This window comes from Chaetodon auriga, chromosome 20, assembly GCF_051107435.1.
Source record: "Chaetodon auriga isolate fChaAug3 chromosome 20, fChaAug3.hap1, whole genome shotgun sequence".
Lineage (NCBI taxonomy): Eukaryota > Metazoa > Chordata > Actinopteri > Chaetodontiformes > Chaetodontidae > Chaetodon > Chaetodon auriga.
This window is the reverse complement of record NC_135093.1, coordinates 18026531-18293968: the sequence shown is the minus strand read 5'-3', so window position 1 is coordinate 18293968 and position 267438 is coordinate 18026531. Positions and strand designations below refer to the sequence as shown.

The window sequence follows — 267438 nt, the reverse complement described above, 5'->3', positions numbered from 1 at the left end:
TCTCATGAAGCTCGCTCCCGAAGCAACTCGGCCCTCCTCTCTCTCTCCCGCTCCAACCTGCTGAGTGAGATGGGGGGAAGAAGCACAGTATCAGGGAGACGCAATGACCCGAGACCACAGCCATGACATAGAGCAACTTTATATTTCACTGCTTTCTGCATTTCAGAGGTGAGTCTGTTTTTCCGAGCGAGTGCAGAACAGCACATTGATCTGCAGACTGTCCCAGTGGATTAAGCCAAACATCAAGTTTCATCATCCACCTTCAGTATCTTCCCATCCACCAGTGTCTAGACTCCAGCAAGCTTTGCAATTTTAATGAGGTTTGTTTGATAAGAGTTTCGCTGCATTGTTGATCTGGATTTGAATTTACTGCTCTGCCAATTAAAGAATTCCTCCGAAAACATTTAGATGGAAAAACATTTTTCAAAAAATTTGAGATCAGCTTTGGGAATACCATTTAATATTGGCTGTTTTTGTTATGAGCCCACCAATAACAAGATGAATAGGGATTTTGAGCTTACAAAAACAACAACCATCATTTTGATAAATGCACTAATATGATTTACTGTAAGACTAACATTGCCTTAAATTTTGTTCTCTGTTTTGATTCAATAGATTTATTGAGTGGGCTTGTCTCTCTTGGCCTATATATATACTGTACATCACTATGTTTTTACAGGTGGAAAATCTGGGCCCCTAATCTTTGAAATCACTTTAAAAAGACAGCACACATATTGTAATAAAAAGTAATGACTCCAATGGAAAATAAATCTTTTGCTAATGACATAAAAGCACCAATCATCCATCAGAATCCACTGGAAAAAGAATATGGGGTTGCATTATTTATAACACTTTGGTAATTAGTCTAAAACAGCACAAGCCTTTAAAGTGGCACTCAAACAATTTCACTCATCTAGTTGAGTAAACTTGTGGTGATGAGTACCACACAATCTGTGAAAACAAAAGTATAAATATCTCCTGTGGCTCTGGAGGAGCTTTATCAAATCTGACATAATTACCCATAATGATGTAGTCAGGGTTATCTTTGCTTTGGCTTAGAGACTTAAAAGTCTGTGAGACAAACTTGGGTTGTGCAATTTGAAAGATGTAAGAGTTGCCAGGAAGGGAGGGAGTGATGAAAGATGCTATCGAGTTGCATTATGGGAAGTGGAGGATCAAGTGTTTTCGGAGCTTGATCCACATGTGGGACTAAAAAACAAGAGTGTACTTTTTTGCTGTGTGGTTTAAGGACTGGCATTGTCCACCACTCCAGACTGAAATAGCTCAAAGACTTATTAGTACGCAGGTACTTATTGATACTCAGAAGATGAACCCTGCTGACTTTCGCAATCTCCTGGGACCACCAGCAAATTGATATGCTCGTTTTTTTTGGTAAATGGTCTCAACAATTACTAGATGGATTGCAATGAAATTTGGTAAAGACAGTCATGGCCCCTGGGGGATGAATAAAGTACTTTTGGTTTATGTCTAAATAATGACATTTCCATCAGCCTTTGTCAGTTTGCCGTGTTTAGTGCTATGTAGCAACCACTAGCATGCTAACACGCTAAACTAAGATGGTAAATATGGTAAACATTACATGCTAGAAATCAGCATGTAATTATTGTTATTGTGAGCATGTTAGCATGCTGACTTTAGCATTTAGCTCAGTCAGGAAACCTTGGTTTCAAATGTATCAGCCTCGTCTTTCCTTATCTCTTGATTTATTTAATATTAAATATGATTTAATTGAAATTTGGGTGGCACGGTGATAACACTGTCGCCTCACAGCTAGAAGGTCCTGGGTTCGATTCCCAGCCTGGGGCACTGTGGGTGTGTCTTCCACCACGCCTTCGGTGCCTGCTGCCCTTTAAGGTGTGGAGTTTGCATGTTCTTCCCGTGTTCACCTAGGGTATCCCCCATAAAAAAACCCCACTAAAAACATGCAAGAAGATCACCACCTGACCGAATGGTGACAAGAAGGAACTGGGTCCCTGGGCGCTGCTGTCGGCTGGCAGCCCACCGCTCCTGGTCTGCCGTGGAGGAAGGACTTACCAGGATGGGTCAAATGTGGAGAAAATAATTTTACTAAGCATGGCGTGTGTGCAGTCTCCCCCTGTAGCATGTGTGTGTTGTGATTAATAAAAGTACGTCTTATCTTAAATCCATGGACTACCCCTTCTTATTGTGCTGTAGATTAACTCAAAGCAAATTGTATTAAATACAACTGGTATGTATTTAAGGGGGCTGTAGCAAAGGCTAACACATATGGAGAAATGGATGTCTGCCTGCCAAGAGCTCTAAGATCGTTTCACATATGTTAATTTACTTTCAAGGACCATTTTTGGCTTCAATAGTAAAATATGACTATTACAGCCCAAAGAAATACTTGAATGTTTGAGCATACGGTCATCTGAGCAGGTAGAATATGACAGAAAAGAGTGAAATTATGTAGTTGTTCTTCTGATCAGAGTGAGTCAGTTTGGGGGCATGGTGGTTATGTTTCCAGTCTGAGAATGACTCACTTGTACTTTTATTTGTCAAAAACAGCAGTCATACCACTAAGACTTTCTTAAGAAATATTACCTCCTGCGTGTGCATGTGTACTGTCGTTGTGGGTTGATTGTGTGTTTATTGATCTGTCTTTCTCTGTGTAATGCCACAGTTCCCACCAAGATGTGGCATTGATGTCAAAATGTCGATTTTGGAACCTAAAATGAAAACCTCCACCTTCTCAGCCTCGTCTGTTTCTTTTGGGATTTCCAGGTGGTGGGCTCACAAAGATCTTATCATGTCCTGTGTAATCTTCCTGAAAACTCAATTTTGTGTTTTCAATTTACTTGACTTCACTTTATGACCAGTCAGCAGGCTCAGTCTGCATGGATTCAAGAATTTGGCATCACATCAAGGTCTGCTGCTTATCCCGTATTGTTTTTTGTCCCAAATATGAAATCTAAATATTTTTCAAGGTCCCCAAGTGTTATTCTGCATTATGATTATAATGTCCCTTTCCCAGTGTTCCATAATCAACCTATGACCCGCAGCTTCGTCTCTTACAGGGAAGTCTGGTTTGTGGGAACAGAAATGGAAGTGCTCTGGAAAACAGAAACTCCTGTCTTTGACAAAAAAAGTCCCAGCCAGACACGTTGAGTCACGACCTCTGTGAGAGTGGAAGAAAAGAGTGGAGACAGATGGTGAAATATGGAGGGAAGACATGCAAGAACAAGATTTTATCAGAAATAGTTTGAAACAATTCTCCCATAGTGCTTCTGTTCATTTGTGTTTTAGCCCGACAACAAAGGAGCATTTTTAAAAAAAGAGATTTTGGCCAGTGGAAGTAAAAATGTTAAATGAATTGAGAGAAATCAACCTTGTTCAATCAGACTGCAGACACGTCCTGGGGTGAACCGTTGTTATCAGAAACAGAAATCATTTACCAGTTTCTGTCCATAAGTGCATGGGACACATCTGCCATGCCAAATGACAGACAAAACATGGTTCCTCAGAAACAAGGCTGAAATACTTAAAACTAGAAGCCACGACATAAACCTGTAGGATTGTTACATGGTGGTTACAGTGGTTCAAGTCAAGTTGGTCACTCTATTTGCATTCTGGATGGTCTCTTTGCTCTGACTTTTTACAAGAAAAGTGGTTATTCGACCTTTACACTAGTGGAGTGAATAAAAATGAGTCAGAGTCATATGCATTCAGCTTGATTTAATTATTAACTCTCATTTATTTCAGAATTTCAGCATCATAATCACTACGATGGCAGATTTTTGCTTTGTTGGTCAGATTATCCCTAATGTTACTAATACTACACTTTAGAACTTACGTTTATTGATTTGACGAATTATTATCAATAACATAATCAGAGTAGAAAACATGAAAAACTGGTTATTGAACCTCATATGGATAATTGGTGGTATGAAAACATTCACAACTAAAACTAATGTGGAACAGTGTTTGGGTTATAAAAACTCTCTGACCCATGATAAAGTTAAAGAAGTCCATATCAAATTCTGCGCAGCATAATAATGATAATAATAACTACAATTAAAAAAAAAGAAGAAGAATTTCCACTGTGTACTACTCTGTGTATGTTTGGTATGAAGAAATGCCTGTTCTGAACGGCCATACTGAGGTATCACTTATTATTTGATGTGTGCTCATTCACTAACAAAGCTTTCAGACTTCTATCTGTAATAAACTTGAGCAGCTCATTTCAGCCCTGTTAGAGAAATCTAATCTGATTAGCACTGCTAATGCTAATAGCGGTCAGTAGATTTGTAAGGCTATGAAGCCACGAGTCTCATCCATGAAAATGAAAATTCAATTAAACGTTGACCATCTCCAGCCTCTTGGGTTTCATGAAGCTTCATAACATAACTAGAATTAAAACTGCTGGTTCGTCATTATTATGATCACAAAACCAGTGCCTTCACTACTGAAAAATACAAGCAGCCACAAATATAATGGAAGCTTAATATTTCTAGCTGCATGTCAAATAAGTGTAAACAAATGATATTTCTGCAGTGATGATTTATGATCCTCCTGTTGGCTCGGCGTGTGTGTCATGTTCTGTGGTTCTTTAAATGCAGGGGGTTGTGATTTGTTTGCCAGTTGGCTGCCACTGGCCTGCACAGAGTAGGTCCTGCAAGGTCAGACATGAATTACATTAACACAAATCTATCAAACTACGGGCTCTATGAAGTCATACAGGCAGTGACACTGAATTTGCCTGAGCCTCTCAGGCAGAGCGTCTGCGGGTCCTGACAGCGGATTAAAGCAAATAGCAGGTTTAACTGTAGAAGCTTTGCCTCTACACTCAAACATCTCTGAGATGATTGTTATAAGACAAGTGACCCAAGCTGCACACCGTTTTCAGGCATACAACAAATGGCTTCCAGGTAGCAATTATACACTGTGAGGTTTAGGCTGCTTAAGACCTTTGAAGGGCGAGGTGAAACATGTTATAACTGAAAACATATGATGAACCTAAATTCCCCTTATGAATCAAGAAGGTCATTTTGACAGGTCCTTTAAATCACATTATATATTACAGATGAAAACATTTCACCTATAAATTCACCTATGAAAACATTTCTTCTCCCAGTTTTTCTTTATCTCTGTTTGACCTTGCACTACCTAGTTTGCAGTCAACAATAAAATCTGATTTGATTGTTTGGATGCAGAAGCAGAATACAGACAAAGGCTGAGTAAATTTGAGCAGGTTTAATTCTTGAAGTAATAATGACTGAGATGGCTGAGGGGAAGTAAGAAAGATAGATGAGAGGTGGGCAGACAGTGAGTGATGACTGATGGCAGGTGAGGCTGGGCAGAGAGGAGTGAGCAGCAGGCAGGTTGGTGGGATGAGCTTTGGACCTGGAGCACAGGAGATACAGGGTTAGTACAAATATTAGGCAGCAAAAACTAGATTAAAAACACTAGGAGTCCTTAACATAAGTACCAGGCAAGTAGACTGAACCACCTGGTGATGAGCGACTAAAGAACTACGGTGCTGACTGCATGCTGGTGCCATGATGAGGAGAAGGTGTTCTGGCTCATGCAGTCGGGAGAAAGAGTCGACTGGAATGGATGAGGTGCGAAGAGGATCACCACGGCCACAGACACAACAAGCACAGTCAGACACTGGAAACACCAGGGAAAGGAAGATGGGAGACCGCCAGTTTCTTCAGAGTGACGAGTGACTTCCTGTCCAGCTGGATCTACTCTCTGCAGCTTGACGTGGCTCCTTTCACAAATAGGCTAGGCGAGTATTTTCAGCAGAGCAGAGCAGAGAGCCGCTTCTGGGATCCTTCTGAAACCCAGCATGTGTGAATCACAAGCATTATCAAAAATGGCTGTGATCACCTTCAGCAGCCATGTCCCAGCTGAAATGCAACACAGCCTCACCTGATGGGACCAAACCAAAACATCTTCACCAATGTGACACAACATATGAGGAATTTAGAATTTTTCCTTCTCCTTCCTGGAGTGTCAAATACTACCACTTTGTCACACCCCTCTGCATCTCAGACAGACACACAATACCTTGTGCATTTGTATGCTTTCAACTAACTTTTATGTGAACCCATCAGTGACAATATTAGACTTGCAGACCAACTTCTCTGGCCATCCAACAGGTTCGCACAAAGCCTCCCTGCCAGAAAGACTTTCTAACATGCATTTAATGTTGTGAAATGGTTGAAGCTTGGTTAGTTTTTGGCTCCAAAACTGCTTGGTTAGGTTCAGAAATAGATCATTTACTTTTGGTTTCTCAGGGGACTTGTAACCTGGCCTCTGGGTGAAAGTTGTGTGTTTGTTTGACCCATCCATCAAGTCCATCTTCTCCAATTGCAGACTTTCTTGCTCTTTTACTATGAAACTAGAGCGTCTATTGCCACACATGGGTTTGCATTCAAGTTAGTTGAAAGTTTGGTGCATCTAAAATGTATCTTGTGCACTTACCTCAAAGGAGAATGCAGGTTCAAAGATTTTTGAAAATCAAGGTACATTTCCCGGAATCTAGAGGAAACAATAACCGGGTTCATATAGGTGGACTGGGGCGACAGCTGCAGTGATGCAGGTATTCAAACAGTCCATTGTGGTGAAGAGGGAGCTAAGCCGGAAGGTGAAGCTCTGAATTTACCATTCAATCTATGTTCAGACCCTCACCTATGGTCATGAACTATGGGTAATGACCGAGGGAACAAGATCACGAATACAGGTGGCCGAAATGAGTTTCCTCCACAGGGTGTCTGGGCTCAGCCTTAGAAATAGGGTGAGGAGCTTGGATGTCCGGGAAGGGCTTGGATAGAGCCACTGCTCCTCCATGTCGAGAGGAGCCAGTTGAGGTGGTTTGGGCATCTGGTGAGGATGCCTCCTGGATGTCTCCCTAGGGAGGTGTTCTGGGCATGTCCAGCAGGGAGGAGACCTTGGGGCCAACCAAGGACATACTGGAGGGATTATGTCCTTTGACTGGTCTTGGAACACCTTGGGATCCCTCAGCAGGAGCTGGTGGAAGTGGCTGGAGAGAGGGCTCTTTGGGCTTCCTTGCTGAGGCTGCTGCCCCTGCGACCCGCAACCCGGACCCGGATAAGCGGAAGATGATGAACGAACCATCGAACCAAGTTCATCAGTGAGGTCAGATGGACTGTAGCTTACCATGAATGTAGAGGTGACCAAGTGCACATAAATAACATTTCCTACAGTGTGTATGGTTTCGTCCTCACTGATATATTTTTAAGCAATGCGCTTCAGACTGTGGTGCACTTTTGATAAATTTAGAAGAGACAATGAAGATTTGATTTGACACGCTCAGGTCATGCAGCAGCATCTTGTGCCATGGTTGTCAAAGCAACATCATTACTAATTTAATACCTGTAAGATAATTACAGCATTATGGTGAGAGTACACTGACGAACCCTGGATGTCTTTCCAAAAGGTAGCTTGTTAGTGGCAGTGCCACCCAGGCCACCCCCTGCACACACCCCTGCTGTCCTGGTAGGACAGCAAACAGGCTGACCTCCCCAAAATTGAGCAGGGCATTGCCAGGGTTAGCGATGCAATGTAATCTCTTACACTATTTGTTAAAAAAGTATCTCATTACTGTCACTAGCTGAACAAAAATCCACGCAGCAATGAGAACTTTCAATTATTTTATGCTGTTCGCTTGTAAAAAAAAATCCACCAATGAATATTATCTGCAGTCCAAAAGCACAAATGTGGCTCAGAGGCCAGAGATTACAACTACTACTAAGCACAGCACTGTCTATCCTGAAGTCTACAAAGAACGCTTCAGCAGAAAAGCAACACATCATCTTCAAAATCAATTAAAAACAAGGCCTCAGAAGAATGGGTGGCAGAGACTGCATCACCTTCTAATTACCTGGCTTGTTTGGTGTTCTCAATTAGCTACAGGTGTTATGCAAATTTAGCAGCCATTCCACCCTCTCATAGCTGTGAGCAGAGTCTTACTATGTTAATTAAAGATAATTACTTGTTTGCAGGAAATGTAACTGAGGAAGAGTGTGAAGAAAATGTTCTTGGCATGGAGACGAGCATGGAAAATTTTCATGATGATGACAGCAACGTGTTTACATCCAAATTTGTAATTATTTTGCACTTCCTACACCCTCCCACCGGACTGATACTTTGGTCCCGGACATCTGTGCTATTGTCTGGAGCTAATCTTTGGTTTGTCAGGTCAACTTATGAGCATGTGCACAGAGATCTGTTCATAATTGTGCTGCTTTGTTTTATGGGTGCACAGCAGTCATCTTAAATACTGAGAAAAGGCGGCCTCACAGGGGTACGGAATTTGATTATGCAAATACCTTTATGCCAGCACTGAGTTTCACATTATTGACTACAGGCATGAGTATGGAAATTTGGGCAACATCAGGACACACAAGATCAAGTGGATCTATTTTATTGTGAAGCAGGCTGTGACAAAGAAACATCCATTTGAGTAAATACTTGAGAATAAAGAGAAAGTGATACCTCCTTATCACAATAGCACAGGGTGTTTTAAGGTGGATGTAGTGAAATTCTAACTATAAAAACAACCCCTTTCCAGCATCCTTGTCTTATTTTAATGTGCTCCTGTAAGTTAATTGTACTTTATTTCATCCCTCTTTTACCTTTCCCTCACCTTTTCTCCACAGCAGCTCAACAGTGCACACAATAAGCAGTCAAGCATAATGAGCAACGGAACCCTTTTAAGTTCTGTAAATAAGATCAATGGGCACTAACTTGAAGAACATGACAATGCCTGACAACTTGGTTATGCTGTTTAGGTGCGATATCTACTGCCTTCCACATTTGTATGAAGCTTAGATTTCTCTCTCTCTCTCTCTCTCTGTGTGTGTGTGTGTGTGTGTGTGTGTGTGTGTGTGTTGGGATTTGATGTGTGGAGATCTGAGTCAGCAGCAGACTTGAGGTGTCTCAGAAAGTATAACTGTTGAGGAAACAGTCACAGTTACACAGATGGTATTCTTTGGTTCAGAATTACAGGCAAATACCAACACTGCTGCTGTAATCCTAGACTGCTCATGGCTGGATTAACTCTGCCCTGAGGCAAAAATTAGTGCTGGGCACAAAGTAACAAGCTGCCCCACCGGTACCAGCTCTCTGCATTGTGTATGGATACTGTCTCCTCACAGTAATTAAGTAAACCATATCTATATGCACCACGAGCACAATATAAGATGCAATGATGATGGGAAAACTAGTTCTAGACACAGGGCCCTTCTTTAAGACAGGGTTTCAAGGTAATGGGGCAGGACCTGCAATCAGGCACGTGTGACCATGTGTTAATGTCTGAATCTTACAATAATATCCAGGTATCACTGAGAGTATCCAGGATTTTGCAGAAACATCACTACTGTTGTGCTTGTTGTCCACAGCTGGCTGTGTCTTTCCTTGTAAACACTTTCTACTAAACACCTGCAGCATCACACAGCAGCCGAAATGATAAGTCCGTCTTTAACTTGAGAGTGATGCACGCATTTCTGCATGTGGTCCTGCAGCCGTAGCTTTGGTTTGGATTTGACAGTAATTAATGTTCTGTGTTCAGCGACACATCTACAAAGGTCAGCTGTTTCACAAAGATTCCAGTTTATACAGTGGATAATAGAACAGACACAATGCTGAGCTCCCTCAGAGCTGTCAGGACTTTTTATTTTAAGAAGCTGAAAGTCAAAGATAAGCCAACCCACACCAAAGTGGTCCCCCTGAGGGCTGACTGAAGATTTGCTCTTTGGACAGAGACAGGCTAGCTGTTTCCCTCTATTTGCTGGTCTTTCCTCTAAGCTGATTAAAGCTGTTTTACTCCTGTAGCTTCATATTTACTGTATTTGCACAAGCGTATCTATTCTCTCATCTACCTCGCACCAAGAGAGTGAATTAGTGTGTTTCCCAAAATGTCAAAAAAAATGTCCTATTAATAAGAATCATGTGTTAAGGTGATGTGAGTTCAGTGAGCTAAATGTTGAGACAGTATGAGATTAAATACAACAAAATCAACGTGCTGCGTCTCACTATTTATTTTTTTTTTCCTTTCCCAATTAGAACAATCACAGCCAAGCAACAGAAAATAATTAGTCCCTAGCTCCTCAGATTCTCAGACCTCATGTCAGTAATTTCTCACTGACATTAATTAAGTCATTTTTCAAACTTCCCACTGTCACCTTCACTCCACTAGCATGAAGTCTAGCATGAAATCAGAGCTGAAAACATCAGTTAAGTTACTCATGCAAGTTTAATTCACAGGAATTAATGAAACCTCCAAACAAACACTAGCTATTAAACACAAATGTTAAAAGCAGAGAGAACACTTGGGGGGATGCTGCTGCTGGGAGAGAGATGAGGCGGTGATGAGGTCAGAAGTGAGTAGCTGAGCTAAACTTGAGTTTTAATTAGTTTTAAGTGGTGTGACTTATTCCTTCAGACTTCTGTCAGATTTAAGCGTTTTTGCGTTCCCATTTACTTTGTGCTTTTGTGAGTTAATGCAACAAATATGCTTGAGGTCACAGTTTTCAGTCCATGGATGAAGTGGAATGAAGTGAACAGCAGCCTGCAGTATGAGGAAGAAGAGCTTAGGTTTAAAATGTTTAAAGTAGTACCATGAAACCTGGCCCCGGGTTATCGGGGAGCTAACGCACTGAAGCAGGGAAGAAGACATCACATTTTTCCAATAATCAAGCTTTCCTAGGCAACTCCCACCGGACTCCTCAGCAGGATAACAGTGTTTCAGAGACGCTAAATGCACACTACAAAAAGACCCTCTCATCTTGAAAACTTGCCACAAACTGTAATGCTGGTGTCCTGCTGAGTGCTCCTCAGTCTTTTTCAGTCTCCCTCAGTAAAGAAGAAAGTTTAACACCAAATCCCAGCAGATTTCACTGGATGTGTGTTTCTAAGCTTGAATTCAACCACCGGCAACAAACAGAGCAAAGATCAAATGGGATCAGCATTAAGTCAAAGTCATAGAACATTAAAACTGCCAGACTGATGCCTTAGGTCCATTTGAGGGACTTCATTCCTACAATGGCCTTAAGGTTCATCTTTGTCTGCTTCACATCTGGTGCTTGCATGTCCTGATGATGTGCAGATTTGAGAAACCTGCACATACGCAAACAGTTGCGTGCAGAAAGTTTTAAATACATAAATAAAAGGGAACATTTGCACATGAGAATAATATAACTGTAGCGGTTTTGCCTGCAGTGTGCTCATCCCCGTGCCGCTGACAATGGATCCTCCTTGACTCCCCTTCTCTCATGCTGAAGCAGCACAGGCCAATGCAAAGTAAGCTGCTTATACAGCATCTGCCCGACTGGTAGGAGGTAATATGACGTAGTTCTTCTTATCTTATTTACTGGTTCAGTTTGTGGGAAGTTTTCAACAAACATAACACATGGTTAAACTTACTGTTTTCCATACTTAACAACTGTTTTCCCAGCGAGTGGACTGTAAAGCACTTGCAATAAAAGAAACATGTACTGTATATAAACACGTTCCTCAGTCTAAATTAACCTCAGGAAGGGTCAGAACAGAATAAATAAAGGACATCTTATTTCTGAGTCTCTGTGTGTCCAGTCCAAGTTCGTATCTAGGTCGTACCTGGGTTGGGCACATATATTAGTGATGCCAAGAGGTTTGAGCCATCCAGATTATTTTGCTTTACTCAAGACAGCTGCTGCTCTGTTAGAGTTTCCAGCCCAGCAGGAGATGCTGAGTTCAAATACAGTAGCTTTTCACATATGTACTAACAGATCCTTTTAATAAAGCTGATTTATGCAGAATGTGCTTCCAAAAGACCAAGAAGAAGAAGAAGAAGAAGAAGAAGAAGAAGAAGAACTTTAATTATAGCACTTTTCAAGTTAGTGCTATAATTAAAGTTCTTTCCAGTTTAAAGGTTTTACAGAATAAAGATTTTCTATGCAAAAGTTAAAGTTAAAATAGAACACTGTAAAATAGTATATGAGGAGGAAATAAGAACGTAATGCAATAGTGGAAGAGAACATTTTTAAGTGGAGGCCATCTTGTAAAAGTGACTTTTAAGGAGGCATTTATTAGAAGCTGCAGTGGAGCCTGTAGATCTGGCACTGAAGGGATGTCTGTTCCAAAGCGGTCATAAAGAGGCCATGCACACATCCAGAGGAAAGGGAACTGTTCACAATATCGAGCAGATGAGGAGTGATGGCGTCCACTGTCTCAAAAACTTGAGGAGAGCGTCAAGTGGGCATGATGATATGCCCAAATGTGACACAGTACCAAGACAGTCCTGTGGTGATATGGGCCTTAAATGATTCAGTAATTCCAATTGAGGGCTGGGGACATCCTCAGACATTGCAGGAGGAGTTACCTGTGCTTTTTTATCTTGTTAATAAAGAAAGGAACTCTCCTGGAGATGGGGCACTCACAGTTGCCGGGGATTGACAAGGTTATTGATGGTATTAGCGGAGATTAACTGTGAAAAGTATGGGCCTTGAGCCTCCTTCACTTTGTTATTGTAATGTTGTAATAAATCTTTTAATGGTTGCACTTTCAGTTTATTTGATTTCCACTTCCATTCTGCTCTCTGCCATATTCTTTAAAGAGTCTGCCTGTCTCTGTTTATCCAAGAGATTGCTCTTATTGTTGATTTGGGTGTGTCTGTGAAGGCGCAACTTTTCCAGGGTGGATAGGCATGGTGTATGAAAAGCATTTGTAATTGAGTAATATGTCAGATTGTCCATGGCATTATTAAATTTAGTTTTTATTGGACTTTAATCATTGTAACCCGCAGAAGACAATCCACCAATGTGTACCACAATCCACAAATATTTCAATATCCAAAAACATGTTTTTGTTTGTCATATCCACAAAAATGCTGAGCGATACGCAAATATGCATAACCTATTCTGTAAACACATTTTTAATGTCATATGAAAATAATACAGGTTTTACAAATGCAAAAAGGTTCACCACGAAAATGCATGTAATATGTGATATACATGCATTTGTGGATCCATCTATGCATGTGAAACGGTACAAGCTAGCTGTAGTTAGTTCATGTACAGCAAGGTTTTTTTTACGTGAGGTGTGAGTAGCAGCTGTACTATAGATGCTGCCACTGTAAACTGGTGGCCTGCTGCTAATTAAGTACACACAAGCAGCATTGTTGGGAGCTGTTGCAGAGTTGTGTTGGACTCGGGCATTAAGCGTAAGGATATTATCAGTAGTGATTCAGATGCTTTACCAATGTAAAAGTACTACGACCACACCGTGAAAATACTTGACTACAAGTGAAAATGTGTAAGTATTATCAGCAAAATGTACTTTAAGTATCAACGGGAGAAAGTAGACGGGTAACGGGACACTTCTACACCTCCCCGGTCAAGATGAAACTTGGTTGTGTGAAACTTGTCATGAACCGTCGCTGTGTCTTTTCCATCTTTAAATGTTGAGCTCTGGACACTTTCCACAGGCTGCAGGTGACCAGACAGCAGCAGAAAATCCTGTTCATTCAGCAGGATATCTTTGGATGGAGGGGACTTGGAGAGGGATCCCTTCTTCTTTTTGGAATGCACACACTCTAATCCACTGCTCCTGCAGGTTCCATGTGGAGCTGATGGGTGCCTTTGGCCTTGCGCCTACCTGGATCCAGACGGATCCATGGGCAGAGTCAGGGAGCTGGCACAGAATGGGCAAGTCCACCTCCACCACAGCTGTTGCTGCAGGTCCAGCAGATATAAGGGTGTCCAAGAGCCTCCTATAAATATGCGGTAGGCATTCTTCCTTCCCGTTCATTAACTTTAAGGCTGAGAGGGGTGCAGCTCTCACAGTCAGAAATGGTGAGTGGAGGCATGTCTGGTTACAGCTGCTGCAGAGAAACAAGACAACTAAGGCCAGAATGGATTATTGAGGACAAAACTACACAAGATAACATCAGGTGAGAGATACATACAGAGACCTACATACATCCAAGGCTTCTATCCAGAGTCCACATGGTTGTAATAGCACACACACACACACACACACACACACACACACACACACACACACACACACACAGGGCTGAAACCTGGGCCCATTTTAGTCTTCTGCTTGCGTGGTTCACTGGTTTTGTCCCCAAAAGAAAAGAATAAAAGAATGAATCTCTCTTGGAATGTCCTCAGAACAGTAGACAGAATCTGTTGTCCTAGTTGTAGCCATTGGCAGCAATCGAACAAACAGCGGGAGATGGGAGCAGCCCAGGTAAAAAGTCCAAAAATGTGATTACGAAAACCTTCTACCCAGTTAAAACACATATATAAAATGACAAGGATCAAGAAAGTGTGGATAAAACGTCAACAAAGGAGCTTCTGTCAGACATAGACCGAGCCAATGCATGCGTAAGCTTCCAAACTTATTGATTCATCTTAAAATCAACAAGGGCGTCAATGATCAGTCGGTCTCCCTTTGACGTCTGTTTCTTCAAAGCATGTCTGCCATGTAAACGGTGGTGTTCAAATGGATTGCATAGGAGATATTCTTGTGTGAACCCTCATGGGTGCTGTATGCAGAGAGATTCCTTTTGCAATGTTCCCATTAGTGACAGATGTACAGGAACTGAAACTGTTTGGATAAAGAGGATATGCTACGTGCTTGAGTTCTAGCTGTTACCTGGATGCGAATTGCAGGGGGGGTCGGGAGGGATTTCCCTCTCCTGCTTTTGATCCCTCCATGTGCTCATTCATTTTTATCCCCACAGATGTTGCAGATCCCCATGAGTGGACTGATTCACGAGTGGATCGAACTCTCATATGTTCAAGTGGCTATAATGACTGCCAAGCAACAAGAGACACTATAAATCCAGTTCCATAGTTTGTCATAGATAGTTATTACTTATCATCGTCATGTTAACAATGATTAGAAATAACTAGCTGAGTACTGAATGCTATTGGACGTGAATGCTGATATGAAATGGCAAAAAGCATTTAATCAATATTTTTGTGTCAAAAAATGCACAGAAAGAATCACAATATGCTCATATTATAACAATTAATTTAACAAATGAATTAACAGATTTTTAATTTTTAAAATCGCATGCTGTGTGTTACTTAGTCTATTCTGTATCTGCTTTAATAGCAGTTGCAAACTTGTGCGTTTCATACAAATCACTGACTAAAACCTTGATATATATGTGACATAAATAATCTTGGAATTAATGAACAGAAATCAATAAATAAATCAATATAGATTCTCACATCATACCTTTGGCAAACAGCTCAAATGCACAATTTAATTACCGGATTGGTTCTCCACATTTTACTCATCACTGTCTAGCTGAACCATAATCCTTTTCCCCAACAGATGCCAGTTTTTTTTTTATCTGCAACACCCAAGATAATCCTCCAGCACACAAACACACACACACACACACGCTGCCACCATCTCCTCTGTTTATTTCTTGAGACTTGTTTGTAGCGGTGTGTGTGTGTGAATGAGCTCCATCAAAGAACGTGGGTTTTGGTATTCAGTAACGGTGCTCAGTGGCGGACAGGAGGGAGGTTGCGGTCGGCGTACCGGAACTTTCTGGATTCAACCACCGCAGCAGCCCACAGGCCATTCTTAACCTGCTCCATCACCACCGCCTGGAATGAGACGAATTGGAGGAGGGTTGTCAGAGCGTATCGGGTGCAGGGGCATCATGTACGCCGGCTTGAACAAGAGAGAGACTGGTAATAACAGAGGGGAGAGATGGCACAGGGAGACATTAACGAGAAAAAAACATTGTGTTCAGTCTATTTTCCAGCTGTTTGTCCTCCTCCTCGATGCCCCCCGCGAACCCACTCGCCTGATGCTTTCATCGTCAATGTAGCGCACAGTATGAGGTTATCTGAGAGACAACAGAAATGGAGCTAGAAATTAAAAGCAGAAAGACATCACAGACAAGACTTTCCCTCTTTGTGATGTGCATGTGCTTTGTCTGTGTAATGAGGGGAGTCGTCTGCAGGGACTTGTGGATCCTCTGAAGTGCCGGAAAGGTCAGTTCAGCTCCCTCGTCATCGATGAATGCTTTTCTTGTGGAATTAGAACAGTCTCGATCTGGCTCTCTTGGGTGCAGTGCCCTTCCTAAATCTCTTCTGAAAAGCATGAGTCAGATCCCTCAAGCTGGTTGACAGCACTTGTAGTGCACTGTGCAACAAGTGTGAATATTCTCTGCGGAGTTACGGTCGAGATGAATTCCCTGTCAAGCAAGCAAGTCAATCGATTGGGAAGCCGTGGCGAAGAGGCACTGCAGCTAGTGACAGCTACTAGATGCAAATTAAAGCACTTATGAACAGGAAATTGAGTCTTATCGTGTGTGTTTTTTTTCCTTTCAGCAGGGCGACATTTCCATAAATGAATTGCAAATCCTCAGATCCCTTGATCGAATCTGGTGACATCTGTACTTTGAAGCGACGGTTGGTTGGTTGCATCCTTATCTCTGCGTGTCCGAGAGACAACTTGAAAAGAAGAGTCACTTGCTAATTAACTGTCAGGTTTACAAATGTGCATTGAATTGACAAATCGGAAAACTGACTAATTACCCAGTCAGTCATACAGAAGGAATTGTGTGAAATACCCTTTAAAATGTCTTAAAGGTCACTTAGGTCCCTACCCACATGAAATGTCATTAAAATGCCACATGCCCATCTTTAAAAGGTGGAGAGAGAAAGTTCATCATGGCTGTCAATGGGCAAAATAGTTGCATGGCATCCTGCTCTCACTGCGACGTACTGCATGTCCGTGCACCCATTTTCTTAACCTTAAGTCATCAGGGCTATGCTCACTCTTTTGCTGCATGCCTGCCACCACAGTGTTCACCTGAAAGCTGCTGCTGCCACTGCTGCTCCTCATAAAGCTTTTCAAAAGCTCCACCTCCACCCCAGCATACACCTGCAGAGTCTGAGTGCACCTTTCCGTGGATTAGCGTCGTCACTCCCCGCTCTCCACTGTGCTGAGCCCGATATTTCTTTGTGGGGATTGATGAGGTTTGAGTCTGGATGCTAATGTTTGCTGACTGAACTGCAGTGTCATGTAATGGCAGTTGCTTACTGGATATGATTTTTACCTTAATTTGAATTCCTGATTACTTGCAGTTTTATAAAAATAATATGTAATCTTTATGTTATATAGGCACCTCATGGTATATATGCTGTTTGGTCTCTATCTGTGTCCTATGCAGGGATGACCTAAAGGTTAAAGAAGTAGGCTTGTGACAGGAAGGTCATTGTCCAACTCCTGCCGAGCCAGCTATAAGCAGACAGCTGGGGAATTTGCCTTACAACCACTGAGGTGCCCTTGAGCAAGGCTGTGAACCACCAGCTGCCAGTGGCCATCAGATCAGGCTGTGGTTGTACCGCGTAGTAAATGTGTAGTGAGTGAGTATCTACTGCTTTCCCACTCTTAGTGAAACTCTCCTGACTAAATAAATGATTTTAAAAAATGCAGTGTTTTTCCTGAATGCATTGACGGAAAAGCATATTTGTGTATTTTGCTTTGACTTATTTGGTATCTTGGGAAACTATTGGATCCCCGGCACAATTTAAAATAACAGTTTGTGAGCAAATTTTAACCATTTAATATCCAGTAGACCCAGCGGTGGGTGAGACGAGATTGAAGATTTTCTTGTCTTTGTTTAATCTGAATATTGGAAAGCTTAAACATGGAAGAAGGTTCCAGCAGGACCAATTACAATGTTTGTTTTCTCTGTATGTGTGTTTGTGTGTGAGTGAGTGAGTGGGAGAGAGAGAGAGAGAGAGGGAGAGAGGACTTAGAAGTGTGTGAAACAGCCATCAAGTGAAAGTAGAGTGACAGTAGAGAGGAAAAAAAGAGAGGTGATGAGCCGGTAAAAGGTTAATGGTAGAGCAGCTAAGAGACAATTGATCCCTCATAATCTTCAGTATGCTGAGTGGAACACAACTTCAGCACAGTGACGAGGCTATTTTTGCAGTCAGGCCCCAGAGGGAAGACTAGTGGGAGTGTGTGTATGTGTGTGTGAGGCCATTTGTCATCTTAATGTCTGGTACTGAATGTAACCTTGTAAAATATGGAGGACCTTAAGTCTTTTTTATACCCTACACACAAAAGTGCACGCACACACATACACCCACACACACACCTCACAGCTTTTTCAAATATTTTGATTAGAACGTCGTCAGACTGAGAGACTGAACCACAGCAGATTTCAGTTATACTGCACTCAGGTCACACACAAGCCTTCAGTCACCAGTGGAAATCACTTGTTTGCCAGCGTTATTAGAGGTCAAGACTTAAAGGACCAGTGTGTAGGATTTAGTAGCATCTAGTAGCGAGGTTGCAAATTGCAGAACTGAAAGAGAACCTACAATTGCCACGAATAAAAAAAAAAAAAAATGCGGTAACTATACATAAGCATGTATTCGTGTCACTGTGCCACCATCCTTCTCTGTCACATGTTGTGATTTTGCTGTGGTAATTCATTTGTGTTGCTCCAGCAGCCACATACTGTAGCTGTACTATCTGCTAGGCTTGCCCGTCGGGGTGAAAGAAGGACAGAGGCTGTGAAGAATGGCCACGAAGGAAAGAGATGACAGGAAGGAGGTGAGAGATAGAATCAGACGAGAGGCAGGGCCACACCCGAACACACACACAGCACTTGGACAAGCCGCATAAAGATGATTTTTGGACACAATGTTCTGGTTTTACAAGGGAAAAGACTTCAAGGATCAGGACAAGCTGGTTGGTTGGACAAATACACATCTGGTTAACCTGCATGAAAGAGCAGCATACAGCCGGCTCCCTGAGCTTTTCTATGGGAGGCGCTGCACTCCCGCACAGTGAGAGAGACAGTCCCAGACAGGGCAGTAAGGAAATATGACAGAAACTTGTGTTGGTTGGGGCTGAACCTCTGCATACAGTTTCAGATAGTCTTTACCAAATATTATGACTATCATATATTTTGGGGGAGGAATGCCGCTGTGGGGGAGAGAAAGTCTGACTCCTACAGAGGCCGCCAAGACGCAAGGGAAGGTGGAGGCAGGTGGGAAACAATTTAAAGCAAAAATCAACATCAAGTGTTTAAAAAAGGTGTTTGATGTGCTTTGGCTGTGATTCTGCTCGCGCGGTGTTTTGATGGAAACACATCAGTCTAAAATCTGCCACAGGTGTTCACATGTGTTGAGATGGAGTGAGTGTGAGGCCTCTATGGAAAAGTTGGCAATTATATCGTTTTATTTTTTTAGCCTTTATTTTCAGTTAATTTTCATTGCAAAATGCACTTTTTATTTATGGTGGAGAAGTGGATTATGCTGCAGCTGTGGTTGGAGATGTCACTATGGATGCTGGACAGCTGCCGTCCTCCACATAACAGGCAAGCTGCAAACCTTTCAGCGATACCTTTAAAGACTACAGGAGAGAGTTTGATACTAAAAAGAAAGATTTTAGGAGTATTTTTAACAGCCTCTTTTACAGTTAAGCCATTTTGTATTACAAGACAGTTTATACAAAGCTGATTAGTTCAAAGCTGCAGCAACTGAGCAGAGAAAGCTGTAAGCACAACATTGACACCAACTTATAAATGTGTTTAGCTCGGTTTTTGTCTCCACCGGCCTCTAAAAGGAAACATCTGGCTCTAAGTGCTTCTCTTTCACCTGCTGGTCGCTAACTTAGTCTGCTGTTTGGTGCTCGGCAGTAAAGTTGTAGGTGGTAAAACAAAATAAATGAACTGAAGGATGCTAAAACGGTCCCTTGAGCTGAGAGAGACTGCAGACTTGGTGATCACTCTTCAGACTCATTTCTCTCATTGTTAATAAATTATAAGAGCAGTTTTAATATCTCGTTTCAGTTCAGTTTTCGTGGTGGTGGCCTTCCCGTCGTTCATCATCTTGAGTTAACGAACTAAAAAAACTAAATTAGCTTCCCCAGCAATGTACCAAGGCACTGACACACTCACAACACACACACACACACACACACACCTTCATACACAGATACAGTACAACCAGCCACTGTGACACACACTTCTCCCTTCAGTCCAGCCTTGTTAGAGCTGCAGAAACACACACTCTCACAGTGACAAAAGCTGATTCTGCTCAGCTCTAACTGCATAATCACAGGAAAGTTATGACAGTAAGACGTCATTGTAGAAATGACAGCTTGATAGTGTGTTGCCTTAATTGAACTCTGGGGCATTTGAGGACGTGCCTGCAAGCAGGTCTGCTTATGTCCCTCGTGTCTCTTCAAGTTGTTGATTTGAACCAGATATGACGTTTTTCTCAACAGGAGATGCACCCTGTTTATGACCAGGAACAGGCTGATGGCCTACACTGGGCATCACATGTTCAAATGCTAATATTTGCATTCCTTCTCCATCTGAAAGCACAAAGACGTCAACACTGCCACAACAAACTAAAACTCTGTCAAAACTGAGTGCGTTTCTGCTTGTGTGACATGAAACAACGGGACAAAACACACCTTGAGGTCTGAATTTCATTGCACACGAAGGACTTTTTTTATTAGTGTGCATTTATTAGAGTGCAACTAGAAAAACCTCTTGTTCTGATACAGTTTTATATGCACAAAGCTGAATAATTTAGCAGTGACTTCTTGACAAAGCTCTTCCTTGCAGCAAAGTAATGAATGAAAATTTGAACACTTAAAGAAAGTTTTGTATTCAAGAACAACCTGGTAGATTCAGTGATTCGAACACTGATTCAGAGAAACACAGCAAATACTGGGCTGCTGTGGAAAGCTGTGAGAAGCCAGAGAACAGGCGCAGTAAAAACAAATAGACATGAGTTTAAGCAGCAATGGGCAGTTTGACAGTTGGAGGCACGGACACCAGAGACATCATCTTTATAATTACAGAGGTGTGTTTGGTACGCGTCACCTGGCACGCCTCAGGGTGGTTTCTAATTTCAAGAGTGCCTGTATGTCTGCCACTCTGCTGAGTTCAGTCTCAACAGAGATACGTGTCCAGTTTTAACATGGCAGCTGACCCGCTCCTGTCCTCTGCAGGACAACCCCAGGACTCAAGACCAAATTACAAAATTCCATCAGCTTTTACATTATTGGATTGATTTTTTTTTTTTTTTTTTTTTTTCCATCAAACAAGAAAACATCTTTTAAACCCAAAACTGGGTGTACTGTCCCAGTCTAATAATATATGAGGTACACTCTGTGATGCCTCATTTGGGACTGTCAAATCCACTTAATGCTAACTCAGTTTAATGGCATCGGTCTCCTTCAAATGCAGCACAATGCAAAACGCCTCCATTGAAAAGCCCTTGGAAAAGTGCATTTAAAGTTTAGCTTGGCCAAACAGAAAGCAGCGGCAGCAGTTTGACTGTCATCTGATCTGCTGAATATCAGACAGACTTGCACAACCAAGCTGCGGTGAAATACGAAAACCCCTCACTCTGCCTCTGCATCTCTGTAGCTCTGTCAGTAATGAACATTAATAAGGCCTCTCTCATTAAAGTGGTCTAAATGAAGCAATGGATGGAGATGATGAAAGTTCAAGTGGCACAGTCTTGAATCATTTCCTCCCAGACTTGCTGTCCTGAGGCCATGAACTGCAGAAAAGGTGAAAACTAAACTATTCAGGTTCAGCTTTCTGGGTGTCAGTCAGGTTAAGCTGCAGTGGAGTAGCAGTGAAACCAGCTCACTACAGCACAGCACTCTGCAGCCATGCTGCAGAAATAATGAGTTCACGATAACTTCAAGGATAAGGCCAGTGATATTTGACATTTTCTTATGTTCAACAAATCCCATGAAAAGATCAGAGCCTGATATATCTTCTTCCTCTGTGCCATAGAGCTCTGTTGTTGTCCAAAAACAATTAAAAACACATCACTGTTGCACTGACATTTTCTCTAATTAGGATGAACACTGGCTCTGTAGTTTACTTTGAGTCAGTCCCACATACATCGTCCCACTGCAGCAATTATTCAGCAGAGCACCAAATATGGATTATTAAGAACCAATGGGCTTGAGGGTAAGGGCTACAGACAGGCGAGGGAAGTCAGAAAGTTCTGATGATGAACAAATGCATTGTTGGGTTTGGTCTGGTCATGGAACGTGTTAACAATAAGGAAATCAGCCTTATCTTTTCAATGGGTTTGAATAACCACGAGTGCTTCTGTTTGAAGGGGTTAAACGATATTTTGGGTCTACTTGAACTTCTTATTTTTAGCCATCGTGCCACAAAGATCAAGACAAAGTGAGCACAACGTAATGCTGGCGGTCATCTGTCAGGAAAACTGTCCACTCTGTACACTGTGAACCAGGAAGTCAGTCTGAACTGTGGTGGATGTTTACGACAGACACTCTGGGAAATAATTGCTTTTGTTTTCTTTACCAGATATGGTCTAATCCTGTCTGATCCTCACAGATCTCAGCAATTAACCTATTCACCACAACGTTATCATAACTGCTAGAAATGGGCAAACCTACAAAAATAAGATCCAACATGTCATAACACAGAATGATCCTTTCAAAACATTCAGAGGTAAAACTATAGATTATAAGTTTTGGATTTGTTTCAGCTTGTTCTGGGTCCGTTCCCATGAATCACTGATTTTCATTAACTCTCGCAGTTGCTGAATAACTCCGGTTACATTAAGTGTTGCCCAGCGCTGTGCCAGACCACAAGTGCGAGCCCCCGATGGAGGCTGAGTTATACGTCAGACTTCATGTGCAGCGTCTGTGTAACCATTTCTGCAGCCTGCGCTCACTGACTTTAAACACCCTTCATAACTGACTTCTGCAAAAACCCATCAGATTCCAGTCCAGCTGAAGAAGCTGCGATGATTTGAGTCCAAGTGTGACAAAGTGCTGCCATGGAAAGAGTGCACACCTTTGCAGAGATAACCCCCTGAAATGTGAATGGAAATGATTTATATTTCTGTGATGAGTGCAGAGGCAAACTTTGTGTGCTAGCACTTCTCAGATCGGTCTTTAGATGCGTTTATTGCAGTGTGAGCATAATCCTCTAAAGCTTTAAACAGACACTGGTTATTAGCTTTGATCCTTGCTATTCTTCTCCAGCTTAGTTTAATAATTGAGCGAGGCCAAGGCCTGTGCAGCTTCCTCTTTATCTGAGCTGCTGCCTGATGAGTCTTTGTCCACATTCCCACACTCACATACTGATCTCACACACATGTGTACAGACTATCTGTTGTGCTGAGAGCTTGGATTGTGATTCTTTTGGTTGCATTACTGTGTCTAGACTTGGATTGTAGTAGTTTAATAACTTTCATTCAGTGGTGCACAGGTACTTGCTTTTCATTAATGATCTAAGTCAGCTTATATCATTCAGCAATTCACAGGCTTCAGTACATTTAATTAAACCAAGGATACAAATGTAGTGATACTGTGCATTATGATAAAAATTGGCTTTTAAATGTTAGCCATTTACTGTATTTTCTTATTTGAGTCCAAAGATTTCACAAGTGGAGGGACAACAGCAGCAAACTCTGCAACCGTGGCATGGCTTTAATTTCAATCATTCCTTAAAGTTGTTCCTGAAAATACCAATTCCTTGTAAGGAAATATGATTTATCCAGCAGTACTACTTATGAAATAGCGAGGCAACTTCTAGCCCAGTGGCAGTTCATAATCACTGTTATTTTCCATTTATGTCCTGCAGGTGCCAAGCTGCCCGTCCCTGCATGTGGAAACGGTTGCATTTTAAAATCCTGCAGCCTCGATTCCAGGCTTGTTTCCCTCAGTAAAATGTACAATATATACAAAACCGATTGCACTGACTCTCAACTATGCTACTATTTGGAAGCAAAGATATTAAAGCTAAAGCACATGATGTTCAGCATGTTGTTTTGCCTTGCGGCAGAGTCATCAGTGCAAAAGATGAACGACTGTGTTAGAAAGTATCTGGTGCAAAAGTGCCAGCCTGTGTCCGTCAACATGTAGCCTCAAGATGACCTGTTCCTGCCAAATCTGTCAAATGTTTTGCTTTCCACAGTATCTGCACATGGTAACTACTATGTGAGTGGACACAGACCCTTGTAACCTGCATGTTTCATGCTCATCCACCACTACAACCTCCACACCTTCACCTTTTGCCTTGCTACATTAAAGGTGCCCTGCGGAGTGTTCTTGTAAACAAAAAAAAAAAAAGTTAGATTTCCATTCACTGTGAGCCCTGTGAGGTCTAACAAATGTGATGAACGTGTTTCCTTCCTTATAAAACTTTTGCCAAGTAGATTATTCTTACAATTTCTAACTCCCATTGTTTACATCCTTGTTTACTGACTTGCAGTCAGCCTCCACTCCTGTTGTTGCCTGTTGCTGAATAGCGTGCATCCATTAGGACTCTGTATTGCTTCACCCATGTGTTTGGGACAAACAAATCAGGGACCCACTCATAGAAAAACAGCTTCACGGTGCAACTAGAGGTCAGAACCTCCACAGGGGACATGCAACATCCTGCCTTTCAAATATCCTGCCACAGGCAATTATTTTAGATTAAGATGGCAATGTGGACTTCATAAACTGCACCTCCTCCACAGCATCCACCTGTAGACTTTGATTCTATGTTATTATTGTCACCCTCTGTCTCAGACTCATTTATATTTGAGCTGCCGTGCAATCTTGAATTAATGTGACTAGTTCAGAAACTTCCATTGATCGCCCCACAGAGCACGCAGTCACACAATCTATCAGATGACTTCCTGTTTCATGTGTGGAATGAAGGTTTGCAGATCCACCTTATCTGTGCCCTCAGACTGCGCAGAGTCAGTCTCACACCAATTATAAACGCCGGTGGAATCGAGATCAGAGTTTCAAAGGTGGCCTGATGTGGGTTTCATTGTTTTAATGGGACTGTTCAGGAATCAATGAAGAGAAATATCAGGGCTGGCTGAGCGGATGTTGACGGAACAAAGTTAGAAATGTTGAGATGGTGGCATTTGACAGAGCCGAAGTGCAGAAGGTGGCACCACATCGGATCAATGCCAGCAGGAAAACAGCTCAGTGTTGGGCCTTTTTGGCGTCGTCTTCACAGATATTTAGGCATCAAACCAACTTTGATCTTTATTTAAGAGGATTTCACAAAATGTACTGGCATTTCATCGAGGGCTTTAGGAACAGTTCATTACGTGCTCTTATTTCACAGCAGGGCCTTCCAGAACCAACAATGATACAAATATACTCTTACAAGAATTTCAGAGGTTTAAAACAACACTTCCCAGTGACTTTCATACACAATGTGGGAAACACTGCAGAAAGTCCTCAAAAGGCACGCAGCTGCTCCTAGTTACATGCTTTTTGATATTATTCTGATACGTTTCATATCTAGATTGCTTTTCCAGTGATTTTGTATAGATCTCTAGAATTATTGACTCATATTGCTGTTGGTTGACAGGGTACCATATGTATTGAGCCTGGCTTTGAGATGTGAACCAATTCTATGGTTGCAGCCACAGCAGAGAGAAACTAGTTGTTCAATGACACACCCGAGAAAAGCCTCTGCTGCTTTCGTCGTTAACAATCCATCTTACATGACTCTCTGATTATTCAAGGGGCAGTTCAACTCCTTTCAGCTTTCACACTTGAACTGACGACTGAACTGAACTACACTTCAGCTGACAGCTGAGGGGCTTTCAGTGTACGACTTCCACTAACACTTCAACTGAATTTGTGGTTGCTTTCATCAACTCAGCTGACTTTTTAACTTAAATATTCTATGTCACAAATGACAGTTCAGGTGTTTTCATCTCTCACACTTCAACTGATGCTGCTTTCAGTGTTTACAGATCAGCCGACCTTTTAATGGCATTTTTACTGGCTTCTGTTTGGACATCAAATGGCATTTGTCAAAGTCTAACCTCCTGGGACCTGGCATCCACATAATGTGGACATCCCATTTTGGATTGTCTAGACTACAATACTAAATTTTTCTCTACAAGGGCCTGGTGTCCACATATGAGGACATTATACTGCTAATAATAAAAATATAAATAATAAAATCTACATTATATTAATAATATATACAAATAATAATAAGAATAATATGCTGATAATTCTTTGTTTTTACACTCATCAGGTCCTAATCAGCCCAAAGAGAAATTAAAAATGCATGCCATGCAAGAGTTCGGGTCTTAGGAAGACAAAGATCTGGAAGATGTGTAACAGTATCACAGCTTCGTCTGAATGCCACAATTCATGCTGCAAACATGAGTTTCTGTGAAGGTGACATAAATTCATTTTGTGCAAACACCACCCCTTGTATCGCTGAGGTAAATGAGCTGATTAATAATTAAATAATGGAGATTTAATTTGCTGGCTATTTATAAATAATGCCAGGAAGTTGAAGTTGTTCGACCTTCTAAATAATTCAAACTTCAGTCTTGTTGGGATTTTGCAAATTAGACGTGCACCTTATATATAGGCCATATGAGCGTAGGGCACGCTAACCATTCCATTGCGTGGAAGTACGCTTCATTATTGTCCAGAATATAAGAGGTTGGAAGCTACGTGAATCTGTGAACTTATAAAGTCATCGTTTTATCGATCTAATTGCAATAACTGTGCTGATTTTATTTGTGTAGTTTTTCCAATAAACACGAAACAAAAACATGTATATATGCTGTATTATGACTAGCAGACATTCAGAGATGAATCATAGAAGATTTAAATCAAAGCAACCCATTTATTAACACTAACGTGCAATATGAGTAGTCTTTAACTTTAGTCATTTGGATGCTTCCAACGAAATTGAAGCAAGTGTACGAATTTTTTTTTTTTTTTTTTCCCCAGAAAACAAAACATTTGTCAATGTTTTTGACATCTTCCCAGTTCTGCAGAGTGTGGCTTTAGATATCAAGTTTATGGGTTGGTGAACGCTTCATCAAAAGAATACCACAGCAATCAGTGCTGCAGGGGCAGAGCTTTTGTCCTTCTGCACTGTTAGACAGTGAACGTGTTTCTGTGAAGGTGACCTTTCAATCTGCTCTTTGCACACACCTCATCTTGCACCAAGAAATGTGCTAGCTACATATAAATGTAACTGACCCATATTTGACGTGTTAAATCTAGATGTTTCACAATTTAATGTAGAATGCAGGAGCCGGTTAATCAGGTAATTGAATCCAATCATTCTGCCACATGAGCAGAGCTTCAGGTGGCAGTACTGTGGTGGTTACAGCAGCCATATAGCTGTTTAGTTTGCCTTGTATTGACTCAGTAAAAACCTCCTCTGATCTCCCTCTGCTCCACCTTATCATGGCCAACGTCCCAGAAGGCCTCTGTCAAACATTGACTTACGCTGGTAAACAACAATGTCTTTTGTTAATGCCCATCAATCTTTTGTTTTTCCATGTCTGGCCGTATCACTGATTTCCAACCCTGTTGACGTGCAGAGAGATTGTTATTTAGAGGCTATTCGCCGTCTTAATTTGGTTTAGTGAGGCTGATGGAGTGTTATTCTGTCTGCTCTCGGGGTGCAGAGGGGGGTCAAATAACTAAAGCGCAGATGGAAATGAGACATCAGATATAGACAGGGACCCTCTAATCATACAGACCTACAGCATTCAAAAACAAACACAGTACAGGAGTCAAGCTCATCTGGGATGCCCTCCCATCAGCCATGAAATGTTGAAATTAGAATATAAAAGGACCAAGGCAGGTGAGAGAAAAACCAGTGAGGAATGTAATAGGAGGCAAAAAGAGTGGAAAAAAGTGAGGTACATATAGGAGTATCAGTGACAGTGACTGCAATTGTGTTGGAAATGGGTTTTTTGCTGGTTCGTATCAGACGATTGGGTTTATTCAAGGAAAGGAGTGAGGGTGGAAAAGCCAGTCTGGACTATTATTTGTCATGCATTCAGCGGCACCCGGGATTAGTTACACACACCAGCATATTTCAAAGTTAGAACTTGAAAAGGTAAGCGATTCGAACTGCTTTTACCACTGCCCCAAAGAAAATGGGAGATAGCACAATCTAAACTTCTAGCCTCAATTTCACCTTCTGATGTGCCTGCTGGGGATGGGCGGTTTAAAAAGCCTCCGTCATTAAACTACTTGGAAACTGTTGCTTTTCTTGCCGTCTCACTTTCCGAGCCACTCTGAAGCATTATCATTCATCAACGGCCAGACAGTCATACGCTGCAAATCTGAAGACGTCCGTGTCCAGCATCAGTTTGCATCGGAGCGCTTGCTGCTGCTGATTCATATATGCAAAGAAAACCTGTTAAGTTTTCATGCATTTTAGCAGTTGAATGTGTGTATGGGAGGGTTGTCATCACTGTCATTTCTAGTGGTCCACATCCATATACACAAGTGATTAATTCAAGATCTTACTGATCTTAAGTAATCAGAGGACTCAAAGTCTTTTATATATTTGGAAAACCTTTTTTTTTTTTCTGTTCAGGAAGGCTTTGCTTGGCACACAAACTGCAGCTGTTCTTCTTCTACTGCAGGAGTGGAGGAGTTTCAGCCATTTTTCGCTCAATATTAAAACGCACACACACCGTTTTGTTTGGCTGCAAGTCAAAGTTTTTAGCCCCGTTTCTCTTTAAAGGAATACTCCACTGAAAATATATCTTTCAGTGTCTATGAATTGTAGACTTGACAAACCTCTGTGCTAATACTGTGGCGTGCTCCTTTAAAGAGGATTGTAGCTGTGGTCAGCTTGTTCTCACTGAAGTCACAATGGCTGCCCAGTGTGAAGGAAAAAGGAAAACTTGTGGTTCAAAACGTTTCTGTGGATGTTTAGATAAGTTTTAGCATTTTTTTTTTTCGCTGTCACTCTCTGTCTCGATTGGAATCCACTGAATCCAAGCTGACCACAGCTGAGGTCCTCTGTGAAGGATCAAAATACAAACTTGTCAGAGCCACGTTTCAAGCCTGCAGATGGTGAGTGAAGAAAAAGAGTTTTCTTTTTAACTATCAACTTCACCTGAGCAACTTAGCACTTATTACTTGAGTTTGTACCTGCACAGCGTGCCTCCAGAGACTGAGAAATGATTAAAAAGCTCATGGAAGCAAGAAGAGTGTAGAATACTGAAACCTTGCAAAATAAAAAAGGACCGTAATTCAACTCTGCAATCATTACATCATGTTGTATTATCTTATAATTGTGTATACTGCTGTTGTAAAGTGGGTTGCATATAAATTGGAAATTAATTCTGGATATAACACAAAGCATCTGGGCTTTGCTGTTGCTCAGTTTTGCTAATTTTTTTTAGCATGATGCTAATGTGAATCACCAAGCTGCTTTTTCGGAGTGTCTGTGTTACTGATGTCAGTAACAGTTATCCCTGACAGGGAGATAATGTTACCAGAGCAGGCCTGCATTTTAATAAGATGAGTGTGCAGCCCACACACACATGCACACTGTGACGCACACACACTCCTCACATGTGCCTAAAGACAGCTCCAGTGTGCAGGATAAGATAAGGCAGGTGTAGGTACACCAAAATAGGAAAACTACAGCACCTCATAAAAAAACATTTGAGTGCATTAAGCATCAGCTGCAGCCCCTGATTGTGCCTCCCACGTCTTTCCATTACATCTGAGTCATAGAACTAAGCTCCCAATTATCCAAAAAATAGATACAGTGACTTATGAAGGCATTTCCACAATTTATAATGATTGAAATAAAGATTTTCTTCTTAATTTCAGTAGCTACAACTGTAATTCTTGATCCATGTTGCTAGAAATGACATATGCTCTTTCACTCTTCTTTTAAAAATAGTATTGCCTTTTTCCCTCATATGAAATACTGGAAAGAAACATCAGCAGGAAGAGGCACAACTTGAGAAACAGGCTAAAAATCTTTTTTTTTACTGTGTAACAGATGGGATATTTATTCATCCAGATGGTTCAAAGAGTCTTTCAGGAAAAAGCTTCAGAACAGCGCTAAGTGTTGTTTAACGACCTTCTGGGTATTTTAGTCCTCATCGGGAAAATGGGATGTTCGGCTCTGTGACTGAATGAGATGGTGATGCAGGAGATATACGAACTGTGGCAACACCTGCATGATGATCTGCTGGCAAACTGGGAGTCACACACTATAGATAAATCCAATACATACTGTGGACAAAGACTATAAAACAAGAGCACCTCTGTTTCTCCATGTCAATGATTGGCAGTTAGGAGAATGTCTGCTGAGCCAAAGGCAGCATTTTAATTGAAACAGTTTTAGTTTGAAGCAGGACTCTTTCATCTGTCTTTGAAACATCAGTGAAAATTACCATAACACCGTCTTCATCTGCTAATCAGGCCAAATTTTACTTTGTGCGTTTACTGTCTCTAAATTGTTTAGCAGCAGGAGCCCTCTAAATGCTAAAAGTGTGTGAATATCACCGTTTAAAGCTGTTTCTGTTTCATGCTCACATTATTATATCAGTTTCCAAGGGCCGTTGTTTATTAAGCATGAGGGCCTTAGGAGTTCTTGTTTGCCCCTGCAGAGATCTTAGTGCTTTCATAATTATTTGTAGTTAATGTTTTAATTCATTATCATGCATAAAAGCCCAACCAAATATTTACACTTTGAACAGCGTTAACACAGAGCCCAGATCAGTGTGGATAAGGTACATATCTTTGGTCTCTGCCTTTAGATTTTGTTGCGAACACAATATTAAATTCAAGATTAAATCTATGCTTGTTTGCGTAAAAGATCGAATGCGCACTGCTTATTGTGACAGCTAAAGCTGATCAGGAACAGCAGAAATGAGTGTTGTTAGATACATTTTCTCCTGCTCAGGTTCGTGTTGCCCTGTTCCTTTAAATGCACGCTGTTGTTTGTCTCTGCTAAAAGCAGACGGGATATTTTAAGCTGCAAGCACATTTATCTCCCGCTACTGTATGTCACAACAGAGGTGCTGTAATGTACAGAGCTGAGGCGCAGAGTGCAACGGGTGTTACATCATTCTCACTGCCGTACCACCATGCAATTATGCATCTGTGAATGAGACCATTAAAATGAAAATATGAAATGTTATAAAGAACCTTTGCTATTCCTGTTCCAAATGAGGAGCACAGATCACATATACTGTACAGCTAAAGCTCTTTAACTTGTCGCTGCTACCAAGTCACTGAGGACAACTGACAAAAGGTGCAGATATTTTAAAACAATGCGTCCTGTGTGCAGCGTTCATTAATCTCCACTAACTGAACCTGAGGGAATAGAACAGATTTGGGGAAGGCGGCCTCTTTGTCAGCCTGACACGATGGCAGCAGAGATGGATTTTGCTGTAAGCTGTGGCTGCTTGCTTTTTGTGAACTTCTACAGTTTTATCTTTAGAAAGTCAAATGACTGTTAGACAAAGTCTAGAAATGTGGAGTTAGAGATTGAAAAGTGACACAAAAATCAGGGACTGTTTTCTTCAGTGTTTCCACAGGAAGTGAAGGCAGTGACAGTGCTGTGAGCTTAACCCTCTATCACTGTTCAAGGATGCCGTTTCTCAGTTAAACCAGGCTTATGTTTGATGCAAGGGGTTCACAGGGGTCCTATTGAAGATACTAACACATAGCTTCTGATTAATAGTTCAGCATTGGATTTCACTGTCTGATCCTGCAACCCCACAACATGAGACAGATGTATCATACGTGATTTCAGTTTCTAACTTGCAGTCTTTGACCCCAACCGACGAGGACTCAAGTGACATCACTTGAGGACACTATCAGATCTTGCACAGCTCCCTCTGGAGCCGCAGAAGGCTTTGTACAGCTTCTTTGTTATGTGCAGTTGTGCTCTTCAATACCTGTGAAGAGACTTTGATGTGTACAATCGGTGGAGTTCGCCTTTAATTATATTTCCCATAATAACTGTTTCACCTGATTTTGTAATGCAGAGTGACGATGGTCTATGAACATACTTATGTAAGTGGAGTTAGGTGGAGGTAACTTCTATTTCACCGTGTCTCATACTGAACAGGAGACTTCTGCGGTGGACAGCAGAAGCGGTGGCTTTGAGAAGGTAACTGAGTTGTTCTTCAACTTTTCACTATCGACCCTGTGGAGTCTGACACTCTGACTCACTCTGAGGACAAAGCACCAGTAGCCCAGGCTAACCAATCACAGTTTGTGTTCTCTCGGTATGTTACAGGATCTCTGTAGGCCCAACTCTGGTGTAGCTTCAGAACTCACATGGCTGCAGTAGCTATGCTGTAACCCATTAATGCAGACACCTCAGCTAAACTATGCTGCTTCTGTTATATGGTCAGAATGTAGCTGTGCTGCATCATTGTATTCATGACAAAACATTATTATAAATGTGTAGAATGAAAAGCAACATTTTACTTACCTTCAATGCCAGTGGAAAGATCAGCTTTGTCACATGAGGTCAGAGTTATTATGCTTGTGTGCTTGTGTGACCTGACAGTCAAGTCTGTAGTGACAGTCCGATCTTCACTTAGAGATTGAATGTGAGGAATGAACATCAATCCCTGTTACCCACAGGGACGTAACTCTGCAAACACACTCACCTGAACGTAAAACTTTCGATTATCATGTTCAAAAAAAATGTCAAACTTAAAACAGTCTGTCTTCACATCCCTCATACAGACTTCAAGTGCAGCCTCCTTTCTCCTCCAACAATTAAACCACCACGGTCTACTGTGTGTGCTTAAAAATCCAAGCTCAGTTTAATGACTTGTTTTTTTATATATATATTTATATATTATTCCTACAAATACATGGTTTTCAGCACTTTGAAAAACGTTCACTTTCCTCAGTAAACCAAGAAAGCTAGAAATATCCTACAGTGAAAAAAAGAGACAAAGACAAACCATTTTGACAAAAAAAAGAAAAAAAAAATCACAAAAAGACATGAAAATAACAATGAAATTAAAAAAACGACATCCTGTACAAACACTATGGCCCAATAATTTAAGAAAATAGTGTCTCTAAAACGTTCATATTGCTTTGTACCTCCACTGACCGGGCAAAGCCCACCCTGTGTGACACCAGGCAGTTCAGACAGCGACCACAGAGGGCGCCAGATCCCAGGTGCTGATGTCACTCCAGAAGTGATGGGGTCAAGCTGCAGCCAGTGGCATGCAGGCATAGCAGAGGAGAACCAGTCATATTTGTGTTGACGTTCCATGTGTTCTCTTCTTCTCTGGTTTGTTTTGGCAGTAACAATACAAAGACAAGGGATGGTCACACTACTACAGTACTGCACTCCTTATGAAACCAAGGATGTTTTTACTGTTTGTTGTAGTTTTACCATTATTACTCTCTACAGCATTATTACTAGAACTATCACCATCACAGATACACAGAGTGCATCGTGTGTTTGTGTGTGTGGAGGGTTCATCCGGCTGTGTGTGTGTGTGTGTGTGTGTGTGTGTGTGTGTGTGTGTGTGTGTGTATGTGTTGGAGTATCAGTGTTCAGTGCTCAGAGCTTGTCTTCTCAAAGGAGAAACTGGGAAGAGTCAGTAGCTTGGGGTTGGTGTTGGGGTTTGGTGAGCCTCCGTCCTGTCCTGAACCCTCTCCAACTCCCAGGTCAAAGGAGTCCTTGGAGTCACTGGAGGGCGCTCTCCTCCTCAGGCAGGTGTCCCGGCTGGGCAGAGGAGGGGGCATCCCCATTCCCCCAAGCCCCATGCCCCCGAGTCCACCCAGGCCTGTGTAGAGGCCAGACTGAGGCTCCACTTCATCAGGGGGGTCCACAGAGATGCAGGGCGGGCTCATCTTCTTCTTGCGTCGGGGTGAGGGCAACGAGGTCTGAGTGGATGTCTGGCTGTGGATCTGCAGGCTGTCGGCCCGTGACACGAACCCAGAGGAGGTGGATGTGGTGCTGCGCTGGGGGCTGGACTCCACCGAGGAGCATAACTCTACAGAGTGGCGTCGCGGGTCATCCAACCAGGAGTAAGGGCGGGGGCGCGGCAGGAGGGCGCTGCGGCCCTGCGCGTCAGCGCTGTGGAACCTCTTCAGCTGCCTCAAACATGGACTCCGGCTTTCCTGGCAGCCTGCGTAGCTGCTGTAACCCTCATTACTGCCATCGCCACTGTCCTCTGTCATGATGTCGTCACTGCCAGCCAATCCTGCGTGGGTAATGAGGGACACTTCCTGATCCACCGAGGCTTCCTCATGCTGCTGCAGCCTGGCTGGTAAGGATGGAGGAGGTGAGGAGGAGGAGGAGGACGAGGAGGAGGATGAAGGTGAGGAGGAGGTGAAGAAGTGCTGGTCATGAAGCTGGGTGTGCACGCTGCTGGGGTGCGAGGGTTTAGGGGAGGCACCTGGTGTGGCGGGGACCAGGCAGAGAGCAGGCTGCTGATGATGATGGGAGCAAGGTGAGGGAGAGGTGGAGGGGGAGGAGGTGGAGGGGGATGGAGGGAGGCTCAGAGAGGCCGCATTCACAAGTCCTTCATTGCTCTCCCCTCCATCTGAACACAGGGCCTCCTGGGAGTCAGTAGACACTGCAACCTGGAAGACGGGCATGGAGGGGAGGGGAGGGGAGGGGGGATGAAATATTCAGGAGAGAGGGGTGAAGAGACGGAGGTAAATATGCCATGAGATGGAGGAAAGCGAGGGTACGGGGTACCAGGGAGGATGAGAGGGAGAGACTAGTTAGTGTGGGATGATGAGGATGAGAGGTGGCAGTCTGGGTCAAAGTTCACTGTCTGGCCAGCATATTCCCAGAGTCCTCTCTGTGCTTGTCACTGTAGGCAGCGTGGGGTTAAACTGGAATTGCAACATTCTCCCATGAATTATAACATGGAAGCCCAGAGGTTACACCACTGCATTACTCAACGGCTGCTTTCCATATTAAGATTTGTCAAGAGTAAGTTGAGTAAACAACTTTTGACATTATTGGATGTGTTCTTTGGTTTTTGTTTTATTAATTTCCTGTGCCTGTCGAGGCAGACCCATCACTTTATATTCACGTATGATAGAATAGTTGTTAAAGCCCCTTCCACTCAGAAATGTATTATTGTTGTCACGTGACTCGGATGTTTGAGCTTCGCTGTGCAGAATGAAGCATGTACAGAGGTTGACACTAGAAGGTTGTTTCCACGTTCATCTGCTGTGGTGGACAGTTTTTAAAGTTTAACACGTGTACCAGCAGGACTTTGTGACACCACAACCTGCTGGAAGCCAATTCCGTTCCAATATGCAACTTACACCAATGTGATGTGGAAACTTAAAGCCAGAACAAAAACACTGAGAACGCACCTCTCAGCGCATCAGAGACATCTTGTGTGCAGCAGTTAATATTTGCATATTTCTAGATTCTGAGGTGGAAGTGATTTCAACATTTTTTTTTTAATAAAAAACAGAAATCCCCAAAACAACTATTTAATTAAACTTCTTTTCCAAACCATTATTGAAAGCAGAGTATTTTTATGTCTGAAAACAAGCCTGGAGGGGTTCTTTAAAGGGACTCAGTGACTAAAATTAATTACTTGCACTCAAAAGCTCCCAAAAGATTGTTTTGGACAATTTTCCCCCCATTTTTTGGTACATAAGGATTATAAATGTGACCAAAATTGACTTTGCTTTTGAGAATCGTTCACCTTGTTGCTCTGTAAGTCATAATAGAGAGCTCCTCTTTACCATTTTCCTCATTTGACCCAGGAACGTGTGCACTGCTGTTTTTAGTTGGACAGAAGGACTCAGCTGATTGCGTGCTGGCTGACACAGTGAACTCTGAGCCAGACCGCCTGACCCTTTAACCTTTGACCATTCACACAAAACCCTGTAAACCATCAGTCGCGCAGTTCTCAGTTAAATTTACAACCAAATTTTGATCAGTGTTTCCATGCCACCATCCTTACCTCCGAACAAAACCATCTACAGGGTGTGAGGCCAATAGTCAGAGGGTAAATAAAATGTAGCAACTGTAGGAGAGGAAGGGTTAGTAAGCACAATGGTTGCTAAAACTCATAAAAAGTCCTCATGAGCTCATGACTTGTTCCTCACACCAGAGAAAGGAAATGTATAGTACTTGAATACAATTGTGTCGAATCGGATCAATTAAATTATGCTGAATGTACAGAGATGAGGAAACAAGGCATGCATGAGTTTCAGGGCACAGCGCTTTGAAAGAGAAATGTTATGAATAATGGCATGAGCCTGAACCGTGTGACCACAGAGACACCTAGTGGTCAAACATATCACAGCCAGACCAGGGTGCCACCAGCCAAGGCAATACAACACCAAGTCACTACTAATACTACAAATGAACACCCTGTCAGACTTTTTGAAGCAAAACTGGGTTAAGTGCAGTTTCTGCTATGCTCCGGTTAACAACTATATATGTTTCAAGCTCTAAGCTAGTCAATAGAAAATTCACAAGTGCTCTATCACTGTGGTATTGTGTGTACAAAATGGCCAAATGCATATGGACAGCACTTGCTGTTCTGCAGCAATACCCTGAGTTGTATAGTTTGAAGTGTAATAAGTGCACTGGTTTTTGGGTAAATTTCTCAGCCAAATAACATCTTTGTCTGGCTTGAATACATTCTATGACTCAGCTACCGGATAATCCGCAGATGCAATGCTACACCTAGCTCCTGCCGCTCATATAAGAATATAGAAGAATTCAGGTTTCCTCCAGGCGAAGCTACCTGTTAGAGGGTTTGAGATGCTTTGTGGCTGATGGTTAGCTGTAGACCAAAACCTAAGGAGTGACAGAGGGAAAGGAGGGAAGCCTGTATGTGTGTGTGTGTGTTAGTCTGTCTGCGAGGAAGATGAGCATGGAGTCCAGTGTTTCTGAAAGGCCCAGTGGTGGCTAAAGTCTGCTGTTTGTCAGCGTTTCAGAAACAGGAGTATCTGTGTTTGAGCAGTAGCTCAGGGTCAGGCGGCTTTTGGGCCCAGCTGAGCTGAGATCAGAGCGTAACAGATACAGTATGGCGACAGGACAGGAATACCAGGAAGAAGGGGAGAAAGAAGGAGGAAGAAAAGTGAAATTGTTTAGAACATGCAATAAGGAAAATGGAACGCTCTAAACCGATTTTCCTACGCAACAGGCTCTTAGGGCCACAATCTAGGTGGAAAAAGAGAACAGACCTGCAATGTGTGTTTTTTTTTTTTTTTTAAATTTAAATTTGCTGGTAAATTATGGTATGAGAATAAAGTCTAAACTGTATGCGAAATAAGTCACTTTATTATAAGAATAAAGTTATCACTTCATGAGCCATAAGAGGTAGACAGAAGGTTTGCTTTTCTAACCATAATATCATATGATATGACAATAACTGATGCCTATAAAGCTCCCTGATCACTGACGTACTTGAGCATGTACAATGTGTGTCTTTGGAAGTATGTCCTGAAAACAATCGGCATCAGCCGATGAGACAAGCAAGGGCTTTGATTTTGGGATGTGTGCAGAATGATTGTACAGCCTGGGACTGAGTGGGACTGGATTCTGAGCAGGAGTTAACCTCAGATCCTCATGTTTCATTTTATTATACACAGTAAAGCGCTCTCACCTGTTACCCACAATCCTTGGATGGAATTATTCCAGTATTAGTACTTAAACTTTTTTCCTCAAAAATGCTACATCTTCCCACAATATGAAATATTATGACTTTTCTCTTTAAAAATCAACTTTCTTTCCCAACGGCAGCCCTAAGACGCTGCTGTAATTATAACCCAGAGCTCTACAGATTTTCATTTTCACCAAACACTCCAGCAGCTCTTTTCAAGATCGGCTTCTTATCTCTACTTGAAAGTGTTTTAATAAGTAAAATCAGCCTCTGTGGAGTTTGGTATGAATAAAAACTTCCAGATCAAAGGGCCTAAACGGCACATGGTTGAGAAGCACAGACATGAAACACAGCGGTCATCCCACACAGAACAGATACAGACAGGAGAAGACCATCATCAGAAACAGTGTGATTTAGTCACCTGTCTGCGGAGCGTGCGGCTGAGTGTGTGTGTGCGTCTGGGAGGGGGTAGTCGTGGTATACTCTCCGAGTCTGAGTGGCTGTGGGGGCTGATGGGTCTGAAGAGGTCTGTGGGAACCGTCAGCTGCTGGGAAAACTCCTCCGGTTGCGAGCGCACTGAGCCACTGGAGCCTGCACACAAACAAGGACAGCTCTGAATATGACGGGGAAATAACAACAGCTGGTGTGGTGATCCTCAGAGAAAATGACCCGCATCTTCCTCCAGTCAACCTGCATTATGTTAAAAATGAAGGCCTCCAGGTTCTGTCCAATCATAATGAGGAGTAACAAATCCTGGATCAAAACAAACAAGCTGCCACGTGGTGTCACTGGATGCCATTTATTTGAAATGAAATACTGTCTCACACCTGATTGGGCCCTGTGGGTGCCCACTATGTGCTGGGGCCCCTGCGTCTGTGCTAGAAGCTGTGCTGGAGCCGTGTGGCTGAGGGGCTGCAGGGGGAGGAACATGTAGCTGTCGTTTGGCAGGGAGTGTGTGCGTCCCACCGCAGGCTTCCTGACGCTCAGCAGGTTGTCCTCCAGTGGCTCCACAGGATCGAGCTGCTCTGGCTGGCAAAAGAGAGGAGAGAGTCAGGGTCCCTCTGGGGCTGGAAGGGTTGGAGCTACTCTTTTACTCAAGCACTTTCACACTCTGACACATTCACAGCTGACGTCTTTCTAAGACACAATGTGAACAAAGAGGCAGCGGTGGCCAGCATACACAGAAAACAGACAGGATCTTTGCATGTTGGAGTTGACTGGCACAGAGCTGCCACAGATCACAGAAACAAGACCGTGCTAGGCTGAAATTTACACTTTCCTTTTTTTTCTTTAAGGGTACGACACAGTGCGTCCTGTGCCTGCCTTCACCCACGCAGTCATGTAACTTAACGTAAGCCTGCTCCGTGATTGTGTGTCAGCTGGGGCAGTGTCCTGCAGCCTGACCCATTACAGAACCAGTTCACACTCATCACAGAGCTACTGGAGCTCCAGCACACTTTACACCCCAGTAGCAAACACACGGCAACGCAGATAGGAGTAAAAACCACTACAACGACAGAGGACAGAGGACAGTACAGACACAGAAGAAGACTGATAGGAAAGGGAGTATGAGAAAAGACGTGGACCCACATGTAAAGCACACAGGAAAAAGACAGAAAACTGAGGAAAAGAAGAAGGACAGAGAAAGAGATAGAGGATAAAAGTTACAGAGAGAGAGAGAGAGAGAGGAGAAGGAAAAATAAGAGTTAAGAGTAGAGGTGAAGGAGAAAAAACTGCAAACTGGCAGGTGAGGAGGTGCACTACTCTACTGGACTGGACTGGAGAGAACACACATTAGGCTGGAAAGGTGGAATGAGGAAGAGAAGAGAAAGTTGGGGGCACATGGTTAAGTTCACCAGGGTCTTTCAACGCCTCTTGCACTCCTCTACCTCTTCACTCCCCTCCTTTTCTTTGCATTTGTCGCAGCACAACCCAGCTATCACTGATTTCATGTCAAATGATGCTCAGGGGTTCTCTGTTTCGGAGACTAAAGGTTCATCGATCTCACTGCATGTGCAGCATGGACCAAGGTTACAGTGACCCTCTCTGGAAAAGCAATGTGATAATGAGCCAAACTGGTTGCTAATTACATCCTGACAGCCAGATGACATTCAATTCATTTTCAATTTAGAGGGAAGGTGTCCTTTCCCACAACGCCAGAGTCCTCTGGGAGAGGACATCACAGTGGAATGTATAGATTCATTCTGGTGAGGATGCATATAGAAGCCCTAATGCATGACAATGAGCCGTGGTATAAGAAAATGATGGGCGCAGTGCTGACAAAGAACCCTATGGGCATATACCACGACCACTTAGTGCAGCTGGCTTGATTTGTTTTCCACGGGGGAAAAATTAAATGTCGCCATGAGCTGATTTAGAATACTGGTTAGACTGTTGACCCTCAGTTATGGCTGAAATGGTCTGATATTTCAACGCTCACATGCCAGCCAATCAGACATGTATTCAGGATGTATACATGTATTCATACAAAAATATATTGGCGAACACTTTATTTTATGGGTCTGTAATTTCCTGGTAATTTCCTCAGAAGTTTCCTGGAAAGAATTATATGACTTGGCACTAATTATAGAGAAAAGAGAGAGAAAGTTATAGAATATGGTCAGTTGTGTTTAGTTTATAGGCAGGAAAAGGCTCCATTTAATCACAAATAAATTTTCTTTAAGTACTCTTTAACGATAAGATCATTTATTCTCCATATACAGTATGATAAATTGCTTGCTTTGAGGAAGAATTTTCCATGTTCAGCTGACCTGCTGTACACTGACGAAAAGACTCCCAATGTTTTACTAGCAGTTAAACGGAAATATTTAACTGGGAGTGCCTCAGCTGAACACTGTCTGCACTGTCCCCATAAGTAATGACAAATCACAAGGTTGCTTCCAGGAACCTTCCTGTGAACTTACAGTCACACATAAGAAATTACAGGAAACGATTGGACCCGTATAATAAAGTGTTTATATATTTTCTGTCGCGGTGATGTTAAATAATTTATCATATGTGACCTAACGAGCTGTTCAAAATAGTGAATTAGCAAATCTGTGACTTTGATGCCCCCCAGTGGTAGTATGTCACACTGTCACAGTGTTAGCTAATTTTTCTAACTGACATGTAAAGCTCTTTTTTAAAGAGCCATGCTCCACTATGTTCAGCTAATTGCTAACTCTTTCTCTGCTGTTAGGTGCTGGGTAGGTAGAGTACAGTACAGTTTTTTTCTGAAAACAGCTGCTGATCTCAGGCAAAAACAACTATGATTCATTAGGAGGTCCAACTTTCATGTACTGTACCAGAAGTCATGTGATCCTTTATTAATATGTATATATAAAACTGATTATAGTTGTTTTAAATGTTTTTTAGATGTGCTGGGACTACATGTGCCAATTAGTTTTTTAGTTAATTTAGCATTCAGTTGGTTACCCTCAATCTAAGAGTGTTACACTGAGTGTGTGTGACAGTAGTTGGAGGACAAGAGGCTTTGGAAGTGCCCTAGGAGAAGAAACACTACAAGATACTGCAGAGGGGAAGAGGAGGACAAGGGATGGAGAAAGAGAGAAACTGTCAATACATTGCATTCCAGAGTGGTTAGAAAGAGGGGGTTAAAATCATCGGGGGCCGAGTCGTCTGTCAGAGCTAGGGACCAGGATTTCTCAGAGGCCAGAGACAGAGCTTCCATCTCCGCTAGAGGGATCTAGGCAGGAAGAGACAACGGCTGGTGAGCAGAGAAATCAAACGCACACTCCGCACAACACACAGAAATAAGGACGTTACACACAGAAAAGACCTGTAGCTAACAGGAAAATACATGTTTGAAACAATACACATAAAACTGGAAGCGCTGTATGTAGCAGAGCAAACAGCAACGACAGAAGACAAAGCAACGTTTAGGGGCTGGAAACCCACATGAGAGCTTCTTTTTCTCACATTTAGACTTTTTAAACAGCATTAATGTATTGTGGGGTTACCACCAGCAATATTACGTCTGGGTACAGACACACACACACACACGCATATTTGGACTTCTATCCTTGTGAGGACACTCCCTGACATGCATTCACTAGCCCAAACCCTAACCTTAACCACACTCAACAACTTAATGACTCCCCTTAAGTGTCCTCAATGTCAGAAAATGTCCTAACTTTCCACAAATGTGGCTCTCACAAAGATAGATGAACAAGGACACACACACACACGCCCGCACATACTTAAGCACACAGCCTGATGATTCTGAAAAACAGAGTGTTAGATGTGATGCAAATGAGACAGCCACACTCTTCACAGAGAGAGACAAGCGGACAGGGACGGGTCTCATTTATATCATATATGTTGTAATGGCGGAGGCTTAATGGTGACACCTCTAAGTGCCCACACAGCTAAATTCACTGAATCCAAGATGCTAGCTTTGAGTTAAGTCACATTGCTGAACTCTGAATCCTCAAGCTCTGCTGAGTTTTCAGTCTTGCAGTGTTCAAAAGCCTTGAGCATCGCTGGCTTCTGTGCTTTTGGCCTCGTAGCTGCTTAACAGGGGAAATGCTTTCTGACAGGCAAATGGGCCATCAGAGCAGGGAGGGACAGGGGCCGAAACTCAATGGAAAAAACATTTCTCCTAACGTATCAGGAGGAGAGGGGTGGCCTGCGGCGTCTAATAATGACATCTCAAACCCATTTGAAGCTTTTAGAAGATGTGGTTTAGCGATGCTAACGTATTTGGTCGAAATTTGCCTTCAAATGAGGCAAAGAGGCACTCGGATGCATTATTCAGTGACTCAGTGATCCATAGCTGATTGATTGAGCCATTACTCCACGGTCTTGTGTGTAAGAGTGTGATCTCCTTGCTCCAGGAGATGCCTTTGTTAGGTTATCACTTTGCTGGGACTGTTTAGTGGGGACTCACATGAACAAGACACACACACACACACACACACACACACATACATGCAGACGCAAAGTTGTGTGGAGGAGACAGAGCAAACTCTAAACTATGTCAGCGAGGCTGCTGAACCAGACCAAAAACCTGCCAAGCATGAATGAATATAAGTGAGTGGAGACGAGAGCACGGGGATGAGATCATGACCGAGGCGGGATATGACGCACTGCACTGTGGTGGGCAACAGGGCCGGTTAGAAAGGGAAAAATATTCCACGTGGAGGAATGCCAGTACAAAAATGGTAATGGCTGTAGGGCTGCACGGCATGTACAAAGCATCACATTAGCATGCCTGTTCATGAATCTTATGAAGTTTTTATGGACAGTTTGTACTAAGTTCCTGCACAACTAACTTTCACCTCGTAGGCCAGGGGTTCTGTACTCTACAACGCTATCCATCTTTAAGTAATTCAGCCTGGTGTTGAGTCATAAAATTTCATTTTTATTAAAGCAAGTGGTAAATTCTGCCAATAGTGAGATAATTTCACCTGTTTTTAATCACAATCTATTGTTTCAAGAGTCAGCCGAGCTCATCTCCATACTTATGGAGTAGTCTTCTTTCTTTAAAGGGTCAGTTCATCCAAATAAAAAACATTTTCTTTCTTAGCTCTTGTACAGTAGCTCCAACCTTTTTTTTTGCTTGGCCACTTGGGCAAAGACAGATCTACTTGGGAATAAAGTTAGACAAAGCTGATTAAATAAATATCATTTTGAATAGCAGAAATTAGTTTTGCCTTGCTTCATTCTCTGGTTCCTCCACCTCTTAGATTCATCTAGTTAACCTTGTGGAGTCCCAGTGCCCAAGTTCAGGTTTTTTATATTTGATTTGATGTCTGGATCTACAAAATCTACAATCTAAGATGTAACATGTTAAAGTGAGAAATGTTATTGTCAGCGTGGTCCTAAGATGCTAACAGACAGATATAAAACATATAAGGTAAAAATCATCTAAATCTAATGATGGTAGAATGTTGTCCCAGTGAGGTCTGTGGACTGTCCCGAATGACCAGGACATTGTTTCTGATTGTTGCTGTTAGTGGTTTATTTTTAACATGTCATTATTAAATGCTGGGAGCACAACAACCACAAACAAAATGCCATTTTCCTTTACTGCACTGGAGTTGGAGGCATAAATCTCAAAGAAACCTGGGCTATAGTATCTGCATAACAGGACACCAAGGAATGGGATTTTTCTGTCTTTTCTTTTTTTGTACTTTGGGGGAACCGACCCTTTTAAGGCTTTATTGCTTGCTTTAAGAAAGTCCTTGCGTGAAACTGCATTGAATTTTACCTTGAAGGGAAACAGGACTGTATCTGTAACCTTTCTGGTCTTTGTTTTTGATAATCAAAAATTACAGCAGCAACTATTGCTTTGCATAATTTCCTCATGACTACTTGTGCAGCCCTACACGTTGGAGAGAAATGGAGGAAGTGAGTCATCATTCTGGTGATTATTGACCTTCTTGTCGGCGCTGTGCTTGCTGGGCTTTGGGGGCAGGGCGTAGTAGTGGCAGATAGAGCCAGACAGGTTGTCCATCAAACTCAACTCTCCCTCCATTGAACCCTGGATGACCAGGGAGACCGAGTCAAACTGCGCTCTCCGCTGGACAAACTAATATAATGCAGAGAGAAAAGACAGAACAGAGAGAGAGACAGAGAGAAAGAAAAGGGGCAGAAGTGTTGGAAAAAAAGACAAGGACGGAGGGGGAAAGGAAAGACAGAAGTCAAGACAGAGACACATGAACAATGTGGAAAGACAGAATGGATCAAAAAGAAAGAAAGGGAAGGAAAAAGACAGTCGATCAGGTAGAAACAAACAGATATACAAACAGAAAAAAGACAAAACACGTCTAAGCAGGAGAACTACATTTAAATCAGACTGAGGCTTAGTTTGTATCCAGATGTGTATGCGTTTGCCTAAATAACTACTAAAGACTTTCCTGCACGACACAGCAACTGAATACACATAACCTCCTCCTAACCAACACCCAGCACGAGCTCTCTTATGTTACCATTCACTTCCACAAGGGGGCACTACAACACTGCAGTAGAGCTGGTCTCCCAAAGGGCTGGAGAAGAGACTGCAGTTTAACCACACATGTTTTGGGAGAGCGGCGAAGGAAGATAGATAACATCTTGGAGGGGAAACATAACGATAGTGAGACCTCTATTTCCTATCTCCAAAAAAAGTTCCCTGCTGTCTGGAAATAGCTGTTGAAGTGAACAACAAGGCCCCATGGTCCAGCTTTCCCATGGCACTGTGACCTATCTATGACTGGCATGTCCTCTACTGGGACCAGCTACACACACACACACATGCACACACATAAACACAGTCCAAAATGCACACAAACTGTAAACCATCATGATGTGGGCCAGTCTGGGTTACACTGAATAATAAATTAGCATATTCAGGAGATTTTATGGATACATTATTGACTTGACATAAACCATAACAATGCAGTCACTTTCATATGTATGAAGTGTGAAGAGAATACGCCAGTATTGAAAAAAACCCGACTATGTCCGTGATTTTAAACACATCGCACATAAATATATCCACTTACATTTTGAAATGATGCCAGAATGTGAAGTGAATATGTCCTAATATGGTCATATGCACTACACTTTGTCGACATATGGACTACAGTTAGTGCATTAAGACAGTGAGGGGACATTCCTCTCAAGGAACCCATTATTTCAGAGACAATCCAGCATGCTCAGTGTCCCTCAGCACAGGCCAGAGAATTAACTAATGGTTTGGACTGGAGTCAGAACTAATCACCAGAGACATGGGGGGTCACCTGACTGGCTGCGTGGCCTGGCCCCCGAGCAGGAAGTGACCTCAGAGCATCTGTCATCTGTCATCTGTATGCAGCATGGACCACTGAGAACTGAACTATCTTAATTCCCACTCTTAATTGTGTGCAATAATGAGAGACGACGGTGTGATCAACGCATTCATATGCAGCTGTACAGTCACCCAGGCATTGTAATAACACAAGCTGCTACAGGGATCTAAAAAGAAAACATGTTTATTATTCTGATTGTTCTCTGTGCTTTTAAGTAAAATCTATAGTTTCTATTTTTAAGCACGAACACATAGCCAGAGTTCTGTTTTTTGACAATATGTAAACATGGCCAACGAGGGACCCATGGTGAAAGAATGCCTTCAAAATTCACAACAAAAACATCCAAGAAAGATTTATCACCTCCAGAGGGGGCTCGAGGCATGAAGCGGGGTCTGCTGTGATGTTTACAGGGTCTCTGGTTATATCAGCAGTGGGTGAGTCCATTGGACCGTCCCTTTCCTGCTCCCTGTCCCCTCCTCCGGTGGACCTCCAGGGGGAACCCCCAGAGCTCGATCTGTCCATGCCCGGTGCCAGTGGGTTGAGCTGGGGTGACCTCGTTGCCATTTCTTCCGCCTGGAGCCTGTTCTCCAACTCCAACTCTGCCTCCAGCTCTGCCTCCTCCTTGGCTTCCTTGTTGCTCTCCTCGAGGTGCTTCATCAGGACAGCAATTACAACGTTGACCAGGACAAACTGAGCAGTCAAAACGAAGGAGACGAAGTAGATGGGAGAGACCACAGTGTTGTAGCAGGTGCTGGTGTCGTGAGCGCAGTCCCTTAATGTGTCCTGGAAGCATGACAACATGGCATGAGCGTGTTAGCTAAAGCTTTACCAACTAACAGCCAAACAGAACACTGACATTCTGATTTAGCGAGTACAGCCTCACAGGGCTGCTAGCATGGCTGATATTCATGCACGGATAATGTCAGCTACGCTATGGGTAAAGCTGGGGAAAGATCAAGATCATGGTACAAAAAGTCTTAAAAATGGGACATGGAGTCAGGTCTCTGGTGTGAAAGTTAGATGCACTACTTTGCCCATCCATCACCACGACCTCCACACTCTTACTTTCTGCCTCATTACATAAAGGGCACACCACTACTACTGGCACTGAACATTGGCATTGGACTTAAGTGTGTTGCATAATTGTCCAATATAAATGTGATTTGTAGGGTTACTTGCCTGAAATAGAACAAAGGAGCAGGACAAACAACCATATAAAAGTGTTTGAAAAGTACAATCCTTTAAAGTAACTGGCAACTTTATAAGTGAATTGTCTTCAAGCTAAAATCTGAACAAAACTAGTACCAAAAGAGTACAGCAAAGACTAATATTTACTACCAGCTGTTACTTGGATGAATAAATGGGCCATCTGCAAAAATTGGGTAGGCTGTCCCTATAGATGACATACCAATACTCCACTACATCTGCCTCTGCTCTTCCTGCCGAGGGTACGTGCATACACATAAAAATGAACATGCATTATGTGTTTGCGTATGTGTCGTCAGGATCCAAACTGCAGCCTAAGTCTCACCTTCATTATGCCATTCCAGTTGTCTCCAGTGGAAACTCTGAAGAGCAGAAGAAACGCCATCCCAAAGTTTCTGAATGTAGCATAGCGCCCCAGACCTTCGCATGGGTGGAGCTCATCGCAAACTGGGGAGACAAGACGGAGCAGGGAGGGGATGAGAAAGGAGAGGAATAGTCAGACAGCAAAAGAGAGACATGAAGAGGGAGAGATTCAGACATTCATGGCTTTTCGATTGTCACAACATTGGGATTTACAATGAAATAACTGTGAAGTCGTACTCGAAAACTACCAGCTTCAATTACACAGCAGTTAGAGGAATCAATAAGGTCTTTTGTCAAAGGTTTATAGAATGCAATTAACATCAGACTGATTAAATCCACAGAGGGGAGAATGGAATACTCTTTGCATGCCTGTGCATGGACTGAGTGTTATGTATGCGTCTGAATCTTTGTATGTGCATTGTCGAGTTGGCCTGACTGCCTGTACGCATGCTACGTGTGTCCTTACTCAAGTCACCAAACAGTTCCACTCCCAGTGCTGCAAAGATAAAGAAGAGGAGCATGAAGAGAAGACCCAGATTCCCCACCTGCAGAGAGACAACGGGAAAAGAGAGGGATTAGTCAGAAGAGAGAAATCCCTGGCAAAATAAACCAACAGAGAGGGACAACAAACAGCTCATTCCAGTGAGAAAATAAATGCAGGGTTGTGATCAAGCAACCAAACATATAAGCTGTGGCTACTGACTACTGACTAACTCCCTCCCCAAGCAGTAATTGTCCACTCATAGCTTAGTAACTAGAACTCAGCAGCCTGTCAAGCTTTTGATTTTTCAGTGCTGAAGCATTAAGCATGAGCTGTAGTAGGACAGACAGTCAGCATGGTAGTTGCTTGTTTTTACCCTTTCCAAAACCGGAAAAGCAAGAAAAGATCATTTTTAATTGACTCTTTCTGTTTACGTTAGCTTAATCAGTTAGCTATCTGCAATCTAAAAGCTAAATCTGCTAGCCACAGTTTGTTTCAGCTGACAAAATCCCAATGCTTGAAACAATAAACTGGGTTTGTCCACCTCTGTCTGAAATTGAGGATGCTTTGTTTCTAAAATTACCAAGAATTTCAGGTGGTAAATCTACCTCCATTGTCGATGTAAGCTGCATATGTGCCACGCATGAATGCTGCGAAGATTGACTGACGCAAAGGAATAAAAGCAGCAAAACTGGCTAATAGTGCAGTAGAGAGTGAAAAAGATAATACAAACATCGAGGTAGATGGTAAATGGACTGCATTTATATAGCACTTTCCTAATCTAACAACCACTTAAAGTCAACATTCACCCATTCACACACACATTCAATCACTGATGGCAGAGGCAGCCATGCACATTGCCAACCTGCTCATCAGGAGTGATACAGCTCTTTCCATCCAAAGTGCCCAACAATGATTCCATGCTCACCCATTCACACACATACACACTCGCCCACCGACTTGGAGTTCAGTAACTCGCCCAAGGACACTTCCACATACGAGCTGGAGGGGCCGTGGATCGTATCACTGACCCTCTGATTAGTGGACGACCGGCTCTACCTCCTGAGGCACAGCCGGCCCAGGATTAGGAAAATCTTAAGGGTTTGCTACTTCTGCTACTGTTAACGCTAATCAGCATATAGCACCTGCTTGCACCCCCTATTATCAGATTTATGAATTATGAACACTTCTGATAAGCTCTAGGAGGAATTAGCCTGGAACAATATTCAGTCTCTCTCTGAATGACAGGCAGAGGTATTATCAAAGGACTGTGTTCACATTATTCTCTCTCAATCCAAACACCGCAGAAGTTGCTCTAATTTACCAACTCCACCACCCTCAAATCCACCCACCATCATTCAAAGCAAAACCGCGAGCTACATTCTCTTCCCAATCTCTTCAGGGGGCTGGTTATGCAAATAAGGGTCTCTAGAGTTGGCAAAAAGCTCATGGGAAACAACAGCGCCCTGAAACAGAAGAATATGTACCAAAAAAGAAATGCCTCTGGGATGTGATTTTAGGGACAGCTTTGATGGGACGTGTTAGGAAGTGAAAGATCCACAGAGAAAAATACAAATGAGGAAGGAAAAGAGACTTCAGTGGCTTCGGCTGATGTTATTTAACAGAGCTGACTGTGTACCTGAGGCAGGGCTTGCATAACGGTGTCCAGCAAAGCTCTCATCCCCACTGCCATCTTCAAGAGCTTCAATACTGTGGGGACACACACATACACAGAGAGAAAATGAAAAAGTGTCTTACCAATATTAAGATTGTTCAGTCTTACATAACAGGGACAGGGACCTGTGCCATCACACCTTCTGTGAAACCGAGAGGACGCAACATTTTCCAGACTAATCCTGCTCCGATAGTGCAGTCACAGTTTCCCTTTTACTGAGCAACATTAAGCTTTCAGATAGACTGATTGAGGTCATATCCTCCTGATTGGGGTTGCAGCTTGATGAGGTCACTGGTATGGCAATGGGGTACCAATGGAGGTACACCAAGACTGATAAATAATGCATAGTAATGAATGGAACGGTAGAGATGTCTTTCTTGGCTTGCGGTGGCAACTCCCAGGAGTCTCCACTGGTTGCCAACTTCACAGCGGCAACTAAGTCACTGGCCTAGGCCAAGAAATGGTAATTGTAATTTTCTTTTTTGTAGGTTTAACAAATGATATATAACAAGTTAATTTTGAATCATTTACAGGTAATGGTAAATGGATTTTTTTTAACCTTTGGGTAGAGAAAGGTCAGCTGCTTCCCCCTTCTTCCAGATTGTGTGCTAAGCTTACTGGCTGTTGGTTTAAACCTTATCGCATGTGTCTTCTAATCTAATTCTTGGCTCAAAGCAAATAAGCACACTTCCCAATATGTTGGCCTATTCCCTTAAGCAAGTGCACTATTACTGAGAAAATTCTGGATGCTTACAATATACAGCAGATAAAAATATCACTGATGAATCTTTTGGTCCTTACATGATCCCATATGTCTTCATACTGAAACATTCCCATGGAATGGGAACATGTTTTAAGCAATAGCAAAAAGAAAAGCAGCTAGAGTGGCGGCCCAAACACACAGGACATGATACATATTGCATTGCACAGGTCAAGAAACTACCATTAGAAAACAACTAAATCCAATGTTTTACATGTTGTAAAATATTTTACATCATTATTGTTTGCCTAAAACGTGTCATAGTTATTATAGGTACTCAAACTGTAGACATACAGCATGAAAGAAAGCCCCTAACATGTATGTGGTCAATCAAATCATAGATCGCATCACCACGTCTCTGTGGGAAGAAAATGAAGGAGATGCACTACTTTTAATCACATGATTAACTAAATTTAGTCTCTTTAAAATCATTTCTGTTCTGTAGGAGTGATAGTGCCAAACCAGAGCTTTTAAAAAATGTTGATTAGAGACTGGTAAGTGATGCCATGATGGAACTTAGTGTTTCTCTGAAGAAGAGAAGCTAGTCATGATTGTTTCTAGATGTGCTAATCAATAGTACATGTTATGATATACATATTGCACAAACAACAATCCAGACCAGCGATAGGCGGCTGAAACACAATCAAAGTGTAAACAACAGAAACGTTAAAAGAAGACGGAACACTGGCGAGGATGCTCAAATGTGATTACGATGGAGCCGGTGTGTAAATGTAATCCAGCCAAATCACATCTACACAGTCTGAATATGAGAGGTATGGTGATGCCAGCTGGGAAGTGGAGCCACTTACTGTACCCACCCGAATCACAGTGTCAATCACACACACGCGTGCCTGGCCCTCTGTGTGACAGTAATCAATAATGACTTTCACGCTACTTCTTTCATTGCACATTCAGTAAGCAGACAAAACAGATGAGCTTCCCTCGTGCCCGTCTTATCTTCTCCTCTCCTCATCTCTTCCTCCTGTTTCCTCCAGTCTTCTCTTATCTTTAATTACCTGGACAAGCAATCAGCCTGAAACACAACGGGCAGTTTAGCTTTTCCTCTTCCTCGTCTTCCCTCGTGCCAAACCCATCCCGTCTTTTTAACTCGACCTTTCTCTTCCGCCCTTTCCCACCATTTATTCTCTCTCCAGATATAGCGTATGCTCTCTGTCTCTCTCACCCACCAGCATACCTTCCCTCCATTCATTTATCTCTCAATATCCTCATTCACGTCACCTCAACTTTTCTCACTCAAACATCAATTGCTCCTCTTTCCAACTTCTTACCATCTTCTTCTAATCTATTTTCAGGTCATAAGGTATTCATCATTCCTGCCTCTTCCTTTCATTTCTCCTCTCATCCCCCTTTCCTCTCATTTATTCCCTCCATACAAGCCTCTGTCTCTCACAGTTTAATTCACTTACTGTCATAATGTGTCTTGGCTCTAGCCCACCCTCAGCTATCTTTCCTCACCTCTTTCCTTCCTCAGTCATTGTCTCTATATTTTTCTCTCTCTCTCTCCCAGCTCCTTTTCAGTGCTGTTTTTGTCAGCTGACTGTGTTTCTCTGCGCCATCTGGTCGACTCACACCCAGCCCGCACCCTGCTGGGAGACCTGCCATGCAAAAATGACAGAGGGGAGTCCCAGGGACGTGGCTGTTTTACAAGGCATCTTAAAAGTACAGCACCGTGAAAGAGACCAGAGTGTGTACGTGTCCGTGAGACAGCGTTTCGGGGAGGGGTTGGGATGGATGCATGGGCAGGCAGGATGTGGCGCAGGGGTTTCATACCTCGTGCAATCCTCAGCACTCTCATGATGCGGATGATGGTGGGGTTGATTGGCAGAGAAGCCTCCTCAATCTTCTCCAGAGTGATGCCCATGATGGACAGCAGCACGATGACCAGATCCAGCTGGTTCCACCTACACACATGCACACACTCATCATTTCCTAGCACAGACTTAGATGGTTTCTTGTTACTGAAAACTGAAATGCGATTGGCCGCAAAAACTGATTTGAAAAAATTGGCAAAATTAGCCATTTCGGATAAGTCATTTCCTCTGGTATAGAGATGTCAAGTCAAATCAAATGACCTGGACTTGATTACTTGGAATGTGATTACTTTAAACATGACAAATCAATTCTGACATCAAAACAAATAGCTTGTATCTTCTCTGCCATAAAAGCACACAGAAACCCACAGTGTTGAGACATCAGAGCCCAATCAGTCCATTCCCTTGTGGCAGACAGCACCTGCCATTCACAGCCCCACTCACAAATGAAGGGACACAAACAGGTCAACACCTGTAATTTACTTTGTCTTATTATCAAAGTTGGAAGAGTTTAGAGGAGCTCATTACAGAAAGAGTTACCTTTGCCAAGAGTTAGTACATGAAGATCGATGCCACAGCCAGAAGCATTTAGCTTAGCTTAGCATAAGGACAGGAAGTCTGGCACTCTTCAAACAAAATCCACCTACTAGCACAAAGTTCATTAATTAGCTCTTTACGTCCACTTTGTTTAAACCCGCACAAGAAAGAAAGTGCAATTTTACGGGGGGGTTATGTGCTAGACTGTTTCTTGGCTGGGCACAGCGACTTCTTTGAGTCTGCGCTGATTGTCTGGCAACCTAATCTCATAGGGGCAAGATATAATGTGATATAATATGCAATTTGTGGTTTCAGAGGTATGTGGTAGCTACCTTCAGGAAGAGCCACTGCAGCTGGCAGCAGTTTTTATGCTAAGCTAAGATAACTGTCCTGTGTCATATTTTGGCAGAGACATAAGAGTGGTATTGATCCTCTTATATAACATTCAGAAAACATATGTTTCCTAAAGTTGAAACTGTTCCTTTAAATATGTGCAATGTGGTGACAGAAATGTTGCATTTTCATGTTGTGCATGTTGTATGCACATGCAAGCTCATTCATAGCAACAAACAGAAGCAGTGTATTAAATTACACTATATTTTTTACAACCTTTCAAGCATATTGGGGTGAGTATTTAACACTCAAAACATAGATTTTGTGTGAAGCATCACAATAATCATCCAGAGATACAACATAAAGCCAAAACTTTACTCATATACAATGAACTCATCACATAGACTTTGAATATAGGGGTGGATCACGGGAGTGTACTGACTGTTATCATTTTATTTCAGTATATCATAAAGATAGATATGATACACTCAGTTTGGGAATCCACTTTCTTTCCCAGATACTGTGACTTGACTGTGCTGGGACCAAATCTAATTTTCCAGCCCCTGTGCAATAAATGTGCACTGAACAAAATGTTTGGAGCAGAATGAGCATGTAAAAAGTGAGTGAAGACAGTGGTGGGTGGTCATACTTATCAGGTTTGTCAATTTCCATGGTTTCTTTTTCATGAGCTGGCTTCTCTCTCTCTCTGAGTTCACAAGTCCACTCTGAAGTTTACCCCTCACATCCCCGTTTAGATACTTAAAGTGTATGAATCAACAAAGAAAATCAATTTAAAATTCAATTAGATTGTCACATGAGTCCTTGAGGTCTTGGCTAAGTGTTATGCTCATCCGCTTGTGTGTACCTGTGTGTGTGTAGTAATATCAAACTGGACCACTGCCAAATCCAAAAAGGGTAATGGTCTGCTCTGGCAAAGAGAATGGACATGATGGAGCCCTTGGTGGTCGGTTCTGGTCCAAAAACATGATGCCTCCAATGAGGTGTGTGTGTGTATTCATGTGTACGTGATGTGTGCTAGTTTACATTTGTGTTATTGTGATTGTGTTTGTGCATTATTGTGCGGTTTTCGGTGGGACGCCAGGGATTTCAGAGCTATGAAATCATCTAAGGCAGTGTGTTTTATGAGTGTTTAACGAGGCCGTTTGTATTCATACAGGCCTCACTGAGAACCATCCACTGGAGCACCTTAGAAAAAGCTCATTTAAGCTCTCTGAACGCTGCCTCAGATTTTCCACATGACTCAGAGGTTAAAAAACAGTACCTTTAACCACCAATCTATTACAATATCACATCCACTAAAATGTCAAAACCCTAAACTAGGAGGTAAATGTTTATTCGGGATTTCTGTCTGATCTGCATCCAAGATGTTTGGGAAAGGTCATTACTGTGGGGAGAACGGCAGTTATTTAAATACTGACTTGTCCTTGAAGAAGCGCCGGAAGCCGAAGGCCACCAGCTTGAAGACAGACTCCAGAACGAAGATGAGGGTGAAGATGTAGTTACAGATCTTCAATGCCTCGGTCAACTCCTGAGGGTGTCAGGGAGAGTCATGTTATAGATTAATGACCTGCACAACTATCCATCTTAACAAGGCAGTAAACCCACCATTACATTATTACTGTTTTCTTAGAGTAAGCTGTGGATTTCACCACCACTCATTTAATGAAATGTGCTGAAACTGCACTGAAAACCAATGAAATGATCTCACCTTACTGCTGCTTCTGCCCTTTTCAATGCAAAACAATCTTTGACCTTCCTATTTTCTGTGTAAATATACAATTTTCCTGCATTTACGGTCTTTGCATGACATACCAAATAGTCCATATTGTACCGTACTGTCCTCTTCTCCTGAATTAGCCATTCCATTAATAGATCACTCACATTGCCCTCCACTCCTCCCTCCCTCATTCTCTACGAAAAGGCCATTAGAATCAGAGCGTCCATTTTCGCCTGTGGGAGAACTCAGTGCCCATCTGCATGTAAAAACTGACCTTTAGCAGCAAGACAGGGAGAGAACTGGTGGTCAATAGGGATTTCAGTAAATCCTCGCTGGTGGCAATTCATCGACTGAAGACCAGTTGCAGTTTGTTATTCATCCCTTACCAATCTACCCCACTCCCATCTACCCTGCCTTAACTCTTCATCTGTGCTTTAACCTTTTATTCGTCTGCATCTCTTTGTCTCTTTTACTCTCGTAGAATCTTGCTAAATACAATCTGTCCCTCCACCTCCCTCAGCCATCTACTGTATCTATCTATCTATCTATTCTACCTGCACCTCAAGGTTCTGATCAAGCAGGTGTCCAGCAATGTGTTAAAGCAATAGAAATATTTCTAAAATGAGTGGAAGACAAACCCCAGCTGGAAGTTCTGCCTGGTGGCGATTAACATATGGGCTATAAATCCTCTAAGTATCCAAACCAGACCAATCCTCTAAGTATCCAAACCAGACCTTGGTTCTGGATATACATAACCTTACCAGATGGGTAAAATTTGCTGTATCAAACGTTAGCAAATTTCTTCAGTGTGAAGCACGATTCTAAACACTTTTAATAATCATTTTTCTCTTTTACTGAATGCATATTAATCTCTTCCTCATTGTTTTGACCTTCCTTTTACAGTTCACCATTGCCTTTCTCACCAGGCTTTTATATTTCTTATCTTACATTTCTTTTTCTCTTGATCTGATCCCTTTATCATGCTTGTTTCAAGAACTAGCATAGCATTGGCAGAGTTTATATACCTGACACTATCTGAAGTCCTCCAAAGCCATAAACCTGCTGTTCCAGGAAGATTAAAATTAATACTGCAATGACATTAAATTTTAAAAGCAATATAGATACTGATCTTTTTCAGAACAAAGCCTTTAATGGCCATTATTCAGTACGTTATAAACGTGATCATTTTGAGAGCACACAAGTTTAACATTTCAAACGAGGAGCCTATCATTACCCCCCCTTCCTCCCTCAATGTCTGACCTCAGGCTGCTGGTAGTGCTCCATGGACATGGCGATGACATTGAGCCCAATGACGACAGTGATGAACAGGTCCAAGTAGTGGCTGGTGCACATCTTGTGGATGAGCAGGCGGGTGGGGGAGTAATCGGAGTAGTAGGGCTTACTCTGAGCTTCTGTTGGAAGTGGGAAGTAGTTGGGGGTGGGTTGCAGGGAGTGGGGTAATGGAAAGGGAGGAGGAGGAGGGGGAGGAAGTGGCATTCAAAAAGTGAGATAAGAGGTAATATACTGGGGAACAGTACTGTAGACCTGCTGTGTTGAGGACTGGAGTCACCAAAGCTGCTTTAAAAAGAGTGGTTAGTAAAACACGACAACACCATCCCGCACATTTAAATGTCTCAAAGTCACTCGGGGTGGTATTAAAAATATGTAAAGAGAGATGTGAAGAGATTAGAAAGGGGGGAGGCAGATGAGATGATGGACAGAGAGCAAGAGAGACTCCAGCCAAGCTTTCTTGTGGTCTGCAGTCACGACCAATCTCCTCTCCTTTGATCAACAATTACTTAAAGGAGGTCTCTGAGTGAGTGTGATGGGAGGTAAACAGCACTGCTCAACATGTGCGTGCACATAAGAAACTCCATGGAGGAGGCTCTTGGGATATTTTGGTCTGGAGATTTGGCCATCTCTCCTTCTCTCTGATCGTCAGCTGACTCAGCCTCCCCTTATTCTTTTCACTTCCCTCCTCTCAAGAAAAGAACATAATGCAGGAGAAAAGTTTTCCATACTCATCCATCACTTTGTTCCTCACCTCTTTCCTCCATCCGAAGGGGATGGAAGGATGGGCTGGGAGTTAGGATGAGGAAGAGAGAGGAAGATCGTGCCATCTATCATCTTATCACTCCATCAGTGAAGGAGAGGCTCGAGGTCACACGAAAAAGGGAACAACGCACACACACGACACACACTCAAAAGGCAATAGTCCTTTGGGTGTTGGGAACGCTCCCTCTCTGCCCAATTAGCCCAGGTGTGCTGCTGCGATTGCAGCTGTGCTGGGCTGGAACAATCCCCAAGAGTGTGCATGTGTGCGTGCAGTTCATAGTGTGTGCCTATTCTTTCCCTGTCGTATTGGAGAAACACCACATAGATCAGGGAGTAAGGCAGGAGAGTTGAGTAAGCTAAGAGCAAGAGTCCATTAAAAGACTACCCATGCACGTCCGAATTTAAACACATACACTCTATCTGCATCTTTTGGGGCTGAAATTCAGATAAACCCTTCCAGGTCCACACTATCAATGGAGAGCTCCGAATATTCTACATTTCTACAGCATTTCTTTTCTTTTCTTTTTTTTTTTTTATTCATTAATTTATTTTTAACTCCTCCAACTTAGCCATTCAATTGGTATTGAGGTACTGTGGGTGAAACTCAACCTTTCCTGAAGATGATGAAAATGATGCCTTCTGAGCTGACTTTAAGACTTTTAATGTGAAATCTGTGTGTAGGAAGTGTTACGTTTCTGCTGCATCAAAGAAGAATCAAAGTTGAAGTTGGAATTAATTACTAAGACCACTATCACTATTAAATGGGCACTCCACCGATTTTACACTTGAAGTTCAGTTCACTCATTTTGAGGAGTACTATACAACCTGTGAGAACAGCTGTACAACGCCTTATGTGGTTCTGGAAGTTACGTTATAAAGTTAAAGAAAATAACCCAGATGGTGCCAGTTTAACAGAAAGCTTGTGCTTCAAACTGGGTTTGAGGAGTTTGGAAGATGTGGCTGTTTTTAAGACAGGGATGATATATGTAAAAAACGCTAACTAGCTGCATTATGGGAAATGCAGGATTCAGGGTTTTGGGGGTGTGATTCTTGCTGGGGAATGGAAGTCAAGATATCTTGGCCTCTGCAGCTTTGTTTTGGACCATTTAACCTGTTTCTTACAAGGCCCTGGACTACCTCTTTGAAAAAGATAAACAAAGAGAAGCAGAGCACCAGTACCTTTTGTACTGATGAGGTACAGAAATTTATGTTTTCCTGAATTTATAAGGTAAACGTGGAAGAACTGTTGACATAACTGCAAACATGAATCAAATCTGAGCGCAGACTGGAAAACAGGGAGGTGCCTTATCAAAATCTAATAAAAATACTTGAAACAGTTAATAAGAATAAATGCCTGTCTCTAATACCTGGTTGTTTCTGCTGTTAAAGGTAAATAATGGCCCTGGCTACAGTAATGCAAATTGGAGAGTTGTTGAGGTCTGTGCTCTGCTGAGTGCCTTCAAGTTAATTATTTAATATTTTTGTTCAGGAAAATCTTCGCTAAGAGCTAATTTTGTGCCTGCTGGAAATTATTGATATGGACAACAGGGGAGACGGCGGTACCGACTGAACCACAGGGCAACCAGTGCTGGGGTTTGACTGCTCCTGAGCTCCTACAGAGAAGTGCGTGCCAGGAAGTGAAAATAATGTGGCCTCTGGTGTGCTTGGCCTGGCTTTTCAAATAAATGCACTGAAACAGGATGATAGACTCAGTCACCTGCTTTGCTTTTCAGCACATCAGGTCCTAGAGTTGTCTCCAAGCAACGTCTTGTCAGCTGTGTATTATAAATGAGGCTATAATTTTGGACATTTCACCATTTGGCCCACCGAGAAGACAAATGATAAAGTAGGTTTAAAACGTCTGGGCACATGCCTTTGAATCAGGGCAGTTAGGATAGCCCTTGTGAGATGCAACAGCTTTATTCGCTGGGATTTCCTATTTACTAGATCGTCCATCATCTCTGGATGAGCAAACATTGTTTTTACTCTGTTCTACTTGCAGTCTGCAGGTGCATGCTGAGCCAAAGTAGTCAGACACTCACACATAATAGCGGTCCCTTTGTTTCACCTCCTCCATACTCAATCATTCATCTAAATATGCTACAAAAGATGCTGTTGTATCCAATTTTTTCTCTTTCTAGCATAGTATACCTGTTGTCCCATTTACAATCCTGATACTTGGGACGCTGTGTAAAACATAAATAAAAAAAGAATGCAATGATTCACAAATCGTTTTTAACCTATATCCAATTGAATACAGTCCAAAGACAAGATATTTAATGTTCAAACTGATAAACTTCACCCTTTCTGAATTTGATGGAACATATTTCAAACAAGTTGGGACAGAAGTAACACGACTGGGAAAGTTGTGGAATGCTCCAAAAACACCTCTTTGGAACATTCCACAGGTAAACAGGTTCATTGGTAAAAGGTGATAGTACCATGATTGATCTCTTATGCAGTTCTGCTTTAAAAACCTACACGATAGCTTGACAAGTCCACATTTCAAACTGTTTTTGGAAATCATGGACATCATGTCCTCAGGGCTAAAGAGGAAAAGTGCCATCAAGATTGTTACCAAAGTTCAAAAATGAACATCTGTGATGGTATGGGGGTGTATTTGTGCCCATGGCATGGGCAACTTATCTGTAATGGCACCATTAATGCTGAAAGGGTGTTGGAGCAACATAAGCTGCCATCGAGACGACACCTTCTACAGGGACATCTCTGCTTATTTCAGCAAGACAATACCAAACCACATTCAGTAACAAAAAGGATTTGCAAATGATTGCATTCTGTTATTTACGTTTTACATTACCATACAGTAAAATATATTTAACCATTGGGCCAAGAAAAAGAGTGTAATATAGTATGGGATAGCTGAAGTGAGAACGCCAAATTGGTTCACTTCCTCCCAAAAAAAGTAATTCGAGGAAGTAAGTAAGCATTGCCCTTAATGTTATGGATGGAGCAAAGAGTCCAAGACCGAACAGGAGACAGGGCGATAAGGGAGAAGAAACGGACGGAAAGAGAGGCAGAAACCTTTTGGCTAAAGCTCAACTAGTCTCCAGAGGAGAGGGAAGGGAATGAAGTGAGGGGAGAAAAGGTGAAAGTTTAGGAAGCTAAATTACATCAGGTGCCCTAACTCTCCTGCCCTCACTTCCACTGCTCTCTTTTTTTCCTCCACAGAGAAAAGAGGAGAGCTGCTCTTAATGAGGAATGGAGTTTATACTGCTCCTGCTTGGGTCCATGTTGGCATCGAAATTCTTAGAGATAGTCAGTGCAATGAAGAAAATGACTCTCCCCTCCTTCACTGATGTGGCAGCCTCCTCTCTCAGCTCTCATCACTTTGAAAGGGTCTGAGGATGGATGCAAAGGCACAGAAGGGTCACGACCTGCCAACCTCTCAGTACAGGTCACAATACCTGCCTTCTGCATCTCAGTCCTCATATTAGACACCAATTCATTTAACAGACCACCCAGGACAATCATCTCATGGGAACTTAGACCTCGTTATGGTTGTTACATACTGTAACTGCACTGCATACAATTTCAAGAAACCATTGTGAAAGTATTTTATATTTGTGATCCAAATGGAATCAGTGTTGTCTTCTTCTTCTTAGGTCAAAAAACAGCAGATCTTTACAACACTTTGTACTTTATCTTCGGATGCTGTTTCTGGTCAGTGTCCACAGGATGTAGCAGCTCTATCGTGGCTGCCTCCATTCTAACCGGTGTATCAATGTCCCCCTGCTCCATGACTGGATTGCCTCGCTGGCTGCTCTTTTTTTGCGCTGCCATCTTTAGGTCTAATTTTGCATCTCTGAACCGTGACATTCTCTTGTGAATGTAAAAAGATGCCATTATTTATTGGGAATTGACTTAAAATCAAATAAATCATTTGGTTCTGGGTTAATGGGTTTGTCCTCACAGCAAGGCTTATACTGCAAAACAAGCGTTTACTGTAAACAAGTTTACGAAAACAACCTGTTGCTGATTGGCTGGAATAGTGCACCACTTAATTTAAAACAGTTTTGTTTTTTTTTTTCGGTTAACGGACAACGAGGAGACATTTGATTAATTACAAATTCAGCAAATACCGCTAATCTTTCTCCAGAATGAGTCACCCCGCGTTTAATTGCGGCTCATACATGCTACCAGCAGTCATTCCCGAGCGGCTGCAAAGCAACTCTGTTAAAATCATTATCTGTATCATTATTGTAAAATCACAAAAGCTTGTCATCTTGACACCAAATAGCTCCCGACCCTCGTTGAGCAGGTTGATTGCTGTTCTCCAAAAGACAAACAAACTAATGAGGACAGAGAGCCAAAACTAAGAGAAAAATATGCCTCTATAAATTTTACCAATGTAGGCTACTTAATAAGCACTGTTCAGGCGTGGGGTAGTCCAGTAATTAAACCAATTAAAGTACACCCACAAAGCATCTGCTCCCAAAGCTAAATGGGCTGCAAACATGCATTGTGCAAAACAAAAAGTTAAGGAAAAACAATTCTAAACTGCATTAGACATGTGGCTGCTGCAGAGCAGATGCTCCACTTCTGAAACCTTTCCTGAGGACACTGAAACAGCGATGGAGACGTAACTGAGCCGCAGCGCAACCAGAATGCAAAGCAGCTGGATCCTGTGGACATTCGCTTTTAGGTTTACTGAGTGACTTCACTGACTGTAAAGAGATCTAAAAGCCCAGCTGAAAATCTGCCCGGGGTCTGACAGACATGAAGAAGGAAAAACAGAGTTAAGAAAAAAAAACAAACAAAAAAACAAACAAACAATAAATAATTCCCTGTCCAAAAACAACCCCAATAGCCTTATTCCTCCTTCTGCCTTCCAGTGCACTCACCTTCCCCTTCATGGACTCTCAGCTCCTTTTGGAGGTGAGGATGTGAGGGGCTGAGGATTCGGCCTTGGAGTTGCTTTTGCACGCAGCCACGCTCAAAAACATAATCCATACGTTTCCGAGCCGGTCTTTGTTGGGAAATACAGACACAGTAAGGGTCCTTGGTTGTGGGACCAATGAGTAAGGACAGCACAGCACAGCAGTGTGGCTGCCCTGTGGCTGTGTGGGTTGGATTGGATATGTAGAGAATGGGTCTGGAACACAGTGGACCTGCGGCTGTCCAGAATGTGGTGATCATGTGAGGGTGTCTACAGCAGGTTGTGATGTGGAAAGGATGTTGTGCCAGCTACTCCGATGAACGGGAGGCCTGACCGTGAACACGAGACACTGCTATGACTTTGATTCATTAGTGCAATGGTTTCTGGCTTTCTGGATCTCCTGTCAATGTGTCTGAAGACTCTATGGGTCTGGTAGTTCCATCAGAGATTTACGGATGACTGGAATATTGAGATGAGGAGTGTGGATTGGTATGGCTGAAGGGAATAGAGGAGATGTAGGGACTAGAGGAGACTTAAAGTTTGGATCCTGCATGATAAAAAGAATGGCTGTGAAAGGAAGAGCAGGGCACAGACCGTAAAAGCAGCAACAGTGCACTTTAAAGGTAACAGATCTGGATGGAAATGAGTAAAATGTCAGTGAGAAACACTTATATTTTCACATTTCTGAAGCGGTACTTTGGTTGGATGCGGCTGCTGCTTTTATGCCCCTGTCCTTCATGGTGAATGGCTCAGTAGTAAACCTTGAGACTCAGTGTCTGCCAGGAAAAATGTGTCAGCCTTCAATGTCACAGACTGGATGTCCAATTTTTAAATCCAGCAAACACTGAGTCTTAAAAGAAAAAAAAAAAGGAAAAAATAATAGAAAGAAAGAATATCAACATAAAGAGTTACTGTCAAACAATAAAGAAAGTTAAAAGAATTAACTGGAATCTCCGAATGCTCTGCTGCGCTGCTTACACATCAAACAGAGAGGAAGAGGCACAGATACAGAGACAAAAGAGACAAAAACCACAAAAAAAAACAAAACAGAGAAATGAAGCAAAGTGGGGAGTAACAGAGAGGAGCAGCAGAGCAAAGTGAGGAGTCCAGAAGAAAAGAAAGAAGAAAACATGACATCATTTAAATGACAGTGCATGATAACACACACACACACACACACACACACACACACACACACACACACCTACACACTCACTCATCCGCACTCTGTAACACACAAACACACATTGTGCTGGTTCACATGGTAGACTGACACACCTCTTTCTGAGTCATACTTGAGCAGGATGGATCACTTGAAATGGGGGACTGAATGGTGAAGCCAAGCGATTGGACGGTGTGAGTGGAGGGCGGAGTAGCAGGAATAACAGTGATGACAAAGTGCAGACCGATGGGAAGCTTTTTTTTTTCAACAGTAAAATGACACAGCATTGCTCTCTTTCTCCCTCTGTGGAATCCATGTTTATATCCAGAGCGACAATATTAACACAGTCCCTGTCAACTACTACAGCTCCAACAGGAAAGAAGAGGTCTTCCAGAGAAAGATGATTTTAACGTCTTCGCCTTTTATGGTTAAAGGCTTTTCATGCAAGATTCTCAGTTAAAACCCATTCGAAGCTATAAACCACACATGAGATAGTAAAAATAAATGTTGTCTATTTCACTCTACCAAATCCTGTATAATCCTCGTGCCTGACACTAAACCTGAGAACAGATTTTAAGATTACTGAAACCTATGAAGACCCAGCACATAATGATTATTTCTAGTCTGTTTCCACGCACAGTGTTTAGCCTTGACAGGCAGAGAGGAGCACATGTTGAATGATTGAGTATACACAGAAGACAACACACTGGACATCATTTACACTAGAATTGCAGTCACCTGGCTGGGCAACCCCTCAAATCTGGTAAAAACAAGAACTCTCACAAAGAAAGACATGCATGAAAAATAGATTTGTCTCTTTGTGTCTAATCAATGTTGGAAATTACACGGGAAAGGTTTAAGAAAGAAGGAATGTAAACTCTACGGAGGGACATGAGGTACGTCACTGAAACCTTCTGAACTGGTTTAGTGAGGCAGACCACGCTACTTTAGCTACAGCTAGCTGTTTTTAGCCATGCAGGTATCATGGCTGCAGGGACAGCAGTATTGATCTGATGGTTGTTTGCTCACCGCACTGGTCCAGACTGAAGTATCTCAACAACTATTGGGTGGGTTGCCAGGAAATTTTGTACAGGCATTCATGTTTCCCCAAAGGATGAATCCTGCAGACTTTTGCAAACACTGACTTTTCATCTAGCATCTATTGAGAACTATTGGATGGATTTGACATTTCTGGATTTGAGTAAAATAACAACTCAACAACTTTTGAACTGACTGCCATGAAATTTTGTAAAGACGTCGATCTCCCCATCAGGATGGACTGTAATACTTTGGTGTCTTCAGCATAAAGCTCAAAGCACCACTGTGCCCAAAGTCCAGTCTCCAGTCCAGTGTTGTGATGTGATCATTTCTCCTGCCACTTGACTTGATTGATTAACAATCCTGATTCCAGTCATAAAAATCAAACAAACCAAATCAAATCAGAGTCCTTCAACACGACACATTAGTAGATTGTATCTACTAATTTCCAACTGCAACTGGCCAAGACTGGAGCAGAGGAGGTCAGCGTCGGTCTAATCAGTTGTGACGCCCAAATTAAAACTATAATCAGTCCAACAATCCTCTGCAACAATGTGTGTGTTGCCCAGCTTGATTTAATCATACACAGCTCATCTGCTACTTCAGCATTTGTACTGAACACCTGTTCCTGGATATATCGCATATGCACACTCACACACAGTTCCAGGTTCAGGTTTTGTACCCCTGCATAAAGAACTCCCCGGCTCAGGAGAAATAAAGGAACACTCACAGTCCACCTCGTGTCCCTTTCATCACTACATTCAGTGCAGCAGGGCAGCACGACAGTACGAGCCTGTCTGCCACTCTGCTCCGTGCTGTTCTCTACTTGACATTTCTGTATATGAAATATTCATCGAGAAAGTTTCCAACATGAAACATTCATAGCAAGTGTTGTTCGGGCAGTTTTTCCTCCCACAAATGACTTTCAGCTTTTCAGTCATAGAAGTATTGACCGGACCGTATGTTCTTTGACAGCAGTTAAAGCAGCTTTTAATGAACTTTGTCTTCTGGAAATAAATGAGCTTTATTACTCAGTCTATTACTTTTGATTTTTAAGGCACCTATTCAGTACACCTATTCAGTACATATCCATCATCAGTCATTCAGGCCTCCAGATTTGTGGTTGAACTAATATATTTGATGTTTCCAGGGGGCAAATGAGCTTTGTTAGCTAATTTACTGGATGAAGTAATTAATACATGATGCGGTTGGAGTTTGACTTCACTTTTACAATTCAAGATACGATGTTATTTGGTGGGCGGGAAGTGGGGTCCTTGTCAGGGAACCGTGATATACACTCACTGGCACACCCCCAAGCAGTTACAGTAACATGGCCTCCAGTCACTGCTAACCCCCCAAAAGTTCTGAAAGATTCATCAAATTTGATGCTTCACTTAACGCTGCTACCAACACCTTGTGGCATCAAACTTTTACACCCCCGAGCAGCATCTCTGCGACTTCCAGCCAAGGTATGTCACCGTATCACACTCCTTCTCCTTCCCTCTGAGAGTTTCCCCCACTCTCGCTTCCTCTCTTTCTCTTATTCGCCCTTAAAGGACTGGTGTGTTATTAATTACGTCTCTACAACAGAGGAATAGAAGAAAGAAAGAGGGGCAATGTGAAACTTCTGTTAGATTCATCTCTGTTAGCTCTGACCCAGATACAGCTGGGATCGGCTCGTGTGTGTGTGTCTGTGTGTGTGTGAGCTAATAGATGAAGAACAGCTATTCATGGAATGTCAAGAGTTGTTTTGCACATACCCACACTTGTGTTTTTGGATGTCTGTCTGTGTGTGTGGCACGAGGTTAAACGATGTGTGAGGAGATGATCCTATTATCCTCGTCTTGTTGTTGACTGCTGGCCGTGTACTGACAACAGAGATTAACACCACAACACAGGGAATGACTTTGTTTACCCACATCAAGGTGATGAGGATTTATGAATCTACACAGAGAACACAACAGTCACATTGTCCACATCAGCTGCTGACTCCATCATCTGAACAGTCGCCAGTGCCCGCTTTTAACAAATCAGAACACCATTAGATACGAAACAGAGGTTTAAAGCCCTCGTCTATTTTTTATTGACTCTAAAACTGGCTGACCTGAGATATAAAGACTTACATTATGTGGTGGCTTAGCTTAAGATTTACATATATTTTGGTGGACTTAAAAAGGTTCAAAAGGTTGGAAAACTTTGGGAACCTCAAAGTAAATCTGACCTGCATTTGGGATTATTAAAGTTTCTATGGTGCAGACTGTAATCCTAAATGTAGGATTGGAGCATTCTCATTAGGTTTAATGCAAAAAGATGTTTTCATGCTGTAATTCAGTCCGTAAAGGAGTCAATTCATCACTTGTTTTATTGCTGGTTAAACACAGTCAGTGTACGTATTTGTGATTTGCATAAAGAAGTGCATTCACAATGAAAGTGTATCCAGTCAACGAGTGTTTCAGAGATAAATGATTCTTTCCTGGAAGCTCCTTAAAAATAAATTACATAATACGCTTCATCGAAGACTGCCAACAGTTCAAGCTGTCCTCACTGAAGTCATCCAGATTAACTTTACTCTACTTCCCTCTACCACGTCCTCTAACCTGAATGTGAGAGTGAACTCGCCTACTGGGACTATCCAAAATAATGTAAACATCTCATGGACCTCACCTCAAGGTATTTCATGTCTGAAGAAATGTTCTGATTTTCAGGCTAAAGGCCAAAAGTAGCATTTGCCATAAATTGTGTGTGCGCTACCAAGGCTGCAGCCTTCTTCCCTGCCTCTGCAGCTGCATTACTGTTTCTGTCGATCAGCAGAACAGCAGCTGTGTCAGTAACAAGTGGCAGAATTATGTGTCACATCACCCATGTGTTTGAGCGAGTGCACGACACAAACAACATGGGGAGCCACTCTTAAAAGCATGGCTCCATAGTGCTGCTAGTAGTCAAAAACTCCACAGGGTAGCTTTTAGCTGTTTGTGTGTTACTGAATTGCTTTTGCAGCTTTGCAACTTTCCAGAAGGTGAGTGGTGGTAGGAGGGAAGATATCACTTCCTTCCCTTGTTACATTGCACACAATGTATACACTGAATTCTCTAAAGGTACTGTGTGGAGTTTTGACCACTAGTGGTGCTATGGAGCAATATTTTTAAGACTGTGCTCCTGTTTTTTACGTATTTTGTGCACAAGGACACACCCGTACATGGGCCGTGCTGTGCATTGTCCTGTCAATGGTTTCACACTATTCGACTGATGGACAGCTGGTACTGGTAACGAGCCGTCACGAGCAGCAATGCGCCTGCAGAGACCAGAAAGGAAAAGGCTGCTGGTAAGCAGACATGGATGCAAACAATGTAGCTTTCAGATTCATCCAAAAATGGCTCTGCAAATGTTTTATGAGAGCGGAAATGAATTTGGCCTGTTTATTTGGTCTCGAGGATACACACAGTGTGTTTTGGTGAGAAATAATGAATGTAAATATAACTTTGTTTGTTTATATGTATATAAAAAAAACTCCTCCGAAGTCTTTCAGGTTGTGCTTCGATTGTGGTCGTTGGCTGTGTGCAGTCAGCTTGGTAACATACAGAAGCCATGAATAGAAAAACAGCAGGGAAGAGCTGTTGTTGGACTCTGAGTGGGAGGCCGATTTACAGAAAGCTGTCAGAATCACTGCAGGTCCATAAAGTACCGCACTTGAGAATTAAGTACTACGAAGGATGTGGTCTGAATATTTTGCCTAGCATGACTGGCAATCAGCACTTAAATATGTGATTATCCAAACAACATGAGACCACCAACAGAGGGGGGAAGAGGCTATGATCTATAGCCAAAAATAACAAAATTATTCAATCGAATCCTTTTTGCAGCCTGAAACTAGCATAAACAGTGTGACAGAACCTCCATGTACACGTACTCTCTATAAGATGACTGTTTGGGGAGCGATGTGATGACAGGGTGTTGTGATAGAGTGAATTCATGTGGGGGCTGACCCAGACAGAACCGCTCGGGCTACACTGTTGATCTGTTCAGCCTGTTTGGGAAGTCGAGGGCCATCTGTTACCATGGCAGAGCTACAGTTCTCTAACTGACATGGCACACACACATTCAAACTCATATCCTAAGCACACAGAGCTTTATCTCTTACAACATAATACACCCGCAGCACGTTCACAGAAAAGGCTGCAGAGTAATGTACCACAGGTTATAACAGATGCTTCCTCTGTTCTTCGCTTCCCTTGCTCTGTCTGTTTGTTTCTCATTGTCTTCTCCTCCTTTTCATCCTCTGCTTGTTTACCAGCTCTCTCTCCCCCGGTGTTAAACAGCACAAAAAAAAAGTCATGCATAAATGCTTCTGTTTTTATATTTAGTTATCATTATAATATGTCCTGTGGCTCTAATTCACAATGTAGTGAAGTGTAGGCTAAACACAAACAGCCTTTACATAACTAAACAACTTTTACCTCACATGGTTTATATGATGTGGATACAAACACACTGAACTGAACGCTGAAAGCTGCTCCTTTAACCTCAGAATGATTGCTTCACTTTAAATATCCATGTGCTGCAGCGCAGACAACAACAGTGTGTCACTGTTACACTGCTTACTGTACTTACTACCCTGCAGCTTTCATCGTGAAGACCATACAAGGTTGCATCTTTTACGAAGCTCATTGTTTGTTGAGCCCTGACTCAGAGAAATGACAGATTTACAACCAATCTGCAACAGCAAATGTGTTTTTAAAGGAAACGCAACGCTGCTGCTTCAGTATCGCATCATAGCCCGGCTGTTAACAGTCACTGATCTAATCTAATCTCATACACAAAATGTATTATAAACTGTTCAGCTTTCACGGTGCACTGTGACAGACAACTGACACATACATCTCTTTTCCATGACAGCCTTCATAGGACTAACAGCTAACTGTGCCTGAAATATTATAAAGAAAAACATTATATGAGACAAATCATAAACCCACACTTCAGTGTGCATGTATGTTGCTGTGATGGATTAAAACAAACATACATTTGGATAAAGTCAGACAGTGGAGAAAGATCGTGGTCTCGTTTAATATTGAAAAAAATCGAAACAAAATGTTAATTTAGCCAAAACCACAGGATTTCCTGACACTAAATCAAAGTGATTTTGTCGCCTAAAAAACTAACCACACATGAACCAGCCTCCACCCTGACCACCCACCTACAACTCCCATGCTTCATTCCCTTGAAAAAAAAAAAAAAAACAGTCAAACCAAACATAATCCTGGCAGCAATCACACTTCCTACAAAACAGAATTTCTAGGAAACAGGGTTGGTTTGGTAACTGGTTGCAATTTAATGATCAAATGCTGCAAATGCTGCAAGCACCTAAATACTTCCACTTGCTCATAGAGCCATATGGCACCAGGGTGCTGACATGGTCATATATTTACCATTTGGTGTTTGGCTATTTACCATTTTGGCTTTGAAATGTGTAATTCATTGGTTACTTCATTAATGCTGCTATCTCACCTCACGGAACTACGTTTCTGGCTGGATTATCTAGAGTTTCTGAGTGCTACCACCTATCCTGCCATTGTTGCACAAGTCAGCCAACGGCCTACAAACTAGTGCAGAAACACTGAGAGCATCATTACCCTGATACAAGCTTCTGTCTGTCAAAATATTCAGCATGCCATCTCTCTGATAGCTCACTGAGGGTGGAACATGGAGGAAATAATATGAAACTATATTTACAATTTGCCGCATACATCGTGTGCAGTGTAGTGTAGCTTCTCCTGATGTGTCTGTCACAAGGAGCTGACTGTGACTGCAGAATGCATGACTCAACACAACAAGTCAACTCAAACAGGGAGACACTTCGCATTGACCCTGAGGGGAGCTACTGCCATCCTGCGTCTGTGTGTGTGTGTGTGTGTGTGTGTGTGTAGCTCATTGTATGTCAGAGTGCATGTATGTCTACCTCTGTGTATGGTGGAGTTTTGTGGCTTCATGATTATCACCATTTTCTTTAACCTCTTCCACGTCTCTTTTATTCAGATCCACGATATGTGCGTGATCACAAGTCTTCAAAAGCAAAGTCGGACACAAGTTTCAGGTCCCTAAAGGTGACATCTGAAATGAGACTGCATTTGAATGTCTTTCAAAACTGTTAATAACTGTTAATAAACTGATATTCAGAGCCAAGTTGGACTAGAAATGAAGTGGTTTGAACATTAGTGTGTGTAGACGCTCACCCACACGGCCACACTGGAAGGTGAGGTGTAAAGTCCAAATAAACGTGTGACAGATAAAAAGCGAGATCTAGAGAGAGAAGTTCAAACCCAGGTTTCAGCTGTCCTCACTTCTACACCGGCCTGAAGTGTGTGTGAATGTCGGTTGTCATTGGACGCAGACGTCAGAGAGTTGTGTGCATGTGAGTGTGCTATTCAAACATCAGTCTTGGTTCAGTGTACAGGTTATTTAAGCCAAGACATTGCTGTGGCTCTGTTGTTTGGTCAGTCTTTTGGCCATTGGATGGATTTCCATGAAACTTGGTAGAGACATTCATGGTCCCCAGAGGACGAAGCCGATGGACTTTGGTGATCACTTGACTTTTACTGTATTGCTACCCCTGAGTTGGCATTTTCAATTTTCAACTAAATGTCTTCACAACTATTTGATGGATTATCAAGAGATTTGGTAATCTATGTAGCACATAGGATGTATGAGCATCACAAGGCTCACATTTGGTGTTCTGAGTAATATGTCCTTTTGAATTGCCACTAAATTTGGAAGACACATTGCACTACTGTGCCGGGCTAACTTTGGGTCTCATCATCCAGTTTTAACTCGTTCAATTCTTTGGTTTATGACGAAACTATTATATAATATGACCGTCTGTGAGGAGTAATGCCTTACTTATTACACTACTTGTGCGTTACTTTCACCAAAATAACCACAGGCGTACAACTAATGTCATATTTGGCTGTATATTACAGTAATTATATTTAATGTGTGTGTTCAGAACATGGTGGTTTATGTTGGTAGCTGTATTGAATAACAGTGTATTGAATTCTTGTACCTGAGTTGAATATTTTAACAGGAATGACATCACTGAGAACTGCTGAATTCTTAATAGATGGTGGTCATCTTATATAGTAATTATGCTAATATTATTGAAAACTTGCTAGTAACATGTTATATTACTTTGCTACTATAAAAACTAATATAGTAATGCATTACTTTTGTAATGAATTACCACACTGTCTTTGAGTACCTGCAAAACTAATGGCATTCCCATCAGCCTCAGCTGTACTTTGTTTATAGGGGTAATGAGCAAAGTAAGCATTCTAACAAGCTTAAGAGAGTGACCATTGTAACCATTATAGCTGCAGCATATGAGCACTGTCATCGTGAGCATGTTTGCATGCTGACATTAGCATTTAGCCCAAAGGACTGACTTGTAGAAGAGAACGTGTGACTCTTTAGGAAGTCACAAAGCAGTTAGGTCCAAGTTAATTCTTGTGTCAACATTTCTGTGACATCCGTCTGAATACATGTGTTTGTAATCTCTGCATGTAAATAGTTACAGTACAGGCTGATAGAACTTTCCATGGAGTGCGTGTGTGTGCATTTGCGTAATCTTATCTCCCCTCCACCCCTGTGTCACTTGTCCTCCTCCCTCCTCTTCAGTCAAAATCTTAATGCGCCTCCTCCATCATCCCCTCTCCTCTCTTTGTTCCTCTCCTCCTGCTAGCCTCTAGAGACGACTGCTCCAGCGCAGTGCAAGCTGGAGATAAGAGTCCACATGCTCACACACAAGCACACGGCGCGTGGCACGCATGCATGCCCACACACACAACAACGAAACGTTGACCACGCCGACACGCTAACACAAATGCAAAAGTGACACGCTGTGTGGGCGCTGTATTTTACGTATATGTTTTGTGTCCTTGGCACTGTATTTACCTTTGGGTAAAAATACCAAAACACTGCCAGCACTCTGCACCCTACAGCACAGGAGCACTAGAGGGGTGTGGGGTCCTGAACGCCTCTCAGACAGTCACCAGTCTGAGAGGAGTGGAGATTTGGGGATGAGAGCTGCTCTTGCATATTTTACAACTTGTTCTGCTACCATCTGCTCCCTGACACACTCACGCATGCACATACACCCAGACACACACAAGGATACAATCTAGCTCAGTGAAGTCTGCCTTCCAGGAATGTGCCCCTGTTTGACATTGCACCTGGTATTATACGTGCAAACAAAGACAAAAACGCTAGCACACACACAAACGTTCATAATGCAGAGGGGTTGTCGTCTTCTAACACGCTTCACAGCGGCTCCCATTTATCATAACAATAACCGAAGCAGATTGTCATGGAAACAAGTTGCCACAGCAAACCAGTCAGACTGGTCAGACCACCCTGAGATGACCTTTATGCCCAACAAGAGCCAACTGCTGTTAACAAACCTGCTGAGGTCTCGCTTAACAACAACTTGTAACGCTATGACCTTTGAGCACAGTGTGTTGTAGTAAATCAGCCATTAGGTCGAGATAAATTTGTGCAGCTTGGCAAGATCCTTAATTCCATTTGAGATCATGATTTAATAATGGTATCCTACTGACGCACATCACAGAACTAGAAATAGATTGTTTTCCACCAAAGAAACTATTTAAGCCATCTTTGTAAGTGAAATACACTATATGAGCCAAAGATTTGAAGATTGCGGCTAAAAAAAAAACTAGTTAAGAGTTTAATTTATTGTGATTACATATTTTGGCACTGGATGTCTTAAATCAAGCTTTTGAGTCAAGCACAGACTCAATGGGAAAATTAAAGAATGTTCTCAATTGAATTTCTGTGGTCCAGTGCCCCATAATGGAGGCCAGTGACCTCTAATAGAAGACATTATAAGAGAAAGTCAGCAACAGAGAGAATCTGCTCATTGAAGATTGGGCCCGTTGTCCAACCTGATCAAGCTCTCTTATCTCTCTGGCTTTGATCTAATGTAATTACAAGACACAATGAGAGAGACAAGCTAGTCAAGTTTAAAGGATATTTCTGAGTTATCAGAACTTGGCCCTTATTATTACAGCTGAAGCCATCATTCCTATTTGTAATAAGCTCAGCATGGCAGCCAGGCAAGAAACACAAGCAGTCAGATAATCTGAAAGGTTAGTCAAACTTATTGGGAAGAAAAGTATGGCATACAGTAAAATGATGAGCTCAACTGCCCCTTTAAAATATCCATCACAGTTTACTGACCTGCCCAGTTCAACTTTCTCTACCTACAAAACTTACCATAGTGGTTGGCGACTAATCAATTTTTCACCCAGTTCCACCACCTGATAAAATTTCATACAGCTATACTTTGTGTTTAGAGCTAATGAGCAAATATTACCGTGCTTATACGGTAAACTAATACGGTTAACTCAAAGTACCTAGAACTGCGAGAGTTGACTGTCAGCTTAGTCTTGTTTTCAGAACGGCAATGTCTCTTTGGTTCAGGCTGAAATATCTCAACAACTACTGAGTAGATTGCCAAGAAATTTTGTGCAGACCGTCATGGTTTCAAGACGACGAATTCCAATGACTTTGGTGATCCCCTGACTTTTTATCTAGAACCCCCAGCAGGTCAAAATTTTCATGTACTCAAGGAAATATCTCAGCGTCTGCTGGATGGATTAGTACAACATTTGGGGTAGTTAAAGTTCACAGAGGATGAATCCAAATGACTCTAGTGATCCATTGACTTTTCCTCTACAGTCACCGTGAGGTAGGCATTTCACTTTATCCGACATTATGGTTTATGACCAAACTAAGCTGTACTTTGTGTTTTGTGCTAATCAGCAGTCACTTTGGTGAGCACACTATTATCACAACCAACAGAAAAGATAACCATCACAATGAAACTAAGGCCCGCAATGTCATAAACTGGACAGTATTCTACTGTCTACTGAAGGAATTACAATGAGACTACAGAAGCTTTTCCCTGTCTCACCAGGTCTCCATTTCAGTTTGCCTGCCAACCTAACTAGAGCAGACTCTTTTTCTTTTGTGGTGGTGGTGGTGCAGCAGTGCAGTGCTGTGGACGGTGGATGGATCGCAGACGGCGTGGAAGAGCTGTGAAAGACAAAGCCACGACAGAGAAAACAGGTAACAGCATGTCCAGCGGACTGAGGGCTGATGGGAGAGAGGCAGGGGGGTGGGGACGCGGGATGGGGCCCTACCTCCCGTGATCATTGAACTTAGAACCCTAGCCACCATGGTGGGTGGTCGTGGTCAGTGGTGGTGGTAGGGGGGGTTAAAGGGACACACAGAACATGCTAGAAACTCTGTACCTTTCAATGTGCCTTCAGAGAGGGCCCAACTCACCCCAGGAACCAATAAATCTAGAGGAATGAGACCGTGTTAGTCAGGGTGAAGCAGAAGAAAGCAAGGAAGGAAGGATGGAGAGTTAGAGACAGCAGAGAGTCAAAGAGAGAGAAAGAGGGAAAGAAGGATGGAGTAAGGCCAGAAGGAAGCGATGAAAGATTGAGCTGGCTTATGTTCCTATGTCTTGTCTTTCCAGTGATTCTGAGTCCAGTTCTTTGGTTTAACACTTTGTTTTGTAACAATCAGGAAGTAATTGACTCACAAACCAAAGAAGACATTTACAACCACCGTACAAATTGTATTCTATTGAGTTACACCACTAAGTTGTCTCTTTGTGCTACATAGCAGCCTTGAATTTCTGTGTTGCTATTTCACTAAGAAACCTATAACATTTTGACCCTGAACAGTGATGTGTGTAAAAAAAAAAAAAGGTTCCTGGCAGAAAAAATACTAGGCCAGAAAAAAAGAAGACAACCTTTTCAACCAAAAGTTACCAAAGGAAAAAAACAAAACAGGGAAACGAACATAGAAATATGAAAGGCTCAGTGTGATTTCAAGAAAAAGGGAAGGGCCTCTTGAGATTTAAGTGTACGTGTGTTGGACTGAGTGTGCAAAGGTCTGGGAGAGTTTCTCGATTGGTTGGATACCCTTGGCAGACGCCTCCTGAAAAAGGAAGATCAGTCTCAATCTGTATTTCTCAAGAGTTGGACGGAAACATTTCTCTCGTCAAATAAAATTATCATGTCATATAGACGGAAACAAAGGGATATTCTTCAGCTTTAAGAAACCATTGGTGTCCACTGCTCCTTGCAGATATTTAAAAACAAAGTGCCTTTCGATTAAGGGGGTAAAATACTGTAAGAATAGGCACCAAATTCACAAAAAGTCTAATGCTAATTTTTTTTTTTTTTTTTTTTTTTTTTACTTGTAGGAGGCAGTGGAAAGAATAAAAACCAAACCAAGCAGTTTGTCACCAACTCCTATACAGCCGGAGGGGAGGGGGAACGGGCAGGGAATTAGCTAACTCCTACAAATCTCAGTGATGTGATCTCAGAGCTAAACTAAGGGGAGACTCGTCATTTTCTTCCAGATTTTAGTCTATCCCTGCCCCTGCGGCTGTACTAAACCACATGCAGAAGAGGGGAAGGGAGGGGGGTCGTCTCCTTTTCGTTTAGGGCGATTAAATGTTCAACAACTCCCCCTCCCTCTAGCTCTGCATACCCACCACCATGCAAGCCCCGTCTGTCAGCACTCACTGGGCATGCTCCAAGGGGCCATCCCAAGCGCGGTGTCTACGGTAGATCAGGCAAGGTAAGGGAGGAGGGAAAGATAGGAGGCTAATACCAGCGATCAGCTGTCCTGGCTTTGCAAGCTGTCCGAATATGGAAGCTTTTCTCAACACCCAACTTCATCAATTTGATGCTGGGGTTGAGAAGAGCTTCCACAGTCTGTAGCAGAGTCTGCAGAGCCAGACTAGATGACCACCGGACTACAACAAAAACCAGCCTGAGGGCCCACAAGGAAAGGAAAAGAGGGTTCTACCGCAGAGTAGCAACTGTAGGTGGTACTAGCTCACTAATTGCGTTCTCCCGAGTTCGGCCAAACCAAATCAAAAAGCAGAAAGAAAAAAAAAAAGGCTCAGGCTCAAATCAAGCAGGACTCAGAAAGATGTGGAAAGACTACCGACCAGCCAGCTCCTTCTCCTTACTCCTTCTCTTTTTCTCCATGCGTTTCAGTCTCTTCTCCTCCCTGCGCTTGGCCTCCTCGGCCTCCTGGTGGCGCCGGCACTTGTGGAAGTTCTCCACCACCACGCCCACGAACATGTTGAGCACGAAGAAGGCCACGATCAGCAGGAAGGAGATGAAATACAGCAGCATCCACGGGTTGTAGTTCATTATCGGCTGAAACACACACAGAATGTTTCTGTGAGTGAGTATTGAAGTCAAACTTATAAATGACTGCTAATAGGTAGTATCAGCACATATTTTTGAGTGGATTTTCTTCAGTTATAGCCAAAGGATATGTGCCCTGGACATGTTTAACACGTGTGTACAGATATGTGTGTAGTTGTGCGAGACAGTTTAAATATATTAACCTGCTGGTCAACTCCCACAGCATCAAGTCCGTCATACATAATATCTACCCAGCCGTCTTTTGAAGCCAGAACAAACAGAGACATCAAAGCCTGAGACAGAGAAAGAGAGGAAGGGGTGAAACAGAAATACTCCACTAAAAAAAACTTCATATTGAAAACATTTATTTATGTATTTCTGAGACCTCACCTGTCCCAGGTTGTCAAAGTTGTACTTGTGTCTGACCCATTTGAAGTTGGCCTGCAAACAGTCTGACTTGTTGGTAACGTTCCTCACATCTTCTCCTTGACAAACAAAGAACTTCCCCTTGAAGAGCTGGGGAGAAAAACACAGACACACCCTTTCGTTTTACAGTGAACCTCAACAGAAAACAGATTCATAAAACTACATTATGCCATTAGTGGTGAGTTTGGTTTCAGAAATTGGAGGGTGGGATCAAAATATGTAAATTCAGCTGGAAGTCAGGAGTTCTTGGAATGAGCAAGTACGTGAAGTTACATTTTCCTTCATGTCGGCGTACATTATGATTAAGTGGTCGTCATGCTTTTTTAAATCATCCTTCCACTGGAGCAGATGTCTGACATTTTAGAATTACAAATGCTGTTAAATTATTTACTTAATCTTTTCAAGTCAATATTCACATTTCCACATGTTTGTTAAAAGAGCTGCAGACACTTTTCTGCTCCCAAGTCTTATCCTTATTCATCTATCTACACTGAAACTCAATTTCATGCTATTTGTCTCAAACCTACGTGCAGATATGGTTGGATATGTCTACATGTATTCACATAAGCATGTTTATTTCATATGAAATATATTTCCAGAAGATTCATACAATTTCAACATTAACGTCTCTACCCAGTAAGTCGTGTTCATGTGCTGTTTTGCTTTTAACCATGCACAGGAGAGCTCTACTTGGGTGACATCTCTGCATCTTTTATTGATGTGGTGGTCTTCAGCGGCAGACCACCGTCCTTTTAGCGGCAGTGAGACAAGCTAGAAGTCGACATCTGCAGCTGAAGTTCAGCTCCAGACTGCACGGATCAGTCTGTTCAACAGGGTGGAGAGAAGAGCTGAAGCAGTTTCCCAGAAACGTTTAAGTTTACTGACAGAGCCAGGTTTGCTGATTTTCCCTGTGCTCAGACTTTATGATGAGCTAAGATAACTGACTGTATATTTACTGTATGGATATGACTGTGGTGTTATTTTTCTCATCCAACTCTCAGCATATTTTCCAAAATGTCCAAATTGTTCCTTTAAGAAAATGTTTTTTCTTTTTTCTTTTCTTTTTTTTTTTTTACTTTTAGAACACAGAGCCCTTACCACATTAGATTTTAGAAAGAAATATCAACGATACAGGTTATGAAGTGCTAGGGTTGGGGTACTGGCCGAGTTTAGGGTCTGCTAAAAGCCTGGAACTACAGTACTAAATAATATAGCTGTGCCTGCTTTGTATAAAAAGTAATGTATGTATGTATGTGTATATGTGTGTGTGTGTGTGTGTGTGTGTGTGTCAGTGTAAGAAAAAAAGCTCACTGGATGACCACGCTCAGTTGGCAACATTTCAAACATTTTCAGCAGCAGAGGTTAAAGGCTGTGCAGTGAATTCCATGGATGCCTTTTAACGAGTGACAGCTTCCGATCTCTGCCTCATGGCATCGTCACAGCCATTAACCCTTCATGACACGTCCTTACGTGGACAGATGGTGTATGGACATAAACATGCTGGTGGCGGTTAGACAGGAGCCTGAACTGTGCCAAGGGCAAAGAACTCGTTGGTATAGATTGATCCTTGGGCTGTTAGCCATGAAATCTCCATTGCGATCAGATGAGCATACATAAGTATCCCAGTGTATGAGTTATGATGTTGAGAGCGCGTGGAAAAACTATTCCTCTGCGAAGATTTCATGATGTGTGCGCTACCAAGACGGGACAGGAGAAAGTGAAGAATTGTGGGAATGTTTGTCACATGTCAAACTGTTGCAGCGTGTCCCCTCCTCTCTCACCTGTACTCCCAGGATGCCGAAGATAATGAAGAATGCGCAGCAGATGACCACGATGTTGCCGATGGGCTTCAGTGATGACATCAGGGTCTCAACCACCAGCTTCAGCCCTGGGGCTCTGCTGATCACTCTGGAACACAGCGTTCGATAGGACGTTAGTGCACTGCCTGTATGTGTGTTGGAGTGTGTATGTGCAGGGCACTCTCAGGTCACTTACAGTACAGCTCATAACAGATGGAGCAAGGATGCCTGCAGCGTTCCAACCCACAACCCCAACACACCCCCAGGCCATCACTCTGTGTGCACACGCGCATACACAAACACACACACACACACTGACACACAAAAGCCCTTTCCCCTGTTTTGCCACAGACAGAAAGCCTTTTTCTTATTTGCACACAATTCAGAACTTTTCAAACCAAAAACACTTGTGACTTAAAGACAAATTAACCTCTTTTCCTTTATCCCTGCTCTTCTGTTAAAAAAAAAAAACCCCAAACATCTTTTTCTCTCTTTCACACCTCTTTCTGCTGCCTTTTATTTCGGCAGCGAAGAAAACAGACACATCTAATTAAGCCAATGGACTGATGAGGATGTTTAATTAGTGCCAGCGTGGCACCCGGCGCTACACTGCACTGCAGCTGAGCTTCTCCGACTGGGTGAAACACAGACACACACATAAAAGCCTGCCAATGCACACGCACTCATCTGCACAGGCTTTCACACAGAAAGCACGTATGTATATGCATGAGCACAGAGATGCATAAGGAACCCCTCTCTCTTACACACACATACACACACACACCAAAGTCAATATGATGTGATAGATAAGATGATACATCAAAGACCTAAAAGAGAAAAACAGTGCTACACAGGCTGGCTGTCAAGGTGATAATCTGCTCTGCCTTTGTCTATTAGTCTTTGTCTGCAACGCATCTTTTTCCCTGAGCAGACAGTTGAGTGAAGGAAGAGTCAATAGCACATTAAGAGAAGACATGAGATAATAAAAGGCCAGGGCCGACCACGGCCACTGATCAATAGCCCCGATCAGAGAATAATGAGCGTATAGCTACTACACATCACTCTGCACCTCACTGCCTCTCTTTATGTTCTATTGAAAACCATGATGGGTGCAGTACCACCGCTGTGCTATAGAGGGTACTATTGTTCAAGAGCTGCATCTGCATGTGTTTCCCTCTCGGATTGATGCGGTTGTCCTGGTATGAGAACATATTCACATTGAATTCCTCTGCCAGGAAGGGATCTAAGTCCAGTTTCAGTGTTTTTGGCTAAAGACGAGTTTACCTTTCTATTTAAGCAACTGTGACATTTCTCTTTACAGTGAAATAGAAACACAAAATGCTTCAAGGATCAGTTGAACATGCTTGTTGAATCCACCTCATTTAGTCAAATATTTAGCACCTGATCTTGGATAACCTGTCACCCTTTCATTCATGTGCGTGTTTCTCAAAAAAAAATGAAGAAAATAATGACAGGAAAAGGAAAAACTATCTTGAGAGGAAAAAAAAAAACATAAAAATGGAGCGAGAAAGAAAGAAAAAATTGCAACTTGCTGGGGATGTCAGTGAGTTCGCAGATTCCATCCAGAACAGAAAGACATCGTTTACACCCGTTCTCCGGCTCAGTCCCTCAAAGGACATTTCCACACGTTGCTGCTTTGCATATGAAAACCCCAAGCCAACCTCTCTACCTCTTTACATCATGTTCTCCTTTTGAGCTCCACTCTGACAAATACGCTGAAGTGAAAAGGCTTATTAAAGAGGGGAGCAGAGGAGAGACGAGCTCCTTATTATGAGTCAATACACTCTGATGATGTGGTACGTGAAGGACACACACTGCGATGGGCTCCTCTCCATAACGCCTATTTGCATATGACACACACACAAAAAAAAAAGGCTGAGGAGGAGCTGGGTGGGGGGAACCAGTGGGAGAAAAGTTAGAGCTCGCTTCTTCTAATCTACCTCTCTGCATAATTTCATAGCAGTTCACAGCATGTCCTTGTTTTGTGTGCTGTGCAAAGGAGCAGGAAGGAGTCTGCCGCGATGCACAACACCTGCACGCACGCACCACCTCCCTCACACTTAGGAAAGAGAACAACAAGTCATGCAATAAGTGGCAGGCATGTTCCCACAGTGCAAACACTGGGTGTAATTAAGACACGTGGGGGGATAGAGATGGGGAAGGGGGAGGAGAGGAGGGCTGATGAGTTGCAGAGATATAGAGGGAATGAAAAATGAGGCAGCTGCTATTTTCTCGCTTTTTTGTCTAAACTATGTTTCTCGCTCCACCTTGCTGTGCAAATGCTTTCCCGCTCTCCTCTTTTTCAACCTCCAGCTGTCCTTCCTCCTCAGCTGTCAAACTTTACCACTCACTGCTCCCGTGCCATCAGCAAACGAGTGAAAAGCTAATGCAAACTGTCGGCCGGTGGATTCAGAAACACAGTCTAAACGGCTTGAAGAATGGTAATCATGCACTCATGAGATATTAATTGGCCACCGTCAGCACCATCAAAGTGCGAGGCTTAAAAAAATGGTACACGCATTGTGAGAAAGCACATAAATTACCCAGTGGAAGCCTTGGGATAATTACATCATCATCGAGTGACGGATGAGCTCAAAGGCTGAGCTGACATGGGTCAACCGCGGGGGGGTTTATCAATAAACAACCCCGCTGGCCAGCCGTGACCTCACAAACACCACAAAGCTGTTTAGATCAGTCTGCTGTGTGGCAGGTACAATTAATGGAGGCGGAGGGGTTGGGGTGGGGTTTCTAGGTTGCAGCTGAATTGTCGACAAGGTGTAGGTGGTGTTGGCTGACATAAAAGTGCCATTTGGTGACACAGGGTGCTAACTTCTGGGCTTCCCTGAGGCTGGCCCTCAGCTCAGGTTGTGGGCTTGATGAATGACTGCAGAGGTGTGTGTTTGCGTGTGTGTGTGTGTGTGTGCGCGCGCGCGCGTTTGTCCTGTTAAACAAAGCCGATGCGTCATTCTGTCCGGTGGACCCTCCTTTCTTGTGCCGTGTAATGCCAGTCATCAATATCTCGAATGAGAAACAGACAACACACACATTCACACACGTAGCACGCACACAAACACATGTAGCCAGCAAGTCAAGAATATAATGATGAGGCCGCCTGTGTGAACCCCCACATGCACCGCAGTGCCAGAGGGGAAAACACAGACAAGCTCATATTTAATTCAAACAGCCAGGGAGCGCGAGTCTGCCACAATCGAACTGCAGTGATAACAAGCTGATTGAAACTCGCACAGAACCACTCTGAGTGAAAACGCTGTGTCTGCCTTGTGGTGCGTTTGACGGACACAATGTGGAAAAAAACAGTTTTTAACGAAGAAGTGCGACAAGTGAAAAATGAATAACGGCAAAACTATTCTTACAGGCACCAAAGCCTCACTGTGTAGACATTACATTTTTTCAAATTAGATTTAATCCTGCATTTTTTGATGGCACATCTGACAAACAGGCTTTTTCAAAGAGAAAAGAATGCAGTTGTTGCATGTCTTCCTGAGAGAGTTTGAGTTTAACTTGATTTGTTTGCACAGAAATGAGCCTGAATTAACCAGAACTAAACTCGATGGGCAGTTTGGATTGAGATGGATGACTGACGTTTTGTTTACTGGCTTATTGAATGGACAGACTACATGATAATGCACCTGATGAACTTTGGGCTACAGGTCTGCCTTCATATTTCAACAGCTGCAAATTGTTAGCGAGCATATTTTGTTAGTATGTCATACTGGTGGTACTCTAAATACCACAAAATGCAGAAAGACTGAGACAATGGCAGTTTTTCAGATCACCATCATCTTAGCAAGTCAAAATGTTGACAAATAGGAGCGTGAGGACGAGGCTGAACTTCTCTTTAGGCCTCAATATCTAAAAAGGCAGTTTTTTTTTTTAAACTTTATGAAGTGAAGCCAAGCTAAATACTGTATCTGGGCTATAGATTTTCAGAGCCACCCTATAGGAGTTATTTCTGGTACTGCGATTGAAGCATTTGCATCGGCGCTGGAACGTTGTGCCAGCTGCTTGTGAGGCACCCTGTGCTTCCCAATACTAAGAATGCCAACGAGGGACACACTTGTCAACCCCTCGGACAAGTTCACAAGGACAGAATATTCGACTGTCAGAGTTTGAGATGTCTCTTCAGTGGGGATGAAAGGCCAAAATGAGGAAAAGATGCTTTTTTTTCCCCCAAGTTTAACCAGCTTTGTGAGGACATGAGGTCAGGGAGGCATTGCAGTGAGGCCTACCCTCCTCCAGGGACACAATGAATTGACTGAACTACAACTCCATTGTCTGTCTTGATGTGGCCATGCACAGGTTCGATGCCTCTGTGTCTTATTGTGTTAAAATTTTCAGATTGTAGCACCAAAAGGGAAAAGAAGCACAGCGTCCCACATTTTTGGAAACTGGGTTGTTGGTGTTTTCGGGGACATCCACGGGTGGTTTCAGAGGGATCAGTTAGTCGCCAGTATGAAAATCACCAGCTTACATGCACACATCTGGTCAAAAATAGGTAACTAATAAGCAGATGCAACCTTTTTAATAAAGATTTGTGTGTTGCTGAAGCACTTGTAACGAGCCTGACTGCACAGATGTTGTTGTAACCAAAGATTTGCTTGCTTACTATTAAACAGAAACATTAATAGAAACCGAGCAGCAATTCCAGTCTGTGTTGACCAGCCCCGAATTATTTCTAACAGGGTTTAAAGCATCCGCAGTACAAAATTATCAAGATACACAGAATGCCCACAGCAGAACATTCAGCTTACTATGCCATAGCCTTTAATGCCGTGTTCCTCCTTTTGGATTGAAAGTTAATAACAACCTTAAAAATGATTTTACAGTATTGCCTTCTCATAACTCATCTGCAGCCTCAGCGGAGGAGAGATCCTCTCCTGTTCCTCCCTCGCTCACTCTCTGCCCGTCTTCATTCAGTCTTCCTAATCCCATTTCTCTCTCCAAGTGCCATTTTGCATTTTTCTCAAAATGAAGACATGCCTCCCCAGAGAAATGGTTGCCCTTTGCTCCCGAGAATATGTTGCCCAAACTTCAAATTTGTCCAATTTCCTCCTGTAATTGCTACATATTTTCTAATCTGACTTTAAAACCTTCCCTACTCGACATTAATACAGCCTCAGCCTCGTGGCCCTCTGGGGATTAAATAAGGGAGGGCGAACAGCAGAAAGACTTGGTGACAGAAGATTCAGCAGCAGTTAGAATCAGGTACTCTCTTCAAGTGCTCGGTTTGTCACAGTTACACCAGATCTAATTAGAAAAGCTCTTGTTTGACAGCAAGTGCACTCTGTAATGTCACATTAACATTTCATCTGTAAGTGATCAGCATGCTCGTTTTTTAACTGATTAGGTGCCATACTGGCAACCAAACCTACGTATTCTGTGAGGTATTAGTAGCTTAGTAGGCTCTGAATCTACGTCCTCCTTAGACGGAGGTTATTATCATCCCTCCTCACTTCCTTTTAGTTTTCAGTGCCACAGCAATCCTCATATTACCTCCACACTGTGAGGTAAACAGATTTAACTCTCCGCTGTGCTGAGCTTGATGCCTCCCAGACAGGAGTGACCGGATCAGAGCCAACATGCCAAACATCACGACTATTCTTATTTTACATTCACATAAAATTTTATTTCACATGAGCCGTCAGACTGAAGTGCAGAGAGGAGGGTAGGTCAAAGCTGAACCAGAGAGTCTATAAACATTACAGTGAACACTTTGGCTACATTTGAGAGTTTCTTTATAGCCAGTATGACTGTCTGTCCGCTCATGTTTCTTGCAATGCTTGAGTGTTCCCTGATCTCAGCAATTAATGTGGAGAGTTTAATGTTATTACTGACAATAATGATGGTGCAAACCAAGAGCATGATACCCAATAGACCCGTATGCACGCAAATGTCAAGCACATAGAGATTCACGACCCAGTTCACATACGTACAGATAACAGCATGGGCTCAAAAGAAGAAGGTAATGCTTTGAAGGCAGGGGAGTGAGAGAACGGCATATCGCTTTCATGCCAAAGGTGAAACTTAAGAAAGAAGACAGAAAAGATCAGCAGTGTTTAGTGGGTAAATTTGGCAAAATGAAAATTAATATTTGATTTCCCTGCTCTCCCTGAGAACTGCGATGAATATTCAAGAGAGGGCAAAGCCTTGAGAGCTCCCCTTCACCAGAGGAGACTGCAAGCATGCAGCTGTGAGCCAAGTCAAGCATGAAGCCGCACATGCAAACACACCCTGGGGCCAAAGCTAAAGCAGTGTGCACAGGTAAAGAACCTGCCCCATATTCCACAAAGACACACATTCTTGATTTCTATCTGTCTCAGACACACACACTCGCACACACACACACACACACACACACACACACACACACACACACGCACACATTTGGAGATGTAAATACAAACACAGTCTCCAAATTGGTGATTTCCGCCTGATTTCCGCTCAAATAAACATAACAGAGCAATTGTGTAAATTCTGACAATAACACACACACTCACACACACACACACACACACACACACACTAAAATAAATGCCTACACACAAAAAAAAATACACACACATCTCCCAAAAGCTCCAAAAGGTGGTACATGTCAGAGCTGAGAGAAAGCTCTGTTTGTTGCCACCTCCGTCTTAAAACAAAGCATCCACATCAGGCGCTTTTATCATCCCTTCACTGTGAGAAATGGAGCGATAAAAATCCTACATACATATATATATATACTGTATATATCCTGAACACACACACATATATTTACAGGATATATTCAGGGTCTGGTTGGTGTAGGCTTTTTAATTTTGCTGACTGAGTATGTTCAGATACTGATCTGTATAAGACCACCTTGTATGAAAGGTAGAGACTTTACTTTATGGTTCAGGTCAGCAGTTTCATGGGTGGTTGTGTGTCTTCTCAGTGTGTATGTTTGCTGATAAATTTCAGTATCCCTAGGGCAGCCACTTACCGTAGCGGCCTCAGGGTCCTCAGCAGCCTCAGCACTCTGAGCATGCCCAGGATCTTGGTCCCAGAATTGGAGATGAGAGACACTAGGATGTCAATAACAGAAATCATCACCAGCATCCCGTCCAGAATGTTCCAGCTGCTCTTCAGGTAAGCCTTCTCCCCGAAACACCAGCCCAGAGCTATGATCTGGACACAGAGAGGACATAGATGGATGAACATATAACGCAGTGCAGCTACTGTTCTGAGCAGAGGACACAGGGTTGACTGCTGCTGTGCCAGTTTGGTTGGAATACATTTAAAATTTAATATTAACTCCACTGTAAGTGGAATGAAATGATACACAAATCAGTAATTCAATATCTGTTTATTGTCTGTGCGTTCGCAGTTTTGCTTGTTATGAAGCCATCTTTTGTATTTATTAGGAGTTGACGCCTAATGTCCTATGTGCACAGTTTATTGATATTTCACAGCGACTGTTTATCGGAACTTTGCAGAATAGATCATAAAAGCTGAGAGCATTTTCCAAACCTCATTTCTAATTCTATAGGTTCCACTCATCACTTATTCTGCCCATACAGCAATTTGCATTCTGGGAAAAAACAGATAGGCTTTGTGTTTTTTAGCTCAAACTTATTAAGTCAGGACAACTATGTTTGCGTCTTACATTTCTAAGAGCCTAATGTAAATGAAAAGATGAGTAAGAGGAGGGTGGATAAAAGATAAAAGTTACATTAGTTGATGCTAATCAATGCATAGCAGTATGTACCGAACTGTACATGAATAATGTGGCAGGGGAATCATCAAAGAGGCTGATCAAACATTACTAGCAAAGAGAGGTCACTGTGAGAGTTCAGACAGCCTCCACGGACTCTTCACTTTGTGCAGCTATATTCAGATCCTTTACGCAAGAAAAAGTTAAAGCAGTGTACTCTATTACAATTTAAAGTCCAGCAATCAAACTCATACTGAAGCAAGAAGCTGGGAGAAATACTGTCAACAAAAATGTGTAGGTGCAGTTGGTTTTAACTGTACAGTAAGTTATTCAGGTAGTTATGTTCAGTGCCTCCCAAAATAGGTGTAATTCCCCCTGCAAAGGGTCATATGATAAATCTGGGAGGTTTTAAGATGATTAATGAGGCAGCGAAGAAGAAAAAACAAAGTTGTGCTTCACATATTTGCATTAATTCTTTGGATTTTTGTCTAATCCTTTTTGTGAAATGTGGGATAATTTTACAACTCATAGACATTGGAAACGTGACAACCGTTCCCAAGCCACAAGCCAGTAGAGACCGAGGCTAATGACCGGAACCACTGGTTTAATCTTCGTACAACAGAACATAATTTGAGCATGTTTTATAAGTAAAATCTTAAGCTGAAAAGTAACTAGTAACTCCAGCTGTCAAATGTATGTAATAGGTTAAAATGTACAATATTTCCCCTGATCTTAACTTAAAACCCTCTGAATGCTGCATTTTTACTTATCACAGTGTACTGGATGTAATGCAAAACTGTGTTATTCTGATATTTATGTTGTTAAAAGATCTTAATAGATCTCCCACCCCTGGTAACATTGTGTTGATTAATAAAATTGAATTAAATGGTTCCACAAAACCAACCAAGTTTTGATTTGGCGACATGGTTGCTCACAATCAATCATCTGTTGTGTTTTTTGTGCTGCACTTAAAGAGATTACTTGAAAATGAAATGATACAACCAGAGCTCTGTGTGTGTGTGTGTGTGTGTGTGTGTGTGTGTGTGTGTGTGTGTGTGTGTGTGTGTGGAGGCCCTATGTTCGTGAGCCCGCCAATTGCACTGGGACCAAAAATAGCGACAGAGACTTTGAATGAGTGACACTCATGAACTTTCCTCCCCTCTGCCTCTGCTCGCTCCTGCCCACGCCTGCACAGACGTCCATTCAAAGCCGGTCCATTTGAATACTGGCGAGACGATCCTCCGCTTAGCATTATGAAATAGCCCTGAAAGTGTGTGTGTGCACATTGTGTGTCTTCACTGTCTGTTTGAGTCTCATTCTCTCATTCTCTTCCTCCCTTTCCTCCCTCTTACCTCTGTTTTCTTCATATTTTTGGGGCTTACAGTGCACACAGGTATCACACAGAGTCTGTATTTTATGTTTTTTGTATTTGTGTGCTTCTTACCAAACTGGAGTTGCCTTGATGTGAGGCAACCAGTGTTTTTATGCTGCCAGGAAAAATTCTGACTTCAAATAAACTGGCTAAAGAGCTTTTGTCAGCTGAGTGAGTCAGAACAAGATATTTACTCATATGCAGCCTCCCGCCTCATAATGGCTGAAATGAACAAAATCTTTCACATGTTTTACCGACTAATGTGTCAGTGGAAATCAAGTGTCTCACCTTTATAGACATCTCAGCCACAAAGATCGCCGTGAAGATGTAGTTGGACAATGTGAGGAAGATCCGCTCCTGCAGTAAAGAAGGAAGACAGACCTGGTTGAGTACATGGTAATGGCGCCAATAGCTATTAACACAAGAGTTTTTCTACTTCTAAATTGATCTGGCGTTGAGCTGAATAATGTATGAGGGAGCTATTTCACAAACAATTTTCCCTGTTGCACTCACTAATGATGGCTGGCAGGCAATTAGAAAGTTTACTACTTATTAGCACTGCAGGAAGTATTCAAACAAGGCATTTAATCTTTGGGCCTAAAATCACGCACGCAAGCGACACATTCCCACTCCCATCTCGTCACATACGGACGCTTGATCAGGGCTCCTTGGTGCCACCTTTTAAGGCATAGGTTCCCCATTAGCATCACCATGTGCAGGGTTCCACAGTCCATCCAACCACCTCACCTTCCTCCAAATGTAGACTTTTCCACACTAGTTCTACTATGTCATTTGATGTGCTGGACATGACAACAGGCTTCGCTGAACAACCCTGCATGTTGAAAAATGATGCAAAAGGAGGATCCAGCGCTTTGAAAAGTGACACCAAGGCGTCCTGACCAAATCTCCATATGAGACAAGTTAGGAGTGAGAACAGGTTTGAACAAGTGTCATTATATCACCTGTGGAACTGTTTCTGGGACACTTCAGGGGTGCTGAGGAACAAGAGTTTTGGGCTGAAATTGGTCATTTTCCAATGAAATGAGCATATTGCATCATGTCCTTTACTTTTCATCAGAGATAAACAGTCAATTCAGAAAACGAGCCCCATCATTTTGTTTTGTGAGAGTGCACGCAACACAACACCATCAGGTCGCAGCTATTAGATCTCCATCTAAACTCACATTACTGCACTCCATGCTTCCCTATTGCCTGAGGCAGCATGGCTCAGTGGTGTGTATGCATGCAGCAGAGGATGGGAGCCTATTTACTGAGCTAAACAAGGACTGAGAAGAGAAAACAAGCAAGCTAGCAAAAAAAAAGATCCCTTCACCGACTGCTTATTTACCCTACTTCCCCTCTGTCTGAGGAGACACAAATGTCCTGCCACTGACTGTCTGTGTACTGCATGTGTGTGTGCGTGTGAGCGGGTGTAGGTGGCTGCCTTTCCCACGGCCCCCGACTACCATCACCCATGCTCTGAGGAACACAAAATCAAACACACAGACATGGCAGTCCTGCAGCATTTTTTTGTCAAGTCTCTGGGAATGTCATGCATGACATCACTGGGAATGCTGGCATTGAGATAGTTTATAAATTCCAGGCTTGACAGCAGCCATTCCTGCCGTCTGTGAACGGGTTTCCATACTTTCATTCATTATGAACCAACAGGCATGTGGCGGGGAATGAGAGAAGTGCAAGCGATGGTAGAGGGTTGGGGGAGAGAAAGAGGGAGAAACAGAGGTGAAAATTCATGTTGCATGCCTTAATTCATTAGCTTGCCTCAATTTGCTGTCAGTCCAATTACATTCTGTCTAAAGGCTGAAGATTTAGGTGTGTATAATCAAATTACCAGGTGTAGCCTACAAGCTGTTAACCTTTCCTACCTTTCCTAGGGTGGGCCTCCTATGGGGATATGGTAACTTATAAAGGTATGGTATGGTTTTGACGTATCCTTCATCCAAGAAACACACCTCTCTGGCACAGAGCACATAAAACAAAAATGGGACTGGGTTTGATGACCGATGCACACCAAGATCTTTTAATCGTTCAAGGACAGCGTTGGTCCTGGACCAGGGCATGAGGGATTTAGAGTTATGGGATATTTGTCATCAACCAAATGTGAAGGACTTCTCCTTCTTTTCAAATGTCCATGGCCTAATACTACAGAGCATGATCTCAAGGGTTACTGAATGCTCTTAATGGTCAAGCCATCTGACCATAATCCATTAAAAATGAATTGGGATCCATCTCATAGTTAGACATTTAAAACATATATGCTTAAGGACCCTGAAATCATAAGACTTATGAACAGTGACATTGATGGATTCGTGGAAATTAATACAAATTCCTCTTCTCATGCTAACATATGGGAGGTCTTAAAAGCATATATGAGAGGGCAATCCTTTCAGACGGCACACATAAGATAAGAGAGAAAAGGAAAACCCTCTTGTCTTTAGAGGAAGAGATTAGAAATCTCAAACAGGAACATGCTTAAACTAGAACTGAGGTATAACTGAACGTATTGGCTTCATGAATTGAATTCATTATAATAATTTATGCACAAATAAGCAGCCATGGCTCGGACCAACTACCACTATTCTGAATTTGGAAACATGGACGTTTTACGAAGCACTTCATAAGACAAACCGTGATGAAGAAAACATCAAAGCAGCACATTTCTTGAATTAATTAACTCTGCCTAAACCAGATCCTGAGTACAGAGACCGTCTTGATGCTGATATATCTGAAAAAGAGGTTCTTGATGCCATGAAGTCTTTGCAGAACAATAAAGCCCTGGGGCCAGACAGCATTCCAGCGGACTGAGTCTTTGACAAACATGTATAAGGAAGCTCTGTCTAATAAAACTCTGCCTAGCGCTCTAGAATTGGCACCGATAACATCACCACCAACACCTGAAAGGATTGCCAAAAATGACCTCAGATTACAAGATCTGATCAAAATTATTTGCATTAACAATGTATGACGAAACTTGGGTGTCTGCCAAGTACGCCCAAGTGCCTGAGTCCTACCTGATCCATCAAACCCATCAAACAGTGAAATTATGTCTTTTAACATATAGGACAAGAACATTATGAATCTAGCCAGACCTTTGGAATGGTGCCCAGATGAATTTGAATATCTAGGCATGGAAATTATGAAGATCAATAGCCAAAATTTTCAAAGAAAACCACATCACATTTCTGGACCAGGTTAAATTAGATTTCCAGAAATAGAGGGACATTCCATCATCCTAAATTGGAAGACTGAACTTGATTAAAATGAATGTACTCCCCAAATATCTATATTCATTCCAATGTGTCCCAATTAAAATCCCTAAACATCTGTTTAATGAATAGAATAAACATCTATCCTGCTTTCTATGGCAAAACAAAAGCCCCTAGAGGTAAATTCTAAACCTTAAAACCTTAGTTAAACCCTTCAGGCCTCATACACCAAAGGAGGATAAATTGTTCCCATTTTAGATGTTATTACCTTGCAGCCCTTTTCATTCAATGTAGTGCTGGTTGCACTCTGAATTAAGAACACTCCCTTAAAAATTCTTCCTTTCCAAGCTTCTAAGAAACCACTCTGAACTATCACCAAGTACCCTATAATTTTAAACTCACTGCACTGCATGACAAGAAGCCCACGCTGCCATTGGCTAAAATACTCATAAATTCGGAAAAGTCCCCTACTGGATAAACATCTTTGACAAGATTGCAGATGGAACATTAAGAAAATTGGGTCAATGATGACATGAAAACAGTTGAAGATTTATATAGCCAACATAAGTTCTCCAGTTTTCAACAATTAACTGAATCCCCATATGAAAAGCATGTGTTTGGTGAAGCCTTGTATGTCACAAAGGGTTTGACATCTTCTTCTTAAAGCACTCTAAACATTAACGTGTCAATGTATGATAAAATTCATCAAAGAAAAATGTATGGGAATCAGATGTTGAAAGCAATTATGATGCTGTCGATTAGTTTAATATCTTTGAAATATCAGACAGTTTAATATCTTTAATGGAAGCTATTACACTCTAATGCACAAATTTTACCACAATGCCTCTCCCATTTGACAGAATGTAAAACCTGTTATGGAGATTTACTTCATATGCCTTGGAATTGCTCTTATTTGAAAGAATAAGTATTATGTAATAGATATTATACACCAAATCTTACAAACTGAAATTTCATGTGAACCTGGGGTCTGAATCTTGGGAGACATAAAAGGATTTAATGTGAGTCATCATAAAACATACTTCATACTGCTCGCAGGCACAGCTGGGAGGAGACAAATTCTACGAATCTGGAAATCTAAGTTTCCTCCTTCACCGAGACAATAATTGACTGAATTAACATGATATAACACGCCAGAAAACACTTTGCATAGGTGTATATGAAAAAACATGGGCCTGTTTTCTCGCCTTAGGACGTTGGCTACTGAATTAGCATGGAAGCTTGTCCTCCTGTGCTTTTTGTGATCGATAGAGAAATCTCCACCAAAGTAGGGGGCAGTAGTTCGCGAGCTAAAATACTGCATGCAAAGTATCGTAGCCATTCTTGAGAGTTTGTCGACCAAAACACAGAATACTGCACTTTTTCAAATGGGTCAACCTTCAGCCAACACATATGGCTTTTCATTGTGTGCAGTGCGTGCTTCCAATTCAGTTCTAAAGCATTTTAAGATGCAGATCTAAAGAAACAGATTGTAGCAGAATCCAGAGCAGAATCCGTATGGTATAAAAGTGTAAAACACCTCCTCTTGCCCCCCTCTCATTCCTCATCTCTAATGGTGGTGGTGTTATTTCCGGGTCAACTTCTGGCATCCAGTGTGTCTGACCACAACTCAGGCAACCACAAGCCATCAGCCTGAAAAGCTCAATGTAGCTTGGCCTGTGCTAAAATAATGCAGCAGGGCCCAGCAATGACTTGAAGTGAGAGCCACTTTGCTCAGTTACAAAGCGGTGAAAACAATAACCAGTACTAAACACTTCCAGCAGGAAATCCACAATGCTCCACTAGGCACTGTATGAGCACTGACAGCCACAGATGCTGGAGAGGTACGTATCTCTCGAACTTTTAAGGAACTGTGTAATGATAGCAATAATTCAGTGGGACACTGTACAGCAATGCACTGCTACATAAAAATTGTGCTTAATGCAGCATTCAATTATGCATTTACAAAGCCTTCCTGGAGGCTCCTCCTGAGCAGCAGAAAAACAAGAGTCAGCCCACACCTCCTGGAACGCTTTCATCACAGTCCAGCATGTAGCGCCATCTCTCCATCTTGGAGCAGATGACGTGGATGCAGAAAACTTAGATTGATTGTATTTTATACAGTTAATTCTGAAATAATTCAATTTTGAGCTCTAGACAGTGATGTATTGTCCCCTAGCTCAATTAGGAATAATAAATCATAATAGGTGGCATAATCATCCTCACTCATTTCCACTGAGCTACAGGAAGACAGTATCCAGGCAACCTGCAGCACCAAACCAAAACAAGCAATGGACCACAGGCCAAATACAAAGAGTGTGACATAACTTCCAGGACAATAAACTGATTATTAAGCCTGCATTCCGTGCTAAAATGTTGTGGCTGAAAGATGATATCTCTGTAACAATGAGTACATTTCTATTTAAAATCAGTCTGGGTGATGGAAAGCAGGTAGCTACTTCAAAAGAGTAGCAGTGCAGTGATAAATTATACATTTTTGGTTGTCATACACAGCCAAAACAGAATCAGCGAGTGGATATCGATTCACAACCGGCTTCATTAATTCAAAGCAACCCACACAGACAAACAAATAGCATCATGCAATGACCACCCGGGCAAATAAGATCTGGAGCAATAAGCGTCACAGCTCCAACCTGTAATGACTGCTCATTCTCTTGTTTCAGGCTGCTTGCTGCATCATACATTTCCATCTCATTCCAATAATGGCCTCAGGGTGCAGACTGGACACGATGGCCACGGCAGGAAACTGACAAAATATATGTGCATCTGAAAACGCTGCTCTGTGATCTGAATGTTAGTGTGGCTGTGGTGTTGGATTTTGTGCATTAGCATGTGTTGTATTCACATGTGTGTGTGTATGTGTGTGATCTCTCTGCCCTGATTAGACCGGGCTGCCCGTGAGGCGGCCTCCATTTGTTAAACATCTCCTTTCCCGGACATTAGCCACGTACGCCAGCCCACAGATAATTGAATCAATTACAACGGCACTGTCTTCCTTCGTGTTTCAGTTGCAAAACAAGCAGAACGGAGCGTTCCAGCGAGACCGAACCGCAATTAGGCCCATCCGCGGAACACCTCGCTCAGTGAGGAAAAAAAAAATAAAATCTGTGATAATTATTGTGTTTATGCATGGAGAGGCTGGGCTGTGTTCTGCTGCTGATGCTGGAAGAAGGAAAGGACAGAGAGTTACATAAATGTGTGTGTTGTTGTAAGGCATTCAGGCAGCCCTCCATTATTGGAAGCAATTATGCTTTAAAGGTCCAGTGTGTAGGATTTAATGGCATCTAGTGGTGAGATTGAGACTTGCAACCAACTGAATACCCGACGCCTCACCCCTCCCTGTCTAAGCATGTAGGAGAAACTACAGCGGCCACGAAACACAGAGGGAGCTCTCTAGAGTCAGTGTTTAGTTTTTCCAATATGGGCTACCGTACAAACAAGCAACATGGCGGACTCCATGACGGAGGACCTGCTCCCTATGTAGATATAAAGAGCTCATTCTCAGGTAATGAAAATACAGTAATTCTTATATTGTACATGAATAAAAACATGTGTTTGTAATATAATACCCTGTATGCCCCCATATTATAATGAAATTTAAAAAACAATAATTCTGAAACTAATAAAAACTAAGCTGGAACAAGCAAGCCCACTCCAAAAACTACTTAATTAAAAATGAAATAACAATTGAGATGAAAGAATAACACAAAACTCTACAGTAAGAACGCAGCAAAGGAGGTGGTGGTGGTGATGATGCAGTGCAGTAAATACAGGGGTACAGCACACATAACCCAAAGCTACTGGCTCACAGTCAAACAGGAGTGATTCCCTGCTTACACAGTGTTGCACTCTATTTCTCTGCAGAGAGCAAACTATAGTAGTAATTCCATTTTGGGGCGAGTGTGTGTGTGTGTTTGTTTGAATAGTCATCAAGGTTAGACTTGCTGACAGGTACTTTCTCCCTTTTTCCTCCATTTCTGTAGACAGTTTTGAGTGCAGAGCGAGTTTCTTTATGATTGATTCTGCACATACATTTCAGAAATGTCAGTGTTTGTCAGTGAAGACTGTGAAGGCAACACTCTCAAGTTGCATCAGACAGAGCAAATAGTCACATAGTGTGTAGGGAATAGTGTACAGGATTCAAGACTCACAGCACTCCTGGGGTCGATGCGAGGCCTCTCCATGGCGATAGTGATGCAGTTGAGGAAGATGATGACCAACACAATATGGTCAAACATCTTATGGGTGATGATCTTGTTGCACACGCCCCGAAACCTGGCAAAAACACAGAAATTTGGTGAAGTGGGAATGGCGTGACAACAAGTGTGTGTTTTATTATTACAAAAGGAAAGAGAAGAGAGGCCTCCCGCACTGCCCTTTTACTTGTAATAAACTTTATTTGAGATGCAACATTTTAACATTTAGACCTTCATCAAGTACCTGAGGTGCCCAAATAAATAAAAAATAAAATCTATTGCAAGTAAAAGGACAGCGTGTGGGAGTTCTCTCTTCTTGCACCTACGGATATTTCCTCCTACATAGCTTTTCTGCAACAACCTGAAGGTGTGTATGAACCTTTACAGTCAAGGTATGATAAAAGGAAAAATTCCCCCAATTACTGCTTTATGCTTTACACCAGCGGTTACAAAACAGTAAATGAGTTTTATGACACGACAGCACTGTGGTTAAGGATTTTTTGCGTAGGTTTAGACCCAAAAACATTAGCGAAACATCATGGTTGGGATTAGGGAAACATTGTGGTTTGGGTTAAACTGGTTTGCTACAGTCAGAAGACCTTTGTCATCACCGTGAAGACAATAATAAACATGTGTTCATGGTTAGGGAATGATTGTAGCCATGATTGGGAAAGGTTGACTGGGAAAAGAAGGTCTTGGTGTTGTCTCGTAGACCCATCCAACCAGCCCTATATGGAATTTGTCGCTCTACAATAACAACACCTCAATTCCTCCTTTCATTCATTCATTCATTCATCTTCTATACCCGCGTATCCCTTTCGGGGTTGCGGGGGGCTGGAGCCTATCCCAGCTAGCAATGGGCGAGAGGCGGGGTACACCCTGAACCGGTCGCCAGCCGATCGCAGGATTCCTCCTTTGCTCCCATTATAAATACTATGGCCACTAGAGGGCGCTGTCACTAAAGTGAATATTTATATATTTATAGATTCTGGATTTTTCGTTGTGAGAGAGGGAGTAGATTAATTTAGCAAATTATCAACTAGATAACTGAACTTTAATGTAGAAAAAACATATCAGATATCACTATCAGGAAAGTAAAAAGTCTAGGTGGAACTAGTTTAGCTTGCATCATATTTTATCAACTTACAAGCTTCTATGTGAAATCTTTATCTGCAAAGTAGCCTAACTATTAATTAAAGCATGCATGCTCACCAGAAAAACTGACGCATAGGTCGTCTCTGCAAGCAGGTTATTAAGACCCATATTTACTTTCATTGTTTGGCTGTAACCTCCAGTGGCTGTAGTAATTATGACTGGAGCAAAGGAGGGAGTCAGGTGACGCAGTAATAAAGAGCAAGAGGGTCCACATAATGAGGAGGTGGGGAGGATGGATGGGTCAAACAAAAAATTGGACTTTTGCCCAGGAGGCTTCTGTTTGGTCCAATGTGAAAGTCAGTGTTTACTGATTTTAGCTTAGATAATGTACTTAAGTTACATCAGGTATGTAAAAGTAATGCACTTATAGCCCAAACCATGATCTTTTCCTAAATGTAACCAAGTTTTTTTGATGCCAAAATCTAAGCAAAGTGTATACAATGAGGGTCAGGTCTGGTATGCCTGGTTCTGGTACTGTCCTACAGTCATATATGTTTTGGGAGCTATTGACAATTGACCTATTCAGATGTTTAGGTATGAGGACGTGCTGTAATTAAATCTGTCAAATTTGAGGAGGGGTGAAAAGGACAATATTTCCCTGTGTAGTGGAGCAGAAGCATAAAGTAGCATGACATTGACATACTCAAGCAAACACAATTGTTCTCTAGACATGAAATATTACATACAGTGCAGGGACATTTCATGAAACCCTGCGCACACTTCAGCAGCAATGAAAGATCTTGTTCACTTTAAGACAGTTTGTCACACATATAGTAACTCTTTAATGAACCGCTGTAGAAATAGGAGCCATTAATTATGCCTGACTGTCATTACATGACATGAAAAGGTTCCCAGGCTCTTAGTTCGTGACAACAGAGAGAAAGAAAGAGGGAACGCTTGTTATATATGGCACTGCAAAGGATTTAACCGTGCATCAAATCCGCTTTGATGGCTCATATCTGTCTCAGTGTTCAGCCGGGGACAATATTGTGAGGCTCAGATCTGGATTTTTGGCTTTATTTGACAATGCAGACACCATTGTGTCAACACTGCTTAGTGTTGCTGAGTCTGCATGCATGTCTGTGTGTGTCATCTGACTGTGGTGATCGTTCTGCAAACTGTATGCAGATTGCTTGAGCTAATTCCTCTTTGATGTCTTGACGCTAAAGAATTCAACCGTCTTCCTCAAGCAGGAGGGACAGAGGACACATGGAGAACACACCTCTGGTGCCAGCTTCTCCACATTTGAAGAGCCGATGTATGGATGAGAACTTTAAAGTCAAGTCCAAATGCCCCCCAAGACTTACAAACACACACACATGCAAAAACCTGTCACCACACGTTCAAGGAAAAAAACAAAAAATACTTTCTGTCAGACCTGGGATTTGAAAAAAATCACTGAAATCTTGATGCGAGGATGTTTATATGAAACGATTTTGACAAGTGGTTGAAGCTTTCCGCTCTGCTGATATTTACTGACCTTTTGAGTATTCTGGCATCAATGCCTCAACTGCTTCTGAATGACAGTTAACATAATTGACTTAACTATTGATTTAGTTAGTTTTATACTTTTAAAATGTCCTTAAGCACTCCCAAACACCACTCTCTCTCTCACAGATTCTCTCAGTTAAAGTTGTAAGTCTGTACTTTTTGACTCCCTTTTCCAACATGTTTGCTTTATTTTCGTCATTTTTCTTTGAACATGTCATTTTTGCACCTCGCAGATATCACCTGGCATTTGAACAGGCGTAGGTGGTAGCATGACATGTTTGCTCGGATCCTCTGCTGAAGAAGCTTCTGTCAGCAGTGCTCAGGCAATGCCATGACCTCTTTGTGAAAGATTACAGCTGCTCATGCTAACTACCCTAGTTCTTCTGTGCATTCCAAACAAATCAGAGACATACACCGCATCACTTCCTGTGTGCTGGATGACTGCTTTCCAGGAAAGAGCTGACAGATGCTGAGAACAGTTCATGTTTTCCTCAGCTGTAGGCTGTATCACTTTTATGTTATATCATTCAGCACTGGAAAGTAAAAACAGAGACTTTCGACATAAAAATGCCACAGATCATTACTTTTACTATTTACTGTAATTCTGAAATGTCCTCCCTGCTGTCTGTTTGTTCTATTCTTGTCTGTATCTTATTATGGGCTGCTCAGATGACCCACTTCCCGACAAGGTTCAGTCTAGTTCCACATAATCTAATAATGTACTGTATGAGGGACCACGTGCACAGCCCTCAGTGAGCCCTGCACATCCTTGCTCTACATGTTCATAGACCACTGTTCTTACACATCCCATTCTTGGGGCGAACACGTCTAATCGCAGTGACTGCATCACAGTATGCCCTCATAGACGGGCCCACTCATTTAAAACTTCCCCTGCAGTAATCATCAGTAGCAGCAGCAACAACAGTGAGCACAAAGGCAGGTTGAGGTGAACTCAGGTACATGTGAAAGCTGCTGGATTCCGGCTTCCCACTACGCTGCTGTCTCTTGATGTGATTGTGAGCACAGGCGGGAATCTGCGGTGGTTCAAGGCCAGAATGGGCGCCACGCAGAGCCTGTGTCCTAGGTGTCACTCTCAGCGACAGCCAAAGCTTGTGGCCCGCTGTGACTGAAAGCCAGCGAGAAGCCTGGTTTGAGCCAAGATCCTTCAGTTTTCTTAATACTCTGACAATAACAGACTACAGGGAGCTTTTCCTATTAACCTTTTCCAAATTATATAATCCAGCCAACAGAGAGGAGAGGAATTCAGAACTTTTAAAAAGGCTCAAATTTGCAGATGAACTGAATGCCCTCAATGCAAATCAATTATTCATGCTGATATAGATAAGTTAGCAATCTCCCAATAATTTTAAGTCAACTGAAATTTGAATTCTCAATTTTGTTCAACATATACTAAATTATAAAACTGTGGCCTTTTTGGGGTCTGGCTGGTCTTAGTTGTCTGTCTTTCAAGGGTTCAGGTGGTGATACCATGACAGAGTCACAGAGTAAGCCATACATAAGAATCACAGCCGGTTATCTGCCTGTGTTGCTGTCAGAACTGGACAGATATTCTGGACAGATATTCTAGACTATTTTAGTGCCCACCACAATGAAATTAAAGTAACACATTGTCAGTCATAACCCAAACTTCATGCTCTGTGGAGGGCACTAATGTAGGGAGCGCTATCACTGCACAGAAATAAATAAAACCCAAATTTCTGCTTTTTGTCGTTGTAAGTAGCAGTAGTGGTAGTGTAATTTCACTTAGTCTTTCATACTTTCTCTGGTGCTGCCAACTCTTTTGTAAGTGTGACGATGCAGATCATTTTATGCTGTATCTGAGAGTCATTCAATCTCAAACATCTACTCATTTGGAATGGACATTATGTGACACTGGTGATGGCTAACATTAAGGGGTGAGTAAGGGCACATTGTTTGATGTTTAATTAGCATGTTGCAGTGCTGTGGTGGCAGGTGGGGGCCAGCATGTTGCTAGGTGTTGCCTTCACAGCCACTTCCTCCCAACAGACAGCAGAGATGCACAGATCAAAGCCCCAGAAGGGGAGGAGGAATGAAGGAAGAGGGGGCGAAGGCGGGTGTGAAGCGATGGATTCAGCTCGTGGCTGAGATAACACGCAGCACAGTGGGAGAAACTCCCTTCCCCCCCTCTGCTCCTACTTACTCACCCCTGACATGGCAGAAATGTGCAGATAAAAGAGACTTCTGAAGTGAGACTGTGGGAGGGAAAAGGAGCAGATATAGGATGGCCAGAAAAAAACTGCTGTGCTCACATTGCGGCAAAAAACATTTTGCCATTACAGTCAGCATTATGGGATGTCAGTCAAATGCAATGTTAAGAATCCTCCTCTTGTCAAGAAGATCACAAAAAAACGGCCATTTAAAAAGGAATGACTCGTTTTTTTCATTCAAATTTAAAAAACACAACTTCATCTATTCTAACTGCCACAGGAGGAAGCAGTTTACCAGAGTTTTCCTTTTGGAAACAACAAACTTTCAGAGTGTTGGGGTCCCAGAACTCCCATGAATATGTAAAAATGCCCATATTAGATTAAAAGAAAGAAAGAAGAGGGAGGGCAAAGAGGTAGCGTCAGAAAGGTGAGCAGTGAACAATACCTTGACTCTGGGGGGAAGAGGTAGAGTGACCAGGTGTCTCTCTGTCGACACCACTCTGGCTGTTTCTTCTCTAGCCAGCGGACCAGTCTGGCAAAACGACCCTGGAGGGAGTAGGAAGTGCATTCATTATTCATGTGTTCACAATTTCCTGTTGCATATTGTGAGCCACAATTATTCTCCGCAGATAGAAGTTTTTGAATTTGTTTGTTCTTACAAAACTGTTTCATACGTATGAGGACATGCTTTGGCCTAATACAACATGCAAATAGCTGAATCCTGATTCTATTCCCGAGAAATGATTTCCTGTTTTAAACAAGGAGGCTTTCATTCTTGAAGACAGAAGTACAAGTACAAGCAAACATGCACTCAGACTGACCAGGATGACCTCCTCTTCTGCATTTTCATCTTCAGTATTATCCTCCAGAGAGACTTGTGTGGGACCCAGGACTGATGGAGAACCCTTCCCATTGCAATCGCTGTGCTCTGGGAGCCGCAAGTGGCCCAGTGAGGGGGGTCTGGAGCTGTGCATACTGGCTGACCGATACAAGAAGGGCACCTAGAGAGGGAAAGGGACAGGAGGCAGGGACAGGACACAGTCACACTTCTCATGCAAGTGCTTTATTCTCATTATTTTGCAGGTGCTTTGTGTGGCAGCTCTGTTTCATATATGTAGGTTTTGGAATGAATTGTTACTGTGAGGGTGTTATCCTCATCCCTGTGATACCCTGTGTGCTTGTCTTCTCTCAAACAAACACGTTGGAAGGGTTGTGTTGAGATGAAAGAACTACAGCCTGTTTTGTCCTGTAAAGCAATTTCCCTCCTTACCGCAGAGTAAGGTTTTTTCCCTCATGTATCCCTGAGAGCTCAGTGAATGAAGGTTTCTATTCAAGCCAAATATTGCAGCAGATGAGTTCCCTCATTAACATTCCATCTGCCAAAGAGGAGTATTTATCCAGTAAATACCCCTGCTCTAATCTTTTTGGAAGTAAAACCTTCATACAATTCACTTTCTATGGCACATGACTAAAGACCAGCACCGTTTGCCAAGTTACCCTTCACATATGACCCAGTGGTACACAATGTCAAATGCAACCATGTGGTTTTTTAGTCAAGCAATGACTAATGCTTACCTGGTTAACTCAATTGCTGTTGTGCAGAAAGCTTATCAGGCCAATATAACTAGCTAACCTTATTTCAATGTGTTTTTTTTTTTTTGAATCAGGATTGTAGCTTCTTCTGCACAGAGCTATGATGAGGAATAACACTCTGGTACGTGCAACAAAGACGAACACCATAAAAATCTGACCATAAACTTTTAAGATGTGCACTGAAAGCTTCTACTGTCAAGAAAGCAGGACTTTGTGGAGATTGAGGTATCAGTGTAGCTTCTACCCCTGTTGTGCTCTAAATCAAATGTTATTAGCAGTACTCTTGACAAATACCCCAAAGATAAGTCAAAAGTCAAATCTGAGGGATGCACAGCATCTACCTGCAGCAGAGAATCAGGGGGCAAATCCATGGAGCTCCGAGTCTCCACTGACTCCATCCTTCGGTGTCTGGGTCCTCTCTGTGACTGGGACATGGAGTCAGTCCTGGCCAGAGAGGCATCATCATCCTCCATCAACCCATCTCCTCCTTCTCCTCCACCTTCCCCATCCTCTGAGCTGGAGCCACCCTCCCCAGAGAGGAGAGACCGTCGCTCCCCAGACTGCCGCTTCTGGCGTTTGAGTGACGGGGCACGACCCAGGCTGTTCCAGCTGGACCGCCGGCTGGTCCAGCCGCTGCCAGAGCTCCATGGAGCATGGGGAGAAGAGCTTCGAGCACTGGTCTGGAGCCGAAGGATAAGAGGAAGACAGAGTGATAAAAAGCAGGAGCGAGAAAAGGAATAACAAGAGGGACAGCATGTAAAAGTGTTGATCATGAATCTTACTCTGGCGATGTTGTTCTTTCATGCACATAAACCAAGCTGAATTGGATTGACTGAGCTTGACGTGAGCTGAATTGAATAGAGATTCACGCTGACAGGCAGACAGGAGCAGATGTAGAGATCTGGGCTGATTTTCTCAGGTCTTTATCCCCATCATCAGTTTGTCAAATAAAGAGTGGCAGTGGCAGCCGTAAGTAGAGTGTCTGACTGCACGCCACATTAATCATCATCAATCAATGTGACCTCCACACATCAGCAGGACACATACAGTGAATTCAGAGAGACACTTAGGGGGGGAGCTGGGTGTTGGTGGGGGGTGGGGATAATTCTAGGCACTTATCCCCACTTATATACCAACGCTGACTTTAATGACTGCCACATACATTTGGTGTATGTGAGAATAAACATACAAACCGGTGATTTGTCATAGCAGGCTGGGTCAATGGAGACGTTGCTGCCTCTGCGGGACTCGTAGCCCAGGATGGGGTCACCTCCAACAGGCAACTTGGGTACGGGCATGGGAGTGGCAGCCGTGTGGGTAATTAGAGGTGGAGTCAAGTTGGTCTTCAGGTCCACATGACCATTTACAGGCACTACTAGTAAAGAAAGGAATGAAGACGATACAATTTTGTGGGTTAGGAGTGGGTTAGAGCAAAGGGGATGAGAATGAGATCAATGGATAAAGACAGCAGTGTTGAAAAGAAAGTGACAGAAGTGAGACACAGAAGGGACAGAACGAAAAAAGCTGATGAAAACAACAACACAGAGGAGCATAAAAATGCTAAATTGAATGAAAACAAGCAGAAGCGGTGGCACATGGGGAGGAGTGCCACAGGGGTACACCCTCAGTAACGCACAGCATACTTAAAAATGGATGCCTCATACTGTTGTTGAGCAACATGAATATTTCAGCAGAGCATTAATCTTATGGGATGCGTGGGAGAGAATATTATGTTTGGCAGCAACACAAATACATGACATGCGGAGGGCAATGCAACCTTAATAGCGCTAATTCCTCCGTCTTCCAAACTTTATCCGAGGCCTAGAGGATGTATATTAGGCTGCTCCAGCTTTGTAAGCAGATTTAGACTGAGCATCTGACGGGGTTGAAGGGGAAAAGATACCGTACGTCTGGGAGTTGTACACCATACAGTAGTGTTTCCAGCTTTTCAGTCTGCGTGAACAGTAATTAGAGGGGATGGGAAGTGGCGTATGAGGAATAATCGATGAGGCTGCTGTACTGTTTTGATGCTGTGCAGGGAGCCAGACAGGCATGTGCCCACCGTGTGTGGTTGGAAAACAAACCAGGAAAGGACCAAGAACAGGAGACCCCACACATGGAACAGGTGGGGCAATGTTTGCACAGGGTATACTTTAAATGCCTTTGACCTAAGTTCCTGCTATACCAGAATTTTAGATACATTATGTCAGAAGCACAGCACAGTATATAATCTACAGGGATCTAACAGAGATTAGGGAGGGAAAATGCCAGCAGTTAACTGTGCAAACACAGATGGTACGTGTTTGTAATAGGGGCTTTGATAAATCACAGAGGGCTGAGTTAAATCCTTTGCATTTCTCGATGATTCAAGCACACTGAAGCAATGCATTACGTGTCATCTGTATACATACAGTGTGTACAGTTTATGTGCACGCCTCACCTGCAGAGGCTGATAAATCCTTCTTGCTGCCGTTAACGTCCTCCATACTTCGTGCACAGGAATCGATCTCCGAACCCGATTTAGAAGCATCACCCTTGACACACAAAAGCACACAGTGTTAGAGGAAAACACCTGTGCAAATCTCTGTTTCTTTCTGAGTTAACAGAAAGCAGGTGGGTTGAAGTTGCCTCTAAACACGGATCCCTGCTTAGCTGTATCTCAGCCCCAATGTCACATCAATCCTTTTTCTGATTTGACCTTGGATCAGTCACTAGAGGCAACCTCGCTCTTACAAGCAGACGGGTGAGGTTGTGGTCTCCCTGGTCCCAAAGGTCAAAGGGTACAGAGAGAGGGTGAGAAAGAATAACTGTGTAGTCAGAAGTGTCATCATGCAACGAGGAAACCACACTGAAACTCAACCAAGAAAATGCAACAACGCAGTATTCTGAGAGAACCCGGCCAGCGCATTGAATTCCCTTTGTTGTATAAAAACAATGTGGATGCACGGTGGTTCTTTTTACATGGCATGACCCCGTAAATGACTACGAAAGAGCTTCAGTGTGGTTGCTACATCTACAAATTTCACACCTCACAAACACACAACACACTCGAAGTGTACTTCACTGTGGTGTAAGGCAATCTGTAAATCGCCAACCCAGTTTGACTTCAGTCAGAAGAGCAGAGGTGTTTCTGCTATGTGTTGTTCTCGATCATTGTTCACTGACAGTCATGTCAAAATGAGTTATCTCACATTTACATATCTCTCTACTCCTCCTTACTATCTTCCACAGACATTTCTCAGGCTCTTAATTACTCTCCTCTAGCCTCTGCTTCACACTGCCTTCCACTTACAATCCTACTGCAATGAACCTCAGAGTTCCTGCTTGTATTTGTTGCACTATGCCAGCGTCTGCAGGCTCCATTAATATGTGCGAGGGTGCCAGGTGGATGCTGGATTAATAGAATGCCGACCCAGTGAGTCAGACCTCTGTGGTAGCAAAGTGAATAAAGTGTCTGCAGAAAAGCCTCAGGACCTAATCACCATGCACCTGCTTTTAAACTAACAAATTACTTTCTTGATACTTCCCATGAGTGCGAGAGAAAGACAAAGTGGGTGTGGATATACTGCATATTGTATTTGTCCACTGCAGGCGTGCAGGGTACAGCTTTTTTGGGGGCACCAATTTTTTTTCTTGTAGTCAATGCCACCATTTGTGTGCCCTGGTCTGTTTTTTCCCCAAGCTGTGAAGTGTGGGAAAATTAGGTAAGGAGAGCGGATGCTAATGAACTAGGCCAGTCACCTCAAGGGCTACTTGGAGAGTGCTGCGGTTGCCGTGCTCATTGCGTTTCTCCATCTACTTGTTTATCACAGTGTGCCATTCCTATTAAAAAGGTTGGCTCAGAGCAGGAAACATAGAGCCCCTGCGAATGGCTGCTTTAAATGACGGGGCATGAAAAATAAATAGAGGGGCATTTTCTGTAAATTTGTATATCACTGCCATTTTACTTCATTTTACCAGGTGACACGTTCATACTGTACATACCTTTCATGGTCTCTGTAGGATGAAGCCAGCTGACTTTGGTAATCCCCTGACTTTTCCTCTAGCCCCACCACGAGGTTGCCTTTTTTGATTTTTAGCGGAATATCTCAACAACTATTTGATGGATTGCCTTGGAATCTGGCACAGGCATTCCTCACAGGATGAACTGAACTGCTGAGTGGTTAGATTGAATAGGTTTATTCTGTGATTTGTCAATCCACAGTATGTTCATCTGATATTCTGTGACCCAGTTCAAATAGTGCACCTGTTAATTCCAGTTTGTTGTCAGCATTATTGTGCACTTGACACTGAAGCTGTTTGATGACTGGTGATTTTTTTCTATTCTTATGTAACTGTTGCTCAGAGGCGTTTGTGTCTCTCTCTGCCCTTTCAGTTGTCAATCTGGATGAACCACCGTACAGTGTTTTCTTCATGTACAAAACATTACTTTTTTCTGTGAATCCTTCATACAAAATAACATCTGTTAATAAAGAGGACTTTCTAACCTAAAACACTGCAGTCCTCTCAGCCATGTGACTGTACCAAATCAAACTCTTCTGGCAGGAGATTGCAAACTTAAACGGCTGTGTATATTCTAGAACTGTTTGGGCATAAAGATTACTCTGAGGACAAATGTGCACAGAGCCACCATCACACAGACATACTGCTAACCAAACACACAGCCCACACCCACAACAATTTATCACCAGACATAAATTTAAAAATAAAATCTGTTTTAACCACAGCAAGAGGCCCTCTCCTGCAGGGCTCATCAACCCACACACAATCAATCAGACAGGACAGCTGTGATAGGACAAACCCAGTGGCGCATTAGCACTAAGCTTCGTGGGTGCTCAACCTTACTGGATCTCCTCTCCCTCTCTCTCTTTTTCAGGTAGGGGGAGATAAAGAGGAGAGCAGCTGTGCTTCTGGTCTTGGTCTTGTTTCCTGCTCAGCAGTGGTCAGTTAGGAGCTTGTAGCTGCGGTAGCCTCTGGTCAGTGTAAAGGTCAGTGTGACAGAGTGTGTGTGTCTACTCACAGGAAAATCAAAGCTAGGCCAGGGGCTTTGTTGCGAGGACCTTGTAGTATAAGCACAAGGACCAGACCTGACAGGCCCAGGCGAGGAGCGATGGGACAACCTGACCCTCATCTCTCCTTTCTGAGGCACACAGACAAAACAGCTGGCTTTAAGGAACTGATCCAGGTTTTGAAAAAGAGGAGGTTCATCAGTTTACCCACTGAGAATCAGTGACGGAAAAACAGACACCGTCATCGTCCATGTGTCCTCCACAGACTGGGTCTAAAACCTGTATATATGGCAGTTGTCCACGCAACGTGAAGGTGTGGCCAGACAACAAATGAGGTGAATTTTTATAACCAGTGTCACTGCATAAAAAGTCCATGAAAAGACAAAAGCGAGCATGAATTTACACAATTTTAAAACTGGTGCTCCTCCCGGGGCTTTCGTTGAGCATTATTTCATAAACACAGGCTGGAAAATAACAGTTGTGAGATCAGTCAAAGGCTGAGCTGCTGCACAAAAACACAGGCATACACTGATCACACATAGCCGGCTAGCATGCATCCAACGGCCGGGGCAAATAGACTGTCCAGTGGTCAAATTGACTCGAATGACATAAGGCGAACATTTTCTGTCTGAATGCACACTGCAGAGCGTGAGTCTTGAGTAAAATATATAGTCCAGAATTTGTAAAACGACGTTCATTTATTTATTTATCACAGCTTTCCAGTAAGCTTATTAAATGAAAATTACTGCTTAATATAAGACTAGCAATTAAAAGTAAATTTTCCAGGTGAACAAACATATTGGCTGAAAAGCTAAACATCTTATTCAAACAATTTCTACAGAGCTCAGCATCGTCTTTTCAAAGCCATCTGTAGCAAAGGAGAGTTTACAGCAGTGTGTAAAAGCACAGATTCACGATATGGAACATCAACTGAGGATATTACTTCTCTTGGCAGTACTAAGTTAATGATTTCTGTCAGGAAATAATAAAAATAGATGCTTATATTCTTGACAAATTTGTCATTAGTGTACAGGCTAATCAACTGTACTCTAGTGTTCTGGTGATACAGTATATACAGGTAGCAGTAGCAGGTCAAGACAGACAGAGCAGTTCTGACTTAGAGTGTCAAAAGATCGAGCTGACCTAAGATCTGCTCTGTCCTAATCCTCTGATTGTCAGGTGTGCAGAGTGCAATTTAGAATCCCACAGTCAACTGGCTGCTGAGGCGAAACTGGTGAAACTACATCAGACTGCGAGAGACAGATAAATCCAGCTCAGGCCTGATTCTGATCGGCCAAATTTCCTTCCCTTTTCTCTGCTGCTGTTTTTTGGGTAGTCCTTTTTTTTTTTTAGCCTGTCCTTCTCTTTGCCATGTCCAAATTCTTGTCAGGCAGACATTAATTTATATCTCAGCTGTCAGAAGACAAATCCTCTAAAAAATGTTCCTGCCAGGGTGAATTAAAAATCCTGCACACAAAAAAAGACATTATGCTTTTTTAATTTCCAGATTAAGGCATTTTGGGAGCAGGAGGAATTAAAAACGACTGGTAGGAGGACATTCAGTCTTACACTTACTTTTGTGGGGAAGGGAGGACATGTTAGCTGGATTATATTACTGACTGTACACTGTTGGTATGTTGGTGTGGAGTACACTGTTGGTGTGGGAGAGTTGAGAAGTCTTTCACTGAAGAAAGGAGAGGTGGCGATTCTAGTCGGGGGGGAAGACTGGACTCAAGGGAAATCCCTGGTCCTGAAATAGCTGGGTTGTTTGGATAGCTTGTTTACACTCTGCCGCATGGTGGTGAGAGCAGGAGATGAGCCAGACCAGTCCTGCTGCTGATAGCCAGACAATAATAGACACCAGCAGCACACGGGGGATCTAAATCACATCGCTTCAGAGAGGGTGTAAATGGGAGACGGAGGGTGGATGTTGATAGGGGGTAATAGTGTGTCTGTGTCCACCAAAATTGTATTCTACCATAGCTGCATTTGTGACTCATCAGCCCAGACTTGGATTGGATACCTGTGCTGTAGAAGCAAACTTCTAAACTAACACCAAGGCATTAAGGACACGGCAACGAAACCTGTATGGAAGCCCTGAGTGCCAGTATTTAAATGAATTAATCAAATTACTGTGTCATTTTCCACTGTGTGCACACAGTGCGGGGATCAAGCTCTCATTTCCATATTTCAAAATGAGTCATTACTGCCGTGATGAAAAAAGAAAATGAAAATGAAAATTTCATTTACAAATAATTGTGTACTGTAAAACAGAGCACGCTGCTAACTCGCTCACGATGACAGTGCTAACATGCTGATGTTTATTACGGTCACGGTTTACCGCTTTCACCATTCATTTCATCGTAGCATGTTAACTTCTACTAAATAGCTATAAAAACAAAAGAACAGCCAGATTAAAATGGAAGGAATCACCAAAGTTATTACAATTCAGCCTGATAGGGATGAATTGTAAAAACTAGCATGAATGTAATGAATAGCATATTGAGATATTCCAGTCTGGAACAAAGAGTTGAACCAACCTCACACAGTGAGCTAAAGCATGCATAGTTACTGCCAAAATGAAAATCAAAATGAAAAACTCTATTTGTATTTAATTTTACTTTAATATGTATAAATAATTCTCAGGATAACATAGCACTCCCCTGATGACAGTAAAATTGAACGTTAAATTAACTTTTCCATTTCATTTTCAGCTTGGAAGATAATGCAAACCCTAAACTTGAAAACAAAATGGAAATGTAATTTTACTGAACTTTCTATTTGATCAAATTATTTCATTGTAATACTGGCACCTTCCACAGACAGCTCGTAAATACGATGTATGCAAAGTACACAGTGTACAGACAGTTATAGAGGCAATATATAACACCAGATTTAAGCATGAGTCCAGCTTGTCTAATGGTTAAATCTACTCAAATCCCAATTTCTGGGGGCTCTAGCTTGGAGATTAAAAAAATAACTTCAGAACAATTTGTAATATTAGCCACTTGGAAAACTCCTGGATCAGTTCTGGACAGCATTCAGCAGTGTAAAGTTAGACAACACAAGGACAAAACTTAGAATCATCTGCTTTTCAAAGTCCTCATTTCACAGAGTGTACTGGCCTTGCCTTAAGAGACTGAGTCATGCAAACAGAGCTGATCCCACCCCCCCTTTATTAGCTCTCATCTTCTAGTCTGGCTGGATTTATCTGGCTGTGCCAGGGCCTCCCAAAAAGCCGGCACCCAACCCCTCTCATCACCCTCTCTCCTTCGCTTCATCTCTATCCTCCAGCCAGATAAAACAGAAACTGAGAGAGGGAGATTCTTGGCAGTGCCGGTGCAGTGTTCTTACCCCGAGGCTGGAAAGAAAAAAGAGAGGGGTGGAGGGCTGGTGGGAGGTGAGCATTCAATCTGAGGTTTGATGTGAACTCTGCTTTTTTAAAAGAACAATAAAAAAAAAGAAAACACACTCCAAAGTGATGCAGTGTTTAAGCACTGCGTTGTCTCTTCTAAACTCCACTGGACAGTCACTCACTGCCCCGGCTCGTTTAATCAACTGAGGCATCATGCAGGAAGCAGCTGAGAGGACTTTTACATGATGTGACATGATCTCTGGCAGCCATGTTGGACGGCCTCTGCTTTTGGCAAACTGTATTTCTGCATTTGTGATTCAACAGTACGCAATGCGGTTCTTACTGGGCTGTTACTCAAATTTCAAAAATACCTAATACACATTTCCTATGAACCTACTGGTGTTCAGCCATGATGGCCCGACAGAGGTTTTGAGATTTCAAATGCTGAGACTTGTACCATCACCTCATTTGTGATACAAGCAAGGCTCTACACTGACTGTTCATCAGCGTCTTTGAATCGGTTTACGTTGGGTTATGGTCATCAGTTGTAATTATTTGAATTTTGAGTCTGTATAATCATGACTTGGTTTTGGGAAGGTGGGTGGTTCTAAACAGTATGATACCCAGCAGTAAATATACGGTATCCTCAGGTTTCTGCTATTTTGCTCAAAGACTTTCAAGCTCTTTGACTGAATGCCCACCAGAATGCCTGTTTGGAGTTGCAGCTGACTTCTCTCTTCACATTTTTATATAGACAGGCTTGTAGCTTTTATTTATTTTGTATCTTTTGTTTTTATCAAAGAACCAGATATTTTATAATACAGTTACTCATCTTCTGTATGGGTGATTCATTCGAGAGAGTCTGATATCCATTCAAGCCTTGGAAAGGCTCCAGTTGTAAGCCATCTGATACTGTCCAAACAGAAAATGAACTGTACTCTTACTTCACACTTTAGTGCTCTATTGAATTCGGTTGGCAGCAAGACATTCAGCAGTGACAATCTCAAAACCTTTGTGAATTAACCTAAAATGATCTGCACGGCAATGGCAAGTTAGAAAATACAGTAGATGATTCTTGTCATTTGGGTGGAGTGGCTCTTTAATAGTTTCATAGTAGCTAACCTAAACTAGGAATTTATTATTGCCAATAGTGTATTTGATAAATGATCTGGCTGGCTTGTTAATCAGCCAAAATGATGCAGGGAAGCCATTAATAAGAAAAAGGCAACCTCCAAGCTGTGGCTGTTGAGAGATCTGACACATAGTCCCACACTCATCACACAAGCGCAAAGCCTCTGTAGGGAAGGATAAGGAGAACGGGTGGAGAGGGAGGGCAGAGGGGAGGATGAAGGAGGGCGAGTTAGTCAGTCAAATGGAGAGAGGGAAGGTAGAGCTGCAGTGCTTTACATACCCCCGAATCTACAGGCAGCTGAATTAGGCTCAGCTGGGCATGCAACTCCTCCCGCTTGGTCACTTCCTATAGTGGAAGTGATTGTTGCAGCCAGACAGGAGAGGGAGGTGCACACAGGAAAAGAGGCACAGAGGTGAGAGGTGGTACCACAACAATAGACAAGAGCAGAAGGAGAGAATTAAAGGAGATTCAGCCTGTTGTAACATTTTGACTTTACCATGCAACAGATCATATCAAAGCAACTTTCCCGGATCACAGTGTGCAGCCCTGTGCTGCACGTGCGTATTTCAGCAACTTGAATTAGTTGAAAGCATGAAAAGTCAGGATAGGAAAGAGTAGAAGTGAAGAGCACAGACATGGTTTACCCTCCAGTTGGTCCAGTCATGTTTTGTTATGAGAATCACAGGGTCAGAAAGTAGTAATGAGAATGACCTTGACATATACATTTAAAGACACTGCAGTGCAGCTATGCATCATTCAGGACATACTGCGCTCAGCATGGAAGCATTCCTCTGCAGCTGACTCGTCAAGCAGATACTGTATGTGTTTAGGTGTGACCTGTGCATGTTTACCTATGCATGAAGTGTATGTTTCTTGTCACAGTGAGAGGTATAATAAAAAAAAGAACAACTTTTGTCTCTCTGCTGTTAATAAATCTCCATAAAGAAACAGACCGGTCTGGTTGCAGTCTCTGCAGTAGATATTCACACTGTCACAACCTGACAGAGAGACACAATGAGAGAAAAAGACGGATAATAGGAAGAAAGTGGATTATGGGAGAGAGGAAGGCGATGGAGGAAGGAGTTCAGTCAAGAAAATTAAAGCAGGGAAAGCTGACTTGAAAAAAAAAAAAAAAACTCCATAAGATGATTTCGCCTCTGCCTTTACATCCAAAGCAACATGGACATTAGAAGTAATACACTATTTTTGTGCATGGTTGTGTGTGTCTTCATCCATACATCTCTCCTGACTTAGCTCACGTCGTTCAAGCACCCGTTCCCTAGCAACACTGACGCAGGGAAAGTTTGGCCGACTAAAAATAAACTTTGTGTTTGCAGAAAAGGATGTTATGTTGATAAAGGAGAGGGAGAATTAAGCCAACGGCTATGTGATGATACAGGGGAGCAGAGGGGGGAAACAAAATACAAGCTACAATAGACCTTAGAGGCCTCTACATTTGTTTGCGTGTGTGTGTGAGAGAGTGTGTATGTTTGTGTTTTGAAAGATTTCTCTGTATTTCCTCCCATAGCTCTCAACAGAAGTAAAAGTTACACAAAGACAAGACACTCATTCAAACTGAAGTTTGAATTCCTCTCAATATTTGTAATTGAAATTGGAAATATAAACTAAAATGATGACACAGCAGCTATTGTGCCCACATAGCATCAGGTAAACCTCTTTACAACATTCAACATTCTGGAGGACCAACTGTGTTGTAAAATAACTCATTTTTGGTCACCTGGGAGCAGCAAAAAGTGGCCACATCCAGCAGATCTGGAACAACATTAGCGTTCATTTGAAGTTGTGTTTCTACCACCTGACAAAGTTGAATATATTCACTCTCATTTTAGCTCTGTTTTTGGTCCTCACCAACACCCTGAGGGAAATATCTGTCCCGTTAGCTGCTACATGCTCTACTATGTTCACCTGCTAGTTGCTAGCTGCTGTTTGGTGCTGGCCAAGATATTGAGTCCTTAGAGCTCTTTTGCTGAAAACCACAGTCTACTGCAGCTGAAAATGACTCTATGACATATGAAAACAAAGTTGAAGGCTGGAAAACCAAATGAATTAGCTGAAAAATGTTAAGTACTGTAGAGCTGAGAGCAACTCCAGAGAATGACACTTTTTATACTCAAGTCATGTAATTTATTGTTAACATAAAAATTATTGCTGCTTTATGTTTGTATTTCACAGGGAATGTGGAAGCTAGTTAACCTAGCCTGCTAACGTTAGCAGCGTTTGCCACTGTTCATTTACTCTTGCTCATATGTTTTTTCAAAGGCCGTTTTGTCCCTGGTGGCTCCTTGCACACTCAGTGTTGTGTTCATCCATTGTTACAGAACGGAGGTGACCTCGTTAGATTTAGCAGTCTTTCACTGTTGGATCCAGTTGTGGTAATGGAAAATAACCACAGTCAAGAAAGACAGCAGATGTTAGTCCTTAGACCACAGCAGTAACCTGGTGATTCGGATCAGGATTTGAATCATGACTCAGAGTGCTCAAATCACAAAGGACGCTAAGCAACAGCTAAACACCGCTAACCCAGTTGGCCCTCCATTTGGTTAACTGCCTGTGTGGCCTTTGGAATTGAAATGATATTACAAACTATCTTTGGTCCCCGTCCACACAGATATTGCACCAATCAAATTATATTACCAATATTATCAGTTGGTTGTAAAAGTTCACACTTCCAGAACATCAAAGAAAACCAATTAAAATTTGGACCAAATAAAAAAGCTGGTCCTGACAAACACCAAGGGCATAGGCTATATGCTGGGCTATATGCTTCAAAAAAACTCATTTTGCTTTCAGTTCGACTTTCAGAAGTAAGCAGAATTGCCTTAATTCCAGTCTTGGCCTGCATGTAAAGCCTTCATCTTAAGCAGCTTTGGTCAATGTCTCCCAGCTCCTATGTGATGCCATTCACTACAGTCATGTACTTGATATTTGTACAGCAGATAAGCGCAAAAGCAGGAGAAGCCCATTCCAATTAATCCATATTTTATGGGGCTGCCAACCTCTCTCTCTGCCACCCCTCATCTGTTCTCTCTGCTCTCATCCAAAGAGCCAAAGAGCGTCAGAGATCAAAGCATAGGTGCTGTCACCCCTTAAAGAAAGAGAGTGGGAGACAAGTAGACAGCCAGAGAAAGGCTGAATACTCATGTGATTTACTCTCTTCATCTCTTCTCACCCTCTATTGGTGAGTCAGTCACTCTATCTGTCTCAAATAAAGCCCTGTATGCTCCAAATGGGGTGGCTAAAAGTGAAGAGAGGTCGCTCAATGAGTTTCTTTGCTCCCCTTAGACCCGAAAATATTCCCAGGAAGCTGTTTTTTTCCCAGCTGCTGTCTCTAAACAAAAACAGCCATTAATCCACCTTCTACACTCTCCTTTTCTTGTCTCTTGCTCTTTTCCATCTGAGAAACATAGGGTGGTGGTGGATAAAATATCCCTTTTGTTTTATGACATAAGAAGAGTTGTACTAAGGATGGGAAAGATCAGGGGGGCATGAAAAGAAGGTATCAGAGCATTTGGCTGATGAAACAGGGGTTGTGGGAGATGTGGGCTGATGTACAGTCTAGTCTTGCAGACATAGTTTTCTTATGATGTACTTTATGGCATGACTGCATTGGCAAATAAGCAGAACAATAATGAGGATGACTGCTGAGATAGTGGGAAAGAGTGGGAGGAGAAGAGGCTGACAGCAAGATGAAGATGAAGAGGAGAGGAAAATGAAACGCTGCAACTAGTGTGATCTCATGTCCTCACATAACCCACTGCAGAGAGTGCAAGGAAAGGTGTAGGTTAATGCCCGTATGTTTGTGGATTTGTTATGTAAGTGTGGGCGTGAACATCTATCCATTAGTGTAATGTGTGCCTGCGCTGGAAAATAAGCACCTCATTGAGTAATTTAGCCTCCTGATTTAGTCTCAAAATCTATTTTTTTTCCTAAAAACTAGCATGAATAATGACAAGAATATATTAGCATTAATTTCCAAAGCACTTTCAGCCTCTGCAGAAATTATTTGTGTTAAGACCTGGAAGAAAGCCAGACCACTGTGCAAGATTCAACAAGATGACCTGCATTTAAGCAAAGATAAACAATCTCACCCCAAAGGCAGATTCACACATGCTTTTAGGAAAACTGGATTTCAAGACTGAATTTCAGATACAGCAGCGAACTAATTTGAGGTGTATGGTTTTTCTATGGTAGTTCTGCATTTCTTCAGTTTTGTACAGCACGTGTGTGACCAGCAACGTTATACCTCTGTCTGGAAACCCTCGACCAAGATGGCCACCAGCAAGTTGAAGAGGACGTAGTTGCCAAAGGTCATGAGCGCAATGAAGTAGAGGGCAGCTACAGGAGAGGTGGAGGCCATGCCGTTATATAATACCTTGTTCCAGTCTTCCTGGGTTAGGATCTGGAGGAGAGAGGAGGAAAAAGGTATTGATTGGAAAAAGCATATCATTGTACAGCATCTGCTCCAGTTGTTTACTAGCATTTGTATGATAATTAGACAGTTCACTAAAGCTGTGTCCCCTTTAGATACTGTCTCTACGCCCGTCAAGCTTTGCATTTTCACAAGACACATATACCGTGTACACTGTAGACAGTGGTAGCTCCAAATCCCGGGTGGGTCCTTGATTTCAGATGGAGGGTCACAAACGCAGGCTTATCATTCCCAGCCTGCAACCATGATTTTATTGGCTTTGATGACAGCTGTTGTTAGCAGATTTAATCAGCTGTAGCAAGCAAGCTAAGCTAGCTGCACAAGTTAATTGAAAAAGCTGCATCCAGCTGACTTTTTAACTTTTCCAACTGACTTGCTTTAAAGCAAGAATCTTATAAAATATATTCAAATATGCACTTAAAGGCTATGTACCAATTTACCTCTACCAGCCAAAGTTTCCTCACTAGCTGATGATCCATCATAGACATGCTAAGGCTATAGAAAGGGCTAGTTAGTCCTGGTATTCTAAGTATAATAAGGACAAATATGGATCATAACCATAACCCTGTTTAGCTGCGTAGGTTACATACTTTTCCATATTTTCAAACAGTATGTTTTCCCCTTTATCCTTACAACCTTAAAACCCTACAAAGGAAAACGCTCTTAGGATGAGGGCTAACAGATCTGTTTGACAAAAGCAACAATCTCAGGTAACCTCGGGGTTCCTGGAATGTAAACTTCCCAAAATCCCATAAAGAGCAGAACATAGTCGCTAGCGTTACCAGAAAACTCTGATAGCATCCAGGAGCAATTTCCACAAAGTGTGAAATTCTGCATTCTACCAGGGCTTTATCAAGAAGCAGCATGTAACAAACTAATCTAGTCAGTAAAAGATGTGCTCCTTGACTTATGTGAATGTAACAGTTAGCCAGATATGCTAATGTTTAAACATGCTTTTCATCCATTCCTTACACTTCTGCTGTTCTGCTTTTGTTTTCACAAAACTAAAACATTCAGTGCTGATTGTCACTGTTATTGTTCGGCTTCAACACATCAAGGAATGCAAAGACTGACAGGCTTGAAAAGTCTCGTCAAAGTTGCTGAATAAACATAAAATGTTACACATTTTGTGCACCATCAAGAGCTTTCCTCAATATATAGACTGAATCAGTTACTATATTAAGAGTGATAAATACTGTACTATACTGTATGAAATGCAGAGACAATGGATGGATGGTTGGACTCCACAGAGGGCCGTTGAGTTGATTCACTAATCCATGGTGACATGATGTAAGAGGCAGGCCTACTTAACCTATATACGATGCTTGGAAAATTAGATAAGTGGAAGAAAATGAGGGAGATAGATAAAGGCCAGACAGTTAGGGGGAGAGGAGATATGAGAAGGAAGAGGAATATTTGATTTGATATATTTTATTTATTCAGGAGGAAATTGTCTTTTCAGCCTGTGAATGGAGACAGCTTCAGTCAGCACCAATGAAGCAGGAAGATGTTAAGTTGGCTGCTTGGGGGCACGTCAGCAGGTACAGTTTGATCACACAGGAAGTTCAAGCGTCCAGACGGAAGATGGACTCGCATACCTTTAGGTCATCCTGATGCTGAATTTTAACTCTCTCAACAGACTGTGAAGTCAGGCGTAAAGCTGCGGCTAAATTGGCCGTAACACAGTGAAATGTGAATATTTAAGTGATTTGAGTTAAGGGAGGGGAGAGAAAAGGGTTTGTGCTCACCTGGAAGACAGTGACTATGGCCCAGAGGAGAGAGTCAAAGTTCTTCCTGTCTGGCAGGGTGTCTCCATCCCTCTCAGACCCAAACTTACAGCCAAACAGATGCATCCCCAGGATACTACCGCAGGAGAGGACAAAAGAAACAGAGGAATGACTGTTTACATCAGGCCAACCCTTTTGATACAGTACAAATATTATACTATATACTGAACATTACATTAGACTGAATATTAATGGTAATCACTGCTCAGAGGACCTTCATACAAAACCATAACTAGACTGTTAACTGTGGCCAAAAATGCAGCAAAGATAACAAAAAATTTCATTCTCTGTCACATAATCAACAGCCATTGGTTTATTAACAGCTGACCCATAATGCATTGAGGCAGAAATATTGCCAAGAAAGGGAGTGGAAATGGAGCGCTGATGCCAAGTTAAGTTCAGCACCATGGAGAGCGTCACAACCCTCGACAATGACTCTATGCATTTCTGTAAGACACTCATTCAAACAAATGAAGAGGAATGGTGATAGAAACCACATAAATGTCATTTCCATTATTTTGAAAATTAAAGGAATAGTCCAGCAATATTTTCTTCCTGTCTGAGAGCAGGATGAGAGGATTGCAGAAAAGTATCTGAGTGTTAAGAATGGAGCTGGGGCAGGGGGTTGATTAGCTTATCATAGAAAGACTGGAGGCAGTGGGGAAATAGGTAGCCCAGCTCTGTCCAATGGTAACACAGTCCATCTACTAACACCTCCACAGCTCACTCACTAAATTGTTGCATGTCATTTGTTGAATCAGTACACAAGCAGTGCTGTGAAAACGACAATCTGTGGTTTTAGAGGGAGCTATGTGCTGTCAAAATTCCCTGGCTAAGCTCTGGGAAATCACAAGTTCCTCAACAAATACAGCTAGTTAAAGAAGGAAACTTCCCGAAAACCACAGATTGTCTTTTTCTGTTTCTGTTTTGAACTTTGTTCAGAGGGCAGCCGGCTGGCTATTTTCACATGCTTCCAGTCTTTATGCTAAGCTACTTTATTTGACTGACTTGGACTCATGCTGATGTGCTTGCTGTACCATTTCTCTTCTACCTGTTATGTCCTTAGCATTATGCTAAGTCAGTTAGAGTACGCCTCTTAAAACTGAGTCAGAGGATCAAAAATATTTTGAAAAAAGTACTTATTAATTAAGTATGGAGAATTACACAATACCCATGGCCAATAGAATTAGATTGAGTCTGAGCTCTGTGATGTGCCCTGCAAAGATTCTGAAAGGAGGAAGATCAATCAGCATAGCTAAAGAAAGAAAGAAAGAAGGCAAGAAATTCACTGCTACATACAGTAAGACAGCTAATCGGGGTGTTATTATGATGAACCAGCAGTGAGTCTGCACAGCAGTCTCTTATTCACAAACACAGGCACTGAAGCTCAACTGGAGCTGAGGGATCACTGAACAGGCCTCTGCTGTGTCAACTTGGCAACTCTTCACTCAAATCCAGGCCTGTTTATCTATGCGTATGCAAGGCCCTTGAAAAAACTCTATGTGTGTTTGTGCATTCGTGTATTGAAGTACATGTGTGCCCTCATATATATATGCATTCACATAAACTCTCTACCTGAGGAACTTAAGTTAGCAAAGTCAGTCCCTTCTTTTAAATATGTACTAAAATCTTACTTTCACATTAAGGTTTTTTTTGTTGTTGTCATTTTTTTTTTTTTTTTAGTGAATCAGTTGTTTATCTACTTTCTGACAATCTGGGATGAAGCAGCACCAACATTTTCCTAAAATCTGCCCCCTTTTAATATCTGACAAATGTAACTGCCACTATTTGAGACAGCTCTATTTATCTGCTTACATTTTCACCTGCTCACCTGATCACCTGCTCCAGATATGTCTAATTTAATATATTTCATTAAATTAAAAATGTAATGTTTTGCCCCCAGTCTCCACTGGCGCTCCGTGACTGTAGCAATAAATTCATGAAGCACACGTAGAAAATCAGATGTAGAGGAGGAAGCTCTCTTTGAAACTACTACTCTAGCTCCATAACATATAATACAATAACACAGATGCATGTTATAATGAACATGCATAGTGTTTCTAATAGTGCAGCTATGGGCAGGTGTTTGGTGTTGCTTCATCCGGCCAAGTTCAAACATTAGTTCATTCAGAATTAAAGTGACCATAATCATTTCCAAATATTTTCACTTGGAAATAATTTGTTTTTTTGCTTTTGTTTCTGGAAAATGTTTAACGCTGGAAACATTTCAAGCCTGCGAAATTTTTTGTTCCTCAAACAGCTTCTTACTAATTATAACACGCTATTTTCCAGTTTGGTTTCTTCTTTTTTTTTTTTCCCTCTCAGCTATTCATGCTGGTTTGAGGGGGGCAGGGCTCTGGTGGAAAGATGTGATGGCTTCCAGGCACCAATCAGTATTTAGCAACATTTGAATGAGAATGTGATGACAGTTGGTGGGTTTTTTCGGTTGCTGTCAATCAAATCTGATCAAACAACACTCACACAGGCCTGATGGAGCAGATTGAATTAGATCAATAAGATGATAAATAAGTTTTCAAGGGCTTTAAGGGAAGTTACCCAATTAAAGATTTTGTCGTCAACACATACGTACAGTATATTCAACAAGAAGCCCCTAAAAACAGAGGAAAATTGATTTTTTTTTAATGACCAGTTGTGTGTGTGTGTGCGTGTGTGTGTGTGTGTGTGTGTGTGTGTATGTGTGTGTGTGTGTGTGTGTGTTTGCAAATTTGACAAGTGCCGAAAACATCGACAGATTTGAATTTGTTGAGCTCAGCCAAAAGCCTAACCATGCAGAAAGATTGGTTGCTGACAAAAAGAGGGAATCACTTATTCTCATCATCCCATCAGCTCATCTCAGTCTTTCTGTCAAGTGTCTGTACTGCTTTCTGCTTCTCTCAGCTCCTTGCTTCCCATGTTACCAATCTACCAATTTACTTTCATTCCACACCTTTGTGCTTTCAATTCCATCTACAGAATTTGTTTCATGGTCACTGATCGAACTGTCTTTACTCATCGCTTTTCTACTTCTGCTGTCTTTGATGTCATTCCTCCATTAGCGAGAAGAACTTGGCAGTTCACCCATTTTTCTCTTGTAAGATCCACACACATCTATGTTTTTTTTTTGCAGTGTGAGTCTGGGTGCAAGATCACTCCCTCTGCCTCTGGCTACCTGAAGATGAAGATAAAGAGCATGAGCAGCATGCAGAAGGTGGCCACGTTGTCCATGGTCTTCATCAGCACCACCAGCTGCCTCTGCAGGGCCGGCATGAAACGGACTAGCTTCAGGACCCGCATCAGCCGGAAGGTTCTGAGCACTGACAGACCGCCCCCCTGCTGCCCCACGATCTCCCACACACTGTCCAAAGAGAAGAGAGAGACGCACACATGCATTCATGTTAGATCCAAAGTCTTCAAACAGCCAAAAGCCCTGAGCAATAATGTCTGATCCTGACCCATTTCAAGTGTACTGCAGCTTATCATGACTTGTTTACTGAAAACAACTGCCCGCATCAGCTGAAAATAAAGTTTTAGAGCTGTGAGAGTGAACCAAAACAGGAAACGTGAAGGTTGTGATCTTTATGCTTTGTCTTAGCTGATTCCCTTCAGGGTTCATTACGTTTTTCTTGTATGATAATGACCATGTGCATGAAGGGCCTTTAGGTTATGTGTTGCCAGTGGCTCTGCAGCTCACCTGATGACCACGATGATGCCATCAAAGATATTGTAGGGGTTTTTGATGTAGCCAAAGGGCCCGTAGACCAACACCTTCAACAGCATCTCCAGAGAGAACAGGCTGGTGAACACAATGTTGCTGATCTCCAGTGCATTGGTCAGCTCATCAGGCTGGAGACACACAGAGACAAACAGAGGAGGGTGGTTAGTGCATGACTGTGGCATGCTACACACTTGTATGAACCTTGTATCTTCAAATCAGGAACTAATGCATTTGCCTGGCTTTCAGCTTAACTGCCAGCACCTTGAATTGCTTCCAATATTACTGGATGTGCATGCATCATCTGCATAAAACCTGAAAATCACCAGACTGGAGTAACGAGACATTCTGACTAAAGCGACAACACCTGCTGTGTCACATGTGCACAAGGAAATGTGCCAGTGACTAAATTCAATTCAAATATGACAAATCTGTCTTTTTATACTCAGTACAATACAGACGCTCAGCCTTTATCTGGCACCAGGACACACACACACACACACACACACACACACACACACACACACACACGCACACACACACACACACACAGAGTTCACAATGCTGCTGCTGAATATGCCTGGGATGTCTGCTCAAAGCTCATCAGAGAATTGGGCTGCCACTCACATCTACATCAAACAACTGGTGTGTACCATATGTGTGTGAGTATTTGAGCATGGGTGTATGTGCACCAGAAAAAAAAAAAAATTAAAAAACAAAGAGAGAAACAGGCAGCACAGACAGACAAGAGAAAGAACACAAGCCAAAAGATAAAAGGCACGGCTCATCCAGATATGACACAGTATGTAAATCAGACATCTATAGCGAGTATCTGTAATTATCGGCGAGGAGAAAAGAGCCGGTGGGAATGCTGTTATGTGTCTGTGTAACACCCCAGACAAGCTTCATGAGGCCTTTCATCTCCATGCAATAAACAGTTTACACAACTCAAACATGGTGTCATACACACACATTACACTGACATGACACAGAGGACGGAAGGTGTTGAGGGCCTGATCTGCACTTGCATGTTCTCCATCACAAATGTGGAAGCGTATGTGTGTGTGTGTGTGTGTGTGTGTGTGCGACTGCCTACCTTACAGTCTCAACATCCCACCGTGTGCATGCGTATGTGTGTGCCTGTGTGTGTGTGTGTGTGTGTTTGTGTATGCTGTAAGTGGAGTCTTCATCCCGGCAGAAACATTATCCCCAGGCTGAAACCAGGAGGTAATGTAATGTCATGTCAACAAAGCGTGTGCCATTAAGCCTGTCCTGGTGGGCTGCCACTAATCACTATACACCATGACTGTTTAAGCAGCAACTACTCAACACCAGCATGGATACAGAGAGAAAGGAACACAGAGATTAACATCACCAGATGAATAACGGCTCCTCATGCTGCATTATGGCACCAGTTTGTCTAGAGCTCTTAAGCAAGTGACACAGAGTCACTGGCTTCTATTATCGCTGGTGTTGTTACGCTGCTTTTAGGCCACATGCCAAAAATGGTTGCTCTATTATCCCTGCTTAAAAGCAATAAACATTTAAAATGCACTTAAACCAAAGCTTTCATCTGGTACATCTGGTACTACACAATACTATGTATACACTCAAGTGGTTGGCAGTGGACCTGCAATTTCTTTTTAAAAAGGAAATATAGCACCAATAGTAATGTATGAGAGATTATATAAAGAGTCATTTCAGTAAGTAATCTAAATATTGCTTTTGTTTACCTCTTTAAAGGATGGGAGGATGGATACCACGCTCATATCTGTCCATTAAATACAAGGCCACAGCCTGAAGCTGGCTAGACAAACACCGCAGATTATTGTTTTTATTCTTCAGTTCTTGTCGCACTTTTTGAAACAAATAATTTTAATATTTGTAGAAGAAGCTTTGAGCTTATCTTAGAGGTGCTCGTGGGTGGATTTTGTTAATCTTGGACAGAGCTTAAGGCTTTGTTAAGCTAACTCGCTACTTGTGGCAGATTCCTATTGAACACACAGATATGAGTGTGGTATTGATCCTCTCATTCAACTCTTCATTTTCAATTTTGCACATTGCTGCAGTGATGTAGAAGTGTCCTCCTAGGTATGGACACAGGTGCCGCAGACCTCAAACTCTTAACCAAAGAGGGCAGAGAAACAAAGCTTTTTCAGCGTTGTGTTAAGCGACTCATTAATTTCACCTAAAATAAACCACAGAGGCATTTACATAACAGCAGCACGGCGGCAAAACAACTACTTACAGAACTTTTGGAAATTTTGTGGTCGGAACTCGAAATGGGGTCATTTAATGTGTGCATGTGCACTCGGTGTCAGCACAAGTCAAAGCCAACCAGTGTCCACAGGAAACTTCAATGAGAGCATGTTGACAGCGTGTACGCATTTGAACAAGTCAACACTTACAAGTCATTGCTCGGTATTAAGTCATCACTCCCATAAGAGTAGAATGCAGCAGTTGGCCCTGAGGCAGAAAAGAAGGTCCAGCAACACCAAGGCAGAACATTGCGCCATAATTGAGAGCTTGAGATGTCAAACCTGGATTCCACTGGTTACCACCGTTGTTATTTTTAACAAGTCCTCATACCTAAGGGACAAAATGGGGTGCCAATGTGACCTATGACCTTTACTGGCAGTATTCATATGAGTATTCTGATCTGCTGCCTTGATGGTTGAAGTTCTGTTAAGTTTAGGTGACTAAGAGTAGTTAGTAAAGATTGTGGTCACAGTTAAGAGAAACCAGCACTGACTGTTGGCAGGAGACATGATGGGAACAGCAATCTCTAGAGTCAAACGAAGACAATGTCTATGCCCAGCTATCCACCCTGACAGGGCTGGATTAACCTGCTAGGAGCCCCCGGGGCGAACAGGGACTGTGGGCCCTTATTGACCTCCTGCTCTTCCCACTGTGCACATTGTGTATGTAATGCAGGCCCTTCTTTACGGCCCTTATCTTTCGTCTTTATATTGTTCTTTTGTGTTAAATATAACCACGCAAATATGGCCTTTTTAAATTTTGTGGCGTGGGATGAATATATTTTTTGAATTAAACTAAAATGAATTGTTGCCGCAATTAATTGGTTGCCGCTTTCTGTGCAAATAAACTTCAATGGGATTTTAAGAGGGGCTGAAGGAAGTGATTACTTGTTTTCTTCATTTGAGGCAGGAACAATATAAATGAAGAGTATTTCATCACATTACTTGTTCCGCATGTTGGTGTCGGCATCATGCAATACATGTGCAATGTTAAATGGACAGTGTTGAAAATATCTACAGAGGCGAGGGTGACATATTTCCCTTCCTGTCTCCTTGTTAAAAGAGGATAATTTGCCCACAACCTGCAGTGCCGCTGCAGCCGGGGAACCCTGCTTCATGAAAAACAAGCTTTCCTCTGTTTCATCTCACCTCTTTGCTATTGTCTGTGTCTCCTCTGTCTGTCTCTGGGTTCACAGACACAGACAAATCTATTCGTTTGATCCTGCTGCTTTATTGTATCCATTCATTTGTAGTCTGACGAGCCAGGCGGCGGCAAATCCTTCATACGCGCGCACACACATATTGTGCGATTTAAGAAAAGTTCAAAGGGTAAACAACTGCTGGGGCACTTAGATGTTTATGTGTTCTTTCAGATGAATGCCCTCACAAACAGCTATGTGAAGAAACACACACTAGCGTACAAAGGTGCACCCAAAAGTTACACTAAAAACCATGTGTACCCACACATCCACGGGCCACACACATAAACCCACACTGTGAGCTCCACTCCCACACTCATTACCATGTATGCACACAGTGTATGCACAAAACTTTGCACAGACTCACACTTATAACCATGCGTGTAGATACACACATGCACACACACCCTTATAATAGATGCAATTGATAAGCCAGAACAAGAAGTACAGTTTTTATGAGGTGAGACTTGGACTGCAGACATCTGGCCTTGAGAATGAGGTTCAGGTCATTATTTTTCCCCCACTGTTTCTGCTCTGCTATTGTTCCAGCTTGTATATTAGACATTCCTCAGACATCATGCAAGATTACTGCAAGAGAATGAGACCATAAAAGCCTTTTGCACACATAGAAATGCACACAAGAACACACAAAAGACATGGAGGTAAAAACATACCCTCACAAACACACACACACACAGGCTAGCGTCACCAAAGGTTCACAGCCATCAGCTTATCAAACAGGAGAAATTCCTTAATTGACTAATGGCCACTGAGGTGTGCTACTACCTAGAGGGAGATGAATGTGGCCAAGTGCGCGAGTGTGTAAGTGAGAAAGACGCTTTCGCTTTTCTAATTGCCTTCTTTGATGGCTGTTTCCTGGGTAATGAGGCTGTGGGAGCATTAGGAGGTAAAGTGTGTTAGATGAGGAATAGTGTAATCTGGTTAGCGCTAATGTAATGTCACCTAATCTGATGTGATCTAATCTAAACGGGATGCTGCAAGCCGCTCAGCTCCATGCTGTCAATGATGTAGCACCGTGTCTGGTGTGTGTGTGTCTGTGTGTGTGTATTAGTTTAATCAAGTGGCTTGAATGCTAAAAAAAGAAGACATTTGAAGTATGAAACTGATGCACTCTCCAGGATGGTTGGTTGGTTGGTTGGGACGCATTAACAATGATGATTTATCTCAGATGACTTAATGATCTGAAAGTCTGCATCAATGCCTCCACATAATGGAACTACACACAGATAATAGGAATAAGGAATTTTCTTAGCTTTTTAGATCTTTCTAAAGCATTTCACAGGGTTAACCACAACACATGCTACACAAGCTACAAACATTTCTGGACAAAGTCACTTCCCAAAACAACCCTGTCCCAACTTGTGTGAAACGTGTTGCTGCCATTAAATTTCAAATAGGCATATATTTGCAAAAATCAATGAAGTCAATGAGGCAAAATATTAAATATGTTGTCTTTGTACTGTTTTCAAGTGAGGTGAGTGTGTGTCAAAAGGGATTAGCGACTTATCAATCTGAATTTTAGTCATGTTTTACTCAGCAACTTTCCTGGAAGCAGGCTTGTACATGCTGAATTTCAGCACTGCATTGTGTCTATATTGTTGTAGTGAGCAGTAGCAGACACTATACCAAACTGCAAAAGCCTTACAGTATCAGTTACAAAAGACATTTCTTAGAATTATATTTTGTAGCCACAGATTTTCCTTTTTATAAGCTCTGTCATTCTCATCATCTTCCAAATCAACAAACCGCAGATTATTGAGTTAATACAAACACTCTCTGCCCTCTGTGTTTAATAGTTATTTTAACATGTTTACCACCACACAGAAAGTTGAAACCAGAACTTGATGGGACAATGCGAAAGGGATAAAATGGTAGATTCAGAGCTGGAGCTAGAACTGAGAACTTGCTACACACAGGCAGGGTTTTATTTGGCATCTCACTGAACCAGGAAATAACTGGATCCATCATTTGATCACTTCATTGATTCTCCCATTTTGATTTCATGGCTTTCAGGGTGGAAAAGCCCTCCCTCTTTAAACCAGGATTAGGAGCTGTTGTTTTGCCGTCCACGTCTCACCACTGTACAAATTAGAAAAACACTTTTCTTAGGCCTGTCTTGGAGGGAGGCCAGTGTTTTCACATGCCAACTCTGCGTTCCTCAGGCAGGGTAGGATAAAAGCTGAATAAATATTGTCTCTGGTTGAAGCAAGTTTGTTGAGAGGGTCTTTCCACCGTCTCTGTGGGTTTGGCAAGGGGAGAAGCAAATGTGTGTGGACACAATACAGCATCAGGCCTTCAAACACACATTAACACACTGACTACTGTACATTAATTCTATAACCTTGGGAAATGAGACAAGTCATAACTTAGAAACTACTATTAATGTCAGTCCTTGAAATACGTGGACCTATTTCCACTTCTAAAACGTAAACATTAATGTAAGGCAGATGGAAAAAGCGGCTGAAGGAGATGTATGAAACACAGGCAGCATTCGATCAAACACAACAGCTTAAGTAACGTATCTGTTCAATGAGGGATAATTGATCTTCACATCCTGCAGGTCCCTGTGCCTCACAGCACAACTAAGTATGACTGCTCCTGTTTTCTCCCACTGGGCTGATAGGAGGAGCTGGACCTACTTTTCAAGCCCTCTGTTGTGGTGCCTTGTTTCCACCTAAAGCTCCTGTTGCACCCTGTTCTGTTGTTTTAAGGGACAGAGAAATCTCTTTTGGGTGTTTCTCTTCTTTTTAAAAGGTCAAACACTGATAAACCTATAAAACTAATGACATTCCCATCAGCCTTAGCTGTATGTTGCGTTTTGTGCTGAATAGCGAGTGTTAGCATGGTAACACGTTAAATAAAGACAGCGACTATGGTAAAGATTAAACATGCTTGCATTGTCATTGTGAGCATGCTAGCATGAAACTTGGTTTAGCCATTCCTGTCATCTGACTTCATATCAAGTGTCATTTTTCAGATCAAAATTTGACTTTGTCCAACACTTTTTATTATCAAATAACTACCAAATTCATGATATTCCCATCACCCTCAGCTGTACAGTGCTAATTAGTAAGTATTATTATTCTAACATGCTACAGTAAAATGATGAATATGATAAAAGTATACCTAAACATCAGCATGCTGACGTCAGCATTTTAGCTGAAAGTGCAGCTGTGCCTTAATGTAGCCTCCCAGAATTCTTGGAGCTTGACCCCATGTTCAGGTATTTGCAACTGAAATGCAATGCAAGCAGTCACCCCACTGATTTTCAGCTGAGTTTTGGTGTCAGTTTGAACTATTACCACAGTAACTAATTGCATTGCTGCAAGGGAACACAGGAGCCTGCTTCTATGTTTCAACTGCACTTAAAAAAGAGCTTTGCAAGGCAAATCTGCACACGATTTGTTCATTTCAATTGGGATTTAAGGATGGTTAAATAACAGGTTGCAGTGTGTTTCCCTCACAAATGTGTGCACAATGTGTTTGTGTACCTCTGCTTTTAAAGTCAAATCTCAAGCACTTGACCCTGACATGCCATTCTTGAAGTTACTCCTGCCCTCCTGTCCTCACAAAGTGAGAAAAACAAGATCAATGACAGAGGTGCATCACCAAAGAGCAGCACTCAGAAGTTTAAAGACCCACTCTACCATATGTAGTTTCTTTTTCAAGCACATATCTTTCAAGGTTAATAAAGTCAAAACGTCGCCTGTGGGAAAGGTAGACCAAGTGACCCAAAAGTGACTTCAGATCACTCTGTGCTCACGGAGCAGCTACACACCGAATCAATATTCATGTGGGCGCTAAAAAGCTTCCAGTGTAACAGCAAAAACAATTTCCAAAACAGGAACCATGCATTTTACCCCACGTCTCCCTTGGCACCTCTGTCATTTTTATGCCTCTTTACTTCTCCTCAATCTATTTCGGCATCAGCACAGTTCATCGAGGGAGTGGGAAGACTGACAGGAGAGCTGCAGAAAAGGCAAGCAGGGAAGACAGCGATGGGCAGTCTCTGTGGCCATAACGATGCAGGGAAGTTTCTTATGTAAAGCAAGAGAGACATTGACCTTCCCAAGTAAAGAGACTATGGGCTGTGTCACATAGTTGGCAGACTCACAACTATTCCATCAGCTCCACCATAAATGGTAACGCTCTTAAACTGCACGGAGAGATAAAGCAGACACCCGCTCCTTACTCGTCCAAACCGTCCGCCTCCACTCTTCCACCCATCACTCCCTCTATCCCTGCACCTCCAAGTCCTTACACTCTGTCATCCCTATCCAACAGTCTATTCAATCATCTCTTTATCCTTCCATCTCCGTGTCACACACACATTTACATTTGCTGCACTCGGCCCTTCTGCTCCCCTCAAAGCGAGAGCACGTATGCAGCGTTTCCCAAGCAGCACAGAGTGTTTGGGTGAACATATTTGTGAGTGTGCCTTTAAGAGATAGGAAGCAAGCAGGAGGGCTCTGTTATGTGTCATGGACAGTGAGGGTTTAGCTCCATACACACTGATGGGTTGCAAGCTAACATGTCTGTTTTTGAAGGACACAAAAGAAGACTGCGAGCCAGCATAAGTATAGATTTAAACAATGCAAGTTTCCAAATAAAAAAAAAAAAGTACTGCATGTTGAATGAGGAAGAAAACACATTCAACATGTTCACCAGGCCTCAGAGCACCATAGTGAGAGGAACATGTAAACACAGCTGTGGGGAGCTTAACCTGACTCCATGTGTTGGTATATTGTTACTCTTTACATATCCAGCAGAAAATGATCCATATTAGCATTTATTTGGAGTCACGTTTCTGACCACCAAGAATAAGTTAAAGTCCAATGTTACCTCTCTTTAGCGAGTCTATCTGTGGTTTGGCGGCAGGCAGGTACCATGCAGTGGGTTTAGCAGAGCTTTGGTATTGAACTAAACTTCCTGCTGTGGCTCGAAATAAAACCACAACAGTTGAGTTGAAAGACACTGCTGAGAGGAACTGCACAGTCGATCATTTTCTGTGAGCTCATCACTACCCCTTTTTCACATGTAGCCATGAGATTTAATGCACGACTATTCTGACAATTATATATTAATATATAAAACTGATATATGGATTTATTAGATAGAGCCAGAAGAAAGATGACAGGAAACAGGAAATCCTCTTTTGTCAGACACATGGATCCAGTGCATAATCAGCACAATTCATGATTAATAAACACATCATATATAATTACTATAATTGCCAGAAGAAACATTGATTGGCCTTGACATATAGGTTGAAGTTTGATTCACTTCGTATGTGTGTTCATCAGTGTCATCAATTTTGTCCTGAAGACACAGTCAGAATTCCACAAGCTTATTTGAATGGTACATAATACCACATCTGGTGTGTGTGTGTGTGCATACGTGTGTGTCATCCATCTAAAGAGCAGAAGGGGGGACTGTAAAATGGGTCAACTTGATCGATAATCTGTCACACTCAACAGAGCTGAAACACAATTTCTTCTTGGGCCAGTTTTCCCCAAACACCAACTTTCACATTTAGCCCATGATGTACAGAAGACTCATCTCTGTCTCTCAGAGAGGTGAGCTGATTAAACATTACAACATCTATGATCCAGATGAAGAATGAATGGTGATTGAACAAACTTAAAATTGTGGACGTCACATGCTTGATGACTGATATTTGTAGAAAACATTCAGTTGCTTTGACCGCAGTACATACTGTAGGTAGAGTATACAGTCAGTGAAGTCAAGTCAAAAAAGTAAAGTGAGTGTGTGAAATAAGCCTCGACTTAACACCATGAATCAGTCAAACAAGCTAAAATAATTGAGTGAAAATGCAGAGGCTGCTTCTATCTACTCAATCTGCACATGTTTTAATTTCTATCTATTTATTCTTTAACATTTATTTAGTACTTTGCTGTGCGCCCCAACAGTTTTTGACTGGACTGTGCAGCAGCAGCTTGGATCGGAATCAAATTAGAGGTAACTGCAGGTGACGGCTGGCTTCGATGCTGAGCTTTGCAGGTGCACGACGGCTTTGAAATCTGGAGTCTCGACAGAAGATGAAAAATGCCTTCCCATTTTGCAAGTTTGCTCCCCTCTCCCCTGACCCCAGGCACTGAGGGAATTGATGGAAGGCATTCATTGTGAAGCAGATGCAAGAAGTAATGTCAGTCTTTGAGGGCTGACTCGCTGCATATATCGATTACAGAGGTGGAACACAATATTACTATTCACTTTTGGTTTGTGAGCAAAGACGAGGAAAAAAAGATGCAGGTACTTGTGATGCACTCGCTTGTGAATACCGTTCACATTCAATTTGTTACTACAATGGGAAAACTCCACGCTTTGCTTCAGAAACACAGTTTCACAGGATGAAATAATAAAAGCAAAAAACATGAAATAATGTTTCTGATACTGAGTTTGGCAGCTGGGCGCAGATGAAAGATGATTTTAAACTTGTGTAGCACTGAGCACAGTGGTAAGACTTGTCTCAGCCTAATTCCTAAAGTGGCAGTTGCACCGGGCACACACTGTGAGCAAAACTCCAAGAGAAAACTTGGCTGGAGGATGTATGGAAATCGAAACCCAAACTCTCCTCCATGTGGATGCAGTTACAGAGACAAACAGAGGCTTAGTGATCCTTGTGTCTATTGGATGTCGATGGGCTTGCAATCAATGAGGCGTCTCAGTAAAGTTTTCAGCAGCCTGCCTGGAGACTAAAGGGATCCATGTAACCCAAGATAGGAAAGAGCACTAGAGAGAGAGGAGGAAGACTTAAGAGGAGTTAAGAGGAGGAGCAGATAAGAACTAGAAGGAGGGTATAAGAGGATAGGATGGCAAAAGAGGCGAGGAAAACAAAAAGGAGGAGAAAGAAGTGGAAGAAGAAGGAAAATACGAGGAAGAAGGAGGCAAGACAGAAGGGGAGAGAAGGAACAGGACCACAACAAGAAGAAGGAAAGAGAAAAAAGAAGGATCAGGGCAGATGGAGAAGGAGAAGACTGAGGAAAGCTACGGACTGAACAAAGGTGGAGACTAGAAAGCTATAAAACCTCCTGTGCGTGTGTGTGTGTGTGTGTGTGTGTGTGTGTGTGCGCGCGCGTGCGCGCGCTGCGGATGTTTGGCATCTGGATTTGTTTATAGGCACTGGGTCAGGGACCGAAAGTAACCTCGCAAAACTTGGATAGACTACTCCTACTACACACTGACACACACACACACACAAGAACATAATACAACTTTACACAAAAACAGGTGAAGAAAACTACGTTTTGACTTCTTGTATTCTGGGCTGATTAAATACATTTGAAGCTGGTAACTGATTAGTAGGTTAAGTAACTACTAGAGTTAAGTATTGGGCCTTCACTTGCTACTTGTAGCAATTGAAACTTATCCACCCCTTAACCACCGCACAGCAACCCGCTGGACTTATTAGAAAATAATGTTCCCAGTAATTTGCAGTGAAAAACAAAGGATAAGGTTTTGGTTAAATGTTATTGTAAGGTGACATAATGCAGTTTAGGTGAAGAGCGCAGACTTGCCAACATGAATGATATACTGTAGCTTTTTGAAAGACAGCTTGAGATAGCAGGGCGAGGTGGAGTTCCACAACCTTTCAACTTGATGGGTGGATTCTGTTCTTGAGATTGTACAGGTTGCATTCGCACCTGGTTGAGATCAGATCACAATGCACTCTAAACGACCTCCAGATGTGATCTGGTCCATAGTAATGTGTTCTGCGTGCATTTACACCTTGCATTAACATGCCTTCTTCCTAATTGAGATAAGCTGTCCTCATACAGATTGGATTGTTAATATCAGCTGTAAATAGGGTCAAAGAGAAAGAAACCGAGGTGTAAAGAACTGCAGATTGAGAATGTGGGATAGTGAAAACCTCTCAGCTGCAGTTGGGCCTTCCTCATCCATTAAATCACCCGTGTTCCTATTTCTGTCTCTCTTTCTCTGTGTCCTCTGTCTCTCACACTCTCATTTCCGCTTTCTCTCTCACACTGCTGTAATTATGTTCATCTAAACAAACAAGAGCAGAGAAAGGCATCAGGAATTCTATTTGGGCTTGTGGGAGCTGTGTAGCTTACAAAATCACACAGAATGACACACATGCACAGAAGATCTAAGTTAAGTGAACACCTCTATCATTATGCACGACTGTGTCAGCTTATTGTGAACTTTGTGTGGGAAATTCAGGTTTCTAAATGGATCACCATCCAACAAATGCATTCAACTTCATGCACTCACACATTTCTTAATGAGCAATACAGAAAAACACACATATACGCTAACCTGCTCATGGTACTCAATCCCCATGCTCAGAGTATTGATCAGAATGGCGATCATAATCCCTCGTCCAAAGTATTTGCTGTCCACAATCTTTCTGAATGTGTCGCACACCAGCCTCCAGAAACGAACGATGTTCGCTGCCGTTTTGCCCAGCCTACGGTGCTTCTTTTTGGGCTGTCGGCTGTCTCTCCCGTCCCTGTGGTGGAGGTCCTGGGTGAACTCATATACACCTTCACTGTCAGAATCTCCCGGGGTCTCGTTGCCCTCGGTGCCACCCTCTGATTCGTTGGCCAGGGCCTTGGCACAGTAGGGGCAACTCTCAGGGTCCAGTGTCAATGCAGCTGTGTCCATGGCACTGCTGGTGGTGCTGAGGTCACGAGCCGACAGCTGGCAGGAGAGCTGGGCTGCATTCGAGTGAGAAAGGTCAGATGGGAGACAGTGAGACAAAGAGAAGGAAACTGCCATGAGATCAGCATGATTGTGATAAATTACATAAATGAAACTGTTTAGACAAATAGTCAAATCCAATAAAAGAGATCTGTTGTGGAAAAACAACATTTGTGGACATTTGCGTGTGGGTCAGAGGCAGTGTGTTTGATGGTGATGGGCAGTGTGTGCTGTGTGAGTAATGCCTTGTCTCTACAGGCTGTGCTGTGGCCTGTCTGGCTGGCTGCCAATGTTTCCATCATCTGTACAACCTGAACAGACCTGGCCTGACTTTTGCTGAGCCCACTGCCTTTTAGAAGTTGGCCAGGGGCAGCTGAAGCTGGCTGCAAGCTTCAACATGAGGGATTAACATTTATTGACTGTAATTAGCACTCTGTCTCCAACAAAAAATCTGCACTCTGGATAGTGTTATAGTTTGAGGCTTAATCACGACAAATTGAAATTGTATTCCACCAATAGGTGATTGCAGAAGTTGGAAGACTTCCAGTGGTGTGTTACTTGGTTTAATTCACCACTGCTACGGAAATTAAACACTGATTCTGACTGAATGAGATACTTTTATTTTCAATCCTTCCAGTTTTTTACTTAATGGGAGAGTTCAGCAAAGCAAACTCTATCCAGCACAGCTAACTCACAGGAATGCAGCTAATGGAGCTAAACAAACATCTGTGACCACATTCCTGTTGTGATCTGACTACCTGTGGGAGTGTGTGTGTCCAAAAGGCTTGATGGCCGTCTGTCCAAGGGCATGGGTGGGATATTCAGGCTCAAGTTGATGTTAGTCAGAGTGCTGGCAGCAGCACTCCCTCGTCTGGACTCTGCCAGGGCTCCAGCCTGCAGAGTGGGGTAGTTTTTAGGCCCTGGGGCTGCAAAGGGTACAGAGTTCCTCTTCATGGCCCTGGACATGGGAGCCGGGGCAAGGGAATAGGGGCCCAGGGTCAGCCCCAGGTTTGTGGGCGAGGGGGTACAGCAAAGAGTTTCTGTGTGGAATACACTGTGAGCTGAAGATGAATCTGCAGCTCCTGCAGCAAGATTGGACAAAATGGCCAGGTTTGTATCAGAGGCGGCTGCTGTCACTGAATATGGCGGGGCTAAAGTAAGGTGTCCTGTGTCGGTGCTTGCTAAAAGAGTGCCTCCGTTGTTGTTATGAGCACCAGCTTCCAAATCCCTTCCCTCCAGACACCTGATGCTCTCTCCTCCCCTCACACTGCCATTCCTCAGGTGGTAGTGGTGGTGGTGGTGATGGTGGTGGTGGTGATGGTGCATCATGTGATGAACCGACACAGATCCCTGCCTGGAGGACTTCCTTCTCCTTCTCTGGCTACGTTGGGGCTCCGTGGCTGGGGGCGAGGCTGCGATGTTGAGCCCGGCACGGCGAGCCAAAAGCCTGCAGATATGGGCCACTTGTTTGGCCCCTTTGCGGATGATGTGAACCAGGTACTTGAGCAACTCGTTGTAGCAGGAGCCCGGCTCGGAGAGGGAGGCCAGAGTGCTTGCATTGGACATGAAGCGCACCCGCTGCTCCTTCATCAGCTGACTCTCCCTCTGCTTGGTCTCTGAGAACTGGGTGGCGATGACCACCAGGCACAGGTTGATCATGAAGAATGAGCCAATCTGTGGACATGGAGCGGTAGGTAACATTATTATTCACACACCCTCAATAGTTGCTCACACAACCTGACCCGCTTGCTCAATCATCATCAGACACACATGCACACAGCTGGTGGCACCACAAAGTGGACTTACAATGATGAGTAGGATGAAGTAGATGAAGTTGTAGAAGGAGTGAGCATCCATCACAAAGTACATGATGTCCACCCAGCCCTCCAGAGTGATCACCTGAAGACCACAGGCAGAGGAAAGGAATACAGACAGAAAAAAAACAGTAAGACAACTCTTAAAAGAAACCACAGAGTAGAATTAAAAATAGGAATTAAAATATACAATATTTCACAGTCCAGAACGTTTCAAATACCAAGACTCAGCAGAAGACTAATCCCCAACATTTCTCATGTGCATTATCCAACACAAGCAGTTATGGAAGAGTTATGGGAGAACTCATCTCCAACCTGGCTTTCATCCTCCAAAATTACCCCCCCTCAGCTAGACAACGATGAATGAACAATCCAGCGAAAGGCTTGTCGGATGATGTGGAGATAGCAAACAAATGGTGTGGAAAAATGAGGCTGCAGTCTGGTTGTGTGGCTGTGGCAACCTACTAATCCTGCAAGCCATATTTTTCTGATACACTAGCCGCTGGGGCAATTAAGCTCCCTCTTTCCCTCTTGTCTCCATCTTGTATTACAGGCTTACACATCAGCCAAACCATAGAACCACAGATGAGCCTCATTGCAAAATCTTGTTTCTTATTAATGGACTATTTTTTGGTCCAGTTCTTCATCTGTAACTTCCAGGTGTGAGTAGCTGTTTTACCTGAAAGATGGCAATCCAGGCATAGAAGATGTTGTCAAAGTTGATGGCTCCCTTAAAAGGGTTGATCAGACCATCAGAGCAGTTGGTGTAGTACTGGTTCCAGTTGATGCAGGTGGTGTTGTCAGTGCTGTTGGAGTACATATCCAGGTTGCACTGCACGCCTCCTTCTTCATACAGCTTGGGCACAGAGTTGCAGTCCCTCATGCCATTATCGCGGGGTTGAGAGCAGATGAAAGGGTTCTCGTCGTCGTTTTCAGTGTGGTAGTATTCAGCAGCGAGAGGGCTTCGGGGAAGAAAAAGAGAGGGCATCACAGGGGTTAACGTACTGATTAACACTGGTATTGAGAGTCATGGGGCCAGCAGACTTATGACGGCATGGCCTGCTATCCATTACAGGTCATTGCACGGCAAAACTACAGAGCGTATTCATATAAGCAAAGGGGTGTTTTATCATTTGGATTTGAACCTTTCAATAACAACAGGAAGAACATGTTATCTATTTGCACAAGTTAAATAATCTTGCTTTAAAGGGCCAGTGTGTAGGAGTTAGTGGTATCTTGCAATGAGGTTACAGACTGCAACCAAGTGAACACCCCTCCCTTTCCAAGCATGCAGGAGAACCTACAGTGGACATGAAACTTGCTAAAAGCATACAAGGCACTCCCTAGAGTCAGTGTTTGATTTGTTTGCTCTGGGCTACTGTAGGTGGTAGGTGATGCAACATGCTGGACTCTGTGGAAGATCTGTTAGATATAAAGAGCTCATTCTAAGGTAACAGAAAATATTTTTACTCTTGGTTACTATACACAAATTAGAACATAGATATTCTGCCAATAGATCCCTAAAAATGTTACACACTGGGCCTTTAAAATATGTCTAACCACTAAAATAAAGCACAAAAGATACCCTTTGGTCAGGAGCTTACAACAAACTGAGACACACATTTTGTTGCAAGCTTTTGTATAAAATAATAAACAGATTTGATATCCATAATGACCAAGAATTCTTGTACACCTCTCAAAGAATGTAGAAATTCAACTAGCTACATGTTGTGAAACCACAAAACATCATTCTTCACCAAGGCTTTTCCCAGAAAACTTACAAAACACAGGGATGTGTCTCTCTTCAGGGAACCATCTCTGCCCTTCGGCCATCACTGTTGAACTGCAACCTGCTTTTCTTGCCAGGTTGAGGCAGTTCTAATGGCTGGATGTTTTTTATATAGCAATAGTTCTGCCTTTTATTTTAAGTGGATCAACTTTGCATTCCCAAAGTCTGCAGGTTTTAATTCCATGCAAATCCTACAGCAGCTGATTTCACTGATTAACACTCCCTCAAACAGATAGTAAGAACTAATCAGTGAAGCCAGCTATAATTGTGTTGACAAACCTGGGGCCAAATGGTTGGGGAGACCCTTGTGTGCATTGCGTGAGATGAACACACACACATTTTGTCTGGCTTCTACACCACCTCTTAACAGCACTACCCTGTCTGGAATATCTGATATGTGTGTCTGGTGATTGTGTGATATCTGGCTTGTCTGTCAGCACACATTCAGGTGGCGGTCTGTATTAATTGTGTAGCAACCTCAAATGCTTTGTGGGACAGGACCAGTCCTTCTACACTGCAGGACCACTTCATATTCACTCATTTATTTATACATTCTTAAAAGCTGTTTCACACTTTGGGATGATCTACAGAGAATACTTACTGGTCCAATGAGCTCAGTATGAAACACATTTGATTTATCACACCCTAAAATGACGCATGGAATGTGGTTCCTACCGCGCGCTGTCACATATTCTCAATCAGTCTAATAAAGAGTCACTGTCGATGCAGTTAACAGTTAACAGCTGTTATTTTGCTAAAGCAAGAAAACATGTATGGGCAATAGAACAAAACAGAAACTGAGGCGGGCATTAAAAGAGATGAGATGCTTATGATTTTGAACATAAAGCCGGACATAAATGGCATTCATCTGATGCAGAAATACAGACCTTCCAGATATATGAAGAGGGTCTAAAAATTGATGATGATGACAAAAAAATATGCCAGCTCACCAACGCTATTATGCATGAACTTAAATTACAGCTGTGAGATGTCATAAATCCTATAGAGAGTAATGGAGCCAGGATGACACAGGGAACATGAATAAGTCATGGGTGGCCATGTTCTATATACCATGAGCCTCATGGGGTCTTTCTCATTATTCCACGGCTTGTCGCTCTTCCATTCATCACTGGGATGAGACTCCATAATCACTAACCTCATTGACTTTAGCAGATGACCTAGTTTAGTGTGTGGGGTCAAGGTTTACTCCATGGTATTACCTTGGCCTCCTGTAGACCTGTTTGCAATCTCATCTGTGTTGTTTATCTCAGCTCTATCAGGAAAATAACAAATAAATAAATCCAGTACCCTTTTGCGGCTCTGGAAAACATGAGAATTTGAAGGCCAATAACAGCATGAAATATAAAATAGCTCTTTTTGTGCACAGCTACTTTGTATTTTGATGCTCTGTATCTTTTTCTGGTGAGAACACGCTGATTGTGGACAAGCTAACAGCTTAGCCAGGTTGTCTAAAACGATGTATTTGGAGATAAAACTGAAAGTGAGTCCAAGTGTTCTGTCATTGCACATGTCATTTTATTCTGAATAGTAACTGGTAGCTATAAGCTCTAATGCATTGTACAAAAATTGTACTGTATTTCCTTCTCAGGAATAGAAGTATGAAGTAGCATAAAATGGAAATACTCACCTCAGTTTGTCAAAATAAGCACAGTATTTGAGCTACTTTCACCAACATATTAGCATGACCAATACTGTAGCTGACCTTTACAAACACGCACTATGAATCCTGCTGCGTAGCTTTAAACTGAGCATAACAGATGTGTTTCCTGAGGTCTAAATAGATCAAACCCTCCACACATTGGCACAAATACACAGATGAAACACTGACATGGTAAACGTGGAACTTACAAGGGGAAGTTATATTCCACAAAGCAGCGGTTTCTGAGCCGGCCAACCCACAGCTGGACGCCTACGATGCCGAAAATGAAGAAGACGAAGAAGCAGAGCAGCAGCACATTACCCAGCATGGGCAGGGTGTCCAGCAGCAGGGTGACCAGGATACGCATACCTGACAGAAGAGACACAGAAAAGGTCAAACGGCTGGGCAGCGCACAGCAGGACACCAATACACACACACACACACACACACACACACACACACACACTCACACAAACTGTGCACTTGTGTGGATTAGGTGTATGTTTCTGTTGGAATTGAAAATCAAACCTCTTTTATGACAAGTGGCAGAGCAACACGTTTTTCAGAGCTGACATGAGCACTGGGTGTTTTATTGAATACGCTGGTCGATATGAGTACTGATTGAAGTGCCTCTCAATTTACAGCCATTCACAACGCCTCGCACGGGCCTATTACAACACACTTCCAGAAACAAGTGTCTTTATTCATTTGATCAACAATACTTTTAACAGTTTAATGAAAACCAAATAATAATGATAAACGGTGTAAATAATAGCCTACTACTCGGTGTGTTTGATATTATTTAAACAGCTTAATGAAGGCCTGTCAAAACAGCGTTATTCATTGTAGCAGATGAGGAACAGTGCTGTGGGTGACTTGTAAACAATATGGCGTCTGGCTCTTAACAAACAGGAGTAATTCAGTATATTCATTTGTCAGGAGGATTTTTTTTTCTGCCACAGGCAAAGTTCTTATGAAAGCAAAATGATCAAACTGTTACCAATAAAGAAAAACATGAAGTTAATGTAAGAAGTGGTATGTATGGCCCAGCCTCCTCTAAACATGACATCACGCCCTTTGACAAAGACTTCACTATAGGTTGCACCACACGATTTTTTTGTCTTTCGCTACAGTCACCTCGTCAGATCTAATGATCACAGTGCCACAAACTCTTGTCGTGTCTCGGTCGGGCAACTTCCAAGACTACATGTACGACCACGACTACATGCCTTATTCCGAGGGAGGCGGGTGAAACAACCGTCAGTCAAACTGGGTTGTGCGTGATGTTGCCGGCCTTGTGTACCGAAAAGAATGAAAAAACAGCTGTGGATGTGCTATAACATTAAAAGCAAACGCAAGAGGCGTAAAATTCAGCCCATTCGCTCATTATTTACACATCTACTGGTAGCATCCAGATAACAATGATGACAGGTACAACGAGTTTCACATATAGTAATTTTATTTCCAGAGTTGTTTATTCTACTACAAGGAGCAGGCTTGGCTGTGTTGCAGCATCAAACAGGCTGCTTCATTGTTAGATCCGGAATTACTAATGATAAGCATATTCCTGCAGTTGGGACTGTGGATAATGTTATGACAGCACAGCAGCTACCCTCCTCCTCCTCTTCGCCATGGTTGCCTGACTGCGCTCTGGAGAGAGAGCACCTGATTGGTCAACACTCAGGAACATGTAGTGAGTGATGCCACACTTGGCGTATCAAGACAAAAAGTTTCTGACATAATAGTCTTTTTGTCGGGGTGTCGTGCGGCGTCCCAGACGCTGTACGACAGGTCGTTTAACATGTCACACTACACAAGTACAGACACCCAACTGCTGTTCATGATTGGCCATGATGCTGGTAATTGGTCGACCACAACAAAATCACCTCAGAATCAGACTAAATTTGTGTGGTCTAACCCAGACATTAAAGAAATGTGTCAGAACTGATAAGAAACAGCAGAACCACAGAAATCATCATGATAATACATTATATATTCTTCTTCCTTGCAAAAATCTTGGCAACAGTTGAGTCAGAGATTTGAGCATGTTATGCTAGCAGCAGCTAATGTAGCCTCCTGTCTGACTTCACAATCCCAGATAATTTTCATTTCCAAACTTGATTTCATGCAGCTTTGCCTGGAGCCAAAAAAAATGTTTCACACAACTTAACATACGCAGTAGCACTTCCCAAGGCCTGTAAACAGACAGTGATGTGTAAAATCGCAACAGCCCTCTTTTATCATAAAAAGCTATGCTTATTTTTAGCCATATGGCTACCATCGCTAGCTTTAATAGCAACCAGAGAAGGATGGCATTCTTCCAGTGTAATGCTATGGCATGAGCTAGATGTTTTACACAGTGCCTGCTGGTGAAAAGTGACATCTTTCAGTGGGAAAATAGTGACATAATGTTTTCATGCAGCTTATAGCATCGGCATATTGCATTCAGCAGCGGCATATGCCAGCAAAGAATTGTCATTAACCAGATGGGAAGTGGTATGTGGCATTTTCATATCCTTTATACCGATCAAACTGCAGTGACATACCACTATTCAAGTGCATTCCATTAGATTCAGCATAAAACACTAAACCAAGAGTGGCACACCACCGGCATGCCCGTGCACAGTGGTGCCTACCAGCGAAACAGCAGTGACAAGCATTTATGTGGCACACAGCAGGAGCGTATCATGATCATCAGTGGCATCAGTGCCAACAGGGACAATCTCTGTACTGCTGTAAAATGCCTATGAAGGCACGGAAAACCTAAATTTGCTCCAATAGTAAGTAGAAGGCTGTCATTGCCTCGTGTCAGTGTGAATGTGTGTCACTGCATAAATATTAAACAAGCCATTGTAGAAAAGAGAAAGTGTGCTGAGCAACATCCTGCCTTGGTTGAAGAAAAAAAATGTAAAAAAAAAAAAAAAAAAAAAACACGTTTGGATAAGACACAGGAATCCTGAGTCAAACGGAAGTACAGAGATTTGTTAGCAGCCTGTGAGAGTGTCAGCAGTACACCTACAGTTTGCTCTGAATTAACGCCACAGACCTGCTTTTTCACCTCCTTTCATGCAGTACATCCCTGATTCTGTCAGCTCTGGACAGTGTTCCCTCAAGTTTTTGACAACACACACACTTCCTGCCGCCCACACACTCCCTCTGCTAAATCTGGCTGTGTCCCTCTGCTGTTGCAGCTCAGATTTTACTCTTATTTTCACACACTGACTTCCTTCATTCATTTCTTTCTCTCTATCCATCTATCCATCTATCTATCTATGCACCCATCTGTCTGTCAGTCTGTCTGATTGTGTTGCTGCTGCTGTGTAATCTCTTTGTCTCTGTCCTCCTCTCTCTCTCTGTCCCTGAAGGGGACCCTTCCAGGCGTCAATAATGAGGATCATTTTTCTGATCAGGGGTTTTCTGGGTAATTGGAGAGGCCAGGACAGTCCCTGTCGGCCCACCGGCAGAGCTCGTCTGCTGGGCTGACAGCCACTGCGGATCAGACTTTTGAGCCGAAAATTGGAATGATAGGAAATGATAATAATAATCACCATCAACATCAGAATGTTGTCACTGTGAGTGTGTTAGCATGCTAATGTTAGCATTCAGTACATCCTCACAAAGCTGCGAGCATGGCTTTTGTTGTCTTGTTTAACCAACAACAGACTTTAGAGTTAAGCTGCAGTACCATGGACAGCATGTGGAGTGACAGTGACTGTCTCATGGGCGGTAAATAATCCACTGTCACACACACAGTGATATTCATTCAAAATATGTATTTGTGCCATCTGAGAAAGCATATTTAAAAATATAGTACGCCTACTCAAAATATGCTTCAGTTCAGTGTCTTCTACATATGTTTTTTTTTTTTTTCCCGATCCAAAATCGGTTATGTTTGAAAACAGGATTCTGAACTAGCATACTGTATGTAGGCATTAAGTGTTTTGTTGGGTTTACATGTGGTGGCATTCGTTGTAATCCTCTGTGGTTTGGAGTTGTTGCTTTAAATGAAACACGTGTATTTACAAGGCACAAAAACGCAGCCATTTTTCCAACACCTTTCATTTCTACTGCGCCATCTGGGAGTGATGCACCAAACTGCATGGGAAACTTTTCATATTTGAAGATTCAGGAAAATATTTTTTTCTCATGTGGGTACACGCTGAGACAGAGACTGTTGACAGATGGAAGGAAAACAGGGAGGACTTTGCAGATTTGCAAAGATATGGAGAACAAATGAGGGGAAGACAGCCAGGGGAGGCAGGGAGGAGATAAAGGGAGGAGAGGAGCAAAGGTTTTATTGAAGGACAGGGGGAATGAGTGACAGTGAGGAGCATCTGTGGGATAACAGACGTGTGTGGATTGAGACTTTCTCAGCATCATTCTGTCTCAAAGGGAAAGAATCGAATATGAAACCCAGCTGGGAAGAAAGTGACAGCAGTGAAAACACCGAAACTTACTCTTGAATGACATCCAAGACTCGAAAAACACTGTTTTCAAGTTATTTCAATTTGTGTAAATAGCTGCCACATTATGCAATTGGCTGCAAGACTCAATTACCAGCATAACCGTGTATACATGCACAGTGTGAGATGAGAGTCATAAGGAAAATCTCTCTGAAACTGTCATAATCACACTGTGAAAAACTTATTAAATGCTGTGCTGCAGCGCTATTTACAAGACAAACATCATGTCATGATTCAAAAGAAACGATCCAGGGCAGGCAGTTATGTAAGAATGAAAGTGTGAGTCACTGCCTGTGGCGATTTGTTGCCACTCGCTCTTTGGTAGCCACCTGTTTAACATAATTGCCCTGAACTCATAAAGAGTATACATTCAGCTGCTGTGACAGAGGTGTGGAGGCTCATACACCCACACACACACACACACACACACACACACACACTCGGAGTGCACATTAAGCAGCAGCTTCTTCAAGAGATTGCCCTCAAAGTGTAATGTGCTGTGCTGTTAGGATGCTGCTTAGCTGTGCCTGAGTTAGTGACAGCAGCTGGGATTAGCTTCCGCTGCAGGATGACGCGCACTGACTGGTTTCGTGCTCTGTGATCCAGAATGGACACGGTTCCACAGAATAACAGTTTAACACCTGAACCGGCCCGTGCTGGCGTTCACACCTCAGAGGGAACAACGCTGCTCTCTCTGAATGTTTGATGGAAAAAAAATATTAGTGTCCAATAATCACTGAACTGACTCAATTATTAAGTACAACAAATACAACTGATGTCCTGACTTAGGCTTCATTTCAAACAAACACTTTTTTTTCCCACTAATTTTCTATGAAATGTAAATCATATGTTATTGTATCCAAAAGTTGTTCAAGAAGAAGAACATGACATGAGGTATGTACATGTTTAGTACACAAAGGGTGAGGACTACTGCAAAAACTCACTGTAGTTTAGTTAAAAACAGGTACATTCACAGAACTGTTTGGTAGGAAACAAACAATGCTGCAGCGCACTCAGTAACTTTTAAAAAAATGCACCCTGACAGGTACCCTGTGGATTTGTCTCGCAAACAAAGTTATGTTTACGTTCAGTACTTCTCACCAGCGTGCACTGTGTGAACTGGATCCTTGAGGCCAACAAATGTGCTGAATGAGTTTCTTTCCTCCTACAACATTTTCAAGGCCAATTTTTTTCAATAAGTGGGAACCTGCATTATTTCCATCCATGTGTACATTCACTCGCAGTCTCCCTTGTGTTTGCTGCTGCATTGTTCCGTTTCTTGGCGCATACCACCAGCGGCTGCCGATGGGTGGGATAGTACGAGGTCAGTGGCAGGAATATAAAGAGCATGTGCATCATGTCAAGGAACAGGGAGCTCTATGTGGTCAAATACTACTCAGGGTAATGATGGTAATGATGCTACAAGTATTAATTTACTGTTCTCTTTGACCCCAACAAAGTGAGGTACTGTAGGAATAGCACAGGTGTAATACGCAGACCTTTTTGACCGGAAGAAAATCATTTCATAATTTCATTTATTAGTCATTTTGGTAACACTTTATATTAAAGTGCGCACATTCACTATTAAGAAAATTGTTTATTAGTGTCCATATCGTAGCATATTAACTCTTTATTAGTCATTATAAAGTACCTATTAATGCCTTATTGTGCATGACCATTTACAACGTCTAGGCCGTGAACTAAGAATGTTCCCTCCTAATTACTGCTTATTGATAGTAAGATGGAATTAACTTTAACCGTTAAGCCCCAGAACAAGGCATTAATAAGTTATTTATAATGACTAAAAAGAAGCCAATATGCCACTAATATGCATTCTAATAAGCAATAGGTAATGGGGAATATATGAGGCCTTGCTTAATATAAACTGTGTCATCATTTCATATTTCATTTATTTTTATATTTGTGTCATACATTTCAATTTGAATTAGAACTGACTTCACGAAAGGATCTGGAGACCATAAGAACAGCAACCTCCTCCATTATATAGATTTTACCTGTGGCTCTTCAATGCACAGTGCAGATCAGCTCTTTGAGAGGACACTGAATTTTAAGGAGAGATGACGGCTAGAGAGCAATGCAGCCCAAGATATAAGGGCATAAAGCATAAATTTGTGGTGGCAAAGATGAGATTTTTCAAGACTGATTGTTATTTTGATGGCGGTATAAATCAAGGCATTACGCAATACATCAACTGGATGAGAGCCACGCATGAGGACAACTTCTCACTCAGCTATGCAGACAAACACGAATATCATAAAAAGGACCTCTGTTTATCATCCAGATAAGGGAATCAATCCTCTGTGCCTCCCCCGACCTGAATAGTGTGCTCATTCCAAGTGATCGACATTTCATATTCAATAACAATCATCTCCTCCTCCGCCTGCGCGCCCTCTCCAACCTCGCTGTGGGCGGCCACTCCATTCCAACATGGCTGGCAGGCGGGTGGCTGTGTGTGATCGGGGAGCCATCTGTTAGCAGGCAGATTAGGTCTGCTTCCTCTGCTCTCCTGTCCAGGTCCAGCTCCGACCTAGCCAGCTTTGTAATCTGTGTACTGTGAACTAATGGGCTTTCCGAGTCGAGGGCCAGTGTACACCTGCGTCTCTTCTTATTTGCTCTGAGTGGATGGTGACTAGCTGCACGTCAGCGACTCCAGACGGAGATGACTAGACAGGGCTGAAATGGAAATGTGCCTCTGCATAAGCAAGCCATGTGACCCGAAGAGAGAGCGCATGCAGAAAAATGGAAAGTGATGGAGAGAGAAGAGAAGAGAAAACCCATCGGAACCGTTTTCTTTGCCTCAGTGAGTTCGCCTGTTTTTGTGTACACCAACTTGTATGAAATTACAAGAAGTAGAATCTGATCTCATTAGACCTCAAATATCAACCATGCGTTCACACAGTTTTGTGCTTTCTACACATGGAAGCTGATTTAACAGCTTCTCACTTCAAGTGCTTCAGAGTGTGCGTATGTTTAGAGCCACACATGACCATGCGTACAATGCCAGCAAGGCCTTCGTGATCAAATGGTGTTGTCCAGGGCAAACAATCCCCAACTTTACTTTGAATCACGTGAGCATAACTGATAGATTGTCCGTTCCTAATGATGTGCAAAAACAAAACAAAAAAAAAAAATCATTTCTCTCAAATGGAAATGATGCCATTAATTTCTCATTTTTGTTCTCAGCTACAAAAAGAATTGTTTGGTGCAACGGGCAAAAAATCATTTCAACCAAAGCCTATGATTGCCCATGATATGCACAATTAGTCAAGGTTTGGAGACCTTGACTAATTGTACATGCTTCATTACTGCTTTCATGTGTATTTACTAATTGAATGACAAATTAAATATAGAAACATTTATAGAATCTTCAATATGATACCACCTGTAGTGCATGCTGGTCACCCCAATATAACCTTATTGTCTGTGATGGTTTTTGTCTTTATCTTTGTTGGTTGCTGCTCACAACTCTGTGTGGCATTAATGTAGCCTCGACAGTCCGGTTAATAGGACTTTCAAAGGGATGTGGTTGACCATATATGACATTCTTACAGTGTTTCTTTAGCCTATGTAAATTAGCCTGTACGTGCACCCACAGATGGATGCAGAATTGTTAACATTTATCATTGTTAACACTTCTTTTTGTCGGTACAGACATATTTAGAACTTGTTACATCCAACAGATATTTACGCTTTTCTGAAAAGATCATTGATTTTTGTATCTATGGCATCCCACCAGGATTAAATCACTCTCAACACAATAAGCATTTTCTTTACGCCGCTGAATGTTCAAAAGCAGCACTTACCACATCTTAAACTCAAATCTCACTGACAGATCACAGCTGCGTTGGGGAGATGGTTGCCTACCTGTCTTCAGGCTATCTGGGAAAACTGTACCACAGCACGACTCAAGTGATCAAAGAACTAAATTTCAAGCTTTAAGAAACTGTAGCAGCTGAAAACCTTGAACTGGAAATGAATGTGGACTGAAAATACAAGTAAAACAGAATCTCCTTTTTTTTTTGCCAGCAACAGTACTGCGTGCCAAGAGCTGCTGGAGGTGTCATACTGAGGTTCGAATAACAAGATCTTTTGTTTTTAACAGGAAACGGATTGACAGCGAAGAGCAAGGATTGCTCTGTGACACTCTTTGCTTCTGGCAAACAACTTCCTCCTCTGAACTCCTTCTAACCTTATCAGTCTTGTATTTCTTCAGCTCCAATCACAAACAAGGAGCCCCCGGATCAAACCCATCCCATGACTCCCCCAGGCTGTCCCTCTCGGCCTCACATCACAATACAACAGCAGAAGTCAAGGGGTGACTTACAGGACTTGTGAAGAATAGAAGCTAGGACATTCTTGCCAGGTCTTTAATTACAGTAATGAGGCTCTGCAAACAATGCGCTACAGAAGCTGGGGGGCATGAGCACGGTGGGAGCTGGGAGGTTGATGATGTTGCTGTCTTGTTGCTGCCTTTAAGGCTTATCTGGGCGGAAGTACAAGACAGTGTGTATGAGACTAGGCTCTAACACTGGGTCTAACAAAGCGTGGAGAACAAGATTAAACACTCCGTGTTGCTGATGCATGAGTGGAAATAACACTGTGCACGTGCATGCATTGCAGGTCTGTGTGCATGTAAGAGTGTGAGGAAGTGCTTGTGGGAGTGCAGCATGTGTGGGTGCCCGTTCGAAAAGGCTTTGGGTTGTTGCGGTTGTTGCGGCTAAACAATAAAGAAGTGCGCGGAGGCTTTTCTGGGCTCGGCCTTGTTAGGACGGAGACATGTCTGTGTTTATGTGTGGTTATGTGTGTGTGTTTAAGGGTCTGTGTCATGCGATAATCACCTATTGACGGCTGTCTGTGGCTTATCAATCAACACTGCGGCGCTCAAATGTGGCTTTCTCACAGCACCGAAAGTTTCATCAGCTTTCAGAGGTGAAGCGTGTTTATCCAGCTGTTCTTTTGCAGGCCTATGGCATCACGCCAATACTGCCCTCCACCCTGATGCAGTGTATTCTCCATCTAGTTACCCAGGAATCATTGCCTCCATTAAATGGATAATTCAATGATTAAAAGTTGGAGAACTCACCACCTGTCCCAGACTGGACAGATCCTGATGCAGTACCAGGTTTCAGGCTCAGTTTGGGTAATTTTGGGATCAGACAAAGACAATGAATCCAGTGTGCTGCATTATCCTGGTAAGGTAACAGTCAGCATTGGGATCAGATTTGGTTTTCAAATTCAGCAGCAAGACATGGGTACAGGCTCTTTACAGTGCTCACAAGAGACATACTGTTCAATTAAAGCAAGATATATGGACTTTTAGACCATAGATCTGGTCAAGCTTTAAAGCAGCCTACATTTCCCATAATGCAACCAGGAGTGTCTTTTCATTAGACCGTCCTACCTGTTCAGTCCTGTGTCTTTCAGACTCTCTGCACTTCCATATTTTTGTAACTGCTGTCTTTGGTAAAGCAGGCTTTTCTGCTACAGATCTGTAGTCTCAAGCCCAAGCAAAGACAACCCAGATGACATCAAAAGGGGTTAGACACAGCTCCTCTGGTGCCACAAACTGAGTAGTACTCCTAATGTCAACTTAAACTTGTCTACTCTAAATGGATGATGTTCCTATTTAACGTCTGTTGGCCTTGACATTGAAGAACTGTTGGTAACCAGGGTGGGAACATACTTACCCTCGCTAGCACACAAAAAACAAATTACAAATTCAGACTGCAGGTAGCTGGTATGTCTGCGAAACCAGTCCCTTTGGCAGGTGAGCAACTTGAAGTCCTTTTTTATTGCAAAAAATATGTTTAGCTTTAAAAAAAATGCATTGCATTTGCTGGATTGTCAAATGAATGTCGCTCTTTAGCCCAAGGATAAAAAAAAAGTTATTTTCTTTCTGTGTATAACAATGGCACTTTTCCTACAAACACAAGCCAGAAAAAATGATATTGCAGCACTCTACAGTCAGTATTCTAGGTTTCAGTACCTTGAGGCTTGAAACTAAACCCCATTAAAACAGCTCTTCACATCTATTTTGCATAATATAACAGCTGAATCAAGGTCGCAAAGGTTTTTGCTGACAGTATATTCTAAATGTTAAAGTGTGCAGTTATTTAATACTTAGCAGAAGCACCCTGTGATTTGAACAACAAGAACAAGCCAAACCAAATCAAAAAGGTCTGCATTTCTTAATAATTTAACAAATCTAGTTTTGGATTTTTTTTTTCTTGCTTCTTTGCTTGTTCTACATAGTAGACATGCTCAACCCCATGGAAACTCCTAATGCAACCTCACCATTGCACCATATCTGTTTCCATGCCAGGAGCATGAAGGGGGGGGGGTCTCCTCTGTCACTCAGGAGAACAGACTGTATTCTGGACACATGCATGGCCAGCTGCTCCCCTTGAATATTAAAACCCACACAGCGGTATAAAGTTGTCATGTCTGCCTTGATGTAGCCAATGACAGGCCTGGTACAAGGTACCTGCAGGCATGGACCGGACCTGAGGGTAATAGCCAATCAGGTGACAGACGGTGGGTGGTGATGTGATGGTGACACAGCATGAGATTTTTGGTTTTGTTGCCAGCCGGTGGATGAAGCCTGAGAAATGTATCTGTCACTTCCACTGGCAGGACTGCCATGTTAGCGCATCAATCAATGCCAGAGCCCAGGATGTGGACACCAGCCCAGGAACAATATGTTCGTTAATACAAGTCAGTGTGTGTGTGTGTGTGTGTGTGTGTGTGTGTGTGTGTGTGTGTGTTTTAAGAAGAGCTCCAGCCTTCTGTTCCAATACAGACTTAAGGTTTGAGGTTACAGACCAAGAGAGAGAGAATGAGAAAAGAGCAATGTGGCAGAGTGACAGGAGGACTCACTGTTTATACATCTGCTGATCCAGGATCAGATGGCTTATATTTCAGGCAGCAGTAGACAAATATCAACGAGAAAGCCAACAATAATCCGGTGATGGAAAGTTTAAATCACCTTGGACTGACAGATTGAGGGAATGTGCAGACTGAAAACCACACTGATATGAGCTATCTAATCTGCAGTGTGCATCAGCTGAGGTCTGCAGCGCTGCCTGGTCTGCATCTTCAGCTATATATCAGCCTTGGCTCTGTTTGCACCTGGCATTAATATGCATCTCATATCTGGACTGTGTTAATTTCTGATTTACTGGACCACACTTACACACTTAATATTGAAATACAGCTCCATCTCCAGTGCGCACAATAAAAAGAAATGTATTTTCTCCTCGCCAAACAGTGATTATTACACACGTTGTTTCCTCTAAGAAGATTTATGATGTTTAAAATTGACAGCTTCTTTTTCACTGCAGTTATCTAGAGGGTCCATTCAGGACACTTTATTTATCCATACTGATGACAGCCTGTTTCATTTGTGTGCTTTCTAGTAGCGTGTGCTTTCTAGGGGCATGTGCTATGAGATATAGAGAACTTTAATTTACACAGTAGATACATTACATAGATTGGATCCTCATTATATTACAGTGATTGATGTTAATGTGCCAAGTAGCTTTCAACCTGTGGAGTATTCATCCACTTTACACCTCAGCCGTGGATACTGTCTTACCACTTGGGACCATTACCATTTGTGTCAATGTATATGTGGCTGTTAAACCCCATTCATGCTGAATTAGAATCACCTGAAACAAGCAGTTGATGTTTCAAAACTCAAAAACTCAAAAGATGAAGAAGCAATTCGAGAAAAGCAAAGGAATCCTTGCCAAAAACAAAACCACTGTGACCCCATGTTACAGAGATGCTGACTGATACAGGACTAATATCATCAGACAGATTTCCATCCGTCCTGCTCCGTGTCTGGCCAGTCACATCCACTTATTTAAAATGGGGTGGGTTTGATACACAACACCCAAGATGGCTACGAGAGGGTGGTCAGGCATCAGCGAGGCAGTAGATCACATCTAACTCTCTGAATGAAAGGCTTATTTGTACAAAACAAAAGTTGGTGATTGATGGAAAAGTGGAAAGACAAAACCAAGATGGTTTTGGTGAGGTTCATTTTGTTTCTGTCGAGTCAAATTCAAATGATGATCTGTGAGGGTCAAAGTTCTGTTTTTGTCAATGAAGTCTGGTTTCTTTGAGGAGAGTGATAAAACGACTGTTTCTGGGTAAACAAAAAGTATCTGACTCTTTAGCGAAAAGCTCTGTCTGCAGGGATCCTTTCCATAATGTCAGGCACTTAGCACAACAATCTGAGCCTGTCAGTGGCAAAAAGCACTTTATTGAACGTACTGTGACAGACGCAGTTACGTTGTAGCCCCTGCAGCTTGTTTTGTGGCCGCCGGCTGAGACGATCTACTGCATCAATTCCATAAATGTTTTGCACCCATTAGTCATTTAGACAACAAAACGTTTAAGTATGTATGCATGTTCACAGACATGTCAGTGCTACACCATCACAGCTCACGCCTGCACGCTGTGTACTTTTTTCCAATGCTGAGCATGATGTCACGTTTCACTGCAGTGATAGGTTTACCTGTCTATCTAATAGCATCCAGAGTCATTTTGGGCTGTGCCAACTGATAATGCCCCTTGGAAATTGAAAATGAACTGACAGGTTCCAAACTAATTTGCATTTGTGAATTGGTTCTGCGATGCTAGGCTAGCAAAACACAGAAGAGCAGTGGAATTTTTAGCCATGCTAAAAGAATTAGGCATAGCAAAGCCAATCAGTCTGGTCTGTTGATTCAACATTTTGCTTTAGAGTGTAATGTCTCAAAAGTCTTAAGCTAGATTCCCATAGCATTTGGTAAAGGCAGTCATGGTTCTAATAGGATGAATGCAAATGACTGTGGTGATCCCCTGACAGCTCATTTAGAGACACCAACAGGTCAAAATTTCCACTTGTCCACTTCTAAAACACATAGACAGATTTCTGCTTGGCCTGAATGTGGCTTGAGAATAATGCTTAACTCGCATGCTAACATGCTGAAGTTAGCCTGTTATTATGCTTTTCGTCTAGTTACGTTTGAGTTCAGAGACTGCACCGGATCACAGAACAGGTTGTTCAGACTGTCCGTAAAATGACTCCTCGTCCACTGGAATGAATACAGTGAACAACAACTGTGTCACTGTGCATACGTACGTATGACACTTGTTTTAAGGCAGAATTGAAAAAAAAAATTATCCTTTAAGAGCACAGATGAACTCCTCCTCTATTCTGTTCCTCGTTTGTAATGTTGCTGTGCCAATTAGGCAGGTCAAATTCCTTGTACGGTACCTGGCGAATTTAAAAGGGCAAACTGTGACTTCTCCCCTTTTTCTGCCTTGTTTCTTACCAACCCAACCACTGCTCAATAATGAAAGAGGAAAAAAACACCTTTGTCAGTGCCATAAATCCAGTCTAACATGTCGGAAATTAATTCACGGCATCGAACAACTAGAGCACCCATGTATTCAAATTCAGTGAAGTGTGCCTCAAAATAGCCTGAGCTGCACGACAAACATCCCCAGCCAGAGTCACGATGAACGCTGCAAGCTTCTCCGCAGGACTTGATTAGGCTGGTGAAGGGATGAAGGGGGAGGGGGGCTGAAGACAGATATCAGCCACATCAAAGGCTTGGGGACCCCCCGCCCCCTCCAGCAACCTTCCAACACTACCACTCTACCCAATGACATTTCCCCACAGGGCCAGAACCAGACCAAATCACACACACATTAACGCTAATAGTCCTGTGATTAGGATGAGCGATGGTTGGATGCCTAATCAACGACTCTGTGCGCGTGACTGTGTGCTCCCTGACTGTGCGTATGTATATGTGGCCTAATGAGCAGCAGTGGACCCCTACGATGGCCTTGACTGACAAGAGGATCAGATTACAGAAGAGGTTTGCGAGTGTCATCAGTCGAAGGATGGGAGAGATGGGAAGGGGGTTGATCTCCCATTCATGCATCTATGCGGGGAAAACACCTGTATGTACACGCACACACACACACACACACACACACACACACACACACACACACACACACACACACAGTCACTTTTACATGAACTTAACATTCCCTTTATGGAGACTTACCCTAACTATAACTGTAGTCACTACTCACCTATCCCTTATCTTAACCTAAACCTAACCTTACCTTTACTAAAGTCTTCACTCTGAAATTTGGTCACATATGTTACGTTTAGTCCACATTAGGAAGGCAAGTACCCACAATGTCACTGCGTAAACAGATTTATGTCCCCACAGTGTGGGTACACACACAAACGCACACATGCACACACCCTCTGGATCATTGCTCAGTTTGCCTGCAATCTCCTCTAAGCAATTGAGGAGCTAATGACATAATTAGGGTCTGTATTTAAATGAAAGCATTGCAGGGGGTGGAATCAAGGTAAGAATGAATGCACAGAGTGGACCGCTGGGTGGGAATAAAAATGCTTATGATTTATTTAAACATCAATGTGTGCACTGGAAATTCAATCTGTGCTGATTAAACTCTAATGGAGACTAATGGAAGAAAAAGGGAGGGGAATCCAGAACTTTTTAGGGGGGTTAGGGTAATGTGTGTGTGTGTGTGTGTGTGAGAAGGGGGGGGGGGGGGGGGCAATGACAGATGGAGAAAGCGACTCAGGGATTTGTGTGTTTGCGTCGCAATGAACAAGTGTGATAGTCTGTGAGTGTGAGTGTAGCTATGAACTACACTCCTTTAATAAAAGGCGGTGAGTTGGAAAATTGCATATAAATCTGCTGGAGTCCGAAGCTGAGTGGCTGGGGAAAGCCAAAACACAGAGACACAGTCAAGGCAGCATACCGAGTGTGGACGGGCTCATCCCAGACCTACACTGCACTGCTCTGTAAGAATTCAATCCACCTGCATGATAAATTAATTATAGCGAGAACCCTGACAGAGGAGCGGAAGTTCAATATCTAAATATAAGGTAAAACTGTACAGCTAATATCTTCTGCTGTTGAGCTCAATTAATCATGAGAAGCAAGAGATTACTTGTTGGCCATTGTGACAAGTTATTAACTGTCAGTTTTTAGATCTTAATCTAAAAACTGTGACTTCTGGACCCTTTCAGGCCACGTCAGAAGTGGACATTAATACACTGACACTGAATTCAAATTATCGCATATCTCAATGCGATGTCTCTGAGCAAAATGCACATGAAAGACAAGAGACACATCACTTTTTACTGCCGCCTGTTATTGTGTTGTTTGCCGGTAGCACAAGATGTGTTTGGGTGATAAAATGAAGCGAGTGTATGAATGAAGAACTGCATTTCTCATAATGTACATGTGAAGCTACAGGTAGCAGCCAGTTAGCCTAGCTTAGCTTAGCATAAAGACTGGAAACAGGGGGAAACAGCCAGCTGAGAGCGGTATCAATCCTCAAGTGTATTTCCAAAAATATCGAAACTATTCCTTTCATGTCAGTCAACCGAATAGTTGAACACAGTGCCTGTATCTTTAGCTGTCTGGTTTTAGTTCAAGATCAGACGTGGAAGCCAAAGCATTGTGATAGCAGAGGACAGAGTGTTCTGGGATCCAGAGTCTGGTTGGAGAGCTGAAGTGTGAGAGGTCAGTAGGTCTGAACTCACTTGGCACTCGGTTGATGGCTCTCAGAGGTCTCAGCACGCGAACCGTCCTCACCGCTGAAAAACTGACGTTCTGCAGGTTGAGGGAGTACTCCAGCATCCTGTAACGTATGGAGAGAAGGAAAGGAAATATGTGTAAACACAGCAGCAGCAAACCAAATACTTTAATTACTCAGACTGCAGAACCAGCTCAATCATCTGGGAATGAAAACACAGAAAATGTAAGGGCAGTATTATGTAGCCTTTTATATATGGCATGTATTACATGCTCCGCTCGCACCGGGAAAGTGGTAATTAATCCTCTAATGTCCCGAATCACATTTACATTCTTGCCTTTGGAGATGACTGCAATGCATGTGTTCATTCCAGCGCTCATTGGACTGTAACTAACCAGAAAGTTCGAAAAGCACCACACACACAATATGCCTGTGTTTGTGTTTGCATATGGAGCGTGGTGTACACGCAATGCTTGTGTGCCCGACAAGCACACACGTACGGTCACATGCATCCTCGCACAATCAACCTTCAAAGGAGCAAGCGGCATATGTGTATCATCTTTCAGAGACGTCAAGAGGGGGTGAATCACTCGTCGTTGAGAGGAGGTTGTGGCATCCACAGCACATAAAAGAGCAGCATCAGATAAGTCTTCCTCGCAACCTTGAGACGGCGTGCACACACACTCTGAACAGCCTCTCCAGCAGCTCTTTAGAGGCCCTCTCAGGCTGTGATGGGAGGTTAGAAGGACAGTGCTTAGAGGAGAGAGAGGCTGCAGAGCGCTTTGCAAAAACGTTTTTCTTGTTTCTTGATCAGTGTTTATCGGCATCTCCTCTCACTCTCTCCCCCTCTATGTGTGTGTGTTTGCGTGTGTGTGTGTGTGTGTGTGTGAAGCAGATGCTGAGCACATGTGCAGCTTGAAGGGGCGTGCAGATGAAGGAATTCCCTCCTCGCACCAAGTCCAAGTCTGCCTGTTTGACAAATTCGCAACACATGTCGAACTGCGTGCATGTGCGTGTGTGTGAGTGTGCGTGCACAAGCCGGTTGGTCACCTTAAGAGCAAGAAACTCCCTTAATGAGTGCATGAATGTGTGTTCTTTTTTAGTACTTTGAGGTGTCCCCGTGCAAGACTTTTCTGTTTTTTTTTACACTAAAGCAGCACTAAAACAAGCACACATGCTGTATATACACACACATACCCAGAGCTGACAGATGGCCTGCAGGCTCCAGAGAGAAGGTAAATGGCAAAACAGTTAACAGAAAGGCACAGAGATGCCCTCCCATCGCAAGCAGAGGGATGCGGATCTAACAGTTTCTGGTAGTCCCTCAGAACAGGTACAGTACATCACATCAGCAGCTGGGCGCCCAGGCCAAAAGGAATCGACTGGCACTTTCATGGAAGAGCAACTTGCAAAAGAAAAGCCACTTTGGGAACACAAAAAGAAAAGACCTGACAACAAAAATTCCCCATTAAAACTATTAGCCCCAGTAGGAATATTACAGTTAATATCATATAGCACAATAAATGAAAAATAGCATTAATGGAGCCCTACACCAACATCACATGGAAAAGTCCATTTACTCCAAGTCATCTCTTGGGGACAGAGAGGGCCAAGCAAAAAGATACTATTGAGTTGCATTGTGGGAAGTGTTGGTTTTCTGGGCTTGACTCATCCTTGAGACTTATAGTCAGAATATTTCAGTCTCTGCTTCGTCGATTTTGACCTCTCTTTTTTTTTTTCTTATTCTAAAATCAAGTCTGTCCCTTGTTGGTCTCACTCTTTTATAAAAGCGCAATACTGAGTCACTGCAGTGCTCTTCTACTGCACTGGCACATGAGCCAATTGACCAATGAAATGATGAGTCAGTCCAGAGAAAATGAATCAACAAATGTTTTGATGATATGTTAGTTGTTTTGGGTCAATTTTGAGTGAAACAATAGTGTCTGGTTCCAGCTTCTCAGTTAGGGGGTGTCTGAAGACATGATAGGCAGATTTTCTTCCATTCCTACAGATGCAGGTTCGCTGTGTTTCCTGACTGTATTCTAAGCTAAGCTAACCGCCACTGTAGCCTCATATTTACCACATAAATATGAACTGTCTCTTTTCTCAGCAAGAAAGCATATTTCCCAAACTGAGTTAACTACTGCTGCTACCCCGTATGATGTTCAAAGGACAAATATGTGAGTCACTCCAGATTATTCAGGTCAAAATAACAAACCGTTCCAAACAGAAAACGCCAAACATGAGCACGATGTCATACTGAACGATGATGTGAAAACAAAATAGCATTTCAGCCTGATTATGAGGCTATAGGAGACAGACAATATATGATACATTCACCGTGGTTTCAGTGCTGAACAGCCCTGTCCTTATGGGAAAGTTATGGCAACATTAATACCAATGGGAAAACACGTTTCAGTGCCAAAGACACGCCATAAATCCCCAGAGCAAAATAATACAAATATTAGGGTAATTTTTCGTCAGACAGAGTTACATAAACAAACTTAAAAGCAGATGATGAATGATGTCTGTTGAAAAAAAAAAAAAAAAAAAATCCATACAAAAACACTTGCTGCCCCTGATGAGAGCCAGATGAAGTTCGGTGTGCTCAGTGAAAACTGACCCATCTCGCCTCATCTGGAACGAAGAAACAGCCGAGGAGAAATGGAGTGTATCAAACAAACGATGGAAACGACAGGAAGTTGTGCGCTGTTTTCGTCAGAGTACGTGCCAGTGTTGATGATGCTGGTGCGGGGAAGGGCAGCGGGAGGCGGACGAAGAAATGAGAAGCAGGAGAGGACGGGGGAGGCCCAACCTTGGAGGGAGTTTGCGTGAGGAGAATTCCCAAACTAAAGCACACGAAGCAGGCGTACACACCGGGGACGGAGTCAAGGACGAAAAACAGTTTTCCATCTTGTCATACACACTCTGATATGATACTTGTGCACATCTTGATACGGGGAGATCCTTACAAGGACAAACTCGCAGAAGAATGTAATGAGATTCATAGAAGTCATGCAATAAAAAGTACCCAAAGACAAAGACACACACACACACACACACACACACACACACACACACACACCTTTGGGAATGTAAACAGTTTGCTCGTCCTCTCTTATCACAGAGGCTGAAAGTGTGTGTGTTTGTACCAAAGCAGCCAGACACATGAAGGATGGTATACATACAGCTTTCCAGTTACACCTCCTTCAAAACAAAGGTGGCACGCACACACACACACACACACACACACACACACACACACACACACACACACACACTCACACACACTGACATAACAGAGGACACAGAGGACATAATGCCACCCAGAAAGACCTATAATAGGAGAACGACGCAAGACAGCTCTGGAATGTGGAACGGTGTCCAACGTTTCACCCATCCTGTCCTCACCTAACCTTTATGTCTGCCTTTCTGTCGGGATCTATCCGTCCCTCCATCTTCTGTTCATCTTCTGTCAGTCCATCCATCTTTCTTCCTGCACTGTGATAATGTTAAACAGCCAACGGTCCTACATCTGACAGATGAATAAGGAGGAATGGATGGCTGATAGATCGACCAAAAGGGCGAATCAGAGTGAAATCAATGGTGAGACAGATCTAAAAGCAACCTCACGAGTGCAAACTGTTTCATCATTTCCCTGGCTGGGTTTTTATCTCTGTATTTTTATGCAAATCATGATGGATGGACTGAGAAAAGATGAATGGAATTGACAAATTTTGATGGTGTCGTCTCGGTTTTCATGCTCGGTTTGAGGCTTGAGAGTTTGTTTTACCAGTGAAGAAATTATGTGATAAATAATGTTGGAAATGTATTTGCTGAGTAACTGATGAGGTGAGCTGAGGCATTCTCACTGCACAGCATGTTGACAAATGGCTTTGGGTATCCGGCAATGTTTTCAGCATCATGGTGGCAAGATATGTGTAAAACAGATGCTATACCCATTGATCATTCTATGTAGAGGGCTGACAATTATATGGCTATTCATATTGTTTGTCCTGCTCAGAGTAACAGGATTGATGTGAGTCTGACGTGCAGAGATAGGTCCACGGTGCGTTCAGACAGGAAGCAGGGATAAACTGCTAGCCTAGCTTTATCAAAGCGGGAAAGAAATAAATCTTCCAACACCAAAAAAAATCCACTTTCTTCATAAACATCTCTAGAGCTGCATTTATGTCACAATTACGGTACATGTTTGTAATGTAAATGTGGTGACGAACCGAATGAGATTCAGCAGTTTTGGTCAGCTCTGCTAACCCTTTTTAGCTTCTATTAGCACATTGTTTCGGTCTGCAGCTTCACCAACGTTGTTTCATCAGTAAGTCCACTGTACTGACTAAGTTAGAGACTAGCTGGTGAACATACTGGATCATTTAGCTGGAAAAGAGCCAGATATTTCCCTCAGGAGTTGGTGGAGAACAAAGCAGAGCTAAAAGGAGAGTCAGTGTTGAAGCTGCCTTGGCCAGGTCACCAGAAATGAATGTTGCTCTATGGGCAATAGTTTGCCAACATGTTAGAAATATCAACTTCATCATGCCACATCATGTCAGATGTGTGTGTTTCAGCCTGTTGGCAGCCACAAACAAAAAGGGAGAAACAGCTAGCATAGGTTCGTCAAACATGGTAAAAACCCTCCGACACCTTGGTCATGAACATGTCATATACAGCAAGCAATTTATTTTCCTGCAGCTGTCTACTGTCTTGTTGTCCTCACACTCATTTTGAAGTGTTTTTGAGGCGATTTGACCATATTACATATTTGCATACAAAACACACAAAAAAACCCACCCTGGAGTGAAAGCATTCATCCACAAAATATTAAGAGTCATGTTGTAAAAATTGAGTTATGTATTTAGTTCCCAGTTATTTGATGTTTTGGGAATCAAACTGTTGTCTCAGAGCCGAGTTCATTTTCATCATCAGCTGTCACGCCAGGTGATTGATCCACAGTCAAAGGGCTGCTTCACCTGTTATTATTACTTTAGCTAATGGTAATTTGTTAACAGATTATTGGATTACACTGATTAACCACTGTAGCTGCACATTCCTCCATTTATCACCTATTATGAACTAACCAGTCATCTGTCCTCTCCTCTGGTATTCCCTTAGTCACATATTGTTTCCATTGTATTCGCCTCCACATCACTGACAGGCAAGCTGTCACACTACATGCTCCTCAGCAAATGAATTGTGACTGATGGATAGCTCTTTGGAGTGTGCGTGTGTGTGTGTGTGTGTCAAGGAGGTGGATTTCAATGTGGTGTATGTTTACAGGATATGTGCACAGTGCATTGTTGAAGTGCAAATGCTACGGTGGATGCATCACAGAGGCAACTCTTACTGACTCTTATGTGACAGCACACATTTAACTAATGATGCATGGACAAGAGCTAATGATGAGGGCCCGATAATATCAAAGCAAGAGCATGTAGTATCATTCATGAGACGTGCAGAGAGGAAAAACCACAGAGAACAGACAGATGGAGTGTTTTCATGCTGAATCAGATTGAAAGCCTTTCATCAGCAACACTTTCTGCCATCAACCCACTCTGCTGCTTATCTAACCCAAATGTTAACCAACTTATTCTTCACGGTCATGGCTGATTACTGAATATCTCTCCTTCTCTTGCAACAATCAGATGCTGTGAGGGGAATTCTCACCCCCAAGCAGAAGAGTCAGAGGTCTTAGCTACAGATGTGCACTCCTGCAAAGGGTACGCAATAAGAGAGTTGCTCACGGGCACTTTAGAGTTAGCATTCCCTTACGGCAAATCTATAATAGACCCTGTTATTGAACCCTTTTTTCTGAAAAAGGTCTGATGGGCAATGAGGTGCAGTCTGCGTCAAACTAATAAAAACAAAAGACTCCAGTGAAAGCAGCACATATTTAATAAAACATTACAGTAATAAAGTTATGTGCTTATCCCCTCCAGGAAACTCATTATTTTGTAACTGAAGCAAACTATGTCTACAAAGCCGCTTGCAAACTGTGACAGTCTTTCCTGCATATAAAACAGCATATAAAATATAATAATTGAAACCAACTGTTCTCAGGTCAAACAAAATCAAGCTCAACAAACCAGTTTCCTTGTGAATGTGCTAATGCCTGCGGGACCTTCCTTCTGTTATCAAAAAAGAATATGCTTGCTATTTTTTTTTGATAACTGCTGAGCTTGGCATCTGCTGATGCCTTGGCCACGTGCAAATTAATAAGAACTTTTCATTTAGCAAAATGCTCTTTAAATATTGATTATCAATGCCAACCTCGTGTTAGTGACACTTTTCTACATTAAGCAAGAGAAGCAACAACTGAAACAACTGAAAATATTATTGCAACTTTCATAATAGGTGATAACATGACTGCAAAGTAAAGAATATCCTCCAGCCAATGAGAATAAAGTGATGGACATGGTGTAAATGTATGCACATAGTGCTGAATTCAGTGTAAAACAGAAAAGCTGACAAAATACACATGCCCATTTATCATTGCACACACTTCTGCAGAGCCTATTAAACATGTAATAGTAGCACATCCTTCCAGGCTTCAACTGAGCCTCAATATACCCAGAACCTGTAACATGATGTCAGTACTTTGCAGATTTTCTTTTTCCAATCTTGTGAGTGATCACAAAAGCACTGTAACAAGCAAGCATGTAATTTTCCCGGGAACTGAAAGCCACAGTTTCAGTTTGATTTACTCTGAGGTCTCTTTAAACAGTGTCATCTGACTACGCAGCTGCCAAAATCTAGATGAGAGAAAGGAGGAGCGAAAATGCTCATACATCTATCTTTAATTACAGACGTGTGCTCACAGCAGTTAAGATTTACAAGCAAGAGTTTGGGTTAGTGCATTAATTATACAGACATATGCAAAGCACTTGTATTTTTCTTCTAAAGCATGATGAGCGATTTCATGATAACTACAGTCTCAGTAAAGAGAAAGACAGAAGCATGACATGACACAGGTGAGTCAGTTCTGGCTGCACGCTTACACTAAGTGTATTCACTTTCTGTGCACGGAGAGGGTTTCCCAGCAATGACTAATGAAAGCAGGATTTCATTTGGGAACACAGGGTGAATCAGCAGAGGCTGCAGGATGCTCCTCTCTATTACTACACTCTAATTTTGGATGATAACATGGGCACCGTTTTACATGCAAATGCATCCTTGGGAGGCTTTAACAGATTCACTGCTCAACCTTTTTCATCTTCATCTTTCTTCCTTCCATCTCTTCAGCATCTACTCCCTCCCTCTGATTGATAATCTATGGCCGATCTGCTGACCCACTTGTAGTGGGGGAGATAATCGAGCTAATGGAGGAGAACCCACGTTGATAAGGACAACCAGGACGAGGAAATACAGCAGTCCAGCCCTGAAGCTGTGCACAGCAAGCTTACCGGGGGACAGAGGCAGGGAGGAGGAGGGCTGAGGGACCAACTGCGGGACTCCTGGCAGTGGACAGCTTGTTTAATGCCCATCATTGTTCATGGATGCTGTATCCTTGTCTGTGTCCTCTCTCTTTTTTTCTCCTTTGGACTGCATCATCAGTCGTTCACACTTTCTCTCTCTCTGACTCTGCTTTAGATTGAAGGAATACTTAACATTCAAATACAGTCATTTGCTTTCTGGCCAAGAGTGAGATGCGATCGATATCAATCTTGTGTCTGTGTGATAAGGATAGAGCTGGAATGGAGATGCCTTCAGCCGAGCTTAGTATACAGACAAGGGGAGACAGGTAGCCTGGCTTTGCTCAGAGCAGATGTAACAAACAGCACATAAAGCAGCCTTGTTCATATATATTGTGTCTGTTTGTTTAACCATTGGCGGCATTTCACCAGGTGCACCTTTTAGGTAATACATAACAGAAAGCAGCTACCTACTTGTGATTGACAGTAGGCGAAAGTTTAATTGAAGTAGAGAAAGTGATGTATGCATGTTATCACGTGTGAACAAGCTAACTAATGTGAGACAATGCACATGTTTGTCCGTTACCTAATGAATGATTCAACGAACGGTAACGTTGTGCTTTGATGTACTTTGAAATGAGACTGATATCAGTCATCTCGCTCCCAGAAAGAAAGCAAACGAGCTTATTTTACAAGCTGTATAATCAAAACTGTACCTAAGGTAAAAAATTGTGCATTCCGTTTTTTTTTTTTATATCTTTCTACCAACTTGTGTCTCTCACTTTACCTCCTCTGTGCCATCTCTTCCACTCTCGCCTTTCCTCCTCCGTCCTCACACTCTTTCTTCCTTCTGCCGTCCCCTAAACTGGGCTGCGGCCCATCCAAAGTGTCATCAATAAATCATAAAGAGAAGAAAAGGAGAAGACGCTGAGCCTTCGCTTCTGTGCTTCTCTCTCACCTCCTTTAGTGTGACTCAATCACAGGTCTGAAATCCAGGAGGATGTGTTGAATATTTAAAGACAGTTAAAGGTGCTAAGCTTGCATTTTAAATATCATTATACTGTGCGATGGTGAAATGAACAGCATACTTCATATAATTACCTTCAATGACTGGGACCATGGTCGAGATGATGGGTGCACCATATAGTCTTTGCTTTGTACCATTTGTTTTTCAAGTATACAGTTAAACCAGAAACTTTTTTGGTTTCTTTTAACTTTATTGGAGAGCACAAGCACACCGCAGGTTGTTTGATTTTTGCCTCTGTCCTACTTAAAACAACCACTACTTAGAGAAACTCTCAAAGCTTCAGTTTTCTTTGCACTCAAAAATGACACAGATCCTTTGCAAACCTGCACATTTCTCATTAATTTTGACTTTGTTGGACACAAGGTGAAGCACAGAGGACAGTAGCATATGATTATCTTACGTCTTAATGTCCAAAAATGTAATTTATTTATTGCCTGTCTGCTCCAGCTGGGGACCTTTGTCCATCTCATCATTGATTTCCCATCTATATCTTCCTACTGTCACAGTCAAGTAAAGCTTAAAAATTTAACCTAAATGTTAATCGAAATAAATACAACGCAAAACACAGTGCCTGTGATTAGAAATATGCTGCTATTTGATTATTAGCACAGCCTTGTAGAGCCGACATGGCTATGAACTCTCTCTCACTTTTCTCTAAATCTTGAAATGTTGAATAACTTCTCCTCTTTGGGCCTCTAAAAATCCTTCAAATGAAACATCTGAACAGCTCACAACTCTTGTCATGAGGGATGAGAGTTAGACATCGCTCTATTTTATTGAAGCCAGAAATGTTTGGGAGCTACTTTTCTATTCTATGGTTGAACTGAGGTATCATATACACCATATAGTAGGTCGTGGATGAAGGTAACGACTGTATGTGTTGCATGAATATGGTGATCTTGCATATGAAATCATGTCAGCAAATACCTATTTGATCTGTTTTTACAGCCTATGAAATTTAGAGCAGCAGAACATAATTCATCCAAACTAGCCAATCCAACCACAAGGAGTATTTTCATCCGTGGTGTTTGTCATCAAACATCAGCCCAAATACATATTGAGGGAATCCAATAAAGCGATCGAGCCGGCTGCCTCGGCTTCTCTTCCTCTCTCTCTGTCTGCCTTTTCTCTGTCAATCTATAACCCTTCCTCCTCTTCCCACCTCACTCCCCCTCTTCCTCCTCACCTATCCTTTCTGTCTCTCTCCAGGAGGAATCCAGCCACAGAGAGTGTGCGTTAAGTCAGATCGATGTACTATGGATAGGATACCCTGTCTGCTACAGTCAGTTCTGGTGCACTCTGCTATTTAGACTCCCTCGGCTATCGACTGGGGCTCCACTGCATCGATCAATAAATAAATACATAAATAAATGAAAACACTCTTTTAACAAGTCACTCAATCTAGAGCTGAGTCCAAAAATGTAAGTTAGCTTATTTACACTTCGCTGTAGTCACTTCTGCAGTATTTAAATGGACTTGTTTATTTAACATTTTACTAAATGGAATGTGCTTTTTTGTGTCTGTTTGCCTCATTTAGAATCTCTGAAATTAATGGAACTTCATCACAAAGAAATACATTTTTCATACTGACACTCTGTAGCTGAATAGTTTTTGCTTTGTAATTTGTGATAAGATGCGTCAAGCCACTTTATATTTGTGTGTTTCCCCAACAACAATCAAATGTATTTTTAGCTGTACATGCATTCACAGATGCAGAACTGACTGAACACATAACAAATTAGGCTACAGAGCAATCAAAGTGCCAGATTCATGATGCTGACTGCACCTGGCTCGTTAGGAGAGCTGTCTGGTACAGGAAAGGATACGCACGTTATAATTTTTGTCTAATGCTAACGCTGTACTCATCAGAGTAATTACTGAGATGTGAGAACATGGCGACATCACTACAGTAAAATTCAACAGGACAAGAAAAGAGCAGGTTATAAACAAGCCAGATTCACTAAACCAATTTTGGGGGGAATAAAAATAATTGTAATAAAGTGAAAACATCCTCTCAGGTCAGCTGTGTTCTTTCTAGTTTACTGTTGCCATGTATGTGAACATCATGTGATATATTTCTGTTTTCCCTCTTCCCCTATAAAATGTTTAGGAATGTGCTGTCTAGGCTTTACGAACATAAACTAGGGTTTTTGTCGGACTTCAGACAAATTCTCAAAGGATTGCCATGAGATCTTATTGTTGTAGTTCAGAGGTTCATTGGTATTAGCGAGGCAGCAAGTCATCGGTCTGGAATAGCGATGACAAAATCTTGGATACCGCACAAAAACAAAGACAGAGATCACATCTATATGCATTACAACCACACTTGTATGGGCTCCAAATCTTATGTACAGACGATGCTCAAAAAATTCTGTGTTCACATTGTGCACAAGTGACTCTGAACAACTTGACAGGTAGAACAAACAACTTGGAAGTGTGAGAACAAGCCATCAAGCAGCCTGAGTGAACTTTTCTCCTCACACTGGGTGCTATCGTCAGCGCTTTCACACTTCACACACATGCAGCCGAAGAGTGCCGCACGTGAGTTCATGACTGAGCGCGAGCCAAGCATCACAAAGTCCACCACGAATCAAATATCTAGTTTTTTTTTTTTTTAATTAAAATGTTAAGTGTGAGTTTTCATCCACCATCAAAAAACTGATAAAACCTTTTCAAGTGTGAAACTTCTTTCCGCTGGTTTTTTGACTTTATGGTGTGAATGTGGTGCATCCATCCCGCACTCCCTCCGCCATTCACCCCGCAAAACCTCCCTCTCCTCCTCCACCTGCTTGGTACGAGCATCCCTCCATCATTCCCTCCAGTCTCCCTCCTGACAGTGAGGTGATTAGGAGAGAGCGCAGACCTGCTGAAAAGGCAGCTTAGCTGTAATTATCGTCTCAGAAAGAAACAAACAGTTCATCAGAGCCATCCTCCGCAGACTTAACAACTGTTGCCAGGATGAATCAAATGCTCCACAACCAGCCGTTTCCTAGGTTACCATTGTCTCTGTATGGCTGGGGGCTTTCCGCACAGATGAGATTTTTTTTTTTTTTTGTAATTTGTTCAGAAATGGCAACATAGCATAAACCATGAAAACACCAAAATATGTTCACACATGCACAAACACACTCAGACGTAAGCCGACATGCATGCAAACACCAGTAGATACAGACACAGAAACGGAGTTAATGTCTTGTGTCATGTTTTCTGTCACACTTCATAGTTTTCATGCTCTGGTACACACACAGAACCGATGCCAACGTTGTCCATAAATTTTTTTTGGGACGTATCTCGGAGTTATTACAGGGTAACAGTGACAGGAAATATGATGAGGGCGAGAAACGAGGATTACACGCAGTAATGGTCCCACGCTTGATTTCAAACCAAGACGTCACAGATGCATGTAAGACAGCATTCAAACTGCTGCACCAGAACAGAGCCTGAGCATATGCTGGCCCGAGCGGTCTCCATTAATATAACGCTATAAAGTCAGGCAGGCGGTCGGATCTAAATCTAAATTAATAACAAGATTTCCTCACATAGGGTTCACGTACATGACATGAGTATGTTCCTGTGAAAGTGCAGAAACACTTTTAGCCACATCTCTCCATACTGTGTATATACATATATATATATGTGTGTGTGTGTGTGTGTGTGTATATATATAGTTTTAGTCTACATATTTCAGTTTACAGGTCAGCAACCAAAGGCATTGCCAGTGGCACAAGACAAGGTAAATACTACACTACAATGTTGACATACGTCATTGCTTTGTTGAATATTACAGTGTGGTCTGATAATTACAGGCTGCTAATGTAGATCGGTGATAAAAACAGACTTAACCAGCATGCTGAATTACTCATTTCTTGCCGTGCATTTTTTTGCACCATAGAAGAGACAAGGCATGGTCGACATTCAGCCATGAAACAGCAGAATAAACATGGATGCTTGAATTTACTGTATTAGCTTTGTGTCAAGTTAGCAATTAAAAGTTAATAGTCAATCAAGCTTGCTGTACAACAGTATAGGTGCAGTAGGCTAGAACCACCTGCCAAAGAGGAGACCATGGAGCACAGACTTGTACACGCCGCAGCGAGCAAGTCTAGCAGGTGAGTCTGATAGAAGTCAAGTAAGAGGATAGCATCAAAATATGATAAGCAATAAGATGAACACTGTATACCTCCAAAAATCAGGCATCAGAGGTCAGCTACAAAATTTCAGAATCACTCACAGAAAGAGAATAGATAAAGGAGGTTCTTCAGAGAGCTTTTGTAGTTGGACTGCTGAATAAAGACACCATCAAACTGAGGATCCGGTGCTCTGTGTGGCTGTGGATGAAAGTGCGGACATCAATGACGCCCCACATCTCGCAGCCGGCAGACAACAGACCATTCAAAGGCCTGTGTGAGCTCAAAGTATCGACACGCAGAGCAGACATAGCCCCGTTTACATGTATCTTCTCAGAAGCCTGCATCACAACATGGTTTTGCATGTGTGAATGAGCAACTGAGCGAGGGAATGCTGTGCAAGCGGCAGGCATACAACTCTATTATTACCATATACAAGGTCAAACCAACGATAATGTAACAGACTGTCAGCGCATAAACTGAAAATGAATTGCATGCGTGTTAACAAATGCCGCTGGCACACCGGCCGTCTTCTTCTTCGCAAATTGATATTCTCATAGAAAATGTTGCCTGGTCTGTACTGCAAACACAGACCCTTACCTCCCACCCTTAGCTGACATGTGCACGTTCCTGCATGCACATACACTATTTCTGTGTTACATGCCATCACAAACTGTTAATGTAATCCTAACAGCAGTTAACAATACAACTCAATAGGCATTTCCATACAGGCCTGATGACATGTTTTCATGATGTGATAAGAGGTGCAATGATTTTTTTTTTTTTCTATTATTTGATAAACAGAAAAAATATTAGCAACAATTTGGAAAACCTATTAACTGTTTAAGTGGATTTTAAAAATGCCAAAAGCTGGCTTGCTCAAACTCCTGATATGTGTATTTAATTCCTAGTTTCCATAGTCTTCTGTGTAAATTGAATATCTTAAGGTTGGTCAGACAAAAAAAATAATAGTATAATAATTTCATTATACTTATATGGGATGCTAAGTTACATTTTTTTGAGACATGAAGTTTAAATAAAACTTGCAGAATGGATGGGTTTGTCTATTGCAGTTGTCCTCTTATGAAATTCCACACAGTAATCATTCATCTAATGCCTATTCCTTACGCATATCTTATTCTGCACTGCTGCAATGACCCAGTTTCCCCCTACCAGTACATTATAGTTTCATCTGTATGCATCTGAGTAGAATATCTCTATTCATCATCGCTGTAACGATGTAACTATGTACTCCTTGAATGAACATTAAGCCTGTTTTGACTGCCTGTAGCGGCAGTTTAAATTTGAAGATCACTTTATTGGCTTTCTTATCACTGCTGGATTAGTGTTTGAATATCAGACATTACTGTATTTGCCCATCTAGTTCACTGGCATTAGATTAGTCGTTCTCCAGAGAAGCAGCTTTTACTATCTCTGATCTTAAATGATTTCCACTCAGATATATGATGCAGGTATAAAGAGAGGAGAGGAATTAGATTAATGAGGGCTGAGGAAGAAGCTCAGGGTTGATGCTGCAGAGAAGAGCAAGACAGTGACCCTCCACTGTAGAAAACAGCTGTCCATCACAGCTGTGCTTTGCAGGTTTGTTACTGCGTAAAAGCAGGTGAAATGTATCTCATCTCTGCTGCTGAAGGACACACACGCAGTCACACGCACGCTCAGAAGGAAACGTGTCCTGTTCCCACTGATGGACAACAGAAGCTGTAGCAGAAGGGTGGCATTAAAAACCAGCAGGGGATATAGTGTGATGAAAATGTCAGACCAAGACCAGCAGGCTCTGATCTGTAACATGTTTAATCAAATTACAGTGTCTGTGTGTGTGTGTGTGTGTGTGTGTGTGTGTGTGTGTGTGTGCATTGCTGCGTGTGCATTAGTGTACATACATCACTGTGTGAGTGTCTGTGCCCACTGTGTTCAGATACTGTGTGCATCTAAGCGTGTGCAGAGATTGTCTTTTAATATGTATGCATCTGTTCACTGCGTGTCTTTATTTGTTCATTGTGTGCCAGGATTTGTGCATACAGCACAAATGCACGTATTTGATGGAAGTTGGTCAACACATGTTAAATCTGCAGGTGAAGTAAAGTCATGAAGCCTGTAAAAAAAAATGAACCAAAAAAACCTAATCTCATTCTGGTCTGCTGCTTGACGGATTCTGAGCACACAAGAATTTAAGAGGGTGCTTGCTACCAATTTCTACCTAAATGGCTTTTACGGGACATTTAGGGGAAGTTTATTTCATGACAAATCCAGCGGAGAGCGCTGGGAAGTAGCCCGACGTGACTTAGAGGACTGGCTCTAACAGGTTCATGCTTTAAATGCAAAGTCGTTTGATCTGCACTTGGGGCAGCGAGCAAAGAAACCCTGCAGCTTGTTGAAACCTAGTGACACAATTACATTTAGAATCTCAAATCATCCAGAACACTCTTCATCCTGTCCTTCATGAATCTGTCCCTCTACTGCCAAATCCTGACTTGCAGACGGATGAACACTCAAATTTGTCGTATGTGTGTGTGTGTGTGTGTGTATGAAACTTCTTATGCAACCCCCCAGTGTTTATGCATGGTTATGCTAGGCCACCTGTGTGTTTGAGTGCGTGTGTTTGCGCGTGAAATCGCTTAACTCACCCAGCCACTACTATGAAGAAGTCCAAGCGGTTCCACGTGTCTCCAAGGTAACACTTCTTGCCAAAAATCCCCAGAGCCACCATCTTGATCACCATCTCAATGGCAAAGAATGCAAAGATGAAGTCATCGAAGTCCTGCAGAGAGAGACACGAGTTAGCGTTATTATGTAAAGCAAAACAATATAACACACAGCTGGGGCTGATGGCAATGTCATTTGGTCATAAAATATGTATTGGACAAATGAAAATTTTGATCACATGATGGCGCTAGACGAAATGTTGAGAGGATCACCAAAGTTACTACAATTCATGCAAAAGGGAACTCGACTGTCTGTGGAAATTGTTCTTGAGACATTTCACTAAAAACCACAATCGCCAACCTCATGGTGGCAACAGAGAAAAGGTCGGGGGATCACCAAAAACATTAATGCATCGTCTCGGAACCATGAATGTCTGCACAAACGTTGGTGCCGATACATTGAGATATTTCATTGGGTTTGTGAAAACTTTGACCTGCTGGTAGCACAAGAAGAATCATCAGGAGATCATAAAAGCCAGTCAGCTTCATCTTCTGAGGACCAACCACGCAGACCAATATTTGTACAAAATGTGGCTAAAAATCATGTAACATAAAGAATAAGGTCTCACACAATTTGTTACTGTGATCGAATGTAACTTCAGTCACGGGCGTATGTACGTGCGAGCGTAGAGACCACCACGAGGGACCACCTGTTATCACAGGTCCAAATTTCATAGCAAGTGAGCAAACTCCATCCACTGACGAAGGCCACGAGATGTCTTTGGAATCTCCGAAATCTCTGAATTTATGTCAAAGGGCTATTTTTAAGGTCAATAATGAAGCTTTGATCTAGACTTCAAACATTTTTGTATTTCTTTACCACAGTTTGTTGTTATTTATTAGTGTATACATTAATTAGTGGCCAACATAATATATGGCAGAACTTTACATGATCTGGATTATCAGAGTTCAGCCAGTATTCTCAGCCATAACAATGTATCAGTCAGGCTCTAATAGCAGTCATATTTGATGTCTAAAAATAGCCCACTGAGAACCTTTGACAGTAATGTGATACTTTATTAATTCCTGCAGAGGAATCCTCTTTTCTCTTTGCCCTGCCGTCAGGAGGTCAGGCTCCCTGTGGAGGGAGGAGAGAGAAAGGAAAAGAGAAAAAAGATAACAGCCTCCATGTAGCTGCAAAGGATTTAGCGTCTTGCTCAAGGACACTTCAGCGAGCCAGTCGACATGGGTCCTCCACCGCGTGGCCACCTAGCCGCCTTCACTGAGACTCAAGTGACAAATGGCTTCCGATGCAGAGTATACAATGTAATAACCTGGAACAAGCCGCTCATTGCACTAATCAGTATTCCTGCCCTCATTACTGTCTGTCTGGCTGTCTGACTGAGCTTCAGCCCTCCAAATCATTATCAGGCTAGTCTGAAGAGGAAAAAAAAAAAAAGGGCGAGAACGAGGACGGGAGTTGGCTGGGAATTAAAAAGGAGATAACCTTAGTTACATGAAAATCAACAAATACATCTAAAAAGGCAGAAGAGAGAGAATTGGAGATGAGGAGGGGAAAAATCCAGCTCAAAGTCAAAAAATAAAAGAAATTTCTGGAAGGAGATCAAGGCACAGGACACCCACTGATAGATGAGTCATCCAAACATGAACAGAGAAATGTATAAATACATCCAATCCTGTTAGCTTAGGCTGAAGCTAGCCTCTCGCTGCTCCAAAGTTCACTAGCAATGAAATGTACAGGTTCACACGGGAATGTATGTGTGTGTGTGTGTGTGTGTGTGTGTGTGTGTGCGTGTGTGCCCAAGTTCTGATCGGCCCCATTAGTGGAGAGCATTCATGTACTCTGCCTGGAAAGCCCAAAAGATTTGACTCAACATATGGGGTTGCACTGTGATTTCCAGGGCATGTGAGCTACCAGACAGTTGGTTTCTTTAGCAAACAGCTGCCCCAGGTTAACTCCCCAGCACTGACCATACATCACTCCAGATGTTTTACACACTACTCATTTACTAGAGAGAGGCAGAAGAGCCTCCGAGCAGATTGTTCTGTCATGCATAGTCCCCCAGAAGAAAAGGTAGAAGAAAAACATTGTGTTCAGTGTTTGATCTAAATTAAATCTGTCTGCTGTGACCAACTTGTCTATGGTGTAGTACATGAGTAATGATACAGGAATATGGATGTTATGCAGTGTCACCATGAATCCCATAACACTGCTCAAGTACAAAGGACACACTGAACCATGGTTAAGTCACAGCTTTCTAATTGCTCCACCATATAAAACTGTTCATATGATCAAAGGTGTCACAGTAAAGGAAAATATTTCCAGCTTGGCTGAATGCAACAACTTTCAACTGATTATTTTGAGGATGCTGAAAATGAGCTGAATTCAACCACATTATGTATTAGTGTAAGATATATTAATGTAACATATTTGCTCTAGCCCATTTCTTCCTAACTCACAAAATTCTACTTGGGTAGTATTTTCAACTGCATTTGTTTCAGGAAATTTTAAACCAATACATCAAAATATAGAAGATCAGGGTCTATGAATGCAGTCGTTTGATGAAAATATGCTTGCATTAAAGAAAAATCTTAAAAAGTCAATTTGCTTTAGTTTGGATGACAAGAGCAGAGGAAATCATGTCAGTGGAGATCCTATGGCAGGTGATGATCAATCCCTGTTGATTGATCATCACCTGATATCTTCTTCCAGTTTGGAGGGCTCAGAGCACTGTGGTCCTTGACCTTGGCAGCATGTGTGCTAACTCTGTGATGCATGGTATAACCAACTGCTTCTTTTCACTTGCTAGCAATGAGCTTCACTAAAAAGGCAAAGTACACATTCATGCTATTACCCACAGTTCTATCCTTCAGGTACAGGCGCCTGCTAATGTAGCGACAAGATTTTTCTTTTTTACCTTTTTTTACTGAAGGAAGTTTGAGTGAGGGGAGTCGTTTCATCTGCAGAAACGCTCTATTTGCAAGTGCTGCTTTTCCACTTTCCAAACCCAGATTGGCTGCTCACAAATATATATAGATATAATTTAGAGAAACACCATCTTCTCTGAACTATATCCAGCTGATTTACAGCTCTGGACACCTCAAATCATGGATTACAGTGCTGATAGGGACAAGAACAGCTATCAATTTACTTTGGTAATTTACGTTTTGACAGGACTGGTATGAGGTTGAATAACGACATGCAATCAATCAGTGAGCTTTAGGTAGGTGTGTGTTTGAACTTTGGACAAAGCCAGCTGTCTCTCTCTGCTTGCAGACTTTATGCTAAGCTAGGCTAATCGCCACTTGCCTCCAGCTCAATATTGAACACACAGGCGTGAGAGCGGTATTGATCTTTTCACTTCACTCTCAGACAGAAACCAAATCATGTATTTCTCAAACACTGTCGATTTAATCATTTCCTTTTGCTTTTGCTACAGCAGATCAAATATTTTCAGAAAATGATATTTTGAAGTGTCTACAAGGTTGTGTTTTTTAAGTATGTACATGATCACTGCAAACTCTGTGTGAGTACTTTCTGTCTGCCTGATATAAAAGCCCTCGGGAAGCTTCCCGCAGTTATTAGTAATCAGCTCTTCAAAGTATTCTTTGCATATTGGATCTTGCATGATAGATAACAGGGCACATCAAAAGACTTTGGGAAAAATAAACAGAAACTCCAACGAGTGACAGATGTTAGAACTCCAGCGCATGACTGGGAGAGAATGTGCGTTGTGTGAAATAGAGAAGAGCGGATATGTTTACCGCCATGCTGAGCATAAAATGACTGCAATGCCTTCTCCTCTAATACTCCATCCTTCTGTCTCTGTTCACTTTTGTTTAATGAAGCAGACATTCCTCCTGTCTCTGCTGGGGAGTAATTACTCATCTATTTTGCATTAGCTAAAGCCTGCATGCCCACAGAGCCCATAATATAAGAAACCCCCTTAAGTCTCCAGGTGATGGGACAATATCTTCACTGTCACACAGACACACGCACGCATGCAAACGCACACAGACACATTCTTGGCACAGCTGAGATTCAAATTCATCAAAGTCAACAGGACACGCTGGCCTGAGGCATTCCCAGTGGAGCATACTGGTGTAGCAGCACGTGGTGATACAGCCTCTGCAATCAGGATATTGATTTCCTGAAACTTGTGCCACACCTCAGTGGAGCGTAAAACACGCTGAATGATTCTGACGAACACGGACTGGATTTAATATCTAAACATACAGCAAAAGCTCTGTAGATAACACATCAATCACAGGCCAAGGTCTCCAAGGTTTCCTGACGAGAACAAGCTGGCTCTTTACCAAAATGGAAAAGCGTGTGTGTATATTGTCACCATGGTTCAGTGGCTGTACATCCATGTGGAGAACAGGGAAGCACACACACACACACACACACATACACGCCTGCCTCGGAGAGAAGACTCACCACTGACCTGTGCTGAACAGCTCACTGCTCACACAATCCCTAATTTCTACCCTCTGCTGCTTCCTCTCCTGGTGAAGAGACTTACAGAGCAGCAGAATATTTCAAGTCAGTCAGAAAAAAAAATGCTGCAACTTTTGGAATACCTCCAAAGAATAATGAGCCTTTCACATTACGTGAAAACAAAACTAAAAAGTTAATTATGTTATATCATCCAGCCTAATCCTAGTTCATACAAGCGTCACGAAATTGACTTTCATTTGGCGTGACAGTCACAAAAGTGTGAAATAGGCCCACAAATGACAGCAGAGAACTTGTGGCGAGTCGATCCGGTCTAAATCTCTTTGAAACAACGAGGGATGAATGAAGGCAAAAACACTGTTGAAGCAAAATTAAGAGGTGAATCAGATGATATTAAGGGATGGTTGCGCAATAGTCTTTGGCAATCTGTGATCATGGCACAAAAACAGTTTAAAAGGACAAGGTTTCATTCAGGTTTTGAATGTGTTGCTAATGCTGCTTGTGTTCATTGCTGCGCTGGTATTGCACTGCATCGCTCAGAGATCATTGTCAATGAAACAGTGCTGGCAGTACTGTAAAGGCTTTGTCTTTTGATTTTGTGTAGGCGGCAGGTAACGCTGCTCACGCTTCTATATTTATTCCAAACAAACCAGTCACTGCTGCCAGAAATGGAAAAGCCTTCACTTCCTGTGCACCAGACGAACCCTGGAAAGACTCACCAGACACTCGCCGTTTATAAAAGCACTTGTAAAAGCTCCAAGTCATAAAGTGTGTGTATGGGATTAATCACTGGTAGCAAAATCTAAATGAATTTCCATAATATTAAAGTGTTGCATATTATCGGCCTTTTCCACAGTCGTTATTTTGGCTTCTCGTGGCTGGAAAAGCACAGGTGTTGCTAATATCGTTAATCACAGCTCCTTTCTATTCAAGCGTCACAGTCCATGACTGCGTGACAGTGAGCCAGCACGCTCAACACCAGGACCCTGAGCCTCATGCGAAATGGAATTCAGCCACGATTAACTGTAATATTTCTCAGTTTCCTAAATTTAGGGCTGTGTCTGAAATCACTTCCAATTTGCAAGTTAACTACTTCTATCATTGAATTCTTGCTGTAAAATGAATGTTTTATATGTATACATTAAAACAAATGAGCAGTGTCTATAGCGCTGCTTTTAAATAGAAATCCCACAATTAGTAACCTACAGGTGATGTTATTGGCTGTACATCTGTGTTACTCTACAGTCTACGGATGGCGCTGTCAGCAGGCTGCCACTGGCCAGACACAGAGGCTTCTGTCCACACCAGCCTCTCATCACTTTTTCCTTTGAGATATTCAAGTTTTTCATTTTCCGATTCAAGTAAACTTAAATATTTCCCCACTTTATGCCAGTGAAGAAAAAGAGGACATCAGATACACACTTAAGTCTTTTGCCTTCTGCCACCCTTATCTGCTCTCCCTCTCTTGTCTCTCTGCAGTAGCAGCTGGACGGGATTCCTGCTTTATGCGAGCTCGCGGCATTCCTCCTCCTCCGCCTCCTCCCGTCTACCACCGACTTCCCTGTCTCTCATCTTTATCTTCCACTTATCTTTTTCTCCCACTGCGTCCGTCTCTCTACCAAGGAAGGCATATCACTCCGCAGTTACTGTGATTACGTCTCCCACAGTATCTCACAGCGTGCAGGGCTGCAGTGTGTGTGAGCGGGTGTGCGGTTCATGGTGCATTTGTGTGTGTGCATGCTCGTGTGTGTACGCCATTGTCATTTTTCTTGTGCTTGCTGATTATAAGATTGTAGTGCATTTGTGTGTGTGTGTGTGTGTGTGTGTGTGTGTGCAGCTATCTTTGTGAGAACCAGTGTAACTATTAGTCATGGTGTTAGGGGTTAGGTTAAGGGTAAGGTTTTTAGCTGTGATGGTTAAGGTTAGGTTGAGAGGCGAGGGGGTGCATTATGTCACTGTGTGTCCTCGCAAGGATAGAAGTACAAATATGTGTCTCACACACAATTCCACTGTATGGATACACATAAAACATTCAGACAGCTTTGTTCCCTCTCTCTCTCCGTGTGTATTCAGTCTTCAAACCTCTCAGCCTAAACAGTGATACCATACACCAGCTTAACAGCCCTGTGTGCATGTGTGTGTGTGTGTGTGTGCGTATGTGTGTGTGTGTGAACGCCCATGTTGCTTCTCACATTGCCTGAGAACAAGTATAAACACACGTGTCCACCAGGCACACGCAGACTTCAGCAAGCCCAGCGAGCTGCATTGCGTGTTATCAATGCGTCAAGCGAGTGCCAACATTACACACCCTCTCATCACCTCCTAAACGGAGGCTTTATGCTCTAAGTGCACTTTATCACTGATGCCTTGTGCACTTAAAACACTCCCTAATGACTTGACGCGGCTCAGTCCAAATCAAAGCGCCGTCAAAGCGGTTAGATACAGTATGACACCCAAGTGTGAAGAGACGAACAATCGAGATCCGCAGATCAGAAACATTCCCCCACATGATGCAAATATTGCCATGTGTTTCTGCACACGAGGGCAGGCGGCTGTGGTTAAACAATACACGGGCAGGATGTCTGTCTGTCAGTAAGTCCACAGAAAGTATCGATTAGGTGATTGGTCAATCGACAGAAAAATAGTCTTCAGTGATTTTGATAGAAAACTAGTAATTTAAGTCACTTATTCATCAGAGATGCTCAAGTTCCAGCTTCTGAATTTCACACATTTGCTGTTTGTCTTAATGTATAGTGAACTGCACATTAATATTTATTTTTTAAGTTATTAAAATACTGCCATTTATGCTTTACAGATAGTGCTGATTGAATTTTTGCCAACATGGCAACTCAAAGGTTTGCTATTAATGGCTTATAGCTGATCTATAAAGCATTAGACACTTGAGTAATTAACAATTCATAAAGCAGTAATTACAACTCATTTACCCATTATAATAGTGGTACCTGTTTTGCAGGTAAACTCATTAAAAAATAGCCAATTTGACTGCTTTCCCACTTTTGCTTTTCTTCTGGCGTGTCACGTTCGACGTCACAAACACGCTGCACAACAGGGAACAGCAGAAAGCAGCATGGAGGCCGGTGACAATATTATGGTGGTTATGGTTATGGTGGTTATATCTTTGATGAGATGATGATGATGGCGATGATGATGAGATGGAAACGGCGTGTAACGAGCTGACAGTTCTGTCTGTCTGCTGAGTCATTTGACCTGGGAGTGAATGCAGATTGTGCTCTTTCCCGCTGAAGCCAAAAGCCAGATGTCAGTTTGTGGGTGTTCGTGGGGTTTTTCTCCATTGTGAAGGCGAGTTTAGCGTTTCTGTTCAGGGGCTGTTTTCTTTGTGTGTTCGATCACTGCTGTGTTCACCCCCACACTTAACTAAAGGACCTCATCACAGGCGGGATCTGAGGTGTATATTTAAAGTATATATTCTTCCTTTTTTTTTGGCCTAAACAGGTGCCATCAATTCTGTGAAAACATTTGCCTGCAACCTTTCCCGAAAATAAATCTCAGCCACTATGTATGCTAATTCTGCCTGTCACAAGTCTGAATGCTATTATCACAGGGGTCAGATGCTTTCATCAAATGCACGCGCACACACACACATAGACACACACAAAAGAGGCGCTCAGACAGGCCGTACGTGCCGGTGAAGGCGTTGCATGCCTCGTGTGGTGAGGACAATAGGGCAGGCTAACTGTAATCTGCCGTTCAGCTGAGATCCACTCCTCACAGGTGGACGGAGATAATATTGTGAGAGAGACTTTTCAGCTCAATCATGACCATTCACAGCAGCCACACAAGATCTGGCGTTTCTTCATCCTCCAGGCACATGCCGTGGTTGACGTGGTTGTGAACCTATGTGTGTGTGTGTGTGTGTGTGTGAGGTGTGTGTGTCCACTCGTTCCCAAAAGCTCCTACAGGTCCATATAGCGAGAGCGCTCTGGCTCGACACAGATGTCAGGAGCTGCGTCTCAGCGAGGAATGTAAATCTATGGCTCCTTCTGCCGACCCGGCTCTCTCTTTCCTCTCTCTGTGTATCTTTTCAGTAACCCAGTGTTCCCATTGTATTGCCAATGAATTTATTAGCTTTCCCCCGACATCGTTTTGTACTGTGGCTGCAGGGGGGACGATGGAAGGTTAAGTGTGTGCAGTCGCGTTCAGAATAGAAAGTGTTCAATCGAAATCTCTCCTTCAGGGGGAAAAAAGAGACAATCCTTTAAGTTAAGCTAATGCATTATAGCCAGAGTTTGACACTTCCTTGAAACTACTCCATTGGCTAAATCATCACTTATCACTTATTTTTTTCACTCTTATCTGGAGTGCACTCGGATGTGCTGTCTGCTGTAGCTCATTTGTAGTCTGTACAGCTTTATTTATCAAATGGAATAAAACATTAGAAGGGGAATATACGTGTAGCACATTAAAGCTAAAACACTGGTGCGATTTTCTACTGACTGTGGGATTAGAAATATACTATACATCAAGGTGTTACAATTGGAGCCTGAAGGATACAGTCTAGGAGATCACAGATACACTGTTAAAAGCATCTATGTTTGCCTGTTAGGTAACAAGAAACTGCAGTACAGAAATGGAAAAGATAGATATAAATTTGGGCCCCAAAAGTCTAAAGCAATGCTACCGTCGCACTTATAGGCAATGAGGTACTTTAATTAAGCTAATGCTAACACCAGCTAATATACTCACAAGGAGAACTGTGCATGAATGCAACAGGTATAATGTTTTCCATCGTCACAATCTAAGCTCAACATTTGCTAATTAAGGCTAAACACAAAGTGCAGCTGAGGCTGATGGGAATGTAATCAAGTTTGTAGGTATCTGGTCAAGTTTTGGACAAGATGGTATCAGATTTTTAATGGATCGCCAAAGATTCAACAATAGAAAGCAAGGTGTATTAAATAACAATCTAATGACTGATTGCGTAATTTAATTAGATTTTATCCGACCTTGCTGCAGGCTGAGAACAATAGAATTTAAAGCGACTTTCAAGTGTGATTAAAACAAACTGTAAATAATGCCTCAGGACAACTTTTCACCAGCGCTAACGCACTGAGCACGGGTCATCTTTCTGTCTACCCTGCAGCCACACAGTGGCCTGTGACCATTACAGTAGCCATTAACTGTCTGGAGGGGAGAGCTGATTTGGCCTGCATCAGAGAGGAGAGCCATTTCGAGGCCTGGCTGAGTCCCTTCAGCAGCACTGATGCTAGAATGGCCACGTTAAACAAGCCGTGTTCTGAGAGCTCAGGCACTCGCACATGTAATTGTGGGGCACAGTTGCATTAATGTTGGGATGGGAAGTATTTTAGCATTTTCATATTAATGTATCCCTGCATTTCTGACATGTATCAGGGCAGCAACAGAGAAAAACAAGACTTTACTTTCTTGCTAGGTTACATATGTAATTGCAGTGTTGACTAAAATAAAACATATGCAGATAGATGAGACCTATTTTGCATATCATTTCTATTTTACTCATGTTTATCGGGATGATTGACGTTATCTAATTAATGGTAATAGTAAACGTATTCGCTGCCATACCACCAGACATGCATCAGACACAGACTCTGCTGCTGAAGAATGATAAATAAGTGAACCTTGAAAGTCAAACCAAGCTCTCTTAAAAAAAAAAGAAAGAAAGAAAGAAAGGAAAAGGTCAGAAGTATGAGGGACTGAGGCAACGGCATGCCAAGAGTGTGAGAGACAGGAAAAGAAAGACGTGAGAGTGTGTAAATAGTGAGGAAACTGGAGTTCCTGACAGTGTGAGACGGATGAAAAAGACAGACAAGAGCATGCGAGTGCGTAGGTCTTGTGCCTTCACGATCTCTTAACATATCGATTCGCAGAGTGACGGGGAGATTGAAATGGAGGAAGCGAGGAATTAATGAGAATGCATTTAACCTCTGGGCTGTACATTCAGCGGCGCTCCAGAGAGGAGACCCACTGAATTAAATCACATCTCATGTCGCTGAGTGGAGCGATGGAAGGAGGTGATGGACACAGGCTGCCCTAGCAACAGCAGCCTCGAAATCTCCACTGCTCAGCTCTCCATGCTTCTTTTTTCATGTCATACCATCCTATCCTCTGAATTCACCTTCTTTAGTCTCCTCTCGTTTCTTCCTTTCTTTTTCTCTGCTTTCTCTGCTTTCTTTTCTTTCCTTTTCTCTGTCTTTCCTTTGTTTCCTTTCCTCCCCTCTGCTCTCCTTCCCTTTCTTGTGCTCTCCTTTCCTTTTTCAGCCTTGCCTTTCCTTTCCTTTCCTTCCCTCTCCTCTCCTTTCCTCTCCTCATCTCATCTCGCCTCTCCTCTCCTGTTGCCTTCTTTCCTCTAAGTTTGTTTACTCTTTCCACCTTTCCTTTCCTCTCCTCTCCATTCTTTTATTTTCCTCTCAAAAGTAATGTTTGGATTTCATAAAAGAAAGCAATGTGTGTGGATCCATTTCCAGAGAAAGTGGAAGTATAACTACATCAAAGAAATGCTTCCGATCAGTAAATGTCTTATCCAGTACACTGAGTTTAATATCAGAAAGCATGTAGGCCTAATCGGAGTAGGGCTCTATTTTCTAAAATATAGACGTCATTTTGGAATGAAACTGCTCAATTCACTGAGTCAGTGGACAAGAAAATAAGAGGACTTTGTACTGATTCAATCTATTTGGAACCATTATCCCATCACTGCACAAGATGAACAGTGCCAGATAACACAGATCTATTCTGCTGCACTTCAGTCCACTTGATTCCCTCATCCAACACAGAAAAAATTTATTGCCTATGCTCTACCTTTTACAACACGAACAACAATGCTCCTCCATTAGTGTTAGTTACCTTAAGGGAGGTCAATACATTAATGGGAACGCTTTCACTTAATGTTGTTATTTGTTTTCCATCTGAGTTCATGCAAATGAAGGGAGCGCCAAAGGACAGATGTTGTGGAAAATATTGTTTCAGTATGTCTCCATCAAAGGCACTGGTTTAGAAAATTGTGCCCATAGCTCACAATGTTTCAGTGTTCCTGCTCTCCAGCGTCTGTTTGGCTGTGTTTGAATAATGCCTGCGCTGTCACAATCTGCCATTCAACCCGTGGTGTTCTTGCCGTGCTGCAATTTCTGATGTTTTCCAGCCATTGCCCTGCATTTGTTGTCCTTATCTCCCGGTGTCACTTCTACGTGAGTGAATGCTGTTTCTGTAATGTGTGTTTGTGTTCTTTCTTCTCGGCCATCCCACTGGAAGGCCTCTCACTGGGTTGTACTTGTCTTATTAAATAAAGATCAAGGAAGATAAATGAATGCTGGTGATAAATGTGTCTGCTACAATCGTGTCTCTGTGCTGTTTCTTTCAACAGGATGCCTCAAACATAGTTTAGTAAACTTCGGGTAACCATAGCAACAGCGCTTCTGCTTATTGCTGTGTTACCAGCTAAGTCTCACTGGTGAAACAGAGCCAACTATATTAACTGACTGCTCACACACTATAAAGGTGCACGCCACCTACTTTACATGTTAAAGTCAGTGTAGTAGCCACAGAGAGAGCTAATCAGCAAGTGAAGACAGCAGTGCCTACGTTACATTATGGGAAATGTAGGATCCAGCATTGTCTGAGGCTTTGTCTGAATATATGGGAAAAGTGTGTATAGCTGTTCTGAAAAGCTGGCCATCAGAGACAGAAGGGGATTCAGTATTGTTTAAATTAGGGGATGACAGCACACATTTTCAGCCTTTCCTGAGAGACAGTGCTGCACTCGCTTGCTCATGTGATAAGTGTCGGAAATAGTTCTGTAAATAATGTAAATAGATGGCAAAGGGACAGAAATTCAAACCCGGCTTACTCTGCCCCTTCCACACAGCTGGCCACTCATGGCATGAAGTGGGCGTGAATGTTGGATTGTCATCAAGTCACAGAAATGAAGCGGACCACTCTAATGTGATATCAGAAAGGTGTGGGTTCTGTGAAGCTGTTCGACCACCCAACAAGCAGCTCTGATGGAGTATTAGCAGCTTAAAAGACTGTTGCTTTGATGTCTCTCAAAAGACTAAATGCATGTTCAAAATAAAACCATCCAAGAGCCCCTTTAAAAATGCATGATGATTTCTTCATAGTGGTTTTTGCCTTTGATAAGCAGGGTTAGGCAAATTACTTGAATACCGGAATCAATTTCTCGTTACATAGCACTCATTAAAAATGTAGGCTGCATTACTTTGCAAGTTGCTCAAAAGACAATCTAATGACTTTACATTACTTGAGTTTCCAGACACACACGTCACATCTTCTGTCGTTAAAACGTGTCGGAACAGAAATGAAGACATTGGGGTTTAAGCCTACGGTTTGGAGGTACAGCATCAACTGACTCGCAGCTAATGCTAGCCCCGTAAAGCTGAGCCCTGGTGAAGGATCCAGATGTAGTCTTTTTATGCTACTTGCTTCATGATTCACTGAGTTCTCAGAGGGCTGATTTTTCTCACTGAACCAACCACTGGTAAACCAGCAAACTGGTTGCAGTAACATGAAGTTACTGGGGTTAGTAACTGCAGCGTAATCACTGAATTGCAGATTGCAATCCTTCAGATGAGCAGCTACTGAAAAAACATAATCATGTATCAGGACATTTTGTGCGTTATCACTTATATTGCTGCTCACTTGGGAAATAAAAATTAAATGTTGCTCTTGTTGTGCTCTGATGTTCTGTATTAAACAAAGTGTGAAAAGAAAAAAAACATTCAATAAAACATCAAGCCAAAAAGTGTCTTACCTGAAGGATCTTGCACCTCTCAGAGTCACAGTCGATGTCCTCACACGGATGAAACATGCCCAGTGTCACACAGTTCAGCAGGATCACCAACATAGACGCTCGCTCGAACCATGTGGAGGGCAACAGTTAAGGAAAATAACACAGGCAGAAAAAACAGCTCACAAGACAAGAGTCAAAGGCTTACAGTAACGACAAGCAAAGAAGAAAAGAGCATTTCTGCGGGCTTTCTCCAGTGACCTCATTATCGCATTCAAATTTATAAACTCCTCTGACAAAGTGGTGCACGTTTATCTCTTCCACTCCAATTCTCTATCAAAAAAATGTTTGCAAGAGGAAAAATGAGCCACAGAGGAGAAGTGGGAGAGCCCACCTGTGGCTGTTCTGAGTGGCAGTCATTGCTCCCATATCACCCTGTTAACCAAAGATCTGTTTGCAAGGCACGTTGGAAAATGTTCAGCTTGTTAGCGAAGGTGCGGATAAGCACTTTAAAGAGATTGTGTGAGGCACAAAAAAAAAAAAAGACAAGAGGCAGATGCTCAGAGACCTGGAGGCTGACTAAGAGGAAGACGGAGGATCTGGCTTTAGACTTACTGAATGTGAAGACATTGTGATGCATCGCACATGAATTTTATTGACCACAAGGTCAAAGTGGGAATTCCTAATGTGGTTAGGTTAAATGTCAGCCTGAGCTATGTGACACCAATCAATGATGAGACAAAACACAGATTAGGCTGGTACAACTTCAATAAGTGCACTCACACTCAAACACACACACACACACACACACACACACACACACACACACACACACACAATAACACAGATATGTGGGTTGCATGCATACACACAAACATACACCTACATTTATCATGTGCTCCTGCATCCACAGTCAGCATCCTGCACCCAGCCTGGTTAACAGCATTACACAGAATAGACAGGTTGTATTCCAAGTGTGTGTGTGTGTGTGTGTGTGTGTGTGTGTGTGTGTGTGTGTGGCATGTATTGCTCACACTGTGGGGACATAAATCTGTTTACACAGTCACATTATGGGGACTTGACTTCATTACGGGGACAAAAGGCAAGTCCCCATAATGTAAATCATTACATTTTAGGGTGAAAACTCTGGTTGAGCTTAGGTTTAGGTTAAGGTTAGGATAAGGATTAGGTTAAGCAAATAGTGGTTATGGTTAAGGTAAGTCTCCAGGAAATGAATGTAAGCCTATGCAATGTCCCCAAAAGTGATCGAAACATGAGTGTGTGTGTGTGTGTGTGTGGGCACAGGCTGTGAGGACAAACGACCTGTCCGTCTTTTATCACATTAGCCGCTACTTGCCCATTCATCCCGCTGACCCATAATGCAGCTGGGTCAGCATGGCCCCACAGTCGACACATAAAAAAAGTGAGTGCAGGACGAACAACAACAGTGAGACCCAGGTTTTTAGCTTCCCTCCTTTATGCTGGTGAAAGCTGCCACCGCAGGCTGGACTTTCAAAGCAGAGTGCCGGACAATCTGATAAGTCGTGAAAACAAATGTGTCCTGCAGCAGAGGGCAATACACAGAGTCTCAAATATCTCAGCTCCATATTTGTACAATAGCCGACAGTTTAGGGTATTGTATGAATTTTTATTAGGTCAATTAATCATGTATATGAAACCAGGTGACATAAGAATAAGGGTTATTTTGTGTAAGTTCTAGTATCTGGCAATATGGTGGCACTAGAGGAAAGGTCAGGTTTCTAATTCATTAAGTTTTATCCTCTGAGGAACATGAATATCAGAACAAAATTTCACGTACACACAGTTAATTCAAAGCACCAGTCATGACCTGCAGTGTTGGTCAAGGGGACTAATGAAGAAATGAGCTTAAACATGCGTTTCAAAGCCTGCGTTTCACACCAGAAACCAAGGACTGAAATCAATTCATGTCAATGGAAATGCTTAAATCGGTGGATTTGTTAGCTGCGGAAAAGTAGATCCACAGGGAGCTAGAGCATATAGTTCAACTTTGGTGAACTCTGATGCACAAATTTGCACAATGACAGCACTGATTTTTTTTGTGGAACAGAGACCTGAGATGTCAAAATGGAGTGATGGACTATCACTAGCTGTTGTGCAGCATGGTTTGCACTCAGTCAGGAGATTGAAGTGGAGGGTACAAACATGCGGAATTATGTTCACTTATTTCTATGTTATGGTCTTTTCAGGTTAGTGACTAAGAGCGCAAGCAGTCACCAAACCTCCAGCATCACATATTTAAGATGTGCAAATGAATTTGAGTTTAATCTAAGGAATATCATTCGAACTAAAGGGAAGTGTAGGATTCAGGGTTTTTGGAGCTTCACCCTTTACCACCTAGGTTATCTCAATCTTTGCTGCTTTTATTATCAACATATTTTCCCTCTGTCTGTCATGGTTTATGAAGGTGCTATGGTAAGTGACAGTGATGGGAAGCAAACCAGTCCTCTTTCATTAAGGTCAGTGCTCATCCAGCAACTCCAAACCTTTCTTCCATACCTTGCTAAACAAAGGGGAAACTGATTCCTGCACTGGCTCTGAACATTGGTATCAGACATTAATCATGTGCTGCAGACTCATCCAGTCTGACTGTAATTCCAAGGGATGCTGGGCTACGATGTGAAACTCTGTGGTGGTTCCAAAACAATATTGAATGGGAGTACTGAATAACAAATGCAGGCTGGAGGGAAGCTGAGCCTGTGACCACAAGGAACCTCAGTGCCATCAGTTGGGTAATGATGGTTGCGTCTGAGAGGCAGCACAGGATTATGTTACACACCGGAGGATGCACAGAAAGTTCTGTGAGTCCAAAGGGATGCAATTAAAAAGATCAGTCAGTATGGAGAGTGGGATCATTAAACAGGAAACAAAAGCTCAGACACTCAGGCCTCTAGTTTGAGAGTGGTGGCGCTGAAAGTTACAGGGAGAGCAAACTGTTGTTGACGCACAGCGGTAGCATCGACAAAAGTTTGGAGTAAAGGACTGAGAAGATGGGGCTAATTAAAAATAATGAGCTGCATGGGCTGTCTGTGTAAGCTCCTGCTATCAGCAGCCTTCATCGGGGCTAAACACATTGTCATTTTAGTTCAGTAGAGTTTCAGTTCATCGCTGAGTTCATCAGGCTCCTGACAGAAAGTCACATTTGGCTGCTTTATTCCCTCCTTCATCAGAAATGATTAATAAGAATGACATTTCTGATATGTTAATAGTGTGTCTGTGTTAGGAAGGCGTCAGCAACAGGACTGAATGAAAAATGTATTTCACTCCCCACCGGTAACCCACAGCCATCACAGCCAACTTTCCATTATCTGAGGAAGTTTAAAAGAAAAGCTTTTTGCGGTACAGACCCACATTATCACACAAAAAAAGAGAAAAGTCAATACTGTGTCATTTTACAGTCAACAAACTCAAGGACTAACACATAATAGCTCACTAATGAAGCTCCCTGTTAGCACATAACTAGTATAATAAGCAGACCTTATAATCCATAATTACCCCCTTAAAAACTAATTTCAGCAGGGCTGGAAGATTTGCTGATATCACCGGTGTTACAAATAGAATTATAACATTTCATGGAATAATTGGTCTCTTCCTCATTTACTGCACTGAAAATACACTGTGAACCTGTAGATTCTGTCTGTGCCACAATACAATCAAAACTGCTCCTCATTAGGGAAATTTGCTTCCTCAACAACAATGTACAAGCAGAACACAGCCCCTAGGAAACAGAGCAGAAACACATTACACTGAACAAAGGACGGCAGGCCTACTGTGGTTCCACTGTTGAGGTACGGTATCTGCAGTACCTGCAGCAAAACGGGAGCAGGATATTGCGGTGTGCTCGATAGGCAGGGTGTGAGATTATGATGTCTGAGTGTATAACTGCCAGAGTATGACGTCTGTGAGAACAGGTGCTGGCAGGCCAATTGCTTTTGGAGCTATTTAAGATGTCTCCTGTTAAAATGCTCTGATTGGTGACAGAGAGGAGAGAGCAGAAAGAGATATAATGTACTGATTTCTATGAAAAAGTTCTACAGTAAAGCAGCAGGACGAGGATGAGCCAACTGTGTGTGAGGGATCAGAACGCTCTGCTTTAGCGGTGTTTGTGTAGGTCCATGGCGTGTTGATTAAAAGTCAGACTCTTGTCCAGGACCTTGGACACTCCCCTCAGCAGGCTGATAGAAATCATACATCTAGAAGGAGAAGAACATGATCCTGAATGCCAAAAAACTCTCTGCAATGATTACAAGTCACTGGATGGATGTTTCTGCACTCAGCAATGTTACCAAAGACAGCCATCACAGTGAAGTGTCACATAAATACTGATGCTGAGTGTCATTAGTGTCTGGACAGAGTGGGTCACTGAAGGCATTACATGGTCTGTTATTTAGCAAGGCTGCTATCTTGTTGCAGTAATAATCAATAGACAGACAGGCTGGGGTTTGGGGAGTTGGACAAAGTGGAAGACGGACAAATGACTGGCTGACTGACTGAGAAGCCAACAAGATTCAACAACAAGTCTATTGATCAGTATCTACCAATATTTTTCTGTTAACTATGGACCACACGTCTAGATGTAGAAGGAGTCACTCTGAGTGACGAACCCACAGTCATCTCCTCAGTCTACAGCTCCTCTCAGCTCCACAGAGCTTTCGCGTCATTCAGCTGGCAATATGTGAAGCATTCAGGAGCTAAAGAGACAGATATTTCCCTTTTGCCTGAGAGCAGAAACAGAGCTAAAAGGAGAGTGAGCACTGGACTTAAGCTGCATATCAATTTTCTAACATATCAACGTTAAAGGTGATCGTATATCAGTGTTGCATTTCCAGCTTTTTTCTGCTACCCCTAGTCACTAAAAATGCAAATCCCAGATGTAACTCAATAAACTCAAGGGCTTCTGCTGCTACAGAATTGAAGACCAGTAGCTTTTGGTGGCTAAAATTTGCTAATAGCAAACTTTAGACACATGTGTATCTGATATTTCTGTCATTTTACTGACTGCGCTACTGTTAGACAATGTGTTCACCATCATTCTGTAACTGCCACTTGTCGATGGTTTTCGCTGTGAGGGAGCTCATGCTGAGGCTAATCTTGCGCAATTCACAGAACTCCTGAAAAGTGAGAAATCACCAAATATGACATAAACTTACAAATGCCTTTTATGATTTAAAGCTTAGTTACACCAGATGGTGGACACCTGGACTGCTCTCTGAGCTAAAATCAAGATGAAAAACGTCATATTTTTTATGGATCAGGGTCACAGAGAGAACTCAGATTTACAAAGACAGTAGACTTTCATCTCTCACGACAACTGACAAGGCAAGGAAGTGTTTTTCTTAAGGGCCGGTGAGTAAAGCAATGTGGACCAGGCACCCTCACCCGCTGCCCTTGGGCTCACGTGTAAACAGCAGACAGGTTTTATTGTTGCACGACAAACCCTCTCGACTGATGAAGCGTATGAAATGTATTGTTTATTGGAGGTCTTAGGACCGCGTAAAGAGAGAATTTATTAAAGGAAGGATATCGAGGAGAAGGCAGAGGGGAAGGCTCGGGCAGAAGCATGGAGACAGAGCAAAACATTAAATATGAATAATCTGACTAATTCAATCAATAGCTCTTCCTCTCCTGCCCTTGTTCTCTTCCTCTGTCTCCCCAGCTGGTGGGCTATAATTAAACAATAAGGAGAGAGTGTTTGCAGTGTTCTGCCTTCAGTATGAACACACACACACACACACACACACACACACACACACACACACACACACACACACACCTTCATGGTGTCAGCATATAAACAAGTGGTGACGCCCTGAGGGATGGATTCAATTAGGGGAAAGATACACAAGGATATGCTCTGTCAGAACTCTGAAAGCAAGACGCCTGTGCTGCAACACAGACGCACGCATGCCGACGCAAGTGCACACACATATGCAAGCTCATACAACAATGCTTTCATCAGAGAGGCAACATTATCAAACTCATCAACACCTCAAAAAGTATTCTGCGTTCTGCTCCCATGGGTTCTTCTCAGTCATTTCTCTCTCTCTCTCCAACTCTAGCACAAACAAACATGCACACACGCACACACACACACACACACACACACACACACACTTAAAGTCCCTTTCTTCTTTCCTAATGAAGGGAAAATAATATGCAAGCCTTATGTCCTCCCCTGCCTCCCCGCATCACACTGCTGATTTACTCTGATTCTGTCCGCTAATGATCTGACACCAGGACACAAACAACAGAGAGGAGAAACTGTGTGTGTGCACATGTATATATATATATATATATATATATATGTGTGTGTGTGTGTGTGTGTATGAGAGGAAGAAAGAAAATCCCGTAATAGATTCCAAAGAGCAAAGTTTGGTGTAAGAAAGTTTCAACTCATCAAGGTCTCTCCAGCTCTTACTTCTTTCATGAGAGTGGGGAATGAATCCTCCGCAGGAAGAGATGAGGTACACACACAGTCCGAGCGAGATCAATACAGACAAGCCTCTCTGAATAGATATTATTCATTGTGTTTACTATAACTCACACAGGATGTGGTTCTGCATCTCTGCGCTGCCCATCTCCACACACACCTCACAGTCTTGGCTCTTCGTACTCTCTTTCTGAATCTATATCTCACCGAGGGGCCGCGCATGACGTGAAACTACAGTTACATCGAGAGCTGCTGTGGATATATGACGCCAACACTGAACCTTAATAAAATCTCCCCTGTTCATCATCTACAATATGATTTGCTGGAGAAAGGATCCATCCTACACTTGTTACGCAGTCTTGCAGAGCGAGAATTCATCTCAGAAAGTATGAAATTTATGTCTCAAGAATATAGAATTTTCCCCGTCAGACACTGTCGACACTTGAACCACCAGTGAATGTTTAGCTACTGGAAGACGCCACCTCTCAACCCTCCCCCAAGCTGAAATGAAAACAGTTCAAAACAGCACCTTTCACAGCGTCACAGCGGTGGGAGTCATGATGCATTCATGTTGCTCGGCATTCTTTATTTCCACCTGGGAAGTCAGATTGGTGCACCAGACATATATCTCATTATCATCACTATCATAATTCTGGATTTCCTCCATATGATTCCATGATATCAATATTCACAACCACTGGAATTCAAAAACATATATGAGTCCAAGTTGAAGCAGCATGAATCCTGCTTACTCTGTATAGCAGGTAACCCAGACTCTCTGCTTGATGCAACCTGGTGAAATTCTTTCTTCATAACTCCCCATTAAGTTCATGAAAGGGAGTCAGATCAAAGCACAGAGGGCTCTTAGAGAGAATGTGCAAAAGCACCTTGTGTTGATTAAGACTCACTCTGCCCTGAAGTTCAAACATGGCAAATGCCGAGTCCCCCACCAGTGAATGCAGGGGGACACTGAGATGGAGGTGGGACAGGTACAGTGACAACCAGCCGACGGCACAACGTGCCTGCAGGTTGCTTTATTAAAAGCTGCGAGTGAACCTTGCAGGAAAGGGCAGACTGGACTGAAACAGCAGGATGGACAGAGACAGACAGGGCACATGGACATGAGGATATGAGGGACAAAGAGAGGAATGGTTGAATAGGTTGTGGTGGAAGAAAAAGGGAAGGCGGCTGAGAAATGTGGGATGTTGGTGACAAAGATTGGTGACAAATTGATGACAGGAAGACTCACTTTCATCATATGTACAGGGACATCATGCCAAGCCTGTGAGGCCACTGGGCCATGAGGGGATAAAAGGCACGATAAGCTCAGAGTGAGGAGCACAGACATTGCCATAGAAATGAATAATACTACTGACCTGGCTGAATTAACCTGTTGTTTTTGTCCAGTCTCAGATCTGGACAGACCTTAAAGCCTGTGAGTCTGAAAGCCCGGATCATTGGTCCTCAGCCAGAAGTTAATTTGAGAAAAGAAACTTTTTATGCCCGATGACAGGAAATCATTGGGGAGACGATTATAAAATGGCCACTGTGAAGAGGAATGCTGACACTAAAATCACTCTCGCCCTTCTGCGTTGTTCCTCTCCACTGTTTTACAAACCGTTTTCTCTCTTTTACCCCTCATGACAGCAGCCCCTGTTTTTGTCTTGGTTTCCTCAGGAGTGCAATACCTTGTCTTCAGAAGACAAACTTTACAAAGCCCAGAAAGCACAGCAACTATTTGGGAAGGTGTGCAAAACAGGAAGGAAGGTAGCTGTGGGTGAAAAGTGAGGTTTATCTCTAAAGTCAGAGACAGCTGCTGTTGCCTCACCTTTGCTGTGCATCTCCCATCAATCCCTCCTTTCTCCAAACCCCTCAAAGTTTTTTTTTTTTCTTCCCTCTGATCACTTCCCTTTCCCTCTCCTTGCACTGCTCCGCTCTGTACTGTCTCACTCCTGCTATTTTCTAGGAGATTGACAAAAAGGAAACTTTTTTTTCAGAAGAAGAATGCTGAACATGCCAGAATAAAATAAAAAATGGAGGAGAGAACTGAAAGAGGAAGGATGTTCATGAAATATTGAGGGCGATTGCTGCAGCCCTTTGTAATGTTCGATCCCTCACTGTCATCGAGCTTAAATGTGTGCAAGTGTGCTCACGCCTGAGTGCGCATACACATATCTACATGTATTTGTCTATGTTTGTGAATCCCGGTGTGAAGCCATTGATTAGCCTGTGTGTCCTCGTCGTCTCTCTTTTATCTGACCAAACCGTCTTTTAGTGAAAGCTTACACTGTAGATGCCAAAGTTTGAGCCAAGCTGAGTCGGGAATGCCCACGTTTGAGAAACAGAATGAGTAAAGTAGTGGCTCTAATAATGCAGCAAGCAGCATCTGAACCCTATTAGCTTCATTACTGTACATGTTTATCGCCTGGTGTTTGCCAGTAAGCGGTAAAGCTTGGGATAGACGTGGATTAAGGGGGCATCAAGTCGTTGAGAGAATGACCTGAAAACAAGTCCTCATACATGTTTTCTGATCCTCGACCACTATGGCTGAGGTTTCATTGAGTTAACGGAGACCTTTCTCCTTTTTTATTTCAAAATGTTTGAAGGTTCAGTGTTCAGTGTCAGGGTCCACGTCATGACCGTTCAGTTGACCTACAGGACATATGGGACATACAAGATTAGTAAAAACATACAGTGTCTGCACAGTTTGAGATGTTTTACAGGGCTGTAACACCATCATGCCACATTATTTTTTACTTCCAGGTGAGGACAGTCATTATTACCACAACCACATGAGGTAATTTGTCATAAAAACATAAACATGGGTCATTTTAAGCACGGCGCAAATGTACTATGCTGTAGCTTTTATGGTGAGGACAGACTTAAAACAATAATAGGGCCAATAATAGTCTGAGGGTTCACAAAGCATGCTCGTGACTTCAGAGATGCTAGTTTGAATTCTGGAAAAATGCAAGGAGTTAATGAATAAGCTTTGTTATTGATGAGAAACTGCATTAATTTGAAGCTGCTGGAACAGAGCCTAGCTGGTTTTCCTTTAATAAGCATTTCTTTTTTGAGGAAATCTGGTTTTGGTTAAATCCTTTTTACTCCGTGTCTATAAATTGTTGAACTCTTGCTCTATAACCCAGGCAAGAGGAAGATGCAAAAAAAAAACCTATAAGCACTGAGATTTTCTCTGATACAGTTGTCAGTAAATGGTTGTGAGTTTAATCAAAACTACATCATTTAAAAAATGAGTAATACGTACATAAATAAGCAACCTCAGCCACATGCTGAGGGGAGCAACTCAGAGCAAAAGGCCAGCGTGTTAGAGCGGAGCATGTCGACTCATGGCATGGAAAATCCTGCTGGTATAACACTGCATATCCCAACCGCTCGCTGACATGCTTATCAGTAGCCTGAGTCAGGAGCCGGGGAGTTAGGAGGTTGAGGGAAATAGCAGCATATTGTTACACCGGCTGTATCAGTGCCTACCATATGAGAGGCGGGTTGAAAAACGGGCAAGAGCTGAGCGGGGAGGATGGATAGGAGAGAGACAAAGGAAGGGAAGGAGGGGGGCGTGAGACACAGAAAGAGGAATACGTGAGAGACAGAGCATGTGTGAGTGAAAAAAGAGGTGACCGAGAGGAAAGGAGCGACAGGCGAATGTGAAAAAGTGAAAGAGGCGAGGAAGATAGAGCGGAGTGCACATCCGGATCAGTTTAATGTCCTTAGGAGGCATTTCACCACAGTGACTGCATCACGTGTGTGTGTGTGTGTGTGTGTGTGTGTGTGTGCTTGTTTGTTGGGGAGGGTAAGGGGTTCGATAACTGACCCAATGATTTCTCAGGGGGGAACGACAGCAAACACCATTAAACTTTCACCAGCTTAAATTATTGATAAATTCAGCCTCACTCCAAGATGCTGTCCATTCCAACAGGCAGCAAGTTTGCTTCATGCTCCCTGCTCATGAATATGGATACATACAGTACAGAACTATTACCCCGACACAATGGGATGACTTAGGAGGAACTATATGAAAAAAATCAATCCTTATGTGAGGGTGGCGAAAGAAAAGCCCGACTTCCCTCGTCAATATTCAGAACAAAACCGAGCTATCCTCCTGTGGATGAGCTGCAGACGCAGTCGGCTCGTGAACTGCTGCCATGTGCTTTTAGAAGCCAGCTTTACATACGGAATGTGTGCGCCGGGGGGGGGGGGTGGAGGGTTCCTAATGGGCTCAATGCACTAACAGATTCTCCACATCCACACACACACACACACACATCGCTCTCATCAGCCAGGAAACACCCCTGTATCTTGCCACTGCGGACTGTGAGTTGCTTAGCAACGCAGGCTTTCATTGGGAAGTATTGTGAAGTCACATCTCTATTGCTGTGGCGTCTGTAGCCGAGGTGATGGGGCAGAGCTGTCGCAGCTACAGAGCAAAACTTTGAAGAAGGCGCTTGATGTGTCTGACATTTATTTCAGCAACTTCGTGACCCACTGAAACCATCCAGAACCGGAAGAATTCTGTTTTCTGTCCTCAACCACCTGCTAAGACCCGAGTTCTTCTCTGGCATCTCAGCTTACTTACAGATGATCCCTGGCAATTCACACGGATTTCAAAGTGTCAGGCCTCAGGTCATCGGCGTGCAATAGGATGGCAAAAGCATGGCGTGACCAAGGAGTTGATCTAATACCTGTAGTGTAAAAGACTCAGATCTACCACACTCAGAGCAGAAAATATTGCTCTACTATCCTATTACAATGCCAGCAGGCCGACATGTGAATAGAGACACCAAGGAGAGAGGAAAAAGGGAGTGGGAGAGAGATTTCACACTTTTGTTGGAGGTGGCTTGGTAACGTATTATTAGGAAGTTCTCCACTACAGCCAGCAGGAAGATAGAAAGGAAGGACTCTTTCAGTATATCACGTACTGATACAGTGGCTCCGCTGCCATTTGGAGCTAATATGGTAATTTTTGCAGTACCGTTTTATGATGTACATTATTTGCTCAGCAAAAGGCTTCTTTGCAGTGATCTAAGACTGTCAAATCAGCAGCTTTACGGAGGCAAAGTAACCTCTTGCGCGCCACTTGTGTAATAATGTTGAAATCTTTATTACCCGGTGTGATGGCCATCCTCAGCAGTGATTGTACTACACTGCTGTTCACGCTTGGAAGCTGATGGAGAGGGATCATGTGTTCACTGGTGTGAGGGAACACAAGGTGAGAGGCACATAGTGAAGCTGTCAAAGTTTTAGAAACGTCCAGTCTATTGGCAGAGAAATGCAGACTCACAGAGACACATTGGAAGACCATAAACCATTCACCCAGCAGAAAACTGATATTAAGCAATGCTGCAAAACCCAGAATAATGGTCAATGCCAACGTCCCGGAACGTGCAATGGCAACATTTTTGTAAATGACTTATTTCAAATAGAGCAATGCGTGCAGCTACAGTGAAGGTATTGTCAAGGTTTGAGGGAAAAAAGACAGTCGCTGCTGTGTGATATCCTTACTTTCCACCCAGCTATGTGAAGAGCACGCTGCTTCCTGCACTGAGAGTGAACCTTGGTTTTGGACATAAATTGTAGCATCGCAAATGTGAACCAACTTCCTGGGCTGGGTGACCAACATTTCCAACAAATAACATGTCTCACAACCTCAAATGACAGAATAGGTTGTTTATCAGCCAGTATTACATTTCAATAGTTCAAATAAGCTTTTCCTGATCTGGCCCCTCTAGCTCAGGTCTGAAGTTCTTTCTTGGCATTGGAAACAGCAGCTGAGTAACTAATCTCACAACAAGACCAGTTTAATGGCTGTTCTGAAGCTGTCAAGCATATTACATGATCATCATCAGCAGCAGATGGAGTTTGTCCTTGGAGCTGTCATGCAATTATAGACGACCACAGGACTCCCTGCTCACAATCCATTCTTGACCTTGGAAACCATGACCTCGGAAATCTCCATCTACTGATGAAGATCTTGTGATATGATGGACCATGTGGTGGGATTTCTCTCAACTATTTGGCATTGGGTGTCTAACTCACACTCTTTGTACACCCAACCGCTGACCGCTGCGGCTGACCATCAGGAACATGTCGAAGCAGGAAAGTTTGTTTGAAGCGTTTCAACGGACCAATGGTGCTGTTTTGTGGGTGAGGACAGTCTCTGATGAGAAACACAGCACAGGGGACACAGACAACCTATGGAAACCACAACTACTTCTCTACACGCACAGACAGAGCAATACGGACACACATACATTAATACAATATAGACACACATAGCCACACACACACACGCACAGAAACACACACACAGAAACACCTGTGGCCAGGAAGTGCTCTCAAGGCTCTGAATTGGCAGATGTGTGTTCGTCAGACAGGATACAGCACCATATCTGTCATCCTAATTGACAGAGATGTACTGGCCAGTGTGTGTGTGTGTGTGTGTGTGTGTGTGTGTGTGTGTGTGTACAGGTGCTTGGTTATACAGTATGTGTGTGTGTGTGTGTGTGTGTTTTGAGTGTGAGTGAGGGCTTTAACAGCCTGTGGGAACAGAAAGCATACACTGTATATTACATGTTTGAAGAGAGGATGACCTCCATACAGAAATCACTCCAATGTGTGTGCACATTTTTTGAGCACACACTCATGTCTCATATCTCATGTCCAGTTCTTGGCACGTAGGAGCACACGTGAAGGGGAAAAAGTGGAGGGCCGAGTTAAAAAGCTATGCAAAGAAAACGGACATTGAGAGGCGATAGAAGCGTAAATTAAACAGGCAAAATGCGAGGAAGAGAAAGAGAGATGAGGGATGAATAATTGATCTGAAGGCCATGTGAGGCTTTAATTCCCAGCAGTGTGGGGTTATTATACCAAACGCGCACACAAATGCAGAGTATTAGAGTATAACCACTAATGGCTGCTACCGGCTGACAGACCTGTTGTTGGTAGACGCGCGCATATTCTCAGAAATCCTTCGATGCAACTGGTCTGTCAGAAAGTGTGTGCGGTAGAGGAGAGAATGAGAGGGAGAGGGAGTTAAGCAAGGGCAGAGGTCAGGCAGAGTTTCAATTCCCTGTAGCTTCTCATTAATTAAGCATTGACTGAATCGCTCTCTCGCTCTCTTTCAGTCTATCTCTCTCGTCCAGTCTTGAGTCTGCCACCGCTGCCATTTCATTCATAGGCAAAGCTATTTAGAGACCTGCTTCCATTCAGGGGAATTAGAATTGAATGCACATCCACAAACGCGTGCGCACACGCACACACATACACACACACAGAACACACAGATATACCAGTGCCTGAGGAAATCTAGTTAAATGCCACGGCAAACAAATATGCCTTTAATTATTTAGAGAGAGAAAAATACACCTCGTACTGCATTGACAGGTTAGCTAGAGGTCAGCTAGCTAGCAGAGTGAAAGAATGAAGAAAAGCTTTGAAAAAAAAGGAAAAGTGGAAGTAAAAAGAATGCCAGACTGAAAATATGCAAATAGAGGGGAATTACGATATGAGAAAAATGCAGCGCCGCGCCAGAATCAGCATGATTAACATGAGGTCATTTTTATCAATGCAGCTGATCTGGCCCCGGAACAGAACACAGACTAATATTAGGGAAGTTAACAGTGGCACGCTACTGTAGTCTGCACGCACACAGACACATACACTGCACTGCAAACACAATACAACTGAGATCACATGAAAGCTCTCATGCACGCAGGATATTCATGTGTTAGATACAGACTACTTAGCAATCAGGGCTAACAACGGGAAAACGGATCTAACCTCGCATAATGACGACATGCATATGTACGCAGACAGGAAAAAGCTTTTTCAAAGGTTCAAACCAAATCTATTAATGCTAGTTAGATAATGCTTTCAACTCAGTGGTCCACGTACTGCTTTTATCGGGCTTTCACTGCATCTCAAGGTTTTCTTCAGCAAATGCACCTGGCTCAGGTGTCATGAAGGGGGATCCTGTGACTAAAGTTCAACACCTCAGTCTCAAGATGACACTTGAGTCAGTCCCATTCATTGAAAAAGACCCTTAGTTGTGGTTAAAAGTCTGCGATGAGCACTTGTTTTAAGACAGAAGAAGCATGTATGTAATTGTTCCATTATGTGCTGTGCACCAGTCTTTAAGATATCTTGATACTGTACACATCACTTTACACTGTGATAGTTTCCCATGTAGTTTTCAACTATTCGTATTGAACTTGACAAAGAATGTGAATCCAATCCTAAAAAAGTGAGAGTGTCTGTGACAAGCCTGAAGTCATACCTAAACCTGCATTACAGCAAGTTACACAACGCTGTAGCTCTAATCTTGCTTTTTCTGTGGCTTTTCTCATTTTTAAAAGAACACAGAAGAGCCCGTTCCTGCTGTCTGCTCTTGTCCTGTTCTGGATAAGAAAGAAAGGAAAGGGTATTTGAATGTTCGGTCCTAAATCACAAGCGGTAGCATTTTTTCGGCCTGTGCTGGCAGTGATGTGCCTGTGAGGTAGAGGCTGATTGTAGCGTGAAGAGACATCTCTCAGACTGCAGACGCTGGGGAAAGATAGTGGAGAGGTTTGATTTTATTACTGCTACTAAAATTTCCAATGTTGAAGGAGGTTTTCATTTAGTTCTGGGGTTGTGGGAACATTACCACAGCATATGCACGCACACACACGCATTACTTACAGATAGGCACCTGTGTGTGTGAATAGAATGTATTACAAGACAGTTAAAACCAGGAGATTTTCACTTTTGAGAAGCTACGAGCAGTGAATTTAGTGAGCTTGCGCTTAAAAATGGCTTTAAATCAGCTATTAAAATTGCGGTGCACTCATTTTCTGCAGATGTCATCCACGTGCTGTTTCAGGACTAGGTCAGTTCAGGTTAACGCGCTGTGCAAAAAAGAGTGAACGCACAGCAAAGAACATTTAGTTTAACAATCAATACACTGTACGAAGGCAACACATAACAGTAAATAACAGTTTCTGTGTTACTCTCTTGATTAAATTCAGTTCCACTCAATGCACCTTACATCTACAAAATCAATCCATATTATTCTAAATTGCCAAGACATCAGCACAGGGCGCAGCATACATGAATGAGACGCCCACTGTGTCTGAACTTAGAGACATTAGAGGCAGCATTTGCTGTATTAACCCTTGTATATTAACTCTAACTGAGATCTCACTCAATAATAGACTAATTTTTTTAATTACACACGCAAAAACTTGACATCGTCACTTCGGAGGACTTAAGGGCCTCAAGTCATTACCTGAGGACTTAACCTAACCTTAACCATTATTACTACATGCCTCCCTGACCCTAAACTTGTCCTAACCTGGAGCAAAAGTCAAATCTTAACACTGAAATGTAAAGGTTTGCCTTGCGGGGAACAGCTTTCTCTCCCGTAATGTGAAATAAGTCCCCATTATGTAACTGTATGAAGATATTTGTCCCCACAATCTGAGTAATACACATACACACACACACACACACACACACACACACACACACACTCTCGCGGTCTAATAGCGTATAATAAGTGGGGCAGTGAGGGTGGTGTAACGTCTGGTGTGTTCTGTCTGGTTCTCAGTGTACTCAAAGTATCCCTCAACCTCCGCTTGGCTGCCGCTTGTGAGCGCTGCTTCATGCACACACACACACACACACACACACAGACACACACATTACAATAGAGACCTGGGGAGCCTTAGGCCCAGAGCAGCAGTCTTCCCTGAGCAGAACTTGGCTTTGTCTCCCTCCCTCGACTCCACTTTCGCCTCTCCTCCGGTCTCTCCTCCCAGCCAAGCCAATCCTCTGGCACTGAGCAGCCCATTATACAAAGCAAATAAGCCAAAGCTATAGGCTCCAATAGCTTCTCAGAAAGGGAAAGCGAGGTAGGCAACGAGTGTGTGCGAGGGAGAGAACGAGCCCATAAACCCCAGTGACTCTAAAAGCTTTGCCAATCTCAAAGAATGCCTTGTGGATATTAAGTGCTGGATGACTCAAAACTTTCTCTGTAGCTTGACAAAAATCCCAGGTCTGTGTTGTTTGGCTCCTTCCAACATCAGAAAGAGAAAGAAAAGAAAAGGAGGAAGAGAGGGAGACGATCTCTCAGAAGCAAATGCAAAAACAGCAAATTTAATTCTTCAAACATAAGCTTCTTTTGACAGTCTGTGCCTGGCGGTGACGTCTTTGTCACTAAGTTCAAGCGTGCAGGCAAAACCCAAACAAGAACAAACAGTTATTGAACAGCAACCCCAAGTAACCTCTCCCAGACCTATGCGCCAACACAGAGCCACCATCTGACGCGCTGCCGACCGCAACCTCCACAGTCCAGAGCATGTGGAGTCTGCCGGAGCATTCCTCCACCTAAAAGTGAACCACACTGTGAGCGCCACGAATTGCTGCTGGTATTAATACCAAGTTACCAAGCCCCAGACCTTCTCTTGCTCTCTCTCACACACCCTCAGGCCACACATCTAAGATCACACACACACACACACACACAGAGTGAAAGGCGGTATAAATATCTGAAGAAATACATAGCATGCAAACAGTGTCCATTTCTCCATGACAACAAAGAAAATGTTTACACTCCTGAGAAGGCAGCTCCTTCTTATTGGCCACGATCCGGTTTCTATGGCGACGGAATCGGCATCTCTGTGTTTGGGCATCGTGAGCTGTGAGCATGTTGATGTTATGTACAGTACAGGAATGTGTACACATATGGCTGTGATTACACAAACACACACACACATGCAGAGATGCAGCAGGGATATCATGCAGGGTTCGACATTAACCATAGCCCGACGGCCCGTGGCCACAAAGGCTTACTCTGTGGCCACCAAATATGCCCTGTAGATGTCCCCCAGCGGCCACTAAGTTTTATCAGGTCCCTCTTGAGAACGAGTCTGCATGTCTCAGTGAGATTAGCCATCTAAATAAAGCTTCATTGTAAAAAAAAATGTAAAAGATCCATAAACATCCCAATTCTTTTGCATCTTTTAGTTCAACAGTACTCGTCACCTGCTAGCTACTGATGGTGTGTATGTATGATATGTACTGTTGTGCTGTATTCCTTATAGAAGACCCAGAAACACAAAAGCTGGACTATGAAATACTAAATGAAATTTTAGCTATCGGTAGTCCCTCCTCCCTCTACCAGCGGTACCTGCAGGCAGTGAATCACATCAGCAGAGGGAGGAGGACAAATAATAGTTAAGTCATTCCTAGATGGGTTGTATGCTATTTTTTAATAGGTTATATTTGTCTGAGCCTGCAAAAGCAAGGAAGAGTCCTCTTTTCAAGTCAAGACAAATCTCTTGAAAGTGCATCTCCTTAAATGAGAAAAATCTTAAAAAGGCTGGAAATAATGCAGGATTTGTCATATTTTCTCTTGCCAACTGTGCAAAAAAAAAAAAATCAAATACACAGCAAACCACACACATGCACGCACACATCTAATCCATGCGCGGCGTGCAGAGCAGTGCAGTAGTGCAGAAGTAGCCGTCGGCGAGGCCCTGTAATGAGGGAACACCAGTAAGCGCCAGGGGAAAAAGAAGCGGATGGAAATAAAGATGGATGGAGAGCTGAGGAGAGAATCAGAGACAGAGGAAAATCCAAACAATGGGAAACAAACAAGAAGGGAGCCTCAAAACACAACAGCTCTGCTGAGAGACGGACAGAAAGAGGCTGAAGCCTGTGCACAGGGGCAAGGAGAAGAAAAAAGGGTAGAAAAGAGCGAGTAAAGCTGGACCAGAGGTAGCTTTTCATACAGTTTGTAAATTTATCATTTGCCAACACGACATTTTGTTCTCATATTGAAAAGCCGTTTTTAATGCACTGTTTTCAGGCACCCACGCCCGATTCCTGCTCAAAACTTACAGGTGAAATTTTCCAAGGTGGTTGAAGGCACCAATAAGGACAACCTGTTTACACTTTCTACTCCATAATGACCCAGTGACATTGTTCAAGTGACAGTTCAAAGGGACATCTTCACTGTTAGACTACCTATCTGAAGCAAGTCTTTTCAAATGTACTTTTATAAACTGGACTAAAGTGAAACCAGCAGCGCCTGGAAGGAAGATATGCCATGGCTGTCTTTAGGGTGGATGGAATGCCTCCAAACATTATTTTTTTGAGACATTAAAGCGTGTTCATGAAGTCATTTGTTAGCCCAAGCTTTTACCCTGTGCTTTTGTGGCACAACACACATGGGAATAAAAAAAAAATAATATCTGACGATTCTAGCAACAGATAATTTTACTGGCACCGTTTGTCCCTCTGCAAGTCATGCAACATGTCAGATTTCATAACAAAATAGTACTAGTACTCGTTTCGAAGCCACATCACACGCTCACCATTCAGCAGTTGAAGCTCGCTTCAAGGTTCCATGTTATGACACGGAAGCCAGCTCCATTCACTGATTGAAAAGTTCCAAAGTTAAATTAAAAGATAAAAAGAAATTACTTGGTGCATCGAACCACTGTGAAACATGAGTACTGATATGAACACTGGCTAAAACAAGTTTGTTTCATTTAATCCAACTTCATTCCTGATACTATTTATGGTTATCATTTTTTCTGTACAAGCCATTCTACTTACTTATGTTCAGTTATTATCTCTCTACACAGTAATTTTTACAAGCAGTGGCGGAGTCCGCCATCCCAACACTGGAATAAGACTGCCTTTGTATTAAGCATGAGCGATAACAGGAAAATAAAGCATATATGTAATCCAAAAATTACTGTTAAATTACTGTTGATGCAAATGGAACATCCTACTGCCACTGATGATTCAAGCTAAAAGCTGGAGAAACGTGGCTTTTATTGTGAAGCAGGAAATGTGATGTACATGTGATCAGAGTTAGCACTGTTCAGGATAATCTTTAATTCATGCAGGAAAGTACAGGAACAAGCTGAAGTATTAAACTGCATTTGCCGTTGGTTGCAAAACCATGGTAACCACGTATCATCAAATCAACCAAGACTGAAATCTGAACTTTAAGGTAGAGCTAAACAGATAAAAGTCAAACTAGGGGACGTCACATTTAGCTTTGAGTAAGCAGAGTTTGGTAGGACCTCTGTGCTACAAAACATTTTACTGGGTAAAAAAAGGGAACAAGGTACAATTTGTAGAGGGAGAGGAACTTAAAGAGGAACAGACAGAGGTAGGTGAGGCCCATCAGTAAACAGGGGAGCAGGGGAATAAAAGGTACGGGAGGCACGAGGAGCAGTCCGCTCTCTGGGGGCCCCGAGTCGCTCCGTGTGAAGTGGCCGGTGCCTTCCCAGGTGCACACGGCACAAACAATGTGCCTTTCACACAGAAACAAAGAGACAAACAAGAGGGGAGCGAGACAGAGAGTTAGATATACAGCACAATTAGAGCTCAACAGCTCTGTTCTCTGCTGCTCCGACCAACACCAGCAAGCCACTATTCCCTGTTTTCCAGAGCAATCAAACAGCACTTAGACACAATGGAAGCACACGATGGCGTCTGATCACATGATTTGTCATCTATCCGCTGAGTGCATTCAGTCAGTTCACATGCAGAAGATTAATAAAACATTCTTCACTTTTCATACGGCCGTCTAATGAGTCTGCAGAATGCTTGCAGCCAAACACGGTTCCCTCCAGTGGCTTCTTAACACCTGGTAGTCTCCAGATGTGATTTAGCCAAGTTTCAATTAAAACCTGCACTCAAATGTGAGTCTCGTACAAACAGTGAAATTCAAGCCAAAACAAGCACATTACCATCTCAAATGGCACTTACATCCTTTGGAAAAGAGACAGTAAACACTTTGTTTCAGATGTTTCCCATCGCGTCCATTATTATCCAAACTGTCTACCACCTGTTTGATTTGCATTGGTTTGATCTCGGTTTGATCTGTTTCGACAGTGTTTATATGAGGACTGGAGACATGTGGCATTGACACCTGTTAATGTGGACAACAATAGCTCTGACCACCACCGGGGGTGGTAAGGGCGGCATAGAGCACCTGGGCTTTATGCATTTTTTCTCTTTCTTGACTCATTTAATGTTTATGTCGATTGCAGCGCTGCTATGGTTTCATGACAGATGTGTAACTTGATGGTAACAGGCCAGGACAGATTCAGCCTTGACAACATAAACTGTCTCAGATTGTGTGAAACATCATTAGCACTGCTGCTAATAGCCATGCAGCTAAACATGGACGGCAGCAGGGTTTGATGCACATTACAGATACATTTGCTAGCATAGTGGCTGGTGCATACAGTCTAATAACAGAGTGGAAGAGCCAGCTGGGGAATGCTAATTAGCCACATAGGCTAACAATCAGATCTAATGGGTGCTGAGTAAATACCAGCGGTTGGCTAATAGCCATTAATGCCCTACAAGAGAGCCTGATCACTGTAGCGCCAAGCTATTATGTGTGTGTGTGTGTGTGTGTGTGTGTGGGTGTGTGTGTGTGTGTGTTGATGTGGTTTTGTCCTCATGAGGACCAAACATCCTCTCAAGCATGATGAGAGGAAATATTATGAGGCCATTTTGCTCATCTGCTTTCTGCAAGGGGCTAGTTTATGGTAACAAAATGCAAATGAAAATAGCCAGTGAAAAGAGTATAAAGTAGTATGTGTGTGTTCGCTGTGTATCAGTATGAAGTGTAGCTAGAAAGTAAAGGATTTGTGTACAATTGTTAATGTTTTTGCACACATACATGGATTTGTTCAAACATTGATGGTTTCTGTTAGTCTTAATACCCACATGGGCCTGTGTATGTTGAGAGAGTTATTGCTTGCTGTAACCATCCCTGCTCTCCATACTGATTGTAGGAAAAGGGGAGCCAATAAGCACAGTTGTGTGCAAAAATGTATTCCAAAGTTTAACTGAGTCTAATATGATGCTTCAGCAGTCTGAATTAGATAAATCACATTGAAGTACCAGGAAGTGCCCCTTGGCTGCCGCTTGTCAAAGATAAAGACAAGAGGAGATAATTTTGAACAAAAAAAAACTGATACTTTGTAGGATACCGACTTGATTTGGCTTAACAGCAGCTGAAACTGGTGCTGAGCTTCTCATGGTACAACAGGATGTATTAGTACACCGTGGCATCACTGCTGGGTGCGATCAGAGGTCCAACAGACTTGAACCTTTCAAGCAGGGAGGGCAATGAAACACCGCTGAACCCCATTTTGGGATATACTCTTATTTTGTTTTTTGCATGCCATGTATTTGTTTTAATGTCAAGAGTTAGACCGGAAGACACTTTTAAAAAAGCATTTTATTAATGCTACCACACTGTTCCAACGTGACGTTGTTGTTGTTGTTGTTGTTGTTGTTGTTGTTCTTATCTTTATTATTGGGCACTTATTCCTTTTATTTTATTCTATTTTAAGTGTCTGATTTCCTCAGCCCTGAAATGTTTTAATCCTGTTTCAACCATGTAAAGCACTTTGCGACTATGTTTTGACAAATGCTGTATGAATAAAGTTTATTCTGAAGATCAATGCCAATCTCATGTTGTCCAGTGAATTTGAGAGAGCAGCAGGTTAGCTTCACTGGAAAAAGACTGGAAACAGAGAGAAACTGTGAGCCTCGCTCTGTCCAACAGAAGCAGAACCCACCTACCTGCATCTCTGAAGCTCACTAATTAATGTCAGGACCAACTGCCAGACTTCAGGAAGATGTTGGTTCCGGCCAAGAAACTGTCCCGCAAATAACTCACATGAAACAGTCAATTCTCGTATTTAAACTTCTGGTTTTGGAAAGGATTAAACAAATGAGATCTGGCATATTAATTGGCGGGCTTCAGATGTGCTGGTAGGCTGATCTTGCTACCTTCAGGCACAGCCGGGCTAGCTGTTTCCAGTCTTCATGCTAAGCTAAAATAACAAGCTGCTGAATCAAGCTACATGTTTGCCATACGAATAGAACAGAATGTCAAACTATTCGCTTAAATTACACTCTAAAAGTCAAAAAGAGCCATTTCAGTGCAGTTGCTGTTAGCATCATTCAAGAACAAAATGCTGTGCGTGCTCACTGATACCTGTGGCACTGCATTCATTAACAAACCCTGAACACACTCCCCTTTTGGATGATTTCACATAACACAGGAAACACACACTGTATGAATGATGTGTGCAGTTAAATGAAAGGGAGTGAAATGAGCACTGACTGCACAGTTAGACAAACAAACATTGCTTAGCCAACTAAATGTAGTGGAAGAGAAAAATTACAGCAATTTTCTGCAAGGGAAAAAAAGCAATTTTCTGCAAGTAAACTAAGTATCTGTGATCATTTTGTGGTCTAATTAAGCAGTAAGTGTGGTCTACAAAAAAGTTAAATCAATACCCAGAATTTGCAATAAACAAAGGTGAGCACTCCAAAAGAAGACGAGTTCTTTCCTTCACACACACCCAGAATTCACCCACTGGCCCTGTTTTGCTTGCTTTAGCACATCTGGCTGTCTGCTGATGAATTTACTCAATTATTTTCTGCTTCCTTGGTGAAAAACAGCTTAATCCAGACACACTTTTCCAAACTTTTTATTTGTTATTTACATAAATATAATATCCCCCTCTTAATAGTAAATGTGCCTGGTGTAAGGTACCCCACCTCTATGCATGAACATCCAAATGCTTCGAGCTAGTGGAGCAATAAATACTGACCCATGACTGGAATTAGAGGAATATTATTTACAGAATGATTTTGACCAGACATTCAAACATCCGGTGGAGTCTCCGTACTGTTAACACACAGTGCTTATGAAAAGAGTCCAGCTGAAATAAGGACATGTGAAAAGCCCAACTGGCTGCATTCTAACCTCCTGCTGTCCAGGAAATGAGGTAAAGTAGCACAGTAACATGAAAACATCCAAGTCACCGGTTTCCTCTTGTAACTGAGCAATTGTCTTTTGAATTGCACTTTTTAAAAGTGAGGGCCGTTTAAGTGACTCACACGGGTCTTAATTGGAGTGCCGGCAGCAGCTAGGCTAACCCCATTAAGTTGTTTCAGATTAGCATCAGTAAGACGGCTTGATTGCAGCTAATTCAGTGGGATCACACAACACAAGGCACTAATGGAGCTCCTAATGAGTGATCTATCCGCAAATGAGAGCTGAAGGCCACTTTGTTAACTTTTAAAGGGCTGTTGCCTTTGAGGGGAGTAAAAAAGAGGAGGCGAGAGGGTGGGGTTTGACTGAGTGGTCGGATGTTATGATGAGGATGTTTCGTAAAGATCAATTTTACGAATCATTTAAAGGTCATGCCGGTGTTAACCAAAGCTCTGGGCCATGACCTTCATGATGACTTATCATTTGCAGCATTTCTGCCTCATTACTGCAGTTTATTTTTGTCATTTGGTCTGTTTTGGTAGAAGCCATGTGTGTTTTCAATAGCTGTGTTCGTCTAGTTATCTACATAATTACATTCATCAATGCTTTTCCCACAGGCTCACACTCTCGGGCAGAGATCTCTCCTTATTTGCAGTGGCAACGTGGAGCAGATCGATCAACAGGGGCCCTGGTCCGTCGCCTTGTCGAACGTCACACAGGGACCCTCAGGAGCCAAAGTGGTCCCCTAGTCACCTGAGGCGGCAAAGCAAACACGCTAGGCCCCACACAGATGCAACATGCACACAATCATGCGTGTATCCATTCATTCCCTGGTGGTTCTCGGTGTAGGAGGAACTCAAAAAACACCAAAGCATCAAAAATCCATCAGCGCTGACAAAAGTGTAATTAGGGATTGTTCATGAAGTGACAAATAAAGAAGATAGAGGAGACAGGGTATTGACCATAAGATAGACAAAAGATAAACACACATCCATGCCCACGCACACACATTCTCCTGCTGTCAGAGTTAAGTATCTCCTGACACTTTGGCAGCGGTAATCAATTCCCATTTGCATGGGAGTCAGGCTTCTCATTAAACTGCTGGTCCACTTTTTTCTCCTCTGGGACTTTATACCTCCCCATCACACACTCCAAATCTCCTGCTTTCGCTCCTTTTCTTTGATTAGGAAGGAGAAGAATGAGCGATTAAATCCCCGCATCCTTTCGTTCGGAGGCGAACTGAAGGGGGAGGCCATTGATCTGCACACACACATATGCACACTCAATGTTCCATATCGCTATAGCTATTTGGGGAAATAAATGGGGTGTGTATGGTATATGCAGCGTGGAAACAGCTTTATTTCCTCTCACACCCAGCTACAACGATCCAAATCTCCTCCATTTACGCACATCTACTTATCGCCTCACCATTAGTCCATTAAATTATCAGCATGTACTCCATGTTTGATCAATAACTCTTTTAAACGACGAAGCAAAAAGCTTGTGGATTACAACTGTTTGATGGAAGTCCCTGCTTGCCAGCATTTCTATGTAGCTCTACACCACTACAACCAGTCTTCTGTCTTTTCTACATAAGTAGTAAATGTGTGTGGGCAGCTACCTCAGCGCAGTGATGTGGAGGCAGCAGGTATAAAGCCATGGGGGCCCGAGGCGTACTGTGCACTTCCACTGCGGGGATGAAACGTGCTTAGAGACTAAAACTCTCTGTTCCATTAGCTCAACAAGCATTCGCTTCCACACAGCGATGCCAGATTCTGAAAAAAATCCACCTCGCACAAGGTGAATCCTAATTAACAGAGGATTCACATAAAGCTTTGGGATTTACCGTTAGGCTTGTCAGAAACTCTGAAACCCCGCTGGCTAATAAGCTGAAAGTAGCGCGCAGCATGTGACAGGAAGAGGGGAGGATGGTCTGAACAGAAGGTAATTTTTTCTTTCTGCTCTGTTGTTGTGTTTTGTTTTCATTTTTTAAAATCAGCTAACAACCACAGGAGACCTTTGTTCAGTTGCTTGGAAAAGTAAGCCTGGAAACAAAGCAAAAAGCCTCCCTGCATCATGTTCTCCAGGTAATATGGCTCAGAGAAAGCTGCCACTTCTTATTACTAAATATGTGCAGCTTATTGAAATAGTGATAAGACCCCAAGCCCAGAATCTGCTCTCCTCACACAGGAACAGTAACAGGATTCCTGCTCGTGTTGGAGGCCGGCCCACGACAACTCCTGCCTGGGTCTCTCTAGATTATTCCGCTAGCTGATCTATGCTGTGCTCTCTAGTGATGCCTCTAATGCTGCAGCAGCGTAGTCAAACCAAATGTTTACCGACTGCAGGATTGATCATGGTTTGCCCCCCCGACTACATGAATGTTAATGTGGTACAGTGCAAACATTACAACCTTCACATGATGTATGGAAAATAATTTGTTTGCAATCTTATGCTCATCAGTTAATAAACTTACAGTTGATGTATTTTTGTTTTTTGAGAGAGAAAGAAAATGCTGCAGCAGGTGAGAGAACTGAACTGTCATGAAGAAAATGAGTGTAGGGACATGAAATTGTAGAGGTGTAATTTTCTCCTTTGTGGGCAGGAAACATTATAATGCAGAGGATGCTTTTTGGCAGAATGACATTATAAAGTTACATTATGGAATAGTGACAGGTAGATTTTAGTTACTTACAGTGCAGCTTTTGTTTCATTATATTTCTCTCCAGGACATATTTCTTAGCAAAAGCTGTGTGAACGTTCTAAAGAAGGCCCAGTAAAAGACCTTGAAAACATCTTTTGTCAATCAGTGTTTTATCATGAGTGATGGGGTCCTGCATGAACACAACATCATCTGCCAAGTTAGCGCAATGCTGTTTATTTCACAAGATTTCTGTATTTGTGGTTTGTTCTGAGGTGGGCAGGACTCAGTTGATAAAAGACAATGTCATGTATTTATTTGCACCATTCAGAATTTAGCAACATTTAGGACCATTGTCTTATTTGCCAACACTGTTGAACACAACCCAACTCCAAATGAATGATGTTTCTCTGCAAGTGCTGGATGGATGAATAAGGAACTGTTTGCTTAAAAGCCATATCAACTGAAAAAGGTGATCTTTATATCAATGTTCACAACTGGTTTCCACTGCCCCCAAGAGGCCAAAAAAGTCACATATGGCAGCCTTAAAGTCTTCATCAGTAATACCTGAGGATGTTTTCTTTTCAAACTTTATTGGCTCAAGGAAAAGCATATAATTTTAGATTTGGGAGTAATCCATGCTACTGGACTGCTTACATGCACCCACACTCACTCAGATATTTAAGCTTGATGGAATCCTGTTACCAAGCCATGATATACCTTGGTTAAATTATGGCACGCAATGATCAATATCTAATTTACCGTTGAGTAACAGACAGATGGACACCATTCCTTTGGGAAATATGTAGACAATGTTGAGATGCAAAGAGAGTTCACATTTGAGAAATTTACACAGGTGCGCACAGACAAAAAAAAAAAAAGACATATTAAGGAAGACATCATTTCCCAAAGAAGCAGACACAAAAGCAATAATACTGCAAACAAATGCAATTTTCGCACTCTCACAGGTCACGAGTTCTCGCCTCGGTCTCAGATCCATCGTGAGCAACCACAGACGGACGAGGAAGTCTGAAGTCCCTCCGCCCCTTTGTCTGACTGTCACTTTCTATCTTTGTCTCCATTCATCCCTTTCCCTCCTTTTCAACGCCTGTCTCTTTCCGTCCATCCCTCTCTGCATCATCCTCTCTGCACAAGCTCTCCCTGCTATCGCAGGAGAGGTCGCTTCTTATTTCCATGCATACTTCATTCCCTCGCTCCAACTTGGACCGCTTCCTCCATCCATAACTCCGAAACCATCGATCATCTAATGAAATCTGCCACAATCAGTCAACCCTTCTAAATGAGGTGAATCATTTGAAATACAGAAAAACTTAGACCCACAAGGTTTCTCTGCTACTGATCGCTGCAGTGAGATATCTGTGGATGGATGGTTTTTTTATGCACTTGTGGAAAATCTGTGCTCAAATGTTGAAAGAACGGACAATCAAACAACATGATTAGCATTGTGGACGTAATCAGAAACAGCTCGCTGCTTCCCTTAGAGCTACAGTCAGGTAAAGATATGACTGGCAGGGAGAAAGAACCAAACACACCCACAAACACCCACACAAACACAAAGGCACATGCACAGATCGATGCACTTTACCTCAACTTCAGCTGCCCTGTGGGATGCTAAGATCATCATATACTATACAGCTGCTGCTGCTGTGTGTGTGTGTGTGTGTGTGTGTGACAGTGTTTAATCATCCCCAAAGTACCCAGTGCTGAAGGCATCTCCAGACATCATCTTGGTTCGAATTGCAAGTCTGGACAGGAAGTCAGATATTTTCTCCTGGCTGCAGGAGGAGACACATTTTCAGTAAAGCAAAAGAGCAGCAGCACAACTACAGTGAGAGGGAAAAGTGGGAGTTGTGACTTTAGCATTTACCCCCTTGCCTGCCAAAAATACTGCTGCTACAAAAGTTCAGAGTGTTCATTTCATAGCGTTCGTGGGTATCACTTTTGTTGATATGAAATCAAAACCTCGCTTGTTTTTACTCCCTTTAGGCTTTTGGCATAGTCCCGTACTATGTCTTATCTAGCCGTGCCATATATTGTTATTTTCAAAGCAAGTTAAGCTTCTCATACATTTTTCTTGTTCGTCTAAAGGGTTGAATAATCAGCAAACACCTGCATTGGAATGGATAGAGGTCAGTCAGTGTCCCAGGATGCACAAAGCGTGTCTGTGGGGCATTCTGTGACTTAGTAAAGACAAATCAAGATGATGATTTCTGCTCTGTGAGGGTGTACTTAGGTGTACTTTGAGCTAAGTGCTGACACCAGCATGCCACACAATGCTAACATGTTCTGCTTAATTTTTACCACATAAATGGTCTTAGTACGTTAGCATGCTAGCATTTACATATTAGCATGGGAATGTCAGTTTTATTTGGCCATAAACCAAAACATATGGGACAGATTTGTCATTTAAAATCAACAGAATGCAGCATTTTGCCTCTGTTGGCCATTTTCCCGCACACTCCAGCAAGTAATGAAAGGACTTTGAAGAACTCAGAGGAAAGCCCTAACAAAAAATCTGGTGTGCATAATGCTAACTTTCAATGCAATCACACCGCGGGATGAAGGCTGGGTGATGCTTTTTGACAGAGAATGGCAGAAACGACTCCACAACAATGCTCAGAAAGCACAATGTGAGCGTGTGTGTGATATTTCAGAGGCAAGTGGCTGCTTCTGTGGCTTTCAGAGGATAGCTAAGAGGGGAAAGAAGGAATAGCTCTCTTTCGTTCACCACATTTCTGTTATCCGACCCTTTCTTACACTCTGGTTCTCGCACAAAGAAATCTGCAAGCTCTGCATCTCTTTTTCCAAAAAGGTAAAAATGTTCATTACATGCACAAGCAGAAAGTGTGTATCAGCAAAGAGGCATTTGCAAAAACACATACAGTAGACTTCAGCAAACACAAACGCGCACGCACACTCACACACACACACACACTCACACACACATACACACACTGCCCAACTGCATCTGGTTTGCGTTACCACGTCGACGGTGGAGAAGTGCATTGGCGCCCTGCTCCCATTGGTCCGTTGCTGCCGGCACTGGTTTTAATTGGTCGTCTTAGTGCCAGACCCTCAAGCTCATGCACACAAACACTCACCCACCAACACGAACACACATACATGCACTGCAGACACACACACCCCTAGCTGGGGGCTGCGAAGGGGAACGTTCTAGAAAAAAGGGGGAATGGTGGCCAAAGTTTCAAAGTTGAGCTAATTGGGAACCATTTTCTCCTCCTTCTCCCGCTCACATTGACACAAGCCTTCAACTAAATATTTTGCACAATTAGCAGAACTATTAATACCCCAAGGTTTGTGTGTGTGCATGTGTATGACTCACATTGTGGGGACACGCCTTCCTTATGGGGATAAAACAGTCTCCGTAATGTAAATTATTAAACTGTGGGGTGAAGACTTGGGTTGAGTTTAGCTTAGGTTCAGGTTAATGTTAGGATCAGGCTTAGGGTTAGCCAAGTAGTGGTTATGGTTATGGTTAGGGTAAGTCTCAAGGAAATGAGTGTAAGTCTATGTGAAGTCTCCAAAAGTGATTGAAATACAACTCTGTGTGTGTGTGTGTGTGTGTGTGTGTGTGTTTGTGTGTGTGTGCACGAAAGAGAAAGTTTGGTAATGAGAGCGAGTAATGCTTCCTGCAATGAAAGAACAAAGTTAAAGCATACCCCCTATTAGATACACCTACATCCACACATGCACACACACACATGCACACACACACGCATTCGGGGTCTCCCTGAGTCAAAGCCAGACAGATTTTTTTTTCCTATGGTCTGAGAGATGCGGTGAAGGAATACACACAGCTGGAGACCACATGGCGACGGGCTCAAGGCTGAACCAGGATCATAAGCGCAGAAATTGGAGCGAAACATTTAATTTCACAAACATTCTTTTAATGCATTTAGTTTCGGCTCCATTCTGCTCATAAGACCATTTGTAAACTTACTTCTGCATCGCTACATCGCTTCTTCATCTCCACACATCTCTGATGCCTGGTTTTGCTCTGCCAGGCTTGTTAGCATGCACAACTGTGATTCATCACCGAGCGAATCAAGCACAAAAATCCATCAGAACTGCCCGCTGTGTGCTGAATCATGACAGGGATAATCTGTCCACTCCGAGTGAAACTTTCCCTCAGTGGAATAAAGCTGAAGAGCATCATATGTGCCTGCAGCACTCATCTGTGGGGCTGTATTTCTCTGGAAAAAATCCACACACGGATCAATCAATATTTGGGATCTGGTCTGCTGCCAAGAAGGGCTCACTTACCCCACTGCACCGCTCAGAAAGAGATATATAGAGTCGAGCCTATGAATCTTTCTCTGTCCCTCTTCTTTGTGTGTGCCTGCATGTGCGCTGTAACTGTACGAACCAGAGAAACCAGAGAAAGTCACAACAGGGATTATGAATCGAAGAAAACATGAGACGTTGCTGTGAATGACTGTGTCGTGGCCGGCGTTACGACTCTTGGCCAGTGCTGAAGGAGAGTGAATCCAACCACGTCTTTCCCCACATCCTTCCTTATTCTGTCTGGTTTGTCGCCTGATATGACAAATCCATCGCATCTTACTACGAGCCACAGGATTAAATGAACATTCCACCAATAAATTCACATTTTGTGTGTTAAATGCTCAGAGCCTGAAAGAACTCTGGTCACACCTTTACTGGTAGGATTTCAATTGGAATGTGTCTCTCATAGCCACAACAGGTGGCACATGCCATAGCTAAACACATCACTTCCATGTTGCATTAGTACCTCCTCATAGCTCATAATTCCACCACAAGTAGCCTATTCAGTCGTTTAATGGCCAGTAAAGTGCTGGTTGGACTATAATGAATACGCATATCAATGACAGGGTAATGAATTATGTTGCAGGAGAAGATTGAGATGCTTTAATTAATGTTTTGATGTGTTTTGACATTTTTTTTTTTTTTTTGCAGTGGCTTTGAGTTGCCGTTGGAAACCAAAGGCACACTCATCATCAGCAATTATGAGAGAGGACAGTTTTAGGTGGAAATCCAGCTCCTTCCATAGGAATCATTGCGATCAGTGGATTTACTCGTGGAGGGGAAGTAAATTTCCCAAAGACACTGGTGATTAAAAATGTGCACCTTGACCAAGTTAAGACTGCAATTTCAAATCAACCAGTATTCACTTGATTAGTCTGTAAAATATCAGTGGCCTAATGTGTTCTCGAAGAGTCTTATTTTGGCCAATTGACAGGTCAAAAAAGAAATGTTAAGGTTACTATCATAGAAGACAAAGAAAACCAGATAATTTCTACTATCAAGAAGCAGGGAACAGTGATTCTTTTGTCATTTGTGGTAGATGCTGGTAATATAGAGATGCTGCATGGTCTATATTCAGTTGTGAGACAGAAAAGGAGGGTACAAATACATCTTTTTGAATGAAGGTGTAAAGGGTGACAAGATCACAAAGCTTCCAGCGATTTCATGACAATGTGACTGATTTCATGGTGCCGCTTTGTGGTTGAATCCCAGCTGACTGCAGCTACTGTTCTAAACAAAGGACAAAACTGCACTTTCCTTTCAAGCCTGCATGTAAAACACAGGTGAGCATTTAAAACACAAAGGAACTCTTTTTGGTAGAATATTCCTTTAAAAGATCACACAGAGCTGATGAGTGTTTTCCCTCAGGATCAGCCGAATGAACATCCTCATGACAGAATAGAGGAACATAAACAGGAAAAGATGATAGAATAGAGAGGGGAATAATAAAGAAAGCCATGAAGGGACAGAAGAAGAAAAAAGCCCCAAAAATGAGAGAGAGAGAGAGAGAGAGAGAGAGAGAGAGAGAGAGAGAGAGAGAGAGAGAGAGAGAGAGCTCTTTGAAGTGTCAGGCTGCAGGCTTGGCTACTGGTGGCACTTCTAATGAAGGCTGGGCTGCTGCTGATGTGTGTGTATGTGTGTGTGTGTTTGTTTGTGAAGTGTGTGTTTGTGATGTGCACCGGGTAGACTGAAAGGTCTATGCAGCGCTTGACTCTCCATAAAAGTTCAACAGCCACAGGGCTTTGGAGGAAGGCCATGTTACACCACAACACGTTGGCCTCCAAACCTGCCTCATGCCTGCTCCAAACACACACACACACACACACATGCACACACGCACACACACACACACACACACACACAAGCCCACAAAGCACGCAATGCTGAGATCATCTATAAAGCCACAAATATGGGCAATCAAACTTTAAGAATAAAACACATTGATACTGACATGCACTCGCGCACACACACACACACACACACACACACACACACACACATTCACAAAGTAGAGCCACAAACTTGGCAACGCCAACAATCTCGTCATATGGGCAGAAGCTTAACACTAATGCAAAAAAGATGGAAAGTATGACAATCATACATCCCAACAAGTAGGACAAACAGCGGAGTGCATTAAAAGTAGCACATAAAGTATTAATAGAACAACAGCTCGACCTAATGCAAACCAAACCAAGGCCAGAGACAAACAGCTACACTGTGTTTGCCTTTGAACAGGAAGTAGGAATGACTCAGACTGCTGCTAACTAGACCATCATTCACTGGATGCTCCAGTGTACTGCTGTCTCTGTCTTCACCCTGTTGCATCTGTGGTGTGTATGTGTGTGTGCATGTGTGAGACCACCACATTGCCTTGCCTTTGGCACTTTGGACGGTCCTGCATCTGCCCTGTTTTATTGTGTCTGCAGCTCTAAGATGATGCACAATACAAACACACAGTCAACAGTTCTTTAGTATAAAGGAGGGAATCTACAGAGATGAGGGAATCTTCCGGAAGGATAGTGCTCATCCATCCAGTCGGGCTCCACAAAGTTGTGGAGACTCTATGCAATATATCCATGTCATGTACATGTAAGGTATATGTACTTATTATTACAATCCCACAACGAAATGTCACATTTTACACATTCGTACTTGTAAGTGATGATGCAAAATGACAATGACTCATATAGTAAGTATCTGAAATCTAAATTTGTAGGATTAAACTATCTGTTGTGTTATAGAGAAAGTGGTGAATGAATAAATGAGGAAGTGATTTTGGATGTCAGGAAGCATTGAGGGTGTTCTGGAGGCTTGCTGTATAAAAATCTTGCATGACATATTGGCTTCTATCATTTTCTAAAAATCACAAACGGAACAGATTTAAAGGAGGAAAATAAGCATGTTATGGAGAGAAAGATGCTTAAATTTATATTTCAGAAGAGCAGTTGAGAGTCTGTGAAGGGGATGTGCAGTCTGAGATTTTTATGGAGCCAGCAGGAAGCAGTCATTATTGGTACTTCCAAATTGGCTGAAGCTTGCGGCCATGACATGCACGCCTGGTTGAACTTGGTGACGCTGTCACTGCATGACACCATCAATCAAACACTTACCAAATCTTCATGACATTTGTACACACAGTCGCGAAGACAAGGTCTGCTAACACAAACAGATGCAGGAGATAACTGTGCACTCATAAACAAAGAGTAAATAACCAGAAGGAGAGGAGAGCAGAGGAGAGCAGAGGAGAGATAAGGAAAAGAAAGGAAAGGAAGGGAGCAAAGGAATAAAAAGAGGAAAGGAAATGAGGAGAGGAAAATAGTGGAAAGGAAAAGAAATTATTGTGAAAAGATGAAAGGAAAAAGAGGAGATCAGGGGAAAGGAAAGGAAAGGAAAGGAAAGGACTGGGAAAAGATAAAAGGAAAGAAAAAAGATCAGAAGAAACAAAATGAAAGGAAGAAGAGGGAAGGCAAGCAGAAAAGAAGACAGGAAAGAAAAGGAACAGAAAGGAAAGGAAAGAGAGGAAAGAAGTAGAAAGGGAGAGAGAGGACAGAAAAGGAAAGGAAATGAGCAAAGGAAAACAGAGGAAAGGAAGAGAGGAAAGGAGAGTGAAAAGAAGGAAAAGGAAAGAAGCAAGAAAGACAAACACATGCTAATATTCAGAATGGTGAAAATGAGAGGGAGGGAACAGACGGACACTCCCAGTGGAGCTGTTAGCATGAAGTCTAACGCGTCCCAGGGGATTTAAGATAATTTGTAATCAGTCACCAAGTGCTGCACACAGTACCTACAGCCTTCCCTTCATTTTTTTTTTACTACCCATTCCTTCATGAACTCCTCCTCCTCCAGCTGGCATTTTGGGGGAGTCGCTCTGACAGGTGACAATAAAATCTTTTGCCTCAGTTCCCATTGTATCCATGAATGGGCCTTTAAATTGTAGCCCTGAGCTCAATGTAATGTTATAATGACAGACAAATCCATCCACACATAATAGGGAGCTAAATACCATGTTAGCTGCTCCCATTACGAGCTGGCCAAAAGGCTGCCGACTCCGACTGAACTGCACATGCGAGTCAGTCAGAAGCCTGCAGTATTTTCAACCTTTCTGCAGACCCCTGCTCCACAAACACAACGACTCTGCAGTAATGATACAATTTGTTCCTAAAATTCTTGATGATGGGGAAAACAACAATCATAAAAAAGAAAACATGTGGCTCGGTGTTTTAAGGCATTGGCATGTCGGTGCATGCGAGGGACAGAAAATCCATTAAAGATCTCAAATAAAAAACCATGAGTCTGTCTTTACTTACTGAGGCTTGAAATTAAGATCAGTATATGATTCATAAACCACAGTAATGGATGCTTTGCTTAGTACTGTTTGTTCTTTCAATAAAACTATGCATGCAAATATACACAGCACATAAACCACCCACCAATCCTATTACGTACTCACTGTTCTGCCTTGGTCCCCTAAGTAGTTTTAGACGGGTATTCACACATTGTTAGAGTGGGAGTTTTCAGGTGGGAGTCGCCAGCTAGGCCTTAGAACACCTTATCAGGCCTCAGAGACTGAACGCTGGGCACAAACCCCACAGGCTGTGTGTTTTATGAATCAGTGGCAGCCAAGCAGTGTGACAGCTGACTCCTGATTATTCTCCAGCACCAGAGGTGTGTGGCACATCGCCGAACACAAAGTTGCCTTTAACAACATCATCCAAAAAGAATATACGATTTTGCAAAGTCGTCTTAACTTAACGTACGAGCTGTTTCTGGAGCTTTTTAGTCACATGGTGCTGGTCCTTATCTGTTTCGTGTTTTTGTTTTTTGTGTGTATTTTGTCTCTGTTTTGTATTTTAATGTTTTTGTGCTGTTTTAACTTTGCTCTGGAAGTTTTTGTAAAGGCCTAACCAGGGACAGAGGTTGCAAATTAGCTTTGGCTAGACACCTGTATGCAAGACATCTGTTTTGTATTTATATGAAATAATGTTTGATGCATTTGTCCCTGCTCAATAAACGTAAAAAAAAATAAATAAAAATTAGCTGACAGAGTATGCTCAATTGTCTAAAGCGCGTCCCATCCCAGTCCGTTGTAATTTCAGTTAGTAAACTGACTTTTAAGGTCAAGAATTTCACCATTACACATGAATAAAAACAGTTTGGGTCTTGTTTCTGCAGTAAAAGGCTTCATGTTGTCTGAATACCCTGAGGGCCGCAAAAGCCATCGAACAGAAAACAATGATGGACAACATGTGTAACACACCAAGAAGATCATTGTGGTGGCGTGCTATAAAAACGCCATGAAGGAAATGAAAGACAAAGAAAACATTTCTCAAATCAAACCGCCAATAAAAGGAGAAGTTTGTTGTTCCGGGAAATAAGCTGTTTTGCTGAGAAGTAGATGATAAGAATGACACCATTGCACGTCTGTCCGTTACATATGGAGCCAGCCATCCATTGCATGTATAGGTGGGGTATTTCTTTAATGGCCATATAAAATGCATTTTTTTATATGTTTTGTTTTTGTTTTTTTGACTATAGAATTATCTGCAAAGGCAGGGTGTAGGAGTGGATCACATGGCTCTTTTGATTAATACAGGAAAACAGAAGGAACAGTGTGGGACAGTGTAGGGGAGGCGTTTCAAGCAGTGGGGATTAATAAGGTGAATGCATGAAGGAGCAGCTCATGTAGGAGGGCGCTGCAGTGTTCTCCACATCGGAGACGATGTTAAAGCAACGGGAGGTTTGGGGATAAAACTTCCCTGGAAGGTAACGAATTTGACGTTTCAGTCTTTTTCCCTCGTTTTTTCTCCAACCACCCTCCTTTCTGTCTTCTCACCCCTTCATCCCATCCACAGCGCACCTCACTTCCTCCTTTCTCCCCGCTGCTTTTGTCAAACTCTGTTTAAAACTGTCAGCGAGCAGCTTTTTGGGAAGCAGCAATTAGAAGAGAACAGAGATTTTTTCGGGGGGGGGGCACACACAGGCGTCTTGAGTGTTTTCCAGCAGGAGCGACCTCAAAAACTGTCCTCATCGCTTTGGATAATGCATTCTTAGAACAGAAATAACTCGCTAGAGCTCTGTGTTCTACCCAGTTTGATTTACATAAAACTGCACTGTTGAAGCGTGACAAGTGGTGCTTGGGTTTATTTCGATATTTCACAGGATGCTGCTGTCGTGTGCTCCCGGGTCTCACCACTTACAGTATTTCTACATTCAAATGTCCTGTTATGCAGACAGACATGTTCATGCATCTGCAGCCAAGCATACTGTATCCGAGTGTATTCCTTTCTCCCATAGACAAACACAGGTCTCCTCCCACGATGTCTCTCGCTGTCATACAGAGACATATCTCACAGTGGTGATGTAACATGACCCATAGCTTTGCCCTATATTCCACCAACCAATCCATGATTCATATGGCAGATGGGCTGCGAGCATGACAGTGCATTTGACACACATCGCACCCTGTGACCCCAATCGAGTGGGTTAGTGAATTGTCAAATGGTTAACAGTGAGGGGTCAGTGGTGGCTGCACAAGGCTTTTTTTTTTTTTTTGTCTGCCATCACATTCTGTCTATTTTCTTTCAACAGAGCAGTGAAATAAGATGAATTACTGATCCCTCAGAGGAAACTGGGCACAGAGGCAGCGAAGAATTGGAGTTCGGAAAAGAAAGAATAAACTAATAAGAGCTACTAATGATATAAAAAAGAGAAATGGAATGGAAGATGGGGTATCTCTGGAATATAAATAACTTGCAATCGTCTGAAAGATGTTGGAGAGAGAGTATTGTAAGGTGAATTTTTAAAAATAGACAATAAATCCATGAGGGAATCCATTATTGATTTTAGCAAATCTTTCTGTAGCAGCAGCCATGTCCCTACAGTCAATAAGGGATTACAGAATGAATATGTTGTTGCACTATGTGTGATGTCTCAGAATGAAAAGAAACTCATTTACCGAGACAAAAACAGTTTTCTACCAGAAACTAATGGTGTTTGCCTTCAACACTTGCAGGGTATACTTGGAAAAGGCATCAGTCTCGTCATCTGCCCCAGAGGAGAGCAGCTCTGACATGGTGTGAACATGCTAATGGTCTCACTTCCCCAGCCACACCTGGGTTTCACACTCACACATACAGTGCATAGACGCACACAGAGCAGAGAGCAGGCAGACAGACATTTGACACAAAAACAAGATGTTGACAAAAACAAAAGCAGCGGCGAGCGCAGCAATTAGCATCATCCTGACAACAAGCTTCCACTGAGCTACAATCAGGTATCTTTTAATGTCAAACTGAGAAAAAATGAGATTATTTCCCTCTCGAGTCCACACACAAAATCATTCTACTCAAGTCGCCTAAACACGATCATTGTGATGTGCTCCGAAGAGGCTAAATCACTTGCGGCCAAATTGCCGCTGCATCAGACAGAACGACCTGCAAACTTAAACGTGGCAGGACTCCAGAATCCTGACAATACGAGCCAAACACAGCCCACCGACGAGAAGGAACAGTTGTTACAAGTAACCAACAGGACTCTGGATGTAACATGAGAACTGGATACTGTGCTCTAAATTGCCCTGCCCAGCCAAAGCACCATAATAACACATTTGGTTAAAACATCTGTTTTACCATTTAAAACGATTAAGCCATTGAAATTGCATTTTTTTACAAAATAAAAAGCAGCATTAGCTCCAAAACAAACTGCAGTGACTGCATTCCTGCTGTAGATACTCGGAGCTAAAGCTAATTCGCCCACTTTATTCTGGAACTCAAAAATGATTGTTGTAGCTCCAACATCTTAGTAATGGAGACTGTTACAACACATAAATAAGGCAGTAGCTGAATATCTGCCACACAGTTCAGTATCTATTTTTAATTTCTTCCATTTACATTTCTTCTACATGCTGTCTCTGTGCTGATGAAGGTAAAAAAAAAAAAAAGGACTATGCTAATTTAATACAAAATGCTTAGGGTCAGCCTCTAAAACCTGCACTCTGTATCTAATGCGAAATCCTGCGTGTAAAATGTTCCATGGAACGATAGTTCAGTCAAAATGTATTGCACTTGAGCTAAAGCTAAATTCCTGACCCCGGCCAAGCTGTTCAAAACCTACATTAAAAGAAAGCTACTCAGTCACAGTGATACGAGCAAGCAATTCTTCATTTCCACTCTTCCCCATATGAACACGCCAATTTTCACACTGCATTTATTTTCAAAATGGCTCTCTATGTGTGAAGCCACTTGCCGAGAGAGAAGAGGGGAGGTGGGTGAACGCCGATGAGTTAAATGGAGACAAGTACTGATTCATTTGTTTTGGTTCACCAAGTGAGGCGAGACCTTGACACACAAAAGATTAAAGCCTACTCCACAGCGATGGGCTACAGCCAATTAGAGCCATTAAAAATCATATACATGCTAAAATATGCGGAGTGCTTCTAGATGTGAAGAGCCAAGGAACCTGAGGATGGAGAGGAGAGCGTGTGTGTGTGTGTGTGTGTGTGTGTGTGTGTGGATGAACATTTTCCTGCAGTAGGTTGACTCCTGAGTACAGTTCAGTGCGTTTTGCTGAAAACAAAAGAGGAATTAAAAGCAGAAAAATTCCTCCATTGGCAGCCCATGGCTTTGTCTGCCACCCCAGCGTTTACTGTATGAACAAACAGCAGCTATTTGTTCATCTGATTTCCCCTTCATCCCTGTTAGCTAACGAATGCAAACAAATACAAAACGCTACTGCCGCCTTTTATTGCCGCCACCCACCCCGACAAAACCACTGATACATGGTTTTTCGAAGCCGGAACAATTATGAGAGATGATCTTGAATGCAGCAGTCTCCCACTGAGAATAATGTGGATCTTACACAATCATTTACTCGAGCATGGTGAGTCTTAAAATCATATATTTCTCAAAGCAAATGAAAAACATGCCCAGGGGTGGAGATAATTCCGCGTTTTTCAAGGATTGCCTTGAGTCAAGGGTTGTTTTCTTCATACAACTTGAGGAGCCGTGTTGCATAATTTTACCATATTTCAATTTTAAGAATGCAGCAGAGTCTGAAAAATATCCATCAAACACTGTGAAAGTCTGGGCTGGTATAATGCTGAGATCAGATGGAGGGTAAGGAGGCAGGGAGGAGGAAAAGAGGAAGAAGGATTAGAAAGCAAAGGTAAAGGTGGAGAGAGTAGAGGAGGAAGTCGACTTTATATGGGTGAGGAGATTTACAAAGAAAGGTAGGTCAAAACGGAGGCATGCAGAGTAAGTGAGAAGGGTGCTGGTGGGGGCATGTGGGGCTGCTTCATGATGATTCTACTCAGTGAAGTGGGAATAGAAGGTTGTTTCTGGTGTAGAGCAGGTAGGGAAAGACTGTCTGTACCTCTGTTGTCTGTTGCGCTGAGGCCGCCCTGCAACATAAACACTTCCCTTAATGAACACTGAGCTGCCTCACAACAAAGGAGCCACTTCATTTAAGTGTAAGGCACGAAAACATCTCTGCATTTAAAACTGTTTCTTGACAAAACTAACAAAACTCCTCAAGCTGAATAGATTTTAAAGGATCATTCCGTCGTGTTACAACTTTGGCCTTATTCTCAAAGCTCTGGCAATCCTGTCTACCAGTTGTGGGAGTTGCATGGGAAAGTGTGTCGGGTCAAAGTTCAACCAGGAGTTCTGACAGTAAACTGTAAGGCATGTTTATAATGGAGAGTCTGGGTCATCATTGTTTTGACTGCAACAACGATGAAGATCACATGACAAATCATAGCTTACAGCTCCACAAATTCACAAAAAGATCACTTTAAGTTTACGAAACATCAGATAGAACGCTCTTTCAGTCGCCGCTCTGCCAGTCGCCAGTTCAACGAGTTACTTCCACATGTCCAAAACAAATGAAGATTCTTTGCCTGTACTTCAACAGGTGATCACGCAGGTCATTGTCCACGAGGCGATGAAACACAAGATGCAATTCATCACCACACACAAACACGCTGCTCGTCAGCAATGCCTTTATATGCTATCTGCTGCTATATAACGTGTCTGCGTGAGAATCCAAAGCCTTTTTGTGCTAAAGTGACACCCATATGTTATTGACTACACAATAGATTCCTGTCCAACAGGCCTTTTCCTTTTCTTATAAAATGTGTCAGTCCTCATGTTTTCCTTGCTCCTCAGCTTGTTATTATCCGAGGGGCAGCAATATAGTCCAAATCCCTATTCCCAAGGCAACAAACAGTTGTGAAAGAAAGCAAGTAATGTAGGGAAGAGGCCAAAATATTACAGGCTTTATGAATAATGCATGAAGCCATGACTGGGCTTGGCTGTGTGTTCAATAATAGACCTGAGGGTTCAGAGGCTCTGCATCCATCACAAGAAAAGTAGACACAGGTTACATTAAGAGACTATGAATATGTGGCTTTGGAACGACTTGCTCGAGTATGATAGGTTTCTTGTTGGGATCCACTGTAAAGTCTTCTCAGCTACCCAAACATAAAATACATAGTTCAAAAGAAGTGTTGTGAAGTCTGGTTGAGATTGGTGCCGGAGTAGAGGTCTGATATTTGAAAGGAAATGTGGGAAAAGTAAATCCATCAGCTGCGGGAACATTGTTGAGTGAGACATTATTAAATGAGCACGGCGACAGTCTCCCCTGCCAACGATTCAGCCCCACTGTGGTTAATCAGGTGTCGAGTAAACAAAAACTTTCCTTTCAAATATGAGAGGCAGAGATGAATAATTCATGGAATGAGGTGTTTGCATGTGAGTGTATCGTTGACCTAGTTACCTCCCACTGTTGTTTTCAAAGAGGTGGAAGTGCTCTGCTGACATCTGAACTTTCTCCTGAGAGGTTGCTGAGGTGGTTAGATGTTCAGCGTTCATCAGTGGTCCCAACCTTACTTTTTTTTTTTTCCAGATGTGCCCCCACAGTCCTGTCATATGAACTTGTATGGCACAACAGGGAGTATTAATTATGTCAGATGGAAAATAATGCACTTTCTGGCCAATCACCACAAACTACAGTATTTTGTGTACTATTTCTATATTGAGTCTTTATGTCATATCGCATCAACATCAAAGCCCCATTTCATCATCACAGTCTTATTTGGATATTTTACAGTAACACTGTATATATGGGTCTATAATTCTTCCCTTGCTTTCTCTAATAGAATGAGACTGAAATGCATATATGCAAGAACTCTGGGAAAGTAATTATTTATTGCCTGGAGTGAAGTTATTATCAATTAATTATTAATGTGCTTTACAGTGGTTGTGGAGGCAGTTTTATACAAGTTGGGAGAAGCTATCACACTGCACAGCTGAGAGTGTGTGTGAGTGTGTGTGCCATTTGCTCCTCTTTCTCACGACAGCTGCTGTACTAGTTGGGGATTTTGTTTTGTGCGAAAAGTGTTTGTGGCTTGGCATTACGTACTGTGAACGCAGTGTTTTTTACCATTTCCTTAAAGCCACCGCTCTCAGCAGTTTGGGTGGGCACTGGTTCTTTCCATGCATGCACAGTTATGGGGTGCTGTGTCCTTCCACCGCTGGCTTTTCTTTTCATAAGGACAGTGACGACTCCGTGACTCAGAGAGCGATGCCCGCTTTGTGCTCCTTTCTTGCAGCACCATCAACTCGAGCTTCTTGTGTCAGAGTCAGAGGACGTTCTGAAACAATGACTGGTGGACATGTTTTGTCATGGTTTGGAATTGCCGGAAGCTGTTTGTCTCTATTCTATATACAAATAAGATTAAAGCCGAATCCATGTCATGGTGATTCACATTGCTCAGTCCAGTACCCCTCGGAATTCATTTGTGTTGGACAATTCTCACCTCGAGACCTATGTTCAATGTCAACGTCCTCGGTGTCTTCAAATGATGTAACTGCCTGGCGATAAGGTGCCGTTCTAACCTTTTACACAAGATCTCTTTTAGTGTGTACAATAGTAACACACTGTATACACAAAAGCGAATAAAACAGAATACTCCTGCTCGTGCATGACTCTCCATGTTCGTTCGGTCTTTCTGACATGAGAAATGAGTAACCACATGGCACATTCCACTCCAAACCACTTTCCAAAGGATGCTGAGTGCATATTTGAGTGGAGCTACTGTATGTTCTTGAACGTCATGCTCAATCCCTTCCTGGCTGCTGCCCTGTGCTTCTTTCCTCCTCATTTCACCAACTCATCTTCTTTTCTCCACAGTACATCCTCTTTTGCCTCTCATTACATTTCTGCTTGACTTCCATTTGCGAAAACACCAACTTCAGAAATTCAGAACTTAGTGTTATCATTTGGCAAAGACAACCAGGGTTTGTTACCTTTATAAACGTGATAATATGCTACTTAACAACAGTTCTACAACATGAGCATTCGAGAACAATGTCTGAGGACCACAACAAGCTAATTTCTACTCATAAAGGTTATCCTGCCAGGTTGCATCACTTCATCCCGGTGAAACCTTGAAAGCATGTAGATCCTGGTCCCATGGTTGTAACGTATAGTTGTCAGTGCAAACCTATTAAAGTAATGAGTCCATGACCAGCACAGGATGTATAATCAAGGCAACTCAATAAGGGCACACTGACCATGAATGCCAATTAACTGCAAGAGCAGCCATCAGGAATAGGCCATAGTGGGGTCAGAAAGCCAAAGGCCTTGGATCAGTGATTACGGTGATCTTAAGGGCAAACATGTTTCTCTGGAGGGGCTGATTTATGTAGAGTGTACAGTATCTGCAGGTCTGCATCTATGAGTGTGTGTGTGTGTGTGTGTGTGTGTGTGTGTGCATGATTTGCTCACATATCTCTCCATGTTTGTCTGCGTGCATCTGCATGTGTGTGGCTGAATGTCTGTGTCTGTGCGCCAGCTTGGAAAAAAAAATGTAACCCAAATCAGAACCATATGCACTGTATTCACAACATGCAATAAAGTCCCGGCTTCTAACCAATCGCAGCACTCCAAAGTCATATATTACTCAATTTTGTGTCTTGTCTTTGCACAGTGGCTTACATAGAGCGCAGAGACGCAGCCACAGCTACCGACAACATGTTAATCAACTGGGACTGCACCACAATGCCACCATGGAGAGAGGAGGCTCTAAAATGGCTGCCACCAGACCGGGAGATTACTGCTCCGAGCCGTTCTTTATTCATGTCCAAAAGTGACATTTGCTTTGTGAGCTAGAGAGGACATTTCTAGTGGAGGGATTTTCGCTGAGAGTCTGACAAGTCAGCGTGCTTTGAGAGTTTCTGTCAACAAACAGACAGTAAAATTGTCTTGTGAACGTTGAGTGAAGCCATGCTTGCCTACATGCGAGCTCTCCGTCTCTCTGGCCTTTTCCTTTCCTCAAAGACGCCCCCTCTGCCCACCAACACACAGACACACACTCAGCCACGGCAGCGCTGATGTGATGCCGCACTCGAGGCTAGTGTATACACGCCGTCCGTGCCTGTAGCCAGCGAGCCTCTGAGAATAGCAACAGATAGCATTAGCAGGGAACAAAACAAATCGCAGGCGAGCCTGGGAAGTCAAACAGAGAGAAGGAGGGATAAACGTAGACAGGGAAGGAGTGAGAACGAGGGACAGTGAAGCGTAGCAGAGGAGAGCAGTACAAATCTCTCCCTCGGGACTTTCCCACTGTTTGGGACTCGGTGGCGCGCTCCCTCCATCTGTCTACCGCAATACCTATCATCTTTTCCTTCATTCCTCCATACGGCCTCTGCTTGCCTGTTTGGATCTAACAAGCAGCAGAAATGATTTAGCACTTGACAGTGAAGCGAGCTGGACTTATGTGGCTGCAGCGAGGGCAGCACAGGTGAGATTAAGGACAGAGGACAGGATCGGGACACAGAGCAAATGTGGAGTCCCAACTGAGTATTTCACGCTAATAATGAGGTCGAAATTAGAAAATATATGTAAATATGTGCAAAGTTTACAATAATTTGGGAAAAACCATATAGTGAGCATTCAATGTCTGAGTTTGTCTGAGTCTCAGTGTTGTAACACAAGAAACCCTTTCATTAAAGGCCAAAACAAACCAACCCGAGTACTGAACCATTTCATTTTGGATCACATGCCCAACTGCCACTTCATCCAGTGTGAGGCAAAAACAGAATGGCAGTCTTACACAAACAACAAACAGGATTAAAGTGCTCTGATTTTGTATTAAACAGAATGGAAAATAGCAGCAACTTGTCAAATTCTAAACAAATTCAACAAGTAAATCTAGTAAAATGAACATTTTGAAAGCCCATGATGTGAAATAGCAAATAACTGGGCTTGAGTTTGAATTGTTTTGTCACACACTTTTACATTTTAAAAGAGGCTGAATTTCTTCAGCTTTGGATTGTCCTCTTCTCTTTGTGTTCCACTTCTTTAAAGACCCAGGGATCACTCCCACAGCTGCTTTCACTTGTTGCCTGATTAGCCTGATTAGCTCTCCTCTCAGGACTGTGCGGGTGTGTACGGCGAGTACATGACTGACATTTCCCCGATTCTTCTTTGAAGTTTGTTTCACCTGTTGATATGTTTAAAATATGTCTGCTGAGCCAGTAAAACTTTTTGAAAAGAAAAATGAAACCAAAATGTGTCACTCATAGATACCCTATCTTTAAAATTTGGCCGGAAATATGTGGCGTAATGGAAATTGGGATTTTGGCTCAAATTTAAAGCTGTGCTAATCCATGTTGTTGACTGAAAATTGATCAAATGACAACATGAGATATGAAAGATGTTGCTCATACAGAGATTATCAGCAACTGGAGTTTCCCTAAGAGCTTTTTGAGTCTCTTTTAGCCCATTGTTTTGGTTTTCCAGCTCACATTTGCATGGTTTTCAGCATCAGCCTGACCTGCAGCCCAGCACCAAAGGACTGTCAAAGTTAGCAACAAGCCGGTGAACATAATGGATGTGTTCACAAACATGGCTCCAAATGAATGTTAATGTTGCTCTGTGTGTGCTAAATGTATAAATAAGCATCTGTTTGCTATCACATGCTAACACAAGTAGCTAAAAAGAAGTTATGTGGGCCTGAACAAAGTTTTTCCACACAACATGACTTTGTAAAGATGGATCTGTCTGTGAATGAGTGTAAAGGCAGCTGAAAAAGAGCTGAAGTGAGTCAGATGGAAACACCTTTTATACTGTAACTTGATGTGAGGGGTGATGTGTGATGTGGGGTGTGTATACATGCCTACATAAGTACGAAATCCTCACTGACTGAAAATGTGGAGAGCAAAGTAAAACAAGAGCCTTCGAAAAATGAAAAGGCAAAGCACAAAGAACGATGCATCGTCTTAAGCCCAGTCATCTGACAGAGTTTAGGCATGTCTTTTGAATAATATCCCTCGCACGGTCAAAAACTAAACAAGGCAGACGTGTGGGGACAAAAACGGAACAGGAGAATTTGCTTTTTGCTCTCCGAAACAATCCAGAATCCCCCTCAGCGAGCCATGAATTTGGCTCATTCTAATGAAACGTGCATATAACGCAGCGATAAAAAATACCACTTAAAACTGGCTCTGATAATGATTTCAATTAATTTGACTCTTTCTTATTACAGTTATTTTTCGTCCCCGAGCGGCATGTAGGAATTAAAGCGTTTATATAAAGATGTTTAAAGGAGTGACATGGCGAGGATAAATCCTGGTAAGCTGTAAGCATTGTCAAAGGACGAGAGGGAGGAGGAGAGGGCGAGTGAGTGATGATCTTTATCTAGATTACTGTGGGTGCGCGGTGTGTGTACGTGAGCGTGTGTGTGTGTGTGTGTGTGTGTGTGTGTGTATGCGAGATGAGTCATCCTCAACCTTAAACACCCCCTGTAATCACAACATCAACACAGCGCAAGACGCTCGTGCTGGCACAAACATTCCCACACTGATCTGACTTTGGATGGGGATGTGTGTGTGTGTGTGTGTGTGTGTGTGTGTGTGTGTGTGTGTGTGTGTGTAGCAAATAGTTTTGGTGATGAAAGCTCTGTTATTGTTACAGTTTGGGCTTGCTTCGGGGGTTATCTAACACGGTTTTCACTCAGCAGAATCTCCTCTCCATCACTCTAGACATCGGGAAGGACCTAAAATAACTGCTCATGCGCTGGTGTGTTTCCAGTGAAATTTCTAGAAGCATTTGATGCAACCTGAGAAGTATTGTGAAGTGGCCACCAACAGGCAACAACCACCTGTTGAATCCATGGTAGTGAGGAGGAGAGAGGGAGCTGCAGATGTGGAAAAAATGTTGAAAACCTTAGGATATATACATCTAAAGTGTGCACTCCAAAGAACACCTGTAGAGTTATGGCATTCCTGAACAGCCTACCACATGTACGTCGTATAGTGACTGTTCCATAAGCCTGTAAGTACAAAGGCCTCACATCTTCATAAACACAGGCTGTGGCTGAAACGCTTACAAGGCTGCCATCCTCGTCTTACGCTGCCTCCAGTGACGATACATCAGTTTATGTATAAACTGCATGTAAGTGATTCTCATAAAAATGCTTCTCAGTCTGATTCAGTGTGTAAACTGCTTTCAAGTGTGTGACTATATTCTCCTTTCTTTGATGCTAAATGTGAGTGCTGCCCCTCTGAGATATACTGTTACAGCGTGTGCGCCTGTACATGTGTGTGTGTGCGTGTGTGTGCATGCCTGGGCCAATCATCTCTGTCTGCCTGTTGTTGTGGAGAGTGTGCGTGTGTGTGTTTGTTGTGGAGATGCGGCGTTGCTGTGAGTGGACGGTGACGAGAGCCATTAGAGAGAGACAGACGCTGATTAGGACTGAACTTCTACTCTACTTCACTTATCACACACACTCACACAGAGGCAGACAGACACACTCCTGCTCAGATAGCAGTTTATTAGTTTATTAGCCTCTCTCAGCCTCCCGGCCACTCATGCATGTGTCCATCCAGTCACGTGGGCAGCTGCATGTGTGGGTTTCATCTGTATTTTGAACAAATAAGAGTGTGTGTGTGTGTGCATATGTACACAAATACTTGTACTCAAGTGCCTATGTGCATATATGTGAGTGTGTGTTTGTGTTATCAGGGCTGCTGCCGGGCCTCTCAGGCCTGGAGAGTGCGGTGTGTCTGCAGCTGAAGGACTGAAGTTGAGGCTGGAGTGATTAGGAAGAGATAAACAGCAGCAGCCAGGAGACACACGACGGCACTGTGATGAGGCACGGCCACAGAACACGCACCTTCATCACATCTGACTGCTTTAACCTTCGTTCAGCCAGGGAAGGTTTTTCTTCACCCTCTACTGTGATATTCAGTGAAATGTGGGAGCTGCCCAGCTAAACCTGCACTGTGGATAGTGTCTGCTTTGTTTGTGTGTTTTTAATGTTTGCATGAAACGCTTTAAAACTGTTTGACCAGGGCTTCCTTGAAAAGAGACTTTGTGATCTCCATGGGACCTACCTGGTTAAATAAAGGTTTCATAATAAAAACCACTGTTTATAATAGCCGCGCATCAATTCAGCTACCAGTGAGCAACCATATGTCAACAAATCTGCACCATGCCTTTAACTGTGTCCTCTCCCAGTCTGCCACAAAGCGTCTAACGTGGATCTCGACACACACTCGCTGACAGCAGTAACTACAGTAATTTTACAGTACAGTAATTTTTATGTTCCTGTAAGGTCATAGGTTGTAAGTGGAGTTTAGATTTCACATCAACAGAAAATAAACCCCAGAAATGTTTAAAATGATGTACAGCTCACTTCTGTGGCAACAATAGTTTGGACAGGGGATAAACACGGACATTTCTGAAGCGATCAAACGACAGGTCAGGCGTTTTAAGCCTCGCACTCACGGTGAAAGACAGAAAACATTCTATGAGGTGACACTTCCACTGGCCCAAAATATCCCTTTTCCAGGCTCCCAGGTTAGAAATCCAGTTACCCGTTCAGATGTGTTTCCTCTCGGTGGTCCTGACAGGGTCAACCAGAGACCTTTCATGCATCAGGTCATATTAGATCACAGATTTCTGTGGCAGTAACAAAACGCTGCCGCAGCTGCTGCGGCCTTCCTCCGAACATTCAGCTGGCCCCATGTTGAAGTTGTGCCGCGCCATTTGATGTGCTGGAGCAGAACTGGACGCTGTTCTGGCACCTCAGCACTGTAACTTTATTTAAAAGCTGTCTGTTTAGCTTTTTGCGTGGGCAGCGGCTACTCCCGCCGGGCCACGGCTCATTGGTCTCTTCTCAGAGGTCTCTGGGGGGAACCAGAAATAATGACCCGTGGCCTCAAAGGCAGATGATAGAGGTTGTGGGACGGTTCTCTGACGTCAACAAAAAGTTGATAAACCGGCCCTGTTTACTCAGCTGACTGACTGAAGACAGAGACGGCAAATGGAAGAGAAGTGAGCGGGAAAAAAAGAAGAAAGAAATGGGTCTACTGAACGGAGCGCAGAAATGTAAATTCGCTGACAAATAGCAGAGCGACAGAGCAGAATAGCCAGACAGAGAAGGGAAAAGAGGCGGGAGGATGAGAAGATGAAAGAGAAAGTCGCTATGATTCAATTGACCCTCTTAGGGACGTGAATGCGACTGAACTTAGTGCTTCCGCTTTGATGATGAGACATGGCGCAAATCGCTGCAATACGGGCTATGAAAACGCAAGAAAAAGTTGGCGTGGCAACGAGGAGAAAGAGCGGGAGAAGAAAGAAAGGGAGAGAAGGTGATAGAGAGAGGTCACATACCATCCCAAGGCCCGAGAGGGAGGGAGTATGGGAGAGGAGAAGGGGTTAAGGAAGAGAGGGAAAAATCAAAAGACAAGGGAGAATAAAAAGGGTAAGCAGAGGAAAAAGAGGCACCAGTGGAAATAGCACCAGAAAAACTTTGATTTTACTTACATTTTACTGCAGCAGAAGAAAAAATACTTGTTTAAAAATCTACATAAAAAAAGGGGCTTCTGCAACGTTCTCGGAGAAAAACATGCTGATTTAATTAATAGAGAAAGAACATGGTTGGAAATGATTTTTACGACTTCAAAAAGCTGAAAGGACAGAGTTCAAACCATATTGTTTTAAGTGGAAAAATTGGAAATTACAAAATTCACAAAGTAAAGCCAGATTTTTGTTCTTGGCTGACTAACCGCTCACTGGTAATAGCTCCAAAACTCTGATGCCAAAATTTGGATGCTTGTGGAAAGCCATCAACACTTGTATTAATTATCCGATGTGATCTGAGGGAAGTATATTATGTCAATAAAAGTTAAATTAAGTTAGTGACTCAGTGCACACAAATGCTACTCAAGCTACAGGAACCAGAGTGAGTGAAGTTACTTACTTCTACCAACGAAGATGCACGAGAGTGTCCTGGGAAATAGAGGACCAGACCTTTGAACAATGGAAAACAAGCTGTTATGGGGGTAATTATGTTGTACTTGTGGGAAATGGCATTCGTTTAAATGCTCCAGGTTTGAGCAGTAAGCTGAACTGTCCTCACGAGAAAAGCAACCAATGGTTACACTTTCATGGCGGTGCCATTCCTGCGTTGGATTCAGTTTACCTACACACACCGAGAGGTTCACAGGAAACAGTGCGTGCATGTGTGTCGACATCACTGTTTGTCATTTCATTGATAGCTGCTTCGCTGTTCGTGACTCTCTCTGCAGCCGTATTGTTACCTCTAAGTCCAAACTCACTCTCAGCCAGGCTATGGCACGTTTCATTCAGCTCTCTGCGGTCAAGTGATCTGTTGTTATGGTACCGATGCTTGGAGCAGCCAAAAAGGATGAGAAATTTCACATTTCAGCAATCCTTTGTCACATTTTATATACCAAATGATAGAAGTGGAACTGTGCTGAATAATGGTGATCTCAACATTGACCAAAATAATTGGGATTATGACTGTTGCCATAATCGAGCACCCCTACCACTCGGGCAGACTCCACATTTCCTACGGCTGCTGCTTCACATTAAATGCATATAAATGGCTAACCACAGGGTGGCTTTTATTGTGAAGCAGTCACTGAAATTTCAGTGTATTTGTCGGGGGGGGTGGGTGGGATAACATTGCTTTAAAAGCACGTTTTGTGCAGTGAGCTAAATTGTGGCTGTTGATAGAGGAAAAACCACAGCGTTGTTCATTTGTTAAAATGCATAAAAGGACCTATGGTTACATCGACATGACAAAGACCTTTGTGGGCATCCAAATTAAGGCATTTGTGTCTCAGAAGCAACGGCAGAAGTGGGATAGAAGTCAGAGAGGATGGTTGAGTGGCATCCTGTTTGTCACCAACAGTCAGGCCTATCAACCCCAAGCCTTAAAGCTGCACTCATCAATATTCTGTCATTAACAACTCGTCAAATTGCTCTTTGTGATAACGAAGTAGGTGTTTGTAATGATAAACTGTCAGAAAATGGTACTCCTAATCTACTCCTGTAGTTCCTCTCTCAGCTCTGCAGAGCATCGTGGCATCTTTCAGCCCACTGTTTTGGTTTTCCAGCCTGCAACTTTAAAGTTTCCATCTCACTCCTCTCATCCTCATTTCAAGCCACAGTAGGAGGCTGTTTTCAGCCAAAAAAACAACAAAAAAAAAAAGCTGATAAACCTACCGTGCACTACCATCTTAGCACCGAACAGCAAACAGTCAGCTACTCACTGATGAACATAGTGGAGAATTAAGCTGCTAAAGAGACACATATTTCTCTCAGGAGTTTGTGGAAACTGCAACAGCACTAAAAGGAGGGCGGATATTGGACATAGATTCATCAAGTAGACAGAAACACAGCTCCAAATGCTAATGTGGCTCTAATGTGCCTGCTGGATATGTAAATAAGCAACTGTTGGCTAACATGAAAGCCGTTACAACTTTATAAGATCAATGCTGTGTTTACACCTTGTTTCACTGCATCCATGTCATAAAAAAAAAACAACAACATATATTCACGAGTTAATTCCCTAAAAACTCAGTGCCTGTGAAAACCTTAGCCACAGGGTGACGGGTCAGAAAACAGCTAAATGAATCATTTTCAAGCTTGGAAGCCACTGTCAGACAATGTCATCCTGCTGATAGCAGCGCCAGATCAAAAAAAAAAAAAACGGTCGAACAGTATAACAGTGTAACAGAGCGGTTTCTAGAAAAGCTAATCTGTTCTTTTGGATCAATTCACCCTCTGATCTTGGACTCCACATCACACATTAAACACTGTAAATGAATCACTGGCAAAAAAGAGGAGAAGAGATTTCCTCGAAAGCCTTGGAACAAGGCGTGATCGGTGTTCTCAGTCATCTGCCTTTTGCCTTCTTTACATAATCCTCGCAGGCTGCCATCTGTAGCTTTAACATGGTTCTCACGCCACACAGGGACCTCTCTGGGGTTTTCCCCCTGTCTCCCCAACACAGGGCACTGCCTCCCTCTGCTCTTCCCTCCATTACTGTATCTCTTCATGCAGTGAGAGTATCTCTGGAGGTCTGCTGAGCCTTAATTCATTCAGACCAGTGGTCCTGAGGGTCGACTGGGAGGTAAAACCAGCCGTTGTGAAGTGAGCCATCACTCAAACGCCTCCTCCTCTCCACTTCCTCTTCTCCTTTTGTCTGTCATTCTCCTCTGTTTCTCCCCTGGCCATATTTATCCACCCATGTCCTCTTCTGTGCTTTTCCTCCCTCTTCTCCTCTCCCAGTGCCCCAGTCCTTCGGCCGCTATCTCTATCTATACCAGCACATCAAAACAAACGATAACTCAAGATGGACCACCGCAGCCTCCCACCAGTTCCCATAAAAACACAGCCAACGGAGAGGAGAGAAGAGGAGAGGGATGAGGACGGGGAGGGAGTGGGAGGTTTGGGAGGGAACAAATTGCCAGATAACATTGACATGATGAGAGAAAATGAGAGAGATAGCAGGAGAGCAAATACAGGAGGTGGACAGGGAGAGAGGAAGCAATGATGGGTAAAAAGAACAGGTGAGGTGAGAGGCATGGGATGTGCTGCAGGGTTGTGTAAAAATGGGAAAATGAAGCACATCAAATGGATGCGGAGCTAGAGAGAGGAGGAGAGGATGAGATGGGAGGTGAGAGTCAGAAAGGAGGGAGAGAAGTGACTGACTCAGGAGGGAATTGATTAGTGGACTGGAGCCGGGGAGACATTCCTGCCAGGCCAAGGAACAACAGAGAGGAGAGAAAGGAAAGGGAAGAATGAAGGTGAATGAAAGAAAACGGTCAGGGAAATGCACAAAGTGAGATCAAAGAGTAAACTGAGGAAGGGTTGGAGGGAGGGGAGGATGACAATATTGGCAGACATTAAGTTAAGGCTGGTCATGGGGGAGTAAGAGAGGGAGGTGGTGGAGATGGTGGTGGTGGGGGGGGGGGGCTGCAAAAATAAGCATGCACACACACATATCCACAGACTAGGCTATGCTTTGCTTTCATAATAAAAACAGAGTGATCCAAGGCAGAGCTGCCTTTCCTCAGACAAAGCACAGTCTCTCTCCACCAGTCAACCAGGAAGTGTAACCAGGCACAGGATACAACAACAGCCAAGACTCCGCAACACTGCCTCTCTACATCACACTGCATGCATTTAATAACACAGCTGAAGCTCACAGTCAAGATGGAATCATCCCGCTGCTCTCTACAGCCAACTGATAGCACTCAACAGTGAGTTCATAAATAGGCACTTTGTTAAAATGTGCACATCTGCGATTTTAAAGTCACGGTGATCAGAGAGGATCGTGTTCTGCAGAGCTGGACAGTTTGAATAAGCAGTGATACAGATAACGACGGTGACCATCAGGGAGTCAGATTTTAGCTCCAGAAACAGGAGGAGCTTCACCGCTCTGAACTCTGTCTGTCTGACCACTGACCGTACAGACAGACACACTGAACGCTCCTCATTCATCGTCTGAGGTAACTTGCTGGATGTTTTAGGTCTGGTGCTCGTTTCTTTTATGTGAAATTTATTTGTGCTCTTGGTTTTATCTTTTTTTTTCTGTTTTCAGTCTGTTGTTTGTTCTTTTATGTGAAACTTTTATGTGAAGCTGTTATGCTGCTGTCTTGGCCAGGACTCACTTGCAAAAGAGATTTTGAATGTCAATGGCAATATTCCTGGTTAAACAGCAATGACCTACTGACTGTTAGTTTGGGTAATTAAATAAAATACCGATTGCATGTTAATACCAGTTGTGAATTGTGTCATAATCCCTGGTATAGCTCAAACTCCAACGGCTGGAATCCAAACCTGCAAGTCGATAGCATCTTTTTAAGCCATGCTAGCAGCGTGGCTGTAAGGAGGGCAGTGTCAGTCAGTCCACCACTTTAGTCCAGACTAACATATCTAAACAACTGTTGGATGGATTGCCATTAAATCTTGCACAGACATTCATGGTCCCTGGACGATGAATCCTACTGACTTTGGTAATCCTCAGATTTTTCATCCAGCGCCAAAATCGACTTGAAGAATTAAAAATGAGCTTCAGCTGCAGTCGCGAGGTTATTGTGCAATGTGAAATGTCATTACACAAGCTGTGTAGACAGATATATTGTTTATTGGAAGCGTATCTGTGTAGACACACTGTCAGCCTTGTCATTGGACCCTCCCTACCTGTTAAATGTCCATGTCTTTCAAACTTCACATCCGTAGTTTATGCAAGCTTTCTCTTATAAACTTGTAATCTCCACTCCTGAGCTAAGATTAGGCTACTCAAGTGCTGTCACTCATCACTTTTGTCAAACTGGAAAAGCTCCTCCAGAGCCACGGCAGACTTTACACAACTGTGTTCACACACTGAGTGGTAAACTGACTGCGATTGATATTATACAGCACCTTAAGTCCAGACAACCAATGTCTGCACTTCAATGTATACACTGAATTACACCACAGGCCAGCAGATTGACTTTTTGTGTCAAGACAATGATGTGCTCAAACAAAACCTGCGAAAATGACATGGTGTAAGGCAGCATTATGCAACAACCTGCAGAAAACCCATAAAAGTATTCGATTCCCAACCTCAGCAAGTCATAATCCTGCAGGGATATGGCTTTAATGGCTGCTTCTATCAGATTATGAAGCTGCAGCCAACACCGCGACGGGAGTCTCATGCTAGTGGAGAGGCGAGGAATGTTGAACGAGTCAGCCCAGGCCATGAATGAAGCTGAAATGAGGCTGATTAGATCCCCTCTGCTTTGTTCTGCCCTCTAGCCAAGGAAACACCAAAATTACTTGTTATTCTTGCGCCACAGCCAAAAACCGCACAATATCTCTTATTTTGGACAATGATCGCTCTTTCCCGACATTCACATATCACGGCGGCGTCTCGGATTAGCTTAAAATGTGTGCGTCAAGCCGCTATAGACGCGCACCCGCATGCAAATACACACCAAGCTAAATATGAACATAGACAAACACACACTCTATCAAAGGAATGTTCTGGGCTAAGAGGTATTTCCTGATATCAGGGTATGATTCGATCAGCCTGTGTGTGTGTGTTTGTAGAAGTGTGTGCATCTGTAAAGTGGCCCTAAGAGAAGAGAGGAGAGGAAAGAGAGCACAAAGAAGAGGAAGAAGAGGAAGAAGAGGCCTAAGTAGGGAAAGAGACTGGCAGAGCCCTCGTTTAAAGCAAGCGAGCAGGTTTTACAACCAGCTGAGGAATGTAGACATGAATCGGCTTTTATTGTTTTACACAGAGCAGCGGTGGACCAACAGGAGCAACTATCTCTATTTCACCACATTTAAAGCATTCTGCTCTCTTTTACCTTTATATCTGCTTCCCTTTGAAGCTATCTCCATCTCTGCTGTCCTCTCTCCCACCTCTTTACATCTCTACTCCTTCTACAACCCTGCCTCCTGCAAAATACATTACACATTAATTTGAGTTTTTTCTGTAATGTACAGTGCAGTCATCTATATAGATGACCTTCCCCAGTAATAATGAAAGCTACTATATAGACAGAGGGTTAAGGGTAGGGTTCACTGTTAGTGGGTCATCATTCCATGAGGACAGTATCACTGTGTCTGACAACACTGTAGACTGTAGAGCTGAAAAGCTAAATTGATTAATCAATTTGTGGATCCACAGAAAATTAATTAGCAACTATTTTGAAAATGGATGCAATGTTTCGATCATTTTCAAGCAAAAAAGTGAAACGCTCTCCCTTTCCATGTTCTCAAATTTGAGGATTTGCTGCTTTTCTCTGTTCGATATGATACTAAATCAGTATTTTTGGAGTTTAGATGTCATATAGAACAAGCCATTTAAATAAGTCACCTTGTGTTCTGATAGATTATAACAGGCATTTTTCACACAAGGTGTTTCCCGGCCTCCGAGTTGCTCACTGCTTCCTGTTGGCTCCCTGAACACATGACTGGCATGAAATAATTTACTGATACAGCTTTTCTCAGAAACTTCTGGATTAAATTCTAAAACTAGAAAAAGTCATTTTAAGGTGTTTGTCACTCTCATGAAAAAACATATATCATTTCATAGTTGTGCCTTAGGTAGTGATCGTGTATGTGGGAAATAATGTGGTCATTATGCCAAAACTGCCTCCCAGGGCAGCACTGTTTCTGGCGGCTTAGCAAGATTGAACTTGTTTATATAATAACTTTAAAATATCTAAAATGTTCTTGTGACACGTCCACCGGCTGGATATTACGTACTTGATGCATTTGAATAAACAAAGTCGGTATCAATCCTTTTAATGTCCGCAAATAGAAAAATGATGAAACTGTGTTTAGGTGAGTAAATCTCAAATATGTAGGTGACTGTATGTTTTGCGTGCGTTTATTTACTTTTATGTTACATTCTCAAGTGCTTGTGAGTGTCCCCATATGTTTCCATAGCCTATAGTATGATATATATGTTTGCCTGCAGTATGAGTGTGTGTTTGTGTGTAGGTAAGTGTGATGGATGACTGTGTCTCGGCAGTAGTGCTGGACGCGGAGCTGGGAGGGTGTGTTAGGGGTCGACCAAGGCCGTCTGCTAGTGATACACTCTCTCTCTCCTAATGCGTATAGTAGCATGTCAGCTATGATAAAGCTAGGCTACACAGTGCAGAGGTCCCACAGGTATACTTAGCAAGGCAAACCTGCCTCACAGACACACTCCGTCATTACACAAGGGAGGAGGTGTGTAAAGACGTGGCGCACATACGACACACTCTCCCCTGTATGCACCCACCAGGCAGCACACACTACACATTATACCCCACTGCAGGGCTGTGAACACACACACACACAGATACACACAGATGTGGAAGAATTGACTAGATAGTTACTCATCCATATAGAATAGTCACGGCCAGTTTGTCAGTGGGACAGCAGGGTTGTGTCAGATTTCCAGTGGCAGTAAATGATGGTATTCCCTCACGCAGGCCATCCATCACACTCACACACACACACACACACACACACACACACACACACACACGCATACACACACATACACAGGCATACACATCCACAAACACACACAACACACACAAAGCCAATGTGTTTTTCCAATAGGGTTTGGTATCATCTGAAATGTTTTAATGAGTGCTAACATGTTACCTGAGGTTCAATGCAGACAGCTAAGAGATGTATCCTCTTTGACACCTCACCTCGAGAAAGATGAAGAGAAGCTATTAAACCCATTTTGAATTCAACAAAAGAAGTTTTCGAAAGTTAAAGGTTGTTGAAACACAAGCCGTCTGCACAAGACCTTACCTTAATAATCTAAAATTAGCACAATACTGACTGCAATCTGGAAGTATTTGACTAAAGAATAAGACATTCACTGTATTCAGTATGTGCCAGTTTTTTGATATTCGTATCTATGGACACATTGTTGCTACCAAAAGAGTAACAAAGCTCCGATCCCAGAAACTGTTACTCTGCAGAACACAGTGTCAGTACTTTTCACTGGAACTCCTTTCTGCTGAAGAAATGCTCCCAGCAAACAATACTTCATTCACCTCCATCGTTTTAGGGTGTCGGCAGAAATCTCAGAGCCAGATATCATAAAACCTGGGCACAAGAACCCAAGACTATCTGCATACAGAAATACCACAAGACGTAAGTGAGAAAATATGTTTTCTTTGTAATTTAGCTGAACCAACCCTTTAACCAAAGGAGGCGAGCTGCTGGGCTTCCTCTTATATAAGAGTATAATAATTACAGTATATCAGGGAAAGCAGGTTCTCACATCTTACTTCATCATCAAAATATGTGACTGAGCTGGCATGCTGCTAATCTTTGGCTTTTCTTCATTTCAAGCCAGAAATGGGGCTGACTGGGTAAAACAGCAGTCAGGCTGTGTTTCCCTGGAGGACTTATTCGTTAAAATCACAGCGTAGCCATCCATTTAACACAAATCCTACTATTCATTTAACACAAAGCTCTTCCCATCCATCTCTGCATCTCTTTATCTGTCTCTCATGAACCATAATTTATGCCAAAACAGATGTTGCTACGTCTGTTGTTGCTGTGATGCTGTGTTTGTGTGTGTGTGCGTGTGTGTGTGTGTGTGTGTGTGTGTGCGTGCTCGCCTGTGGGAGGTGGAAATAAGCAGAGCAAATAATAAGCATAATCACTAATACCATAATAAAGGAAGAAAATCCTGCACACACACTCCTACACACGCATGCACACGGCAATCCTACCAAACATGTACTCAATCATTCCTGCACTCACATGACAGTGATGCATATTTCATGAAACATCACACAGACACACACACACACACACACCATCCACCCACACACATGCTCTAATATTCTTCAACCTCATTGACAGTGATGTTGCTGACTCAGGTCTCTCAGGGGGTTAAAGGCCTTTAGTATTGCTGAATGGGCTCCTGTAGGACACACAAACACGGACATGCACACACACACACACGGACATGCAAACCAACCAGCATCACCCGAGGGAACAGATGGATGCACGCTTCCTATACCTGCCATAATTTTACACTTTTATAATTCCAGCCTGTGTTTGCATGAGTCTCAGGGAAGACAAGCATGAAGCTTTGATCAGAACCTCTGTGGAGGTTCGCTGATGCTCCTCCCTACGTGTGTGTGTGTGTGTGTGTTTACACGTGCAAGCGTGGGTGCGTGCACGTGTTCGTCTGATGGGCAAAGGCCTTTCATGTTGTTCAGCTGTCTGCATAGCGGAGCAGCAGCAGAGATAAATATAGTGAGGGGAGAAGTATCGTGCATGCAGGAGAAACAGCCTCAGGAATGAGCTTCTTTACCTTCAGAGCACATCTGATGCGCAAACACACGGCAGACACACACACAGTCCAATTTAGAGAACGTATGACTCGATTGAAAAGTCAATAAAAAAAAATAGAAATCAACTGGGTATATATCGTGTGTTTATTTTTATTAATTGAACTCTGGTACTACTGTAGTACTCTCGAGTACTGCATGACTACACGAGGTTCAGTCATGGCTCACTGGTCCTATACACATACACAATAACACACACAAACACACAGGCACCCCCATGCTTCATAAGTCCTTTCCTTTGGTGCACCCACCTCTACCTTTCCCTGTCTTCTCTGCTTTTGTCTTCGTGCGTCGGGCGCTTCTCATCTTCACAGGTCACTCTGACGGCTTTTCTTCTCTTTATTCATTCTTTCATTCATTCATCTTTCTGTCTTTAATTTGCATTGCTTGAAACCAGGGTCACACTCACACCTACATTCAATTCACTTGTTTCCAACTCGAATAAATCCATTAAACTGTGGCAAAGCCTGTGCCACAATAAGTAGTAGTTGTAAATACTGAATGCCAAAAAGAGTCCAATCCATCTCAACTGAACAATGCAGAGCAGCGGGGTCATTGTTACATTTCTCTGATAAAAAGTAATCAAGCATCCTTCTTTGTGTGAGGTGCCATTTTTTAATACTCCTCTCTGTATCAGACTGGTCTCTAATACCTCACTCTGCTCTGTGTAGTGGTGTCAGTATCTCCTTCCATCCTAATCATGATTGATTTCATGTCTCTCTTCCAGTCGAGGTTTGGTCTTTAGTGCTGGTTTTAATGCATCTAGAAGCCTTTTCACAGATCTCTTACATCTCACCATCTCTTACAGATTTTTCTGTTTCAGTGTGTGATGTCATTATTACCTTCCTTTTCTTTATCTGAAATGACAACTTGGACCACTGGCTGTTCACCGAACCCCTTCCCCTGAACAGCAATTGTTCAGTCATAGCTTGGAAGGAAATAAAAGTCTGACCTTGGATTAGATTAAACACTGATTATGCATGGGGCTTGTGTGTCAGAAATGTGTTAATATCTACACGAATTTGACCTCTTACTGTCTACCATCTAGTTTATATGCTATTTCATTGCTTACTTTATCACCTACTTTTGTCATTTGATTTTTTTCTGTTGTTTCATTGCTGTAAAATTAATTGCAGTGCTGCAAGCAACCAAATCTCCCAAAAGGGAAAAACTAAGTTTCATCTTAATCTTATCTCTTATGACTCAGCTCACTTCAGTTCATTTTAGCTTTTCGGTGCCAAACCTCGTTTCCCACATTTCTCCCTAGACGGGGTTTCCCTCTTTTCCTAAACGCTTTTCATTCTCTCAAATTGCATTCTCCCCTCACTGCTCCTCCTCACTCCATCCCCGCCTCCCTGTGCGGTGGCGTGCTGCGCCCACAAAAACCCTGACAGATACACAGATAGCTTCGCACACAGCGCAGAGTGCAAGACCACTGTACACACACATACATTTCAATGGGCTGACTGCAAAGAGAAAGCAGGAATTAGGTGGGTGGATGGATGAGAAGAGCTGAGGTAGACAGATGGGGAAGGAAGGGGGAAGAGGGAGGAAAAGAGGTGAAAAGATGGAGACAATGAAAATGGGAGGCAAGACAGAAGGGCAGAGAAATGGAAAAAATGAGTTGAGGGAGAGTTAAGTGTGGAGGTGATGAGAGTGTTTAGGCCACATCAGAGAAAGCACCAAAATGAGACCTGTCTCTCCTCTGTCCAACCACACCCACCCTCAGGCTCCTTCAGAGAAAGACACAACCAATAAATACACACAGCCTCAGCCCTCCGAGGCAAAACAATGGCTGCATCCTCTGCATAGAAATGCAGCCAGTCAGAAACAAAAGACAAAAGAAAAACCAGTAAGAAGGGGAAGAAAAAACATTGGAAGAAGCTCCTAGTATATAAAAAAAACTCACATCACCATGGCAACCCTGGCTGAAGGGGGAAGGTAGCATACCAGAAAGATGGAAAAAAGCTACTGAGAAAGAGGAGATGGAAGGGAGAGAGAGAAAAACAAAAGTGTCCAGGAGGAAGGGATTGACAGAAGATCAAAAATTAAAAGATTGGTGAATGGAGAAAAAGTAAGGCTTGTCAACAAAGGTCAAAGAGCTGAAAGAGTCGGAGCTGAAGCTCTATGAAACAGCAGCATGCAGCTTATATACATCAAGATCAGCAGTCTATAGCCACGCTAGCTGCTCTGTGAGGCTGACGTGCTCATTGTAAAGAAAACGATCCTCAGCGCTCATAATGAAGTGCACGTAACATTTGGCTAGAGGGTGGTGTCAGAGTAAAGGTCTTTGGTGACCTTTATCAGAGGTGTGTCTCACATCTGTGAAATGATAATTAGTCAGATTCCCTACATTTATACCACTTGCAACCTGGAACACAGCAGTACAACATTATCCTTTTTGGTAACAGCCCTAGCCTGAGTGTGATGTCAGAGGGAAGTGGCCACCGTGTGAATGTTAAGATTAATCCTGTAGGGGCGATGAATGTCCACACCAAATTTCAGCGCAGTTCATCCAAGTTTTCAAGACCTTTCACTAAAAATCAAACATGTAATCCCACCACCAGAGGAAAAGTCAGGGGATTACAGAAGTCAGTGAGATTCCTCCTCCATCCTGTTTGAAAGTTTGATGGCAGTCCATCCAATAACTACAAGAAAGCGGTGGGCTGACCAACTAACAGAGCCACCAACCATGCCTCGAGTCTTGTGCTAGCATTGCTTAAAAACAAAACATCAAGAGCAGATTGGACTATGGTGCTTCAAAAACCACCATCAAATTTGAAATCCTGTCACCCGTCCTCAGAAAACCAAACGCCTCTCTCCGTCTCTCCTTGGCCCTGTCTTAGCTTCCAGCACTCCTTCGCCTTGCAATCTCTCACCTCTGCCCTCTCTGTTTTTTCCACGCTTTCATCTTTGCTTCATTCTGTTTCGTCCCTGGTGGTTATATCTCCCCCCCACCCCCCTTTTCTTCCCCTCCATTTCCTTGGGGCAGAGATGCGCTGAATAATTCAGGACGGGGTCTGATTTATAAGAGTGCTTGTAGTGTCCAGACGTCTCAGTCTCGCTCATCAGTCTGGCGGCTCATTACGGCTAAAGAACGGCGCGGCGGCCTAATCTCCAATGACACACCACTGCTCCCAAACTGGTGTACAACATCAGCACAGTGTGTTCCAAACGCAGCTGTGTAAGCAGGCTGTGCAACGAATGACAGGCCATGATCTGTCTCTTCGTATGTTATCGCAGTCAAACAGCAGGCACAGTCCATCTCAGAAAGAAATATATCACTATTGTCATGTGGAAAACTATTAGAACTCCAGGTTTGGTGATTTTAGTGTTAATTAAGATGTTTCATGGTCTTCTATAGATTGAGAAAATTCTCCTGTCCGGGCTGTGGACCACGTCAACAAGGCATTACCCATTTCGTCTCCCCAAACCACATTTTCCCAGCTGGTCTGCAGATCAGAAAGCGCACAGTTCCAATCATAAGCCCAATTCTAAACACCAAGATAGACATATATTACAGACTGCCATTTGATAGATTTTTGCCCCAGGGAACCCTCATCTGGGAAAATTTGTGTTGCTGCATTGTAACATTCTGAGCTGTATGTGGGGAGATAATAGTGGTGGGATGGAAACTTATGATTACAATAGCCGTTCTTATACACTCATTAAATTGGATAATTTGGAGTTAATTGAACTATAGGGGAATTGAACAATTGCTTATTATACTAGGGCTTCCCCTCACAGATCCCCTGAGAATCCCAAGAATCTGAGCGTCACTAACAAAAACACTGCCAATCCCGATAGCATACAGTAGGTAGAATTACATATATATGCATCTCATTTAAGTGTGCAAGTAAAAGCATAGCTGCATGATAAGTGATTCTGTTCAGCTATTACACATGGGCAGATAATCTCACAAAATCTGAATGAAACGCTGATTTAACACACATCCGGCACACTGAAATAACTGGTGGAGCCGAATAACTTCTGCACACCTAAATCATCCCAAGGTACTTGCTCCAAATACTGGTTGTAGTGATTCAGATCTACTACACTGATGGGCTTTAAGGGAAAGTTCTACATTTTGGGAAATTCTAATGCGCTTTATGGTTGAGACTTAGATAAAAGATTGACACCGGTCTCATTGCTGTATGCTAAATATGAAGCTATAGTCAGGACAGACTTAGCTAAGCATAAAGACATGGAAGCAGGGGGAAGCAGCTAACTTGGCTCCCTCCAATGGTAACAAAATCAGTCTATGTCCAACCTACAATTGCTGGAGTCGCCACCATGAGGAAGCTAGCAGGGACTCCAGCGAGTAATCACACCAATCCAAGAAACAGTCTGGGGCTTTTTTCTCTCTTACACTCAACAGATTGAGAAAATGACATATAACGTAATTAGTGAGTCAGCAGGTGATAGGCAAACTTGAAAACAACAACAACCAGCAGCTCTAAATTTGAGTAACACATATTATTTAATCAGTACAAAAAACAAAATGAAAAAAAAACTCAAGTTTCCTGTGTTTCAGTCTTTATGCTAACCCAACTTCAATGCCTGCTTTCCACTCAGCGGCCAGAGAGTGGCGTCATAGTGGCCTTTCTTTCACTATCAATCAATCTTTGGCAAAATCCACACACCATCTTACAGAAAACACAGTCATTGGCATCAGCTCAATCAATCTGTCCCCGGCTACACTGCCATTTAAACTTGCAAACATGATGACCTGCTCAAGCCAAGAGTGCGAAGCCTGCCTCATCACTGTGTTTTCTATTGACGTTTGCGAATAAATCAAAGAAAGGAGAGATAGAAGATTTGATAAGAGATACATTAGCTGAATGAATCTGGGTATTTTACCAACCTGGAATCAAAAATGGACTCAAGCAAACATGGCCAGTGTTTCCCATCCATTGATTTATTTGTGGCGGCCCACCACAATATAAACAGCACATATTGATTTTTTTCTTTACTATTTAAAATAGGTGTAATCTTATTTCATCATAGAGCTGCGTGCAGTGCATTGATTCACTCAGGCCTTCCTTACCCCACTCTCACTGTCTCTCTATCTCACAAACTGACAACGGACCCCTCTGTGGAGAGCCCCTTAGCTCCATGCACACTTTGAATCAGGGCACGGGAGGAAGGATTGTTGTTGGCTTTTCGCAGCAGAGAAGACAGCTGCTCGGATTTATGAATAGGATCAATCCAGAGTTCACCAATGGGTAGTATCATGAACACCTCTGCAAGCTAACTCTGATGTTCTTAACACAATGCTGTCAATCTTGGAGACCCGACTCCTTAAATAGTTTCTTAGCAAGCATGTAAGAAGCCTAGCTGGTCAGATGGTCAACTGAGCCGTCATTTACAAAATGGTATGGAAGCCAATGGATTTTGATGCGTGTCTATTCATGCAGCTACAGTACTGGTGCTTGTAAGGGAATGAGGACAAGAGACTCGCACTTGTTTGACACAAAATGAAATGAATATATTGTTCAATTGTCACAGTGCAGCCCCTTATATATGGTATTATTTAATAATTCTGTATGAAATGTGCTGAGATGTTCAACTCCGCCACCTGACCTTTGAACTGTTACATGAACCTCGTAAGCCCTGCAAGTTTTCAGTGTGGTGGCAGCGGTATAGTGTGTGTAGTGTGTCAGGTTAGTTGGTCATCCTGCTAAGGTCAAAGTATCATGTTCTGCTCAGAGAGGAGGGGTAGCCTGGATCAGGTATCTGGTGTCAAAGATGATACGCCCAGGGATAACAGGTTCCCCCTACTCACCAGGGATGACATGTAATATGTCCAGTCAGAACGGCTTCATGGGGGTTGCAGTTCTTAATAATGCAAACACTCACACAGATGCTGACCTGTCAGTGGATGGTCAGTGTTATCATTAGCTTTGCTAATACATACAAGCTGTGAACATGATCCCAGCAAGCCAACGGCATGAGGGTATAATAGAGGCCTCGCTGAAAGCTGGACGATGAACTCTGCTGCTTCCCTTATAGAGAAATGACCAATGAGCTGCTCCACTGAACCAAACCAGCCTATCAGAAACGACCTCCAGGCCTTTGGAGGAACAACACTGACATTACATTTATATAAACGGTTCTCTGCCTCCTGTTCATCTCCTCTGTTTTTTCACAGCACAGCTCATCGTTTTTCTTTTTCTCACTTAAATTGTTGTTCTCAAGTGTCAAAATGTGCTGAAAACATAATTCTTTACACCAACAGGATTGAACAAAAGAAAAAAAAAAAGCAGGCTGATGATGTTTCCTACATGGCTGACTTTGTCAATCTCTCTCAATCTCCTTCAGGAATTTCAATCAGAGCAATTTGACTCCAGTCGTGGCAGCTGAACAACAGATGAGCAAAGAGAGAGAAGGTGGATTAATAATGAGAGAGAGGTCGATGGAAAAACCCTTGGAGACTGGAAGAAACAAGAGCCATATATCTGAGGGACAGGTGTGCTCTTTTGGATGAAACAGCAGCAGTTTGTTTGGAGGTTTTCACTCAGACAGATGGCAGAAATTAAACTTTGGCTTAAATCAGCATGATTTCAAGATCTCCAGTCAAACCTTTGATGAACCCTCTGAGTATAGAACAATGTCAGTCAACGAGTCTATACAAACATATACCATTGCTCAACACCACGCATCGCCTGCTACCTCCCTGTCTTTCCAAAACCTCCCCAGCCTTCTCCTGCATTGGCATCAGGAACGCAGACTCAGCATTTTCATTCACTGCATGCGTGCTCATTCATCTGTCCTCATGTTCATGCAATAGTTGTGTATCACAGATTCAGCTTTAGGGAAATTTGTGAGTGACATGTTTGTGCAAATTTATTCTGGAGCATCACAGAAGCAGCGCCACTCTGTCAAATAAAAATATGTAATGTTGCTGCACAGAATTGTTGACAAGCATCCTGGATTAAGTGGCAAAAGGCGCACGGAACCAACGTGTTTATCCATACATGCCTGTTTAACAAAGGCAAACAGAAAAGGCTGAATGAGCTGAAATATTTGACAGGACAGTAAACAGGACTTAAAGGAAATGTGGTCATTTTTTAGACCCTCTACAGCACTGAGCTTACCACAGGTTTGAGACAATTAGTTATATACAGTGTTTCAATTAATTTGAAATCTGGTAGGGTTGAGTAATATACCATTATAAACAATTAGATGATAGAAATTTGTCTGCTGAAATTGTGCCATGCCATTTCAACACTGTCTCCTCGAAATTAAGGTTACATGATCTTAACTTGCAATTGCTGCCAGGGTTTTGTGCGGTAGGAACATTTTTTCCAAGCAATGAAGTTCTTGTACCACATGAAGTTGCAGGTGGGGGTAGACGGTGGAGACCAGGGTGTCTCCAGGGTCCCACATGTTTAACCAATTGCTTTGAGTGCCTGAAGATAACCATTAAAAATGCATGTCATGCTTTAGTTGCTGCGAGCAGATATTGTATTGGAGAGCGGATACTGTTGGAAAACAAATGAAACATCTTGTTTTGTAGATACATTCATGTAAACATAATCAGGGTGGAATTAGCATATTTGTTGTTGCAAATTAGTAGTATAGTATAAATGTAATATCTGGGAGACATTTACTTGTACTTAATCATAGCTAAAGATCACTGGCTTAAAATCTGAAACAGTGTGGGGTCGATAGAGCATTTTACTCAGCACCAATGGGGTGTTTTGACCCAGCTATGGTGTTAGTTTTACATTCTTGTTGTCACTACAACAACCCTTCTGTTGGGTGGTTTTCTACCCGTGAGCACTGGGTAAAATCAACCCTGTATTGCTCCGCTGACTCACGCTTTAACCCAGTGATTTTTGGTGTGAAACCAGGTTACTCAGAGAAACCAGGTCACACTGGTAACCAGAGAATGTGTTCACATGAACTGTAGTAAGGCGGTTACTGTAAATCCAGCAGATGGGTAATCAGATTTCTCCCCTACACCTGACTTTATGGTGAAAGCAAGGCTTACTTATTTTAACCATACTAGTAAAAGATGCTGTGTCTGTCCAGAGTGTGTGTGTGTGTGTGTGTGTTTGTTTGTGTCTGACAATGAGAGGAGGACCGCAGGCTTAACTTTACAGCTTGAATATGTCTGATTTTAATAAACAGTTACATGTTCAGCTTTAGACTTCTTCAATGCAGGCATGGTGTAGATTTCAGTTTTAGTCTAACTGGATGAAGTTATTTAAATGTTCTGTGTAATCACCTGTCCTTTCATCCTCCTGCTCTGCATGCATACTTGTAAAAATCCATTAGAAACCTAGTGAACCATCCACATGGGTAAGAAATTTATCTAGCTGGGGAAATCAGGTTTCCTTAATTCCCCACATTGGTCATAGTAACCAGGTTTCTCATTAACATGACACTGTAGTAATTCTGCTTAAGACAACTGTAACCCAGTTACTTTTGTGCATGTGAACATACTGTGTCTTCGTAACAGCTCCGGTTGTATAAGGTCATTACAGACAATACTGTAAATCAATGAGTGAGACAGCTTTATGGCAGTATTGAATGATGAAGTACTTTCATTTGTTAGCCATTGAATTCCGTCAATATACACATATTCTCATCTGTTATTTTGCCTTTGTTAAAATAAATCTCAATCGAATTTCTCACAAAAGTACTATCACAGTATATATTGATAAAGCAATGCAAAGCTGCAAATTTTATCCACAAATCAATCTTTAATAATAATTAACACCTTCCTCCAAAGCTTGTTATCAGATGTTACTCAACCACAAGACACGCGTAACTACACATTACAAAGATGTAACACACTTTTAAGATAATGAGTGGGACAAGGAAACAGTAACTACATTCAGATACGTGGTGTTCTATCAAAAGAGAGGAGCACGAGAAAGGCTTTTGTTCAACACACGGAAGAACATAAGAAGGATAAAGGCAAACAACCAGGGCTCCCCTGCGAGCCACAGGCACACGGTTTTATTTATGAATTTAATTTGTGTTTTTCTTAAAGAGGCACTTGGCGGCCCGCCTCGACACAGAGGGGAGTTAGGACCCAGAGGAGGACAGCCAGGGAGCACTTTTAAATTAGAAGCAGACATCTTTCTCTCTCTCTCTCTCTCTCTCTCTCTCTCTCTCTCTCCTTCTCAGTAGACAAAGAGACAAGAAGGAAGTGAAGGCAGAGGAAAGAAGAGAGAGACAGAGGAGTCTGGAACTGGTTTTGTAGCCACATCTTGTAGGAAATCCTGAACAGAGCATGTTAACGAGGGACACCGAAACCACGAGCGCCGAGGCTCCCTTCCCCGCACTTTGTGTGTATATATGTGCGCATATGTCTGTGTGTGTGTGTGTGTATCAGAAAGTACAATACACACTTTCAAATAGACTGCATGTGCCCACCGAGCCACTGACAAACACACAATGTTACACAACCTAACACAGCCATACTGTACACACAAACACACATATGGCAAGGACTGGCGACTACACAATGCTTCAATACAGGTAAACACACTCACACTGGATTGCATGTTACACAAACAAATATACAGCACGAGCTTGTTTCACGTCACCACACACACACACACACACACACACACACACACACACACACACACACAAACACACACCTCCCCAGGGACCAGACAGGGCTTCCCTCTCAGTCTACATCTGCAAACTGTATTTAGCTACCCAGGGATGATTGCAAAACTCTCACACACGCGCACACACACACACACACACACACACACACACACACACACACACTCTCTCAACTTAGCAGTGAGACCTCCCCATGTGCTTGTATATCAGGCCGAGCTATGCTGTGCTGGTCTATATGAAGAATAATAAAGAACAGATCCTAGGTAGTACACAATTGTATGCACGCTTGTTATAAACACACACACGCAGAGGGAAGGGTGGAAATGAGGGAAAGGGGAGGCTGATATAGAGGTGACTAAGAGAAAATATTAATCAAGACAAAAGGCACATCTTGCTCTCTTTCTCATCCTGCATGTGGGATGGTCTGCACCCTCGGGTGGAGCACATGCATTTTTCTCCCGGAAATGATATTGTCACATTTATGAATGTGTGGGAGCCTCTGAATGCAATATGTGTGATGGAGGAAGAGGGTCGAACTGTTTGCATTTAGGTATCATTTGTATCTGTGTGGGATGCAAGTATTGTAGATTTTTGGCATATTCTATTGAGCTGTTGTTGCTGTGTGAGAGTCTGTAGAAACCAGTGGGCTTTTGAGATATATAGATATTTTTTATTACTTTGTCCAACTTTTTTCATTACCTCTCACTTCACAATGGAGTTGCTAATCTAGCATGACCTCACCTGAAGAAATAATGCTAAACTGTATTCACAGAGTACTGTGCAGTGTATGAAATGTAATGTGAATGCGGTTTTTACAATATACTATACTTAGAAAACACACCTAACATATGAGGAGATGAATATTTGATGAGAACCACAAGGTATGTTGGAAGCAGCTGTTGCACGATACATTGTTTGTGAGAGAGCTAGGCGATCTGTTTCTGGGGTAAACCTATCTGTGTGTGCAGCGAGAAAGACCTTTTCACAGCTTATTTTGACTTGTCATTGCAGGAAAAGCACAGGTGTCAGTACTTTCATATTAAAAATGGGTCAAAATTACTATGTTAAACGTGAAAGAGGTCGCTGGTAGTAATTGCTGGTGGCAATACTAGCGACGTTCTGCTCAATGTTTGGTTTTACAGCCCAGAAACGTACTGCTGGTTCAGTTTCACTGCACTCATCGGCCACATTTCCAGCCACAGCGGGTTGTTGTTGTCAGCAAAAACGCTCTGATAAACCCACTGCACACTACCTGCCCGACACTAAAGGGCAGATGGACAAAGTTTGCAACAAGCTAAGTTATGAAGCTAACGTAGAGCCAGCAGATAGTTGGTTTAACTGAGCAGCATGATGGGAAAGAGGTGAAATTATAAAGGAGTGTAAAAACAACAGTGTTATATAGGGGGTTACGTGCCTGAGTATTTCTTGGCCAGGTGCACTGATTTCCTGGAAGATGTATATTTCCAGGTTTCCTGGCAAATCCACAGTGGCAACAATATTTAAGGGGAAATATAATGAGACATAATAAGTTGATTTGTGAGCTTTAAAGGTGCTGGTTGGCAGATTTTGTTATGATTGGACAGAGCCAGGGGAGCTCTCTTCTGTTTACTGGTGTTGGCTCCAGCTTCAGATTTACCATACAAACAAATGTCTTTTCCAAAATACCTAACTAATATTTGAAGTATGGAGTTTGGTGACAACAGGAAAATGTCAGCGCTCTGCATAGAACAAGCCTAAAAACTGAAAAGCCTTCCTCTCTTTCTCTCTGATATTCAGCATGAATTCTGCTTTCACATTCCTAACATGCTGTTATATTGTGAATTGAAATGTGCTGAAGGCATAAATCTGAATAAGACCAGTTTAAAAGCTGACACTTTGAGTTGTCACAGCATGTAAAGCACAAAGGTAACTTAAAAGATAATGATGGCTCTGTTCCATTTCAGTGATCATGCCAGTGAACCAGCACGCTCACTACCAGTCCTAGAAACTGGAACACCTAAATGAGTTCAGCCGCCATTAGTGTTTTTAATTACGACTGTGCTTTTCCTGCTTTGTCATCAGACTCCTGCCTCAGCACATGTACTTCAGAAGAACAAGATCATTTCAAGATAATACAAAACTATAAAGAATACTAAACATAACCTACTTAAAATAAATATTCAATTTTTCTGACAATCAGAAATGCAGCTGATAGTGATGACAGCCACACACAAATCCATATCTCATTCTCTCCAGTACATAAAATTCACTGAATAGTATAAAACACAGGTGCTGTTGAGCCCCTTCACAAGGACGACTCTATCATCAGGTGCTGATGCACTGATTGCACTGATCTGTGTCATTAGTCTAACAGATGACACCTGTTTCACCTCACCTTGTAACCGCCTTTAAATCTGATAAGCCTCGGGCTCCTGGGACTCCATCCCATTCCTTCCTGAGCTGATCCCAGCACAGGTGTAGCAGTTACAAGGATGCTGAGGCTCAGCGCTCTTAGGAAATGCTGCAATCTGATTCTGGAGCAGCCGCTACCACACAGTCACCCCTGGGACATTAAGCTCTAATGGCTGCAAAACTGTAAATGTCACAGTGATTTGGGCCACGCGCCAAGGGGAGAGAGCCCAATAGTGTGTGCGTGCTTGCATGTGTGTGTGTCTATTGTCATGTCAGTGCCGCTGCCAGAGCAAAACGGGTCGTAGTGAAAGGGCACTACAATGAAGAGGAGTAATTACAGTATGACAAGTACACAGACAACATACACACACACACACACACACACACACACACACACACACACACACATACATACACTGTCCCATGCATTAGCTGCACACAAGCCAACAGCATAGCCAAATATGGCCATCACACATGGACAAACACGTAACACACTGTACACTAAAGCTTTGCATGCAAGGCCTGTGGGTCACCCCTGTTATCATACATGCAAGAATTACCAACCGCTCATTAAGCAGTGCTCCCCCTTTGGTTACTGTTTCTAAGCTTTCTCACGCAGCACATAAAGCTTACAGTGATGACAGGGAAAATATGCAACTTAAAATTTTGATGTAATTGTTACTGTTGTAGAAGACACGTAATAAAGAAACTGCATTGTTTTTGTGTTGCAGTATTGAGCTACTAAGTCTTAGTATTCATTATAAGTACGATAAGGAAAAATGTAAGATCAGACTCATATTTGATTCCGACCTAACTCTTTTTGGTTGCCTAGCTCACATATTTGGACTTAGACAAGCAAAAAGAGGTTAGATTCGTGCTCAATGTCCCTTGTATGCTTCATATTTTACAAGAGAGAACACTTTAAGGATGACGACTAACCAATGTGTTTGGCAAATGTAACGTTATCTTGGATAACAAGCTGCTGGAACAAGTAACAAGTGTTGCCGAAGTGGAAACCTCTCCAAACGACAGACCTGCTACCACTAAACTCTGGTATAATAGCATCCAGTGCCAGCCTCTGCACACAGTGAGGAATGCTGTACAGTGGATGTGCTATCATTGAAGGGCTTTTTACCTTTGACCCCACAAAATAATGCAGTATGAAATGCTCATTGGTTTTGGAAGTAAAGCTGGGTTACGTTGCTTTTGTAGGTAGTATTCTGGTTAGCCGGGCATGCTGATAAAACTTAACAGTCCTGCAATGCCTACTCACAGTTGCTAAGCTGTGATTGGACAACCTCTGTTCGGGGGAGGGATTCAGCGAGCGGTCCGCTGCAGTGACCGAGCACTCACTAATGCGCACACGCAACACATGGTCTCACCGATACATGGCCACAAAAAAACAGTGCCTCCATCCTTCTGTCGGCCGTTTCTTCATTGAACACACCACAGGGAGATTAGACAAAACAGACCGAAGAACACAAACACACATGCTAACACCCACACACACACACACACACACACACACACACACACACACACACACGCACACGCACACACACACACACACACGTGCCCTCTGGTGGTCAGCCTACTGTGCAGTTATGGCTGGTAAAGTTCATTAGCTTCCACTCAGCCTCTACCGTATCTGCATTAATTGGAACAAACCAGCCTTACTGCACATGTTATGCAGGGAGCTGCAGGCCCATTGTGGAACCACAACGCTAATTGAGTGAATGACTATCACGCAATTTGCTGCTGTATGATTATGCCATGTAATATATTGCGTTTACATTAATGGGAGAGATTTATTAAAGCAGCGGACTTACGGGAGCTATAGATGAGCCAGGCTATGGACAGACCGCACACACACAGATGCAGGCACGCATGCATGCACACACACACACACACACACACACACACACACACACACAGGATCTTGTGCACAGGCGGGCTGAGAGGCCAACGGACATATCATGACTCTTATATAAGCTTCCCACCCCCAGAGGTATTTATATCCCTCGTTTGTTATCTATAATAAGACATCTCTCTTTTTTCTCACTCCTTCACCAGACTCCCCGGTCCTGCTGCGGGAAAATCCTGATTAGTGTCCTGATGACTTGACAGAGAGCGATCGAGATAGAGATACAGAGACAGAGAGGGAGGAGAAGAGAGGTGGAGGGACAAAAAAGTGAAGAAATGGGTTTTTCTGTGTGTGTGTCTGCATGTGATGTGTCTGAATTATTGACAACACTCCACAGCAGGCTGATTTGACAGTCGACTGATTTGAAGCCCTCCGTGTTTTTCTCTTGAAGTGTGTGTGAGTGTGAGTGTGCGTGAGTCTGAGATAAGGCCAGCGGTCAGATCTGGTGTGTGTCAACATCACCTGAGTCCCTAGTTAGTAACACGGCCTAAAAAGACATCTGTCAGACATGGCACCCCCTGCTGTGATGCTCAGTAACTTATCAATCTGTCTGAGGGGAAAAAACAGCAGGAATGGAGGAGATGTAGGGATTTATCACAGAAACTATGAGCAGAAGGTGGAGGGGCAATGTGTAAAAAAAGAAAACAAAGACAGGAGAAGAAAGAGACTGTTAAACTTATTCCTGTTCTAGTAGCTTGTTGTGAAAAAGAGTAAGCTGGGCAGTGTTTGAGGAAGCCAAGGAGTGAATATGTCTGGAAATAAGGAAAACATGGGAAGACTGGAGTAGGTGGTGGGATAGAGAGAGGCAGCAGAAGACAGAGGGGGAGGGAGAAGCGAAGGAGTAAGTAGAGAGGTGAAGGAGAAAGGACAGACTGAGGTATTGGTTATGACCTGGGACGGATGCAGCCGTGGTAAGTGAGTGAAAGACAACCCAATTCACATACCCAATGAGATTTTGCTGTGTAAGAGTAAGTATATAGCTTGCCCACCCCCATCCTCCTCTTCTTGTGTACCCCCACCCCCTTCTGTTGCCGATCTGTGCAGCCAAGCTCAAGTCTTCTACAATACCCTAATGAGAAAAAGCTGGTAGGAAAATCCTGGACTGAGTCCTACATAAACTTACAGCCATCTCACGGAACAGCCCAAAGAGAGGGGGGCCGAGGAAGAAGAAAAAAAACACATTGAAAGAGAGCAAAAAATGAAACGAATCTAGAGAGGTCATCTCATCATTCATGCTGTATACTATATACTGTGTGTATGTATCCATATGTCATCTTTACAGTCACGCATTAAATGGAAACACTTCTGTTACTTCCAGAACTAAATATGAGATCTGGGAACTCTTTTCTAACGTGTTAGCATTGTGTTCCCAGTGTTCCGTCAAAGCAGACAATTAGCATTACCCAAAGCTTCAAGACTGATCTATTAAACAATAAAACATCTGCAATTGTTTTACTTTAAGGTCTGCATATTTATATATGTGTTAATAGTAAAATTTCAATGATTTTTTTCACTTCATATGTAAGATTAAATTAAATACGTTGAGACTCTCTTGTTCTAAAGCCAACAAACCAACTAATCACCCACTCAACCATCTAGGCAACCAGTCAATCATCCAATCAACTACCCAACCAGTCAACCCACCAATCTACCGCCTAGTCAAGCAACTGACTAACTAACCATCGAGCCAGTTCAACACGCAACAATCCCACCAGTCAAGTAGCCAATTATCCAAATACCCAACAGTCAACACACCAATCTACTGACCAATTCGCCAACCACTCCACCAAGCAATCAAACCAAATACCCAACCAGTCAGCCCACAAAAATCTACCACCAGTAAAACACTGAACCATCCTATTAGTCAAACAAGCAAATGAACCAGTTAACCACCCCCTCAACCAGTTAAAAACAATGAACCAATCAAGGACCCAACCAGATAAACCACCAATCTAACAACCAGACAACCAACATGCTAAGCACCCAACTAGTCAAACACCCAGCCACCTCACTGGTAAACCAACCACCTAACCAAAGAGCCAACCATTAAACCATCCAACTAATCAACCGCACCAATCATCTAACCAGACCGCCGTTCATGATAATGAACTGCAGACGATAGTGACAGAATTGTTTTGTTTTTTCATGCATCTTAATCATGTCAAGCCGTTTTCTGAAGCAGCAGTAATTAACTGCCGGGTTTTATCTGCACTAATTGTTCTCCCTGTACAAATAACTGATTGAAAATCAGTGACAAATTTGCTGTCTGGAGACAAACACACACACACGTGACTGCATCTGAAACCACAGACATCATGAGAGGGGAGAAACTGTCGCTGGAGGCGAGAACAAAGATTATGAGCGGGTGAGACGCACACACACACACACGGTGAAGTGATTTTTACAGGGCCGCAGACAAGTACTTGAAAACAGCACATCTGTAAAAGTCTACCCACCATCCCTCCCTCTGCATTTCACGACGTCCTGTTATCAGATGCCTCCTCTTTTCCTCTTTTCCTCTCATTCTCCTTCTGTTTCCTCTGCTGGAGAGCTAGCATGTGGTTTTTACAGGATTCACATTAATTTGTTAACTAGGCCACCGGAGTCATGGGGGTGAAAGAGCACAACACAGTCTGACAAGAGAAATTAAGCAAAGAAACCAAATACGAGTGTGCAAAAGTTGGCTGCTGATGCCTCGCCCTCGATCAGAGAGTCACACATACAAAAGACACACAGGAGACCAATTTCTCACACACACATACAGACTCATCAGTGTTTGTATATAAATCAGTTAAGACAGATGTAGAAACATCCCAATTATATTCATACATTCGTGCACAGGAACAGACACATGCTGACGCACACACATAGCCAAACACAGACACACACACACACACATACAGACAGACAGTGAGAGTGCTTCCTGCTGCTGTCTGGCAGTCTGCAGTGGAGTTTGCGGTTTGCCCCTGAATCACTGTGGTCAGAGTCTCACCGGGTGTGTATCAGGTTAGCCAGTCCCCCCCCTGCCGACACACACACACACACACACACACACACAGGCACACACGGGCAGCTGCCAAGCCCAGCCCACAAACACTGCTGTTAGTAACCGGGTTAACTCAGAGAAACCAGGTTACGCAAGTAATCAGAGAACGCATAATAAGTTTTACCAGAGAACAGCCATAAACCACTGCTTCAGTCGACAGCGGTCTGTGAGTTGGCGCTCAGATTCAGTCTATTCCCAGCATTTAGATTAGGCTGCTAAGGCGTTTCACTGGTCAGACAGGCAGATAGCTCAGGAATACGTCAGAGGATCTTCCATTCATTACATGATTTTTAGTTACTGTTTAATAATGTATTTCCTTGGATTTTACATCTGTGGTACTCTTCTGGAGTGAATATTAAAGCAGCAATATGTCTCAGATAATAGCCAACAGGAACAAATATGGGATGGGTGGAGTTACCTGCAGCCTACTACAGTATCTGAAATGCTAAACCTATTGTAATGTACATTCCCACAGATCCAGTTCCATCAGCACAAGCGCAGAGTGAGCTTATACTCACTGCTGCTCTCAGTTTCTCTTTTTAACACAAACACTACTCTTATTCTCACTAATTGATTCCAATCATTCCATTCTCTCTTCTGTGGACACACAAGGCGAGCAGCCTCTCACTTCTGTTTTCTTCAGTTTGGTGTTGAGGCTAAAAATCAATACATCAATGGCAAAAAACTGAATGGAGTAGTGACATATAGAAACACTGCAGTGTTCCAAACAGACTTCAATACACCATGGGATGTATTCTGAACCGATACACTTAAAGGTTTGATTTCTATTATGCATGTGAGATTTCCATGAGGGGGCATCCATTTGCAGCAGCTACAGCAGCAGCAGCAGAAATTTGCAACAAAATTCGAAATGCACCGGTGGTTCAAAATAGCATTCAGAATGTTTTAGCTAAGCTGAATGATGCTGTTGCTTTAACAACATGTAATAAGGCATCACTTTCTGCGCACCGAACGATAGCGCTGCACCGAATGGTTCCAAGCTTCATAAGGCTGACGTTCAAATCCTAAAACTGCATTCAAGTGATCGTGAGACTGTGAGGTTTACTGCAACTTCAGCAGCTGTTCACTGCAACTTCACCTGTCTGTAGCACAGTGGTCTTCAGTGTCGATGGGCTATTACTCATGATGTGGGACCTATCACACAGTGCTGTGGGTGGGACACTGAGCGAGACTGCAGAGTGATGACTACAGGCGGAGAAAGGCAGCTGTATCAGCACTGAAATACATACATACATATAAATATATGTACATGTACTTAAATGTATTTAGGTTGACAAACCTGAAGAGTTCTATTCATTAAAGAAAGTTGGTTAAATTAAAGAAATGACTTATTTAGTCAATGAATTACTTTATTCAAATTGAGGATATTTTGAGTTTCATGTGAAAACACTAACAGAGGCTTCAAATGTACATTTTGCTAAGAATGACATTCGGTAGAGCCCCACCGAAGGAAGGGTTTTTCCTGGGACAAAATCCATGAAGCACCAGGTGTGTAGAACAGAAAATGTAAACGCTTTAATGAGCCGACTATGGGTGGAAACTATAATGCTGTAGCAATCAGTGATAGAAACTAGAAAAATGAGTAGCAGGCTGAGTACAAAGAAGGGTTTTCTCTGTGCTCAGTCTGTTTGCAGTTTAACAGCTTAAACAAAGCTCCTCATTAAGAACAGACCTCGTACTGAGTCGTCTCCTCACACCTCCGAGCTCTGCCTCAGCCTCGCTCCCTTTCTCCGTCTCGCTCTCTCTCTCTCCCCTGCCACCTCTTTCTGATTGTCACTCCTGTTATTCATCAATAATTGGCACTTTCAACGTGGCAGTGGCTGAATCACCGAATTTCAGTTTCAATTTCAGAATAGCACTTTGTCATTGCCAGTAAACTGATCTATCACTGTTGTCAGTGAATCAGTGTTTGGACTCGGTTCAACACATTATGCTAAAAGAACCTTCACTTTCTTCAAACAACCTTGATGCCTACGAGTGTGTGTTGAGTGTGTGTACAGCAGATGTTGGTTGGGTTTTAAGACACAAGCACACACAGTAGGGCTGCACAATATGGACAACGAAACATCATTGCAATTATTCTGGTAAATATTGTAAATGATATTTGGATGGGAATATGATAAACACCCAGTCATTTCCTTCTGCAGAAGCCAAGAGCAAAGGCTCAGTGACTAACAGCGACAAATCCCCACCAACTAACATTAAATTCTGAATGTAACAAAGATTTCCAAGCACAATAACAAAGCCCTACGCCCACACACGCGCCTACATGAATACCAGCTACAGGCAGTGCTCAGTGTTTTTGACCATAGCTGTCTTCTTGTTGGAGAGTATAGTGAGCTCACAGAAAAGTGTCACTGGACACATAAATTGTTGTCGCCATGTTCTCTCTTTACCTTTCAGCTTCTTAATGATTTCCTACATTTACCGGAAAGCCCTGAGCTCATCCCTAAAGAACAGGTTTGAGCATTTTGGCTATGGGTTTATCATGTCAGTGCAGTAAAGTAGGACATTTTTCCAAGTTGAGAAAAGCAAATCACAACAGTTTGGGTTACATTCTGGTCCACTGAGTCTATAGACAGCAATACCTCAGTCTCTGCTTCTTCTAAGATGGATTTGTACCTATTTGTTGTAAGATTGGTACAAAATGTCAGTGCCAAGAAATAGCCTTATTATTTGACCCTACTGAGAGGACATTGATGTTTACCATTAATGTTTCAGACGTTTCGAAAATTTTACTTAAAGCCGTGCCAGTCAATATTTTCATATTAACGATGAACAATGTGAAATGTGAAAGGGGTAGCACATAGTGGCAAACCCAGCCCTGGGGAGTGTTTTAGCACTTTGCAGCTAATTGTTTTGGTTTTTCTGGCCCACCAACAGCACCAGGCAGCTGTTTTGAGCAAAAAAATCTAATAAACCGACTGTACACTTCATGCCCAGCGCCAAACAACCTACGGACAGAGCAAAGGTCGAGATGGTGAAAATAGCTGTGCATCTACAGTAGCTGCCAAAGAAGCAAATATTTCCTTCTGCAGCTGGTGGAGACCAAAACAGAGCTAATAGGAAAGTGAATATGGAACAGACACATGGCAACTGAATGCAAACAATGGTCAGCACTGCCAGCTGACCCATCCATTGTGTTTTACATAAAAACACAACTCAAATTTTTCAAAATCTAAGCTCGGCATATGTTAAATTCATCAGTTAAATTTTAATATCATTCTGTGTGCAGCTCATAAATGTGCACACACCAACACAGATACACATCCCTTGCAGCAAGCACTTTACATGCAAAATACATGCAAGTCACATCACATGCTCAGTGAGACACATGAATCACAAACTAAAGTCCCCCCACACACACTCTGACACACCAAAAAGGTCTTGCATGGCCAAGTAAATGAATACTTCATCACACATAATCTTTCAGTGCATAAGCAGCGCTCATGTCGGACCCCAAGTGGGTTAGAGAGGACATACAGATTCAGTTCATATAAAGAACAGGGAAAATGTTCACACACACACACACACACACACACACACACACAGAGTATGTGCATCTTGTAAAGTGCAGACATGATGACACACACCTATGATAGAAGTTCAGATAGAATTCAAAATAAGGATCAAACTCTCAAACTGCGAGAAGCTGAAAACGTCTGAAATTCTCTAAGGAACTTGGAGGGGGGGGGGCAGGGGGAGAAAATATGAAAGTGAAGTTGATGGTGGGTACAGGCCTACTTTTTCACCTCTTCAAAAATGCTCTCTGAAATCCCACTCGGTTCTCCAACTGAGTTTTTATTTTATTTTCTCCCTTTTTCCCCCTATGCTCTTTCCTTTTCTTCTTCTTCTACTGGTTTTGGAGGCCGTCAGAGATGGCACACACACACACACACACACACACACACCCCTCCTCACTCTCCAGCCAACGTGAGGCTTTTAACTCCAGAGGAGGGGAAAAAAAAAAAAGCGAGGGGTCCGGGAAAAAAGAGAAGCACAAGAAGAGGAGGAGGAGGAGGAGGAGGGGTGAGGGGAGAATAGACGGCGGGGTGGGCAAAGAGACATTTTCTGCTGATTAAGTAAGTGTTTGCTTCGGCTTCCATTATTTGACAGACACATCAGAGCAAGGAGCAACAAATGTGAGATCCTGCTTCTCTAAATTATAGAACAACAGAGTGAAACACAAGAAAAAAACAAATCAGTGCCATATTTCGCCCAAATCCCTCCTCTCCCCTGAGCGCAAGTGGTTTGTCGGTCTTCCACTGAGGCTATTTCAACGTGATGACAAACACCTATTCTGGCCAGGTGTCCTCCCTCGCTGTTCGGGGCCATGTAATCCTCTGCTTAAATCAGTGTGAGCAAAGCATAGAGAACACTGGACGCGTTCCAACACTCCCCTCCTCCTCCTCTATCTTGGCACAGCATCCAACTCCCCACCAGAGAGGAGACACCTACGGGAGTCCTGTGGAAGTGTATGTGTGTGTGTGTGTGTGTGTGTGTGTGTGTGTGTGTGTGTGTGCGCACTGCTTACACAACCTCACTCACTTTCTCTCTCTTTCACACACACACACACACACAGACATACACACACAAAAGCTCTCACTCTCTATCATACACAGATTCTGCAGGAATCATTAGCAAAACCAGCAGAGGGAATTTCACACAGGCCGGGCAAAACATCACTCAGAGCGTACACCCCAGGGGTCTTCAATTAGACCCTAAATACCTCAGCGAGTATCCAGGGGTCCTAATTACTTCAGACTGCTGAAAATGGCCGCAGGCCGCCTAAGGCCGGGGGCTTACTGAGGATATGTCTGTTTAGAATAGATTCTGGCCCTGAGATCAGTCGGGTTTTCCTGTGTTGTTGGTCGACAGCATCACACAGAGGAGGCAGTCTCTGTGCATCAGAGCCGAGGTAGAGCTGGCTGCTGGTGGTGTGCTGTGGATGTATTTATAGCAGGAGAAAAGACTACTGCAGGATTAATTCTTTAACCAGAAAGCAGAGACAGAGAGACAGCAGCAGAGGAGGGCCACAGATCAAGAGAGGAAGAGTTAAAAATATAACAAAAGATACATCTGCTCTCTGGATGCAAAGCATCAGTATACACACAGATTCACACACAGGAGAGTGCGCGCGCACACATACACAGGGGGCACAGAGACAGATCGATCTCAGGAACGTTAGAGTGCATTACAGAAGCGGTGACCTTTTCCTAAATCGGTACAGATAGATATTAAAGGGCAAACGAGAAGACAGAACGTCTAACAACAATTCTTACTGCTCTGGGGACGCCTATACACACATACACAGAGGAACATTCAAACATCATCGGCAATTACCCAGCAGTCATTTCAACGCGTTCAAATACTCATTAAGTTTCAAAGTGGGGTCTGTAAAACTTTGTCACACAGATCCAAAAAACACAGACCCAAATCCACTTGAAAAGAGTTTGTCGCCAACGGGGGGGAGAAAAAAGTGATGCCAGGTAGGACTTCAACACGGCCAGGTGGCGAAAGCCAAACAAACATACAAAGACTCTGGAGAATGATCTGATTCCAAGGTAAACTACTACACTGCAGCACACCCACACATTTCACAGTGCATCCATGCAACAAGCTGCGATTTCAGGTGTTATTATGCGGGCTAGGACGCACTACGCACACAGCACATAAGCAAAAGGTTACAGCTTAGAGCTTTGAGCCAACCAGATGTAATGCTTGCATCATGATCGGAGTTTACAGGAGGCTGTGAGTGGTGACAGTGGCTGCCTCGTGACATCTCAGAAGATACTGGATAATTTACAGCAGATCCTGGGTCAGGTTTTGATGCATTAATAATGCATTAAAACCTTATCAGCAATGCATCATTAACACGATGGAGCTGATTTGACGGGTTGTTACCACAGCTGTAACGATTAATCGACTGAGAGAAAATGAATCAGAGCTTTAAATAATTGATTAATCGCCCAGCAGTCTTTTTAATCTCGAGTCAAACAATAACTAGTTCCAGCATCTCAGTTGTGGGCATTTTCTGCTTTTCATTTTCATCTGAAAGTCAATCTCTTTGCGTTTAAGACTACTGATCGGAGAAAATACGTCATCTTGGGCTTCATCGCTGTACAAAACGCTATTGTATAAATATGATTTTAATCATGCTGGTACACCTATCTACACTGCATATCCTCTGCATCTGATTGGTTGGTGAATTCTCACTTAACTTCACCAACTTCTAAGTCCAAAAAAAATGTTTGAGAACCCCTGACTTGGATAATGGTATGAAGGACTGTCTGTGCTCCCTGAGGAGTCATATGAGACTCATGTTCCTCTGCTGCTAAAAAAGTCTATTTGTAAGACCTTTAAAGATTTGACATTTGCAGACATGGAAATCAGCTGTGATCAGCTGGGAGACTGAAGAATAAAGAAGGGAAAGAAAGACGAAAGGAGGACAAGAGAAAAATGAAGGGAGGGAGTGTCAAAGAGTGGCAAGTGCGAGCAGCTTACTTCGCATCTTAATTAAAATATTGCCAAATGAGGAGGAAGAGGGGAGATACGACGTGAAGCAACAGACAAGGCGGAAGGGGCGGATGGATGAGGGAGGAGGAGGAGGCGTGGGATGGAGGCAGACAGGGGAGGAAGGAGAGGAGGTAATTCGAATGACATTAGTGCGCACACACAGGTGCGCACACACATACACAGCACCTATGAGAGAGAAAAAAACAAAGGCTGAAACCTCCAGTGCAGAGCAGCATCGGCCAAAGAAACATTCCTTCCCATAGCTCTCTCACATCCAGCGACCAAAACCTCTCTCTCACTCACACACACACACACACACACGTATATTGCCTACAAAACGAGGGAAAGACGAACACTGAGAGACCATTGCCTCCTTTCTCTCCCCCTCCTGCTCTCCTCCTCTCTGGAGAGGTCAATCAGTGCAGGTCTGTACACTTATGAATCAATAATGCACTTTGGTGGCAGGAATGATTCAATAAAGCTCTGTGACTTGAACAGACTCCGCCTTTCCGCTGTTCACCCCAAAGGGAATGCGGCCGCTCAATAAGCAGCCGCTCCAGGTGTATCAGCAAACTAATTATAACTGCAGACCCTCTGTGTACGCACGGACGTGTGAGGTCAATAGATTTTCATTACTACTGTTCGTTATGAATAACCGATTGGAGGCTAACACCAGCTCAGAGGAATCAGAGCATGACGTGGAACAGTAAGGCTGGAGAGCATGGGCTTGACAACGCACACGCACGCACACGCACACGCACACACACACACACACACACACACACACACAGCCTAATATAGATCAAATCTGTGTGTCTAAGCAGGCCATCAGCCTATGATTCCACGTTTTGTGGCCACTCAATAACCCTTGAGGTCAACTGGAAAAACTGCAGAGCCAAGCAGGTGTTTCTTACCTGCCACAGGTGGAAACGCGCGCATTTGCGCATGAGCGAACTCCTATCTCAAAAGTAAAAGGATATGGGTTGCAGACCATCTTGAGACACCAGCTCCGAGGCCGGGTGGTTTGTTTCAGGTAGAAGAAGACCACGGGGGCCAGGGTGGGGTAGGGCAGGCTCTCCTCGCCGCTCGCCGACGCGTCCTCCCCTGCTGTGGAAATCCCGTCAGGCGCCGGGGACGCCGGCTCCACCACCACCTCGCCGCGCTCCCCACCTCCTATCCCGACCCCGGACAGGTCGTTGAGTCGGATGAAAGTCCTCGGGAGAGAGGAACGACCCTCCGAGCCCCTGGCGTCGGGGACCCCGAAGAGATTTCCTCCATCCTCGGCCATCATTCACCTCCTGCAAGCAATAGGCGATCAGAAACATATGATTAGATACAGTAAATATGGAAATGCTGAAGTATCTGCAGCAGCCAGAGCAGAGCGCGTTACTAAGATTCGAGAGAATAGGGCTTACGTGCATTGAAATCTACTGATTTTCATTTTGAAACAAAATCTTCCAACTTTCCATGTATTAAAAAACATACAGCTGCAAATACACTCAATTAAATCCACATATTGTTACAACAGGCAACAGTAGGGTGCAGTGGTGCTGGAGGGGTTATTTTTGGGAAAATATGCGCACACCTCATCGAAAAATGATTGCATACTTTTTTTTTTTTTTTTGGATGGAGGCACTTAGTATATATTTGCTGCCATTGCATGTTACATAGAATGGAGCTCCTAATGAGCCTCCAAAAATTCACGAGGAGCTCGCATTCCTTTTCATCAAAAACAATGCCCAATCTCTCATCAGCAACAATAGCCTGCGACTGCTCCAATTCATTTCCAAAACTTCAGCTTCATCAATTAATCCGCAATGCATTCATTCTGAAGTGATTTGCAGCAGTTATTTGTCTAAATGAGTGCAAGAGCATCTTTTCGTTCGATTTATTACCTGTAATGGACTTAGTAGATGTGCCCAAAGCGCGCTCAGTCATCGCATGATCAGTTTCTGTCGTGGCAGTAAAGTCCACACCAGCCTGAAGAAAAAATCCGGTTGGTCGGAAGGAGAGACGAGGAGGGAAGAGATAAAGAAGAGAGGAGCGACAGGGGAGAGGAGAGAGGAGAGGGTCTTGTGGGTTTGGTGCGTCTGGCGGACCGTATAGTTTCCAGGTGGTGCGCTGCTGCACGGGTCCGTCTCAACAGACGCGGTGCGCCCAGGCCCCGGTCTCCGGTGTCCAAGCTTCTCCAGGGGCCTCACCAACACTTCATGACCAATCCCCCGTTAGAAATTAAAAAAGGAACCGTGTGATGTGTCTACTTTGGCAGCGGTCAGCTTCAGGTAAAATATTAACGCCGCGCACAAACTTCTTGATGGTTCACCTCCTCCTCCAGAGCTGATGGACAAACCCTCCCCCAAAAAAGGAGAAATAACGACAATTAGAAATCTATTCGACTCCCCGCGTTTTCCTCCGCTGTTTCCACCCCTTCAAATTAAGAATCCAGTACTTTTCGTTGCATCCACAGGCGGTTTTAAGCGCGTATCCCGCATCAGTGTTTTAAAGATCCATGGAGATGCTGCTGCACATCCAGTCGCTGAACAGAAACAGGCGCCAAAGAGACAACCTCTGATATTTTCTAAATATCACAAACACCAGCCCTCTCCATTGTTGCACTCGTCAACGACCGGGCGCTCCTGCTCTCCCTCTTGTCTCCTCCAGACTGTATTCGGTCGGTTCCGTCCATCAGCAAAGCTCACACAGCTGGATGGGGGATCCTAACTTCTCACTGCCCGCCCAACGAGCGCCCGCTCTGCGCCAATCACAGCGCGGCCAGAGTTGAAGCTCCCTCCTCACTGGCTGAGCGAGATGTCTATCGAAGCTGTGCAACGGGGAGGAGGGGGTGAAACAGCTGGAATCTTATTGTCAGCTGTCAGCCAATGAGAGGCAAGGGAGCGACGGTATCCAGCAGCATTGCTGTGTGATTGGTGCAGAGCTTTATTATGGGGAATTTTGAGGGGAAAAGTTGCCAGACTATCCAATTAGCAAAGAATGAACAGTAAGTATTGGCTTTCAGTGATTACAGAAAGTCAACAAAAGTAAAAGAAAAAAAGAAGATCATCATTCTTATGCATTCAAGAAAAATTAAATGTAATATTAATACTAATTAGATTAGTTTTTGTTTTGTTTTGTTTTTTTTTTCATCCCATTGAGGTTGCCAGATCTGGGGACCCCAGGCCCTGGAGGAGTGCTCTGGCATCTATGCTGGTGGCCACTAGGGGAAGACGTTTCCCCAGGCTTTTTTGTCTCTCTCTCTCACTTACTCTCTCTCTCTCTCTCTCTCTCTCTCTCACACACACACACACACACACACACACACACACACACACACTCAAAAATACCTAGAGCTGGTTTAGAGAGTACAGCCTGAGGCAGAGCAGAGGGTTGTATTCTGT

The 267438-nt window shown here is 42.7% G+C and overlaps 1 protein-coding gene across 1 annotated transcript; it reads right to left on the bottom strand.

Annotated features, from left to right (window-relative positions):
- Positions 1–32579: 32579 nt before the first annotated feature.
- Positions 32580–266709, bottom strand: cacna1g (calcium channel, voltage-dependent, T type, alpha 1G subunit). The gene is made up of 40 exons (XM_076759944.1): positions 265939–266709; positions 265024–265341; positions 182131–182242; positions 168851–168984; positions 153632–153729; positions 137764–137923; positions 134785–135067; positions 134098–134190; positions 133050–133965; positions 131908–132308; positions 120111–120262; positions 119589–119774; positions 116381–116495; positions 114447–114602; positions 110462–110527; positions 103127–103220; positions 101880–102061; positions 101028–101366; positions 99915–100094; positions 99539–99639; positions 94214–94337; positions 87106–87174; positions 84735–84919; positions 77714–77840; positions 75897–76022; positions 75710–75799; positions 75323–75515; positions 73581–73631; positions 55370–55521; positions 53811–53920; positions 51461–51591; positions 48874–48944; positions 47220–47298; positions 46716–46837; positions 45545–45967; positions 43792–43944; positions 40975–41097; positions 38219–38420; positions 37813–37982; positions 32580–34386 (listed from the first exon to the last, which is right to left on the bottom strand). The coding sequence occupies exons 2-40, from the start codon at positions 265332–265334 to the stop codon at positions 33352–33354; spliced, it is 7815 nt and encodes a 2604-aa protein (XP_076616059.1). The 5' UTR covers positions 265335–265341; positions 265939–266709; the 3' UTR covers positions 32580–33351.
- Between the last annotated feature and the right edge of the window lie 729 nt (positions 266710–267438).

What these genes read in the sequence shown, in the direction of transcription:
- cacna1g (XM_076759944.1), bottom strand. Translation starts at nt 265,334, where the DNA reads ATGATGGCCGAGGATGGAGGAAATCTCTTCGGGGTCCCCGACGCCAGG. An exon ending in CTGTGGGAGTTGACCAGCAG is followed by an intron (nt 75,516 to 75,709) that starts GTTAATATATTT and finishes TGTGTGTTTCAG; the next exon opens with CCGATAATGAACTACAACCC. An exon ending in TAACCACTCTGGAATGCAAT is followed by an intron (nt 38,421 to 40,974) that starts GTATTGACAGTT and finishes CTCTTTTGCCAG; the next exon opens with CCAGAGCAGCTCGATCCTGT.